The sequence below is a fragment of the Plecotus auritus genome, assembly GCF_963455305.1.
Source record: "Plecotus auritus genome assembly, chromosome: 1".
Lineage (NCBI taxonomy): Eukaryota > Metazoa > Chordata > Mammalia > Chiroptera > Vespertilionidae > Plecotus > Plecotus auritus.
In genome coordinates, this window is record NC_137770.1 from 78,244,258 (window position 1) to 78,532,615 (window position 288,358).

The following is a 288,358-nucleotide window of genomic DNA, read 5'->3' on the forward strand; positions in this document are numbered from 1 at the left end:
TTTGATCCCTGGTCAGGGCACATGTCCAGATTGCGGGCTCCATCCCCAGTAGGGGGTGTGCAGGAGGCAGCCAATTGATGATTCTCTCTCATCATTGATGTCTCTATCTTTCTCTCCCTCTCCCTTCATCTCTCTGAAATCAATGAAAAAAAGTCTCCCAGAAACCTGCACATAATTTAGTAGTAATTGTTTGTCTCAGGCTCCCATGGTGTTTATCCTTCACTGAGAAGAAAAGGGAGCAGGGAGAACATTCACCTCTTACTTTGGCGTCAACCTTTGGACTACTTAATAAACTAATTAAATTAAAGATTCAGAATGTACCAATCTTTACACGAAGATAACCACTGAGCAATCAATGATAATTTAAAAAATCAATTGGTCTTCTGTAGTAATTAAATTTGCCCACTTAGATATAATTGATATTGTTCGCAACTAATTATCCAAGTAAGGGCTCTGAGGGACTTTTAGAGACTGAAGGATTGAGCCAAAGATTCTTCCTAATGTGAAATTGGACTGAAGGCCATGTTTTCTCAAAAACTGATTTAGTCTTCCCGGGAAACACAGTATTGAACAAACCCCAAAACAGTCCAGAAATCAGTATTTCATTAGAGGCAGTTTAGCATACTATCTGGGACTCCGTGTGTGACCCTGGGCTAATCATTTAACCCTCACGTTTCAGCGCCCTCATCCATAAAACAGAGTTGTAAGCATTAAGTTATTAGTAACAAAGTGTTTAGAACAGTAAGCTTTGTGTTGATATCATTATTAGCTGTCTCTTGGTAAGATCTTTAGAAAGAATGGCAAGATAGTCACCAATCACAAGTTTATTCCATTGTTTCATTCTCACTTGCACCTAATCCCTGTAGGCATTTTGCAGTTAAGGGTTACCACTGCCCTTTCCCATATTATGAGATTCAATTGTTCTCCATGGGATTAAAAAATGGCTAAACTAGGAAAACGGGAACTTCACATTTGCTGTGTGGCATATCTGATTACAAGTTATTAAGCCAATCCTCCCTTCCCTCTCATAAGCAATTCATTTCTCAGCACCAGAGGGGAAGAATAATCATAAAATAAAATACAGGATGATCTTATCACTGATGCTTAGCATTTGTATATTCACTTAAAAAGGTAGCAGAGCAATTTACGGCAGCCCTCAGGCAGCCTAAATGACATGTTAGCAAGTTATATAGATATGCTATTACCTATTTATTCTGATATTCAATGCAAAAATGTCAGGGAGATCGCTCCTTAAGTACACTAAATTACTGACTCCTGGGGCTGGAAAGTACCGAGAGAAGCTATTAGCTATTGAACCTATTGCCTGGATAAGAATCTATGGCCCGTGTAGATGTGAACCTTTCCAAATTCTAGAGAAAGCTATTAAACTATCTTCTACATTAAGATTCTCACTCTTCCAGGAAATTCTTTTCAAGGTGTTCTGGCTTCAGCATTAGTACATGTGCACTTGTCCTATCATTTGATGGAATGAAAACAGCTGAGGAGCCTTCTGACCCGGGCAGCGCTTCCTTCAATGCTCTCCTTTGTCCCAGAGCTGTATTTGCCAGTACCAAGGAGGCCACCCTCTTGTCCTGTAGCCTGCCTTCCATAAACTTTTGTATACATTTGAAAATTTCTTGTCCTGTAGCCTGCCTTCGCATAGGACATTAAATTACGAATATTCTACACACTCTGTTCTGACAATGCAGGAATCGTATCTTGAGCTTGGCAGACCATGTATGTCTTCTTTGACCTTCTGAAATACCCACCAGTCCAATAAGAAAAAGGAATAGCTTTGAGATCAGACCCTCCTAGTTACTGTCCATAATGGGTTACACTATCTAGCCAAGGATCAGAATTTGAGCACAAAGGCCAGCAGCAGTTCTTGGCACGTTGTAGCTCCTAAGTAAATGTAGAATCGAACATTTGTATGGATGAAATGCAATTAAAATTAAACTCTTCAGTATATTTTTTAATTAAGTATATTTTTTAATGAAGGTAGTCAACCACCAAGCAGCCCAATGCTCCCCCACCCAGGCCTTGCTTCCCTCGCGCTCTTAGAAGCGATGTTCCCGAGAGCTCCCTCCTTTCAGACCTGTGATGTCTGTCTCAGAGTCTGTTTCCCAGGGAACTGGCCAATGGTACTTTCCCACATGAAATACACTTCATGATAACAAAATAGTTGATGAGGGAGAGTTCTCTCAAAAATAAATAGAAAAAGAATGATATAGTAAGACTAACACTATTTCACAAATGTCTGATCAAATAATAGATCTAGGCAATGATCCTCAAGGACTGCTGATAGCACAAAAAGAGAGACAAATGGATATTACATATCTCCTGATGGAAACACACCCATCACCTATAGGGTATTCTTGCAAAAAAAAAAAAAAAAAAAAAAAGAACCTGAATTAGGCTAAATCTTTAGATCCAACTATAAGAAATATAGGAACAGAGAGTCATGTTAAATGATATCTTGAGGATACAATTTTTACTAGTAAAATCCAGAGTGTAGAAAACTCACCTGGACAACCCAGTTTCTACAATAAATAGCTTATAAAGGGAGGGAGGGAGAAACCTATTAAATAAATTACAATAAGGAGACTTTAAAAACAGGATATAAAAAATTGACATGATCAGGGAAATTTTAACCTTCATTAGATATCTGATAAAATTAAAGACATGCTGTTGATTTTTAGGTGGGATTATAGTATTGTGAATATTTTAAAAGATCTTTATCTTTTAGCGACATATACTGAACTTGACCAATGAAATGACTTGATGTCTGAGATTTACTCTAAAATAAGCAAGGTGGTAGTAGGGAGAAGGAATGGGTAGAGGTATGGATAACACAATTTTGGCCATGAGATGATAACTGGTAATGCTGGCTAATGATACATGGAGGTTCATAATAATATTCCTTGTACTTTTGTATACATTTGAAAATTTCAATAAAAAGCAATCTGCACTAATAAAAGAGAAAGATGCAAATTGACCATACCTTCACGATGCCCACCAGCCAATCAGGAGTGAGTATGCAAATTAACCCAACAAAGATGGTGGGTTAATTTGCATACGCAGGCATCAAGTGGTCAGGGGTGGGGCGGGATGCTTGCATCATTGCAATGGTGACGACACAGGCATTCCGCACCACCCCAGGCGCTCAGGGCCTCTGGGCAGCATAGAAAGGCCGGGCCAGAGCGGAAAGGCAGTGCTGGCAGCCAGGGAAAGGAAGGCCCATTCTTGCACGAATCTTTGTGCATTGGGCTTTTAGTCTACACTAATAAAAGAGAAACATGCAAATTAACCATCACTCCGCTACGTCCACCAGCCAATTAGAGAGAGTATGCATATTAACCCAACGAAAGATGGCAGTTAATTTGCATACACAGATGGAGTGAAGACTGAAGACCGCATAGAAGGAAGAGGGAGGGAAAGCAGAAAGCAAGGCGGTGGCAACGGCGGGAGGGAAAGTGCGGGGTTGGGGGCAGAGGCGGCAGGAGGGAAGGGAAAGTGCGGAGGGGGGGGCAGGGAGGGGCGGTGGCGGGAGGGAAGCCTGCTGGAAGCCCTGTTCTTACAGGAATCTTCCTGCAACAGGCCTCTAGTATAATATAAAAACAATTCCACTGAGTGCTAAGCAGAATAACTGAAATGCAGTGCCCAAGATTCCCCACTGTGAAAAGTGGTGATTTCTTTTGTCTTCAAATAATACATTGTAACTCATGGTATTGAACTATAATACAATAAAAGGAACATAATGATAAAATTCCTTATAGATTTAAGGTTAAAGCATAGAAGAGCCCAAAAATACATAAAATAATTTAAAAAGTACATTAAATCCTAATCTATATAAAAAGTGGAAAACAATGGCTATTTTTGAAGGGGAGTGTAATTTTAAAGATATTAAATGATAATCAACTCATTTAAGCAATGATACTACAGAATAAATATTTCTATAGAGCATTTTATTTTTTTCACAATGGAATAATTGGAACAGACTAGGAAAAGGAGAGGTCTTCCATTAAAGGTTTTCTGATAAAATGACACCAAGTTACATGTGAATTTCAGATAAACAAGGAATAATTTTTTTCTGGTAGGTATGTCCTAAATATTTTTATTTGCTAAATCTGCAATCCTACTTCTACTCCCCAGCTTTATTGAAACATAATTGACATATAACATTGTATACGTTTAAGGCATACACGTGATGATTTGGTATATTGTGAAACACTTTTGCTTGTTTTTGTAGTTGATTTTTTTCTTTCTTACCACTATTTGACTGCCTGTCCTAAAATGTTGTCCATATGGTACTTCATTAAGGTGACTATTATTTAAAACTTCTCATGCTAAGAGAGGCCAAGGGAGGTTTCCAGCACTGTCACCTTGGAGATTGCAGTTCTGGTACAGGTATTTAATTTTGAGATCTCAAAATACCAACAGAAAAATTATACCCTAGAGAATGAGGAATCTGGAAAGTGTTTTTGACAGATCCACCACATTCTCACAACAGCAAAGGCTGCCTGCCACTTTGTTCTCTCTCTTCCTCCCCTTCCCCTTGCAATAACACACAAACTGTATTAATCAACCAGATAATGGCGGTGGTGAGTGGGGGGTGATGAGGGCTCCACTGTACTTACTGCACTGATTCAACCAAACATATGGCTAGAGGTGGGAAAAATGGGAACCAGAATGTGGCCCCTTTGTCCCAACCACAGTCCTTTAGAGATGACCCCATCTCTCCTGTGTCTCCATGACTATGTATTCATATTTGTGCTGTTTTCAGAGTTCTTTCCTATGCTTCCCTTTGCTACTCAGAAAAACCCTGAGTGATTAAGCAACTGGCCAAAGGTCACACATTTGGGAGAACCTTGTACTCCTGATCCTCATCTCGGGATTCTTGGCACCGCCCTTAATTTAAATAAGATTGATCTTTGATAAAGTTAGTTATTCTAGCCACTGGAGTTCCTGTGAACTAATAACAGTTCTAGACCCAGCCTTTGGTCCCTCTAAGTGAGGGGCACCCTACGTACATACCCTTATATTCCCAGTTCATTCAATGCTCAATACATATTTAATGATCATTGGGGTAGCATTGAGGAAACAATGCTGGACAAGACAAAACCAAGTATCTGACTTTGTTGAGCTCACAGTTTATGAGGAAACAGGCAATTAGATATGTAATAACAATGACCCCTGATCAGTGCTGTGACAGAGTCGTCAGAACACACACTAAGAGTCTCTAAGCTCTACGTTGGGAAGCCTCTGAGAGAGGGATGCTTAAACAGAGACCTGCAAGACTTGTAAGAATAAGAAAGTATTGGGAACACAGTTCTCCTTTATCCTCTGTTTGCTGCACCATTGTTGGAGTACTTCCTCCTCGAACCCTAGGTCCTTTATCCTGTCCAGCTGCACTAATTGTTGCAACTCAATTCCTTTATCCTGCCCCACTATGCCAACTGTCGGGTTTGAGCCCCTCTGCTAAGGACTTGACCTCCTAGGATGCCGGGTATTCGATGGAGAAACCATGGGAAGTTGTGAATATATAAGAGAGTCTTTATTGTAGAAGCCAGTGGCCATGTAGCCATTGCTAACACGGAACCACTAGACAAAACAGTTCATCAAAGTACAGTCCCATACTGTAGCCATACACTGGCTAGGTAACAATACATCTTTCCCACACAGCAGCAGTAGCCTCTGTACCTACAGCAGTAGCCTGCTGGTCAGTAATACATCTTCCCTGTAATACAGCCCCGTACTGGCTGGTCAGTAACAACTTTATACTACTTAGACAAAATAGGCTTCTTTCCAAAATAGTGACCTCACTATTTTGGGTTATAGAAGGGCATGCTTGCACAGTGTACAGTGTGATAGCTGTGGCCTTGCTGTGCACTTGCATATAGCAACTCAACCTTGAATACTTTGATTAGGAGTCCCACACTCAGAGTGGCCTTGAACACCCGGCATACTCTGAACAGGGTCTCCACACTCTAACTGGCCTTGGCCATCTGGTGTACTCTAGACAGAGCCCCACAGAAGGGAAAAAGGGTGAGCAAGAGCAGAGAATATTGCAAAAAATGGGACTGGATGTGCAAAGACCTGGAAAAGAGAGGAGGTGATGTGGTGATGGCAGGTCCAAAATGTGGGGATGCATGAGCCAGGTCAATGACTTTATGCATCTTCAAACCATTATTCTATTTAGTAAAAGCCTAATATGCTAAGTGTCTGGTCGTCCAGTCGACTGTTCAACCAATCAAAGTGTAATATGCTAATGATATGCTAAGGCTGCTCAACGGCTCCCTATGACCTGCACTGACCACCAGGGGGCAGGCAGTTGACTGGTCGACCAGTTGCTGTGATGTACACTGACCACCAGAAGGCAGATGCTCCGACTAGTAGGTTAGCTTGCCACTGGTGTCTGGCTGATCAGAACTGAGCAAGATGGGCCTGACATGCCCTGGAGCCCTCTGGTTGTCCCTCCCTGGCTGGCCAACCTCCTGTGTCCCTCCCCTGCCCCAATTATGCACCAGTGGGGTCCCTCAGCCTGGCCAGCACCCTCTCGCAATCCGGGACCCCTTGGGGGATGTCAGAGAGCCCGTTTCAGCCTGCTCCCGCAAGCCAGGCCGAGGGATCCCACTGGTACACGAATTTGTGAACCAGGCCTCTAGTATTTAATATAGACTGAGTGGCCAGATTATTATGACCACCCCATCAGTACTTTGTTGGGCCACCTTTTGCCTTCAATACTGCAGCAATTCTTCTTGGCATTGACTCCACGAGATGTTGAAAGGTGATGCGAGGAATCTGACACCATGCCTGATGAATAGCACTGTCCAGTTCTGTGAGATTTGTTGGTTGTGGAACCAGCTGCCTGATGGCTCTTTTAACTTCGTCCCACAAATGCTCAATTGAATTGAGATCTGGTGATTGTGGGGGCCACCTAAGCAAGGTAAAGTCTCCCTCATGGTCTTGAAACCACTCCTGCACAATACGAACACCATGGCATGGCGCATTGTCTTGTTGGAAGAAGCCATCTCCATTGGGATACACCATCAACATGATAGGATGAACTTGATCAGCAATGATACTTAGGTATGTTGTGCTATTCAGACATTGTTCCACATGAATTAAAGGGCCCAAATCATGCCAGGAAAACATGCCCCAAACCATAACACTGCCCCCACCAGCTTGAAGTGTTATATTCATGCATGTGGGGTACATGCTTTCATGCTGTTTCCTCCAAATTCTCACTCTGCCATCTGCATGATGCAACTGGAAACGTGATTCATTGGACCACATGGCTTTCTTCCAATGCTCGACTGTCCAATCCTGTGTTCCTGTGCAAATTGGAGATGTTTTATCTTGGTAACTGCAGACAGCAAAGGTGTTCGAACAGGCCTTCGGCTTCCATATCCCATATGATGCAGTGTACGGCTAATTTGTCTACAAACGTCAGGTGGTCATAATAATCTGGCCACTCAGTGTATTTGTTAAATATTTACTTAGAGGAGTGGATTAAGCCTGGAGAAAAAGTAGTGGGGAGAACACTGGTGGCCACTAAGCTACTCCTTTGTGGTCCTAAATAGTGACAGGCTTTGGCTTCAACCCTGAAAAAAAAAAAAAAAAAAAAAAAGGTCTGCAGGACCTGCCTTCCTTAGAAGCAACTTAAGGACCATCTTTTGTTACTGAATTAATCTCCCTGTGGGGGCTTATCCCCTTCTCGCACTCACTACCACAGAAGCTTCTTTGCAAGTATAAAGGCAGTTGTCTCTGGGGGTTCTACTAAAAACAATTTCCTTGGTCTTGTTACATTTACATGTTTTGTTTCAGCACCCTTCCTGATTGGCTGGCTTTCCCTAATTCTGACCTTGAGAAAGGGACAGGTGAGGCTGAAGAATCAACAGGGGCTGAAAGGGGGGTTTTATGCGGGGTGTGAAGTTCACAGTAGCTGCTCCAGCATCGCTCACTCACTGGGCCCAATCTTCAGGTCCATGCACACCCTGCCTCATTGTTCCTACGGGAGCAGCACGTGGAATGGAGCAGCGGTCCTTGAACCTTCCTTCCTCTTTTCAAAGAGGCTTTTAAAAGACAGATTTCTTGCTTCCATTCTTTTTTTTTTTTTTTAAATATATTTTATTGATATTTCGCAGAGAGGAAGGGAGAGGGATAGAAAGCTAGAAACATCGATGAGAGAGAAACATTGATCAGCTGCCTCCTGCACACCTCCCACTGGGGATGTGCCCGCAACCAAGGTACATGCCCTTGACCGGAATCGAACCCGGGATCTTTCAGTCCGCAGGCCGACGCTCTATCCACTGAGCCAAACCGGTTTCGGCCTTACTTCCATTCTTACCTACTAAATCAAACTTTCTAGGGCATAGGATTTAGGAATCTGTGCTTCCAAAATTCCCCTTGAGTGAATCTGGTTTCCCCATTGGATATTGTAGAAAGCACAAATTTCAGAGCCAGTAAATGTGAATTCAACTCCAGTTCTAGCATTTATTAGCTGTGTGATCTTGGACAAGCCTTTTTGGCTTTTGTTTTTGGTGGGATTTTGTTTTTGTTTTGTTTGTTTCTGTTGTTGTTTTTTGGGTGTTTTTTTTTTTTTTTTTGCCTCTCCAGTTTAAAAGAAAAATAAAAAGGAAAAGGAGGAGAAAGACCATGACTCACCTCATATCAGAGGACTGAGATCATCACTATCAAGTACCTGACACAGTCATCCATAACTAGTAGTAGTCACCTACCCTACCCTACCTTACCTTACCTTACCTTACCTTACCTTACCTTACCTTACCAGGATGCCAAGCTAATTCTGGACCCAGCCCCACCTCATGCCCCACTTGCTGCCTGTTTTTATTTTCCAAGAATCTTAACCCTCCTATCAGCAGCTTCCAAGGAAAATAGCATCAGATAGTAGTCACTGCCAGTTGAGAAGATGAGCTGAAATTGAAGCCACAGAGAAGTGTGTTTGCACACTTCCCACCCTTCCCTGAGGCCCCACATCAGGCTCAAAGACTTTTCAGAGCTGGCCATTGGTTCTGATGACTAAACGAAGGTGCTGCATAATGAGCCAAGTCCATAGGACTGTTTCTTGGACACTAGGACCAGAACACAGAAATAGGTCCAAAGGGGCCGTGGCACGTGTGCTGGGCTCCACTGGTGGCTGGGATGGTGATTCCCAGGCACATCCATCCACTGTTAAGAAGAAGCTGTACATGGAGACGCAGATCAACATTTTCCTTTAACATAAATAATAATTGGGTTATTTAGCACATGTTGTTTAGAATTCAGTTTTTAAACTTATATTATTTCATTATCTTCACAACATCCTTATGAATTAGGCTGGAGCACATTGTTTCTATTAAAAATAACATCTTTCCTGATGGTAAAATTAGTGTATGTTTATTAAACATACTTTGGAAAATAGTGAAAATACTATATAAAGAAGAAAATTAAAACCATCTCTAATTACCACTGAGAGGTAATAAAATTAGCATTTTGATTATTTGTTTCAAGTATTTTATCATACTATATTTTATAAAATTAGCATAGCAATATACTAGTATATAGTTTCTGAATCATGCTTTTTGCTCAACGTTACGTTGTGAATTTTTAGTACATTGCTAAAAATTTTCAAAATTGTAATTTTTAATATTGACAATATTGTAGCATATAAATATTTCATACTTTATTTCCCTGTTGTTGACATTGGTTTTTTCCCCCCTCATATTTTTTTGCTATCATAAATATTAATAACTAGCTTTCTTATTTACAGTTTACCTTTGGGAAAACAGAACTACAGAGGTTAAATAGCTTGCTGCAAGGACAGGACTGGAATACAAATTCTATACTCGCATCTAATTCTCTTTTTCATGGGCCACAATATTAATTTCTTTTAAAACCATCAATCAATGCTTAGACCATATTTGTCACTTCAATATATTTTATTTTCTGCCCTTTCTTTTTAAAACAAACATTAATGACAGTGTAGGAGGGTATGGGTGGAATTGATACCTAGTCCCAAAGTGAGGGTAAATTGGAGTGAGGAGGTAATTCAGAGAGCCTAAGCTTCCTTCTTCATTTCTACCTTTTCTCATTGCACCAACTTCCCCAACTGATGGCCCAATACCCACAACAAACTCATAATAAAACATAAAGCTTTTCTGATGCTTAGCATCCCCATCAAGATATCTACCCCTCCATTATAGTGCTTCCCTTCTCTTCCTTAATCTGATCCCCCCAACACACACACACCATACAATTTGCTGACCAGTCTTTGATTTTCTGTAGAAACTGTTGGTATTCTGCTCTGTCACATCATTAAAAAGGTATACTTTCAGTATAAGATCTATCCTGTGGCCATCATTCTTTCATGTTGCTTCAAGTTATGCTTCAAAGGGATTTGGCACCAGGTCATGCAAAACAAAACAAAACAAAACAAAACAAAACAAAACGTGCAGAGAACCTGAAAGCCCAAATTCACATTTTTTGTCTGAGCTCCATTGCTAACTTGCAGTCCAACCTTGGACAAGTTGCTTGTCTCTGTGGTCTCATTCTATCTTTGTTAGATGATCTTGAAGATTCCTCCCAGTTTTGAAATGACATACTTTTGAACAGTCTTATTCTTTTAAATGCTCTTTTAGAACATCTCTGGAATTTTCCCTGTTAAAAAATATAACTTGCTTAAGGTGGCTTCCTTCTGGCCATCAAATATCTTTGCTTCCATTCCTTGTACAGGTCCAACCCAAGAGACAATGCCTATAGGAGGGCTCTGTCCCAGAGTGTTCTTTTTGGCAGTACTGCCCTTGATCCAATCAACCAGCACTTCTTTCCTTGGTCCTATGCTTTAGAGGCCCCTATTCTGGACCTTCTTGGGCCCTCCTCTTCCCCAGAGAGTGACAGGTCTGTCAGGATTTGCTCACCTAGAACTTCTCTCCCTCTTCTAGGCCAAGCTCTCCCTACCCAGGAAATCAAAACTCCCTGATCATAAAGCCCTAAGCCTGCTTGGGCTTCTGCTTTTCCCTGTCCTCTTAAGGGCAAACTGTATTGTCCAAAGAAGACTCTGTAGAATTTGTGTTTGGAATTATGGACAGAGCTTAGATATGTAAGGTGGAGTCTATGCTCTTATACAAAGTTCTTTGAGGTTAGTATGGAGAGCAAAGTGTGTGGGTCATTGGAGGGGGTATTGGAGACATAATTGCACGTTTGCCTCGGGCTCACAAATGTCAGCAATGGGCCTGCTTGTGGGACACACTGTCTTGTGCAGAGAGGCTTAATGCAGTCAGGAGAATAGTTCTTCAAAGACTCTACGGGTTATTTGTGGCCATACAGGTGAACGCACTAAGTGTAATGAATGGGCAATAGAAAGAGCAAGGGGAAGACACATACTTTTCATCTTAGACTCTAGCTAGATGTATGTTCTGAAGACAAAGATAATGTATAATTTCTTGTCTGGTTTTTACATTGCCAAACTAGAGTTATGGCCTGTGGGCACAATGTATGATATTATATTAATAGTAATGACAGTAGATTACTAAGCCTAACCTGATTCCCATGTTGACATTATTTCTCTCTATTTGTGTTGGTCCATTTCCCCGCAACTTCCTCCCCTGTGAAAATAAAGATCATAAGATAAAGCAAAGCAATCACTATAGGCTGATCTAGCCACCCCTCAATGAAGTACTACTTTTGAGACCAGAGTAGTAATAAATGGCTAATTAAAAAGCATTTAATTCTGAACCTCATTCAATTATTTCTCATATCACAATGTTTTTTTTAGGATTAGGGGTCATGATTTTATAAATTTGGTTTTGTTAATTATATTCATATGATAGTTCAAAAGACTCAAGATGGAAAAGTATGTGCCCTTTAAAATGATTTTAGTTGTAATTCTACCCAAGTAAAAAATTACCTTGCGAAAATTATACCAAGTTTACAAATTAGCTGGATGGCAGTGAACAAGTTATTTATCCTCTTGGAGAATCAACTTTTTAATGTAAAATGAGGGGTTTGGATTAAATGGTCCCCAAGTTTCCTTAAAAGTCTAAAGTTTTATGATTGCCTATGATTTTATAAGCAGTTATGCTTAGAACTGTTTGGCAGAGAAAATTGCAGTATGTGAAAACCTTTAGGACTTAGTGAAGAAATGAAAAGACCATTCATCAGGAAACTAGGTCAAGTTAGAGAGCAAAGAGTGTAGTTTCCCAAGCAACTGGAGTCTGAAAAGAAATTATTACAGAGTTAAACACGGTCCTATGCAGACCAAGGAAAAAGTAAAGGAAGGAGAGCTCCATCTTTTCCTGCTTCTGCCCTGGAAGAGGAATCAGATGATGACTGTTTAACTTTCTGCAACAAGGCGAAGTGTACTAGTAAAAGAAGCAAAGGAACACATAAAGTACCCGATTATAAATCGGGTTGTGCTACAGCCATGCCTAGTAAACACAAGTAACCTAAGTCAGAAAGTTTGAAAGGCACTTTCCATCGGTACTTCAGTGACTACTCACAGCATGCTATTTTTTTCTACCTCTTTCAGCATCAGAAATCCCTCCCAAAGTCCTACAAGTATAAGTCTCTGCTGAAGCTGGGGTTGAAAGCCCCCAAATTCTATTAGTGATAATGTGAGGAAGTATTGTTGTGAAACTAAATTATTTCTCTCTATTTGTGTTGGTCCATTTTCATGATACAGCAGACAAGAACATGAAGCTACTTGACCAAAGTGTTCAACCCAAAGCTATAGTCAGACTACTCCAGAGAATACAGAGGCCCCAGATGAAGGACCCCTCTAGTCCTGCATCTTCCTCCTAAAGAGAAAGTAATGAACTATATAGTTTGCCTTGGAAATCTAACTATATCATGAGAAACCAATTTCATACTGAAAGGGCGGGGAGACTCCATGTTCCTTTTGTTCCATGTCTTCTACCTCGTGGAGTCAGGTTCCCGCCCTAGAACCTCTCCAAGAGCCCAACCCACACCTTTGAATTAGCCAATAGAAATGCAAGGGGAAGGTAAGCCGCACCCTGCCCCATGTGCAACCTGATCCCGACCAATCAGCAGAGACCACACTACCTCACCCCTCCTACCTCTCCCAGGCCCCCTATAAATCAGTGCGTTTGGGGGCTGACTCTCTCTCTCTCTCCACCTCGCTGCTGCGCCGGTGTGTGTGTGTGTGTGTGTGTGTGTGTGTGTGTGTGTGTGTGTGTGTGTGTGTGTGTGTGTGACTGAGCTCGAGCTAGCTCGATTAAAAGGCTCTTTGCTTTTGCATCGGACTCGGCTCCCTCGTGGTCTTTGGGAATCACGAAATCTGGGCATAACATTTGGGGGCTCGCCCGGGATCCCCAAGAACCTCAAGGGACCCCCGATCCGGAGAGTCTGACTGGCCACGGTAGGTGTCTGTCTGTTCCTTGTCTCTTTTTTGTGTGAGCTCATTTCTGAATCTCTGGTAGTGCCCGAAGCGGTCTAGGTGGACGCACCGGAGGACCACGGGCGGGAGGAATTGGGAGACGTCCTGATCCTCCTTCAGGAGGGACGAGTATTCCCCTCAAACCTCTGGGACGAGGTGGGTCGCTCCCACCGATTGGCGTGAGGCCGTCGTCCGCACTTTCGGTTTTGTCAGTTTTTGTTCCAACGATTCGCATTGGAAAGCTTGTCTAAAGGGCCCTTTGTTTGTCTGTGTCTGTGTTTTTCTGTTTTGTTTTGTGGACTCTGTTGACAGACATCATGGGACAGACTCAAACCACTCCTTTAAGCATTATGGTTGATCATTTCAAAGAGGTTAAGGGAAGAGCTAGCAACCTCAGTGTAGAGGTCCGGAAGGGCCGGTGGCAAACTTTTTGTTCTAGGGAATGGCCGACTTTTAGTGTTGGGTGGCCGCCAGAGGGGACCTTCGACCTCCCCACCATCCACCGGGTGAGGGACATCATCTCTCAGCCCAAGAAGGGACATCCTGATCAACTCCCTTACATTATTACTTGGCAGGACCTCGTGGAAGATCCACCCTCCTGGCTTAAGCCCTTTCTGTGGAGCTGAAACCCATACTTGCTTTGCAGGAAACGGAGAAGGTGAAGAAGAAGGACCTCATCCCGCCTTCAGCTCCCCTCTACCCTGTCTTTCAGGGGGGAACTGAAGAGGAACTAATCTTTCCTCCCTCATATCAGCCCCCTAGAAGTTCACAGGGGGGCGATGCTCCCAAGCAAAGGGGAGCGTCTGGGGGCGGAGTTCCGGGAGCAGCTGCGGTTCCAGTGGGAAGCCCGCCTCTTACTAGACAAAGGGCTCAGAGGGAACTGTCTGTCACAGCCCCTGACTCCACTATTAAAGCCCTACCTTTACGAGCCGCGGGGCCCCCAGATGCGGATGGCAATCAACTCCATCACTATTGGCCTTTTGCCACTAGTGACCTTTACAACTGGAAGGCTCAGAATCCTAAGTTCTCTGAGAAGCCAGCAGGGCTTATTGATCTGTTAGATTCTGTCCTTTTCACCCACCAGCCCACGTGGGATGACTGCCAACAGCTTTTACAGGTCCTGTTCACAACTGAGGAGAGGGAAAGAATCCTCAATGAGGCCCGGAAAGTGGTTCCAGGCGTGGACGGGAACCCAACAACCAACCCGGTCCAGATAGATGTCTCTTTTCCCTTAACTAGGCCTGAATGGGATTTCAACACGGCAGAAGGTAAGGAGAGGCTCCGGGTCTACCGCCAGACTCTAATGGGGGGTCTCCGAATGGCTGCTAGAAAGCCAAATAATTTGGCCAAGGTAGGGAATGTTCAGCAGGAAAGGGATGAGTCTCCAGCTATCTTTTTAGAACGGATCATGGAGGCATACCACACCTACACCCCCATGAATCCAGAAGCTCCTGAAAACAAGGCAGCTGTGATCATAAGCTTTGTAAACCAATCGGCTGGGGATATTAAAAAGAAACTGCAAAAAGTAGATAGGCTGGGGGAGAAGAGTTTAAAGGACCTACTGGAGGTAGCCGAGAAGGTGTATAATAACAGGGAGCCCCCGGAAGAAAGGCAGGCTCACGCTGCGGCGGCTGCGAGCAGCAAACAAACCCGAGACCTAGCTAAGATCCTGCTCGCCACCACCGCGGACTCTTCAGAGGAACGGAACCGCTGTCTCCGCCGACTCACCAGCAACCAGGAGGACGGTAAGGGGACCACCCGGGGCGGGAGGCGGAAGCTGCAGAAAGATCAGTGTGCTTACTGTAGGGAGATAGGGCACTGGAAACAAGAGTGTCCGAAAAGGGCCAGCAAAAAGGGAGGCGAAGCGGATCGAGTGAAGGTCCTGGAGCTAGATGAACTGAGTGATTAGGGGAGTGGGGGTTCGGACCCCCTCCCCGAGCCCAGGGTAACTCTTAGAGTGGAGGGGACCTCCATTGACTTCCTTGTCTACACCGGAGCGCAACACTCGGTCCTCTGTACGCCTCAAGGAAAATTAACAAGTCTTGGGTACAAGGAGCAACTGGTATGAGCCAGTATTCATGGACTACCCGAAGAATGGTGGATTTAGGGACGGGCCGGGTATCCCACTCTTTGATGGTAATTCCGGAATGCCCCTACCCACTGTTAGGACGAGACTTGCTCACTAAGATCGGAGCTCAGATAACTTTCAGACAAGGGGGGCCTCAGGTTACTGAAGGCAAGGGCCACCCCATTCAGGTCCTGACCATAAGGCTGGAGGATGAGTACCGGCTTCACCAAAAAGCCTCTCCAATAGAGGGCTACAGCGGACAACTGACGTCGACTCGGTTGCCTCGGGTTCAAGAACTCGCCCACCATCTTCGACGAGGCCCTGCACGAGGACCTGGGAATCCTAGAGCAAGTGAATGGGCTCCGGAAGAACCTGACCGACCAGCCCCTTCCAGATGCAGACGTCACCTGGTTCACGGATGGAAAGCGGTTTGTACGAGACGGGAGCAGGTATGCGGGTGCAGCTGTAGACACTGAAACGGACACTGTATGGGCAGAGGCTCTGCCTCCGGGACATCAGCCCAGAGAGCAGAGCTTGTGGCCCTCACCAAGGCCCTGACACTGGGAGCTGGAAAGAGGCTCAACATCTACACAGACAGCTGGTATGCGTTCGCCACCGCTCATGTTCATGGGGCAATCTACCAAGAGAGAGGGCTACTAACAGCAGAGGGGCGGACTATAAAGAATAAACAGGAGATACTCGCCTTACTCTCAGCCTTATGGCTCCCTGCCAAATTGGCCATCATACACTGCCAAGGACACCAGAAAGCTGATGACCCAGTGGCAAGAGGAAACCGCAGGGCTGACCAGGCGGCCAAGGCAGTAGCCCTTCCTCCGATCCTCACCATGGCCCTACAGCTCCCAGACCCAGTTCAGCCAGGATATTCCCTGGAGGAGTAACAGCACATTAGGAAGCTTCCCCAAGCAAAGGAGGAGACGGGGTGATGGTATATGCTGGAAGACATCTTGCCCAGGTAAGGTTTTCCCGCTGAGATAGGGTCAGACAATGGACCAGCTTTTGTCTCGCAGGTAACGCAGGCAGTGGCCAAGGCCATTGGGGCAAATTGGAAATTGCATTGCGCTTATAGGCCCCAAAGCTCAGGGCAAGTAGAAAGGATGAATAGAACTCTAAAAGAGACCCTTACCAAATTGACCATGGAGACTGGCGGGGACTGGGTGGCTCTCCTTCCATATGCCCTTTACCGGGTTAGGAACTCTCCCTACACCCTGGGTTTTACTCCTTATGAGATCATGTTTGGTCGGCCACCCCCTATTATCCCTAACCTTAAAGCCGAATTTCTTACAGAATTTGAAAGTCAAGAACTGTTTCTTTCCTTGAGAGGGCTCCAGAGGGTACACGAGGACATTTGGCCACGCCCCAGCGCTATCTACGAGACCGAGACAGACCGGCCCAGCCCCGACTCCTCATCAGCATAAGCCCGGGGACTGGGTCTACGAAAAGGGACACCGCCGGGAGACCCTCGAGCCACGTTGGAAGGGTCCCTAGGTCGTGGTGCTGACGACCCCCACCGCTCTCAAGGTAGACGGCGTCGCAACCTGGGTCCATCACACTCACATCCGGTCAGCGGACCCATCTGTGATCCAGGAAGACTTCGTCACCAAATGGAGCATCGATCGAGATCAATGCAACCCGCTCAAGCTCAAGCTACAGCGTGCTCGACCTGCCTGATGCTGGAGGGGGAAGGAAGACTTGGGGACTCCGATTTTATCAGTACAGGGAATTTGGGGTGGTGTACCCTCGTGACCCAGGAATGTTGTTCAGTAGAAATACAAACCGACCCATGATTGGGCCTGTAAGTTTCAAGACAAGGGGGGAATGAAAGGGCGGGGAGACTCCATGTTCCTTTTGTTCCATGTCTTCTACCTCGTGGAGTCAGGTTCCCGCCCTAGAACCTCTCCAAGAGCCCAACCCACACCTTTGAATTAGCCAATAGAAATGCAAGGGGAAGGTAAGCCGCACCCTGCCCCATGTGCAACCTGATCCCGACCAATCAGCAGAGACCACATTACCTCACCCCTCCTACCTCTCCCAGGCCCCCTATAAATCAGCGCGTTTGGGGGCTGACTCTCTCTCTCCACCTCGCCGCTGCACCGGTGTGTGTGTGTGTGTGTGTGTGTGTGTGTGTGTGGGACTGAGCTCGAGCTAGCTCGATTAAAAGGCTCTTTGCTTTTGCATCGGACTCGGCTCCCTCGTGGTCTTTGGGAATCACGAAATCTGGGCATAACACATACCTGACTACTCATGCTTTGCAATTGATCAAAAGGCAAAAAATTGCAGGGGTACAGTGTGGAAGTCACAATAGACCTATAAAATCTCAGCTGTGCTAATCAGCTCTTGTATAAATAAAAATTGGCTGTATTTCTAATAATATAGCTCACACTTTGAAAATGTGAGGCATAAATACATAATGTCAATGAACTTCATATCATTTTCTTGTGCTCAGAAAGTCACAAATTTCTGGAAAATTTAGACAATTTTCACTGTATGGATGTTTCTGAAATGTGACTCCATTTATTTTATGACGTGTTTTGAAAATCTCCTCTTCTTGTTAGGACATTTTGTTTAACACAGAGAATATGCTAACAACTATCTAGAAAACAGACACCCAATATCTGTCCATCATCTAAATAAAATATCCTTCCTCATTAGAAGTTTAGACATCCAGAAGAGACCATTGAAATATTGGTCTTCTATGAGTTCTGAGTAAAGAAACCTCTACAGTGAAGGGGCTGCTGAGGAGGAGAAGGGAAATTTTTCACACTGTATTTTGGGCAATTTCAGCTTTGGAAAAATTTCATGAACAGCTGCCTCTTCAGGAGACTAAGAACAACCACAGTGCCAATAACATTGCATTATTTAATTTAACAAACAACTGCGTAGAGTGTATTATGTCACCCTATAAATACTTTACAAATGTTAATATTTGATTTTTCATAACAATTCTAGAGAGTAGGTAATATCATCATCATCATCCTCATTTTCACAGATGAAGAAAGTGAGGCACAGGGAGGTTGAGTCATGTGCTCAAGGCCCATAGCTAACAAGCAACAAAACCTGGGGTATATGGCTGTAGAGTCCATGTTCCTAACCACCACACTCTATTCCTCTCAGATGAGGTCATTATTTGAGGTGGAGGTGGAGGGAAAGAATTAGAAAATGTCCTGGATGTCACAGCCCTTTAGTATGTCACTTGTCTAGTGTGCAAACACCACTTTTAACTTCTAGCAACTTCCACCTCTTTTACTCGGAGAATCTGTGCCTCTTAGATGTTCTTAGGATAAAAGAGATGATGATGTAAACACCAAAGCAGGATTTTAGGAGTAATCTCCAGAATGACCCTGCTTAAGAAGCTGAGCCAGTGAGCTAAAGGAGAAAATAGCAAGATCTGAGTGGTTTCTACCAGATTAGAACTCCTTTGGTCACCTTTATAATTTGCATAAAGATCAATAAAATGCTTTTTCTTGTTGCATTTATAGGTTAATATGGATGACTTACCTTTGGTTTAAGAGAAAAGAAGGGATCAGTTCCTACAAAATATATACGTTGGCCAAAGACCTTAGTGAGTGAGGTCTTTTATGTATGACCAAGAAGTAGTACAGGGATGTTAACCTGAAATATTATTTGTCATATTAAAAACTTAAAAGTAACCGATTTAGCCTGCTGGCATGGCTCAGTGGTTGAGCATCGATCTATGAACCAGGAGGTCACGTTCAATACCCAGTTGGGGCACATGCCTGGGTTTTGAGCTTGACCCCAGTAGGGACATGCAGGAGGCAGCAGATCAATGATTCTCAACATTGATGTTTCTATCTCTCTCCCCTCTCCCTTCCTCTCTGAAATCAATAAAAATATATTTTTTAAAAGTAACTGATTTATCCATCAGTTGGAGAAGGATTGAAGAACATCTGTACACTAGAATACAAAGCAATCACTAAAAAGAATAAGATCAATCTATACATATTTATATGAAAAGATATATGTAATGTTAAGTGAAAAAGACAAGTTGCATGATACTTTCATAGTATTATGCCATTTTTATAGGAAAACAACATAAGAAACATTTGTTTTCCTATGTCTATAACATACAGACATGTTTGAATACAAATTGAAAAAGTCTGAGAGAATACATACAAACTTTTTAAGAGTGGTTACCTCTGGAGAATGTGCTGGAGGGAGAGGGGCTGTGGTGAAAAGGAGATAATTTTTATTTTATAGACTTCCACTTTTTTGTGGTAGGTAAGATTCACCAAATGCACATGAGTTAAAGCACAAGGCAGCATATGGAAACCATTAAACAATTGGAGAAAGACTAAGAAATAATCAATTATAAACAAGCTGTGTAGAAGTTTGACAAACTGACTCTTGAGATATGTCACATAACCACTTTATGTATAAGTTCTTCCATAATTATGCATAAATTACTGTGTTAGCTTTACTAGACTTTTATTTTGCCAATGCTATAGATTTTGAGGTTTTATTTTCATTAAAACTTAGAGATAAAAAAATAATACCTCCCAAAGACTTATAAGTCAATAGCTTAATTCACTGATCTTTTGAAATTATATTTTTCTTTTAAAAACTCAAGTGCACATTACGTGGACCATCCCCACATTTCAGACCAATTGGCTGGCAGGCGCCGTGATAAAAACAACGTGGTGCAGAGTTAGAAGACCAGTCCAGGTTCTATCACTGACTTCTTGTTAACTGTTGCCCCTTAACACCTCTAGGATTCAAAAAAGCAAGAGAATGGCACCTCTCTTGGTTGACTGACAATAAAATATATCTCCAATGCTGGCCAACGTCTTATTATGCGACTTACAAAGCAATGGTGAAAGTGACCTCAAGAAACAGTTGTCAGTGTCCTCTCCTGGCCCCCAGCATGTTTCCCCTACTTCCCCATGTTCCACCTGTGTCCCCTTGAAAAGTCTCGACTACAGATCCCCACCACTCACAGCCTGGCATGAAAGCCTTTTCTTAGCCGGACATAAAAGTCTCTTTTTGCCATGGCCTCAGTCCACCTTTCTAGCCTCCTTCCCTGCCTTCCATCCCCTACCCAATTCCACATATGAACAGATCTTCAAGCCATATGGAAAATGTCTCCAGTTTATTATATGTAGGCCCGTGTTCTCATAGCAGAAATCCCATAAGCCAGAGGTGTTTCAGAATTCATAACTTTTTAGATTTTCATCAAGTAACCCCATGCTTATATGTATATTACACAATGCTCTGGAGTGTCTCATGCATCAATTCATCTTCAAACACATACATATTTTTGCAGCAAACCTAGAATATTCACATTAAGTATGATAGGGTTGCAAGTAGCCTCAGTTAGTCCAGGTCTGGTTTTGCCCCTGAGCCACTGCTATTGGCCTCTCCAGGTCTATTACCCAACCACGCCCACCTGCGCTGTGCTCGGGAAACTGACCTATCTGGGCTGCAGCTCCATAATACATTGCCCCCAGGCTCCTGATCAGGTAGGCCAAATGGGGAGCCCAGCACACTATCCAGGAGGTCTGAGGCATCTCCTCCTTCTGGAGGAGGACATCACATGTGGGCAGTTGCTTTTTTTTTTTTTAATCCTCACCCGAGAATATTTTTCCATTGATTTTTTAGAGGGTATGGAAGAGAGAGGGAAAGACAGAGAGAAATATCGATGTGAGATTGGTTGCCTCCTGCATAGCCCGGACCAGGGCCCAGGCCGGGGAGGAGCCTGCAACTGAGATACGTGCCTTTGACTGGAATCAAACCTGGGACCTTCAGTCCTCAGGCCAACACTCTATCTACTGAGCCAAACTGGCTAGGGCTGACCAGTTGCTTTTTAGGCAGTCTTCTTCCCAAGGCTCTTTCTTTCTGACTTGCAAGAACCACCTCCTCCTCTTGTCTCCTTGCCTCTAGGGATCATAATAGCTCTGCTCTTAGAGTACCAGGGTCATACTACCACAGTGCTACCCCACTACCACATTCCTATGCCTTGTGCCAGCACGCCACCTACACCTTTGTAAGTGGTCTCTGTGAAATCCTCTTCAGATGATCCCATTGGAGAATGCTATGTTTCTTGAAGAGTCCTCGACAAATGCAGCCCACTAGTGAGTTCCGACTGAGTCAGGTTTTCCTACCTAATGGGTTAAGAAACATCGTTCAGCTTTTAGAACTTTTTGGATTTCAGAATTACATGTAGGATATCGTGAACCCATACACTGTTCCTTCTATCTGGAATACCCTAGTCTCCTTGTCTAATTGGCTAACTTCAATTTCGTCTTTAAATACCATTTGTCCAGTGAACTTCGAGCTAAACTATCCACTGTCCAATCCCCGTTGACAACCTCCCATCCAACAGCCCTGGACACCTGCAAAGTCATGGGAACAGCCTTGGAAAGCTTGGATGAGAATAGGGCTTGAAGGGAAAACCCTACCAAAGGAAGCAATGAACTCGCAATGTTAATATTACACATGTCAAATTTACATTGAATGAAAGGTTTAACATTTTTTGATATTAGTGTATCATTAAAAAAAATGGGTGAGTGTATTCATAAATGATATAGTGGTTTCTAAACTTCTTTTGATCATTTTGCACCAAAGACTCACAAACAGAAATTTTGGAAAAATTCTCATCCTTAATATGTTCAATGCATTCTGGCATTTCCCAGCCAATGCCACTTTTAAAAAATAGTGGTCCTACCCTAGAAATGGATTACACCATGCACAGTGTGGGAAACACCAAACTAAATAATACTTGTCAACAAATGCTTCCAAACATGGTCAAACAAAGAACCAAAATGTAAGTAAAATTGTAACCACAGTTTAGTTAGTTTTTTTGGCCATTTATACTTTTGTGTAGTTTCTCCCCATTTTCAGTGACTTTACGCCTGAGCAGGGGCAGGAATGACAGTTGGGTGACAGCTGGCTCGAACCACAGGATGTGTGCTGAGACAGAAACCAGAGCAGCCTGCGATTGGGAGTTGGGGCTGTCTTAGCCAATTTGGGATATTTGGTCACCTTATCTGAGATTACACGTAAACTCACTTTTTTTTAGTCCCGTAGAAGGCAGCTTTTATTATGTAATTTAAAAAGAATTTTTTTTCTGTGTTGTTTAATGATTTGAGTTAATTTTAAACTAGGGTTTGTGAAATGTGAGCTGGTGCCAGGAAAATATGGATAAATGGTTGCTTCCCTAGAGAGAGTAGTGGTGCTTTTAATAATGGATCCTAGTAAAGTGTCTATATTTCTTTTAGGACTTAAAAGACAAAACAAAATGTGGGTTGGGAAGAGGGTTGCTGGTGTGTATGTAGACTGAATTACACAAGCCTGAGTAAGAAAAAAATTGTTCTAATTAGACTCTTGTTTGTACCAAGCAGATATTTAGGTGCCTTGAGAGAAAAGGAATTAATTGTATGGATATTGTTTTATTTAGGATTAACATTGGTTGCATGTGCCTGAAATTCAAAATAGCAGTCAACAATAGCCTGATCTTAAATAAGATAGTGATATTGAATTTTTGGACTGGAACCCGGATCTTTGTCCGCCGGAATCGAAGAATGAATCCACGGACAGAAAGTGGTATAGCAAAGGTGGAGATTTATTGAAGAACAAGTATAGACTACCACATGGGCAGCGGGAGAGTTCCACAGAATAGACTCCTAAGTAGGGAGGGAGAAAAGGGTCCCACTGAGTTCCTTTTCCCTATGGTTTATAAAGGCTGTAGTTCCTTTGTCCTGATATCCCCTCTGATTGGTCAATATTCCCCTTTGAATTGGTTACTATAGTGATTCTTGAGGCCCTCCTCCTTCATAGTCCTTCCATTCCTCTGGGCTTCCTTCTCTTTATTTTGTAAATATAGACCTTTCTTGGCTACTTCCAGTTCCCCTGTCTTATGGAAATATACCTGTTGCTGCTTCCTTGTCTTATGGAGATGTAACCGCACCTGGCTTCCTTGTGTTATGGAAATGTACCTTCTCCCAGTCTATAGCCCTGTGTTTTTCCATGGACCCCAATTCTAAAAAATCCCTAAGCCTGCCTATGTGTCCCCCTAAAATTCCTGCTTCAATAGTATTTAGCTCTCCTGTAAAAGGCGAGGGGTTGGCAGTCCCCAACTGGCATGGCTCCATCATGTCCAAGGACCAGGATTCTTTTCTGCTGCTTACTACTGGGATTTCTGTCGATGCATTAACATGTCAGATGGCTGGAAGGAGGGAGGGAGGGGGGAGGAATGGCATGCCCCTTCCTTTAAGGACATACCCCCTTATGGTTTATTAAACAGAATATAATGTGAAGGGCAGATTATCGGGGGAATTGTTGTAGTGTAACCCCCATCTTACAAAGGACGCCTCAAAAAAAAGGTCGAATTATGGAGTCATTTATTAAAAGCCGGCGGCATACGAGGGAGCAAAAGTGCTCCAGACCTCGCAGCCCCGAACAGCTTGCCACTTCTGGCTTATATTGGCAGAATATCACAAAAGTATTGATTACATCTTTGGGTCTGGAATGAGGAACCTGTTTCGTGAAAAAGCATTTTTACAGAAGAGCAACTTAGTTATCTAAAGTATCTACGAATCACTGAATCAACAGAAACGCATTATCTGGGACCACCTGGACGATTTAGAATAATTGTGCTGTCCAGATTCCAGTACCACTGAGTCAACCGAAATTCAGTTATCTGTAGCTACTGAGACAATTTAGGATCACTATCTGTCCTGGGTCCCAGAGGAATGTGCTTCGATGACCAGTGAGATCACAATCAATGGGATATTCAAACCGCCATCAAGGGAGTATTCAATCATACACATAAGTTCAGAAAATCAAAATAACTTTTAAATGAGTACAGAACCCAAACAGCAAGATTAAAATATTAAACAGCAATTTTTACCCAAGTATGGTTGCTACTATACTTCAGAATGAGCAAATTCTCCTATAAATATACACATCCTGGGGTTGGTAAATATTTAAGCTCTACTTCTATAGCCTTTGCCTCTAATCAAATAGGCCTTATTCTCCGTATTCTTTAATCTAGTGTTAAGGGGAATTACCAATAAGAACACCAATCTACTTAGCTTAGTTGATTACTAAGTCCTTAGTTCCAGGACATGGCTGGAACTAGAGCCAATCAACCTCTAACCACAAGATTGAGAAACAGGATCTAACTAGGACTCCGAAAGAGGGAAATGAATGCTAGGAAGCAATCAGCAAATATCTTAGCACAATGTTTAAAAAGTGGCTCTAGCCCTGGCTGGGTAGCTCAGTTGGTTAGAAAGTCATTCTGATACACCAAGGTAGCAGGTTTGATCCCCGGTCAGGGACATACAAGAATCAACCAATGAATGTATAAATAAGTGGAACAACAAATTGATGTGTTGTTTTTCTCTCTCTCTCTCTCCCCTCCACCCTTCTTTCTCTCAAAATCAGTCAATAAAAAAATTTTTAAAGACAAAAAGCAGCAGCTCTAAGTTAACATGTTCAAATCAAAATTATTTATTTCTCTCCCAAATTGCACCTCCAGATGAACTGCCATCCACCCAGATGTTTAAGCCAAAAACCTAAGTGTAATTCTTAAGCCTCTTTTTCCCTCACTCACATCCAAGCAGACCAGCTAAACGATTTGTGGGGCCTGGTGAAAATGAAAATGCAGGGCCCCCTGTTTAAAAATTATCAAGAATTTCAAGGTAGCAACAGCAGAGCATTAAACCAACTGTGGAGTCCTTGTAAGTATGAGGCCTGGTGCAAATGCACACAAAGTCAGACCTACCTCCAATGTACATTTTGTAAATTCTACCTCTGTGGTAGTTAATTTTATGTGTCAATTGCCTGGTGCCCAGACATTTGGTCCCACGTTATTCTGCATGTGTTTGTGAGGGTGTTTCTGGATGAGATTAACATTTGAATCAGTATACTGAGTAAAGGAAATTGTTCTCCCTAATGTGGGTGGGCCTTATCTAATCAGTGGGCCTGAATAAAAAAAAAAACAAGCTAACCCTCCCAAGTTAGTCAAAGGGAACTCCTTCTGCCTATCTGAGCTGAGACATGAGTCTTTCCCTGCCTTCAGACTCAAACCTGAACATCAGCAATTCTTGGGTCTCAAGCCTGCCGGCCTTCAGAATGGAACTATACCATTGGCTCTCCTGAGTCTCCAGCTTCCAACTGCAGATCTCGGGATTTCTCGGCCTCCATTATCACGTGAGCCAATTCCTTACAAAAAGTCTCTTGTTTCCTCTTTATATATCTACTTCTTATTGGTTCTGTTTCTCTGGGGAGCCCTGACTAACACAACCTCCAAATCATTTAAGTTGATACATGTCTGTCCATTTTCATGACATCTCTGAATCTCTGGTTCCAGACTTAATGATTCCTAACATGTGTACCTGCTTTCACTTTTGCCCACTGCTTCAGTAGTGTTCACTCAGAGAAGCGGAGCCAAAAGAATGGAGATAAATACAGATGATTAGATACAGGTATAGATTTAGGTATATACATACACATGCATAAATGACAAATATATAATACATAAAGTAGACATACTTCATATGTAATAAATATTTAAATATATAAAATATTAAATATTTCAAGTATAAGATATAAAATATACTTAGATTTATAAAATCTATAACATATCACATACTTATATATAAAATATATTGATATTAAAATACATAAACATTTATATAAGTATTACTATATAAATATTTTATATAGCTATAGAATAAATATGTAAGTAAATTCATATATGTATGAATTTATTATAGAGCTTTGACCTTACACAAGTTTGGCAGCTGAGGAGACAGTGTATGTGTCTGGAGCCGGAGCCTGGGGCTGGCACTGGAATGGATGATGAGTATGAAGAGGGAGATGCAAGGATCAACTGGAAGCTGTGAGGATAAACTTGAACTTACAGGGACATGTTAGAATCAATGTCAGTCACTCACCACCTCTGAGCCTCCAACTATGATGAGAGTATGTGCCGTGCAGAAGAAGCTGATGCCCTTAGTCATGGAGCTAAGTATGCTCTTGGCCCAGGATTTAGAAAAACTAAAGGAGAACAGTTGGCAGAAGTTGAAAGAGCTGTGGGCTGGATGTTGCCCCAGGATAGCAAAGTGAGCCAGCAGATTAAATACTGTGGGGACTGCAGTTGTGCCTTGTATCCTGCTCCAACCTTCCAAGAGCAAAAACAATGGAATACTGCTTCCTTTCTGCCTTCCAAATAGCGGACAACATTCTTGTGAGGCTGGCCAACCCTGAGCCATGCAGAGAAGGGAATACTGACAAACATAATTCTCGTTTAGCTAAACTGACAAACCATATAAATCCCCCATACCCCTTCAATTAACTCCAACATGGCAGCAGAAGATAGCATTTAAAAATCCAAATCAGCCCTGGCCTGTGTTGCTCAGTGGTTAGTGTTGTCTGTGCACCAAAGCATTGTGGGTTTGATTCCTGGTCAGGTCACATGCCTGAGTTGTTGCTTCGATCCCCAGTCGGGGCATGTACAGGAGGCAACCAAACTCTCTCTCTCTCTCTCTCTCTCTCTCTTTCCCCTCCCTTTCTCTTACTCTCTCTCTAAAACCAATAAAAACATTCTCGGGTGAGGATTAAAAACAAAATCCACATCAGACTATGTTCCTCCTTAAAGCCTTCCAAATGCTTCTACATGCATCTAGAATAAAACAAAACTCTTCACTGTGGTTTACAAGGCTGCACAGGATCTGACCCTACCATTCTCTGAGCTCCTTTCATCTTATAACACTTCCTCCTTAAATGCCATTCTTGAGTCACTGGCCTTAAACACAACGTGGTCATTCCCATCTGAGGGCCTTTGTACTAGCTACAACATTTGCCTGCAACTCTCTCCCATTGATCTATCCTCACATCACTAGCTCTTTCTTTTTCTTCAGGTTTCAGTTCATATGTCCTCTCCTCTGAAACCTCCCCTGACTACTTCATCTAAAGAAGTCCTCACATACCTCAATTCTCTCTCACATCAGCTGACCCCAATGTCCTTATTCCATTAGAAATTACTTTGCTTATTTATTATTTACTTGTTTATTTTCTATCTTTCCCACCACCCTCACTATCAGAATGTAGCCCCTATAAGAGCAAAGACTGCCTGTCTTGTTTCCCTGCCTGGCACATGGTATTACTCAATAAATGTTTTGTCAAGAGAATAAATAAAAATATTTGGACTTATATTGATTTTCCAGGGCTTCTGTGACAAAGGACCACAAATGGTTTTAACACAGGAATTTATTCTCTCATGTTCTGGAGGCTAAAAGACAATATCAAGGCCATGCTCCCTCTGAAGGCTCTAAGAATGAATTATTTCTTGCTTCTTTCAGTTTCTAGTGGCCCCAGGCATTCCTTGGCTCCCATCTCTGCCTCCATCTTCGCATGGGCTTCTTCTCTGTGTATCTCTCTGCGTCCTTTCCTTTTATTATAAGGCCATTGGTACTTGGACTTAGAGCTCACCTTAAATCCAGGATGATTTCATATAAAAATCCTTAATTACAACTTCAAAAATCCTATCCTATCTAATAAAAGAGTAATATGCAGATTGACCATCACTCCAACACACAAGATGGCTGCCCCCATGTGGTCAAAGATCCTGCCCCCATGTGGACACAAGATGGCCACCACAAGATGGCCAGCAGGGGAGGGCATTTGGGAGGGACCAGGCCTGCAAGGGAGGGCAGTTGTGGGTGATCAGGCCAGCAGGAGAGGGCAGTTGGGAGGGACCAGGCCTGCAAGGGAGGGCAGTTGGGGGCGATCAAGCCTGCTGGGGAGGGCAGTTAGGGGTGACCCGGCTGGCAGAGGAGGGAAGTTGGGGGTGACTGGGTCTGCAGGGAAGGGCAGTTAGGGGGGACCCAGGCCTGCAGGGGAGGGCAGTTAGGGGTGACCAGGCCTGCAGGGGAAGGCAGTTAGGGGCAAACAGGCTGGGAGGGGAGCAGTTAGGCATCAATCAGGCTGGCAGGGGAGTGGTTAGGGGGTGATCAGGCTGGCAGGCAGAAGCAGTTAGGGGCAATCAGGAAGGCAAGCAGGTGAGCAGTTGGGAGCCAGCAGTCCTGGATTGTGAGAGGGATGTCCGACTGCCTGTTTAGGCCCGATTCTACCGGGATCAGGCCTAAACAGGCAGTCGGACATCCCTCGAGGGGTCCCAGATTGGAGAGGGTGCAGTCTGGGCTGAGGGACACCCCCTCCCCCATGCACGAATTTCATGCACTGGGCCTCTAGTATCCAAATAAAGTCACACTCACAAGTACCCGGGATTAGAACTGGAGCATATCTTTTTCAAGGAAACAATGCAACTCATTACAGGGCTAATGAAAAATTCCTATTAGGCCTGCTTCTTCTACTGAGACAGGATCCCTTGTAAATGCAAACTTGGGACTGCTTATTACGACCCCTAGTGAACACCGTATACCATAAGAAATATCAACACTTTCAGGTAATACATAAAGGAGGATTTTTACACTCCCCTGAAACATTAGAGGGGTAGCTGTCAGGATGTAGACAATAACTAATTAAAAGTTTGCAGGATCCAGAATTAGGAATTTATGTGATTGCCAACTGCAAATGCATCCCTCGGGGTACAATACTTGGCAAATGTGGTAAATAGATCAGATTTTTGACCATGTAACAGCTGGAAGGGGAAATGACCTTTGCATTTGTGTTAAAAACCTAAGAGGCTTTTGCAGCAAAGCATTCCACATTGCAGTCCGAAAGTGGTTTGGAAAAATCCAGGCTTGTTGAGGAAAGTTGCTATAGGAGGAATTTAAAGCAAAGCCTTACAGGAGGAGCTGAGAACTTCCTGTGAAAATCTGAGGTATCGTCTCCATTGCTTGCTGTTAAAGAAGTTATTCAAGGGAAGGAAGACAGAAGACTTTGTTCAGGTTTGTAGGTAAAGGCACCCGTCCAGCTGTGTGGAGTGTGCAGATCTCAGCCACCCCAGTTCAGAGTTCTAACTACCAAAGCCCCCTGACTAGGGCTAAGTGGCCCCCTTATTTTGGATCAGAGAGCACACCAGGAAAAGCCCTGGTCCTTAACCAGGAACCGTGACTACTGGATGTTTATCTAGTTAGGAAGCCAGACCCTAAACAAGAGATCAGTAATAACTCACATACATGCCCCTGGAATCTAGCAGCTCTCAGAGATGGATTTCAAACCCACCGCGCTACTAAGGATCAGAGCTGAGAAGAGAAATGCCTTGGTCTATTCTGGTTCTTCTGAGGATGGGCACTTTTTGGTAGAGTGTACCTATGGGAGGAACTCTCCTGTCCACCAGAAATTAAGATCTAGAAACAGGAGAGAGATAACAGTGTCAAGCTCTCCTGACTCCAGAGGCAAAAGAGCTTGGTAGATACCACAACAGCACTCTCCCTCCTTCGTTGGCCCTAGACCCTGGTATTACAGTAGTCAAAGGGCCATTTAGCGAGAGTCCAGAAGTCAGCTCTGACTCTACTGGTGAACAAATGTGGTCAAAGCCTTATGTTAGGAATCCTGCCTGCCATCTGGGTAACTGTGGAACCCCAGTGCTACCCAGTGAGGCAATACTTGACGAGTTGATGGGGTGGGTAGGATGCTGCTACGTAACTAGACCCGGAAATCCAATAGGCATTATCCCCATGGAGCTTTAGAGAACATTTCTGGCAACCCTTTAGGAGACAGGGACCAGACCATGAGTTGGAGATGCTCCAACTGCCTTAAGTAAAATACAGCTGTGCTATGTTTTACTTTCTTTTTTTAAAAAAAATATTTTATTGATTTTTTTACAGAGAGGAAGGGAGAGGGAGAGAGAGTTAGAAACATCGATGAGAGAGAAACATCAATCAGCTGCTTCCTGCACACCCCCTACTGGGGATGTGCCCGCAACCAACGTACATGCCCTTGACCGGAATCGAACCTGGAACCCGAGTCCGCAGGCCGACGCTCTATCCACTGAGCCAAACCGGTCAGGCCATGTGTTTTACTTTCTGATCCCGACTCCCCGCTCCCCACTTCCACCCCTCCCACTCTGCCTTCAGAGGTTGTGTAGAAAAATATACAAGACGCTGCAATTATTTTTCTTGAGGAAATATATGCTAGAAATAAGAAGATTTCATTCACCAAAATTCCTCTTAGAAAGGTAGAGCTGTTGTCTTCATTGGAACATTTCTTTAATGATTGCTTGGGGGTAGAAACTGACATCTGAGGGGTGCAGATTTTAGTGGATTACCTGCTAGAGGCAAGTGGATGCTTTTATTGGTTGCTCCACAGAAAGAGGAGGAAGAGAAAAGAGGAAAGATAAGAGGTGGAATATAAACAGGAAATGTCAGCTCTCTGCTGGGCCGATCACGTGGGGGCCGGGAGAGGCTTTAACAAGCATTAAAACTCAGTTTTAAAATTTTTACCTTTAAAATATTCCAAAAGGCCTGTGAAAGATGCTTAAAGGGTGGACTCCTTTCAAGTGCATTATTTTGGATGCAATTAGTAGTGGCTCAGTTGCTCCCAAGCCCCACATCCTCTCAGTTGAAGCCCTATCCCCCAGTGACTCCTAAATCTTCAATGAAAGATTTTTAACTCACACACACACACAACTTAATGTGAATGGATGTTTTTCCAGAAACTGATGAAGCTGAGTTCTATACTCAATGTGTTATTTCATAAAAGAAGATAGCCTAGAGGTTAAGGGCTACCAAGAACAGATACTAGGAGTAAACTTCAAGAACTTCCAGGTATCATTAAGACTGTTGCAGGCCACAGACTTGGATTTTCATTCAAATTATTTGAGGAGTAGGCAGCCCTTAGCTAATTCATGGCTATTCTAATTTTGCCTCTTCCATTTTATTATCAATACTAGGGGCCCAGTGCACAAATTTGTGCACCTTGAAAGGAACTGTGGGCCACGAGGCTGCGGTAGGCACCGGGGCGGGTCTCAGCCCATCCTCTGCACCCCGGCTTGGCCCCTCCTGCCATGGCCCCCCGGTCCCCTCTCTGCCAGCAGCCCCACTCCTGCTGCTGCCATTCCCACATACAGATGGTGCAGAGTGATTGGGCTGGCACCAGCAGCGGGTGCAAGCAGGGCCAGCGCCATCAGTGGGTGCGAGAGTTGACTGCCAGCCCCGATAACCCCTCAGGAGCAGTGGGAGGTGGGCAAATGGGGCTGGCAGCCGCTGCTCACACCCACTAACAGTGCTGAGAGATTGGGGCCGGCACTGGGCGCCGGCAGCAGGTGCAAGCAGCGGCTCCGGCAGCTGGCAGTGGGTGCAAGCGCCAGGTGGGACCATGATATGTGGGAGCAAAGAATTTCTAGTAACCACCAGAGGCTCACCATGATGACAGTGATTGGTGCCCCGCCTTGGTCTGGCACCCCCCGCTCACCTGTTCCACCATCCCACCATGGCCGATGCCCGCCATGTTGCACGCGCACCTCCAGGTGGTCAGTGCACATCATAGCGACTGGTTGTTTGGTTGTTTGGTTGTTCCGCCATTCAGTGTATTTGCATATTAGGGTTTTATATATATAGATTACTTCTGATTGAGTTTTCTAAGACACAAATCTAAGCATGCCATATCTATCATCAAAATTCTTCAAAGCCTAGCTTATTTGGTTCAGTGAATAGAGCATCAGTCTGCAGACTGAAGGGTCCCAGGCTCGATTCCAGTCAAGGTCACATGCCCGGGTTGCAGGCTTAATCCCCATTAGGAGATGTGCAGGAGGCAGCCAATCAATGATTCTCTTTCATCATTGATGTTTCTCTCTCTCCCTCTCCCTTCCTGTCTTAAATCAATAGAGATATATATATATTTTAAAAAATTCATCAAAAATCTCCCATTGCCTGTTGGATTAAAAGAAAGAAGAAGAAAAAAAAAACTTTGCCAGGCATTTAAGGCCTGTCCTGGCTTCTTGCAAAGTGCTTGGTGAGCTCTAAATGTGGAGCATGAATGAGCAGGTCTGGATCTCTCATTACTATTAGATCACAGAGCTTCTGCCTGGCCATGTGGCTCAGTGGTTGAGCATCATCCCATGCACGAGGAGGTCATTGGTTCGATTCCAGGTCAGAGCACATGCCTGGGTTGCGGCCTTGATCTCAGTAGGGTTCCTGCAGGAGATATTCAGCTTGAGGGATGTTGCTCTCTCTCTCTCTGCCTCTCTTTAAAATCAACAAAAAGATATTTTTAAAAAATTTTAAGTCACAGAACTTCTCAGGAAGGTTATCTACTAAAAAGCCAAATAAGCCCTCAGCCCCAAATTTCCATAGCCCCCTTCTGTGCTTATTTTCTCTTCAGTTCTCTTTAATATGGGAATACTATATATTATATATTTTACTTTAATTTATTATGTCTCCCTCAATAGCCATATAGATATATAAAATATCAACTATAAATATAAAGACAAATATTTTTAACTTTGTAATTTGTCCACTATTCTATCTCCAATGCCTAGAACAGGAACTGACACATCGCAAGTGCTTATTTTATATATGTAGCACAGCTGGATGGGTGGATGGATCATTAAAGCCTCCACTCAAAGACTATCTCTACCTGAAGCTCCCAGGCAGATTTAAATAGTCCGCATCCCCACACCTGCCCCATATATATCTGCTCTTATTATATTGTACTTCTTTGCATGCTGCTCTGAGCTGAATACTGCATCGAAGTCTAGAGCCTCACTGTTTCATCTTTATATACCTAGAAGTGAATCCCTTGTGTTTGATACACGATATATCATTAAATAAATGAATGATTGATTATATTCCCCATTTTAAAGATGGCAAAACAGAGGTTCAGAAAGGCTAATAACTTACAAGGACATGCACTAACAAGTTAGAGATAAGACTAACCTAAATGTATGCCATGACATTCCTGTACTTTTCCTTGCCACTACTACTATCTCTCCCTATAGTATTCAATTCTGCCTCCACATATTCTATTTATCCATACTATACCCTTTACTAAGTCCTTGTTCAAATCTCACCTAATAAAAACTTCCTGATGACTCTTATTAATGGTAATTTCTCCCCCTTTTTCCGGAAGCTTCCTGAGATAGCTGTCAAGGTAAGTGGGGAAGGTTATGAGGTAAGGTGTGGCCTTGGAAAATAGCTTATCCGTGTCCCACTGGTGTTCTAACTCCATATTCAGGTGAAAAGGCCTATTTATTTTGCAGGTAATGTACCCTCCATTAGTCCCCAACCTCAGGTAATAGTCTCTCATGGTCTGTATATCTCTCCTAAGAATTTATGTGGCTGGAGGTAGATGCAGTTGTTTGCATGCTTTGGCTGAGCTCCTAGGAGAAGCTGTAGAATAGAGCAAGTTTCCAAGGGTTATTTGAACAAACAGAATCCCACCCTAGGGTTAGCACTCAGGGCACTTAAAGCTTTCCCTTCCCTCTCTCCATCTTTGCTTCTATTGGAAGTTGGGGCTTCAACTTTTCCTAAGCATGACTTCTCCAAGGATGCTACAAGAGAAGGAAAAGCTCATTTTCTTTTTTTTAAAATATATTTTATTGATTTTTTACAGAGAGGAAGGGAGAGGGAGAGTTAGAAATATCGATGAGAGAAAAACACCGATCAGCTGCCTCCGGCACACCCCCTACTGGGGATGTGCCTGCAACCAAGGTACATGCCCTTGACCGGAATCTAACCTGGGACCCTTGAGTCTGCAGGCCGATGCTCTATCCACTGAGCAACACTGGTTTGGGCAAAGCTCATTTTCTATTAGCCATTTCCTCATGTAACCACAACAGAAATAGAGACTTACTTTTCATTGGCCCAACATCTCCTTTTTTAACATTATAAATAACAATTTTTGTTGTCAGTCGCCTTTTAAAAGTAATGTAAAAAGTTACAGTCAGCCCTATCCGGTTTGGCTTAGTGGATAGAGTGTTGGCCTACAGACTCAAGAGTCCCAGGTTCAATTCCGGTCAAGGGCCTGGTTGTGGGCACATTCCCAGTAGGGGGTGTGCAGGAGGCAGCTGATTGATGTTTCTCTCTCATTGATGTTTCTAACCTTCTATCCCTCTCCCTTCCTCTCTGTGAAAAATCAATAAAATATATTAAAAACAACAAAAAACAACAACTATGGTACATCTACACAATGGAATACTACACCACTATAAAAAAGAAGGAACTTTAAAAAGTTACAGTCAAAGAAATGTGCTTGTTACTTGTTCTCATTTTCTCATCAGAGACAGTTACAACCAGAACCTGCAAAAATCTACCATAAATTCTTTTCCAATGCTTTTTGTACTCAAAATTTCAGTAGATATGTAAGCATTATATCCAGTAATAATGTGCCATCCTAGTAACTGTACTACACATTTAAACCTTAGTGGTGTCTACATAAAATATTGATGTACCTATAATTTTGGAGGCAGTTGTGAAATAAAATTGCAGGTTTGCTCTTAGACTTCCTGTATTCAAATTCCACCGCCATCGTTTATCAGCTGTGTGATGTTAAGTTCCTTAATGTCTGGGTCTCGCTTTCCTCATTTTAAAATAGGATCCTATCACTTCATAAAATTGTTGTACTTAATATAAAAAGTGATTAATCAATGGTAACAACTATTTGAGGCTTTCTATGCACTAGGCATTATGTTGAGCACATTCATCTAATTGATAGAGCAATTTGAAGAAACTAAGACGTTAGGCACAGAGTTTTGTACATTGTACACAACCAAAATAGGTATATGGAATGAATGAGGCTCCCAGAAGCCAACAAGGCCCACAGCTGGCAGGCCAGAGGTAGAACCAGGAATGGAGCCCAGTTATGTCTGACCACAAAGCCTGTCTCGGACCCCTACGCCATGTCTGACCATGTACAGAGAGCCGAGGACAGAGCTAGCACAGAAGCCCCTGATAGGTGGCGTTCTGTTCATCACGGGTTTCCTGCGTCAGAGAGGACCAGCCCAGAGGGCTTTCAAGGCGGGCTCGCCAGTTTCCGCAGGGCCTTGAGCCCAATGGTCAGGTCCACAAGGTTCCCCTAGTTGACACGCAGGGGTGAGATGGAAAATGCACCCTTCTTGCCTAGCGGGTTTGGCTCGATTCCGAGGGCACGATCCCCAGTAGGGGGCATCATTGATGTTTTTCTTTTTCCCTCTCCTTTCCTCTCTAAAATCAATAAAAATATATTTTTAAAAAAGGAAATGCACCCTTCTTCACTCCTCTGTTCTCTTCCCCACCGAAACTGAGGTGCGGGGTGAGGGGCGCTGGGGTTGGGGACGCATCTCTCTCTGAGCACCGTCTCCCCAATGAGACTCGCGGCGGGCCGAGGCGACGGCGGCCCTAGAGTTCCGGGGAGCCTGTTTCCAGCCGGACCACGTCCATGCGCGCTCCCCAGTGCGCGCCTGCGCGCTCTGCCCGCCGCCGCGCCGGCATTGAGGACCTGCGCTCGTAGCCTCGAACGTGCGCTAGCTGCCTTCGGGGCTCCTGGGATGTGTGGCCGCTGGCTCCGTGCCAGCTGCAGGTGCGTGAGGAGGACGTTAGGAGCCCGGGAGTGAGGTGGAGCGAGCCCCAGGAAGGGTCGGGCCTGCCTCCATTCCTCCAAAGTTCTCAGGGACCCAGAACTGGGGCGCCGCGACCTTAGCTCCTTTTCCTTTCCACTTCCCCGCGCCCTGACGGTCTCTCCCCGGGTGTGGGAATCGCTGAGAGGAAGGCCCAGAGAGAATGCTTTTCCTTCGCTGTGACGGGTCATGTCACATAAGGCATATTTTCCCTGGCTGCGGCCAAAACAGTTTTCACCCTTGCTTGCCCTTCCTTTCCTGGTGTGGGATTTTGCAATCTCTGTACTGGGCTAAACCCCAAGGTACTTACTGGTTGTGGAAGATTAGGGCAAGGGCCAGATATCAGGGTCCTCTGTTCAGTGCAGTTCCCCTGCCCCGGGTTGGAGGTGAGGATTCAAGGCCAAGGAGAGTGGGCCAGGGGTGTGTGTGTGTGTGTGTGTGGCCGGGGCGGGGGGGGGGGGGCGGGGAAGGGGAGAGAAAGTACAAAGAGGGAAAGAAAGGCTGTGGTAAATGTCGCCAGCGATTATTCCCCAAGTGAAAGTTGTCTAAGTTTCTCAGGTGTTTCTTTTCTTTTTTTCATTGACTTCCGTGAAATGCTCACTTCGTTTTAATGGCGTTAGTGAAGGCTAGAAGACCAACAGGTTTTTGGCCTTGAAGCAACTTTGGAGTTTTTGAGACCAGTTTTTACAGCCTTATAACGGAGTGTATCATGCTGTTCGGATAGTTTTCAGATCGAACCACTGAGATTCGCTATTTTTTTAATTTTCAGTTTAACATAGGAAAAACTACGTAGTTTGGGGGTTGGTTTTTTAAAAAAAAAAACACACAAAAGAATTAATTGAAAGCAAAGAGAATCAGTTGAAGTAGAATTTGGACCTCTATCAAATTAATATGCACCCTGTATAAGTACGTGGTGGACTGCACTTGGAGCGTTGGGGATCCCTGAGCTGTCACTTATAAATAGGAGATGAGATCACTGCTTGCCACCAATAGTGCTAACGATATAGGGCTCCTAGTAAGTGATTTTGAATCAGTGACAATAGTATCCAGTCTTAGTCCTAGTGGGAGATGATAAACCATAGTGTCTTTTTGGCACAGGAGCTGTAGGTAGTCAATTCCTTTTATAATCGGAGATGGCAGTTTGTGTGTGGGTCTAGTGTAGGATTTTTTTTTTTTTTTAAGGGTATTTTATAGATACAAAGAGAAGGAGAAATACAACAGGAATTGAGGAATCGGGCTCCAGGCCAAAATCCTTTGTGTGATCTTTCAGATCCAACATAGACAATTGCAAGGCTGGCCAGGGAATGGGAGTTGGAAAAATATTATTTTCTACTATGTTTTATGAAATAGACACATGTGCGTGGTCAATGCATTGAAGTTTTCTGGAGGGAGTTGCATGAAGGGACTCCCTCTGTTCCCCCTGCTAGCCATGCTCATATGATACTGCATTCCTGGCTCAGATAACTCCATTCTGAGAACCTTGGCTGAGGTATTTCCCAGGTGTCTCCGCCATGACCTTATTGGGAGGGAATGGCCTTGACTGATGCACTTTTCTGCATTTTGACTCGGGACCTTTCCACTCCTAGTCCTTCCTTCCTCCCTAGCCTGGCCCAAAAGTCCATAAAGAGGCAGAAGCCTTTTGTTTGGGCCTCCTCTACAGTAAGATGATTGTGTGCACAGCACCTAGTGTCGTACCATTTAGTAGACCACTGGGGAGCCAGTAGTACTTCTTTTAGCTTCTCTCCTGCACTGTCGCAGTAAGGGAACAAAGGCTTGATTCAGTTTGGCTCATTGTCTTGGTTGACTATGTTAACACCTGATTGATTGACAGGGATATTTTATTTGGCCTCTAATTAGATTTTTGATAACTATTTTGGGATTATATTGGCAAACCAGACACTGTTGTCTTCCTTATAATCCTGTCTCATCCTATGGGCCGACATCTTAGTCATCATACTTAATAGATCATTTAGTCCAGTGGTCGCAAACTCATTAGTCAACAGAGCCAAATATCAACAGTACGATTGAAATTTCTTTTGAGAGCCAAATTTTTTAAACTTAAACTTCTTCTAATGCCACTTCTTCAAAATAGACTCGCCCAGGCCGGGGTATTTTGTGGAAGAGCCACACTCAAGGGGCCAAAGAGCCGCATGTGGCTCGTGAGCCGCGGTTTGCCGACCACTGACTTAGTCACTTTGAATAAAGTAATTGATTTGTTGTGGGTTCCTCTGTCTAGTGTTGTGTGAAGAACTGTGCCAGGAACAGCTTTCACAAACTTTTTTACCTCTTCCTACAGAAATTTCACAAAACAGTATTCATCCTTGTTATATGTTATGCCAGTGATTTTCAACCTTTTTTATCTCATGGTACACATAAACTAATTATTAAAATTCTGCGGCACACCAAAAAATATATTTTGTGTCAATCTGACAAAACAAATAGGTGTAATTTTGATTCAGTCACACTGGATGACTATTGTTGTATTGGCTGCTGTCATTTTTTAATTTGACAGTCTAAGGGAAAAGAGGTCAGCCCTGACTAAGTAGTCAGATATTGCATGTTTTTTAAATTTTTGTGGCACACCAGTTGAAAATCACCGTGTTTATGCAATCTGATATTTTCTACTTTGTTTTATGAGACAAAAATGAAGATCATGATCCACTGAACTGATTTTACAATCCATTAATGTGTACTGACATGCAGTTTGTAAAACACTGTGATAAAGCAACTATTAGAAGATAATGTGCTCAACAAATGAATTATGATTTTTTTTTCTTCTGATTCAGATTGCTGAAGAGAACCACACTGGGTGTGTTTGTGATTTTGTGGTTAAGGTGTCTTTAAGGTGTCTTCTAGGAGAGGACAGTAAATAGCAAATAGCATATATGTTGGATTTACCCCGAGTTTCTGGTAAACTTGTTATCTCTCTGATCTCAACTAGAAGATACAACATTAGAATGAGAGAGCTAGAACAATTTTTGTTTTGTAAGTCTCTGGTTTCCTTATTTAAAGAGAGTGCAGTAGTAGAAGAAGGATGAGAAGAAAATTGGCTTTTTTCATAAAAGAAGGGAAGATAGAGTGTAAGATGGTTGTGGAAGTGCCTTTTCTATGTGTCCTACAGCGGTATATTAGAAGAAAAGTTGTATCTTTATATTAACTCTGAAAACAAAATGGTCCTTTTATTATATTGCCTAAGAAGTGAATCACACTCAACTTTCAATTACTTTTAACCATAGATAGGTATATATGTAACCAGTTTGTGGACTTCATTGCCTCTGTACTTGTCTTTTAGGGATTCTACAACAAAGTGGAAAGGATAAATAAAAAGAACTGTAAATTTAACTAGTGTTTTTATATCTTAGTTAGAAACCCTAGAAATGATATTAAGTAGATAAGGATAAAGTTTTAAAATTTGATCAGTTTTGAACTAAATGATACCTTAACATTTATATCACTTCAGTTTTTCAACACGTTCAGATTCATCAGGAGGCATTTTCTTGATTTAGAGATAAGGAATCTGTATTTCCTTCTTCCTGGCACCAAGATCATACGGTGGCAAATCCAGGACTAGAACCCAGGTTTTCTGGGACATTTTCTCCCAGTTGACATGTTGTCTTTTGGTCCAAAGAAGAAATAATTGAGAGTAAATAGTGTTAATGATGGGGCTAAAAGATCTAACTTTGACAAATGAAATACTCCATTCTCAAATCATGTCCATAGTATGCTATAACTGAATGCAAATACATCTTTAGTATTATATTTTCTTTTTAATATATTTTATTGATATTTTACAGAGAGGAAGGGAGAGGGATAGAGAGCTAGAAACATCGATGAGAGAGAAACATCGATCAGCTGCCTCCTGCACACCCCCCACTGGGGATGTGCCCGCAACCAAGGTACATGCCCTTGACCGGAATCGAACCTGGGACCCTTCAGTCCGCAGTCCGACGCTCTATCCACTGAGCCAAACCGGTTTTGGCAGTATTATATTTTCATTCTTACACTTAAATTTTTTAAAGTGATAAACAACTAAATATTGACAAATTTAGTCTCATTTTAATGTATCATCTTTTTAAAATATATTTTTATTGATTTCAGAGAGGAAGGGAGAATGAGAGAGAGATAGAAACATCTATGATGAGAGAGAATCACTGATCAGCTGTTTCCTGCATGCCCCACACTGGGGATCGAGCCTGCAACCAGGCATATGCCCTAACCAGGAATCGAACCATGACCTCCTGGTTCATAGGTCAATGCTCAACCACTGAGCCATGCCAGCAGGGCAGTGTATCATCTTAAATAGAAATATAGCTTGAAATTATATTGTTTTTTAAATATTTCTTTTAAAGACTCATCACTTCTCTATTTGTGTGAAATTAGTTTTATGATTCTAAAGTATTCATCCAAAATGGTTATTCACTTTTAAACACAAGAAAAGTCCAGATCTCCCCCTTATCCTTACTATCTTTAGCCAAAGGACAATTTATAATTATTTTTTTCATATGAATAAATAATTTTTAAATTAATACTTTTTTTTTATTTTTAGACATCTGTGGAGAGTAAGAATACCATGGAACTCATCAGAATATATCACTGAAGAATATGATGGCTGAAAACAATTTAAAAATGCTAAAGATTGAGCAGCGTGTAGTAGCCAACAAGCTACCTAGAAACAGGCCATATATTTGCAATATTTGCTTCAAGCACTTTGAAACACCATCAAAATTAGCTAGGCATTATCTCATTCATACTGGTCAGAAGCCATTTGAATGTGATGTGTGTCATAAAACTTTTAGGCAACTAGTTCACCTGGAGAGACATCAACTAACTCATAATCTGCCTTTCAAATGCAGTATTTGTCAACGCCACTTTAAAAATCTGAAGACGTTTGTGAAGCACCAACACCTTCACAATGAAACCTACCAGAATGATGTTAAACAGGTTAGAAGATTGTTGGAGGCCAAGCAAGAAAAGCCAGTGTATGGAATGTATCCTACTTTTACCTCAGAGGAGCGATGGGCCTTACACGCCTCTACTAAGTCTGATCCTACCTACAGCCCTGCAAAGAAAAGAAAGAATATTCACGCATGCACAATCTGCGGCAAGATGTTCCCATCGCAATCGAAACTCGATAGGCATGCACTTATTCATACTGGTCAGAGGCCCTTTAAATGTGTCCTGTGCAGTAAATCTTTCCGACAGTCGACTCATTTAAAAATCCACCAACTCACACATTCAGAAGAAAGACCTTTTCAATGTTGTTTCTGTCAAAAAGGATTTAAGATTCAAAGCAAACTTCTGAAGCATAAACAAATCCATACCAGGAATAAGACTTTTCAGACTCTTTCATTAAAAAAGAAGAATCCAGAGTCATACCCCCTACATAATAAATTAAATTCAAAGCAGGATGGTTTTGAAAATGGTGATATAGGTGAATCCGAGGAGAATAATCAACTTGATGTCCATTCTATTTATATTGTTCCTTTTCAGTGTCCAGAGTGTGAAGAATGTTTTGAATCAGAGAAGATTCTCAATGGACACAAGTGTTTTCCTGCCAGAAGTGGCAAAATTCCAAGCAGTTTCAAAAGAAGCCTCAACTATAAAACTATTGTTAAAAAAATCTTGGCCAAGCTTAAACATGTCGGGAGTAAGAAATTAGATAACTTTAGATCTGAGAAAAAATCATTTAAAAACGGTTTCTTGAAAAATTGTGATCTTATTTCTGGTGAGCAGAGCCCCGAACAAACCCAGAGAACATTTATGGGTTCTCTTGGCAAACATGGAACATATAAGACAGTTGGCAATAAAAGGAAGAAAACGTTGACATTGCCATCTTCTTGGCAAAAGCACTTCCAGAGCCAAAATATGGGGAAAAACTTGAAAGGTATCCTTACAACAGAAAACATGTTAATTATGGAAAATTCAGTGAATAATAAAGACATATCTATCAATGGTTCATCAGGTGAGGAATTTTTTGATAACTGTAAAGTGCTTCAATGTGGTTTTTCAGTTCCAAGTGAAAACATGCATACTGGACATAAGATGTGTCCTTGTGACAAATGTGAGAAAGTATTTCCTTCTATATCCAAACTACAAAGACACTATTTAATTCATACTGGACAGAGGCCTTTTGGTTGTAATGTTTGTGGGAAATCTTTTAGACAGTCAGCTCACTTAAAAAGACATAAATTAACTCATATTGAAAAGATTCCTTACAGACGATCTCTTTGCCAAGTAGAATTTGACAATTTGAGCAAACTTTTCACTCTTCCGGGTGATAATGTTAACTATAATGCTTCCCAACAATGCCAGACTCCTAGTTTTCAAAAATGTGAGGTCTTGGAGTCAGATCAAATATCAGAAATAAAAATTAAGGCAGAATCAGAGGATTTCATTCTTGATGCCCATTATAGGAGCAGGCAGCCCTATCTCTCTAATTCCCTTCTGGAATCAGAGCAGAGCCATCATAGTCATTGTAGTTATTCAGGACATCCTGGGAGGAATGATGGCCTTCTTTATCAATGCAGTGTTTGTTCTAAAAGTTTTAGATCTCCATCTAAACTGGAGAGACACTATCTAATTCATGCAGGACAGAAGCCATTCGAATGCTCAGTTTGTGGCAAAACATTCAGACAGGCCCCTCACTGGAAGAGACATCAACTTACTCATTTTAAGGAACAACCACAAGAAAAACTAGTCTTAAATTCAGTTATGTAACTGACAGAGCCACTAACTTATAGTCTCTTTGGTGATCTTGTTCTTTAAGCCTGTATAATTTAAAAGATATTTTCATCAGAAGGCCTGCATTAGGTTGAATGATTTTATAGGCAGTTGCCTGTCCTGCTCAGTAAGGTAAGGTATGTAGAAAATTAAAACAATGTTTTAGGAACAGCCATATTTTTAGAGGGAAGAACATGATTTGATGGCATAAAGTAAGCATCTGTTTTATTGTAATACATACTTTGGCTTTATTGGAAGTGTTGTAAATCTATGATGCAGTACAAACAATTCAGCCCCATTTGTTTTTTAAAGGAATTATTCCTTGAGACATGTCATCTCTTTTTAGAAATAGTCAAAAAAACTGAGAGGCAAAAATTGGTTTTTGGCTACAGCAAATAGCTCTATGATACTTCATTTATTTTACATTTCACATGAGAGCACAATTTTGTTCACCTGTGGCTCAAATTCCAATGCAAAATTTTTGTTGTTGTAAGTTTAAAAAATAAAAAGGCAATAAAAGTGAAAATGGATGAGAAAATAGCATTATTTTCACTGGTCTTTTCCAAGCTATTTAGTCTTAGGATTCTGTGGTAGCGTCACCTCCTTTTTCACGGTGATTATAATCACTTTTTGCCCAATCTGCTGTTGTCTTTCCCGAAATTTAAAAGTAACAGAGAGATTAGGATGCACCTCCACACATTTACATGTTTATTTATCAGGGATATTGTCCAAGTGCCACAATCTTTTTGCTAACATGTATGCAATGTTATCTTTTCAGAGGAATAAATGTAATTCGTCTATTTGCTTATTCATGAATGACAGCAGCAGTTTTTACATTTCAGTAAAGCTTTCTTTTAATACCTCATTGAGTGATCCTATGACTTAACTAAATCTATTCTGTTAAGTTTGATCAAAAATCAATGATTTGGTCTAGTTATGGTTTTTATTCACAAGATTCTTTTGCAAAAGAATGTTATTTTGATCCTTAGTAAATTGTTATTTTAATTATTAAGGTAATTATTCCTGCATAAGAATAAGATGCTTATAGAATTGAGGCTATCATTCTTCTAAACAGTACTGTCATGATTTGGGAAATATTTCATCTTAAACTATAAAAGACAATCACAAATTGCCCCTCATATTTGTCATTTTTTTAATAAAATCTTTAAGAATAGCATTTCCTAGCAATTAAAAAATAATAACCATTATCTTTCTAAGGTGAAAAGAACAGGTGGGTATTTATTCTAGCACACTTAAATACAGTGACGAGCCCTCTGTTGAGAAGGAATAAATGAACAATTGTAAGTTTTGAATTTACTCTGTGAACTGTCTGTGTGAAAAGGGAGGGGTTGGACTGTTTACATGTTTTACAAGTGAATTTAAAGACACAAAACAGTACAGATAAAATTCCTAATGTACAATTATGCAGGAGAGTCATGTTTTAAAGAATAAGTTCTCTTAGGTTTCCTTAAGGTACATCTTCCAGTGCAAGCATGATCGTTTATAGAAGTTGCCTTAGGCAAAACTTAAGAACACATCTGTTACATTAAAGCAAGTAATAACTGGTTCAAACTTTCTAAGAATAAAGGTTCAAGATGTTTTTCCCCCTTAATATGTCTGAAATTGTGTATTTTTGAATTTTCCTAAGCTGCTAATATAATTTTTTTGAAGTAAATGTCTTATATACTTCTTTCCCAGCCCAAACAGGGAGAGTCCGAAAGAGTGTTGTATGATTATTAGACTTTGTTTGCCTAAGTGATAGTATACTTTTTTTTGGCCCATGCCTTTTTAAGCTGTTTCATATTGAAAGTTGGAATATTGTAAAAAATTTTGTCAAAGATGTACTGTAGTGCTATTTGAAGTACCTGTAACAAAATACTTATTTACCTTTACTATCACTGCAAGCTTCTTGTGGAAACTGTAGGAGTGAAAATAAACTATATACATCCATGAAAAGATTAAACATTTGATATTAAGTGATGAGTTGCTGCATGCCAGAGTGGTTAGTGTTATTGAATCAATTACTTTGGTTTTCTGAAAAATAAACTTTATAAATATCTTCAGAGAGAATTAGAAGAATTTTTCCTTTGGATGATTCCAGGCTATAGCATGATTATTTACCGAAGTAATTTGATTGGCTTAGTTAGTGGAATTATTGTTTCTTGTTTTGTACTGCAATAAGTTCTACAATTTTAGGACAAAATGTATATGTGTTGAAGAAAAGTAGGTGGTGGTTAAGAATCTTGAAAAATTCAAATTTCAGAATATTCTAAAAATAAAGTTTCAAATTACACAGTTTGGACTTTTTTTTAAAGGGAAAAATCACATAATGCTGGATCAAGGTACTAATTACCACATACTTTCCTAGGCCCACTCCAATCCACCTTCTATACTGAACTTCCTAACATGGATATTTAAGCATTTACTTTTTTGTTCATGTTACATTTCATCGATAGCTTCTTATCACATACAAAAGGATGTGCTAACTCCATTTCATGTCACATGATCTACCTGTCTACCCATTTAGCCTTTTCTTTGGCCTTCCTCTCCAGATTTGTATTGAAAAAATATAAAATTTGTTCCTCCAATGCATAGTGTCCTTGTTATTTTTCCTGCCTCTAATTTACTTAGTATTAATTTAAATTAGATACAGACACACTCTTCAAAGAAGAAATTTAGTTGAGCCAGATTTTATTCATTTTTCTTCCATGATTATGAGAAAAAACTCAAGTGTTCAAAGCTGACTTGTAGAAAACAGATTTAAATGTACATGTTCCGTAAGATAACCAATTAGAATTACAGACATTTTAGCAACAGTCTTTGAAGTCTGGTTATCTTGCAAGAATCCTTTGTTAGAAATAACATTTGCAAGGACTGTTTTAATGTGCAGAATATTTGCTTTTCAGGAGCTTTAGGAAAGGGAACATTTAATTCCTATCTTGAGATTTCTCCTATTGTCAGAGGGCTTAGAATTTCAGGTCTAACTGCAAGAATTCTATTAGTACTAAGAGAAGAAAATAAAACTTAAAGTGGTACGATGGTATTATTAGATAGATATGGAACGTGTTAATACTTTGCATTAGCAAATTTCTATACATTCTTGAAGTTTAAGCTTAAATACTCCTTCCTCTTTTCCATGCCTCTCTGCTTCGGGTATTATTTTGTTGGTCAATTCATTTTGTTCCTTAGGTTCCACAAATAAGTAAGATCATGTGATAGAAAGCCTTTCTGATTTTACTCCACTTCACTGTGCTCCCACTGCTTTTGCTTATAATTCTATTGTCACTGTTGATCGTGATTTTCAAATTTTAGTATGCACTGGAATTAGAAGGAGGGCTTATTAAAAACACATTGCTGACCGCATCCTCAGAGTTTCTGATTCAGTGTCGGTTTGGCCTGAGAATTTGCATTTATACAGGTTAGCTGTTGCTGTATTGAGACTACACTTTGAAAACCACTGAGTTAAACTGCATGCTTCTGGAAAGAAAGGGAATGCATCTTTTTATGTTTTATACATAACAGTTTAAAACATCTTGATATCCTCAAATATATACTGAATGTACGAAGGAAAAAATGAATGGAGCCATTGTTACAAACTCTTAACATTCTCCTTAAATCTATAACTTAGAGCCTTTCATTCACTCTTGGAATGAGTTTGCTTTCTAATATGTTGAAGTCAAAGCCAATTCAGCATGTACTCTCAGAATTTCCCTTCCTGTTCATTCTTAGGTATTTACTTAAGAGAAATGAAAATGTATGTTTATAGTAAGATGTGTATACACAAATGTTCATAGCAGCTTTATAATAGTCAAGAACTGGAAACAATCCAAATGTTCATCCACAGATGAGTAGGTTAACAAACTGCCATAAACCCGTTAAATAGAATACTACTCAGCAATAAAAAGGAATAAACTACTAACACCTGTATCGACATGGATGAAGCTCAAAATCATTATGCTGAGTGAAAAAAAGACAAAAGGTGTATGCTATATTATTTCATTTATGTAAAATCTATGAAAAGTAAACTAATCTATACAACTATAGTGACAGAAAGCAGATCAGTGATTTGCCTGAGGATGGGTGGGTTCGAGTGGCAATGGGGATGGATTGTAAAAGGGCATGAGAAAACTTAGGGGCAAGAGATACGTTTTATTATTTTGGTGATGCTTTCATGGATATATTACTGAAAACGGGTCAACTTTTACTCTATGTGCAGTTCATTGTAGTCAACTTAGATATCCAAGAGTCTGTTAAAAACAGGTAAAACCAAGACCTTCATTCTCGGTCTGTTTTTCCACTACTGCTTTTTTATAGTTGAAAGAAACATTAAGTCGTCCCACGCCCCTTAATCATACCTAGAGAAAGCCTCGCCAAACACCATCTTTACTTGACTCGCCATTCACCGAGGCCTCAATCCGGCCGGCTGGTGTTTTCTCTGAGTTTGCCGCTAGGGGGCGCGTGCGGAGGAGGTCGAAGCCTTGCCTCTCTAGTCACACCCAACGCCTTCAGAGACTTCCGGCTCAGTTCCGTACCGCTTCCGGGGGAATGTTTGAGCTGCTGGACGCGTTCCCCGCGGGCTGTGAAGGCTGAGGATATCCGGGCCGGAGGTTCTTGCCCTGCGTGGGTAGGCAGCCGCAGCCGCTCACTGGTGAAGTGCATCGGTTCACCGTTGCTCGGAGCGGTCCTTTCTTTCCCACTGGAGCGGAGGGAGAGTGCTGCCATGGCGGCTCCAGCTCAGCCCAAGAAAATCGTGGCCCCTACGGTGTCCCAGATCAACGCGGAGTTCGTGACCCAGGTGCGATTGTGCGAGTCCGGCGTGTGTGCGGGAGGAGGACGCGCTGGGTGCTGGGGTTGCCATGGGGAAAGAGGCCTTCCTGCCCTGCGAAGTTCTCCTAGGGAAGACAGGCATGAAAAGAAAGTTACCGTGCGAGCTTTGTAGTAGAGTCTGTCGTAGGAGCGATGGGTTCACGGGAGAAGGAACACCCTGGTCTCCCTTAGTCTGGCAGGGAGGTTCTTAGCAGAGGTGATGCTGAGCTGGTGGTTGAGGAAGGAGTAGGCTGTTTCTTGGACGTAGAGTAACCTGGCTTTTGAGCGGAGTGACGAGAACCTGTGCCAAATAGGCGCATCTGTGTAAGCAGTCCTGCGGCCTGCGAGCGTTTTTTTAGAACCTGTTCACTGTATTGCCTTGTGAACCACGGTTGGTTTGAATAGGGAAACACAACCCTGTAGCCCTCCGAAACGTTGCTAACCCTCATTCGTTGCGTTGTGTATTGGATAAGAGTGCAAATAGTGCAGTGCAGAGGTTATTACGCACCTGCTTCCGTCTCAGCGGGTTTGCCAGGGCAGAAGCCTTGGAGTCATTTTGAGTCCTCCCTTTCCCTTACCCCCACATAGCTACATTCGAAATAATCTCTTCAATCTGTCTGCTTCGCCACATCTCTCTACCTGAACCCAGGTTGCCATTGATTGCTGCCTGTACCTAGGCATCCTAACCTGCCTTGTCTTTCCAATGGCTCTCCTCCAGCCCATTCTTCATATTGCTGTAGGGGTGATTTTACACAAGTGCAGATCTGGTCATATTACTTACCTTCTTCAGACCTTTAAAGAGTTCTAAGTGTCTTTAGGAAAATGACCGACATGTTCAGAGTATTGTGTAACCTGGCCTGTGCTTATATTCATTTTCCTCTCCCTTTCCTCTCCCTTTCTAACTCTGCCGTGGTCGTACTGAGCTGCATTTATTGGAATGTGCCTGTCAGTTTTAACCTCCTGGCCTTTGGTCATCGTTCCCTCTGCTTGGAATCCTCTCCCTCCCACCTCCCTTCCTTTATATTGTTATTTCAGGATAGTTCATCTTCATTACTTTGGAGAGGCTTTTATTGACAATTTGGACTAGATTAGAGCTTTCATTTTTCATATACCTGCATTTTTTGTAGTAAAAGTCATTTCTTAGTTTCCTTCTCCCATGGAGCTTATATTTTAGAGGGAGGAGCCGGACAAATGAACAGTATAGTTTCAGACAGTGGTAAGTGCTATCAGGAAAATGAAACAAGATGTTGTGACAGGGACTGCGGTGAGGTATGAAAGGCAGGAAAGTCCTCTCTGAGGTGACGTTTGAGCTAAGACCTGAGTGCAAAAAAAAAAAAAAAAGAAAGAAAGAAAGAAAAAGAGCTAGTCTTGGGAAGAGCAGAAAACAGTCCCAGAAATAGCAAGTCAAATGGTCTTACCGTATGAAGGTAAAGAAAGCCAGGATAGCAAACATAAGAAGTAAGAAGGAGAATGGTATGAGATGAGGACAGAGAATGTGTAGTGACCACATCATATACAGTTTTGGAGGCTGAGGTACAAAGTTTGGATTTTATTCTAAATATTGATTTTAATTGCAATCCAGTGAATAATTTATCAGAAAGATCACTGTGGCTAACTAATTGAATGGGGGTAGGAGAGCAAAAATAGAATAGGGTTACCATTTGGTCCAGATAATGATGATCACCTCTACTATTAAAGATGAAGTCGACTGATATACTCTGAAACTAGGCAATAGGTTTGTGAAGGGATGGAAGAAGAGACAACTTGAACATAATTTGAACATTTGGACGAATGATTTGGACACATACTGTGATGGGGAAGCTGGGAAAAGAGAAGGTTTAGTGGGGAATGTCAAGATTTCTGTTTTGGCCATGGTAAGTATGAGATGCCTGTAGACGTTCAGTTGGAAGTGTTGACAAGGCTCTTGAACGTGTGAATCTAGAACGTGTTGGCAAGTTCTGGGTTTGAATATTAATTTCGAAGTTATTAATTTAGATGGTACTTAAAACTGTAGGATTGACTGAGATGTCCTACAGAATGTTGTTTGTAAACATATGCTATGTATCGTATCCTGCTTTAGATTGTGAGAACTGAGGCTAGGGACTGTGTCTGCTTTACTCCCCTTGCCCTGCCAGCACCTAGCGTTGTATTAGGACACATTGTGTGATGGGTATGTATGTGCTGAAAGAATGAGTGAATTAATGAGTAAACATACTGGCGCATTACGATGTGGTGAGAGGAATGAACATTCTCAGCAGTCTTGGGCCATGATAGCAAACATTAATGCTTACTATTTGACAGATAACTGTTTTGGGCTCTTAGGCTGCAAAGATGAATCAAATGTGATCCTTGTCTTCAGGGAGTTCACAGTCTGTGGATTGAGACTTTAAGAGACTTAAAGAAGTCATCATAATTCAGTGTGATAAATGCCAGAATAGAGATGTGAGGGAAGTGCTTTGAGAATAAAATTTAAAATGATTACACTTGTCTAAGGAAAGAATTTTCTTATTGAGAAAGTGCCATTAGAGATGGAGTCTAAAACAATAATAGGAAGGTGGGGAAATAGGTGTTCTAGGTAGAGAGGACATTAGGTGGTCCTGCTTTTCTGCCCCCCCCCCCCGAGCCCCTAAAACCTGACCAGAGAAGGTGCTTTTAAATTATTATTGAATGAATGAGATGTAGAGGTTAAAATTTAGTTTTAAGATTATATATTTAAACTTTGACCTTACTTTTTTATGCCACTATATTTTTACTTATTTTATATCTTTCAAGATTTATTTTTAACAATCTGTGCTGTCATAGCTATACTAAGTGGAGAATTGGAAGAATTCCTATTTCACATGAGACTAGAGAGTGTGGGGAAGGGCAGTATGTTCCTGGAGGTAGAGATGTCTGAGAGGTCACAGGTTAGACCACAAGGAAAAGGTGAAACTCAGGAAAGAAAGAAAAAAAAAGATATGATAGATGCTTAATAAATGTTTGCTAGATCTTTAATGAAGTAGAGATGTATAGTAAACAGTTTGGATTAGATGATAGGATCTACATATTTATTTGCAAGTCCTTAAATCCAAGAAAACAGATCAGGTTCAGTTCTCTTTTAAAATATATATATATATATCTTTATTGATTTCAGAGAGGAAGGGAGAGTGAAAATGACATGGAAACATCAATGATGAGAATCATTGATTAGCTGCCTTCTGCATGCCCTTACTGGGGATTGAACCCACAACCCCGGCATGTGCCCTGACTGGGAACTGAACTATGATCTCCTGGTTCATAGGTCCAAGCTTAACCACTGAACCATACAGGCCGGGCTAGATTCGGTTCTTTTAATGATACGATGTTAGGAAAAGATGGCTGAGTTTTGTGATGCCGATATGGAGCAGAATGAGGAAGTGAGAATACCACAGAATAATCGGGGATAAAGTGTTTTCTTTTGGGTTGGAAGGTGATTGATAATTTGGGAAAGTGTCCTATGAGTGGGGTATTACTATAATGTTTTTGAGACTTTCTCAGGCTCAATGTTTTCGCTGCTTGGGAGGCTCTTTAAATGTGTCTACTGTGATAGAAACTTAGCTCTAGTAGCAAAGAAGACATAGGTCCCATCTCTTAAGTGTTCCAATTAAGTGGGCAGGAAAGATAGATAAGCAAGCAAATAATAATACAGAAAGACAAGACTATAATAGAGTTATTTATAAAATGAAGAGAACAAAGAATCAATTGGTCACCATCAGGTAGGGTTGAAGAAGGCCTCATAGAAGAGGTAACATTTCAGATTTTACTTCATTCATCCATTCATCAGTTATTATTTGAGTGTCTCCAGTATGCCAGACACTGCCTAGAATTGTTTTAGAAATATACTGAGTCTTTGTCATTGCCAAAGTTTTCTATTTTTCAAGAGATTGTAGCTTAGGTTCTTTTTTAAAAAAACAACAGTATCTAAGTAAGACCATGTTGTTTCTTATTATACAGTTTATCTAAGTAACTGGATACATTGTAGATATGTGTGTAAAATACACAATTTCTAGGTAAAACCCCATATGCTGAAATATAACCTGCCAACTCTTTTTTGTTGTTGTTGTTTGTTTTTTAACCTACCAATTCTTATTCTCTATAATAATCCACTGATAAACTACAATTTTTTAAAGGTTTTGTTTAGGTGTGTATGGGATGGGTATGTACTAATAATTTAAAGGTTTATTTTATAAATTAATATTCCCAAAGATTTTGATTCTGGTTTTCAGTACTGGCTCAACTGTTAACTAATTGTAATATTGGGCAGCTCACTTAATCTTTCAAGACCTGGCTTTCCGTATCTCTGTGCTGAAGATGTTTGACTATGGTTGTTCACTTTGCTCTGTTGTTTCGCTGTTGGTGGTTAAAGAGTGTGTTATGTTTTTTTAAATCACAATGGCAGGTTGCAGTGCAGGGCATTAATGGCATTTAGTGGTTTGTGGCAAAGGCTATGAACTGGCCTACAAGCCCTATAGACCCTTAGAAGGTAGAATTATTCTGTTCCGCAGTGTCAGTCAGTGCCCTGTTAAGAAACAGTTTGTTAGTGAAAGATCTCAGTATCAGTCTATGGTATCAGTCTGACTTACTGTTTATACTGTTTACTTTTGCAGTTGGCATGTAAATACTGGGCTCCCCATATCAAGAAAAAATCACCTTTTGATATAAAGGTAAGCGTTTTGAGTTTGCAAAAAACTTTTAAAGGTTAAAACTACAGTTTTCTAATTATCAAACTAATATTCATATTAGAAAATTTGGAAAATATTGAAGGTACACATAAAGAAAATAAAAATTACTACTCAGAACCTTGGCTGGTTTGGCTCGGTGGATAGAGTGTCGGCCTGCGGACTGAAGGGTCCAGGGTTCGATTCCGGTCAAGGGCATGTGCCTTGGTTGCGGGCACATCCCCAGTAGGGGGTGTGCAGGAGGCAGCTGATCGATGTTTCTCTCTCATTGATGTTTCTGACTCTCTGTCCCTCTCCCTTCCTCTCTGTGGAAAATCAATAAAATATATTTAAAAAAAAATACTACTCAGAGATAACCTCTACTATCATTGTGTTGAATTTCCTTTAAGCTTTTAAAAAAAAATGTATGTGGGTTTTCCTGTTTAAGATTCATGGATTGTTTTAAATTTATCATTATTATAAATGACAATGTAATGAAAATCTTTGTAAAGATGCAGAAATTTTTCTACAACTTTTTGCCAGTTAATTTAGAATAGAATCTATTGTTTTCTCTTTTATTTTTAGGTTGGTGAACTGAGATAAAGATCGTTAATGATGGAGGAAGTGGGAGTTTAATGTAGAAGATAGATGACTAAGGACTAGTAATAGTCAATAAGGAAAGGGAATGGACTTATGATGCAGTTGATGCAATTTAGAATAAATGAAAGGAAAAATTTCCTAAATGTAGAATTAACTCTCATTGAAATAGGTTCTTAAAGAGAGATCTTTAAATAAAATAGGGCTGACCTTTTACATGCCATTTAACACGTAATGAAGACTTGGTTTTAGGCTTTGCCATTATAAATTGAATTGTGTTGTTTAAGGTACCCTTAGTCCAACTTAACCCCAAATTTCTAACATTATTTAAGCTTACATATTTTAAATAATATTTTGTTTTGTCATCAACCCCATTTTATTCATCAGGAAGGTATTAATATACATGGCATATATTAGTTATTCTTAATTATCAGCAAGGTTGCTTTCTCTTATTATATGCTGTTTGTATACATGTTTCTGTTTCTGTATGTTGGGTATGGCGGTTCCTAGGAACATTTTTTATTAATAACAAAAACATCTTGATGACATTACTAGATTGAGTTTAACCTAATTATATTTAGTTGTTTTTTTTTAGAAATTAAATTTATATCCAGATTGTTTTAATTAACACAATAATTCCAGGTGAACTTACATATGCCTATTTAGAAGAACTTTATTACGGGTTGGTATTTAAGGAAGATTATGCTCTTCACTTTTATTATATGATTTGAATTTTGATAAAAAGGAAAGCAATAACAAAAAATCTCATATAAATTGAATAAGACTTGCTTGCCTCACCATCCCCCTCCACCACCCACATTTATTTAAAAAATATACTTTGAGCAGTTAAAAGACATTACAGTTACCATCCTGTCCAATAAAGACGGAATATGCAAATTGACCGTAACTCTGCGACAAAGATGGCGACGCTCACAGCCAATAAAGAGGAAATATGCAAATTGATGCGATGAGGTGGGAGGCGGCTCTGGGCAGAGCGAAGGCGGAAAGGCGGCTCTGGCTGGAGTGAAGGCGGTGCCAGCAGCCAGGGGAAGGAAGGCCTATTCTTGCATGAATCTTCATGCATCTGGCCTCTAGTAAAATCCTAAATAATAAAAGTAATATGCAAATTAACCATCACGCCGCTACACCAACAAGCCATGCCCACAAGCCACGCCCACCAGCCAATCAGGAGCAAATATGCAAATAAACCCAACCAAGATGGCTACAGCCACAGAGAGCAGGAGGGAGGCTTGGGTTTCCCTGGCAATGGAGGAAGCCAAGCTTTCCGCCTGCCCTTGCCAGCCTAGGCCTCCACTCAAGGCTACAAAGTTTCAATGATAGAAGATACATAAACCTAAACAGAAATGGCGGCAGCCACGGAGCTGGAAAGAGCAGGAGGCTAGGGTTGCCCCCGGTGATGGAGGAAGCCAAGCTTTCCACACACCCTGGCCGGCCCAGGCCTCCGCTTAAGGCTACAAAGTTTCAATTATAGAAGATACATAAATGCCAAAAAAAATGGCTGCCACCATGGAGCAAGCAGAGGCTTGGCTCCACTCCAGGCTACAAAGTTTCAATTGTAGAAGATAAATAATCCCCAGATACCAGGGCCTCTGCTTGGGTCGCCAGGGGGAGTGGCCGGCCTGCAAACCACCACAGTCCCTTCGCCCAGGCCGCCCCATGCCCCAAGGGAACCCCCACCCTGATCCAGGACACCCTTCAGGGCAAACCAGCTGGCCCCCACCCGTGCACCAGGCCTCTATCCTATCTAATAAGAGAGTAATATGCAGATTGACCATCACTCCAACACACAAGATGGCTGTCCCCATGTGGTCAAAGAACCTGCCCCCATGTGGACACAAGATGGCCACCACAAGATGGCCAGCAGGCGAGGGAAGTTGGGAAGGACCAGGCTGCAAGGGAGGGCAGTTGTGGGCGATCAGGCCAGCAGGGGAGAGCAGTTGGGAGGGACCAGGCCTGCAAGGGAGGGCAGTTGGGGGCAATCAAGCCTGCAGGGGAGGGCAGTTAGGGGTGACCAAGCCGGCAGAGGAGGGAAGTTGGGAGCGACCAGGCCTGCAGGGAAAGGCAGTTGGGAGGGACCCAGGCCTGCAGGGGAGGGCAGTTAGGGGTGACCAGGCCTGCAGGGGAGGGCAGTTAGGGGTGACCAGGCCTGCAGGGGAGGGCAGTTAGGGGAAAACAGGCTGGCAGGGGAGCAGTTAGGCATCAATCAGGCTGGCAGGGAGTGGTTAGGGGCAATCAGGAAGGCAGGCAGGCGAGCAGTTGGGAGCCAGCAGTCCTGGATTGTGAGAGGGATGTCCAGCTGCCTGTTTAGGCCGGTCCCACTGGGATCGGGCCTAAACGGGCAGTCAGACATACCTCGAGGGGTCCCAGATTGGAGAGGGTGCAGGCTGGGCTGAGGGACACCCCACTCCCCCGTGCACGAATTTCGTGCACCGGGCCTCTAGTAAAATAATAAAAGGCTAATATGCAAATCAACCAAGTGGTGGAACAACCAGGCGCTATGATGCGCACTGACCACTACGGGAGAGCTGCCCCCTGGTGGTCAGTGCGCTTCCATGGGCTCACACCGCGGCAGCGCTAAGGCTGTCCAACTGACGTCTTAGGCCCACTCCCCGCCATCAGTTGGACATCTTCCGAGGGCTCCTGGACTGCGAGAGGGCGCAGGCCGGGCTGAGGGACACCCCCGCCTCCCTGAGTGCACAAATTTCATGCACCAGGTATCTAGTAATAATATATTATACCGTGTTAAAGCACTTCATAATTTTACAGTAGGGATTTAAAATTTTTTTTTAAATATATTTTTATTGATTTCAGAGAGGAAGGGAGAGATAGAAACATCAGTGATGAGAGAGAATCACTGATTGGCTGCCTCCCAATGCCCCCCACTGAGGATCAAGCCCACAACCTGGGCATGTATCCCTGATCGGAATTGAACCTGGGACCCTTAAGTTCGCAGGTCGATGCTCTATCCACTGAGCCAGACCAGCCAAGACTCAGTAGGAATATTTTTTTTCAGTTATCACTAGTACTACTATTACTTCTACTGATAACTATTAAAGGCTCACCACGTGCCAGGATTTGTACGAAATTCCTTGCATGCGTTGTCTTATTTACAGCAACCCCTTGGGGTACTTTGTATTATTAGATCTTTTTTGTGCCCTAGCCATCAGCAGTGGAGATGGGTGGTTTGAACCAGGCTTCCAACTCCAGAGCCTAAATTCTTAAGTATTACACTATTCTGCCTACCCTAACCTAAATAAATAGAAATTCTGAGGCTTTATCATTATTTATTTGGAAAACTGTAACAAATAGCATTTGCTTCCATTATATCTTTACATTTTTAATTTCCTTTCTTTCTGGCTTTTGAAAGCACATTTTACATTAGACTGATTCTGTTAATATTTATGCACTTTAAAATTAAGTTTTAAAAAAGATCCTGATCTTAAAAACTTTTATTTTCCCTAGAAATAATACAAATAAATAGTTTTTAAATTAAATGTATTGGGGAGACATTCGTTAATAAGGTTCTATAACTTTCAAGTGTATATTTCTGTAATATATGATATGTATATTGCATTGTGTGTCCATCACCCAAGGTCATATCTTCTCTGTCACCATATATTTGAGCCCCTTTACCTTTTACTACCACCCCCTATCCTGTGGTAACCACCATACTGTGTTGTCTGTGTCTATGAGGTTTTTGTTTGTCTGTTTGTATTCTTTGTTCATTTGTTGCTTTCTGTTTTATATCCCACATATGAGTGAAATCATATGGTTTTTGTCTTTTTCTGACTGACTTATTTGGCTTACCATGATATTCTCGAAATCCATCCATATTGTCATAAATGGAAGTATTTTATCTTCCTTATCGAAGAGTAGTATTTACATATATATATGTATCACTTTTTTTAAAATCCTCACCCAGGATATGTTTTTATTGATTTTAGAGAGAGAGTAAGGGGGAGAGAGAGAGAGAGAGAGAACTATCAGTGTGAGAGGGAAACATCTATCTGTTTCCTTCCATACACGCCCAATTGGGGATTGAACTTGCAACTTAGGTAAGTGCCCTGACCAGGAATTGAACCCACAACCTTTTTGGTATAAGGAACAATGCTCCAACCAATTGAGCCATCCAGCCAGGGCCTTATCACATTTTTTTGTTTTTTGTTTTTGTTAATCCTCACCTGAGGATATTTTTTCATTAATTTTTAGAGAGCGTGGAAGGGAAGGGGGTGGCAAGAAAGAGAAATAAACATTGATGTGAGAAAGACACATCAATTGGTTGCCTCCTACACGTGCCCCAACTGGGCCAGGAATCAAACCTGCGACCATAGTATATGCCCTTGATTGGGAATCAAACCCTTGATACTTCAGTGTGGGGCCAACACTCTAACCACCAAGCAACATGGGTCACCACATTTTTAATCCAATCACCCATCAAAGGACACTTAAGTTTGAACATGTAATTGTAATGATTCTTTCTAGGGCTCTTTTTATTATTTATGTTTCCTACTATTTTGCTTTCTGTTACCACATTTTGAGGAAAATGATGGGATTATGAAAAATTTCAATGGCAATATTTTATAGCTTTCTAAACCAAAATATTTTGTGTAATTCTCAGTAAATTTAGGGTCTGAAAAAATGTTGTTTGATATAGTAAACATTTTTATATTTTTAATAACAGGTCATTGAAGATATATATGAGAAAGAGATTGTCAAATCAAGGTAGGAATGAGTTTAATTTTCATATATAGGGATTAGATGGGACTAACTTGGATCTTATCCTAACTTCTTAACTGAATGTGATCATAATTAGAATTTTCTTTTCTTTTTTTGATCTGGTCATCAGGGAAGTGGTGACTAGAAAACTTTAATCTAGCTGCTTAAGAGTCATAAGGGTTTATTTTGTTTTTGAAGGAATGTGAGGGAGAGTAAGTATGAAAATTATTTCAATTCAACTAGTACTAACTTTCTTATTTTCTGATTAATCTTTTAAATGTTTATTTAAAAAATTTTTAAAGTAAAACATAAATAATAGTTAAATATAAAATAGTAAAATATGTGTTTGATATATATAATAAAATTTTTTGAGCAATATACAGAAGGGGGTAAATATAAATAAATCTTCTTTCCTGTCCCTTAACCTTCAGTTTACTTATTTGTCTGTATATATGTTCCAGTCTACTTCCACTCCAGATTTTATTAAATAAGAAAAATTTTATATTCTACATACCATTCAGCATCATGCCAAGAAAAACCCAACACCATGAATGCATCTTGGGTATATTTCCATATCTGCACTTGTAAATATAAATTCCCAGTGCGTATTATAAAAGGATAGTTGACTAAATTTGAAATAGAAGCATCTATGTTGTGAATGTCACAAACCTTATAAAATCTCAGATTTGATATTTTTCATGTGTTGAGTTTTATGAGGTAAATTTTGCTAAATTCTATAAAGGCAAAACCATGGCAATGCCAAAATAAGAGACTAGTTATTTCGTTTTAATTGTTTGGTGAGCCTGCAGACATAAGCAGGACCAAAGACCATGTTAAAAAATTTTTGAGGAGTAAGGGGAAGCCAGTGAGAGTTGTAAGCACAATGGTAATATTTTTTAAGGAGAATTTAGAGGGGGTAAGAGGCAGGGAATTGGTTAGGGGAATATAATAGTAGTTAGGCTTAAGATAATGATGGCTTGGATTAGTGTGGAAGGTTGGGATGGAGAGGAGTTGCCAGTTGGGGAGAAAAGTGAGGAAATGGTTGATGGTTGGATTGGTGAGTGAGGAAACAGGAGGAATCAATGATGACTCCAAAGTTTTGGACTTAGCTTGCTAAGTGATTATTGGTGCCTGTTACTGACTTTTGTTACTGTTGGAGTGGGATTGGGTGTTGATCATTAGATCCCTTTGGGAAGTGTTTAATTTTTGTTGCTAATGAGCCATGCAGATGGAAATGGAGAATAAGCAGTTGGGTATGTAGGTGAGGAGCTCAGAAGAGAGGACTGGGTTGAGCCCACTTTGTATCAACCACCTTTTCAATGCTAAGGATACAGCAGTGACTGTGGCAGTTGAAGTCTCAACTTATGAAGCTTACCTTCTAATTCTTGATATACAGATATATAATATCAATAGGTAGTAAATGCTATGGATTGAAATTAAGTGTGGTAAAAATTCAGTGACAAAGGCTGCTATTTTGGATTGAATGAGCAGGCAAAAATCTTCTAAAGATAGGAAATTTGAGCAGATATGTATAACATATGACTTGTTGGTCTGAGGGTGGGTACGGATGAAATTGCCTGAGGAACTTAACTAAAGATGACCAGGTAGATAAATTCAAGAATCCTTATTTCTTCTATATTAAGGGTATACCAATCTGAACATTATCTTGAACTTTCAGAACTGGTTCTCTGCCTCTTTTCAGAACAGGCTTTTAATCCAGTGGATAGTAATTGCTTATGGTTTTGTTTGTTTTATTTGGACCTTTGTTCCTCAAAGATAATTTTTGTATAACTAAAATCTGCCAGTGATTTTTAAATTATATAGACTTTGACTGCATTATTTTAAATTGCTGAAACAGGTAATCTTCATCAGTGGGGCTCACTTAGATTTACCATGGCACTTTGAACAGCCATATTCACATCTTTTACACATTTTTAAATATTTGAATACAAGTGAAATTATTGCATTCTGCCCCCAAGTCTCCAAGTTCAAAAAGTTAAACACACTTTTAAAACACATAAACTGTAGTGCACATTTAAAAATTTAAATGATTATTTTTTAGACCAGTGCCTTGTGGAAGCTCTGTTGCTGTGTTATGTGCTCGTAGCATCTTCATTATTGGGGAATGGCTAGATGTTAGATTTATTAACTTGTTTGTAGTCTTTCAAAATAGGCAGTTTACAGCCATAAGACACTCTTAGTATTATACATTAATATTCCTGTAATATTCATTTTTGGCACACCAACCCTATGTCCCTAAGACCCATCTTGGCAGCCAGTACATTGGCAGTGTTCTGTCTTGGTGCTTTTGCACAGTAAAAACCATGGAATTAGTCAGTTCTTAACATTCTTATGGTACAGTGATCATGTTTAGGATCTCAGAATTAGATCTTAAAACGTCATATTGCCTGATTATCCCTGTAACATGGGGTATATTATACGATTCAATTTGCTATCCATTATCAAATTTGGCAAGCTTGTCTTAACATATTTTTGTGTGATTTTACAGTATTAAAAATAATTGTTACTTCTTGAGTGCTTACTATCTGCCAGATTCTATTCTGAGCATCTTGCATATAGTAGCTTGTTTATACTTACACAACCCTATGATAGTGACATTTTTCTCATTTTATGAGTGAGGAAAAGGAGGTACCGAGAGGTCAAATAACCAGCCCAAGTCGTTTCCTAGTAGTAACAGGCAAAGCCAGGTATTAATTCTTATCTCTGACTCTATTCAATACTCTGTTCGTAAATAGGACAGGGTTCACTGCCCTTTAGGATGCTGAGCCAGCACACTTTGCTATGATTATTAATCCTGTTAGGAATTTATCCAAGTGGTTTTTATACTGAAAAAAAAAAGGGTGAGTTGTAGAACAATTTACTTTGACAGTGTTTACATTTATTTTTATTTAAAATGTTTAAATCCCTTTACTATGAAATATAACAGGAAAGAGCATAAAACAGAAATGTATAACTTTCTGAATTATTATAATTCATAACCACCACCACGGTAAAAAAGAAAGAAAAATTGTTAGCATCCCAGAAGCCCTTGCATGCCCCTTTCCTTTACCATTTTAATATGTAAACTAAAGGCTTAGTGCACGAATTCGTGCACGGGTGGGGTCCGGCCATCCCGGCCCCAATCGGGGCGGATCGGGGCAGGGCCTGTCAGGAGGAGGAGATGGCGTGAGGTTGGCCGGCTGGCCCACCTGGATCGGGGGCCCGATCAGGGTCCCAGATCCGGGCTGGGCCAGCTGGGGGAAGGGGTTATGGGCAATTGGCTGGCGGTCCCGCCCCCAATTGGAGTTGGGGGGCCAATTGGGGGTGGGGTCGGCCATGGGGAGGGGCTGTGGGTGGTGGGCCGGCTGGCCCCACCCCCCAGTGGGGTGGGTGGGGGGTGCTGATCGCGGGCCAGTGGCCTGGGGGAGTGGCCTTGGGTGGTTGGCTGGCTGGTCCTGCCCCTAATCGGGGTTGGGGGGCCGATCTGGGGTACCGCTGGGTGGGGGAGGGGCTGCAGGAGATTGGCCGGCCAGCCCCACCCCCTATTGGGGTGGGGGGTGTGATTAGGGGCTGGCCAGCATGGGGAGGGGCTGGGGGTCTATCGTGGTGGGGCAGGCTGATCGGGGGCGTGGCTGGCCGGGGGGCGGGGAGCGTTTGGCTGGCAGGCTCCACTCTTGATCAGGGTGGGAGAGTCTGATCAGGGGCAGGCTGGCAGGGGGTAGGGACCGTGAGGTTGGCCGTTGGCCCCACCCCCTGATTGGGCAGGTTCGCTGGCCACAGTGGGTGTCATAGCAACCAGTTGTTAGGTCATTATGGCCGTTACGGTAGCTGCCTTTTTATATATATAGATATGCAAATTGAACACTATAGTTTTGCTTGTTTTTGAACTACAAGTAAATAGAATCACACAGTATGTAATCTTTTGTGCCTGGCTTCTTTTGCACACAATTATTGTATTTTAATCATCTATCTATACTAATAATAGACAAATATGTAAGTTGACCGTACGTCCGCAACACCCACAACCAATCAGGAGTGAGTATGCAAATTAACCAAACATAGATGGTGGGCCTATGGGCAGTGCACATGTATGCAGGTGTCAAGCGGCCGGGGGCAGGGTGGGATGCCCACCTGCCCTCCGCTTAGCCAGGGCGGTGTGGCAGGTGTCCCTGGGACCCTGCCTGCTTCGAGCCTGTGGCCAGCATGTGCCCTCGCCAGCGCCGAGCGGCCGGGGTCCCGGGGACGCCACTGGAGTGTCCGGTCCTGTCAGCCCAGCCTGGGGGCGGCTGGAGTTCGCAGTCCTTTTGATTTGTGCAGCCCCTTGACCGGAAGCGGAAGCCCAGAGTGTGGGGAGCACCAGGAATGCTGGGAATTGTTCTGGTGGCAGATGCGTTGCGAGATCTCCTAGACCCGTGGTCGGCAAACTGTGGCTCACGAGCCACATATAGCTCTTTGGCCCCTTGAGTGTGGCTCTTCCACAAAATACCACGGCCTGGGCGTGTCTATTTCGAAGAAGTGGCGTTAGAAGAAGTTTAAGTTTAAAAAATTCGGCTCTCAAAAGAAATTTCAATCATTGTACTGTTGATATTTGGCTCTGTTGACTAATGAGTTTGCTGACCACTGTCCTAGACACTAGAGCAAAGTGAGCCTGGAACAAGTTACTGTTGCGGGTGGGGGATGGAGGGAAAGCAAAGGTGAGAGACATAAGTTAGGTCAGAGTGTCGAGGAAAAATTAAAGCGAAGATATCCTATAACTTCTAGGAAATCCCCACCAGTGGAGCAAAGGAAAAAAAAAGACCTCTATTATTCTGTGAACACCAGACCAAACTGGGTTGGGGTCTCAGACAGTTCGCTCATATGATTGCAAAGACAGACAGAAACTCCCGGATTGGAGAGGGCTCCCTTGAGGGCTCCCAGATTGGAGAGGGTGCAGGTCGGGCTGAGGGAACCACCCCCCATGCACGAGTCTTTGTGCACTGGACCCCTAGTTTAACAATAAATCTGGAAGTAGGTAAACCAGAAGTCTGTAATGTCAGGGCCCTTCTCAGCCTTTTAACAATGTATTTGTTGGCTTTCCCTGTGTGGTTGCAAGGGGGCTTCCGCAGCTCCAGACCTCATGTTTTCATACAACCATAGCCCAAGAAAGGAAGCAGGGACAATTACAGCAGCAATAGAAGATCCCTTTGCACACCCCTCTTTTCCTTATCAAATTTAATGAGCCAGTTAACTAGAGTTAATGGACCCAATTTATTGTACATAATTACTCAACTTTAGGAGTATTTAATGAAATTCATGTTAAACTCTTGGCACAGAGTCAGGCAGAAAACCTGCTCTCAATAAATATTGATAACAAAAAAACATAACTATCCCTTTAAATTACTTATATTTGTTATTGTTACTTTTAGCTTTTCATTCTTATCTTTAAATGTCTTCTGACATGATGTCTAGTCTTAGACCCATTTTATATCTTATATGTACACCTTTAGTTAAGTTCTTCAGTTATCTGTCTCAGAAAGATTATTGGCAGAAGCATGAAACTCCACATTTATGAATACCACCAGGATTACTATTTGCTTTATCTTGACTTATTAGGACAGATTTTTCGCTTCTCCTGTCACCCAAAAAAATAAATTCGCCACTCTGTCTTTTGTACATGAGGAAACAGAGTCCTAGAATATTTGAAAGATGTTGACAGGGTAACACTGAATCCAGTGACTAGAATACTTACCTATCTATCTCATGAGCCAAGATTTTCTTTCCTCATCATTGAGGTCCTATTTGTGCCTGCAGATGTGAGGCTGCAATTACGTGCAAAGGGTCACTTTGTGAGTTCTCTTGTCCAATCTGCAATTAAAGGGAAATGTCTGTAGCTGGAGATCTAGAGGGTGTCACATAAGTGGCTGTATTTCTCAGTGGACTGGCTGGCTGTGGCAGCCAATACATTGGCAGTGTTTTATCTTGGTGCTTTTGCAGAGTAAAAACCCTCATCTCTCTCTCACTAAAGTTCTATGACATTGCTTACTTAGTGAAACTATTTAAGAGATAGAAATAGGTGGAATAAGATTTTGACAGGGCAATGGTCTCTTAGGGTATTATATATTCACTAGGGGCGCAGTGCACAAATTCTTGTACCATGAAAGGACTGTGGTACATGAGGCTATGGTGGGCACAGGGCGGGTCTCAGCACATCCTCCACAGCCCTGCCTGGCCCCTCCTGCTGCGTCCCCCAGTCCCTTCTTTGCGAGCAGCGGGTGTGAGCAGTGGCTCTGGTGCCAGCTGTGGATGCGAGCAGGGCTAGTGTCGGCCCCAATTGCCCCTAGGAACAGGGAGGTGGAGAAGCTCTGAGGGGTGATTAGGGCTGGCAGCTGCCGCTCACATCCACTGATGGCGCCAAGCAGTTTCAAGCAGTGGCTCTGGTGCCTGCAGCGGGTGCAAGCAGGGCCAGTGCTGGCAGCAGGTGTGAGTGCTGGACGGGACCACAGTGTGCAGGAGCAAGGAATTTTCAGTAACCACCACAGGCTTGCCCTGATGACAGCACCCAGCGTGCTGCCTTGGTCTGGGGCCCCCACTCACCTAGGTGCTCCACCATCCCGCCGCAGCCTGCCCACCATGTTCCGAGCTCTGCTGCCTGCTGCTGACGCCTGCATGTTCCATGCATGCCCCCTGGTGGTCAGTGCATGTCATAGCGACCAGTTATTTTATTGTTCTGCCATTCGGTCTATTTGCATATTAGGGTTTTATATATATACTAGAGGCCTGGTGCACAAAATTCGTGCACTGTGTGTGTATGTGTGTGTGTGTGTGTGTGTGTGTGTCCCTCAGCCCAGCCTGCACCCTTTCCAATCTGGGACCTCTCGAGAGATGTCCGACTGCCCTCTCACAATCCAGGACTGCTGGCTCCCAACTGCTCGCCTGCCTGCCTGCCTGATTGCCCCTAACCGCTTCTGCCTGCCAGCCTTATCGATGCCTAACTGCTCCCCTGCAGGCCTGGTCGCCCCCATCTGCCCTCCCCTGCTGGCCCGGTAACCCCTAACTGCCCTCCCTTGCCAGCCTGGTCACACGTAACTGCCCTCCTCTGCCTGCCTGGTCGCCTCCAACTGCCCTCCCTTGCAGGCCTGGTTGCCCCTAACTGTCCTCCCCTGCAGGCCTGGTCACCCCCAACTGCCCTTCCCTGCAAGCCTGGTCACCCCTAACTGCCCTCCCCTGCAAGCCTGGTCACCCCAACTGCCCTCCCTTCAGGCCTGGTCCCCCCCCCCCCCCCAACTGTCCTCCCCTGCCGGCCTGGTCATCCCTTACTGCACTCACCTGCCGGCCCGGTCACCCCTAACTGTCCTCCTCTGCTGGCCCGGTCACCCCTAACTACTCTCCCCTGTAGGCCTGATTGCCTCCAACTGCCCTCCCTTGCAGGCCTGGTCCCTCCCAACTGCCCTCCCTTGCAGGCCTGGTCCCTCCCAACTGCCCTCCCCTGCTGGCCTGATCGCCCACAACTGCCCTCTCCTGCCGTCCATCTTGTGTCCACCTGGGGGCAGCCATCTTTGACCACATGGGGGCGGCCATCTTGTGTGTTGGAGTGACAGTCAATTTGCATCTTACTCTTTTATTAGATAGGATATATAGATAATTCATTTAGTTTTTAAAGCCAGAGGCTATTATCCAGTGTCAGAGTCCTGGTCTACCTACTTTGTTTCTAATATACAAAATGATAAAACTAAATTAGTGGACCTTTGGACCTGCCTTTGGAGAAATACCCTGAATTACAGCATGGTTTATTCATATAAAATGAAATACTTGTATTAAAAAATAATAGAGATAACTGATAATTGCCTCCACAATTTTGTAATATTTTAGACTTAATGTTAAGACTACAAAGCATGTGAAAAGTCTGATTCCCAGACATGGTGAAATATACATGTGTTTCTTCTTTTTAAATGAAAGAGTGTTGGTCATTTTTAAGAAATTGAAACATGCAAGCATTTGTCAATTTCAATCCAATATTATGAATATCAATGAACATTTGTGTTTTGATTAGATTTATTTGGCTGTGAATCTCTGTGTTTAATATATATCCTGGTATGTCATGGTGCTGATTGTGTTTCTTACATGGGAACTTGTTACTGTTCTTTGGCAGTTTTTAAAAATTAAACTACTCTGAAACAAAACACAAACCAAAAAATCTAAAAGCAAAATTAGCTTTTATCAGTGCATATCTATTAGTAAGTATGATTATTGTGATATGTGAATCAATTAAAACATCTAAAATACATCTATACTGATAAATCAGAAATGTTTATATTTTCTATTTAAATATTTTTATTATTTATTTTTATAATTTTAGGTTTGCCATCAGAAAGATAATGCTCTTGGAATTTAGGTGAGTTAAAAGTCTTTACTTTGATGAAGTTAAATATGACAGTATGATTTAACATTTAGATAAAATTTTTATACATTTCTGTGAGTGGTTAAGAAAATAATTCTAAATTTTTGAAGATTTGTATTGTGATTTGCTTATTTTGGAATATGTATATGATATCCTTTGTTTTCAAAGATGATGCTACATTGTCATTATAAATAGCATTTTGAATTGTTTCTCAATAATTAAGATAGTGTGTGCTGAGCAGTTTCTGAACTCTTACTTGGTTCCACTAGTCATTAGTGTAAGTAAATTGGAGTTCATTCTATAGCCATTTTTTCCCCTTCCAAGCTAAATTCCTGTTACCAAGGCAGCCTTGTTCTAACCTAGCCACTTATAAATATTTCAGACTAAAGAGAATGTACAATTTTTAGATCATGAAAGTAAATTAGGTTATATTTCAACCAGGTATGGCCTGTAGGCTGGAAATAAAAGCCAGAGTTGTTGTTTATGATAGTAATATTTACCATTTATTGAATACTTGTCTTGTACTAGGTAGGCATAATGTTAAATATTTTACATACAGAGCTCTCATAGCAACCCTGCAAATTCAGTATTATACTTTACATTTAGTGGAGGAAGAACCTGAGATCAGAGAGATGAAGTAATTTGTTGAAGATAATGCAGTCAAGTAATTGGCAGAGTTGGGATGCCAATGTCTGATGTCAAAGCTCATTTTTCTGTTTCTCTACGCTACCTTGAGGTTTAGTCTGCATCGGAGGTCAGAGTCTCTCTTTTAACAACTGTTACTGTCTGTACAACACTGATTTGATCCTCACAAACAAATGGCATGAAGTAGGTGTTCTTACCAGTTTTACAGAGAGAAATTAAAGTTTATAGTTATGGATTAACTAGTAAGTTGACTACCTACTATAGCCTAAGAAATGTGTTGTTATTGAATACTTGATCTCATTTAAGTATTCAATGCTTAATTGGACCTGCCTTTGAAGAGATACCCTGTAACTACAGTATGGTTATTCATATAAAATGAAATACTTCTATTAAAAAAACAATAAAGAGAGATATCTGACATTCCCTCCACAATTTGGTAATATTTTAGACTTAATGTTAAGACTAGAAAGCATACTGAGGTTACTAAATAACCCCAGTAAGATCTTTCTTATTTTATAGAGGGAAATACTGAGGCTAGGAATTGGACCCATCTGGCCCTTAGGTTAATAATGCCCTTTCCATCATATTATCTTTCAAGAAGACAGGAAAAAATCAAGAGGATGCTGATACACAATTAGGATAAAACCAGAATTCTATGATCCTGGCAAATATCAGATACCAAAGCATTGTAGGAACTGAAGGAGAAAGCAACAGAACAGACCGCAGGCACCAATGACAGTGAATGATTTTTAATAACTGAAAAACTGGTTACCTTTCAGGGACTTTTATATCATTTCTATGTGAGAATGCAAATTGTGAACCAAGCAACTACAGAGCAACAATGAAAGAGTGAAGATCTTAAAATCTTCTCAATAAAAAGACAGATTACTCAGAGAGGAAGAAGGAAAATAGATTGAATGTAAAATTCTCAATTGTAATGATAGAGAAGATAATAGAGTAAGATTAGTAAACAGAAAAAAAACCCCTATCAATCTAGAAAGAATTCTATAACCAGATAAACTGTCATGAAATAAAGATATTTCAGACACATTAACAGACTATTGCTAACAGAAATTCTAATGACATAATTTAGAAAGAAGGAATTTAAATTTGTAAGAAAGGAATAAAATGATTCTTCATGCATTTTTTAAAATAAATCTTTGTTGTTCAGATTATTACAGGTGTTCCTCTTTTATTTTCCCCATAGCTCCCCTCCACCTGATTCCCCACCCCACCCCATGCCCTTACCCCCCTGCCACTGTCTTCATCCATAGGTGTAAGATTTTTGTCCAATATCTTTCCGCACCCCTCACACCCCCTTCCCCCTGAGAATTGTCAGTCCACTCCCTTTCTATGTGCCTGATTCTGTTATATTCACCAGTCCATACTGTTCTTCAGATTTTTTATTCACTTGACTTTTAGATTCACTTGTTGGTAGGTATGTATTTGATGTCATTTTGTTGTTCATAATTTTTATCTTTACCTTTTTCTTCTTCTTCCTCTTCTTAAAGAATACCCTTCAGCATTTCATGTAATCCTGGTTTGGTGGTGATGAACTCCTTTAGCTTTTTCTTGTCTGTGGAGCTCTTTATCTGACCTTCAACTCTGAATGATAGCTTTGCTGGGTAGAGTAATCTTGGTTGTAGGTTCTTGCTGTTCATCACTTTTAATATTTCTTGCCACTCCCTTCTGGCCTGCATAGTTTCTGTTGAGAAATCAGCTGACAGTCATATGGGTACTCCCTTGTAGGTAACTAACCGTTTTTCTCTTGCTGCTTTCAAGATTCTCTCTTTGTCTTTTGCCCTTGGCATTTTAATTATGATGTGTCTCGGTGTGGTCCTGTTTGGATTCCTCTTGTATGGGGTTCTGTGCACTTCCTGAACTTGTAAGTCTATTTCTTTCACCAGGTAGGGAAAGTTTTCTGTCATTATTTCTTCTAATAGGTTTTCAATATTTTGCTCTCTCTCTTCTTCTGGCACCCCAAAAATTCGGATGTTGGTACGCTTAAAGTTGTCCCAGAGGCTCCTTACACTAGCTTCATATTTTTGGATTCTTTTTTCTTTTTGTTTTTCTGGTTGGGTGTTTTTTGTTTCCTCATATTTCAGATCTTTGGTTTGATTCTTAGGGTACGTTGATCTACAGTTGAGTTTCTGTATATTCTTTATTTTAGACAATGTATGCTTAATTTCTGACTGGTCCTTTTCCATTTTTTTGGCATTCTCATTAAGATCCTTAAAGGTCTCACTAAGTTCCTCAGCGGTTTTTAGAAGATTCTTGAGTAACCTTATAAATGTTTTTCTGAACTCTATGTCATCCAGTAGTTTGCTTTCCTCCATTTCTTTCATTTGTGACATGTTTCTTTGTCTCCGCATTTTGCTGCTTCCCTGTGTTGATGGAGTGGCTTTGTGTGGTAGGTGACCTATAAGGGCCAGTAGCTCAGCCTCCCCAATCACCTGAGGTGGACGCTTTTGGTACACCCCTTTGTGGGATGAGTGCAAAGTCTTGGTGTAGTTAAGCCTTGATTGCTGCTGGTACACTGGGAGGAATTGACCTCCAGGCCAATTGGCTATGAGGACCCGCTGTGTCTTTAATGGAAGAACTGCTGCGCTGGAGACACGCTTATGGTGCAGAACTTGTTTCCGTGGGGCTTTGGTGCTCACTGAGTCTGCCTCTTGAATGTGTCACTTATGGATGTGAGGAGTTGAAATATTGTGTCTCACACGGACCACTAGGTACACTGGCTTCTGGATCTCCAATGGGGTACAGGTCAGCTACTGTCTGAGGCCACCCAGCAGGAGCTACAGGAAGAGCTATAGTTTTCTCCTCTTTGCTTGGGGTTTGGAGGTTTTGGAGCTGTCTGACCCGGGCTGCAAGTTTGCTAGGTTAAGCTGCTATAGGGCAGGCCATTTATATGCTAAAGCCGCTGCTTGGAGCTTGGGTGGGTTTGTAGGTTGTGCGGGGCGGGGTCTCAGGGCGTGACTAGGCTAGGGCGTGGCAAACGGTGATGGCTGCCAGTTAGCCGGCTCTGCGTCTCTGACTGTGTCCCCGCGTCCCACACTCCAGCGCAGTAAACAATTATTCCTGCGCTCAGCCCTGCAAGCAAGCCACTCTCATTTTCCGACCCGATGGCAGACAGTCCAGCTTCTCCCCGTAGGAGTTTGGGTCTCCTGCGTCTCCCCAGAAACTGGAGTTTGGAGTAATCGGGAACTTGTCTCCCTTCAGGTTGAAAAAGCAGCGCTCCCAGTTGCCCGTCGCCAGCCCGATTCGCGCGCCTCTGTACCTCAGCTTTTCAGTGCTTGTGCACGTCTCAATGCTCTTTTCTCTTTCCTTCTAGTTTTAGAACTTCCACTCAGCCAGCTTTCCCGTGGTTCTGGGTGATAGACGTTTTGTCTTTTAGTTGTAGTTTTAAAATTGTTGTGCGAGGCAGCAGTTTAGGTGTTTACCTACGCTGCCATCTTGGATCCTCCCATGCATTTTATTTATGAAAGAGCACTTTAGTTTCTAACTTGAAGCCTTGACCATTATTTTGAGTAAAATATTCCATATCCAGTTTCCTCGGTTCTCACATATTAAGCAAGAAGGATTGCTAAAGATAGAGTCATGGAAATACCAATGTGAGCAAATCTTTGAAGCATAGAAGTAATAGAAAAGTTATAGCGCATAGGAGAATCTAAAACACTTAATTGTCTGTGTGTGTGTGTGTGTGTGCACTCATGCACACGCAGGTGTAAGTGATTAACGTTATGCATGTGGAATGATTTAAAGTAGGAACAACAAATCCTGCTTTTCAAAAATTAGTGCTTTAGATCAGCAGTCGCCAACCGGTGGTTCGCGGACCACTGGTGGTCCGTGAGGTCCAAAAGGTTGGCAATCGCTGCTTTATAGAGTACAGCCCAGTACAGTAATTGATGCTTATAACTACCCTGCATAAGAAATGACTAAGTTATGTTTTGAGAATCAGAAATATGTAATTTGATTAAGAATATTTTCAACAAGGTCTTAAAATAAGAATTTTGGCATCTTGAGGGGAAAATTCCAGTTATCTTGAAAACTGACTTATGTTGAATACCTCGTAAATTAAATATTACAAAGACTCTTGATTGTTAAGTATCTTTCTTATGAAGTCACTTGGTTCTGATAGGAGTCAGGGTTAATTCTCTATTACATTTCTCTCTAAAACTGCCCATCATATCATTTTGTTTTAAAACTGACATTTGTCAGATATTTTTATTACTCTACAAAGAGCCTTAGGTAAAGGCATACCGAATGTTCTCGTGGTGATAATTACATGTCAGTAACCTTTGATGTCTTCCTATTTGAAATATAACACTCTCATTCTCCAAAGCTGCATTTGCTATACATAAGTTTGTAGTAAGTAGCAGTGACCTATTTTACAAGTAAATTTGTGAAGGTTTCTCAAATTATAAATATAGAAATTCGAAATATTCTCAGAAAGTTGTAAATAATATGCTTTTCAGGTGAATGACATATTACAAATGTCAGTAACTAAAGAAATACCCTCTGCCTTTCCACTCTTCACAGCCAGTACCTTGAAAATTACCTCTGGATGAATTATTCCCCGGAAGTGTCCAGCAAGGCCTATTTAATGTCCATCTGTTGTATGGTGAATGAGAAATTCAGAGAAAATGTCCCTGCATGGGAGGTAACAGATTTAAGTTACTTCATACTGTGCTCACTTAAAGCCATTGCAAAGTAGCAGAACTTTTTACTGGTACTAAATAATGTTTTCAGAACAGAATTTTGCCCAATAATAAAGTAAATGTTGAGAGAAAGAATAGATATATTAAAAAACATTAGGTTTCATTTGGTTTCAATATTTTCTTCAAACTAATTTACTATTAATTAAAAAATTATGAATGTGGAGTTATTTTTCTGCTTTGTGCTTAAAAAAAAAGAATGACATGGATTATAAAGACTTTTACATCAGATAAAGTGAAGTTTATATTAATTAATGCAGATAGATAATTCTCAAGTGAGCTAATATTTTGCAGTGCCTTATTTCACAACTGTAGTTTCATGTGCATAAAATAGTGTTTCCAAAGTCAAGACAGATGTTTATACTGTAATTTCAGTTTCTCTTTGTCTCTGATTTGGGATCCGTTTTACTGTTTTGAATCTTCTAATAGACTGACATTTTCTCTTTGTGCTTAATGTAATAGAGGCTTGTCAGTAGAGGTTCAAAATCTAGGTGTCCTTTGGCCACCATAAAATGAGTTTCTTCCCCTTCAGTCATTCTTTTTTCAATGAAAAAAGGGAATGGATACTTGTCATCTCTTTTGAGGATTGGTCTCCAAAGTGAAAAGGTGTTAGACGCTTTAAAATAAAAGTGTAGTTTCTTTTGTCAAATATTCATTAAGTGACTACCATCTATGGCAGATTAGAGCCCAACGTAAAATATATATAGGCCTTGTGTCTTACTTATTGAGAGATCTTAGGGATTTCTTGAAGTTGCTTCAAACTACCTTAGGAAAGAAGAGGGGAAATCTTTTGAGTCAGAGAATGACCTGATCAGTTTGCATATTATAAAGACCACTTTGGTGATTTGAAATAGAGAAATGGCAATGCAGATTAAGAGAAGAGTTTACACAGAGATTTAGAGAGTAGAATTCATTGGACTTGATAATCACTGTAGCATTAGAGAAGGGTAATATTTTCAGTAACCTTCCAGGCTTGGTCAATTGCATATAAAAGATAATGCCATTTACCAAATAGGTAAAAGAGGATTGAGGAATACTTTGGAGGACACAAAATTGTTGAATTGAGTTTTGGATTTATCAAGTTTAAATTGCCTTTGGAATGTAAGATATTACTACAGAGGAATGTAAGATTAGAACTAAAGTGAGAAATCTGGACAGAAGATGTGTGTTTGGAATCATTAGCATTTGGTAGTGAGGTATTGGGGGGGTAGAAGAAGAACGAAGCCAGAACTCGAGGTAACCACTGCCGCATAAGGGAAAAAGGGAAGAGGAGCCTGCAGCACATTGAACAGGAATTGAGGGTGGGTAAGAGTCCTTTGGACTTGACAGTGTAGCAGTTTCGGGGGCTGTTGTGGGTGGAAGTTGTTTTAGAGAAGTGAATGAAAACAACTAGTGTGGACCGTACATTTGGAGCACTTGTCTATGAAAGGAGAGAGATGTGGCAGAAACTAAATAGAGAGGTAGATCAAAGAGAGAATTGAATATTTTTACATTATTCATACTTTTTTTGAAAAAGATTATTTACATGTTAAGAGTCAAGAGGGAATATAAAACAGGAGAGGGTGTCCTTGAGATTAACTAGAGTGAGAGCACTATAATTTTTGCTGAAGATGCTGTTTCTTTTGTTTAAATCAGAAGAATTAAACCACTTCAGATCCTTACTGAGACAATAAAGCCTAAGGTAGTTACAGGCATAATCCACAGAAGAAAAGATAAAGAAATTAAAGCCATTATTGTATTAGCCAAAGATTTCTGCAACTTTCAATAGTCCAGAAACCTATACTATTTGACTTGCTACCATCTATCTGTATATATAAAACCCTAAGCACAGTCGACCTTTTGACCGGTCGCTATGATGCGCACTGACCATCAGGGAGCAGATGCTCAACGCAGGAGCTGCCCCCTGGTGGTCAGTGTGCTTCCACAGCGGGAGCACCTCTCAGCTGATCAGTGGGTGCCAGATGCAGGGTTCAGCGGGGCTAGGATGAGTGGGAGTGGCGCGGTGCCCTGCCAGGCTTGGGCTCCTCCCTGGCCACCTGCAGCTTCGCACACTACCACATCTCTCAAAACCAGCAGTCCGACATCCTCCAAGGGGTCCTGGATTGTGAGAGGGCACAGGCCAGGCTGAGGGACCCCACCGGTGCACAAATCTGTGCACTGGGCCTCTAGTTAATTATAAGTAAGCAAATAATCTTTTGGTAATTATTTGTTTTTTTAAGTAGACTCCTAAAAAGGTCTACCAGTGCTTGTTTAAGGAAAAAAAAGAGGTGAGCAAGCTATTTCAAAATGAATTTTTATTTTTTCTCTTCTCAGACTTTCAAGAAGAAGCCAGACCACTTCCCATTCTTTTTCAAGTGCATCTTGAAAGCAGCATTGGCTGAAACTGATGGTGAATTTTCACTCCATGAACAGACAGTCTTATTGCTTTTTCTTGATCACTGCTTCAATAGTTTGGTAATTTTACTTTATCTTTCGGAGAACTTTCAAGTTTTTTTGTTTTTTTAAGTTGACTGTAGATGATACTACCTCTGTAGCAACTCTTCATTCACAGCAGTGGGCAATGAGGATAATGCTAGCAGCTTAATTTCAGCCACTTCTTAACCATTTTATAAGATGTTTGCTTTTTCATAGATTTAGACTTGCTCTCTCTTTTTTCTCTTAGACTCTAAGAAAAATGATAATGAGAACTGAAATTCTCCAAGGTAGAGCAGCAGAGAATCTGGTTAATAGGACCTTTGAGTGATGAGATCTGTGCTATAGCGCCACACAAAAGCACCTTCGTTACTCTCAGTCATACTTCACCGCAGGCTGGCAGGTTAGCAGGAGGCTTGTTTTGAGTTGACTGAGTAGGGTTACTTGTGGATGAGCTTTGAAAATCTCTTGGGTTGTATATGATACATTTCTAACCCTTCCTAAGATTATCTTTTAAAAAATTAAATATCTACAATAATTAATATTTTATTTGTGCTTCCCTCCTGTGGTTATCTGAATATATATGCCTATTTATTTAAAGATAAGTGCTTCTGAATTGATAGTGCACTTAGACCCCTGCAGGAGAATGCATGGGGTCGTTTCCTATCCTGGAGACTGAATGTTGATAGAGGGATGGTTATTACCTGTTTCCATGTACTGTCTCACATGGATCTTGTAAAGGCATAAAAAATAGATTTATAATGCCCCCTTTTAATGTCACTTTTACATCTTTAACATTTATTAAACCAAACAAAGCAAATATAAATAGATGTGATTCCTTATAAAAAACTGAACAGAAATGAGATTTAATTAGTATTAGTTTGGTGCTATGTTTAATTAACCTAAAGCCAGCTTATTGAAATGCTCTATATTTTTTCAATTTATGGTCAGTTCTCATGATCTGAGGTAGTTATGTTCTTTAAAGTTGCTGTGAACACTGAATTAGCTAAACCTGAGCCATTGCTCCTCAGGGGAAATATAGGGTTAGGTTCAGCAAGCCTCTCTGGTCACATTTTCATCAAACAGTCACTACATAACCTTGTTTTATATGTGTTTCTGTTTAAACACACCTTATGTAATATATATTGTTGACTCATTAACGTTGAATGCATTGTAAATGGCTCATGACTTAACAGCTGAACAAACCTGATATAAAACACATATTTTCTCTGTAAGGCACGTCACAGCCTTCTTGAGCCTAGGAACACTAGACAACACTTTAACCATGTGGTTGGGGGCCATTTTAAATAGCAAAACCACACTAAAAAGGCACAAAAATGTGAAGAAGTAGCACTAAATAGACCAGGAAAAGGACACTTGTTTATAGAAGAGCTGAAACGAGAAGGCAGAGCTGGAAACATGGATGTTGAATAACTCACATCTTCACTGCTCTGTGCTGTTTATGAACGACTGTGAAAGCGTCAGGAGTATTGAATTTGGGGTTACAAATACATTTTTTGCAAGTAGGTGAATTCACAAATACAGAATGTGCAAATAATGAGGATTGACTGTATCTTTTAAAACAAAATATTAAACTTCTTAATATTACAGTGTCATTAATCTAAAAGTATTAGTTGCATTCTTACCCCCCCCCCCCCCGCCCCCCAGAATTTAAAAAGACGGTATGCTGCATATGTAAAGACTTAGGTTAAAATGCTCATGTGTTTATAAACTTGTTTAATTCATGTTTTAAATAGGAAGTAGACTTGATACGAAGTCAAGTACAGCAGCTTATCTCCCTCCCAATGTGGATGGGCTTACAGCCTGTAAGTATCTAAATTCGGAAATTTATTTGTATATATGTTATAAGTGCAACATGTGGTTTTAGACTATGTAGCTTTAATATGAATATAAAATGGTAGCTAAAAATCCCTTTTCCTGCTTAAAAAAAAGTATCTAATTTACCAAACATTAATTTTATCATAGATTTAGTTTTTCAGTTTTAAAGTTCTTATGTGTAAACCAATATATATTTTACTTAATTTTAGTATTATAAGGTGAAATAAGATAATATCTATTGAGCTCATATAGAAGGGCCTTAATTTAGCAAAATACAGTTATTCTTTTTCTTTTTTATTATTTTTATTGACTTCAGAGAGGAAGGGAGAGGGAGAGAGAGATAGAAATGTCAATGTTGAGAGAGACATCAATCAGCTGCCTCCTGCACGTCCCACACGGGATCGAACCCAAAACCTGGGCATGTGCCCTGCCCGGGAATCAAACCATGACCTCCTGGCTCAACTACTGAGCCACACCAGCCAGGCTATGGTTATTCTTATGTATGTCTTTGGATGAGACTCAATACAGAATTGAATTTTTATTTTCCTTGATTGGAATATATACATACAGCTATAGGAGAAGGTCTAGATCATGTTTAATATCAATGACTTCTTTTGTTTTATCAGATCCTTATTAGAAATATATACTGATATCAAAGTCAACTTAACAGACCTTAGGGAGTAAAGTTAAAACTCAAATTTCATTGTAATACTTTATTCAGGATTCCATTTCCTGCACGGTGTTTTTGCAGACACTCAGATATACAAGCTCATTTTAGGTACCAGTTAATGGGGATGAAAACAGACACATATAAATAATTAATAGTAAGTGAAAAACTGCTAAGTGCCATAAGAAAAAATATGGTGATGTGGACATTACCTTGTTTACTTATAATATCTGTTTTATGTTTATTGCTGCAGCCTCATTTTTCAAACTGTTTGAACCATCTTGCTTGTAAATGTTAATGCTCCTGTTTTTCTAACTGAAATTAATTTTAGAAATAAGGGAATTTAAATGATTATTGAGCTTAAAATCTTGACTAGAAAAGGCATTTTCTTTTGTCTTAGTTTTTTCTATTAGCAAGTGTTAGAATTGAACAGTTTTTAAAAATACAGTTATTCGTTTCTTAGTTTTCAGGTTTTGTCATTGCTTTCAGGTTTTATCCCATTGCTCTCTGTTATATTCATACATTAGAAAACTAATAGTTGATCTAATTTTTATTCTTGTAAACTTTGAGGTTACTGGTGATTTAATATCTCATAATTCTTTCAGGCACGCTTGGAATTAGAATTAAAAAAGACACCTAAGCTAAGAAAATTCTGGAACTTGATTAAAAAGAATGATGAAAAGATGGATCCAGAAGCAAGAGAACAGTATGTTTCCAAAGCTTAATTCTTGTTGGTTTACCATGCTGGGTTGTGGGTCTTAGATGATGTTGACTGGTTTGTTATTTCCTTACATATTAGTGAACCAGATAAATGATTAAGAAGTGTATTTACCACATTTTCCTTCTTTCTGCCTGAGGGATAAGCACAGTAAACCTTGATATAACGGACTAAATTGGGTGAGGGGGTGTCTATTAAAGCTGAAAGTCCATTATATAATAATTTAGGTTTTCCAAATACATATTTGAAAAAATTGACAAATTAGTTTACCTGTTTTTACTTATTTAGACACATTTGTGTAATTAAAATTAAGTATGTATAAAAAGCTTAATTTCACAGAAAAGTTTTCTATATGTATTACTGTAATTTTATATTTATACTGAATAGGTCTAGTAAATGTGTGCATTCATCTGTCACTGCGAGTAAACAAATGCACAAGGTAGGGCGTGGCTTTGTGCAAGTGGGAATGTGCTGGACACATTACAACTGCTGCAGAAAGTCATGCACTCAACAACAGAACCAATTACCAAGCACAATGCAGTGTGATCATGTGCTAATCATTTGGTGAACATTGTTTACAAGTGGTGACTCTTGGATTTAAATATGTAGACCATAGTTGTAAATATGTAATATTTATTTATGTTGGCAAAATTACTCTACTGTTTTTTCCAACATATGGCCTACTCATTAAAATTTGTTAAAAAGAACTGAATAACAAAAAAAATAACCTGTTAATTTAATTATAAGCAAATCTTGGTTAAAAGCAATTTCAGATTAACAGGGTGTTAAATTTCATATATGACATACAGTCTGGAAATGTCTGTTAAATTCGAAGTTCATTAAATTGAGGTCTGCAAAATCGAGGGTTTACTGTACACCAGTGGTCTTCTCCCTGCCTCTTGTCCATAGTCTGTCTGTCATGGATGGTTTGCAGTTTTCTCCACAAGCTTCAGGCTGTCAATCCAAGTTTTCTTTCTTTTTCTTACTCCCGCATCTTAGCATTGGCATAGGTGATACAGAAGAGAACATAATGGAAAATAATTCCTGCCCTTGTGGAGCTTACAGTCTAGTTGGGGAAGACAGCCATAAACAGATGAATTACATAGTATATTAGATAGTGATACATGCTAAGGAGAAAAACAAATCAAGTATAAGGATTAAAGAAGCAGGTGAGGGTTATGGGTTATTTCAGTGGTCGGCAAACTGCGGCTCGTGAGCCACGGTTTGCCGCTCTGTTGACTGAGTTTGCCGACCACTGTCATATACTACCCTTTACCTCTTTGCACACAATATGCCACAATTGCCTAATCCTCACAGCTTCCAACTACATGGTAACATTTAGTCTAGTCCATTGGTCGGCAAACTCAGTCAACAGAGCGGCAACCTGCAGCTCATGAGCCACATGCGGCTTGCAAGCCGCGGTTTGCCGACCACTGGGTTATTTTAATAGTAATTATTATCCATTGGATAAAAGTCTAGTAGTAAGTATTCATCAATGAGAGTTCTATTATTAGGTTGCAGAGAAAGGATCTGCATACTCTAAGAAGTTTATTTCTCTATCCCTTTGAGGCTAACTGATCTAATTGTGCTCTTGCCTTGTTGACTATGTGACTGTCCTAGCAGTAATCCTTTTTCTTTCTCCACCTTTAATTGCTTTTTTTCATTCCTTTTGGACTAATTACATGATGTCTTTGCATCATTTCTATACTTTTCTTTTAAACCCTTTCTTTCTATTACCTCAATATGATTTACCCTTAAATCTCTGGCCCTGACTTCCACACTTTTCTATCTTTGTATAACTCTTTGCTGTATACTTCTGTTTGGATGCATTGCCATGAACTCCAATTTGTCTTAAGCAAATAACACTAATTGTTTCTTCCTCCCAAACTTATCTTTCTGCCCTATTCCTCTGAATTCTTTCAGCCATTTGGGCGTGGAACCCTCTAATTCTCCTACTAGCTATTTAAATTAGTAAGAAGTAGAAATTGTTTTTTAAACTTACATTTAATTTTTAGCATTGTAATACTCTACTATATTTAATGCTTTTAAGCATATTAAAGTATAAAATTGCTCATCTTATTTTAACTACATACCTAAATAGATTTTTTATGTTAAGGGCAGACTATAAATGAAATTTTGGAAACTCCTTTCTTGTCCTGATCTTTGAGTCACAAGTGAAAGCTTTTACCTGAAGAAGAAAGATGTGCTTTTTTAGTTGCTTATTAGGGCAGGGATGAGGCTCTTCATGTAATGCTGTCTTTACATACAGAGAATAAGCTTTGTATTCAGTTTATGGTCCCAATTTCAGAGAGAGATGGAACATTTGAACAGTGTAACAAGAAAGACTTGTTCAATATCTTTTACTTTTGAAATAATTGCTTTTCAAAATGATTGGTCGTTCTGAATGTGATTTTAGAGCCTATCAAGAAAGAAGATTTCTTTCACAGCTCATCCAGAAGTTTATCTCCGTGCTGAAGTCAGTCCCACTTTCTGGTAACTGTCCTCTTTTACTCGGCTTATTTGTGAAGTTATTTAGATGTCCATATAGGATTTACTAATCTTTACTCTATAAACTGCTCTTACAGTGATTTGATTTTATTCTTTTGTTAATCCTCACCTGAGGATATTTTTTCCATTGATTTTTTTTTTTTTTTTAATGAGAGTGGAAGGGATAGGAAGAGACAGAGAGAGAGAGAGAACATCAGTTGGTTGCCTCCCAGGACTGGGGATCGAGCTTGCAACTGAGGTACATGCCCTTTACTGGAATTGAACCTAGGACCCTTCAGTCTGCAGGCCGACACTCTATCCACTGAGCCAAACTGGCTAGGGCAGAATGATTTCAAATTAAAATGATGAAGTGTATGTCCTCCCCTTTTCAAGTATATTACCATCAATATTCTGACTGCTGTGAAAAAATCACATATATTAAAGGCATCAGCATGGTTATTGAAACATTCATTTATTTAGCAAAATTTTTTTTGCTTGCTTACAAGACCCTGCTCCTGAACAAGGAGCTAGGACAAAGTGGTAAACAAGATAGCCACAGACCCTATCCACATGGTATTTACAGTGTGGCACTGAACAGTGTTTTCAAGTGACATCAAACACTGTTTGGAGAGAAAGAGACTTTTCTTTGAGGTATGAGGTACAAGACAAAATGGGAAGGATTTCCCTTGTGGCCCCAACTTATTGATGAAACATGTAAGTATATACTATGTAGAGTATACACTTTAAATATATAATGATAATTGTCCTGGCTGGGTGGCTCAGCTGATTGGAGCATCATCCCATACGCTGAAAGGTTGCAGGTTCAATTCCTGGTCATACCACTTTTCTAGGTTGTGGGTTTGATCCCCAGTCAGGGTGCATATAAGAAGCAGCCAATGGATGTTTCACACATCGATGTTTCTGTCTGTCTCTCCCTCCCTCTCAAAAAAATCAATAAGCATATGCTTGGGTAAGGATTTTAAGAAATGTTTACAATATATCATGATTACCATATACTATATATAGATGTGTGTGTGTGTGTGTGCATGTCTGTCTGTCTGTCTGTCTGTGTGTGAGAGAGATATGCTTACATGCCAAGCGGGCCAGTTACATTATGCTGGGTTTACAAGATCTTTATAAACGTTTAGTGAATGCAAATAGAATATTATTTACTTAATAAAGGTGGATATATGCTATGCATGATATGTCATCCTATATAATAAAAGAATAATATGCAAATTAACATCACTCCGCTACACCCACAAGCCACGCCCACAAGCCACGCCCACAAGCCAATCAGGAGCCAATATGCAAATAAACCCAACCAAGATGGCTACGGCCACAGAGAGCAAGAGGGAGGCTTGGGTTTCCCCGGCAATGGAGGAAGCCAAGCTTTCCACCTGCCCTTGCCAGCCTAGGCCTCCACTCAAGGCTACAAAGTTTCAATGATAAAAGATACATAAACCCAAACAGAAATGGCGGCAGCCACGGAGTTGGAAAGAGCAGGAGGCTAGGGTTGCCCCTGGCGATGGAGGAAGCCAAGCTTTCTGCTCACCCTGGCCAGCCCAGGCCTCCGCTTAAGGCTACAAAGTTTCAATTATAGAAGATACATAAATCCCCCCAAAAACGGCTGCCGCCACAGAGCAAGCAGAAGGCTTGGCTCCTCTCCAGGCTACAAAGTTTCAGTTGTAGAAGATAAATAATCCCCAGTACCAGGGCCTCTGCTTGGGTTGCCAGGGGGCGTGGCCAGCCTGCAAACCACCACAGTCCCCTCGCCCAGGCCACCCCACGCCCCAAGGGAACCCCCACCTTGATCCAGGACACCCTTCAGGGCAAACCAGCTGGCCCCCACCCATGCACCAGGCCTCTATCCTATCTAATAAAAGAGTAATATGCAGATTGACCATCACTCCAACACACAAGATGGCTGCCCCCATGTGGTCAAAGAACCTGCCCCCATGTGGACACAAGATGGCCACCACAAGATGGCCAGCAAGGGAGGGCTGTTGGAAGGGACCAGGCCTGCAAGGGAGGGAAGTTGTGGGCAATCAGGCCAGCAGGGGAGGGCAGTTAGGGGTGACCAAGCCGGCAGAGGAGGGAAGTTGGGGGTGAACAGGCCTGCAGGGAAAGGCAGTTGGGAGGGACCCAGGCCTGCAGGGGAGAGCAGTTGGGGGGGACCAGGCCTGCAGGGGAGGGCAGTTAGGGGTGAGTAGATCTGCAGGGGAGCAGTTAGGCATCAGTCAGGCTGGCAGGGTAGTGGTTAGGGCAGGGGTGGGCAAACTTTTTGACTCGAGGGCCACAATGGGTTCTTAAACTGGACCGGAGGGCCGGAACAAAAGCATGGATGGAGTGTTTGTGTGAACTAATATAAGTTCAAAGTAAAGGAGTGGAGGGGAGAGCAAGAGAACCGGATAGAACAGCCGGATCCAGCCCGCGGGCCGTAGTTTGCCCACGGCTGGGTTAGGGGGTGATCAGGCTGGCAGGCAGAAGCAGTTAGGGGCAATCAGGAAGGCAGGCAGGTGAGCAGTTGGGAGCCAGCAGTCCTGGATTGTGAGAGGGATGTCTGACTGCCCGTTTAGGCCCGATCCCACCAGGATCAGGCCTAAATGGGCAGTTGGACATCCCTCGAGGGGTCCCAGATTGGAGAGGGTGCAGGCTGGGCTGAGGGACACCCCTCTCCCCCGTGCATGAATTTTGTGCACCGGGCCTCTAGTTAGTTAATAATAATCTCTTTCCTAACTGGAATGTAATATAAGAACAGCTCTGTAGATGTATTATAGTGCTATTTTTGCATCAGAGATTGTACCTTTGTTTAAACTGAAAATACAACAGAATTACTTATAAATTCTGACCCTCCAAATAATATTTTACAACTGAAAATCATACCTATAATTCAGTGAGTAATAGTACTAATGCTGTAAATCAGTTGTACCTGATTTGGGGCATAATATTACTATCAGTATAAAGAAGAAATTGTCATGCTTATAATTTGAGTCACTTAATATTAGTAAATTCAAATCTTTCAGATAAGCTCCTTGCGCTTACAAGATGACTTAGATTTGGTTTCCTTTCAGCAATTAGTAGATAATGAGTGCTTAGAATTACTAATATCTTAATAATTAAGTCATAAAAATTTTTGTTTCTAACTGTGGAATGTTTACCTGTGGTCATATAGAGAGGTTTGATAATCAGGTACCAACAACCTAGGGCCTGCAGTAAGTTTAACAACCATTAAACCACTTACTGTTGCCATTGTTGTTTATGTATTTCCAGAAAACAAAATTTCTTAGATTGATCTTGAGCTTCAATCAAAATTTACTAACTTGCTGCAAAGGAACAAACAAGATGTTGAAAACAGTGTGTATTGGATCAGAGATGGTTTAAAGATAGATTATATAGTTAGAAAACAGAAACTACTTTTAAAAAGAATAAGAATTGTAGTTTCATTTTACAGGGTCATTAAAAACAACATGTCCTTATCAGTTGTTGCAAAGGAACTCTGTAGAATGATCTGAGATGCCAGAACTGCTGTCAGAAGGACAGAAAAAAACATAATGCATGTAAGAAGTAAGTGATAGGATATATTGATGCCTGAAATTGGAATAGCAAGGTGGCAGCTCTAAACAACATGCCCAGTAGGGCCAACTAATTTAAAAATACGCAGCTTTATCCACCAGGGCTCAGAAGCTGAGTGCCAGGCATCATCCATTCAAACTTTAAATAAGCCATTGCCAATAATTTTCTCAAGGAATAAATAAAAATATAGAGTACAGAGTTGGCTCACATTTTCTGTATTAGGCAAAAATATTTTCCTTTGTCAGTAACAAGAACAAAAGATAGCAGCAGAGAACTGGTTTGAATGGATTTAACTTAAAAGTTGCTCCTTTAGAGCACCCAAATACATAAAAAAACTCCTGGAGGATATCAAGGGAGAGATTGACAGCAATAAAATCATAGTAGGAGACTTTAATACCCCACTATCACCATTGGACAAATCCTCTAAACAAAAAATCAGCAAATAAACATCAATCCTAAATGACTCACTAGACCAGATGGAATTAATTGACATCTTCAGAACATTTCACCCCAAAGGCACAGAATATACATTCTTCTCAAGTGTACATGGGTCATTTTCAAAGATAGACCATATGTTGGGACATAGGCAAAGTCTCTTCAAATTCAAGAAGATAGAAATCATATCAAGCATCTTCTCAGACCACAGTGGCATAAAACTGGAAATCAACTACAATAAAAACAACCCAAAGAAATCAAACACATGGAGGCTAAACAGCATGCTATTAAACCATGACTGGGTTACCAGAGATTTCAAAGAAGAAATAAAAAACATCATGGCAACAAATGACAATGAAAACACTACAATCCAAAATCTCTGGGACACAGCGAAAGCAGTCTTGAGAGGGAAGTTCATAGTTCTACAAGCCTACTGCAAAAAACAAGAAACAATGGTAATAAATTACCTAACCCAACAACTCAAAGAGTTAGAAAAAGAGCAACAAGAAAAGCCCAGTGTAAGCAGAAGGAAGGAAATAATAAAGATCAGAGCAGAGATAAATGACATAGAGACCAAAGAAACAATACAAAAGATCAACAAAACCAAGAGCTGGTTCTTTGAAAGGATAAACAAGATTGATGAACCTCTAGCCAGGCTCACCAAGAAGCAAAGAGAGAGGACCCAAATAAACAAAATCAGAAATGAAAGAGGTGAAATAACAACAGATCCCGCCGAAATACAAAGGATTGTTAAAAAATACTACAAACAACTCTATTCCAACAAACTGGACAACCTGGAGGAAATGGACATATTCCTAGAAAAATATAACCTTCCAAAACTCAATCAGGAAGAATCTAAACAGCTCAATATGCCAGTAACTATGGAAGAAATTGAAGCAGTCATCAAAGAGCTTCCGGCAAACAAAAGCCCGGGGCCAGACGGCTTCACAGGAGAGTTTTACCAAACATTCAAGGAAGAACTAAAACCTATCCTCTCAGACTATTCCAAAAAATTCAAGAGGAAGGAACACTTCCAAGCTCCTTCTATGAAGCCAGTATCACCCTAATACCAAAACCAGATAAAGATAACACAATGAAGGAGAATTACAGGCCAATATCCCTCATGAATGTAGATGCCAAAATCCTCAACAAAATTCTAGCAAATCGGATCCAGCAGTACATCAGAAAGATCATACACCATGACCAAGTAGGGTTTATCCCAGGAATGCAAGGATGGTACAATATCCGAAAATCAATAAATGTGATACATCACATAAACAAATTGAGAGATAAAAATCACATAGTCATATCAATTGATGCAGAAAAAGCATTTGATAACATCCAACACCCTTTCTTGATAAAAACTCTCAACAAGGTGGGAATAGAAAGATCATACCTCAACATAATAAAAGCTATATATGATAAACCCACAGCTAACATCATACTCAATGGGCAAAAACTAAAACCATTTCCCCTAAGAACAGGAACAAGACAGGGATGCCCACTCTCACCACTCCTGTTTGACATAGTACTGGAAGTATTAGCCATTGCAATTAGACAAGAAGAAGAAATAAAAGGCATCCAAATTGGAAAAGAAGAAGTAAAGCTGTCCTTATTTGCAGATGACATGATATTGTACATAAAAAACCCGAAAGACTCCATCAAAAAACTAACAGACTTAATAAATGAATTCGGTAATGTAGCAGGATACAAAATTAATGCCAAGAAATCTATGGCATTTCTATACACCAACAGTGAACTTACAGAAAGAGAGACAAAAAAAGCAATCCCATTTTCCATCGCACCAAAAAAATTAAGATACTTAGGAATAAACCTAACCAAGGAGGTAAAAGACCTATATGCAGAAAACTACAGGACACTGAAAAAAGAGATAGAGGAAGATGTAAACAGATGGAAGAACATACCATGTTCATGGATTGGTAGAATCAACATCATCAAAATGTCCATACTACCCAAAGCAATCTATAGATTCAATGCACTCCCCATTAAACTACCAACAGCATATTTCACAGACCTAGAAAGAACTCTCCAAAAATTCATCTGGAATAAAAAAAGACCCCGAATAGCCACAGCAATCCTGAGAAAGAAGAATAAAGTAGGAGGGATCTCAATACCAGATTTCAAGCTGTATTACAAAGCCACTGTCCTCAAAACAGCCTGGTACTGGCACAAGAACAGACATATAGATCAATGGAACAGAATAGAGAATCCAGATATCGACCCAAACCACTATGCGCAATTAATATTTGACAAAGGTGGCATGAGCATACAATGGAGTCAAGACAGTCTCTTCAATAAATGGTGTTGGGAAAATTGGACAGATACATACAAAAAAATGAAACTAGATCACCGACTTACACCATACACAAAAATAAACTCAAAATGGATACAGGACTTAAATATAAGACAGGAAACCATAAAAATACTAGAGGAATCCACAGGCAGCAAAATCTCAGACATATGCCAAAAGAACTTTTTCAGCGATCCTGCCCCTAGGGCAATGGAAGCCAAAGAGAAAATAAACAAATGGGACTACATCAAAATAAAAAGCTTTTTCACAGCAAAAGAAACCATCAACAAAACAACAATAAAGCCCACTGTATGGGAGAACATATTTGCAAATGGTATCACTGATAAAGGTTTAATTTCCAACATCTCCAGGCAGCTTATACAACTTAATAAAAGGAAGATAAATGATCCAATAAAAAAATGGGCAAAGGACCTAAATAGAATCTTTTCGAAAGAAGACAGAAGGAAGGCCAAGAGACACATGTAAACATGCTCAAAGTCACTAATTATCCGAGAGATGCAAATCAAAACGACAATGCGATACCATCTCACACCTATCAGAATGGCTATCATCAACAAATCAACAAACGACAAGTGTTGGCGAGGATGCGGAGAAAAAGGAACCCTCGTGCACTGCTGGTGGGAATGCAGACTGGTGCAGCCACTGTGGAGAACAGTATGGAGTTTCCTCAAAAAACTGAAAATGGAACTCCCATTTGACCCAGTAATCCCACTCCTAGGAATATATCCTAAGAAACCAGAAACACCAATCAGAAAGGATATATGCACCCCTATGTTCATAGCAGCACAATTTACAATAGCTAAGATTTGGAAACAGTCTAAGTGCCCGTCAGCAGATGACTGGATCAGAAATCTATGGTACATCTACACAATGGAATACTATGCTGCCATAAAAAAGAAGGAATTACTACCATTTGTAGGCACCTGGATGGAATTAGAGAACATTATGCTAAGTGAAATAATCCAGTCAATGAAAGAAAAATACCACATGATCTCACTCATTTGGGGATAATGAAAAACATTATAAACTGATGAACCAAAAGATAGTTACAGAGGCAGTAAAGCATCAAACAGACTGTCTAATTACAGCGGTAAGGTTAGGGAGAGGTGGGGGAAATAAGAGATCAACTGAAGGACTTGTATGCATGCATATAAGAGTAACCAACGGATGCAAAACATTGAGGGGTGAGGGCATGTATGGGAGTGGGGTGGGGGGGCAATGGTAAGATATGTACACATATAATACCTTAATAAAAATTTGAAAAAAAAAAAAAAGGCCAGAAAAAAAAGAAATAAAGTACTACAATTGGAAAGAAATAAATAAAACTGTTTCTATTTGCATATGACATGATTGTCTATATGAAAAATTCCAAGGAATCTAAACAAAAAATCTAGAACCAAAAAGTGAGAAAAAAAAAAAAAGTTGCTCCTTTAAATTCTTTAGTTTGCACAGCTGTATGACCTAGACCAGTGGTTGGCAAACTCATTAGTCAGCAGAGCCAAATATCAACAGTACAACGATCGAAATTTCTTTTGAGAGCCAAATTTTTTAAACTTAAACTTCTAACGCCACTTTTTCAAAATAGACTCGCCCAGGCTGTGGTATTTTGTGGAAGAGCCACACTCAAGGGGCCAAAGAGCCGCATGTGGCTCGCAAGCCACATTTTGCTGACCCTGGACCTAGACTATGTCACAGAAAACCTGGATTCCACTTCTAACCAGCCATTACTTTGTTCTACATTTTTATTAAGTCATTTTCTCTGGTCCTCTGTTTCTCACCTAGAAAATGGAGAGCTAACATAGATGCTCTGTAAGGTCTTGTCCAGCTATGAAATTCTATGGTCATGTAATTTTAGGGTCTGGATTATGGACATGGAATAGTTCGTTAACATTTCCACATATTAGTCACAAAAGTATTCACATTTATTTTGTCATATAATGCCTTCTATTTTCCTGTATACTACACATAAATCCTATATAATAAAAGCCTAATATTCTAAGTGTCCGGTCGTTTGTCTGGGTATTCAACCAATAAAAGCATAATATGCTAATGATATGCTAAGGCCGCTCAACTGCTCGCTATGACGTGCACTGACCACCAAGGGGAAGACGTTCCAACCAGTAGCTGAGCTTGCTGCTGGGGTCTAGCCCATTGGGACCGAGTAAGACAGGCCGGACACACCCTGGAGCCCTCCCGTGGTCCTCCTCGGCTGGCCAACTTCCCGTGTCCTTCCCCGGCCCCCATCGTGCACTGGTGGGGTCCCTCGGCCTGGCCTGTGCCCTTTTGCAAGCTGGGACCCCTCGGCAGATGTCAGAGAGCCAGTTTTGGCCCGATCCCGCAGGCCAGGCCGAGGGACCCCTCTGGTGCATGAATTCGTGCACCGGGCCTCTAGTCTATACTAATAAAAGGGTAATAGGCTAATTAGACCAGACATCTTCTGGACAAAGCCATGGTGGCAGGGGCTGAGGCAGAGGCGGTTAGGGGCGATCAGACCAGCAGGGGAGAGCAGGTAGGGGGCAGTCAGGCCTGCAGGGGGGAGCAGTTAGGGGGCGATGATGCTGGCAGGGGAGGGCAGTTAGGGGCCGATCAGGTTGGCAGGCAGAGGCAGTTAGGGGCGATCAGGTTGGCAGGTAGAGGCAGTTAGGGGTGATTAGGCTGGCAGGCAGAGGTGTTTAAGGGTGATCAGGCAGGCAGGCAGGCGAGTGGTTAGGAGCCAGTGGTCCTGGATTGTGAGAGGGATGTCCAACTGCCGGTTTAGGCCTGATCCCTGTGGGATTGGCCCTAAACCGGCAATAGGACATCCCCCGAGGGGTCCTGGATTGGAGAGGGTGCAGGCTGGGCTGAACGATCCCCCCCATACCCTGTGCACGAATTATGTGCACTGGGCCTCTAGTTTAATAATAAAAGGCTAATATGCAAATCAACCGAACAGCGGAACAACCGGTCGCTATTTCGTGCACTGACCATCAATGTGCTCCCACAGCGAGAGTGCCGCTCAGCCAGAAGCCGGGCTCACCTCTGGTGAGCGCATCGGCAGTGGTGGGAGCCTCTCCCGCCTCTGCAGCAGCACTAAGGATGTCCGACTGCTGGTTTAGGCCCACACCCTGCAGGGAGCAAGCCATCAGTTGGACCTCCCCTGAGGGCTTCCAGACTGCGAGGGGACGCAGGCCTGGCTGAGGGACACCCCCCTCCCCTCCCCCCCCCGCCAAGTGCACGAATTTTGTGCACCAGGCCTCTTGTAAATGTAATAAATGGATTAGTATAAGCATTTGTAGGGTACCTTCTATAGGTCTAGTGCTGTGTTAGTTACTGCTGGGACTCCTTAGCCTAAGCAACAGTAGAGAACCTGAAATTATCTCCCTTTTAATTGAAACAATATTGGCAGGATGGTTTTAGCTAGTAAAATGGTAGACCATTTTCTGGCATTATAAAAAAAAACTTGTACTCTGAAAATATGCATGTCACAAGACTATAATTATTTAAAACAAAAATGTAAATGTTTGTTACAATAGTGCATTAATGCTCATGGATAGTATAAAATAAGAGTGATTTAAAAAATATTTTATTGCTCGTGTCATTGACATGTTAATGTCAAAAGGAATACATGTACAGTGGAAAAAAGTCCTAAAAATTATCCCTTTAATTAGTTTGGTGTGTAACTTGCCCACCCATTTTCTTAGTATTATATAGTATGTTTGTATGCATACGTGTGCACATATATGCATCTGTTTTATGCACATGAAAGTTGTTCTAGAAATTTAGCATGTGAAGATAACAAGGAAAGTGGGGCAAAAACTGATATAAAACTGCCTTTCTAGTTTTTATATCTCAGGTTTTTTCAAAATCATTCACAAATTTTTAAAAATTAACATTTTAAAATATTTTTGCAAATCTTATTTTATAATGTGTTTCTGATCCAAGCTAGGGTTTTCATTTTCTTATATTTGTAGAGCTAAACATAAGGGTAGGGCCTGCCTTCTTTTGAAATCTATGTGAGGTCCTTACTCTCCTAATAGCCCAGTCCTGATGAATAAGAGACAAGTGGCCTTGTTTTAATCACTGCCAGTTTTAAGAGATAGTAACACAGAATAACCTAAGTCAGTGGTCAGTTTGCCGCTCTGTTGACTAATGAGTTTGCCGACCAGTGACCTAAGTAAGAAAATTCTAACATGCTTTCTTCATTATATCTAGAACCTGTCACGATGGACAAAGTTCATTACTGTGAAAGATTCATTGAACTTATGATTGACCTAGAGGTAAGAAGTGTGCAGTGAGTTTTCTGTCGTAATCATTAAGGAGGCTAAGATTATGCATATGACTATATATGAAATATTTTTATCACCTCAAACTGGTCTTAGTTTAATGTACCTATTTCAAGGTGTCTCATAGAGAAGAGAGTCAAAGCAGTTGACTCTTGGAAGTTTTCAGATGGCTGCTGTTTGTAGGAAAAACATTATTTAGTATAGTTGTTAAATATGAGCTCAGCAATGGCAGTTTATTTTCTGTCACATTTTAATACCTCTTCATAGAGTTCTCAATAGTACCTGAAATAATGGATTTGTGGCCATCTCTTTAATAATCTAACTTTGAAAAATTTGCTTAATATTGTTGATGAATAATGATATAGCTGCTATTGTCAACTTTTTCTCATTAAGATTCTTAGAAAAGAAAATTTCATACTATTAGGTAAAAGATTTTGATGAAAAATTCAGATACAGAGTTGGTGTACTTCAGATTGAAATTATTTCCTTTCCATCTTTAGTGAAGCAAATTGAAAGAAAATCCTTTCTGTTTGTTCCTTATCTGGAAAGGTGGGGTGGTTTCTCAGCCTGAGGATCAGAGTATTAGACTAGCAGTCATTCATGAGATCTTCATTCACTTTCTAGCTCTGCCCATAACTAATTTATAACCTCTGGGGACTTCAATAACTTCACCCATAAAATGAGGGTGGTTTTCTCACTGGCAGTTCCACAGCATTGCCTTGCTGACTGTCATAGGTGGTTTAGGAGGTGGAAACCAAAACAGGAGTCTCTATTCAGGGCTCCTCACTCCCTTTTTTTTCAAAGCAGCTTCATTTTTAAACCTATACACAGTACATACTGGGATTTCATATAGGATTTTATTTGGAAAAAAAAACCCTCAAAAATCTGTATTTTTTGGGAAATATTAGCACCGAGTTTATTTACAACATGGACCTTGCTTTGTGCATGGTGTCTTTGGGTGACTGGAGGGGACTTTGGATGTGATTAACACTTTCAAGTTAAATATCAATAGTTTCACCTCCAGCTACAGAAAACCTGCAGACTTACTGCTGTGGTGTTTATTTTTTCTAGGCTCTACTCCCCACAAGGCGCTGGTTTAATACCATCCTGGATGACTCCCACCTCCTGGTTCACTGCTACCTTTCCAATCTTGTTCACAGGGAAGAGGATGGCCATCTTTTTTCCCAGGTGAGCATTGATGTATCTGAACATACTTACTGTTCTTATTTCTGAATTGATCTTTTTCTGCCATGAAACTGGGAGTACCAGAGCATCACATAAAGTAATTTTGCTTTATATGGAATTGAATAATGAAGATTTCTTATTAGTCATTTTTAAGTAAAATCAAGTCTTAATGTACAAAATGAATGCATTCCTGTATAGGTGGCCTCCAGTACTGACATATTATAGCTTTTTGCTAATCACATGTGATTTTATTATGATTTTACTAAATTATGTGTGATGTAGTCCCACATAACCACTGTGGAATATAACAGATGATGAGCATTAATTTCAAGCAAACTATGCCCTAACACTATGACCCTCCTTCCATGAGCTGATGCTGACAGGCAGTTGAGAGTGTGGATGTGTATACGCTTTGTTTGCTAACTTGGATAGGATGATGAAAGTGTTATTGTTCTGCATTTCCTGTAATGTCATCCAGAAGAAAAGTCTTCTAACAAACTTCTAACACTTGTCTTTTGATGAGATCATAGTTAGAGATACAGTTTTTATGTGTTTACATATTATGTCTTCTTTTATCTTGTGTCTGTGAGCATTCCTTTTTCTTTCTCGTTCTCTTATTAAATCCCAGTGATTTGATTCATATGTTAAAATCCTACTATCTGCTATGCCATAGATTAGAATTAAGAATAATAAAGATTTGGGGCAAAGGCAGCCAATGAACTGTGCTGATGCTGCCGCTGCAGGGGAACTGAGCCAAAGCACAGCCTGATGGCCGTGGAGACTGAGGAGGGGAGTAGATCAATTAGCCTTCCCCACCTTGCTGTTTTCCTTCATGGAAGCAGCATGTAGAGAAGAGATTCTTCTATCATGAATTCCAAAACCCTCATTCAGAAAATTCTCAAAGTAAAAGACCTCAGGAGTTTCCTCTAGTGGTATCTCTACTAATAAAAGCCTAGGTGGCCCTTGTGTGCAACATTGTCACAAGATGGCTGCCACAAAGATGGCTGCCACAAAGATGGCCACCACAAGATGGCCGCAAGCACAGTGGAGGCAGGGCCCGGCAGCCACATGGAGGAGGTGGGTCGCGGCAGGGGAGGGCAGTTGTGGGCAATTGGGCCAGCAGGGGAGGGCAGTTGGGAGCGATAGGGCTGGCAGGGGAGAGGTTAGGGGCCGATCAGGCAGGCAGGCAGGCGAGTGGTTAGGAGCCAGCGGTCCCAGGTTGTGAGAGGGATGTCTGACTGCCAGTTTAGGCCTGATCTCCGGGATCGGGCCTAAACTGGCAGTCGGACATCCCCAAGGGGTCCCGGATTGGAGAGGTGCAGGCTGGGCTGAGGGACACCCCCCGCCTTTGTGCAGGAATTTCTTTCACCGGGCCTTTAGTAGTTCTATAAATTTGCAGTCATATAGATTGATTTTTTTCCCCATTGAAATGATTGGCTTTGATTAGATCATTAATGTCTCTTAATATTGGGGTTGGAGCCTAAGTTCTCTGTATAAGTAGACCATGTATATGAAATAGACTTAATTTATTCACATACTACCTATTCTCACATAAATAAAACAAACTAGGGTATGTTCTGAAATGTTTGTTGTACTGTTTACATTATAAAATTTTTCAGCACCTTTGAGAAGGTAAGTGGACTTGTTTATTAGTTTTAATAATCAGTGTCTGTTGATGCTTTCTTGCTGTTATGTTCACACAGTTTGTTAACTTAAATATATCCTTTCAGCTTTTGGACATGCTTAAGTTCTATACTGGTTTCGAGATTAATGACCAGACTGGAAATGCTCTGACAGAGAACGAGATGACTACCATTCACTATGATAGAATCACTTCTCTACAGGTAATTGAAATGCATGGTAGCCTTTGCTTCTGCTCCATAACGTCAGGCCATGAGTAATTTGTGATTTTTATAGTGCTAATAGAATAGGTATTAATTTAATACTGTTTTCATTTTGAACTTTGAGCTCATGAAAAAAAAATGGCTTGCTTTCATAGGCCTCATCCTGATACTCAGAAATAATAGTTACTGGGCCAATGTAGTGCATTTAAATACCAGTTGTATTTTATGAAAGGAGATATTTCAACATATGACAAAGTAGTATGAACATTTTGTACATTTTTTTTAAGTTTAATTTTTTGTTAAAAAAAATTTTAAGCCTTACCCAAGGATATGTTTTTACTGACTGGATAGAGGGAGAGGGAGAGAGAGAGAGAGAGAGAGAGAGAGAGAGAGATTCATTGGTTGCCTCCCACAGTTGCCCCTACCAGGAATTGAACCTGCAACCCGCGTATGTGCCCTGACTGGGAATGAACCTCGCCACCTTTTGGTCTACAGGATGATGCTCTAACCAACTGAGCAACACTGGCCAGGGCAACATTTTGTACATTTTAAAGATAAACACAGGTAATGAAATTTACCAGTATAGCTCAGATGTGAAAAAAATATCTTTGTGTTCTATTAATGCTCTCTTGCTCTTGAGCTCCATTTTCTCTGGTGGCAGAAAGAAACTTTTGTTTGTCAATTTAAAGTAATTCAGTTCTTTCTGTTCTAAAAAGTCATTTTTGGGATAAAGACTCAAACTTAAGTTCAACTGTCTCTCATAATCAATTCCACTATCTCTCACGGTGTCTCTGCTCTCCCTCTTCTTTCCCAGTCTGCACTGGGGTGCATGGAGACACTAGGATAGCCTCATTGTTTGCAAGAGGAGTGATGGCACACTGTCTCCGCTCAGACTTCCTTTCCTGCTTTTTTCAGAGCATTATTGTTTTTGTCCTTGCGCCTCTGCCCTTGAAGTGACCCTGGCTGGGATGGCTTGTGGCCTGTGTTCCTGGCACAGGCAAGGCATGATGATTGCTCTCAAGGAGCTTGGCTGTCTCCCTGCTGATGAGGCCCAGCTTTGTTCTTGATGGTGCTAGAACTCTTCCTGAGAGGTGACTCCCATTCATTTCCTAGCTTAGCTCACACTTCAGGTTTGGATTGCAGGGTCATTTGCCATTGCCTGTATTAATCTCATGGCAAGCTCATCCATAACCTTGGCAACTTTCTGCATGATCCACTATGGGGTACATGAAAACTTCTGGGTCTTCTGTGTACCACATGGGCATTAAGGAAGACTAGGGATGTTATCTCTTTCTCCTATCAAATCAGCATAATGCCACCATTTGTTTTCTTCTAGCTTACCCCATGTTGGTTGGGGTGGTACCCTGCAAGGCACTCTGTTTCTGGGGTTCTAATGTAAAGCAGGGCACAAGCCCACTATACTAGATACTAGTACTTTTGGCCTCAAGCTATCTCTTCAGTGGGAATTTTCCTTAAAAATTAAAACTCTTTTAGTTTTATTAAAGCCATTTCTTGATAATAGTGTTTTCTTTTTCTTCCCTCATGTCAATGAAGCTGGCTTTCCTATATATTCAGAGGACAAGTTTAGAAATAAAAAACTGAACATTGACTCTTTGTTTTTGCATTTCTGCTAGAACTTTTTTCGTTTTCCCCTAGTGTATTGACTGCTTCTGGCTAAATAAGGAAGAGGTCACATATGAGAAGCATTTAAAAGAGAAGTGCATAAATCTATTTTTAAATGTTTTTATTATAGAGTTTATAAATTGTAGTTGATTGTATTAATAGGTGGACATTAATTATTGATTTTTTTGTGTGTGTTTGCTGTTCTTTTCCAGAGAGCTGCTTTTGCACATTTCCCTGAACTCTATGATTTTGCCCTCTCAAATGTGGCAGAAGTAGATACTCGGGGATCCTTGGTCAAGTTATTTGGACCTCTTAGGTAAGGTAACATGAAAGGAAACCTGAATTTTAATTTTTTTCTTTTGTATTCCTTAGGTAATGTTACTTGCTGCCCTATTTATTGACAAGCAGAACTAGCTAGTGCTTCTCTCTAGCATGTGGTATCTTTGAGTCACTTATATATAATTATCCGTCTTTTTCTGTTTTTGGTAAAATTTATATTTTCATAACATACAGTTTCCTAGATTTTAATTTTTTCTTAGAATAGTCATAAACAATATACAACGGAAACCAAAAATGTTCATCATACACTAGACCCCCCTTATCCACTGCTTTGCTTTTTGTGGATAAAAACAGAAACATTCAATGGAAAATTCCAGAAATAAGTCATCAGTTTCAAATTGCACACTGTCCCGCTTGGTCCTGCCTGGGACATGAATCATCCCTTTGTCCAGCGTATCCTTGCTATATACCTATTAGTCACTTAGTTGCCATCTTGATAGCCAGATTAACTTCTATAGTGTTGAGGTGCTTGTATTTCATTGTTATTTTAATTAATAATGGCCCCAAAATACAAGAGTAGTGATGTCGGCAATTTGAATATGCTAAAGAGAAGCCGTAAATTGCTTCCTTGGTTTAATAAGAAAGTGTTTGCTAAAGTTGCTAAGCTTTATGGTAAGAATGAATATTCAGCCTTGAAATTGTGAATCTTGAAACCAAAGAAGGAAAAAGGAATTCATGCTAGTTTTGCTCACTACAGACTGTAAAAATTTTATCATGGCCACAGTGCATGATAAATGCTTAGTTAAGATGGAAAAAGCCTTAACTTTGTGGGTAGGGGACACAAACAGAAAACATGTTCCAATTGCTGTGCCAGAAAGCATTGAGCCTACACAAAGACTTCCGCCAAGGATCCCCTGAAATGAGTGATACCAGGGCATTTACTGCAAGTAAGGGATGGCCAGATAAATTCAGGAATAGGCTTAGACTGATATAAAAATTCCTGGAGAGGCTGCATTTGACGATGAAGAAGCTGCTGCCACATTTCTGGTAGAATTGAAGAAGATGATTAAGGACAAAAGTGTATACACACACACACACTTTAGAGGCCCAGTGCCCCCCCTCAGCTCAGCCTGCACCCTCTCACAATCTGGGACCGCTAGCTCCTAACTCCTCGCCTGCCTGCCTAATCGCCCATAACTGCCTCCCCTGCCAGCCTGAGCACCCTAATTGCCCCCTCCCCTCCCCCCGCCGGCCTGGTCGCCCCCAACTTCCCGCCCCCCATCAGCCTGGTCACCCTTTACTGCCCTCCCTGCCGGCCTGGTCACCCCCAACTGCCCCCCTGCCAGCCTGGTCGCCCCTCCCTGCCCCCCCCCCCTGCCGGCATGGTTGCCTCCAACTGCCCCCGCCCCCCGCTGGCCTGATCACCCCCACTGCCCCCCTCTGCCGGCCTGGTCGCCCCTTACTGCCCTCCCTGCCAGCTTGGTCACCCCCAACTGCCCCCTCCCCCCCCCCCCCCCCACTGACCTGGTTGCCCCCAACAGCCCCCCTGCCAGCCTGGTTGCCCCAAGTAGCCTGCTGTTCAGTCATTTGATCATTCCTCTCTAACCCCCCTGCCAGCCTTGTTGCCCCATGCAGCTTGCTGTTCGGTTGTTACTGTTACTGTGACGGTGTCCCAGACAATTTGCATATTCCTCTATTATTAGTATACACTGAGTGACCAGATTATTATGATCTCTGAACGCATAATAATCTGGCCACTCAGTGTATATCCTATATAATAAAAGGCTAATATACAAATTTCCCCTCCGGCCAACAGCCCATGTCCCCTACCCCTGGCCAGGCTGGCCGAACCCCACCCATGAATGAATTCATACACCGGGCCTCTAATACACACACACACACACACACACACACACACACACACACACACGAGGCCCATTGCATGAAGAGATTCGTGCAATAGGCCTTCCTTCCCTTGGCTTCCAGCACCGGTTTTCCTCTGGCACCCGGGACCCAGGCCTTCAGTCCGGCCAGAGTCTGCCAACTTCGTCTTTGCTGCAGACTCCGGAGTCTGCAGTCTTGTCTTCGCTGTGGCACTCCGCTTCTGTAGATCCCTTCGCCCCCCGCCCTCCCTCTCATAGCAGGCGGCCTGCCCCACCTGGCCACTCCGCGCCTGGAGCAGCTGGGTGGCTGCCATCGCTGGCCTTCTAATTTGCATACTCACTCTGATTGGCTGTGGGTGTAGTGGAGGTACGGTCAGTTTACATGTTTGTCTATTATTAGGTAAGATATACACTGAGTGGCCAGATTATTATGCATTCAGAGATCATAATAATCTGGCCACTCAGTATAGATATGTATATGAAAAAACAGTATATACAGGGTTCCATACTATTTGAAGTTTCACGTATCCTATGGGGGTCTTGGAACATATCCCCCATGCAGAAGGAGGGGACAACTGTATGTAATATTAGAGGTGTGACTTAGGAAAATTTTTACATGTTTAAAATTTATGAAGTTAGTAATATTCTCTAGCACTTAGCTATCTGCTAATATACTTTTTAAAAAATAGTAATAATAGCATATATTTATTTACTATGTTGTTGGCACTCAATTAAGTATGTAAATAACTTAATCCTAAAAACATTCATGTGAGAGGATTAGGTATCATTTTAAATATAAAGTAGCTAAGGCACAGAATAGGTAAATAATTTGCCTACGTCACACAGCAAGTAAGTGCCAGATAGGATTTGAACCTAGGTAGTCTGCTTTCTGGGCCCTGACATTTAAAAAAATATATTTAATTGAGATATAATTGACATACATTGTATTAATTTGTTGTACAACATAATGATTTGATATTTGTATATATTTTGAAATGATCACCAAAAAAAGTATAGTTAACATCTGTCACCATACACAGTTATAGAATTTTTTTCCTTGTGATGAGAACTTTTACCATTTACTCTCTTAGCAACTTTCAAATATGTAATAAGGTATTGTTTCCTATACTCACTATGCTATACGTTACATCCCCATGATCTTTTTATTAACGGAAAGTTTATATCTTTTATTTTTACCTCCCCCCAGCAACCATCACTCTATTCTCTGTATCTAGGAGCTTTTTTTTTTTTTGCAAAGATTCCACATTATAAATGAAATCATACATTTCTGCTGGGAATTCAAAATGGTAGTGACACTGGAAAAATTTGACAGTTTCTTGTAAAGTTAAGCATGCACTTACTATATGATCTAGTATTCTCACAGACATGCTCAAGAGAAATGAAAAGTTATATTCACACAAACATCTGTACAGAAATATTTGTAGTGACTTTATAGTTATCAAAAACTGGAATACACAAATATTCTTTAACTGGAGAACGAATAAACATACTGTGATATATCCCTACAATGGAATATTACTCCGCAATAAAAAGGAACCAACAATGTTACTCAGCAATAAAAAGATACAACAATATGGCTGAATCTCAAATGCACTATGCTAAGTAAAAGCAACCAGTGTCAACAGGGTATGTAATGTATGATCCCATTACTTGACTTTCTGGAAAAAGCACAATTATAGAAGTTGAAAACAGAGTAGTGATTACCAGGGACTGGGATAGAGTGAGGGAATTGGGGGGTGGGTGATTAAACTGTGCTTAAGGAAAGCTGTCTAGCTCATAGTGGCAAATGAAGGTTTTCCAAAATAACAATTTTTCACTTGGAAGTTTAAGTTTTATCTTTGGCAACAAATACTTGTCAATTGTTTTTCTTGAAGGTACAGGTTTATTTTGTTCAAATTAATTTTTTGTTGTTGCCATCATTCAAGTCTGAATAGCCATCATTTGTCAGTTCTTTCAAATAAGCATCATATACAAAATGTGGACCTCCCTTTCTGTCACACAGAATTTTTAAAAAAACAGATACTCAGGGGTCCAAGTTTAATAACTGCTTCATCAAGGACATTCTTAAAACTGGGGTTTTGTGGTTTTGTTAAAACTGTGTATGGCATGCAGAATGCTATAACTACTTATAGTACCAGTTGGTGCCACTGCCTTGATCTGTGCTAGCAGTTTTGACCACCATTGCTTTGCACTGTCCCTGTATATGTAAAGACAGTGAAAAACTATTGTTTTAGTATTAATATAAAAAAGTGTTGTCATTGTAGATTTCCTGAATCTCAGGGACCACACAACAGGTTTTCAGAAAACACTTTGAGAACTCTGTAGGCTTATCTTTCATTGCTGATAATTTTATATTTGCTACTCATGTTATAGGACTATATTTTCTAGGTAAAACTTTTTAAACTATAAAATTACATATTTAGAAGTGAAGTAAGTTGTTAAAACATTCTGATTTGAATCTTCTCTATTCTGTAGTTCAAATACACTCCACCAGGTGGCATCATACCTCTGCTTGTTACCAACTCTTCCTAAAACCGAAGACACAACTTTTGATAAAGAATTTCTTCTAGAATTGCTGGTAAATACATATTAATGTTCTTCAAACTTTGCACGTGGTTTTCCCTACCTGTTTGAATCACTCTTAAAATCGTAGACTGGGACATATTTTTTCCGGGCTAAAATTAGCTAGATAATTTCCTCTTTGGAAATTATATTATCGTTTCGTTTTATGTGATTTCTTTTCTCATCTCTTGAATTTTTTTCAAGTTTTTTTTTTAATCTCTTAAAACTGCTTTATGGCATGGATTTATTCCATGCAAACATGTATGAGCAACTCCTATGTCAAGCACGGGCATCAGGCACTGGGGATCCATAGATAGCTGACACCATTCCTGCCTGTAAGGAGTCACAGTTACTAGTACACACACTTTTTTTTTTTTTTTAAATATATTTTATTGATATTTTACAGAGGGGAAGGGAGAGGGATAGAGAGCTAGAAACATCGATGAGAGAGAAACATCGATCAGCTGCCTCCTGCACACCTCCCACTAGGGATGTGCCCGCAACCAAGGTACATGCCCTTGACCGGAATCGAACCGGGACCCTTCAGTCCGCAGGCCGACGCTCTATCCACTGAGCCAAACTGGTTTCGGCATACATACTCTTATTTAATATATCTAGTACCTTGAATATGAAGTCCTACCTTTATCACTAGGAAATTCAGGAATGTTTAGAAATAAAGTTACCACTAACTTAGTGGTTTAAGAATTCTAAGGATTTCTCAATCATTTTGGGAAGTGAGGGCTTTAACTCTTAAACTAATTCTTTTTTTAAATAAACTTTTATTTGTTCATGCAGTTTTAGGTTCATAGAAAAATTGAGGGGAAGGAACAAACCTTATTTTTAATTTTAGTAAAATATTTCATAAAATGGATGAGTATTTAACCATACTCCCACTATAATATTTAAGTTGCCGTGTTTACTATTACAAATAATGATACAATCCTAGTACATGCCTCTTTGTGCCCATATGTGGACATTTAGGAGAGGTACCGAGAAGTGAAGTTACTTGACTGAATCATGTGCTGCTTATTTAAAAGATAAAAGATACAGCCATATTCTCCTACAAAAGTTATATGTTCCCACCAACAGTGTATTAAAGTATGTCTCTTTAGGCTTTTATCAATGCTGAATATTACCTGCCATCCCAATTTTTGCCAGTCTCAAAAAAAATAATTTTTTTTTTGTTTTAGATTTTCTTTTTATACTTATACAAACCTGCACTGTGGATGTATATATACATTTTTTATACACATGGAACCGTAATGGGCACGTGGTTTTGTGACTTATATTCCAAGCTAATACTTTTTTTATATATATATAATTTTACACCTTGGTCTACAGCAGGCAGATTTTATTTTTTATTATTTTTATTATTTTTTTTGGCTTTAATAAATCTTTATTGTTCAGATTATTACAGTTGTTCCTCTTTTTCCCCCCCCCATAACTCCCCTCCACCTGGTTCCACCCCACCCTCTGCCCTTACCCCCCCACCACTGTTCTCATCCATAGGTGTACGATTTTTGTCCAGTCTCTTCCCGCACCCCCCACACCTCTTTCCCCCCAAGAATTGTCAGTCCACTCTTTCTGTGCCCCTGATTCTATTATATTCACCAAATTTTTTTATTCACTTGATTTTTAGAGTCACTTGTTGATGATATGTATTTGTTGTTCATAATTTTTATCTTTACCTTTTTCTTCTTCTTCCTCTTCTTAAAGAATACCTTTCAGCATTTCATATAATACTGGTTTGGCGGTGATGAACTCCTTTAGCTTTTTCTTATCTGTGAAGCTCTTCATCTGACCTTCAATTCTGAATGATAGCTTTGCTGGGTAGAGTAATCTTGGTTGTAGGTTCTTGTTATTCATCACTTGGAATATTTCTTGCCACTCCCATCTGGCCTGCATAGTTTCTGTTGAGAAATCAGCTGACAGTCGTATGGGTGCTCCCTTGTAGGTAATTAACTGTTTTTCTCTTGCTGCTTTTAATATTCTCTCTTTGTCTTTTGCTCTTGGCATTTTAATGATGATGTATCTTGGTGTGGTCCTCTTTGGATTCCTTTTGTTTGGGGTTCTCTGCGCTTCCTAGACTTGTAAGTCTATTTCTTTCAGCAAGTGGGGGAAGTTTTCGGTCATTATTTCTTCAAATAGGTTTTCAGTATCTTGCTCTCTCTCTTCTTCTGGCACCCCCATAATTCAGATGTTGGTACGCTTGAGGTTGTCCCGGAGGCTCCTTACACTATCTTCAAATTTTTGGATTCTTTTTTCTTTTTGCTTTTCCGGTTGAGTATTTTTTGCTTCTTTGTATTTCAAATCTTTGACTTGATTCTTGCGTTCCTCTAGTCTGCTGTTGGGTCTCTGTATAATTTTTATTTCAGTCAGTGTATGTTTAATTTCTAGTTGGTCCTTTTTCATATCCTCGAGGGTCTCACTAAATTTATCGGCCTTTTCTAGAGAATTCTTGAAATATCTTATAACCGTGGTTTTGAACTCTATATCCAGTTGTTTGCTTTCCTCCATTTCTTTCGTTTGTGATCTGTTTCTTTGTCTTCGCATTTTCGCTGCTTCCCTGAGTTGATAGATTGGCTTTGTGTGCTAGGTGTCCTATAGGACCCAGTGTCTCAGCCTCCCCAGTTACCTGAGGTGGACACTCTTGGTGCACCCCTTTGTGGGCTGTGTGGCACAGTCTTGTGTAGTTAAGCCTTGATTGTTGTTGGTATCACTGGGAGGAATTGACCTCCAGGCCCATTGGCTGTGAGGATCAGCTGTGTCTACGCTGGGAGAACTTCTGTGCTAGAGACACCCTTATGAGACAAGACTTGCAAAAGCCTCTGTGCTCAGCTTGGATGGGGCGGAGTCTCAGGGTGGAGCAGACAGCATTGGTTTCCCGTCAGCCCTGCCCTAAGAGGCCCCTGTGTCTCAGTGTCCCATGGTAATCCCTGCAAGCACCTCTGAGAGAAAGCCGCCCTTGAGTTCCACCTGCTGCCAGACAGTCCAATTTCTACCCAAATGAGTCTGAGTCCCCAGAGTCTCACCAGGAACTGGAGTTCAGTGCAGTCGGGAGCTTTTGTCTCTCTCCCGCTTGAGAAAGCCAGCCGCGTACTCAGTTGTCTGCCCTCTCCGCGTGCGCGTCTCGGTACCTCTGCCTTCCGCAGTTCCTCTGAGTCTCAGTGTGCTTTTCTCTTTCCTGGCAGTCCAGTTTCACCCCATATGAGTCTGGGTCCTCAGAGTCTTGCCTGGAACTGGAGTTCAGTGCAGTCGGGAGCTTTTGTCTCCCTCCCGCTTGAGAAAGCCAGCCACATACTCAGTTGCCAGTCCTCTCCGCGTGCGCGTCTCAGTATCTCTGCCTCCTGCAGCTCCTGTGAGTCTCAGTGTGCTTTTCTCTTTCCTTCTAGTTGTAGAATTTCCACTCAGCCAGCCTTCCTGTGGTTCTGGATGATGTCCGTTTTGTCTTTTAGTTGTAGTTTTGAAATTGTTGTGCGAGGCAGCAGTTTATGTGTTTACCTATGCTGCCATCTTGGTTTCTCCTCCCAAGCTAATACTTTTAATGTAGGGTACAAAATATAGTCCCTTACTGTAGAAAGAAAGATGATATGCTAGTTTTTGTGGGGTAGTAACAGGAAACTTTTTGTAGCAGGTGTTTTTTTAAGCCTGGTGACACGTGTGTAAGTGCCATTTGGAGAGAAATCCTTGGGAAGGGTTTTAACTTAAATTCATGTATGGGAAATACTCTTCTTTAAAATTAAAAAAATTTTCTTGATATTTTTTTTTCTATAACCATTGAAAGTACTTTTTATTGACATATTATTTGCATGAAATGTGTGTCCTGGGTCACCATCTTTGCTTTCTTTTTTACAAATCACTTTTCATTGTCTCTGACTACAAGTGCTTTCTAAAAATTCCTTATTGTGTTTCCTAACAATTTAAAATCTTCTCTTGTAAGTCAGGTTTTGAAACGAGGATTTTTCTAGGAACCTTTCTATTAGAAAATAGTTCTGATTATAGGGTAGATTCTATGCCTTTGGTTATTCCAAAAGAAAACAATTTTTAAAATTTATAGTGCTCTAGCATTATCTTTAATTTTTCCTTCTACTAAAGGATTTCTTTAGGCTTTGGATTCTTCTAATATCTAAATTATGAATAAAAAGTTGAAATGTGCATATTATTTAGATGATATCACACTGTCATCTTTCCTAAAATAATGCTAGCTCTACTGAAGAGAATGTGACACATTTTCAAACATATCATCTTAGCATATGTTAATTAGGCAACAAACTTAATTCAGTATTTGAGATAAATCACTCTAATATTAACTATGGAAGGGTACATAGAGTTCATCAAGTCCACCTCTCTCATATTATAAATTAGACTGAGACCATCTTATTACAAAACTTGCCCAGATTGTTTAGCAAATCAGTATAAGAGTGAAAACTGTCACCTAGGATTTGGGGCTTCCATTTTATTCTGGCATAAACCAATGCTGAGTGCTGTGGTTTTTAAAAGTTTTGGTATGTGCCAGGCACTTTGAAACTATTTTATAGTAGTCCATTCATTTTCATAAGAAACCTGAGAGGTGACTAACATTTTATCTTTTTCAATGAAAAGGAAACTAAGATCAGGGAGGTTGAGGTACTTTGCCTGGCTTTTACATAGCATAAGAAGAGATACTGGGAGTTGAACTCACATCTGTCTGATTCCCAAAGACCATCAGGATTGGTACTTCTGCATCTTTGATTTCTTGGGGGAGGTGGGGTGATTCAAAGGGGAATAAAATACCTTGTTAAGTGCTACAGTCACTGCACAACATGAGACTTCTCACTCCTTCTCTACTTTGGGTGAATTTTTCCATGAATTATTTTGATTAAAAAAAGATGCTTCTAACTTTCTCCCCTAACCTGTTCTTTTAGGTATCTCGTCATGAACGTCGAATTTCTCAGATTCAGCAATTGAACCAGATGCCTTTGTATCCAACTGAGAAAATCATATGGGATGAAAATATTGTCCCAACTGAGTACTATTCAGGGGAAGGTATGATAAAGATTTATAGAATCCAAATGTAGCATGAAACTTAATTTAGAATTCATATGTAAATGAAAATACCCCTACATACTATTACATTAGGATAATTTTACGTACCCTCAAGGTCAACTTTAGAAGCTAGAAACTATTTAGTATTTTGAATGCTTTGCTTTAATGATTTAAATTTTAACCATACGTATGTGTGTGTGTGTGTGTAAGATCCTGTGAAATATCAGAAAGCAATAAAATTGTGTTTTAAGGAGAACCAAGACTACCGGAGGTACAGCTTTTCATTATGTCACCATAGTATTTGGTAGTGCTTTTTTAGAGGCTCTTTTGAATTCCTTATAGAGCCAGGTAATGGCCACCATGAAAACACATTGTCATTTGTTAATAATTAATCTTAGTTTTGATTCAAAATGGTACCACCTGATTTGTTCACTTACCTATTTTAATAGATCGTCTCTAAATGCTTTTGCTCATCCTCTAAGGATGAGGATTCACCACAATTGAGTATATGCCAAAGTGCATTCTCACGCATTTTGAAAGTATATTTCAAAAATTTTGAGGAAATCTTCTGAACAATAGTATTAGAAGTAATGTGGCTATTTTAAAGACATTGCCAGTGTCGCTATTGGTACATTTATTTAAAAGAAAAACTTACTTCAGAGTCATATCCTGAGACATGACTCCAGTAAGCCCAATGTGCTAAAACTGTGCTAGATTTCAGAATAGGCAATCTTCATATCTCTTAATGTCTGACAGTGATTAATGCATTATTTTCTCATTTTTCTTATTTGTTCATACTAAAACCATTAATGACCATATATGTATGACATCTAACTCATTGACTAATCAGTCCCTCAAGGACAAATAACACTTAAGAATATTTTGTCTTTTTAATAAAAAGTTTATGTGTCCTTAAAAGTATAAACAGGCTTATAGCTAGCTTTTGGTACTAGTCAATGATGCTAGTCTGAGTTTAAGACATATTTTGATTAGTATAAAGTACTACTTTGCTTTCATTCCCCTGGTTAATGAATTTAAATAGAAAGGAATACTTTTCAGAATTCAAGTTTTTATACATTTCATAAAATGAGATTAGTTGCCAAATGGTTGGACTTTAATACAGCTCTTTTCAGAGACTTGGCTACATGTTGCTGTTGTTCACTGACCATGGATGGGGCTGTACTGTGGGGCCCAATACCTGGTGCTGTGAACTAAGCAAGACCAAAGCTCTGACTGCACAATTAGCGAGGTGCTCCTAGCTCCCAAGGAGAGAAAATAGGTGTAAAATTGGGACAGATATAAAAAATACAGTGTAAGAATTGTAAAGAAAATCTATGTAAACCTTCACTGTTTTAAAGTATTCTTTTTAAAAAAAAAAAAAAAATATGGAACGCTTCACGAATTTGCATGTCAAAATTTGCACAGCCCTCTTAGCATAATTAAGCTTGATCTTGTGACACTCCCTAGATCTTTCCTGGGTAGCTAATGGGTTGTGGGAGGTGCAGCAAGTATTCTTGTCCTATATAATAAAAGGCTAATATGCAAATCGTTCACTATGATGTGCACTGACCACCAGGGGGCAGACGCTCAATGTAGGAGCTGCCCCCTGGTGGTCAGTGTGCTCTGTGGGAGTGCTGCTCAGCCAGAAGCTAAGCTCAAGGCTGGCTAGCGCAGCGGCAGTGGCAGGAGCCTCTTCCGGCTCCATAGCAGTGCTAAGGATATCCTACTGCTGGCTTAGGCCCGCTCCACGTGGACTTAAGCCCACAGTCAGACATCCTCCGAGAGGGTGTAGGCCGGGCTGAGGAACACCTCTCTCCCCGGAGTGCACGAATTTCGTGTACTGGGCCTCTAGTTATAAAATAAACACTACATATAGAACTTTACTAATTATCATAAGGGAAACACCATGAAACCCTTGTAGGCACCTCGTCAGTTATCCCAGAATCCTTCCTTTCTAGTCATGGTTTCCTCCTCAACTTGAATGTAACTGTTCATTTCTTGGCTTTTATAGCCATCATTATCTTGCATTTTTAAAATAGTTTTATCACCCGATTGTACATCCCTAGACACTAAAGTCAGTCCTGTACATTTAAAAAATGTCTTTTACTTTACAGGTACCCCCTATATCCATCCCATGGAAACCTGTTAGTTTTCTATAGTCTGGATTTTTCTAAGTGACTATCAGCGTGTCCCCTGCTCTTTATTTTTCTTGCAAATTGGCAACTGGATGCAGAGGCTTAATCAGGCTGAGGTTCTCTTTCTTTGGCAAGATTCTTGGTGTTGGTGTGTTTATTTTCATCGAGAGGCACGTAATGTCTGATTGTCTCTCTTTTTGTCATATTAGTAGCCATTGCTGCTTAATAGCTAAATTTGTTAATTTGGTGATCATTGTAAAATGGTGACATTTTAATTTTCTTTTCTTTTTAATAAAAGTATGTTGTCAAAGGAGATGCTTTCTCTCAGCCTCTGACCTGAAAGCAATTGAATTAGATTTCAAGTCAGAGTTTACTAACATAAACAATATGAAATTTTTACACATCAATGTTTCTTGCTTTTAAGTGCGTTATTGCTTTGGTAAGGATAGATAGGGATGATGAAAATATGATTTGCCAGTAAAATGTCTTAGGTTCTTTTTCTTTTAAACTTTTGATATTGTTGCTGAGTGCTTGGTCATTTATTATCCACGGGAAGTACTGTTAAGTGAGGATAATGGAAAGAATATTGTTTATTAATACAGTCAGAGAAGGGAAATACCTTGAGGAATGATGTACAATCTAGGCCTTACCCTTAAAGTCTAGCAAGAAGGCAAAGGTTCAGAAGAGCACAGTGGTGGTCATTGGAGATAGATTTGTACAATGTGATATACTCATTTAGTTTTCTTGGTAATTTTGTCTGGGACTAATTTTATGGTAGCATTATTTCAAGATTTGCCAAGTGTAAATTAGGTGGTAAAGGAAGAATTTTTAAACTACTCAAAACTGTATTTGTAGGGAGCAGCTATAGGGTTAAGCTTCAGACTGACCGGTTGGCAAAGCCAAAAACAAGTCCCAGCTTAGAGGGCACAGCCCTCTTAGCATAATTAAGCTTGATCTTGTGACACTCCCTAGATCTTTCCTGGGTAGCTAATGGGCTGTGGGAGGTGCAGCAAGTGCTGCCAAAACAAGTGAAACTTACAAGAACATTGTAAATTACCTTGTTTACCTCTGACTATAAAATAAAGCATCAGCTTGCAGTCTGGATCTGTTCTGTGGTCTCAGCCAGGCACAGAAGATCCACCTAGACCCAGCTTATTCTCTTTGTCTGTCTTTTCTTCATCCTTCGCTGGCCCTCCCTCAGGCTTGCCGAACCCTTGGCTGTGCTGGTGCGGCACATGTATTCAAGCATCTTTAGATACTTGTTAGAAGTGCTATTCGGATATGAATCATTGATATGCAGATTACATGTGTTAATGAAATTCATCGTTTTTAAAAATATATTTTTATTGATTTTAGAGAGGAAGGGAGAGGGAGAGAGAGATAGAAACATCATTGATGAGAGGGAATCATTGATCCGCTGCCTCTTGCATGTCCCCTACTAGGGATCGAGCCTGCAACCCAGGCATGTACCCTTGACTGGAATTGAACCCAGGACCCTTCAGTCCACAGGCCGATGTTCTATCCATTGAGCCAAACCAGCTAGGGCTGAAATTCATCTTTTATTTTCAATTCTTAATATATAGCATTTATTAACTTGGTTTCACTTATGTGTGGAAGTAGAAATAAGACCTTATTAAATATGCTATATTTTAGACATTAATACCAAATTTGTGATGCCTTTGTTATAGTGAAAGCAGATGTCTGATTAAAAAAATAATTCAAATATGGTTGTTATTTTCCTTTTCAGGTTGTCTTGCTCTTCCCAAGCTGAATTTGCAGTTTTTGACTCTTCATGATTACCTCCTAAGGAACTTTAATCTCTTCCGCTTAGAATCAACTTACGAAATTAGGCAGGACATCGAGGACAGTGTCAGCAGAATGAAGCCTTGGTGAGTAAATTGGTTCCACTTGGAATGAAGTGATGCAAGCAGTGACTGACATACTTCTGTCAGAAAGCTCATAATGTATTTAGAAATAATATACCTGGGACAAAGATGCCCTCCAAAACAGGAGATACTTACTCTTTGAGAAATTCTTTAATGTGAATGTATATCAAAAGTGCTAAAATATAAAATCTGGGTATTTGGCATGGGACTGGGGATAAGGGAAGCGAGGTCATTATCCTTGGGAGGGGGTGGGTCAGGGAAAGAGAGAAATGTAGAGAGGAGTAGGTAGGGCACTAGTAAAAGAGGAAAGAGTATGGGCTGGCCAGCAGGCCTGTACAAGGGCAGGATAGTTTAGTCCTGGCACCACTAGTCTCAGTCAGCCTTTTGTGGGAGAAGGCAGGAGGTGAGGGCGTGGCTGAACATCGCACAGAGGGGAACATTGGAAAGTCTTCCCTGGGCCTCCAGCCATTGATGGCCTTGAAGAGACTAAATCATCAGCATTTACTCTTCGGGCCAGTTGAGTATGTCTTGTTATTTGAGAAACTCTTTTGCTTGGACTCAACTTCCCACCTGCTAACTCATTCCTTTAGCTAAGAAAAGACTTTCATTCTACTTATTACAGGCAGCTCTGCAATATATTTGTGAAGGTTAGTTTTGCTTTTTAGGCATGACTGACTTTGGGTAATTGCCCTCGGTCACTATTCCATTCTAAGTATAAAATTGATGGAGATGAATTGTATATCACAAGTGACTATAAACAAGTAAAATAATTCTCTAAAATGAATTTTTGTTACATTATAGTTACACTATGTATACATACACAATTATACTGTATTCTATATGAAAAGCTTAACATATTTTGAGTGTGAACTGATTTCAGGTATTTTCTAGGCTTCTCCCCTTACTAATTATAGAGAACTGCATGGACACTGTGATTATGATCTATTTTTTTCCCTTCATATTTTATTTCATACACAGTTCTATGTTTTAATTAATTATTATGTGAATAGTTATTCTGGGTGAGACTGTAAAACACAACATAAAGTATTTTTGTCTTAATAATCAGTTGAGTCAGGAGGCAGGCTAGCACTGTGAAGTTTGTATACCCACTGGCTGATGGTCCCTGCCCACAGCTTTGCTGAAATTGCTGCCCATTGTTTGAACCCCGGGAGTGCTTGATCAGAAAGCTTCCTTAGAATTTATGGTTACCTTGCATTTACATGCTCAGATTCTGGACCTAATTTTGGCCATTTTGCCAACTAGGGATTTAATAATTAGCAGTTCATCAAATACAGCTCACTCATATTTTACTTAAATGCCAAATAAAGCAATAATAACACTTATAATTCTTGTTTATTAATAAGGAATTTTTTTAAAGTTACATTTTCTGCTGGGGAGAAGAAAATGTCACTTTTTGTAGTTAACTTGTGATAATAAATTTTTCTAAATTTTCATTCCTAATTGCCCATGATTGAAAACTTAAAACAGTGAGATCTAAAAAGGTGCATGTTCCATGTATCCTGAAGGTAGAAAAGTAGCAGCGGCACTTTTCTGCATCATGTGGTTCTAGTGATCATGTTTTCAGACTGATGAAACTACTGCGCAGGTAAGAGAGGATGTGTTTATGAGAGGCCAAAACCTGCACTTTTTAATGCTTCATGTTACAGGTAGATTTTATAAGGAGGAGGGAAGAATTAGGGAAAATTGATGAGTGCTTGCCTAGAGGTGGGAATAAGAATTGACTGCAACTGGATGAGAGGAATCTTTTTTAATATGATGGAAATGTCCAAAAATTGGATTTGTGGGGATGGATACATAGCTCTATAAATTAATAAAATTATTGAATTGTACATTTACAATGAATGAATTTTATGCTACTAAACTGTACTGTAGTAAAGTTGAAAAAATGGGGACAGTGATAGAAAGTTATTACAAAGGGTTTAGGCACAAGGTAATGTCTTTTTGTCCCAGTATGAACCAAGTCATTGGATTGGAAAGTTTTTATTTTTAATTAGTTTTACTCTTTGATGTCATGAAGTTCTACAATTTTTGTTATGATACAAAGCCTTTACTTAGGGTGTAGTTTCTGTGTAATCATGGCTTTTTTGGGCAGTACTTTTAAATTTTGGAGTATTGCTGCAGTTTTTATATTACAGATTTCCCAAATACACTATTTAATGTAAAAATTAAAGCACTACTTAGGCTAATATAAGAAGAAAGAATGAGAGTTTGGGTGTTAGTGGCTCTAGTTATTACAACTAGCTTGATTATTTGTCCCCCCAGTCCATGGTAGCATCTTTTAAATGATTTAAGTATTATACCCTAAAGAAGTCATTTGCATAGATATTTTATTTGTTTGCTTGTTTTTAATATTTTAAATCCTAGCTTGTTCTATAATGTTTTTCAAACAGCTTATAGAAAAGCTTAGGGTACATAAGGTAAAATTAAATAGTTGAGACTATTTTATGAAGAAGAGAAAGGGATAAGAATATAAAATAAAACTAAATGTGCTGGATTATTTCATTCTTTGACAAAATAGTTCAACTATTATGTACTTAGAGTTACCTTCTTACCTGGGGGTGGGGGGTGGGGATGTTCCTCTATATTCTGGACCATGTTCGCCTCTTTCATCCTCCTACCTTGTATACTCCCGATATATTGAGACTTTTTTTTTTTTTAAATATATTTTATTGATATTTTACAGAGAGGAAGGGAGAGGGATAGAGAGCTAGAAACATCGATGAGAGAGAAACATCGATCAGCTGCCTCCTGCACACCCCCCACTGGGGATGTGCCCGCAACCAAGGTACATGCCCTTGACCGGAATCGAACCCGGGACCCTTCAGTCCACAGGCCGACGCTCTATCCACTGAGCCAAACCGGTTTCGGCGAGACTTTTTTTTTTTTTAAGTGTAGAAATAAGGGTTACTTATGTTAGGGCTTAAACACTAGCTAAACATGTATTCTTACCAGTTTTACTTGTCCAAAAGTTTTATGTTTGTGTAATCATGCACTTCTTTGCTTTTCAGGCAGTCTGAATATGGTGGTGTAGTATTTGGTGGCTGGGCGCGAATGGCTCAGCCCATTGTGGCTTTCACTGTGGTTGAGGTTGCCAAACCCAACATAGGTGAAAACTGGCCAACCCGAGTTCGTGCGGATGTCACCATCAATCTCAATGTCAGAGATCACATCAAAGATGAATGGGAAGGTAATATTGCATTTGAAAAAGTGGTTATCTTTTTAGTTTATTACACTAGAGGCCCAGTGCACAAAAATTGTGCAGTTGGGGGGGGGGGGTGTCCCTCAGCCCGGTCTGCATTCTCTCACAGTCTGGGAGCCCTGCAGTCAATTACCCCAAAGAGGTAGGCCCTGCCCACCAGGCTGGGAATCCGTGATGAATCGACTCCGTAGAGGGAGGCCCCACCCACCCATTGCAGTGCCGCCGCGGGATAGCCTGGGCCTCCCTCTTTGGGGCAATAGTGGAGCCCTCAATTAATAGATCGCCCCACTGGCTGATGGCCTGGGCATCACAGGGTGATCATGCAATCGATTGCGCCATGCAGAAGGAGGCCCCGCCCACCTACTGCAGCCTGCCCGGCGGTGGCCTGAGCCTCCCTCTTTGGGACAATCATGGAGCCCCCTGATTGATCGATTGCCCTGCCGGCCAGTGGCCTGGGCCTCCCTCTGCAGGGCGATCATGGAGCAATGGCCGGGCCCCCGACCAATCACATTGCACCCGCCTTGGCTGGCCTGGTGCCATTGGGTGTCAGCGTGGTTGTCTGGATGGTTGTTCCGCTGTTTGGCCGTTTGGTCGATTTGCATATTATACTTTTATTATTATAGATAGACTTTCACTTAGAGAATTAGCAAAGCATTTTTATTAAATGTTACCCTTCTAAACTCATGACGTTTAATCCTTAAAATTTGATTTAAAGAATGGCAGTTGTCTTTATAATTATCATTAGTAAAAAATACCAAGGATCATGTAAGAATGATTAAATACCTTAATACTTTAATAAAAGCATAAAATAGTATTCATATCAAAGTGTTTTTAAAATTGCAGTTAGCAGAGCTGAAAGTATTTTAAATCATAAATTTAGTAAGGTAATGTTTATGAATTTGTAGAATCAATATAAAAAGTAAAAATATTAGTGTTCACTAAAGAAAGGGGGAACGCCGTCAGAGCAAGTAAAGAAAATTGGTATTTTTAAAAGATAAAAAGTGAAGAGAATAGGGATGCATACCATTTATGGAAAATAAAGATAAAAAATCAAAACTAGACAAAATCAAAAGGAATTTTAGGGAGATATACAAAACAATTCAGAAAGAAATAATAGTTTATTTCCACCAAAGGGAAGAACTCAAATAGAGAGTCAGTGAAATTCTATGTACTCAACGGTAAATAAATAAGAATTGCAGATATATTAAATGAGTTATTTTTCTATTTTTTTGCCAGGCAAGATTTGAGGGATGGGAGTTCCACAATTAATTTTATTTAGGGATAGAAATGTTGAGAGTTACTACATAAGATAGGGTTGAAACAGTGCTAACATCTGTGCCTGAAATGTCGCATGAGCTGAGTTTTAATTGGCACTTATCTTTTTCTCGCAGCTGTCTGTGAAAGCTCTTGCTGCCTTGTTGTGAGACATAGTAGCTGGTATGTTTTATCTCCTTTCACCTTCTTGGCATGCCAGAAGGAAAGGGATAGTCCCTTAATGGTTTACTTTTCAAAAACTGTTGCTGTCGACATAGCTGTTTATAACCACAGGGACTGTATGATATATTTATCACATTAATTCTAAAGGAATCCAGTAAAGAAGCTGGCCAACTGTTTGACAAATGGCCACTGTAGTGGGTATCATTTGTGACAGATTTTGCAACTTCACTTTCCTTGAAAAGAGTTCTAATCTTATGCCATACACATCTAGAATAATGTGTACCGTTATTATTTCTGAATCTTGAGGAAGGCATTAAGTTGCTGGAGAAGGCCTTATATTTATTACCCCTTAGAGCTTAAGGAGGTATTAAAATAAACGGATTTATGGTAGGTAATAAACGGCCATAACTTATTGGCTACCCCTTAATGTAATATTGGAAATAAACTTAAAAACAAAGATCCTTTACAGAAACTTATAGATGACAGATGACAAGTCTGCATTGTGGTATTAAGGGGGAAAAAAGAATGTTTTATCCAATCCCCTTTCCTCCATTACTTTGCAGACGGCTATCAGGACATCAGTCATTTTTTGAGGGGGTGAGGAAGAGCTCTTTTTTTCTTTTAAACATAGGCCTCTTGTAGAATAAGAAATAGAATGAGTGAATTTCGATGGGTAGGATAGAGAACATTTGGGTATTATGGGGGAAGCAATTCATATTTTAAGGAATGGTGGGGAGAAAAGTGTTTTCTGGGAGGCCAGAGCCAAACTTCACACCCAGTATTGATCACAAAGAGAATAACCTAGTAGAAAATTGAGGCAAAAAATTAAGAGGGAGGTTCTTTAAATAGTAATGAATATTATCCCTGTGAATACAGAATAGTTTTGAAGAATTTAAGGTAAATACTATAAAACATTCTTCTTGTCCCTGTAAGAATGTGTGAATTTCAGGCCCTTATCTTCTCCATCCCTCATTTAAAATTAAGGAAACAAAATTAAGGAAATTGAAATGCCGGATTCTGCTACAAAAGGCACATTTACAGATGGAATGAATGCAGATGGTTGAAAAGAGAGAGGTAGTTGAGCTCATTGTAATATAGGTATTTTTGATGTAGATCTGTAATGTTCCACAGTAAAATTATCTGCCTTAGGAGGGAATGGGCACTCATCCCTCCTTGATACCAAAAAGCGACATTGGTAGAGACTAAATTACCTCTCAGGGCCACTTCTTTGGCTCAAAGACTTGGACGTTTTAATGAGTCGTGCAGATCAGAAGTCATACAGGCAATACAAATCACAGAACAGTTCCCTTAGTTCTCATTGCTTCTCCTGCTTCTTTGCAGAGAATTTGTTGAGAAATAAAGTCATTATTATGAATTACGAGTTATTATTTCTAACACACTTGAATCCCACTTTATATTGAAACAAACCAGAATGGTCCCAGCACTGTTAGCCACACATTGCTGGTTTGATTTAATTGTGTGTCTTGTTACCAAGGTTATGAGCAAACAGACTGCTTATATTTGCATTTATGTCATATACTGGCTAACAAAATCAAATCAGAAAAGAAATAAAGATTAAGTGGGATGATATTATGTGCTGTGTGATCTAATTTTATGTCCCTTGTCTTCCACTGTCTAGTTTTAATAGAGTAGGGAATCCAATTGAATTATAATTTGGTCACATAACTGAAAAGCCATGGACTTTGGCACAAGTCTCCTATTTCTTGACATTTACTTACAAAAATCTTCCATATTTGCCAACTGAAACTATATATACGCAGCTATCTTTTCAAGATGGTGTCTGTAAACGATGCTATTGTGCCTTGATGAATTATTTTTGAGTTGACCTTTTTTTGGTGAAATACACTTAGACTGTGGTTGGAATGACTGATGGATAGTTAAACTGATGTTATGAACCTGCTAAATATGATAGAGATGGATTATTTGCTAACCATATTTCTGGCTACTTATTAAGAATGTTAAGAGTAAGAATGAAGGAGAGCATCCAGTTTTGGAGCTGTAGCCAGACGTGGAGGGTTTATTTAGTAATATCTTCATGGTATAAAGGTTCAGATTTTAATATACGGGAATTTTCATTTAATTACTAATATCAAACATTGAGTATTAGATGTTATAGGAAAGCCCATAATTGTATTAACAGTACAAATATAATTTTTGACCACCTCTCATATTTTAAATGTATTTTTATATTTCTATTCCAAAGATAAAAGCTTAAGAAATTGCTAACAAAAGACTAAAAACAATGACATTCTGATAAGTGAAAATGTCTTTATGTTTTACCAGGCCTTCGTAAACACGATGTATGCTTTTTAATTACTGTGCGTCCCACAAAACCATATGGTACCAAGTTTGACCGGAGGAGACCTTTTATTGAGCAGGTTGGCCTGGTTTATGTCCGAGGCTGTGAAATCCAGGGCATGCTGGATGATAAAGGACGTGTCATCGAAGATGGTATAGTGATCTATGCTTTTGAAAGAGTGTGTGTACATAATGATAGATTCCTTTGCCTTCTTTTCCTTTCTATGTCTTAGGTGATACTCTTAGTTGTTTTATATACTAAGTTGACACAGGATTATCTATAAAACATGTGTAGAGCACCGATCATCCAGTTTTAGAAATAAATAATATGGTTTCTAAACTGTTAGATACTGGAAAGGACAGGATCTTTTGAAATCATCTTCATTTAAAACTTCCTTTTATATTAATTTACAATATTGCTTTCATAAAACCTCTTAAGGTTAGTTGTTCAATGATATATTTGTCTAATTTCTTCTTCTTAAGTTTTACTGATTTGATTCATTATAGGAGTGTTTCTCAATTGGGAATAGCACTACCCTGCAATTTGAAATGTGTGGTAGTATTTATGTTGTCAGATGACTAGTGTGGGAGTAGGGGTTGGTGAGTTATTGGTATTTTCTGGTTGGGGACCAGGGATGCTAAGCATGTAAACAGAACTATCATGTAGAAGGAACTGTCCTGCCTGGGATGCCAGCATTACCCCATTTAGAAATGTTGCCTTACAAGGCTAGTCAGCTCTTTGAGTTCTTATCTTATCACTGATTGTTTTTTTTGAAATTCTTACATTGTTCTGATGTTTTTGGTAACACTTACTATTAAATTATAACTGCGCCCATGCCCAGTGCTTATTCTATAATTTGTTTATTAAACTTCTTATAGAACTTCAATTAGCTTTTATTGCCTGTGATTTCAAGATTGCACCATTGCTAAAGTGCTGATAATTAGGTCGCTTTTATCACTAGAATAAAAGAAAAACAGAAGGGAATGGAGGATGGTTGGGATAAACATAAGGCCATATGATGGGACCAGAGTTGAAGGTCTAAGAAAGAATCAGCCTCTGAGCTTTCAGCTATTAGAATATGAAACTTCCTTCCATACTAGTGATATTATGTATGGAATGTGGAAGGAAGAAAAGAGTGATCAGCCATGCCTTACTATATATAAGGCCGTAGTAGGAGCTCTGAATGACTGACAAAAGTCAAGTTCTTTGACTTCCAAGGCTCCGATTTTAGTTGAGGTCATAGTCAAATAATTGCAATTCCTGGCATTGCCTCATAAACATTACATGACTACTCTTGGAAGAAATAGCAAGAATTTTGAGAAAGGAGAACCCATTTTCAGCTTCTTGAAATTTGAAATGGATGAGTGGAAAGCATTCTACTTGGGTAGATGGCTGGAGTAAAGTATGGACAGTTTACTCATTTCTAGAAAAGGAATACTAACTTACTTTGATATTTGGAAAGTAGATATTTAATAGTATGTATTTCATTTAACAAACTTTTTCAAAATGTTCAGGACCTGAACCCAGACCCAATCTTAGAGGAGAGTCAAGGACATTTAGGGTGTTTTTGGATCCAAACCAGTATCAACAAGATATGACCAATACCATACAAAATGGAGCAGAAGATGTGTATGAAACTTTCAATATAATAATGAGGAGAAAACCAAAAGAAAATAACTTTAAGGTAATTTGGGGGCTTTAAAACCAAAAATGCTGCATAATTTGAAAAACTTTAAGACAAAGAATAGATATTAGGTTTAAATGATTTGTTAAGAAAATTATCATCACTGCTTTTTGATTCTAAGCAGTTCTCTTAGATTAAATATAGAAACTTAAGGAAGTTTATTTGCTAAATCTCTTTTGTCTTTTGATGAATTTAGAAACTTAAAATATGGATTAATTCATGTGTTATTTTTATTTTTTTTAAATATATTTTATTGATATTTTTACAGAGAGGAAGGGAGAGGGATAGAGAGCTAGAAACATCGATGAGAGAGAAACATCAATCAGCTGCCTCCTGCACACCTCCCACTGGGGATGTGCCCACAACCAAGGCACATGCCCTTGACCGGAATCGAACCCGGGACCCTTCAGTCCGCAGGCCGACGCTCCATCCACTGAGCCAAACCGGTTTCAGCTAATTCATGTGTTATTTTAAAGGTCAGCCTCCTTCCTTGCTTTTTGAATATAAGACATTCAGTTTGTGCCCCAGTGTGAGGTGAAGAAAACTGCTTGTTTATTTGTTTACTGGGACTTCTTTTATGAATCAAAAGTAACACCTATGGAATCTTAGGGCTTTGAATTACTCTATGATATAATATGTTTATACTTTACTTGTTAGTGGAAAAGGAAGATTTGGGAACTAGAGAGTTTTATTTTCATAATAACTTTGTGTGTAGAGGAGTTTTAGTAAAGGAAGGTCTTAAAAATTATTCTTTGAAACTATTGTTAAAACTTAAACATTAAGCACTTCTGCATTTGGTGATTCCAGCTTTTGCACAAGTACCTTTACTTTCTCCGCCAAGCACAGTACTTCTTACACATTATCACTTGATTATCCTTTTTACTCGTTATTAAAAAAGAAAGCCTCACATACAAAGGAATTTATTCCCCATCTCATCCTGTTGTTGAAGACAAAATAATGGAAATACGCTTCATTTCTTTGGTCTCACACTCCACCTGCAGTTCATCAATCAGTCTGATTAACTTACCCCCTCCACCGATGCCATGTCCAGGACACCTCATCTCTCACATTCCTGCTTCCATTTGTGACTGCTCTTCCCTTTAGACCAGCAGTCGCCAACCTTTCAGAACTCACGGACCACCAGTGGTCCATGGACCACCGGTTGGCCACCGCTGCTCCAAAGGTTTTCTTAAAGTTTAAGACTTAGACCACTCTCCACCTAGCGGTTGAATGCCAGTTATACCTGGTACCCCTATTCAACACTGTTTCATGTTTTTTTTTATCACAGTAGAAGGTTGTCCTCATAGTCAGAGAGGCCCCTTCCCTCTGTTTTCTGGCTACCTCTCCAACATCTTTTTCTAATACTTTTCCCTTATTCACTCCATGTCAATCACACTGACCTTTTTGCTGTTCTTTAGTAATCTAAGCCTTTGCACACAGTGTTTCCTGAACCTGGGCAGTCATCCCCCAAGCATTTGCATGGCTTGTTCTCTGACTTTATATGGGCAACTCTGTTTAAATGTCATCTCCTAAGAGAAACCCTCTCTGGCAACTTTATCTAAAGTAACATCTCCCTTTCTCATCATTCTTTATCCAATTCTCTTTATTTTCCCCTACAGCCTTCATTATACCTGATAATTATATGCTATTTAACTGACTTTAGAATGACTTTATATTGTTACTAGAGGCCTGGTGCACGAAATTTGTGCACGGGGGGGGGGGGGGGAGGGGGTCACCTCAGCTCAGCTTGCACCTTCTCCAATCCAGGATCCCTCTCACAATCCTGGACCGCTGGCTCCTAATCACTCACCTGCCTGCCTGCCTGGTCGCCCCTAACTGACCCCCTCCCTCGCCGGCCTAATTGACCCTCACTGCCTCTGTGTGCCGGCCTGATCGCCCCTAACTGACCCCCCTGCTGGCCTGGTGGCCCGTAACTGTCCTCCCCCCCCCCCCGCCCCGCTGCAGGCCAGGTCACCCCCAACTGCTCCCTCCCTGCTGGCCCGGTTGTTCCTAACTCTCCCCCCTGCTGGCCTGGTCGCCCCTAACCCCCCCCCCCCCCCCCCGCAGGCCTGGTCACCTCCAACTGCCCTTCCCCGCCAGCCTAGTCGCCCCTCACTGCCCCCCATGCCAGCTTAATCACCCCCAACTACCCCCCCCTCCGGCCTAGTTGCCCCCAACTGTCCCCCTCTGCCGGCTTGGTCACCCTTAACTGCCCCCACTGCCGGCCTGGTCACCCCCAACTGCCACCCCTGCCGGCTGGTCACCCCACGCAGTCTGCTGTTCGGTCGTCTGGTCGTCCCTCACTAACCCCCCTGCCAGCCTGGTCTTAGGCAGCCATCTTTTGGGGGCGTGAGGATTAATTTGCATATTACCTCTTTATTATATAGGATTTATTATTATAATATAGGATTTCTCTGACATTAGAATGCAAGTTTATGAGGGCAGGTCTCTATTTTGTCTGTATCTGTTTTGTTTCTCTCAGTAATTGGATTTCAGTCAATTTACTAAAAATGAAAAGTTATATTTATTCCTTTGATCTTTTTTTTAAACGCCTACTGTGTCTGGTATTGTGCTAAGTTACATAGAGCTAATAGAGATGACTGAGGCACAGTTTATACCTTTGGGGAGCTTGGACTACTAATAAGTGAAGTTAGAAATACAGACAAATAGCTACCATGAAAACTTAGAAGGTGCCAAAAGTCGTAAGGAGGATGCAGGTAGAAGTGTCCTGGAAATTCAAAGAGGCATTTAGGTTCTGATCCAAGAGAAAGGAGGGATGATTAACTTGCCTATGTTTGGGAAAGGAAAAACGCTCTTTTGGTATCTTTGGTATTTCATTTTATACCTGGGCAGCATCCCTCATTTATTTCCTTCTTTCCTTTCCTGTTTGTACAGCCTGTCCTAATCTGGATACTTCTTGCCTGAATAATTGCACAAAACAGCCTCCTTTGTCTCTACCCCTGTTCTCCTCTTAGTCTGTCACCTGTCACCTGTTCTTCATACCCTTCCACTGGTCATTTCACTCTGCTTCTCAAAACATTTCTGTGACTACGTTAATGATGACATAAGTCAAAGCTTTTTCACAAATCCTTTACTTGAGCTAAATTGAAATGCCACTTTTCCTCCTTGAAACCTTTTCTAATGTCAAAAGTCTCACCTAGCTCAAATTGTGCTCCTGGTATATTTTGTAGTATTTTTTACTCTTTGCCATATTCTGCTTCTTTGTATCATTGTTAATGATATATTTTATCTCCCTACTAGAATCATAATTACCTTAGAGACTACTCAGTCTTATTCATCAAGTGAACATACTCATTTATCTGTTCATTCATCCCATCTTTAAACTGTTCTACATCCTTGCTCTCATGGAATTATATTCTAGTGGTGATTAGACAAATGGTAAATACTTAACCAAGTACATGAATAACAGAATATCAAGTAGGATAAGCGCAATAAAATAAAACAAAGCAATGTGGCCCTCACCGGTTTGGCTCCATGGATAGAGCCTCGGCCTGCGGACTGAAGGGTCCTGGGTTCGATTCCAGTCAAGGGCATGTACCTTGGTTGCGGGCACATCCCCAGTAGGGGGTGTGCAGGAGACAGCTGATTGGTGTTTCTCTCTCATCGATATTTCTAACTCTCCCTCTCCCTTCCTCTCTGTAAAAAATCAATAAAATATATTAAAAAAAATAAAACAAAGCAATGTGGTAAAAACGTGATTTACATGCATTAGCCTGTTATTTTCTTATCCTGTTGGATTGTATAGCATTTATAATGTAAGAATGGCTGGTTTCGTTATTTTAGTCTTTGACATTAATACCCTAGCCTTCTGATTTACATATGTGGAACAGATCACTTTTTTGGAATAATTATTGGAAAGACTAAGAATTTGCCTTGGCTTTTAGTAATTACTTTTGGCAATGTATATATTAACTACTGTAATGAACTTTCATTGTAGTTTTGATTCTTTCAACCTGAAATTTTACTTGACTTTTTTTTTTTATCACTCTCACTTTATTTTTCATATCTTATTTTGAACAATGCCAATTTTAATATGTGTTTCACAGTTGAGGCATACTAGTACTTTAACAAGCTTCTGGTTGTGTGTGTTCTTAGCATTGAGGAATTAAGGATTATAAAGGGGAGAAAACTCCAGAAGTTTCTAGAGGAAGTATGTTCTTTAAGGGTTTGTTTAATATTGCTTTCTTGCTGTTGTGTAGACCCAGTTGGATTTTCATCCTACCCTACCGAAGTCAAGTCTAATTCATTTATGACATTCTGTCTAAATGAACTCCTAATGGATAAACTGTTCTTGCTAAGTTTGGTCTTTTGTTTAACTCAGTGTATGGCATCAGCTTAAAATATAGCTGTTGATTCAGTCTAGCCAAGCACCTGTCAGCAAAAAATAGCTTCTTGCCCTGAAACAGTCGGGAATTCTGGATTAGTGCAGCCAGCTCTGCATTCCACTCAAGTGCACATGTTTGGGATGTCTTCTTGATACGGTCTTCTTCTGTTCTTTACTGGCAGGCTGTGCTGGAGACTATTCGGAACCTGATGAACACTGACTGTGTGGTACCTGCCTGGCTGCATGACATCATTTTAGGTTACGGGGATCCAAGCAGTGCACATTATTCAAAAATGCCCAATCAGATTGCCACCCTGGATTTCAATGACACATTTCTCTCCATTGAGCATTTGAAAGCCAGCTTCCCTGGTCACAATGTTAAAGTAACTGTGGATGACCCAGCTCTACAGATACCCCCTTTCAGGTAAAGTCCGAACTGTCCTCCTTCACGTTTTCTGTGGTCAGTCCAGTTGGGCCATTAGGACCATAGCTAAAGTACTAGTAAGTTTTGAGCATCGAGTCTGGATCTTGTTTGGGCAATCTGTACCTTCACCATATACTCACGGGGATGAATTTATTTTATTTGACTCTAGTTCTAATTATTTGTGTAGTAGTTATTTTGAGATCACAGTCAGAGTTTTGTGTGTTATAAGGGATCAGTAAATGCTTGTCTGAAGAGTACTACATAAATATATTTATAGCATTGCACTGAAGAAATATTTGTGCATAATATGTATAGTCTGGTATACTTCCTAATTAATACACATAGCCATGTGATTTTGAACTTTCTTTTGTTTTTTAAATTCTTTTATTTTTAACCTTGCTTGCTTTGACAAGTTTTAAATATTTGCAATATAGTTATATTTAATGTTAAAGGAGTTTTGGTTTTAAAATTTGAGTAGAAATAGGACAAAGTACCTGAAGCACCGACTGCTCTTCCCTGAGTTCCATCAGGCAGGTAGTGACAAAACACTCCATGTACCTTGGGTGGTAGGAAAGCACCTGCTTTCTCAGTTGGAAATTACAACATGTAATTTTAGTTAAATATAAATGTAATAATTCTACATATTAAAAACATGCATCCTTATAACACCTACTTAAATGTAGTCTTCCTCTATACTTTCCAAATCCTATTAATGGCAAAATCATTCTTCTAGTTACTCTGCCTTGAAATCTTGGCATTATTTTTGAATTTTTTTACTCCTCTAACTTCTGCTGTGCCTTATAGATTCTGCTTTAAGGATACTGTTTTATGTCACTCCTGACCACAGCCTCTCTAGGCCCTAAACACTTCAGTCTTAGGTGGCAGTGTCTTTCCTGCCTTTGTCTCCTCACTGAATCTATTACATGCTTTACTGCTAGAGTCATTCTGCTCCCTAACTAAGAAACTGAATTTTCCTGTTGCTTATCAAAATAAGGGCTAACCTCTTAGCCTCTTTGTTTCTTAGTACATGGGGTCGGGGCGGGGGGGCAGGTATTATCTGTCCTTTCAGAATGGGAAGACTGGAAAAAGTACACACAGAGAATTAATGTTTTATTTTAACTTTAGGTTTTTCATTCACTTCCCCAGGTACCTGTGGGGAGTTGCCTCCTGGGGTATCCCTGACCAGGGCTAATAACTTCTGCCTTAAAGGCTTGGTATTCCAAAGGTGCCATAATGAGGCTCCAGCCTTTCTCTCTAGCCTTAAATTGTGTCCCACACTCCAGCAAAGCTGCTGGTGCTTCTTTCTTCCTGGAGTGTCTTCCCTCCCATGTTTACATGTCTGAATTCTTTGAAACTCATCTTAGATGCCAGGAAGCCTTTTCTAATCAAATCAAGGACAGAGTGTATAGCACTTTACAGCACTTTACATGTGACTTAAGTATATGTTTCTTTGTTTATTTTCCCTTAATTGGATGACTTTTTCTAATCTGAACACCCTTAACACATTTTAATGTTTTTAATTCTGCTTTTCTTCAAAATTTATGTACAGATAGTGCGATCCTTTAGATCATAAATGTTTCTTATTGATCTGATTATTCTTTACACAATGTATGCACAATGATAAACATTGTTAATTGTAAAACTGAACAGAAGTTTGCTCTTGTAGGATAACTTTTCCAGTAAGAAGTGGAAAAGGGAAGAAAAGGAAAGACGTGGATGGGGAAGATGAAGACATTGAAGAGGCCAAGACCTTAATTGTTGAACCTCATGTTATTCCTAATCGGGGTCCTTACCCTTACAACCAACCCAAGCGGTAATTTTACTATCTGGGCTAATTCTAATAATTAATAATAGCTTGCTATTTCAAATGGATTTGTAATTTTTTATTTTTTTTATTTTCTGATTCTTTAAAAATCCCAGGAAATTCTGTTGCTATACCCTTTCCTTCTAGTCTATCAATTGGCTGAATAGCTCAGACATTTTTGGCCATTCTGTAGTCATATTTCAGGAAGAAACATTTTCAGGTACTATGAGAATGAACATTAGAGGGCTACCTTAACTTAAACACAGGGTTCTTACTTTATGACCATGTGTTACTTGTAACAGCTGCTCATTGCGTGTGTGCCATAACTAATACAGTGGCATGACATTTGGATTAGATTGTGAACTAGAACTTGGACACTTCAGATGAAGTCTGGAATGGGCTAAATATATTGAAAAATAACTAGTCTTCTCCGTCCACAAGTTTCATTCAGTTTTAATTCGTCTGTGGAAGGGTAGGGGTGCTGAGAGTCATTTAGAAGAGATTGTTAAGTCATGTAAGATGTAATTTCTAGAGACCTGCTGTACCACATTGGCTCATAGTTAACAGTGCTGTACTGTACACTTAAATGTTGTGAAGAGGGCAGATTTCTTATTATGTAATTTTACCACACATACACAAAGGGCCAGCCGGAGGGGGAGAAGAGACTGGGAGAACAGGAACAGATGCAGAGCAGATGTTTAGAACTCTGGTCACTGTTGTCTAAATTTTTACTGAATGTCATTCATCTGTGTTTTCAACCAACTTTTTATCTACTCTAATTTGCAGTAATACAATTCAGTTCACTCATACACAGATAGAGGCCATCCGTGCTGGAATGCAGCCTGGGCTAACTATGGTAAGAGCCTTATTGTTACACATGTTTTTACATGGATTCAGACTAGAAGTGAGAATCGGATTTTTATAGTGTGTTCTATTTGAAGCACAAAAGCCAAAATGAATTAAGTGTTTCTAAATGCTTGTGACATCTTATGCATATGGAGATCTTGCTACTCATTTCAGTGTTCATAAATAAAGCTTTATTAGACTACCACTATGCCCATTTGTTTATGTGTTGCCTGTGGCCACTCTTGTGTTACATCAGCAGAGGTTAAATGCTTACAGCAGAGATAATCTGGGCCACAAAGCCTAAAATGTTAACTTGCTAACCCTTAACAGAAAGTTCTACTGACAACTGATTTAGACATGTGTTTAATTTCCAAGTTTTGGGAGATTTTCTGTTACCTTCCAGTTACTGATTCCCAATCTAAATCCATTATAGTCAGGGAACATACTTTATATTATTCCAGTTTTTTTTGGTTTTTTTATTTTGTTAAGGTTTGTTTTATGACCCAAGATATGATCTATCTTGGAGAATATTCCATATGAGCTTGAAAAGAATGTGTATTCTGTTGTTTGGGGGTGGAGGAGTGTCCTATGTATGCCAATCAGATTAATTCGGTTGATAGTATTGTTCAGTACTTCTCAATCCTTGCTTATATTCCACTTAATATCAATTGATTACTGAGAAGAGGATTGAAGTGACAAAACACTCCTACTATAATTCTGTTTCTGGCTGTTTCTCCTTTTCAGTTCTGTCAGTTTTTGCTTTACAAATTTTACAGCTTTATGATATGTATACACACATTGTTATGTCTTCTTGGTGAAGTAATGTCTCTCTTCATCACTGGTAATTTTCTTTGCTCAAAAGTGTACTTTGATATTAATGTAGCCACTGCAGCTTTCCTTTGAATAGTGTTTATGTGATACATCTTTTCCCATCATTTTACTTCTAAACTACCTATTGTATTGGAAGTGAGTTTCTTTTTTTAAAAAAATATATATTTTATTGATTTTTTTACAGAGATGAAGGGAGAGGGATAGAGAGTTAGAAACATCGATGAGAGAGAAACATCAATCAGCTGCCTCCTGCACACCCCCTACTGGGTATGTGCCCGCAACCAAGGTACATGCCCTTGACCAGAATCAAACCTGGGACCCTTGAGTCCGCAGGTCGACGCTCTGTCCACTAAGCCAAACCGGTTAGGACAGAAGTGAGTTTGTTGTAGACAGTATATAATTGGGGCATGTTGTTCTATGAATTCTGGCAGTCTCAGTCTTTTAATTGGTGTGTTTAGACCCCAGGTAATGTATTTACTGATGTGTCTGGATTTAGATCTACCATTTTATTATTTATGTTTGTTCCCTTTGTTTTGTGTTGCTGTTTTTCCTTTCCTGCATTCTTATGAGTTATTTGTGTAGTTTGTAGTTCCATGTTTTTGTTGATTTATTTTGTTCATTTATTATATCTTGTATAATTTTTCTTAATGGCTGTTCCAGAGAATTACAGTATACATAACTTAACTCTTTACAATCTCCTCAATCCTTTATCTCAAGTTTCCTCTAGTATCATTTCCTTTCTGTCTGAAGAAATTCTTTCACCACTCTTAAGAGCAGGCCTGCTAGCAATGAATTATCTTTGGTTTCTTCATGTGAGAATGTCTCTAATTCACCTTTATTCTTTAAAGATATTTTCACTGGATATAGAATTCTACTTTGACAGGTCTTTCCTTTCAGCACTTTAAAAATGTTATTCTACATCCTTCTGGCTTCCATTGTTTCTGATAAGAAATACATAGTTATTTGAAACATCCTTTTGCTATGTAATGTATATGATTTTTTTCTAGTTGCTTTTAATAATTTGTCTTTAGTTTTCAAACATTAAATTATAGTGTATCTGGGCATAGATTTCTTTGGGATTATTCTGTTTGGGGTTTGCTGAGCTTGATACTGTGGATTTTTATGTCTTTTGCCAATTTGGGAAATTTTCAGCCATTATTCCTTCAAATACATTTTCTGTACTGTATAGTTTTCCTCTTTCTCTAGGACTTCAGTGATATGAATATTAGACCTTTTAATATTACAGATTCATGAGGCTCTGGCTATGACTTGTTTTACCCCTTCTTTCCTGTTTGTTATTTAGATTAGGTGACTTCTATTGATCCATCTGGAAGTTCATAGACTCTATCCTGTCTGTTAAACTATTAAACTTATCCAGGGGATTTTTAAACATTTTATCTTTCAGTTTTAGAATTTCCATTTAGTAGTTTGCTATGTTTATCTCCTTTTTAGGTTGTGGGCCCACCGGGTACAGGAAAAACAGATGTGGCAGTTCAGATCATATCCAATATATACCACAATTTTCCAGAGCAGAGAACTCTGATTGTTACTCATTCCAATCAGGTAAGAGAGAGAGAGAGAGAGAGGAAGGGTCTGGGAGGGGAGGAGAGGGGTGGAGGGGGGAGGGGGAGGAAAGGAGAGAACACGAGTGCACACACACACACACACACATATACACATAAATGTATAGAGTGGACCTGGGGGAGGTAAATAAAGAAGGAGCAGGAATGCATGGAAGCACAATGGAGATTTCTGCTTGTGTGATGACCTCATCATAGGTAAACAGAATACCAGGAAAGGCTAATGAGTATAGTGTTTGTTACTTAGTTATTCTTAGGTTATCACTGGTAAGGACTAGACTGTATTAAAGAAAATATAAAAACAACCTTTTCTAATTGAGGGGGTGTCAAATTGTGGAAAAGCTAAGCAGAATATTTAGATATGTAGTCAAATATTTGGATTAAATTGCTCCCCCCATCTTATGTACTGAGCTAGAGCTTTTACTTTGAAGCATTAGTAGCATTTTTCCTGCTAGTAGGACAAATATTCCTAAAAGACTGAGTCTAAACTGTATTACTGGATTGAACTTTAAATCTTTATGAAGTATACATATGAATATACATGGAAGTATACATGGAAGGACTATTTTAGGTTGCAGGTTCAATACATAAGGCTTTATAAACAGCTAAAGCAAAAAAAAACAAATTCCTTTTTTATAAATAATGGTTGAAAAATTATTTTTATGTCTGCCTGTGTGATGTGATAGCTGTCACTCATAGAAAGAAGAAAAACAAGTAACATTTATTAGTTCTCATGTAGAATGTGAAAGGCAGCTTTCAGAATGTTCAGCATGTTATGAACTTGCATGGTAGTCTGAACCTCTGAAGGTACTTATTTTCTCTGAATACATATTCATAATGGTGACCTGAGTTAACCAGTTCTGCAAAGAGTTGGTCTACAAAGAAGTACTGGGTTTTTAGAATGCTAACGTCATTTATTCTGTTTTTTCATCAACTTTAAATTAACAGGTTTTAAAAAACAATACTATTGTGTTTGTTCATATCATGTTTTTAGTAATGGTGGCATGATGTACTAAAATTGTGCCATGAAGAGGGTTGATTGAGAGTTTACCTTGATAAAAAAACCACACGTGTAGACTTATTTTTCTTCTATTTAATATTTAGTCTGTGATAATTTTTCTATTTGCAAATTCTTAGAATGAATAAAGAATAATATGTGTATTTTTTAAATATTTTTTTATTGATTTTAGAGAGAGAGGGAGAGGGAGAGAGGGAAACATCGATGAGAGAGAAACATCATCCATCAGCTGCCTCCTGCACGCCCCCTACTGGGGATCGAGCCTCCAGCCAGGCATGTGCCAAGACTGGTAATCAAGCCAGTGACCTCTTAGTGCATGGGTTGATGCTCAATCACTGAGCCACACTGGCTGGGCGATTCATGTATTTTTAAATAAATCTTGTCATAACTTGATAATGACTGTGTCCTCTATTAATGATTGACTTGAATAACACAGTTATAGAGAGGATTATTTTACAAAAATAGTCAAAGACATTGTTTCCTAAGGGCTTTTTTTGATCCTTAGATCATCAAATCATCCTTATTGATCTCTATCAAATTGTTAATTTTTTCACAACTATTTTGTTTGCCAGATCTCTATGTGCATATATAACTCAAGCAATTCTCCAACATCACTCTAATTCACAATGAAATCTTGCGGGTTTTTCTGAGATTTCAGTGGGAGTATTTTTGCCATCTAAATTTATGTTGTTCCTGAGCTTAGATGGCAAAAAGGTTGGATAGTGAGTAATGTGATGTGGTCTGATCAGTTGGGCCTTTAACTTTTGGCTGAAAAATATTAAGATTTTTGGATAGTTGGGAATTTTTCTAAAAATTATGTGTATCTCTTTAATTTCTGAACTCTAATTGGTAGAATTTTGATAGCAAAGGATGTTTATATTTATATTATATAACCTGGATGTTATGAGATTGGATGCTCACTTGATGGGCAGGCAGGGTTATACTGATGGTAAATTAAGAGAGATGTTTGAGTGAGGGCTAATTTTTAAATGATGTTTTTATTAGTGTATCTTCCCATACTATGAAACTTTCCTCATTCTGAAAAGCCTTGTAACTGCATATGTGCAGATAATAAATACTAGGGGACCCTAAATAAGAACATTTAATAGGTAGAAAGGAGTGGCTTCTGGATGGCTTTCATTAGAAGAGTTGGCTATAAATGAGTGCTCATTGTTGCATAGAGATCTTTAGACTTTCAGCCCAAGATTTGAATGATGCACTTTGCTTTTCACACTGTGGTCCTCTCGGTGCGTTCTACCTACACACTCAACTCCTGAGAGTCCTCCTCCAACCAAAAAAAAACTTCCCAGTTCTCTGCAATCCATGGAAATTTCATTGAGTGGAATAAAACCGGTGTGGTTATTCATCATTTTAGTAATTGTTATTACTTGGGAGAAATAGAAACTGAGCCCAAACCTTTTTTCATAAGTTAAAAGCAGAGATTTAGTGGTTAGATGATTTTTATGGTTTCCAGTTATTTATTTGGCCTAGTACACATAGGCAGAAATATCAGAATTCAATAACTGTAAATGGACAAATATAAGATGTTTCCTTTTTTGTTTTGATTTGATTCATATCTGACTGAGCAATGCTTCTTCTCTTCTGTCCTCCTAAATGTTGGTTGTTACTTTTAAGGGAGTGCTGATTCTTTAAAACTCACCATCATCCTTCTGGTTTTATTCTCTAGGCCCTGAACCAGTTGTTTGAGAAAATCATGGCTTTAGACATTGACGAGCGCCACCTCCTGCGTCTTGGTCATGGAGAAGAAGAGCTGGAGACGGAGAAAGATTTCAGCAGGTGAGCAAATGGCGATGAATTTTGAAATGATATACAAAAGAATCTTTAACATTCTCCTTTGTGTATGTCTAAGGCATCAATTAGGAAATTGATTCATTTAATGAAATGCAATTGAAGATTAATGGCATTATAAGCTTTGGAGTTGTAAATATTATTTCAGGCTCTTAATGCCAGTTTAGCTGGGCTATATGTTTAATACTAGAGGCCCGGTGCACAGGGGGTGGCCCTCAGCCCAGCCTGCACCTCTTCAATCTGGGACCCCTCTCGCAATCCGGGACTGCTGGCTCCTAACCCCTCTGCCTGCCTGCCTGATCACCCCTAACTGCCTCTGCCTGCTATCCTGATTGCCCCTGCCTTGCCCCCCTGCTGACCTGACCGACCCTAACTTGCTCCCCTGCCGGCCTGATCGACCCTAACTTACCCCCCCTGCCAGCGTGATTGCCCCTAACTTGCCCCCCTGCCTGCCTGATCGGACCCTAACTTGCCGCCGTGCCAGCCTGATCAACCCTAACTTGCTCCTCTGCTGGCTTGATCGCCCCTAACCACCTCTGTCTCGGCCCCCAGCCTAAGCTACAGTCTGGCCTCCCTCTGTGGGAGGTGACCTGGCGGATCAGGGGAAGGCTGCCGCTGCTGGCCTAAACCTAGACCCTTTGCAGCCGCACCTCGGCCCTTCGCAGCCACCCACAGCTGCCTGAGCCTGGGCCCTTTGCAGCCGTACCTCGGCCCTTCGCAGCCACCCACAGCTGCCTGAGCCTGGACCCTTCGCAGCCGCGCCTCAGCCCTTCGCAGCCTCACACCCTCCGGCCACCAGCCTTGCTGCAATCGGAGCCTGTGGGCCACGGGGGAGGGCCCAAGAGGTGTTCCATGCACCTCATGGTGACCGGTTGTTTGATCATTTTGGTCGTCACCTTTGGTCATCCCTCACTCTCCCCCCTGCCGGCTTGGTCACCCCACGCAGCCAACTTGGTTGGTCGTCCCTCTGGTCGTGACAGCCCCTGGCTCTTTATATATATGGATTGCATATTGTAGAGTGACTAAAATTTTAGCACTCAAAGTTCTTTTGCTGTTAGTATTCTTTTTCCTTCAAAGTTGCTTTATAATACCTCATTCATTTGAATTCAAATCCAATTTTAAAGCATAGTTTTAGACAGAAGGCATAATTAACAGCTGCACATATTTAATACAGCCTTTGGGTTTGAACATGACCTTTGACTAAATTGACCATAGACATCAAAAGAGCTAAAAGAGTGTTAAATTATTATGTTGCACCTACTTTGAATTCTTGTTTTACAGAGCTTACCAAACATTTGTTAGCTTCTAAAAAGTCAGAGGGGGGAAAAATAAGCCAGAGAGCAAAGAACAACACACATTAAGTTATTTGGGGCTTTGATTATTAATTTTGGATCAGCCAATGATATTTCTCTGAATTTTTCCCATGAGTATTTCCTCATATTAAACCTAACTTACTAGAGGGCTAGCGTCTGACTTACTAGAGGGCTAGAGTTCACTTACTCAGTGAACATACAGATACTGATGGAATGCTAAATATTTTACTTATAATTGTATTGCAGTGGAATTTATAGTTTTTAAAGAATATTATAATAGAGCAGAAGTAGGATTTTAAAAATGGTTTTAGGTACTACTGAGTTTCTAGACAGAAAAATACTTTTGCTTTCTGATACACAAACAAAGCCCCAGGTCTTGTTAAGTGTGTGCTTGATCAATTGGGCATATTCTTTCATTTCTCTCCCTTTGTTGTAACTAAAAAGAAAAATAGTGAATATTGTTTCATAATAAAAGTGATATCATTTTTTATAAAGAAAAATGTTAAATCTAATGAGACAGTACAGATGGAGTGATCATCCATAATTTTACTAATCCAAAACAAGTGTTTGATAGTCTTTTTTTTTAAATAATAAGCTGTAATTTTGCTAATTAATTATAATTTTATACATTGCCTTTTTAAATTAATAGTTTTAAATAATAGTTTTAGATTTACAGAGTAATTGAACAAATATCACATAGGATTTTATTATATATTGCTTTTTAAATTTAACATTATATTACAAGATTTGGCATTTTATTACAAACTCTTTATAAGCATTCCCATTTTTTTTTCTCATTACCAAAGTGTTCATTGTAGGAAACATTTTAAACTATAGATAAGCACAGAGAAAAAAAATTACCTGCTATGATGTTGATACCTTCTAAGTTGGAAAATTCTTAAAAACATAGACCATGTCTTATCCCTTTTGTATTCTTGATCATTGCTTGCTGCCTCAGAGGTCAACTGAACTCTAGAGTGGCCAGGAACATGACTTCTTCCTTTGTCAAATCTTTAAACATGAGAACTTCAGTGTTTAAAAACTGTTTTGTTCTTTTTTATTAGTATAAGGTCATAGGGGGCATTTTGTTATAGTGGAAAGAGTATGTATATAGCCTTTGGAATGCAATTCTGGTGCCACTATTAACTATATATCTCTTTCCAAATTTTATATATACTGTCCAAATTTTAGGTTTCTTACATATTCACGAAATGTTTGTGAACCTACTAGGTTCAGGTGCCAAACCGCATGCTGGGATGACAAGGAAAAATACATTGCCTTTCAAAGCCTTTAGAACAAATCTACATTTGTGATGGTATAAAACAGTGCTATTCAAAGCAGTCAGTGAGTAAATTGTATGTTCTTGGTCTGATGAGATGAACTAGCACCAGAATGCACTGTACTGTTTGCTTCTTTGTGAAGAACTTGTTATGGGGAAAAAAAAAAATGATAGCTGAACTTAAATGGTGTGTTTAATGATGTCTTTGATTTTTTTTCCTCACAGACCACTAACACATTTGTAGGTATGTACTGATCCATAGGGTGCACTTTAAGTAACTTTGGTGTGAAATGATCCAAGAACTACTGCTTATAGTAAAATATAAACTATGTTTTCTGTTTTGTTTTGTTTTTAATTTGGCTGTTTATAGTTTCTGATATGATTTTTCTTGAATATTTTGCTGACAATTTCCTTTCAAATCTCTTCATTACATAATTTTACCTTTTTGCTTAATTGTAATTTCTAGGTATGGAAGAGTTAATTATGTCCTGGCTCGAAGAATAGAACTTTTAGAAGAAGTCAAACGATTGCAAAAAAGCCTAGGGGTTCCAGGGGATGCTTCATATACTTGTGAAACAGCAGGCTATTTCTTCTTATATCAGGTAGGAAGTTAAGAGTTTTTAAATCATACTTCACTTGTATGATCTTCAGTTGGAAACTGAAATGGGTTTTTGAAAGCTTTTTTTTTTTTTCAGGGGGTAGATTGAAATACATGCTATTGCCATAGCAATATTGTGAACGTTAAATTTGTTTTCCCTGTAATCTTCAATTTTCTTTGCAAACTTTGCTTGATGACCCTTTCAATGAAAGGCCAATGTTGGTACTTTAAAATTTTTTCTTTCTTCCTTTTTGCTATTATAAAAGTTTCTAGTTATTCTCTTTTTTTTTTCCAAAAATATAAATATCTCAGCTACCTAATGGTAACAAAGTGCAGTTTTGAAACTTACTTTTACTATGAATATTAATCAATTAATAAAGAAAAACATGACCTTTTAAATTTCCAGAAATAAATTATGTTTTAGAATTAATTTTAAATAGAAAGGAGTTTAAGTTAAAAATTCTTTTGACTTCAATTTAGAGGTGTGCTCTTTTACAAATGAACTTCAATAGCCAGTTGGTTTCCTAGTAATTTTAAATGGAATAAAGCCTAATCAAATAATGAAGACTTTGTATAACTTTGTTCTCTTTATACTAATGCTATTTGTATATTTTAGGTATAAATTGTAACAATGAAATTTTAAAATGTATATGAAAGAATGGGTTTGTGCTCATTATAAGTGAATATACACAAACCACGTGAGCCCATTTAAAATGAACATATTTCATGTTTTCTTATGAAACAGGAGAGATATGCATCCTCCTGCAAAGTAGTCTGCATTAGACTCAGACTGTTTAGAAGTTTGAAGAACGGAGTAAAGATCATGCTTAAATGCATATTTGGCACAAAACAAAAATCACTAGGCTATCAGTCAAAACTACGTGTTTTTTAATTTAATTTTTAAAAAATTTTCAACATGTAAGACTCACATGAGGAAAGTTGTTTGAGAGGAAATTCTCAAGCTCTGTCCCCAGAGAGTCTCTTTCAATATAGGGTGGCATCTAGGGATGTACATTGTTATTTAGCTTCTCAGCTATTCTGCTTAAGGAACACACTTTGAGAAAAACTGGGATTGTAATGGAAAAAGACCTGGGAGAAGCACAGAGATTGAGATGAATTAAGTAGGAACTTTGTGGTAGAGGCATAGTTAACATTATGCCAGGATATAATTGAACTCTATCACAAAAGTCATAGAATGAGCTTTCAAATGTGTACTCAGCTTAACCAGAAGTTCTTTATAAATGTATTAAAGAGAATTGGAAAAATTATAAAGGTCAGGGAGAAGGGTTAAGTGCCAAATTGATTTAAAAACTGCTAAAGCTGAACTTACCGTATGGAGAGAAATTGAGATTAAAAAAAAAAAATAAGGAATTTCATTAAGCCTTTTGCATAAATTCTTGCATAAATGGAGAATCTTAAATGTTTGAGGTAAAGTCTCATGAGATGACCCTGAAGTTTTTTCCCCTTTCTAGATTTTTGGTTAAAGAACCTTTTTCCTATAATCTTAAAGGTAAAGTTACTTTTATAAAAGAAGGGCAGTCTAGTCCTTCAGTGCCTTTGCTGCCTTAAAACGACATGATTTAGTCAAGTTAGGTTTCAAGGTAAAGACTTGTATTTTAGTTTCTTAATTCATCATTTGTTTAGCTGTTAGTTTGTTTTGTTTTTAATGTAGGCCATTTCCCTTGGAGGATTGGCCTACCGCTTTTAGAAGTTTGCATTTATAATAACTTAAAAATGTCTCTAAAAAGTGATAACTTCCTATGTTTATATGATTAGTGAACTCTAAATGTAATTTTTCTAAATCAGTAATATATCCATTAAATAATATGGATACCTAATTATTTACTAAATTAAATAATTTAGTACCTAATTAATAATGAAAAGAATTATGCTTCTTTAGGCCTACTTTATGATATGTTTAAATTCTTAGGAATTAAGTCTGATTAACTGGATTGTATGGATGTTTGCATAAGCTATGTTTATTTTCCTAAAATAGTCTCTCAGTGTCCCTCCTCCCCCCGCTTCTGTAGGAATTCAGGGCCTCTGAACTGCTTCGAAGTGGATTGGACAGATCTAAATACCTTTTGGTGAAAGAAGCCAAAATAATTGCCATGACCTGTACTAATTTTGGGTTAAAGATTGCTTTTCTTACCTTTTACTCAGCAGACCTCATTTTTACAAAATTTCTCTTTTATCATTTAAAACATAATTAGCTGGCAAATTTAACCTCAAGTCCTTTTTTTAAAGGTAATGTCTCGCTGGGAAGAATATATCAGCAAAGTGAAAAATAAAGGTAACGCATCGCCAGATGTCACGGAAGTCTCCACTTTCTTCCCTTTTCATGAATACTTTGCAAATGCTCCTCAGCCCATTTTTAAAGGTCGGTCTTATGAAGAAGACATGGAAATTGCTGAAGGATGTTTCAGGCATATTAAGAAAATCTTTACCCAGCTTGAGGTAAGGATTCTCAAGTTCTTCTAACTTTCCTTTAAAGGTTTTAAGTTCAGTTGTTGGTGGTTTTTTTTTTTATGTAAAGTAAATGAAATATTCAAATCTGACAAACCAGATTATTACTTTTAAGTGAGCATATTGAAAATATTTATAGTTCTAGTTCAAGAAATAAGTAATATTTAATATGAATTGAATGCCCGTTATTCTGGCTTTTCTGGTGTCAAAGTCTTAATATTTGAGAAAGGGATGCTTGCATCAGGAGATTGAGCAGTGGTTCTTTGTGTTGGAATTTGAGACTGCCACGTGGGCATTCTTAGTTCTTCATGCCTCTTCTTCAGTAGGCAAGTGAGGTTGCTGGTTAGCCAGGATGGTTGATCCTGATTAGTTAGGTGAAATAAGAATCACCACTATACAAAGAATATGTTTGAAGAAGAATGTGTCTGGAACCCAGGGACCCCTTTCATTGCTTTTCTGCTCCTCTGTCACCTGTGTACTCAGTCCACTGCGTTAAATTCACCTGTGTTATGAATACTTGAAATAGTTTCAGTTTCCTGGAGGGACCTTGAGTAATATAAATATAGTGGTAATTTACCTTGTATTCAGTATTCTTGGGGTTTTTTGTTTGTTTGTTTTTCAATCCCCACCCGAGGGTGTGCTTAGGAGAGGAAGGGGAAGAGAGAGAAAGAAAAGAAACATTGATGTGAGAAAAACCTCTATTGGTTGCCTCCTGTAAGGGCCCAACCAGGGATTGAACCCACACCCCTTTGGTGTATATGACAATGCTTCAAACAGCTGAGCCACCCAGCCAGGACTAGTATTCTTGTTGATAATGCAAATGTTTTACCTTTTATAAAAACACAGTCCAAATTGTAGCTTGACTGTCAGCTATTATTTGAATTCATTTAGTACCTAATTAATAATGAAAAGAATTATGCTTCTTTAGGCCTACTTTATGATATATTTAAATTCTTAGGAATTAAGTCTGATTAACTGGATTGTATGGATGTTTGCATAAGCTATGTTTATTTTCCTAAAATAGTCTCTCAGTGTCCCTCCTCCCCCCCTTCTGTAGGAATTCAGGGCCTCTGAACTGCTTCGAAGTGGACTGGACAGATCTAAATACCTTTTGGTGAAAGAAGCCAAAATCATTGCCATGACCTGTACTCATGCTGCCTTAAAACGACATGATTTAGTCAAGTTAGGTTTCAAGGTAAAGACTTGTATTTTAGTTTCTTAATTCATCATTTGTTTAGCTGTTAGTTTGTTTTGTTTTTAATGTAGGCCATTTCCTTTGGAGATTGGCCTACCGCTTTTAGAAGTTTGCATTTATAATAACTTAAAAATGTCTCTAAAAAGTGATAACTTCCTATGTTTATATGATTAGTGAACTCTAAATGTAATTTTTCTAAATCAGTAATATATCCATTAAATAATATTATAACCATATGATTGTCTAACCAAATTTTAATACTTATTAAGGTAGGTTAATATATTTTCACTATATGAACAATATCTGAACAGAACTGAAAGCTATAAAGATAACATTTGGTTATTTTTTTCACCTATTAAATAAACATGTATATGCTTGCATTGTTCATGCTTTAAGCACACATTCAGACCCAGTTATTTGTTCATTCAATAAAGAAAAAGCCTTCCATGTGAGGACATGGAATATTCTTATTTAGACTGTAAGGATGAGATATTAAATTATTTAATCACATGATAAAGACCAGAGAGCTAAAGGGCATGGTATAGCCCAGCCGTGGGCAAACTACGGCCCGTGGGCCGGATCTGGCCCATTCAGCTGTTCTATCCGGCCCGCGGAGCCGAAAGATCGGAGGGTTCTCTTGCTCTCCCCTCCGCTCCTTTACTTTGAATTTATATTAGTTCACACAAACACTCCATCCATGCTTTTGTTCCGGCCCTCCGGTCCAGTTTAAGAACCCATTGTGGCCCTCGAGTCAAAAAGTTTGCCCACCCCTGGTATAGCCTGTGACTCAGTTGAAATGGAATGTAATAATTGAGCAAACAAATTTGAATTTGCAGACTGTGACTTTGCTAGTGAAGTAGATTTTATTTCAATGCATATCATTTAACTTCCCTGCAACTGATTTATCTGTGTTTGTTTAAAATATGGTTTCTGTACTAGTTTGAATTCAGAATTCGCAAAGTATTTGTTGTTGATGAAAGTAACTGACAAATTTTTTAGTGTTATGCATTCACTGAAAGATAGGTGTTAAGTAAATTGAAGGTGATAGAATTGTTGTCTTGGATGAAAGGTTTTTCAGCTGCAATTAGGACAATAATGTATTAAAAGGTAGTGTGAAGTTACCCTTTTGAAAATTATTTAACTTTTTCACCTAAATATTTTATTCTTGGGGCTGACATAAAATACACTTTGAGTTTTATATTAAGTCAAACAGTTCAATAACAAGGGGAGATGATGGATGTAGTTGTAATTAGCATGTTATGCGTGCATGCAGCTTTCCACATGCATATTCCAGAACACATTACTTGTAGCTTATCACATTTTCATTATTCATTTCTATACTTACATTGTGCTACACACCTAAAGATTGTTAGCATGAGTGCTGATAGTATCTCTTAGATTTAAAGTTTTATTTTTATCCAATTTATACATGTGTATCTGGTTTAAGAGCTTAAAAACCTTATAGATCTGCTTAAAATTTTAAAAAGGTAGTTCCCTCTTCCTTGATCCTCCCCAGTTATCCAGTCTTTAAACTCTTAGGTTTTCCTTAGTTGTTTTAATCTATATCAATAAAGAATATTAGATTTCCATGTTAGGCCTTGTCTTTTGACTCCGTGCTGTCCCCAGGGAGGCATGTGTGCACATTCCCAGTATAGTTATGTCACAATTTTGCTTTGTGATTAAAATCTCCTTTTTAAAAAGCAGAATCTATAGTGAAACCCGTTTTAGATTGGGAGGTCAGAGGAGGCCTAGACACATTGGGGTTTAGCCTGATACTTTCAGAATGAGAAAGAGCCAAGCAGACAAAGTGAAGAGAGGATAGCATGAAGAGGACTAGAAGCAGGAATGGTTTTGCCATTTCTGAGAAGATGAACTAGTTCAACATGGTTGAAGCATAATAATGAGGAGAAAGGTGACATATAAAGTACAAGAAGAAGGCAATGCCCTAAGTTAATTCATCTCTTGTGTGCCACATTATAATGGATTTTTTTCCTAAGACAATGAAATGTTTGACACCAGGGAGGTGAAGTGATTTGATGACTGCTTTATCAGTGATGTAGGTAGTATAAGACAGGAGGGGAGTAAAGAGATTGCTTGCAGTAGACAGAGTAGTGGCTTAGACTAGAGTGATAGTGGTAGTAGAAATGGAGAAAAATGAATAGGTTCAAGAGGGAGTTCTTCAAGGTAAAATTGACATACTTTGGTGATATATTGAATGCCAGGGGCTGAATCAGGAGATTGTTGAGTGCTGGTTAGGATTCATAAGGAAAAAAACTCACCCTAAAATACTACCTATGGTAAGAGTACCAGTGGATGAGAATTACAAATTAGTTGTTACAGAATGGTCATGGGGATATAAAGTACAGCGTAGGAAATATAGTCAATAATATTGTAATAACTATGTATGGTGCCAGTTGGGTACTGGAACTGTCAATGGGAAAACATATCATTGGCTAGCCACTATGCTGTACACCTAAAACTACTACAAAATAATATTGAATGTAAATTTTAAAAAAATTAAAAAGAAGTACCAATGAAAGTGACCTCGTATATAATCATAAATTGATTTGCTTATGTAGAACTTAAAGAACTGAATTGATATTGTGGTTCAAGAAATGATATACAGGATCTCATGAAGGTAGAGTTATATATTTAGGGGGCTTCCCTGAGGTTAAAGACAACTTGGAGAGGCAGAGGCATAGTGATAAATAAGATCGTGAACTTTCTGTTTGAATGATTTATTACTTTTATCTGAAATTATTTAGTTGTTTTGCATGGTTGTGGTTATGATGGTATGTGTGGCTTTCAGGCTGTCTTGCTGACAGACTTTCCTTCTCCCTTTCTCAGTATGACAACATTTTAATGGAGGAGGCTGCTCAGATCCTAGAGATAGAAACGTTTATACCTCTTCTTCTACAGGTAAGATACTGAGATCTGAGACACAGAAATTTGCAGGGGCAGCATCAGAAAGCTAGATAATTTTAGGGTGCTAATTGCCTAGTTAGGTATTTTCTTTAACATCATTATGTTTGATATGCTATTTTAAGCCTGGAAACTTCCTTTAAAATATTCACTGGTTATTTAGTAGTTTGTATTGTTTCTTGGAGTACTATTTAAAAATTCTTTATCTATGTCTACTTTTTGAAAAAACGAAGTAATTTCAATAAAGAAAATTGCATTTTTATGGTGTAAGGAGGAAAGATAGGCTTTTTTTTTTTCTTTCGTTAAAGTTGTTTTTAGAATTCTTTTTGTTTATTGGGTGCAGTGCTTTACTTTATTTTATGCCTAAATCTTTTGAGCTAAATGATAATGTTTAAGTATGTTTCTTATTGTACAATATTCTTTACAATGAAAGCATTAAAAACAAAATGTGGAATTCTAATTTGAGAATCAAGATTGCTCTAACTTTATAGATAAATTGGGTTCCAAAAATAGTTTTTTGTGAGCCAAGTTATTTGGGACTTGAAATGTATTTTATCAGGGTATGTTTCAAGAATAAGGAGACACATAGAGGAAGAAAGTGAAATCGTCACATAGGAAATTAAAGAAGGGGTAATTTTTACTGCGTTGGGGGTTCAGAACTGGCTCTCGGCATAATTGTGATACAAGGGTTTATGTTGACCTGTATGGGCATCTGTTTCCTTCTGTGTACTTTTTGTCTAGTTCTGACCTATACTTCCCAGAACTCTTTGGATTACCCTAAATGTTAAAATAGGATAATTCCATGCTTGCCTTCTCAATCCTCCATTCTTCCTCACATGCCATCAGCCAGATGCAATGGCACCTATACTTGATTCACAAGTCATTGTATGAATGTGCCAGAGTCCTCTCTGTGGAACAGATGAATATGAAGATTTAGTAAGCCAATGAAGCCATTTAGCAAGAATTTGTGCAATAAGTAGGAGACTAGCAGGATAATCTATCAGTTAGAATATTTTGCCATTTCCTCACTTGTCATTTCTAGAATCCTCAGGATGGTTTTAGCCGACTAAAACGATGGATCATGATTGGTGATCATCACCAGTTACCTCCGGTCATTAAGAACATGGCCTTTCAGAAATATTCCAACATGGAGCAGTCTCTCTTCACTCGCTTCGTCCGGATTGGAGTTCCTACCGTGGACCTCGATGCCCAAGGGAGAGCCCGAGCAAGGTAGGGGGTTATTCTAAGTTTAAGGGTGCCAGCTCGGTAGTCCGGGTATTTGATAGCATCTTCTGTATACACTCTCAGCACTCCCTGCTGTCCAGGAACTGCCACCTCAGTATCTGAACACACCTTTATTGCCTTGGCATGGAGTGTGACTTTTTTCCACTGTCCTTCTCCTTTTTTTATGCCCCCAAAGATATGCAGTTAATATCATTTTGAAATATAAAGCAAAAAGTGAACAAGAGGAGAACACACCAATTTTTGCTTCATAAAGTGTACAGGCCCCATCTCATAGTTACCTCAAAATTTTTCTGAATTTATGGACTTTTCCCTGCTCTTTGATTTGAGTGAAGATAGCATGGCCTCAGAGAGCACTTTGGAGCTGTCACTTCTGTACTACCGTCTGCCCTCTGATTTGGTTAGTTGAAGTAGGGAGGCAAAGGATGAAAAAGCATTAATGCTAGAGAGAGGAGCACAAAGTGGGAGCATGAAAATTAAGAGGAAGAACACAGTTCCTTAGAAACACCCTATCTATGTTAAAAGGGATTTTACCTTGCTAATATTTCCTGTTTGGGGGGGCTTTGTCTTTGGAAAGCTTGTGCAACCTGTACAACTGGCGATACAAGAAACTAGGCAACTTACCCCATGTGCAGCTCTTGCCGGAGTTTAGCACAGCAAATGCTGGCTTGCTGTATGACTTCCAGCTCATCAATGTTGAAGATTTTCAAGGAGTGGGAGAGTCTGAGCCTAATCCTTACTTTTATCAGGTAAGGAAAAAAAGTAAGACTTTTAAGTTTATTTTGCATTTGGCAGGTGGAACTACTACCTAAATCAGTGAGTGATACGAACCATGTGGCTAGCATTAAATGAAGGAAAGTTAGATCCCCTCCTCACACACAGCACAAAAAATTTAATTTCAGATGGATTAAAGATACATACACAAAGGGAACTATAAGAAAACTTTCTAGAAAGAAGAAAATACTGATGAATATATAATGCTGGGGTGAGAAAGAGCTTATTAAGCTTGTTACCAGAAGCAAAAATCATAAAGAAAAATACTGGTTTGAGAAAAAAAAATTATTTTCAACATTTAACAAACAACAGGTTGAAATCTGAATTTATATAGAACTCTTATAAATAGTTTTTGCTTTTTTTAAAATCAGCTCCCCAACAGAAAAATGCAATAAGGACAAGAATATGCAATTCTCACACACTCACAAATATAGATTTATAGCAAGTACAAATCACTGGCACATATTTTCACCTCTGATACTATTTGTTGGTGTAGGTTTGGGGAAATTCAATACTCATGCAATGCTAGTAGGAAAGTAATTTGGAAGGCAGATTGTCAGTATGTATTAAAAGCACAATGTTCTCACTTCTAGTAATTCTTCCTAAAAAAAAATTAGATGAATTTACAAAGGATTTATATGCTAAAATGTTTATTTTATCTTTTTCTTTCACTACAAATTATTTCAGAAATTAGAAACAACCTAAATGTCTTATCAGTAGAGATTAATTAAATTGTTACCTATTCCATATAATGAAATACTGAATTGCCACTAAGAATGACAACATTATAACCCGGTTTGCTGGCAGGAAAAATGTTTATGCTGCATTAAATGAAAAAAAAAAAAAAAATCAAGTTGTAAGTATATCTGTAGTGTTTCATTTTATTTATAAAAAGGAACAGAAAAACAAATATATAGAAATATATATTGGTAATCGGTACAAAAAGGCCTGGCAGCATTTACACCAAAAGATTTCTTTTACCTATATTAGAGCTGATGCTTAAATAAATGTAGTTTGCTGTTGATAAGATTTACACAGTCATGCGGCTTCTTTTCCCTGCTGTCTTCCAAAGAACCAGAAGATTTAAGAGATAACAAGTTGTGCGAGTGTCATGAGTGTCACAGAATATAAATGGCTTTTTTGAAGGTCTTCCTGTAATTTTCCTGTTGCCTTGACACGAAATGCAGCTTCTTGTCTTTCTTTTTTGATTTATGTGTTATGCTTCTTTCTCCTTTTACTTTCTTCCCTCATCTCTTACTCCTTCCATCAGTCTCTCCTAACCTGCACTAAGCAGCCTGTGTGTCCTTCCTGACTTTCAGGCTCAGGGGACCTCCTTTCCTCCAACTTTGACCACTCCCTAAAGTCAGCCAAACTGTCTAATATGAGGCCACATCCTCTTTCCACCTAAAGTAGAGGTGGCAGCCATCATAAGAGAACAAACACAAAACACAAAAATACTGTGAAGTCTGAAGAAGGAAAAGCATGGTATAAAAATTAAAGGCTGACTACAGTACTGCTAGATGTATGTGTTATTAGACTGAATCTTATACTGGCTTCTAAGCCAGTTGCCTCACCCCTTTATGTTAATGTTTCTTTCCATAGCCTTTGTTCTAATACCCTGCAGCAGAAAATTATCGATCTGCATTGTGATTGTTGTGGACCCAAAAATATTAAGTCTTTAAGTTGGTAACTTTTATTTTATGATGTTTATTACAAATATATTGCAAATGTCAAAGGGTAATACTTAAAATATTCTGCATTTATTTATCAATGTTACTCTAGGATAATGTTACTCATCAGTTTCATGTAAGGTGTTCACTTGTCCAAATTATTAACTCTTCACCACTTGAAGTGTGATAAATGAACAAATTGTGCTAGTTGGTTAACTATATAAAATTGAAAGAAAAAAAAATAAATGCACGGTCTGATTATGTTTGCCTTGCAGAATCTTGGAGAGGCAGAATATGTAGTGGCACTCTTTATGTACATGTGTTTACTTGGTTACCCTGCTGACAAGATCAGTATTCTAACAACTTATAATGGGCAAAAGCATCTTATTCGTGACATTATCAATAGACGATGTGGGAGCAATCCATTGATTGGAAGACCAAATAAGGTAATTTTATGAATATAATACATATATTCTCTTATTTATGATATTGGTAAGATGGAAAGATTTGTATTTATTATGAGTTATTTATATTGTGCCACTTTGTCTCTTTGCTATCTCCTTTTAAGATATGTGAGAAAACGCTGTCATAGGAACTATAAGTAATTCTCTGACAAACCTATCTGTCAGTGTTGTTGGTTTGCTTTGCACTTCTGTCTCAACTACCACACTGAAAATTTTTATAGATAGTAATCAGAAATAAATGTTTATAACATTTTTGTTGGCAAAATGATGGAAAATAAAATTAGATTTATTTAGGCATTATTCGAGTAGAGATGGGAATTGTATCACTTTTTGTTTTGTTTGCAAAAGTATAATTTGTTCTGTCTCTTTTTGTGTGTATATAGGGAAGTGTTTTTTCTTGAATTTTAAGAATTGTGAAGTGCCTCCAGACCTAAGATTTTTTTTTTGTAAAGGTTTTTTTTTTTTTTATTATGTGTAACATAGGCACAATTACTTAAAGTTAATAAATTTTATATAAGGAATTTCACATGTTGTGATTCCTTCCACTGCCTTAGTTCCTCCTGAGTTTGAGTCTTAATCCCTTTTAAAAATAATTCTTGCTCAATTCATAGTTATCACATCAGTTAGTCTTATATAACAGGAACATAAGATGATCATGTGATCACATCATACTGTCTGGTCACTAGCAACCCAGAACAGAACATCTGCAAGACTCCAGAGATCTCAGACAGCTGTTGGAAAATCTCACTGATGGCTATTACAAAATCACATATAACTTGTGTTTTATTTATATTGGACAGATCTGATCTAGGCAACAAAAATAAGTAAGGGCTCATAAAATGTTCCCAATAGGCCAAATGCTAGCAATGTAGCAGAAAGAAAACTTAGTAGGAAAAATGTTTTGTGGTCATGTCCACAGCAAATGAGATGTGGGGGAGTAATATAAAACAAAATAAATATGCTTGATTTTGTCAATAAAAGGTTGAAAATTGGAAAGAATAACCAAACAAATATATTAGTAATGATGAGGTTAGGACTTTGGTTGTGAATATGGCTGTGTAAAAGCTCTTTCACCTTTTCTTGGAAATAATCCAAAAGTAAGAGGAAAATGGGAAGAAGAGAAGACAAACTCCATTTTTAGTGAGATAACACAGAAAGGGGTGACTAAAATCATGAAGGAAATAGGGGAAGAAGGGAATTTAGGGACCGGTCTTGAAAGTGCCTGCAAGTGTGCACTTCATGAAGGTGAGTGGCATACTCTGAAGTAGAAGAGCCACATTCCTGTTTCTGAACAATGGATTCAGAAATTGGGGTGAGCAGACGCCTTCCTGGTCCCAGATTGGTTCAAAGAAACCTCTAGGTGAACTGTATGTGCCATAGCTTTATTTGCAAATAGACTGTCTCTATAGTAGCAGAAGAAAAGAGAACCTTCTATTGTGAAAAACAAACAAAACAAAAAAACCACCATCCAGTCTTTAGAACACAGTCCTGCTCACCCCACCCTAATCACTTGCATAGTAAGTGGGTAAGGAAATCCACTTACTTAGTGGTAAAATAGTGGGAAAGAGGAAACTAGTACAAGCTCAATTTATACAGGAAAAAAAATCAGGTAAAGAGCATCAAAACATACTAATTGACAAGATACATGTTCCAGAGAAAAACATGTTGGCCTGGAACAGATGAAATTTTGAATACACATGTAGCTTTGAATTTTAAAGTACTTTAATGAAGTAACCATATCTGAGAGGGAGGGCTACAAAGTAGAGAATTAAAGAACTCGGCAAGAGACAAAATATGAAATGGAAGAAAATAAAACAAAATTATAGAAATGAAGATAAAATTGAAAGGACTATGGTGAGGAATAGACACTTCATAAGGGGTATAGACAGTGAAAATTGAGAAGCTAATAACTTTGAAATGTAGAAAGTTTAGAAATAGAAGAAACTCAATATCTGAGTTCTTTTATTTATAAATAACAGAAAAACTTAATGCAAATAATAAAGACAGTTACTCCCTCCCTTAGCAAGATGAAAGTAGCATGGCTCCAGGTTAGAGGGACTTGGTGATGTAGTCAGAGACCAAGTTTTATTTCATCCTCCTGCCGGCCCTTCTCATTTGAGATAAGCTCTCCACATGGTGAGGATGGCAGCAGAATTTCCTAATATAACACCCACACACAAGAGCAAAGCACTTGAATTCAGAATATATGAACTTCTGTAAAAGTCACTGTTAAACGAAGACAACCCAATACTAAATTGGCAAATGTATTGAACAGATATTTCACACAAGAAGACATGTGAATGGCAAATAAGCATGTGAAACAGTGTTTTCCATCATTTGTTGTTAGGGAAATGCAAATTGAAACTATAGTGGTATACCACTATGTACCCTGTAGAATGCTAAAATTATAAAGATTGACATATACAAAGTGTTGGCAAGGATGTGGAGCGACTGGAATTCTGGAACTGGAATATTGCTGATGAATGTTTAAAGTGGTACCACAACTTTAGAAACAGACAGTTTCTTATAAAGTTACACATGCACCTTCTACACAGCTCAGCAATTTCACTCTGAGCTTTTATCCAACAGCAGTGAAAACATGGCACAAAAATATTTATATAAGAATGTTCATTGCAGTTTTATTCAAAATAGCCCAAAACTAGAGGCAATGCAAATGCCATGAACAAGTGAGTAAATAAACAGATTGTGGTATATGCATTCAGTAGATAGTAATGAGGTAAAAAAGTATGAACTTTAATGTACACAACACATGGATGAGTCTCAGAAACATATGCTGAGTGAAAGAACTTAAAAAAAAAGTACATAGTGTATGATTCCATTTTTATGGAATTATAGAACTGGTTGAAACAAAATCTATAGTGACAGAAAACAGCTCAGTGGTTGCCTGGGGTGGGGAATACAGATTTGACAAAAAGGGGCCTGAGGTCTTGGAAAATTTGGTTGTGGTAGTGGTTTAAGGGGATATACTGTATATTGTCAGGATGTATCAAATTGCACACTTGAGTGCATTTTACTGTTTGTCAATTATACCTCTGTGAAGCTGACTTCAAAAGAAATGTTAACTTCCAAAGGTAGGACCATGATTGTAATTTTTACAGGATAAGCATTTAAACTTTTTGTTGAATAAATGAAAAAGATAAATGCTTGGGTGCCAATATTAGACTGAAACCTCCCTGAATTTCCTTACTTGTACATGTATTTTCAAACTGAACAATAAGTACTATGAAGATTATTTGTTTATTTTTTGATAGAGGAATGCTATAGAACTAGGAATGTGTTAAATGATAAGTGAGCAAACTAAGTTATATTGCTGGGCATCAAACCCGGATACCAGATAATGAGCTAAACACAGTGCCTGCTTTCATGGAATTGAGTAGTTTAGTAGGGGAAGACTGTGCATTCCACAGATGTTATTCAGCTCAGCAGAGGTAAAGATGAGTAACATAGGGACATAGCCATCTGGTTACCGTGGTTTATTTCAAATAGTTCATGTTCATTAATTCGTCTTTTGAATGCCAAGTATATGGTCATGTTTATTTCGGATTGATTATTTTAAGTATGCCGTACTTACCATTTTTTTCTTTCTAGGTGACAACTGTTGACAGATTTCAAGGTCAACAGAATGATTATATTCTTCTTTCTCTAGTACGAACCAGGGCAGTGGGCCATCTGAGGTGCGTAAGGAAAAACTGTCATCATGTCATTGAACTTTACTATCTGCATCAGTTTTAAACTTCTGTGGCTAAGTAGTTTGCCTTTTTTTAAATTTAAAGTATAATTAGTTGTTATGGAAGCTTTTGGTGCTGTATGTTGGAGTGTAAGAATGGATCTGTCAGAAATTAAAAGAAGTAAAGTGGTACAAGCGTCTCTTCAGAATGACTTTTTCATTGCACAGGATCTCTGGTGTTTCCACACAGTCTCTCAGCTTCAGTGTTAGAGGATAAAGGAACCATTTGTTCTCTCAGGATTAAGAATTGTCAAAACAAACAATAATCTATTTTTGTCACTTATTGTGATGTACTTATGCACTAGAGATTTATGGGAATAATGTCTTCTGATTACAAAGCAGCCGTTTAGTTTTATATAAACCTTCATCTCATATGACTTAATAGCAAAACTATATGGAGAGTTCATTTTATTATTTTATTTGGTGGATATAAAAAGAAAATTCTGCAAGCTCTCACAGTGTAATCAGTAAGTCAAGCTCTGTTTGGAGCTTAGCCCAGTGGTCAGGTTCCATTCGACTAACTTTATGTAAGAGTAAGCAAAGATAGAATGTTTCAAGAAATTGTTTGAAGACTGTAGTGTTCTAAAATACAGTTTATTTTTGTTTATTTATTTGTCAAGCAAGTATTTGGAGACTAGCTTTTCTAAAAAGCAGTTCCTCTTCCGCAATGAGAGTTATAGCTAGCTGCTGTCTGAATGGGGCATCATTACGATTTATATAATTAAATCTCGCCAAAACTCACAGTGTGAGTGCATGAGCGCTGCTTCCTCCCCTCCCCACCTTTTTTCTTACTCTGTAATGCTTTGTCTTTTCCAGCTTCCCATGACTTTAGTTAGCTCTCTGCTATTTTTTGCCTGACTTTTCTAGAAACTTAAAAAAAAAAAAATAGATGATGATGGTAAAATACTTATCATAAATGAAAGGTTAAAAAAGAGCCTGATTTTGGTATTGTCTAATATCAAGATTTTCTAAGCAAAAATAGCATTATCCACATAATCAATCTTCTTTATATTTGCCAAAATTTGCTCTTGAACATCCAGCTTCATCGAGGTTACTGGTGATGGTTCAGGTGTTGTTAGATTATACAGGGGAAATGTTCATTTAAGTATTATTTATGCTTCCAGTTATGTAAATTTCATAGGTATCTTAGTTAGAATTTTACCAAAGCTTGGATATTTTGGTTCACAGAGATAATCTTTCATATCTTTCTTTTTCTAATATTTTGTTTTTTAAGTTTCAAGAGATCAAGGAAACCTACTTCCTTCTTATTTCTCTTTTAAATAATAGCTTTATTGAGATATAGTTCAGTTCATATACTGTACAATTCACATATTTTAAGTGTACAAGTCTGAGATTTTTAGCATATTAATGGAGTTATGCAGCTATCTTCACCATCAGTTAAGGTCATTTTCATCACTCCAACAAGAAACCCCGTACTTACCAGCAGTCACTCCCTTCTCTCCCCAGGGCCTTGGCAACCACTATTCTCTTTCTGTCCTAGATTTACCTGTTCTAGGCACTTCATGTAAATGGAATCGCTTGGCATAATGTGTTCAAGGTTCATTCCTGTTGTACCATGTATGAATACCTCATTCCTTTTTATTGTCAAATAACATTCCATTGTGTAGATATATCACATTTCATGTGTAACTCTGTGTTTAACCCTTTCTGTTTCCCAGTGCCTGTCATACTGCCTTTGCCCACATCTTTTTCATCCAGGGTAGACTCATTAGGAGATGGTATAGGAGCCAGATTATTCTGCTTTAGTTCCAGAAACCTGTCTTAGGGACACTGTGGGCCTGTTCAGAAGCCAGAGTAGTGAGACATTTCTAGTCCCTTTCCCAACATTTGTTGTTCTTGTCGCCACCTGATTTCAATAGCCCAGGTACCAATAGAAATGATGGGAACCTGCTCAGTGCAAAGCAGTGAGACTGTCACTTCCTGTGTTGTCCTCAGAAGGGTCTGTCAGAACGATGGCCTGTTGTTGAATAATGTTCCTGCCTAGCCGTGTTCTGGGACTGAAAGCAGGTGGTGATCTCATTGCCCTGAGTTCAAGATATAGCTTCAGGGAACCCTGTCTGCTCACTTACTCTTCTGACTGGTAGTTTGCCATGCTCATAGTGTTTGGTCACTCATTACAAATCCTTTCAAGTCAGTCTATTACTTGGCAGTGTGCTGGGTTCTGGGTCTATAGAAATAATCCTAATATTCGTGATCTCTACCCTCATGGAGCTTAGAGTCCAGTTGGGGAGACACTGCGCATACCCTTAGAAAATGCCCACGCTTGCATCTGCAGAGGATCTTAGTGTAACCCTCCTCCTGCGCAGGGACATCAGGCTTGCAAAGCCGCTTTGCTGCACTGCAGCCCTGAGGACTGGAGAGCACAAGTTCCTCCAAGGGACCAGGTCAGGGTTGCTGCACCCTGGATCTGTGCTTTGCCTAGAGGTGGAGAGCCTTCTGGGTGTGAAGGGGAGACCAGAATGTTATGCGAAGGGATATGTTTTCTCGTACCTAAGTGAACATCTCATAGTTTTGTGTAGTGGGGGGGATGGGAGAATCCCTAGTTATTATATTATCTTTGTAACATTTGATCTCTGTAACACCCTACTACTTACTTTCAAGGATTAGGGATAATTTTACCAGACTTTATTATTATTCATGAAAGTCTTCTTTTTTATAAAATACAAATTCAAGTAGCCATGTAAGAGCATCTCCAGAAAACAAACTGTCCTCTATATGGACATGGGAGTTTGTAGGTGAAGAAATGGGGGAAGGTTGGTTCAGATTGACTTACTACTGGTGTCTGACAACTGAACTATATCCTAATACCAATGTAGCTTCTTGGATCTTTTTAGTCAGTGCATCATTTATTTTGTGATTTTCCCCCCCTCACCCCCAAGAAGAAGTCAACACATAGATTAGCGATAAAGCGTTAACTTTGTACTTGGTTTACTAGTGACATAACATTGATTAACTTAATGTTTATTCTATTAAGTTTTGAAGAAACTTAACTTTTTGTTGACACAGCTTAATAGGAATATTTAATAGAATATGTGAGAAAAAGAAAGAAGCTACATAAATATGTTATTAATCTTGATGTATGTTAATTGATTTTGTTTGTTTCCCAAAGGGATGTTCGTCGCTTAGTGGTGGCCATGTCTCGAGCCAGACTTGGACTTTATATCTTCGCCAGAGTCTCCCTCTTCCAAAACTGTTTTGAGCTAACTCCAGCTTTCAGCCAGCTCACAGCCCGCCCACTTCATTTGCATATAATTCCAACGGAACCTTTCCCAACCTGTAGAAAGGTAGGACTCTTCGTTCTATACAGCTGTATTCTCCTATGGATGATCACATTAGGTAGGAACATCATCAGACAGATCTTCCAATTACTGATTTAAGAGTGTTGCTTGCATTAGGAACTAAATTAGATTTTCTGTATAAAAATAATGTATGCCAACATTTATTGAGTACTCACCATGTATCAAGCAATTAGTTCTTTATGTACATTATTTCATTTCATCTCAGTAACAGCCCTGCTCAGTAGGTTTTCTTATTAACCCAATTTGAGGATTAGAGAAGTAGTTTGGCCTTGCATCTAGTAGATGAAGAATTCGGGATTTGAAAATCCAGGCAGGCTGACTCCAGAGATGAAATGAAATAATGTACATAAGTTAATCGATGTTACTGAGATGAAATGAAATAATGTACATAAGTTAATCAATGTTACTGAGATGAAATGAAATAATGTACATAAGTTACTCAATGTTATGTCACAATGTTCATAATCATTGTGTAGCTTTGTAAGGAGAATTTAACAGAATAATAAATAGCTCTTGGAGAAGGCTTAAGAAGCTTACATTCTGGGAAAATGTGGGCGGGAGCAGCACATACAAGAAGTTATACTCAGATAAATACCACTCCCTCCTCATTCATCCCTGCTTCCAGTTTCCTCTCCCTCCTTTTTTCTTCCCTTTCCTCTCCCTTCCCCCCATAAAAGCAGTCTCTTTAGTTTCTGGTTTATTCTTTATATATTACCTTGGCACAAAGGAGCAGATACCTGTTTATTTTCTTTCTTACATGAAAGTAAGCATGCTATATAGACTTGGGCTTTGCCTTTTCATTTAATGAAATATCTTGGAGATACATTGGAATTTAAACAAAGCTTTTAAATATTTACAGTACATTTTTCTTCCCTTTTAGAGACAAAACAAGATTAAATTCTCTGTGTTTGTTTTATAATAATGCGAAGTACTTTCCAATAAGGAGAAAGAAATGCTGCTATAGAGGAATTGTAGGAACCGTGGAGAGATATGATGGGGGTGGGGTCATGTAAAGCCTTGAGTGTCAGTCTCTGAAGTTTGGACACAATCCTGTAGCGCTGAGGTTCTCCATCTGTTGTGGGCTGATGATTATGCAGAGAGATTCCTGACAAGAAGTCTGGGGCAGAGCCTCTGTGTCTTGGGGTTGAAAGGGTGCCCCAGGTGCTTTGAATCCCAAGGGCTACAGGGACACACCTGGTGAAAACTCGAAGTGCAGTTCAGGCAATATGAATGAGCAGAAGTGTAGAAAGTGGTGCTTTGCACAGCACCATGGATTCAAGCCTGGGGACTGAGGGCAGATAGCATCTCCCCATGCTCTGCTCAAGAGGCTGTGGGGATGGGCAGTGAGGGCTGAGCAGCTAGTACTGCCTCCCAGAGAGGCAGCTCCCCAGCAAAGCCACCTGAAAATAAGCAAACAGATCAAAACAAAAACCCTCCTGTTTTGAAGGCAGTGTTGTAGTTGTAGCAGCGTGGGAGCCTCTGCACACAGATGCTGTGACCGTTGCACAAAGTGACCATAATCAGAAGAACACCTGCTTACATGCGCGGCTGCCACCCTGCCGGATTCTGGGAAATGCTATTTAATGTACTGAATATTTCTAACTTTGTGTGCCTTAAATAATTTCCCCTTTTTTTATTTATTTCTTGATAAAAGTTTTTTACTTTATGGTTTTCTGAAATTTCCTGTAGTAAGAAAGGGGAGACTTTGTATGATTGATTATAAATAGCAAAGTGTTTGTCTTTATTCTAGTATGGTTTAGGAAGAAGTGCAAATTTTGTACTTTCGCATTTACTTTACCTGAACCAATAAAAAGCATTGTTTCTGAGATGGTGGTCAGATACTACTCCACTCTAAGCACCTCATTCTGTCTCAGACACTGAATATACATCTCTGGGGCCAGGGCCAGGCCTCTGATTGAACATTCTCCCCCAGATGGTCCTGATAGATACACAAAGTTGACACTTTAGACTACTGTTTGCCAACATTTCTGACTGTATATGCATTCTTTATTAGTAAAAATTCCTTTTGAATATTCGCCTTCATGACTGACAGTCTAGATATTGTTAACTTCTCATTGTAAATATTAGCTTCTTATTTTTTAGAAAAACGTAAGTAGGAAGAACAGTTTTAACATTTTCATTCTGAATAATCTTGAGAATTGCCTTTGGAGCATATACAGTATTAGGAACCATTACTTTAGACTATGGTGATTTTTCTCTCCAAATGATTGCTCTCTCTTTTTCTTCTACATTAGTTAGTGGACCAAAACTCATATTGGACTTACCAGCCTGAAATTGTATTAAAAGCTAGTGACTCTTAGCTCCCTCCTAATCTCTACATTTTCTACATTTAAATTGAATCACTCTTTTCCCTTCTTTATTGAATTCGCACACTTACATCTTTATGTCCTCTAAACCCTATAGTGCTTACACATAAAACAGAGAGATGGGCTCCTGTTGGAATGCTAGCTTTTAGTGTTTTTCACTATATTTAACTTCCTTTTTGCCTTTTCTAGAATGGGGAGAGACCATCTCATGAAGTACAGGTAATAAAGAATATGCCCCAAATGGCAAACTTTGTGTACAACATGTACATGCACCTGATACAGACCACCCATCACTATCATCAGGTGAGTTTTCTCAGCACTAACTCTTAGTTTTCTTCTTACTAAAGAATCTTATATGTTGCAGAATATATCATTTTTTTTTTATTTAAGTGTAGTTGGTTTATAATATTATATTAGTTATATTAGTTTCAGATGTACAATATAGTGATTTGGCATTTTTATACTTTACAATGTGATTACCCCACTAATTTAGGAATCATCTGTCACTGTGCAGCATTATCACAATATTATTGACTGTATTCCCTTCACCTCAGAATAAATCTTTAAATACGTGACTCCTTGTAGAAAACCAACTAAAGCGAAATGGGTTGTTATTATTCATGTAATATCCATACTTTCAAAACATCTTTATGTAGATATAATTTGGCATGCAACAAAATCCACTTATTTAAAGTATACAATTTGATACTCTGACACATATATACCTGTGAAACCATCATCACAGTCAAGAAAATGAACATATTTATTAGCCCCCAGTGTCCTCATGCCTCTCGGTAAGCCCTCTCATTTTTCACTAATCCCTTTCCCACCTGTTCCAGCAACCAGGCTCAGCATCTAGAGCTGCTCCAGTGTTTGGGTGGGACAGAGTCTCGTACCCTCCCCTCTCCCTGCCATGGCTTTGTCCCAGGGCTTGGTTTCTCCCTGCCCCTCTCAGAGCTCCTTGATCAAAGTTGGCCCTTCTCGACTTGGTGTGTCCGTCAGTCCTAATCAGCCACTGTTTTTCCAGAAGTGTGACAGCAAATTCCTTTGCTAAAAAATCTAATAGGTTTTCATATTCTTTTCCTCTCTAGAGATGTAATATGTATTTTGATTATTTGTGATATCCGTGTTGGCATATTCAGCAAAACGTAGGCCATTGTCATCAGAGTTATTTCATCTGTAACATGAAATGGCCAGCATTATTCTGGAGAACTCTTAAGAGTGAACAGTATTTATTAGGAAGATAATAATGTTAATGTGAGAGCTTAACTTTATAAGCCAATTCTTTTTACTTGAGTTAATTCATACTGATATTTTCCTTTTTTAAATTTTTTTTATTAGACTTTATTGCAGTTACCACCTGCTATGGTAGAAGAAGGTGAGGAAGTTCAAAGTCAGGAAACAGAAATGGAAACAGAAGAAGAGGGCATGCTTACTCAGGCTGACATCCCCTGTCTAACAGATGCCAGCATCAGTCACGAACTGTTAGCCTCTCAGCCTGAGGCCACCCCCGGTGAGACAGAGGCCACCCCCAGTCAGACTGAGACCACCCCCAGTCAGACTGAGGCCACCCCTGGTCGGGCAGGGACTGGTTCCAGTCCAGAAGCCACCTCCGCTGTCTCCGAGGTCACTGCTGCTGCAGCAGGCCCTCAGGCTGTGCCCACAGAGGCTGGCACCCAGCAAGATGCCACATCTGTCCCAGAGACCAAATAGCCAATGCCAGCCTTTCTTAGGGAGGACATTTCACCTGTAAAGTCAAAGTAAAGTTACTTTTTGTATTTTGTATCTGCTTCTGCCATTTTAAAGGTAATAATGTTCAGTCCTTATTTTTGTTAACTGATATCAGTGTTTGTTCTTGGATATATTTTTTAAATTGTATGTATATGAACAACTCCATTTCAGTTCAATCAGAAGGGCAAATAATCATTCCTTTGATATTTTTCTCATTAACTGAGTGTATCTTTAATCATACCTACATTAAAAGAATTTTCTATAGGATATATAGGACATATTTTACAGTTTTAGTGAACTATAAAAAAGAAAAAGACAATGCACTGAAAATAATCATAAATGCCCCTAAGCAAGTATTGAAATTGGGGAAGAAATAGTTCTACCATAGTATCAGATGCTCAACTTGTTTTGTTTTTAACCTTTCTTCCTTGACGTAAAGGCATTAACAACCATAGCATACAGGTTTCTCAAATCCATCAAAGAGATTACATGTATTTCCTTCCCAAAAATTTGTTAACGGATCAGAATCACCCAGAATGTCTGTTTCTTCTTGGGGCCATTCCCAACCTAATGAATGAGAATCTCAGGTGAGGGCCTGGGAATGTGTCCTAGAGCAGGTGCTCCGGATGTTTGAGTTGCTGGCAGAGTGGCATCAGATAAGGCTGGGGAGGCTGAGCCAGGTTTGTCATTTAGCTAATCAAGAATGTGGCAGCTCCACCTGGGCAAGAAGGCAGGCCGGGAGCCTGGACAGTGAGAGCAGCGTGCTGAGCCCCTGTGTGCAGGATGGAGCTCACGGGCACGCCGAGGTTCTGCGTTTCCTGCCGGCTTAGTTCTCTTGGTAGATAACCAGCCACAAAGAAACCTTAAGGTAAAATTGTACTCCAGTTCTGGGAGAGGAAAGAGATGCGGACCTTGCTACTTGAGTGTGGTTTGCAATCAGCAGCATCAGTGTCTATTGAAGGTGTGTTAGAAACACAGGCATGAGGGTCTACCCCAGACCTATTAAATCTGAATCCGCATTTCTGCAAAGTCCCCAGGTGATTCATAAGCACTTTGTAGTTTGAGAAGCACTGTACTGAGATTACTGTGCTGTCCTCACATGAATGAGAGGTAGAAGGATGATCTCGAAGGTAGAATTACCTGAGAGTGACTAAAGTTTCCTGACAAGGACTTATGCTTATAAAGTCCCTGCATGGGTGGCCAGAAAAGGTGAATATTTGTATATGTGGAGGGAGAAATTGCCCACTAGTTCTCTCCCACATTTTGACATCTGCTAGAGTGGCTAAAGGAGGCATTTCTCCCAAAGTATCTCCTCTACTACATGTACCTGTAGCCTTGACCATGTCCAAAGAACCTTGGATGAAATAATTAAAAACTGCACACGGCCACTGAAATGCTTCTGATCCTCCATCTTGAAGAAATGATCACTTTATTAGGAAATTAACCCCAGGAAGTCAGGCCAGGGAAGGGTATTTTTGAGTGACTAGTGTTTGCTCAGCTCTATCAGGTGGTGGCAGATGTGATTCACTCTCACCTTACAAGTGTCTCATGCCTCAGAATTCTTGTGTAAATGTGGGTGAGGAAGGGAAATGGAAGTGGTGGCTGATGAGGGATGTGAAATGAGGAGGAAACTGCCCTAGGAAGGTAGGTTGTCTGCTATCCGGTAAGAATTGAGCCAGGTAGCCTGTTACATGTTGTCTCCGAGTATAAGAATTCGAAAGCAGGTGTTTCAGGCATCTGTGTGAGGACTAGCACTCGCAGAATTACTTTCATTGTAAACATATAGTATCAGGTGAATATATAGTAGCAGGCTAAGCAAGAGGGAAGGAGCTTTATGGTATTACTAGAGGCCCAGTGCACGAATTTGTGCACAGGTCGGGTCTGGCCAGCCTGCCCCAATTGGAGCCAATTGGGCTGGACCAACCCGGGTCAGGGGCCGTGGGCAGTTGGTGGGCCGGCCCCACCCCCAATCGGGGGGGGGGGCAATTAGGGGTGGGGCCGGCTGGGGGAGGGGCCTCAGGCGGTTGGCCAGCCCTGCCCCCTGGTCCAACTCCAGTTGAACTCCCAGTTGGTCGTACTCTTGGTTGAGGGGACAATTTGCATATTAGCCTTTTATTATATAGGATTGTCTTTCCTGGAAAAGAATAATTTTTCTCTCTACCCTTTAGGGATATGAATTACAATACCTGCGACCAAGATAAGCAAACTTTTATGCTACTTTCTCATTAAGTAAACTGTTTTCCAAACACTATAAATCACGGTCTAGCTAGATAACTATACCTTTTTCTTTGCTTCTTGATTTCCTGTCGGACTCAAAAGGAAATTTAACTGGAAGATGGGTATGTCCTTTGCATTTGTCAAAAAATTTTAAAAAAGATTATGGTGGTGGGATTTGAATTATTTTAGTTTACATTAACTCTGGAAAGGCCAATGAGTTGCAGTTAACTATAGAATTTTTAAGGAACTTAAGAGAGCAACTCTTATTTTAAATAATGATGCTGAGTCAAATGATCTTAGCCAGGGTAGTAACTGTGGAGAGAGGGGTAGAATCCGAGTCTACAAGCCTAGCATGGTATTTGGTTTATTTATAAATCTGAAAGTTTTCTGTTTAATTTAAAGAAACTACAGACACAGGTACTCTTCGCCTGGAGACCACTTCACATTAGTGTTCCCGTTGCTCCTTCCTGTGTGTTTCATAACTGAATACGCAATGATTTGGACTCTATTTTTAAAAGCCAAAAAGATGCATGCAAAGAGAATGAGCGTGAAATGAGGCAATTCAAGAATTTAGATTTTTTTTTTCCTGAAAAATGCTGAGTTAAGAAAGTTTGTTACCAGAGTTGAAAATAAATAGCTCCATTGGTTTGGGCAAATGAATGACAAGATCTAAACATTACCAGGTCTCTAGAAGTGATGATAAAAGTTGAGATGTTTTGCTAGATCCTGGGAGAAATGGGCCATTTATGCTCCCATATAAAGTGAAGTGTTTTATGATCAGGAGACAGCATGATATTATAAAACAGACCTTGGGCTCACTCAGACCTGGCTCAAATTTTAACCTAATTTACTCAGCATTTGGGTTGACCTTGGACTGGTTTTATAACCAGTCTAAGCCCCAGTTTTCTTTATGTACAAAATAAGGAAAAGATTTGTTTGTTAATGAGGTAATGTTCATGAAAACATCTGGCATCTAGGTGCTCAGTAAATATTAGTCGCTCTCTCTCCACTTTTCCCCGAAGCTTTGAGACAATGTAGGATTTGCAACCAATCCTCTGACTTGGGTGCTTAGCTCTGCCCCTATCCAGGGAGTATGGAGCAGGATGAAGAAAGGACATGGGTGGAATTGACCTTTGAGGATCAAGAATCACACCCTCTGAGAACCTGAGTAGGTCTGGCATGGTATGAAGGGTGGTCTCTGGAACTAGAGTTCTGGCAGCACAGCATAACGGGTGGGAAGGCATGGCTGCCGTGCAGCGTCCGACGTACTGATGACTTCCATCGTCCTGAATCCTGTACTCCCTACCCCCAAATCATTAATTGTTGCAGTTATTTAGTTTTGTGCCTTGAATATGCTTTTTTTTTTTTTTATCTTGAAGCCCCTCAAATGGTATTCTTACAGATGTTTCTTCAATTAGAATAAGATTTAAAAGATTTTTTTTTTTTAATGCTGACCCTTTTGCATCAGCCAATAGAGCAGTTAAAGACAAGCATTGCCTTGCTTCCTGTGAAAAATGCTTGGCAGTTAGCCTTTGTAATTATGAAGCAATCATGTTAATAGATGTTTAAGAATAATACAACTGGCACAGTACTGAGCCACGGGTGGAGATGAGCACAGGAGACCATTTTCCTTCATCCCTTGGTGCTCTTTCGTGCCCAAGAAAGGGGTTCAATTTAGTGGGACCCAGAAGCTTTCGATGCTTTAGTTTTTCTTCCTAGGAACCAACTGGAGCTCAGTCCTGGAGCAGGATTCAAAGGCAGCATGGCTACTGCTGACTGACACTTGGCAGCTTCAGTCAGTTGCTCTCTCCCTTGGCTTATACTTATTTCAGTGGCCACATAAACTTTTGCACTTACATACAAATGTGGCTGATCCCACTATTTCTCAATATGTATTACAGGAAACACTAGTCTTGAAACATCCTCTGAAAAACATGCTCCATGGTCAAATAAGTTTAGGAAACGTAATGAATTATTATTTCCCTTTTGTCGAATCACAGTGTATTGCTAGTTAACTAAAAGTTCTGAGAATTTCTGCTAGAAAAAGAAATCATGTTTAACTCAGCATTTCTCAAACTTATTTGACCATAGAACTATTTTAAAAAAGTAAGACACCTTAGGGAGCTAGCTCCACAGAATACAGGTTGGAAACTAATACTTTCACAGAAGCAATTGAACTCTGATTACTTCTTAGGATATTAAGGGGTCATAATATGCCATCCTAAAATATGCCACTTTGTCATAAAGATTATTTTGAGTTGAAGGCAATTGAGAAGCAATAGATGCAGGAAGAACTCTGGGCTGCTTCTGCCCAAAAGTAGGGCCTAGATTTTCCTTTGTAAAGGTGTCCCCTCTGGTCCTCATCACTGGAAAAGATGACACTGAGATGAGCTTACGTTAAAAAACACCTTACCTAACATAATCCTTATTTTCCATCAGTTTCCCCATATATTTACTCTTCCACAACTCACCCCCTCTGGAAGTCCACCCCCCTTTTCCTTTGCCTATTTACTTCACAATTTATCACCCTTTGTCAAAACTGTACATAAGTTTCCAAGTCTTACTGCTTCTTTTGACTTTTCACTTCTTTTCTGTGTAGCCCCCGTGGAAGTAAAATTTAAAATATCAATTAAATTTGCTTTTATAAACTTGACCATTGCATTTTTGTTTTTTTTTTTCTCCTCTTCTTCTGGTTTTTAGTTCAGTCATTTACAAGTATGTATGCTTTTTCTCCTGTTAATCTGTTTTTGTGAGTTTAATTCACAGGCCCCAGCCACGGACATTAAGGTAGAGAGAAAGTTTTTCCTAGCCTTAAAAAAAAAAAAAAAGACACATACATTTTTTTAAGTAACCAGGGGCTGAAGTAACACAGCCAAAGAAGAAACTAGAGGTGATTTGTACAGAATGTCATATTGTATTGTAATTTGTTGAGTGTCATGTGTTATTAATAGCAACATCCCGAAAATGCAAATGAATAAAAGTTTGATCAATGTACCATGACATTTCTTCATGTGAGTCTCCAACAAAAAGGTCACTGAGCATTCTTTGTTTTACTTTTAATTTTAGACTTCAGCGTTTCACATTAGGCTCTTCTCATTTCTTACCATGAAGGTTTAAATGTTTGTTTCCTTTGAAAAGTTTAAGTTTCAAAAGGGAAAGGAATGGCCAATAGGGATGGGCCAGAAATAATAGAAAAAATTAAGGCAAATATAAAGAAATGAAGAAAATTTTCCTTTATGAGAATGTTTAACGTAGAGGACCCCAAAAGTTGCCTCACATGAGACATTGAATTCTCTGGGTTGATCTCCAGAGATGACTATCTCCACAATCCCCTTCTCCATCTTTGTCTTACATTATTGCACACTCATCCCACACATTTCTTCTTGCGGTAAGTCTGAGTAAAAGAATCAATGGTAGCCACTTCTTGGGAGATGCCCCAAGTAATATTAAAAGCTCTTTTGAGAAACCGATTTTATTGACATTTTTCAAAAAGTCAAGAGTTCTGGATAGGAATCCTATCTAATAAAAGAGCAATATGTAAATTGACCATCACACCAAGACACAAGATGGCTGCCCTCATGTGGTCAAAGATAGCTGCCCCCATGTGGACACAAGATGGCAGGTAGGGGAGGGCAGTTGTGGGAAGTTAGGGGTGACCAGGCCAGCAGGGGAGGGCAGTTGGGGGTGACCAGGCCTGCAAGGAAAGGCAGTTGGGAAGGACCCAGGCCAGCAGAGGAGGGCAGTTGGGGGGGACCAGGCCTGTAGGGGAGGGCAGTTGGGGGGGGGGGAACAAGGCCTACAGGGGAGGGCAGTTGAGGGGGACTAGGCCAGCAGGGTAGGGCAGTTGGGGGGACCAGGCCTGCAGGGGAGGGCAGTTGGGAGCCAGCAGTCCTGGATTGTGAGAGGGTTGTTCGACCACCCGTTTAGGCCCAATCCCACTGGGGTCCCAGATTGGAGAGGGTGCAGGCTGGGCTGAGGGACACCTCCCCCCGTGCATGAATTTCGTGCACCGGGCCTCTAGTTAGTCATATAAAATACTATCTTTTTCTTCTTTAGTTCATAGTCCATTTGGCCATTTGGGGGCAGGGATCCTTCTGGTTTTTAATTTAGTTCTTTACAAATAAAAGGTGCTTATTATATCACTGTATTTTCATTGTCCCCTTTTCTAGCAGCACCTTCCAGTGCTGGTTTCTTCTATTCTCAGACTGCCCCAAGAATAGTGGTGGAACAGGAGAACTGGTTAATTTGCATTTTATTTTGCTGGGTGAATTGAGTTAAATATGATGAAAAGTTAGAAGATGTCTTTGAAATTACCTAATTCTTGTGCAATCATAGACTACTGAGCACCTCCTGTATGTTTGACAGGAAACAATGCCAGAAATGGCCCCACTGATTCATTGATGAGAACACTGAGGCATGGATGGTTTGCCTAGGACACCACAGTCAATTGAACCAGGACTAGACCCACCATCTGCTTTTCAGGCAAATCCCTTACCATTGCTGTTCTTTAAACTTACTTACTTGAGACAAAGTATAAAGAGCAATACTTAACTGTGCACATGATTCTACCAAATAATTCCTCCCAAGGTTAGAATACCAGAATGGAGACTACCTTGCCAGAATCAGAACAGGAAATAAGAGGTCTCTGGAAAGTATGCTTCAGTGTTTACAGTGTTTAGACTTATGGGTGAAAGCCAAATTAATACTTGCTTTTGGTTTGAAAAAGATTTGAGGAACATAATGGGAAGGGTCTCTAGTAAATAGTACTTAATCTATGTCTCCAAAATGCTAGTTAATTATCCTAAAGCCATTTGATTTTTAAGAAAAGGTTAACAATAGTTTGTAAAGAATCTAATCCTATCTAATAAAAGTAATATGCAAATTAACCATAACTCCACTACACCCACAAGCCATGCCAATCAGGAGTGAGTATGCAAATTAACCCAACCAATATGGCTGTGGCCACAGAGCGAGCAGGAGGCTTGGGTTTCCCCGGTAATGGAGGAAGCCAAGCTTTCCGCACACCCTGGCCGGCCTAGGCCTCCACTCAAGGCTACAAAGTTTCAATTAGAGAAGATAAATAAATCCCAACAAAAATGGTGGCAACCACAGAGCAAGCAGGAGGCTTGGCTCTGCTCAAGGCTACAAAGTTTCAATTATAGAAGATAAATAAATACCAGATACCAGGGCCTCCGCTTGGGTCGTTGGGGGGCGTGGCTTTCCTGAAAACCACCACAGGCCCCTAGCCCAGGCCGCCCCATGGGAACCCCCACCCTGATCCAGGACACCCTTTAGGGAAAACCAGCTGGCCCCCACCCGTGCACCAGGCCTCTATTATCCTATCTAATAAAAGAGTAATATGCAAATTGACCATCACTCCAACACACAAGATTGCTGCCCCCATGTGGTCAAAGATGGCTACCCCCATGTGGACACAAGATAGCTGCCACAAGATGGCCAGCAGGGTAGGGCAGTTGGGAGGGACCAGGCCTGTAAGGGAGGGCAGGTGGGAGCGATCAAGCCTGCAGGGGAGGGGAGTTAGGGGTGACCAGGCCGGCAGAGGAGGGAAGTTGGGGGCAACCGGGCCTGCAAGGGAGGGCAGTTAGGGGCAAACAGGCTGGCAGGGGAGCAGTTAGGCATCAATCAGGCTGGTAAGGGAGTGGTTAGGGGGTGATCAGGCTGGCAGGCAGAAGCGGTTATGGGCAAACAGGAAGGCAGGCAGGCGAGCAGTTGGGAGCCAGCAGTCCTGGATTGTGAGAAGGATGTCCGACTGCCCGTTTAGGCCCGATCCTAAACAGGCCTGCAGGCCTACTGGGATTGGGCCTAAACGGTCAGTCAGCCATCCCTCAAGGGGTCCCAGATTGGAGAGGGTGCAGTCTGGGCTGAGGGACACATACCCCCGTGCACAAATTTCGTGCACTGGGCCTCTAGACCTATCTAATAAAAGAGTAATATGCAAATTAACCATCACTTCACTATACCCACAAGCCATGGCCACTAGCCAATCAGGAGCAAGCATGCAAATTAACCCCAACCAAGATGGCTGCCACCATGGAAAGAGCAGGAGGGAGGCTTGGGTTTCCCCGGCGATGGAGGAAGCCAAGCTTTCCGCACACCCTGGCCGGCTGGGGCCTCCGCTTAAGGCTACAAAGTTTCAATTATAGAAGTTAAATAAATCCCAGATACCAGGGCCTCCACTTGGGTTGCCAGGGGGTGTGGCTGGCCTGAAAACCACCACAGGCCCCTCGCCCAGGCCGCCCCACGCCCCAAGGGAACCCCCACCCTGATCTGGGACACCCTTCAGGGCAAATCAGCTGGCCCCCACCCATGCACCAGGCCTCTATCCTGTCTAATAAAAGAGTAATATGCAGATTGACCATCACTCCAAAACACAAGATGGCTGCCCCCATGTGGTCAAAGATCCTGCCCCCATGTGGACACAAGATGGCTGCCACAAGATGGCCAGCAGGGGAGGGCAGTTGGGAGGGACCAGGTCTGCAAGGGAGGGCAGTTGGGGGTGATCAAGCCTGCAGGGGAGGGCAGTTAGTGGTGACCAGGCCAGCAGAGGAGGGAAGTTGGGGGCAAACAGGCTGGCAGGGGAGCAGTTAGACATCAATCAGGCTGGCAGGGGAGTGGTTAGGGGGTGATCAGGCTGGCAGGCAGAAGCGGTTAGGGGCAATCAGGAAGGCAGGCATGCGAGCAGTTGGGAGCCAGCAGTCCTGGATTATGAGAGGGATGTCAGACTGCCCGTTTAGGCCCGATCCCAGTGGGATCGGACAGTCGGACATCCCTTGAGGGGTCCCAGATTGGAGAGGGTGCAGGCTGGGCTGAGGGACACCCCCCCCCCCATGCACGAATTTCGTGCACTGGGCCTCTAGTATATAATAAGGGGAAAGATAGGATTTACCAAGACGTGCACATTAATTATCATTATACATCCAACTGGTTCAGCCTCCCAATTTAATTACTTATCACAAATCCAGCATTAGCACATTTGAGAGCTACCAGTAAAATGAACATTGAGTTAAAGTTCTCAGGAGTAAAATCTACTTTTAAAACAACTGAAAGTTATCAATTGTGATATGTTTTTTAGAGGCTACCATTGCACCTTTTGATGTAGTTGAACTCATTAAATAAATGGTGGGCTCATCTGAGCAGCAGAGAATGTATCTCCTCTGCAGAAATATAGTCCTAGCTTTGATGAAAAGTCATGACTGTCAGCTGGCATTGATACTTAAATTGATCAGGTGGTTTTCTTAAATTGCCATAATAATATTAATATTGGGCATGGGAAGTGAACTTATTTGTTCTTGTCTACAATTAACAATTACAGCCCTAGATGGTTTGGTTCAGTGGATAGTGTTGGCCTGCAGGCCAAAGGGTCCTGGGTTTGATTCCGGTCAAGGGAATGTACTTTGGTTGCAGGCTCCTCCCCAGCCCAGCCCTGGTCAGGGCTCATGCAGAAGGCAACCAATCGATATGTTTCTCTCACATCAATGTTTCTCTCTGTCTCTCCCTCTCTCTTCCACTCTCCCTAAAAATCAATGGAAAAATGTCCTCCAGTGAGAATTAACAAAAACAAAACAAAACCAAAAAGAATGATAGGAATTACCTGCCTGTGACCGGGCCAGCTTGAAGTGTTGAATGCAGGTCAAATGAATGCAAAGTACTCTTACTTGGTGCTCTCAGATTTAAAGTATCAGCAAGGAGGAGTTTCTGAATTAGCAGGACCTCGCATGAGCAGGAGGTGCTACATACATCTCAGTAGGCACTTAAGGATCCTGAGGGATACATTTGATAATATATTGTATGAAATGTTCACATTTATCTTTAGAACAAAATGGCAGTAGAAGAAAGAGTGTTTTTTGTGTGAAATATACAGACTCTTGGTTCCAGTGTCAACCATGTGTGACCACTTTTTTCTGTTAGTTAATTTTTTACTGAAGTATATTAAACATACAGAAAAGAACACAAGTCATAGGTGAACAACTCAATAAATTTTTATAAAGTGAATGCAGTCATATAATTATCACCCAAATCAAGAAATACAACATTGCCAGATCTCCAGAAGTTTCCTGTTGGGCCCCTATTGGCCATTCCCTGCCATAATAAAGATCCCCCTTTTCTGTCACGAATAGTTATTCCTGTTTTTGAGTTTTATGTAAGTGGAATCATACAAAATGTACTTTTTTGTGTGTTTCCTTAAATAGATATTTCTGTGTAATGTGAGGTAGGGACCAAGATTAACTGAGCACTATTAATTAGAAGACCATCCTTTTTTTAAAAAAAACCACACATATATTTTTTATTGATTTCAGAGAGGAAGGGAGATGGAAAGAGAGATAGAAACATCAATGATGAGAGAGAATCATTGATCAAAGGTCTCTTGCATACTCCCTATTGGGGATCAAGTCTGCAAACCAGGCATGTGTCCTTGACTGGAATTGAACCTGGGACCCTTCAGTCTGCAGACTGATGCTCTATCCACTGAGCCAAACCAGCTAGGGCTAGAAGACCATCCTCACTGCCCTGTAGTGTCACCTCATCATAAATCAAGTATATTTGTGGGGTGTGTTTCTGGAATTGTTTCATTGGTATATTTTTCTATTCTTGTACCAACATTTCACTGTTTTAATTACTATAACTTTATAATAAATCTTGATACCTGGTTGTGTAATCTTTTAGCTATAGTCTTCAAGATATTAGCTATTCTTAGTCTTTGTATAAATTTTAGAATCATCCTGTCAATTCTACAAAATTTTTTTTTTAACTTTCTGGGATTTTTATTTGAATTGTATTGACTCTATAGATCAATTTTATGAAAATTGCCATCTTTACAATCTAGGAATATATCTCTCTTCATTTACTTAGGTCTTTTTAACTTCAATAAAATCTTGGCCATCTTTTGTTAAATTTATTCTTAGGTATTCGATCTTTTTATGCTATGGTAAATGATACTTTTAATTACATTTAGTAATTATTTGTTACTGGGATATAGAAATACAATATATTTTTGTATGTTGGTATATAGCGATCTTGAATTCACTTATAGTTTGTAGATTCTTTTGGATTTTCTACATGCATAATTACATCAGCTGTGAATAATGATGGTTTTATTTCTTCCTCTTCAATCTTTATACTTTTTATTTTCTTTTTAATCTATATGTCTTTATTTCCCTTTTCTGCTTTATTGATCTATTGAGAGCCTCCAGCACAATGTTGAAAAGAGGCAGTCACATTAAGTATCTTTGTATTTTCCCAATCTTAAGAGCAAAGCTTTCAATATTTCACCATTAAGTATAGTGTTTGCTGTGAGTTTTTGTGATACTCTATCAGAAAACCATTTGATTTTTAAGCAAAGTCAGAACAGGTTAAGAATAGTTTTAAAAGAGTGTAATATACAATAAGGGGAAAGATAGGATTTATCAAGACTTGCACTTTAAATTTCCATTATACATCAACTGGTTCAGCCTCCCAATTAACTCTACTTATCACAAACTAGAATTGTTTCCTAGTTTGCCAAGTGTTCAGAACCAATGAAAGACACTGAAGATAGATTTTTTGTACAAAATATTAACAGATGTTTACTGGGTGGGTATTTAGTATATGCCAGGTACTGGGCTTTTTTTTACATGCTTTGTCTCATTTAATCTTCTCAACAACCCTGAAACTTAGGTAGTACTTTAAAGTCCCCATTGTACAGATGAGAAAATTTCTCTAAGCCTTATTTGTCCAAAGTTACAAAATTTATAAGTAACTGGAATTTGAACTTTGACTCCAAAGTCCATCATTCTCTAAGCTGCTTCAAAATATAACCATTTTGTTATGTTTGTGTACAAAGGCCTGGCTCAGAGATAGATTGTATGGTCTATGATGCTATTGGAAAAGTTGTTTTGTGATACTGAGATCATAATTCATAAGTATACTTTTCTCTCTATTAGATGGAGAGCCATGGAATGAGTTTGCTTCAGCCACTGCTTTGGTTCAGTCACCATGGTTATGAATTTATTGACATCATTCATATTTAAACACTAGAGGCCCAGTGCATGAAATTCGTGCACTGGGGGGGGGGGGGACGGTGCCCCTCAGCCCAGCCTGCACCCCCTCCAATCTGGGACCCCTTCGGGGATGTTGGACTGCTGGTTTAGGCTCAATCCATAGGACCCATCAGGCCTAAACGGGCAGTCGGACATCCCTGTCACAATTTGGGACTGCTGACTCCCAACCGCTCACCTGCCTGCCAGCCTGATCACCCCCTAACCACTCCTCTGCCAGCCTGATTGATGCCTAATTGCTCCCCTGCCGGCCTGGTTGCCCCCAACTGCCTTCCCCTGCCAACCCGGTTGCCCCCAACTGCCCTCCCCTGCCAGCCTGGTTTCCCCCAACTGCCCTCCCCTTCTGGCCTGGTCACCCCCAACTGCCCTCCCCTGCTGGCCTGATCACCCACAACTACCCTCCCCTGCCGGCCATCTTGTGGCGGCCATCTTTGACCACATGGGAGTGGCCATCTTGTGTGAGGGTGTGAGGGTTAATTTGCATATTAACCTCTTTATTATATAGGATACTTTAGTTCCTTATGAATCCAGTGTTAGAGAAATCTCCATTGGCATTAATTCCTAATTTCTGCCATGGTGCATTTAATTTAGAATACCACAGGGCTATGTGCTCATGATCATTTCATTATTTATTCCAAGAGTCCGTATTCCTCTAGCAGCAGAAGAGAACCCAACAGACACTATTTCATCTCTGCAGAATCTGGAGTTGCCAGTTGTCAGCTCTGCTTATGTAATTCGGAAGAGCACTTAACACTGTTTAACAGACTTTTGCACGGAGAGGGCCTGGGTGTGCAGCACCCTGCCAAGTACCCTTGGTTATGGAGGAAAACCATTTGTATTTGAAAATTGCAAATCAGCCAGGCAATCACCACACAGAAATAGCCCCCATGAAAAGAAAGCTGTGCTATATTTGAAGCCTTAATCATGTATATTTATAGGCCTGCGTTTAGTTCTATTGGGAAATGTTCACATTATACAGTAACATAGTGATTACCAACATGCTCAGAGGGGGAGGGGAGGAGATGTTTGAGCCACTTAAGTTTTATGAGTAATGGGGAATTAGTCACAAAGAATTTTTCTGTCCACCCTTTGCTGAATGCCTTTCAAAAATTGCTTTAGTCAGCCCATAAGCTCAGAAGGCCCCTTGTGAGGGGAGGAGTATGGAAGTGGGTTCTCACCAGATTTGTACATGAAAAGCCACCATTAGAGACCCAGTCTATGCTGAGGACCCTTTGCCACATTAAAATGAAAAGCACTCGGGTTGGCTAACAAACTGCACATATTACTATTTTAGAACCCAGTATTATTAAGTTTATCAGGATACTTCCTGAGGGAAAATTTGAAGAGATACGGATACTTGAGGGCCTTCGGTACCTGGAGTGAGAGCAAGTCAGCTGTTTCCAATGCTACCCTTCAGTGAATACTGTCACTGATCTATGATGACCCAGCATTTTGTTGACAGATTCACACACGAAGAATGACTCATCAGCTTCCTCACCTTCACACCTGCTTCTGTGGCATTTGCTGTCTCCCCGTGTAGTCACTCCGGCTGGTTTCCCAAACACTGAGCAAACACTTGAAGGATTAGAGGAAAGGAGACCTTTGGAAACTAGAGGAAGAATATTCCAGGCAGAGGAAATAGCAGCGTGAAGGCCCTGACCCGGGACCTGGCCAGGGTGTCAAAGGTGAATGAGGGGACAGTGGGAGGAAAGGGAGGCCAGAAGTAATGTGCTGGCATTTTCCACTGTTCAAATGAGAAGGTTTAGAATTGGATTTGGCATCCTTATCTGCCTCTGTGTTTTAGTCCACTTCTTCCCCAAATGCTCTGAAACATTCCTTGCAGTTGTGACCCCCCCAGCTCTATCCCCATTGCTATGGCAAAAGATCAGTTCCTCCTGGAGTCTCGGGGCTTTCCCTGCCCAGATCTGTCCTCCATCCCTTTCACGTCACGTATCTGAGCATGTGGTTGCTCTGTGTACTGTCCTCAGTGGCTCCCCATGCTCCGTACCAGACTATCCAACAGCTTTCTGCAATGACAGAGATGTTCTCCAATCTGTGCTAAGGTCCACAGGTGCATTGGAAAGGTGGCTAGTGAGACTGAGAAACTGAATCTTACATTTTATTTAATTTTAGGTAATTTATATAGCCACATGTAGCTAGTGGCTTCAATATTGAAGCATTTCTATGGTTTTTAACCTTTTAAGAAAGTCATATTGCCGTTTTGTTGCTGGGCGGAAATCAGGTTCTTCCATGGGATTTTGAGGACAGCATTCCAAGGACCCAAGTACAGGAGATTGTGGTGTGGCAAGGTTTATTCCCAAAGGCTGCCCCTCCTGGGTTCCCAATGTCCCATCTCCCTCATCATGCCATGGAAAGAGTCCAACCGCATCTTCATCAAGGCCAAAGCAATGGCCAGTGTCCAGAGTTTCTGTTTCATATTAAAGCGGAGTCCTTTGGAGCCCCTGCAGCCAGCCAAGGGCCCCAGGTGGCCTAGACCCGCATGGTTGCTTATGGAGAGAACTTGAGAGTGCAGAGGCAAGTGTGTTACGGGCTGAGGGAGGAAGAAAGAGAGAGAGAGAGAGAGAGAGAGAGAGAGAGATCCCCTGGGGTTTTAAAGAAACCAATCAACTTCCTAATCTTTCCTAGGCTTCTGATGGGTACACCCCTTAGCCAATGATCCCTTTCCCAGGTTAGACTGACAGGCCTCTAAGGTCAAGCACCTCCCCTTGCCCCATTTTGACAATCCAGTACTGGAGGGGGAAATGGAGGGTGTTAATCCCCTTGGAGGGGCAATGCTATGCTCCCCTGGGGCGTGGGTTGTATATGAAGCTGTAGCTTCCTGGGGAAGCAAGCAGGCTCAGTGTCTGATGCCCTTTGCTTTCTTCCTAATATCTAGCCACCTAAGGTAACACTTAAGGAATCTAATGAAAACTTAATTTTTCTTTAGCAATTCAGTTAAATAGTTTTCCTAGAATTCCTTTTTTTCAATTTCTTAATTTTTATTTTTCAATTACAGTTGATATTCAATATCATTTTAATTAGTATGCATAGATAGTGGTTAGACATTTATATAATTTACAAAGTGGTCCTCCTGATAAATCTAGTACTTACCTGGCCCCATACCAAGTCATTACAATATTATTGACTATATTCCCTATGCTGTACTTTATATCTCTGTGACTATATTCTAACTACTTATTTGTACTTCTTAATCCTGTCACCATTTTCATCCAGCCCCCTTATCCCCATCCCATCTGGCAGCCATCAGTTTGTTCTCTGTTATCTAGGAGTGTTTTTTCCTGGAATTCTAATAGTTCATGATTCCATGGAGCCCATCCACATATCCCTGCTTAAAATCCCTGGCCCACGAGTGAAGTCCAAGCCCATCTCCGGGGCTGAGAAATGGATAGCGTGTGGATAATGTCCTCAGTCTCAAGCTAGATTGGATGGGTGGATTGTCCTGAGCTTCTGGAAGCAGACTATTTGGAGGGGTCAGTGATGACCAGGAAAGGAGGCGGGGTCGGTCCCAGCACATCAGTATGAAATGTCAGGCAGCACCGCGTGGGAGGTGAGCAGAGCAGAGCAGATGGGAAATGCAGTGCCAGAGGGCAAGGCCACCCAGTCCACGCTGGAGGTCGTGGGGGAGTGCTGCCAGTGCTTCGGCCACACTCGCACAATTACCATCCTTTCTCCCAGTCTCCAGCCACCCAGTGTGGGTTAGTAGTTTTGGAGTCAGGAGAACCTAACAAAAGTTGCTGAACTGGCTCTGCCACTCGCTAACTGGGTGACCCTAAACCACACTGCATTAGTTTTCTCATCTGCATAATGAGGGTAATAATGCCTTTCTAGAAGAGTTGTTATAAGGATGAAATATGTTGACAATGGGAATCGACTAATAAAATGTAGCCACATAGTAGAACTCATTAAATAGTAGCTATCATCACCATTAATATCGTCTCTGAATGATGATGTTACCACATGATGCTACAGTTACTGGCTTATAAATGTGGATTCCTGTTTCAAGCAGATTAGAAGCCACCTGATACGAAGAAGGAGCAAATGGCCTGGTTTGCTAGTCAGAGAAGTTATTTGGTTAAAACTTTAGGGCACCCTTACTGCGTATCCCACCCTTCCATCAGATGGACCAGCAATATAATAAATATGTACCATCCAGACCTGCTTTGCCTGGCTTGAAATGTCCAAAAAATCTGATCAAGAATGTTCTTTCTCAGTCCTGGCATTGTCCAAATCCTCTGATTTTTGCATTCCTTGCTTGGTTTAGCAGACCAGTGTCAGACAGCATGTGAGGTGGTGTGGGGAAGCACAGAACTTGGTTGGAAGGTCTGGAAGAAGGATTCTCCGAAAGGTCAAAAGGCGGGGCCTCTAGGGGGACCTTGCCAAAGGCAGCCCCTACCTTGACTTTTCCAAACAAGTCTGATCTCCCGGGTGTTTTGCTAAAATCTCTATGTTTAGTCTTTTAGACCCAGCCTTGTAGAAGCATGTGTTTTCTCATGGATGGTTACCCTGCTGATTGTATCTAGAGGTTAATTTTAGTTCAATCTGTTGTGACAATAAAAACCTAAGAAGGCATGCAATCGAGGCTTTTTTGGCTCCTGATGCCAACTAGCCCCTTAGCTTCTCTTTCACAGAAACGTGTGTCAGAGTAATCATTCATCCGTAGTTCAGGGTCTGCCGGTCAGCCCGCTAAGGTGGGACTACCCCTGTAAGTTGAGAGAGGAAAACAGAGAGCAGGTATAATCTGAGTGGGGAAAAGACCTGAGACAATGATGACAAGGACCGTGACAACGATGATATTTATTGTGCGCTTACATATCAGATACTCTGGTATGTGTTTGACACAAGTGATTGCACTTGATTCTTACAATGACCCTTGGTACTATATTTCCTGTCTTAGAGATGAGGAAATTGAAGCTTAAAGGAATTAAGATACACATCCAAGATTTACATAGCCAGTAAGTGGGGGAGCCAGGATTTGAACCAGGATATTTAAGTACAGAACCTATACCTGTGACTGGTTCATGCATGGAGGGGAGTGCTGCTCAGAAGGACAGACCCCAGTTTGGGAAATGAGAGGAAGTGGCTGGTGTGTGGGGTTCTTTCAGGGCCCCAGGCAGAAGGTGGAGGCTCTGCAGGTGTGGAGAGGAGCCCAGGACAGAAGGTGATGCAGAAGCCATTTGTGTTTATTACTGAAATACGTGTGGTGAGTGAGCTGGCCCACTCTAGTCTCTTTTTATTTAATTTTACTTTTCATCAAAAAGCTGATTTTATTCTTTATTTTTATTTTATTGAACTTATTGGGGTGACATTGGTTAATAAAATTACATAGGTTTCGGGTGTACAATTCTATGATACATCATCTGTGTATTGTATTGTGTGTTCACCACCCCAAGTCATGTCTCCTTCCATCACCATTTATCTCCCCTTTCCCTCTTCTGTCTCTCCTGAGGAAGCCCCACGTGGTTTTCTGAATATTTCAAGTGGGTGGTGGTGCATTGATGGATTGTCATGTGTTGCTTCTGGACAACATGTATTCAATTAGCATTCATTCCTTAATCCCACGCTACTCTTAAGATGTGGTTACTTTTACACATATTAGTAAAACATGATGGGTTCACGCACATCAGTTCTGAAGGGGAGAAAAAGAGCTCTTCCTCAAACTTTTTTTCTCTTCAGAAATGACTAGAAACTTGCTTTCAAAAAAGGATGAATGACTGCCTGGTGCTGACTCACTGCTCAGCTGTGACTGCCCGGCCAAGAGGGAGGCTGTGGGTATCTGCAGGCACCTGCATAGCAGGCACCTCCTGCCAGGGAGGCCCTTGCTAGGGACTGGCTGCTCAAAGACCTCTCGTCTGCTTCTGGCTCACAGCCCAGCCTCTTCCTTGGGTCCCTTCTGCTCCTCGTCAGCATTTGCTGTGACCTCCAGTGTCAGAGGTCTGCAACTTCTCACTGCTCTCCCCCATCCTCCCAGTCCCCTGTCCTCACTGACGTTTTCTCCTCTACTTCTCCATTCCTGCATGGGCAGGGGGCCATTGCTCACCTCCCTTCTCCTTCCCACTTCCGCCTCAACCCAACAATGTTTTCTCCCTCCTTCACCTGCGGGGCTAAAGAAGGTGGCCAGTGGCACTTCAGATTGATAAGTCAGGAAGCACAGATCTGAATGCCCGCAGCCTTCATTTGACTGGATTTTAAGGTCCATTCCAGGCCTAACCTGCTGGAATTAAATCCCGCCTGGAGCTTCTAACAAAGACCTTGGCCATTATGGACTAGAAGAGTAATTTATATATTGACCTAGATGTTTGTGTGTAGAGAGGAGCTGAGAGAAAGCCCATCAGCTAAGGCCACCTGCATGGTATGTAGGTGGAGCTTTGCTAGGCCACTATCACCTGCATTTCTCTTCCAGCCTGGGAAGCTGGCACGGCCCCATTTAAAAACTCAGGAGTGACAGCACCTGAAGGATGGCACAGGCCTGCGGATCTATATGTTTCTCAGGGTCGGCATCAATCATTGCCTAGTAAACTTCCAAATGCTCACTCACCTGAGTGCAGTGATGTGCATACAAATCTTTCTTTTTAAAAAATGTTTTAACTTTATTTTTATTGTTGACATTATTACAGATGTCTCTGTTCCACCCCCACCCTTTGCTCACCTGCATAACAAAATCTTAAAGGAGGGTATTTATAGTTGGGTATTTTAGCTTCTCCCCAGGCATTAAAAAAAATCATTCATTCATTCATTCCCATATCTGGAAAGCCAAAGAAATGTCACAGTGTTTCTAAGCCACCACATTCACCACTATCTTTAGAAAAAGTAAGAGGGAACCAGCTAGGATCCCTCTTCCTGCTCCAAACTGCTTGCAATTTGCATGTAATTTGGAGATAAAATAATTAACTAGAAATCTGTGCTATTGTTGATTGCAGGACGCATCAAGGTGTTGCACAGGAGCTTCTTCAAACAGAAAGAGACCTTTACAAGGAAACTACTGTATTTTTCCGTGTATAAGACGCCCCCATGTATAAGACGCGCCCCACTTTTCCAACCCAAAAGTAAGAAATCAGTATTTTAAACATGAAACAGAACACATTTTTATTTAGTAATTACTGCGGGTAGTGTTTACATACCAGTACTATGCTATTATGCAGCATATCGCTTTATCCAGCCTCTGTTGCATCACTGCTCTCTTCATCATTATTAGTTCCAGACATCAATTTCTCCAACTTCTGTTGTATCACTGCTGTCTTCTGAGTCACTGTCTGTATATGTGAGATCATCCTCATAAACTGGTGGCATTTTCTGAGCTAACTGTGTTCATGTTCTCATAGCCAACCCTTCTCTCCTCATGAAATTGAAGCACCATTTTGTCTTTCCTGTAAAATCAACAATGTTCATTTTGCTTGCAAACATTCTTGCCTGACATTGAATAAGCTTGGTTGACAACATAAGCCACTCGGGTGCTGCTCCATGATCCAAGTCTTAAGCTTCTGGTCCAAGTTTGCCCATTTTGCTGGTTTTCCTCTTAAGGCCTTTTTATTTTTTGGCATCTTAAGGAGTTGTTCTTCCTGTTTTCTCCACTGTCTGATCAGTGGGAGGAGGTCCAAATTGTCTCTCTGCAGCTCTATTTCCATGCTCTTTTGCATAGCTGATTACATTCAGTTTGAATTTTGCAGAGTAAGACAATCGCTTACCGGTATTTATCTTTTTATTTTTTGACATCTTTATGGGCTCAGAACGCTCTGGTCCCTGTTGCATCTGCACACTCTCCACCTCCACTGCCAATTATGGCACCAGCTGACATCACTAACAATAAGGCTTGTGATTGGAGGAAACCTGTTTGACAAGGTATAAGCAGCTACCTATCTGTGCAACGCCCTCCTCGGCTGACTTCCGTGTATAAGATGCCCCTCGATTTTCAGTCTAATGATTTTAGAAAAAAATAGTGTCTTATACACAGAAAAATATGGTAGGTATTGAAGCCTTCCCATACCTTTGTCCCAGGAAAACCAACTGCAGCTCACCTGTTCCCCAGCTCCAGAGAAAGGGAAGACCCATCATGTCCATGTTAGAAACAGGCAACTGCTAGATTGCTCAGGTTCACAAAATAACAGAGACTAGGGGCTTGAAGATGGTCTATAAATAATTGTATCCCGTGGAGACCAAATCTTGAAACTATGATCCTTGAAGAAAAAGTCAACATTTGCACACAGATGCACACCTGTGTGACAGGAATAATTTGTACCATGAAGATGGGCCCAACACTAATGCTATTCCCCATCCACACTGGTTAAGGGTTACCAGCAGCTTCTTTAAGAAAAAATATTGATTTTGGAGACAGACAGAGAGAAAGAGAGAAAGAGAGAGAGAGAGAGAGAGAGAGAGAGAGAGAGAGAGAGAGAGAGAGAGAGAGACCGTTTTGTTGTTCCACATATCTATGCATTCATTGGTTGATTCTTATATCTACCCTGACTGGGGATTGAACATGCAATCTTGGCATATCAGGACAATGCTCTAACCAACTGAATTACCCAGTGAGGGCATCAACAGCTTCTTTTTGTTGTTGTTGTTAATCCTCACCTGAGGATATTTTTTCATTGACTTTTAGAGAGAGTGGAAGGAGGGAAGAAAAGGGAGAGAGAAAGACAGAGAGAGAGAGAAAGGAGAAACATTCATGGGAGAGAGAGATATCGATTGATTGCCTCCCACACTGGGGCTGGGGATGGAACCTGAAACCCAGGTACGTGCCCATGACTGGAAATCAAACCCCCCACCCTTGGGTGCATGGGCCAATGCTCTAACCACTTCGCAACACTAGCCAGGCCCCAACAGCCTCTTAATGCGGCAGAATAGGAGACTGCTCTTGGAATTCTCATTGTCCACTTTTCAATATAGTAGAGTGTGGGTTGCCCTTCTCATAAAAAGCCCTTTGTCATCATCATTAAATTTTGTCAGTTCAGCACCCTTTTAGGCATAGTTATATGTAGATATCTGGACCTTCCTACCCCACTATTGAAAGAAGCCACACATAAAATAATACATATATTATCATTCTATTTATATAAAATTCAGGAACATGGTGATAAGAATCCATGGTGACAAAAACCAGAACAATAATTGCTTGTGGGTGTAGAGATGGACTGGAAGGGGGCCTAAGGAACTTCCTGGGGTGATGGAGACATGGGTGTGAATAGTTTTTGGAGCTCATCAAGTTACTAGTACACACTTAAAATACATGCACATCATGTTTGTAGCTCTAAGGTAAAATTTATAGAATTTTAAGTCAACATCATGGGAAAAAATTACTCAAGCCTTTAGGTTGCTGCAGTGGACAGCAATTTTCCAGAATAGCCCCTTCGTCAGAACACATTCTTACCTCTCGGGTTTTCAGTTCCCTCTTCGTTTCTAGCATCTGAGGATGTCCTTTTCTTACAGAGACTTCTATACACTGATTAAAAATACTGCTTTACATTATCCGGCATTTCTAGTTGTCTGTCATGGGATAGGTTAAGATTATTTTGACACACTATCTGCTGGAACCGGAAGTCTTTACTTTCTCTAATGACTTACTTTGTATATAGTATCTTTTGCCCTGCATTTTTATATATGGACATACACATATACATAAATACATACATATATGTTAAAAAGTCTGTCTTCTCTTCAGCAGCTTTGAGATTCTTATCTTGGGTTTAAGACCATTGCCCAAAGTCAACAAGCCAGGTTATCTACCAGTGATACCGAAAGCCAGTTAACTATTATCAGTAGTGTCTGCCTTAATCCTATACCTGAATGTTGCTAAGTGAGCAGCATGATGCCCAGTAAAACACTGAAAAAGAGAACAGAAAACACCATCATGAAAACCACCATATCCTTTGGGAGGCTGACAGATGGCTATGCCATCTTCTATTCTTGTTTATTTTTTATCCTTTGCCTTATGTTTTTCTCCTGAGGTTAGTTAGGGCCATGTTTAACTTCCACTGTCAAAATGTCACATCTAACTCCTTTATTTTATTGAATTTTAGAAAATCATTGACGCTAAATAATTAAAAGTATATAAATAAACATAAGAAGAATCCAGTTTCATCTGTTATATGATTTCGAGATGCCTCTAAATACAATGAAAATCAACGTTAGGATCTATTTATACTTAGCCATAGTGTGTACATGTGATGTTTAGAAGTTCTTTATCTACTTTGGGAATTTCCTGACTGCCGTAAATTTAGGCTTCCCATGATATTGTCGCAATAAAATTCTCATTTGCACTAAAATATTTAAAGAAGGGAAAATGGCACCCAAACTGTGAAAATTACATCACTTATGTGAGAAATGTGCTTCTACTAATGGCATGTGTTAATCACGATGTGAAATTGAAATATATTTGCTGTGATGTTGGAGGTTTTCCCACATAGACAGTGTGTGTCTGTGTGTGTGTGTGAGAGAGAGAGGGAGGGTAGAGAGGGGGAGAGATTAAAAAATATATACGGGTATGCTTATGAGCAAAAATATGTATTATATAGAGAGAGGCTTCTTTCCTCCCAAAATATCTATTATTGAATCAGTGGTACATTTCACAGTCTATAGCTCCTAATCATGAAAGTACTGTGTGCACACACAGAGAACTGAGACTTTTGGTGGAAAGAGTGGCATCCTAGTATACATTTCATCAGACACCCAGATGCTCAGATCTACTAAACAAGTTGGGAATTATTCACAAGGTCAACATTTGCTATTTGTCAGATTGTATGTACTGGGTACTACGTCAAACATGCTTTTCAGATAACTCAAGTCCAGAAAAAAGCACATTTGAGAAATATTTATTTTACTAAAAACGTTGACTTGGTTTGGCCAAAGTTTTAAGGAAGTTGTGCTAAATGAACAAAAATGTGGCCATTTTATGGCGTAATAAGATAGATTGGATGCCTCCAAGAGAAACATTGATAGGTAGAGAAAAGAAAATACATTTTAAAACTTGGAGAATAACTCTTCCATCTTTGGGTCAGCCTGTTTTATAGTAGCAAGCACAGTGTCTTGCACATAGCTGATATCCAATATTTATTTAATGATTGCAAATATTTATTTAGTGAACTGCACTTACTTGTTAAAAAAGAGAATAACTTTAATCTTTCAATACAAATCAGTCTGCAATGCTAATAATTTTCTTGTTGCAGATATAAACTGAGATGTTTTTCTAATATCTTCTCTTCATGCTATTGAATATTACATTAAGTGCAGATTAACTAAAAATTCTGGAGTGCATGCATTCTGAGAAATGCATTTGGAAGACCAAACACTTGACCCCTTATCTCGAAATTAATTTCTTCCCCTCTAGTTAGAAAGGCCTGACTACTGAGCTGCTGAAATCATCAGCACTATTGTTTTCTTATATAAATTTCATGTGTTGATTCAGTAAAGTGATAATTGGACAATAGAATACTGTAAGAAAGTGATTAGAATGAAGGGTAAGCAATTTGAAAACATTAACTCTGAGTGGGAAATATTACTGTTGTAGAATGAAGATGGTGGCTTTTCTTATTTTAATTTTTAGCACTAACTGCCCAAAATCTCTACCAAAATTTGCATATCAGAAATAATACCATATGCCAGTGGTTGGCAAACTCATTAGTCAACAGAGCCAAATATCAAATGTACAGTGATTGAAATTTCTTTTGAGAGCCAAATTTTTTAAACTTAAACTTCTTCTAACACCATTTCTTCAAAATAGACTTGCCCAGGCCATGGTATTTTGTGGAAGAGCCACACTCAAGGGGCCAAAGAGCCGCATGTGGCTTGTGAGCCGCAGTTTGCCGACCATGGCCATATGCTAAAATAATATAATTTCAGACCTCACTGCTTTATATATAAACTAGAGGCCTGGTGTATGAAATTTGTGCTCGGGGGAGGGTCCCCTCAGCCCAGTCTGCACCCTTTCTAATCTGGGACCCCTTGGGGGATGTCTGACTGCTGGTTTAGGCCCAATCCTGGGAATCATGCCTAAACCAGCAGTTGGACATCCCTCTCACAATCCTGGACCACTGCCTCCTAATTGCTCACCTGCCTGCGGCCTGGTCACCCCTAACTGCCCCCCGCTGCTGGCCAGATCCCCCTCAACTGCCCCTCCTGCCGGCCTGGTCACCCCATGCAGCCTGCTGTTCAGTCATTTGGTCATCCCTCACTAACCCCCCTGGTGGCCTGGTTGTAGGCAGCCATCTTGTGAGGGCACGAGGGTTAATTTGCATATTACCTCTTTATTATATAGGATGTGGGGATTTTTAGCTATAAATGCTCAATAGGAGAAAAACATGGACTATTAAATTTCCAGTGGTGATCCAACTGAGTATTACAAGACTATAAAAAAGCTCTGCCTACATCCAGCCATCTTTCTAAGTCTGTTACTTTCAAAACTATGCATGCTCTAATTCAATTCAAATTAATTCAATTCAATTTAGTTCAATTCAATTCATTTAGTTCCTTCTATATTTTCAAAACTTTCTAATAAGAAGATAATTGTTAACTTTAATTCCTCCCTCACTTCCACACAAAGTATTATTGTTTTGTGGTTTTGTTTTATTCCTGAAATATTAACAAAGCAAGTCAGAATTGATGTAATTGAGAATTGAGCCAAGATATGGCAAACGATGAGGACAGTGGGGTTGCAGAGGTGAAGGGCTGGCAGACCTCTCCAAAATTATCAGAACTTTGGATGTAGATGAAATGCCCTGCACAACAGGCCAAGGACTGAGATTCTGCATGGGATACACAAACATATCAGAACGGAGCTAAGGAGTCATCTAGTCTGATGCTGCTCAAACTGCAGTCCTGGGGCCAGCAGCATGTACAGCATCTGGGAGCCTGTTAAAAATGCAGATTGTCAGCACCCTCCCCATGCCTGAATTAGGATCTGCATCTTTAACAAGATCCCCAGGTAATTGTAGTTTACCAAGCACTGAAGGGGAGTGCATAAGAGTTCTTGCCTCTTGTCAAGTGTGCAAAAGAACTGTGCCCAGAATGCTAAGGAACCAGAATTTTGTTGAAGAAGGAAGTAACTTTTGAATGCTTCTTGGTGTGCATTCAACGTCACCTGCTCCTGGAGAAACCAAGATGGCAGCATAGGTGAACACCTAAACTGCTGCCTCGCACAATAATTTCAAAACTACAGCTAAAAGACAGAATGGGCCCTAACTGGTTTGGCTCAGTGGATAGAGCGTTGGCTTGCGGACTGAAAGGTCCCAGGTTCGATTCCGGTCAAGGGCATGTACCTTGGTTGTGGGCACATCCCCAGTAGGAGGTGTGCAGGAGGCAGCTGATCGATGTTTCTCTCTCATCGATGTTTCTAACTCTCTATCCCTCTCCCTTCCTCTCTGTAAAAAAGCAATAAAAAATAAAAATAAAAGACAGAACATCATCCAGAACCACAGGAAAGCTGGCTGAGTGGAAATTCTACAACTAGAAGGAAAAAGAGGGGCACACGGAGACTCAGAGGAGCTGCAAAAGGCTGAGGTATGGAGACACGTGCGTGGAGAGGACAGGCGGCTGAGTGCCTGGCTAGCTTTCTCTAGTGGGAGAGAGATGGAAGCTCCTAACTGCACTGAACCCCAATTCCGACTGCACTGAACCCCAGTTTCAGGTGAGACCCTGAGGACTCAGACTCATACGGGGGGAGTCTGGACTGTCAGGAAAAGAGAGGAGTGCACAGAAACTCAGGGAAGCCGCGAAACACAGAGGTCTGGAGGCGTGTGGGCGAGTGCGTGCAGAGAGGACTGACTGCTGAGTGTGCCACTGGCTTTCTCTAGCGGGAGGAAGAAGGAAGCTCCCAACTGTGCTGAACTCCAGTTCCGGGCAAGAATCTGGGAATCCAGATTCATTGGGGGAGAAACTGGACTGTTTGGCAGTGACCAAAACTCGAGGGCGGCTTTCTCTCAGCGGTGCTTGCAGCGATTACCAAGGGACACTGAGACCCAGGGTCCTCACAGGGCAGGGCTGACAGGAAGCCAAGGCTGTCTGCTCTGCCCTGAGACTCCGCCCCATCCAAGCTGAGCACAGAGGCTTTTGCAATTTTGCAAGTCTTGTCTCATAAGGCTGTCTCCAGCACAGAAATTCTCCCGGCATAGACACAGCTGATCCTCATAGCCAATGGGCCTGGAGGTCAATTCCTCCCAGTGATACCAACAACAATCAAGACTTAACTATACAAGGCTGTACACACAGTCCACAAAGGGGTGCACCAAGAGTGTCCACCTCAGGTAACTGGGGAGGCTGAGCCACTGGGCCATATAGGACACCTACCACATAAAGCTACTCTACCAACTCATGGAAGCAACGAAAATGCAGAGACAAAGAAACAGATCACAAACGAAAGAAATGGAGGAAAGCAAATGACTGGATATAGAGTTCAAAACCACGGTTATAAGGTTTTTCAAGAATTTCCTAGAAAATGCCGATAAATTTAGTGAGACCCTTGAGGATATGAAAAAGGACCAACTAGAAATTAAACATACACTGACTGAAATAAAAAATATTATACAGATACCTAACAGCAGACTAGAGGAACGCAAGAATCAAGTCAAAGATTTGAAATACAAAGAAGCAAAAAACACTCAACCAGAAAAGCAAAAAGAAAAAAGAATCCAAAAATTTGAAGATAGTGTAAGGAGCATCTGGGACAACTTCAAGAGTACCAACATCTGAATTATAGGGGTGCCAGAAGAAGAGAGAGAGCAAGATACTGAAAACCTATTTGAAGAAATAATGACTGAAAACTTCCCCCACCTGGTGAAAGAAATAGACTTACAAGTCCAGGAAGCACAAAGAACCCCAAACAAAAGGAATCCAAAGAGGATCACACCAAGACACATCATAATTAAAATGCCAAGAGCAAAAGACAAAGAGAGAACATTAAAAGCAGCAAGAGAAAAACAGTTAGTTACCTACAAAGGAGTACCCATATGATTGTCAGCTGATTTCTCAATAGAAACTATGCAGGCCAGAAGGGAGTGGCAAGAAATATTCAAAGTGATGAATAGCAAGAACCTACAACCAAGATTACTCTACCCAGCAAAGCTATCATTCAGAATTGAAGGTCAGATAAAGAGCTTCACAGATAAGAAAAAACTGAAAGAGTTCATCAACACCAAACCAGTATTATATGAAATGCTGAAAGGTACTCTTTAAGAAGAGGAAGGAGAAGAAAAAGGTAAAGATAAAAATTATGAACAACAAATACATATCTATCAACAAGTGAATCTAAAAATCAAGTGAGTAAAAAATCTGATGAACAGAATAAACTGGTGAATATAATAGAATCAGGGGCATAGAAAGGGAGTGGACTGACAATTCTCAGGGGGAAAGGGGTGTGGCGGGGTGCGTGAAGAGACTGGACAAAGGTTGTACACCTATGGATGAGGACAGTGGGGGCGGGGTTAAGGGCAGAGGGTGGGGTGGGAACCGGGTGGAGGGGAACTATGGGGGGAAAAAAAGAGGAACAATTGTAATAATCTGAACAATAAAGATTTATTAAATAAAAAAAAAATCACCTGGTCCTGCTAGAATTTTGAACTTCATGAGAGATGGAAGGTGAGCCCCAACACACAGAACAGTAGAATATGAGGCAGAGCATCCAGAGGTCTAACATCAGTGACTCAAGGATACTTCAGTCAGCTGATCCTGGTTGCTGTAACCCTATTAGCAAGCACACAATCCCTATAAAGGACAGAGAGTAGAGGCCCATTGGAAGAGCTGTCTGGAGAATGAGAAGGGAGCATGGAGCAAAAGAGGTGACTCGGAAAGCGAGGCCCAGGGCCTACTCTCTGGTAGGTTGTTAAATATGTCAAGGTGGTAGTAGCTTGACATCAGCTGTGGTGGAGTATTTACACCATAGAAACCAACAAACACTGCAAATCAAGGCTTTATTTTTTTTTTAGAGAGCAATTTATCAGCACACCACTGGGAGAGGAGACAGGTCAGAGGTGTGAAGTGTGGAAGGAGATATTCAGGGAAGGAAAGGACAAGTGAAATCCTAGAAAATGATGCCACTGGAGAGAGCCCATTGCAAGCTCCTGGTAATGACTGGATTCACCTGCTAGCCTGCTTCTAAAGCTCCTTTCACAGGTCTGTCTCCAGAGGGGGAGTTCATTGAAGGTTCAAAGAGACTGGCGATGCATGAAGTAATTGGAGAATAAAATCATGAACTGACTAGAGAAACTTACAAAGATGACTGGGCAGCTAGAGCAATCTGGGGTAAAATTTCTCCATCAGTCTTCATCTTCTGGGTATAAGCGGGGAGAAGGCAGATACTGGGTTCCCGTAGGGTGGGGCTTTTGTCAATCATCTGGGTCAGGCGTCCTCAAACTACATTTATCCGGCCCACCGGGTGCTGCTGCCTGTCCTGCTTAGCAGCCGACTCGTCCCGGGCCCGCAGTGCGCATAGGAATTTGTTCATAGTTTTTTTTTAAACTATAGTCCGGCCCTCCAGCGGTCTGAGGGACAGTGAACTGGCCCCCTGTTTAAAAAGTTTGAGGACCCCTGAATTCTGGGTATTGGGTTTAATTACCATAATGTTTGCACCCAAAGGAGCCTTTTTTGGGGACTTAGATTTACCCTTGTGCTTCTGACATTATTGGTACCTCTGGTTAAAAAACAAGTTTCTTAAACTGGTAAAGAAGTGTGTCATTGGAATGCATCTCTCTCTCCTTCTTAATTAAACTGTAAAAACGCATTCAATAAGCTATATTCTTGAGCATCTCCCCTTCAACCAGGCCATTTTTTTTTTTTTTTTTTTTTTAGTTTCCTTGAAAACATCTTGAACTTTCCCACCTCTATGGCTTGGCATGTTCTGTGCCTCTTATTTGGATTGCCATTCCCTTTCCTGTACTCCTGGTCAACTTTACTCAGACCTCAGAACCAAATACTACCTATTCCAGGGAGCCTCCTCTGATTACTACAACCTGCAGTAAACTCTTTCTCCATTCAACACTAATTGTTTGGATGAAGTCCTTGGAGACTGTGTCTTAAGTTTTTTTCAAATAAATATCAGGAGGTGTGGTCTATCCATTGCAGAGTTCCAGCTATGGAGACTTACAACACTCAACAGTTGCCTGCAGAAGGGCACTTGATAAAAATAACACATTTTTTCCCTTTCACTGTCAAATTCCCTAGAAGTCTTCTAAGTATGTGTCCCCTGTGCCAGTTAGCATTCTTCTAAGTCTCTTTGTTGTTTTAAACTAGATAATTTGACAATACCAGTGGCCCCACTGTCTCTCCTTTCATTATATAGGCTGGCCCCAGTTAGCAAAAAGAATCAACTGATTTTGGTTCCAATCTAGATCTTTTCCTTTTAAATGATCAAACTGCATAAAATCTAATTTAAGTAACCAAGAATAATGTATATGTGTTATACCATAGGCTTACCTTACGGGGAAAGGGAAAGAAATATCTTAATCCCAAATGAGTCTTTAATTAGCTGAACAGAAGGAGTATGGCTTGGGAACTGGGGAGAAGGGAGCAGGACAAATATTCCCATAGACCCTCCCTGGCCCCCCAGGACACCTCGTTGGGTAACAGGGTGGCCAGATCATGGGGGCATTTTTCTTACGTGTGGGGCTTTTCCTTGACATGGGCTTTTTGCCTCCTGATGCATCGTGAAACGCTCAGACTATATCAGATCACACATGGACATGCCCACATCTCCAAAAGAGCTTCTCACTGTAAACGTAGTGTTTATTTTCCTGGCCTCATGTCATCTTACTTTCTCTTCAAGTACATGAAATAGGACACATCTGCTCTGAGGACTTGCTGACACTTGAATGAAAAGAACTTTGGTTATGAGTTGGTGGCTTTTTATTTCTATTTCCATATATTCCTTAACTTGAATATCTCAAATTCACTTTGGAAGTGAGATTCACATCCTACTTTCTGCCGGAGAAAAATCCATAAATTAGCACAGGCTAGGAATCTGGCCCTGACGATGAAGGCAGGGCAGAGACAAGTCCAGCACAGGTCTCTGATTCACTCGTGATTTTCCCTCCTTTGTGTGGCCAACGTCAAATTGTTTTCCATTGTATTGACACATTATGTGTATGCTCTTCATGCTCAGACCAGAGCAACATATCCCTTCTTTTCCTTCCTCCAACTTACACACACACACCTTAATTTTATTCCCCAGTGCAACTCAACTGAATCTGGAGATGATTTGTTACAGAACAAGAATTCTTTCCTAGTTCATTGCTCATGGAGGCAAGACCCAGGCATCACCTCCCAGGTGATACCACAGGTGGCCAAGACTGAGAACACTGGCCTAGATTTCTATCTATTGAGACCCCTGCCTGCAATACTATCATTATTTCCTTCCCCATCTCCCACACACTCCTGCTTTTTTAGGTTCCCACCTCTTCTACATTCCCTAGAATTCCTGGGGAGCATCTCACAGATGCTCCAGCTAAAGTGTGGACTGCTACTCTGGCCATCATTTGCACAGCCTTTGCCTCCTACCCAGCTGTCAATGTCCAGGCCGCATCTCTGGTGCTGCATGTTAGGCTGAACCCCACTCAGCTCAGCGCTGGATCTGGACCAGAGCAGGAAACTAAGTTCCCAACCTCAAAGTTCTGCTCCTGTACTAGGTGCTCCCAGCAGAGGCCCTAATGGACCTCCGGGAACAGTGGGCCAGCTGTCTGTGTGTGCAAAATAGGCCTTTGGGTTCAAAGTGTTCACCGGCCCCTGGAGCAGTTCAGTTGTGTGTTTTAAGCGACCACACTGGTCACCAGACACATCGCTCCCCTCTAATCTTTAGGTTCCGTTGCAGAGTCTGCTCCTTGTGCCAGATTCCACCTGAAGCAAGTATGAAAAAGAGCCTCCTCTGGGGTCTCCCGTCACCCTGTGGTGCACCTGCAGCCACAGTGCCTGACTCAGCAGGCGTGCCCACGGACACTGGAACCTCCTCAGCAGAACTCATCCCCATGCTGTTTCTCAAGTCCCAAAGTCCCCAGGCAGCTCACCTGCTTTCTCCTTGAAGTCTTCCCAAGTTTGCTTGTTGTGATGCCCATAGTTGAAAGAGGGAGAACCTGGGAGAAGTAGGGTGCTCTGTCTTGGCTAAAACCAGAAGTCTGATCTGTATTTGATTTTCAAGAGAAATAAGTAGATAACAGGTGTGTTGATACCAACAACTAATCCATACAGCAACTTTTCAGGTTGTTACAATTTTAGTTTAGCTCAACATTCTACATCTATCATTTACATTAGCCATCATATGTGATAATAATTTGTCTTCAAAATGAGAATATTCTGTAAATAACTTTTGAAGCATCGGAGAAAATTAAATTATCTTCTCTGTAGTTTTGTGTGGGTGTATTTAGATGAGTTTAATTCTCCAGACAACAGTTGTTGTTTTCCATTTAAACAGAAACCCAACACATAACCAATTTGGGTAAAAGAAATTTTATTGCACATGGAAATCTGGTAGCAGAGTTAGATTATTGACCAAAAATGGAAACAGTTTTTAAATTAGCACAGCTGGTGAAAGAGATCCAAAGAGCAGGTGGGATGCAATGTCTTCCTTCAAGCTTGTGGAGGTTATTAGGAAGAAATCTCCATTGGGTAAGCAAGACAAACACATGCTGGGTTTTCAGCAAGAAGATGTTAAATTAGACTGTTTTCTCCCTTTCCTAGATTTATAAAATTCATACATGCTTCTGGAAAAATCTTCAAACAATACATAAAGATAAAATGGAAAAGATTGCTTCCCTTTTTGCCCTCCAACCCTTTCCTTTCCACACGGACAGTTTAGTGTTTGGTTAGAAACCGTTTTCAACCAAGGTTTCTATGTACAGGTGAACTTGAAACTTCTCAGTCCCTTGGAGTAAGTAGGGGAGAGTTCTCTCTCAGGTCTCTTCTAGCTTTCAATTCATGAAGAATAAGATGTGGCTACCCTTGAAAACACACACACATGCACACATACGCACATGTTTCACACACTTTTCATTTGAAAAGACCGCATCAGTGGCGCCTGCAGTAGCTTGCTTATTTCTCACTTTATTCAGCCTCAGAGTCATTTCCTCAGCAGGACAGCATGTGGCATGCAGTGGGCATTCAGTGACTATCTGTTGAACAAATTGTAATTATCCCAAAAGGGAACAATATACCTGTGTTTGTTCATCATTGAAAAAATGTGGTTAGGGTAGAAAATAAATATAGCACAATACACTAAGGCTTACTAATTATTTCCCCAGTTTTTTCTTATCTTTGATGCCTCTCTGACCCTCAGTAGTCCAGTCCACTCTCTCAAGTTCATTGACACAGGTATGCACACTTGCTGTGAGTTGGGGATGGGAGGGAACCCACGAATCAGGTAACTCTTCTGGCTCAGCTCCAAATCCATAGGCCATGAAGCCTTGCCCAAGTGCCCTAATGAGAAGGGCTGTCTCTCTTTTTCACCCCCAGCCTTTGTTGAATACCTCTGTTATGCTGCTCATCACAGATCTTTGTGGTGATGATCAGATTTGTGTACAACTAATGTAGTGTAAGCATCTTCTTGGTGTGCCAGCACTGTCTCATTTGTTCTAATATTCCTTACTCTACCTGGTACAATGTTTTGACCAGAGAAGGCATTTAACTCATAAGCAATTAGATAGAGAGATTGAGTGAACCACACCTTGATTTCAAGGGAATCCCATCTAGCTACAAAATTATTTTTCCCTTGTTCATGTCTACAGCTACACAATGAGCACCACTATTTTTATTTTATTTAGTTAGAAAATAATGCTTTTTCAAATAAAAAGAGTTTATTCACCTGAAATATTTGGCTAATTGATTTGCAAAATGATAAATGAAGGGCATGTTTGAGTTTCCCCATAGGTGAAAGCAAGCCTGAATCTCCCAGGGCAATTATTTGAAGCCTTCCATTCAAAATCTGTCACTGAGACCTGGATGTCTTCTTAGTTGATGCCAAGAATTTAAATAATGCTTACAGAGACAAGGGGATAAAAGGTACTTTATTGGAAATGTCACACACTCTAACAATAGGCTACTGTGTTTTCCTAGCATCCTCGTACATGCAGTATATTCCTACATATTACAATCTCAGTGTGGTGACATTATGAAATGTTTTCTAGACCTTCTACACCCCAAAATATCAGAGAAAACTAAGAGCATCTATCATTCTTAGCTCCTCCCAACACCAGCTTTATGGTTTTTTAGACCTTGTCTACCTGATTGTGACTGAATCAGAAGCTTTGTGCAGGTATATCTGTCCCTTCATCTACCCATGTGACTGCTCTATAACATACAGGAAATAGAAACAATAAATCTTCTACTCATGACTCATTCTCTCATATTCACACAAACATGTTCCAGGTGAGAAAGTAGGCAGCTCAACATTTAACTTTTCCTATTTATAGTCAGAATAAAGGCTAGTTTCCAGATAGATCAAAGGAAACTCTGAGTATATACAGTTATAAGTTATAGAACCATGTTTTAGGGTTTGATATTTAGGCCTGAGGTGTAGGTACTTTCAAAACACTAGAGCTGTTCTAATAAACAAGGCTTCCTGTTTCCTGGACCAGTGTTGCCCTCTCCATTACCATTTTGGGGCCCACACCCCTGAGTTGGACATCATGAGCACAGCTTGTCTAAGGTTTTCCATTGCCTGGTGTGAAAGCAAAGACTCAGTCCTTGTACTAGTATCAGTATGTATTTCTGGTTTAGCATTTTCAGTTTCCTATTCAAGTAGAAACTCATGGGAAAGGTGGAAGGGTTGTAGGTCACCCCCACCATTACCACCCTATCCCCACTCACCACTTTGGGCTAGTAGCTTAGTAGTCCTTGGGTGGTCACCAGAAATGACTGACTGTACCAGACTCATCTTAGTTTAGGGTTCTAGGGCTTCCTTGCTGCACCCTTAGGAATAGGGCTCTGAATTCTCCTGTCATTGGACAGAAGACACAAAAAGAAGATGGCTATATCCGTTGGTGGAGAGATGAGCCTAGCATGAATCTTTTGTGGCAGTTATAAATATTGAGCTATAATATTAAACAACAACTGGAATCTTTCCCTGGAAAACTGAATATTTAAATAGAATGTGCAAAGGGGTTAACTGAACAGAGGACCGCTCTTTTGTTCATCCTATATAATAAAGAGGTAATATGCAAATTGACCCTCACACCCTCATAAGATGGCTGCCTATGACCAAGCCGGCAGGGGGGTTAGTAAAGGATGACCAAATGACTGAACAAGCAGGCTGTGTGGGGAGACCAGGCTGGCAGGGGGGTTAGTGAGGGAGACCAAACGACTGAACAGCAGGCTGTGTGGGGTGACCAGGCCGGTGGGGGGCCATAGGGGGCTACCAGGCCAGCAGGGGGGGCAATAAGAGGCGACCAGGCTGGGGGGGGGGGGCAGTTGGGGGGACCAGGCTGGCAGGGGAGGCAGTTGGAGGCAATTAGGTCAGCAGGGGGGGGGCAGTGAGGGGCAACCAGGCTGGCAGGCAGGTGAGCTATTAGGAGCCAGCGGTCCAAGGATTGTGAGAGGGATGTCCGACTGCTGGTAAACGGCAGTCGGACATCCCCTAAGGGGTCCCAGATTGGAGAGGGTGGAGGCTGGGCTGAGGGGACCCCACCCTGTGCACAAATTTTGTGCACCAGGCCTCTAGTCTGTAAAGAATGTTCTCACCTGAGGTCTGTCCAGTTCCTGCAGGTATTTCTCTGGTGAGATAATACTTTACTCTGTTGCATCCTTTGGGTCATGCTCAAGATTAGTTTTTGATCCTTTTTCAAAGCCACATCACGGTTTAGTGGCTGCCCTTATTCTCTTTTCTGTTCTTCAACGCTGGCTCTTCTCTTTGCAGTGCCCAGAGCACCCAGACCTACTCATGTGTGTGCATGCCGATGTTTCAGCTTGAGAAGGTGTTTCAGTTGTTTTTATTTTGGAGGCATAATTTCTGTTTCCTTCCCCTGAGTAACACAGGTGACTGGCTTTTGGCAAAGCCTTTATTTTTATTATTTTTTAATTTATGAAATTAAATTGGAGGCTGTGATGGTAAGATAAATTGGTTCTTTGTAGTCCTCACCAAGAGGAGTTGCTAATATGTTTCCCAAAACAACTGCTTTCAGACTCACCACATGAAGAAAAGGCTTCAGTAATATACTTACATGGCTTAGTTTTATGTTATTGATAGAACCCTGTTTTTAGACTGCTGTTTTGAAAGAGTTCAACAGCTGAGTTGGAAACTAACACCCATCCTCTAAAATATATAAGTGAGATATGGATGGTATAATTCCTAGGGCCGAGCCTGCTCCCATTTTGGCATTCTTTGGGTCCAGCTGTTGACTAGAGATAATTTAGATTATAATAGTAAAATCAAGAAATGCTTTTAATGCAAATTCCTTGCATTGCATGCCTCTCTGAAGAACAAGTGTACATTCTTGCAAATTACCAGAATAGGAAGCTATTTTTCTTGTCTCTACCCAGCAGCTGTAAGTAGCTATGGAAGCCAAGACCTCATAAATTTTATATCACATTTAGTTTTATTTTAGGGAGGTTAAAATATAGGGCTTTAAAAACTCAACCAGACATGTCATTTTCTTTGTGATTTCCTGTTTAGTGTTTCCTAGTTTACCTCAATAAGCACATATTATTTTTATGATGGGGAAAATGTTATTTTAGATTACCAGTTATATTTACCATGATGTTAAAAGGGAAATCAAAATATATGATACTTTGTAGGCAATGGGTATTTTCACTAAGCAATATATGCTTGCATTGGGATGGGAGAAACCTACAGACACATTCACCTATACAGTGATCAGTCCAATTCCAAATATTTCCTCCATTGTCTCCAAAGTGCATTCTTATTTATCCATCCATTTAACCATCCATCCACCCTTCCATCCTTTATCTTGTCCCACAAAATGATATATAGCAGCTTGCAAAGACAGATAAATAAAAGTTAAAAATGGAAGAAATAGAAAAATGAAAAATAGAGGTAAGTCTACTAGTATAAAGTAAATCCTATATAATAAAGAGCTAATATGCTAATTAGACCAAACAGCCAAACAACCATCCAGATGACATTCCAGACAACCTTCCAGATGAAGCTGGGGCTGTGAGGGCCCTGTGAGGGGCTGTGAGGGGCTGTGAGGGCCCTGTGAGGGGCTGCGAGGGGCTATGAGGGCCGGCCGAGGCGGCCAGGGCTGCAAGGACTGAGCCCCTTGCACGAATTTTGTGCACCAGGTCTCTAGTCAATGTATAATCATGTTAACAATTGGGCACACCCGTGGTTTAGGATTTTTCTTAGCCACTACCAAAAGGAAAACCTGCTTGGTTACTAAATTTAGGACCCACAAGAGCAAAGAAACCCAGTCCCTCAGTAAAAGTGCTACTGCTCTTGGTTCTAGAGCCAAATAGGAACCGTTTCCAAGAGGCTCAATAAGAAGACCAGGCCCTTTGATGAATTTCCGAGACAGCATCCTTGCAATAGAGGCAGGGGCACCTCTGATAGAGATGGCACATTTCTCACACAGCTGAGGGCATCATATCCGAGAGCAGCCCTGTAAACTGGCATGGGCTCTGCAGATCCAGCAGCTGGTGGTCAGTCAGTCCAGCTTCCCCTAGAAAGCTTCCCCTGGAGGGTCTCAGGATAGTGCATGGCCCCTCTGGGTGCTCAGTGAAGGTGAGTGATGAGTGTCACTGCCACTGTTGTTCTGTCAGATGTGTGCCTGCTCTTCAATGGCGAAGAGACGAGCTCCACATTATGAGGCCCCTGAGCAAGCAGGAGCGCCTCTGAGCTCACAGCTCTCACTTCCTCCGCAGGCCCTCCCGCGCTTGTGGGAGCACGAAACAGGGTCAGGCTTAGGTTGGGCAATGACACATCTGGGCTCTCAAAGGCAGGCTTGTTGCAGGTAACACTTGAGAAACTGAAACTCCATAAATAGAGTTAGTTACTGCCTGGGTGGGGAGCAAGCCAGCTCTGAGCTCAGAGGAATACCTTCCAAGCAGAAACCTGTGAGCTTCAGCACTTCATTCTGCAAGGACTGACTCCTTTTAAGGAATGAAAAAGGCTTTAGAAACCCTTTGTGATTTTCCGGGACCAGCACTGGGATGGAAGAAAGGGAAAATTCAGCTTTTAGATCATCAGGCCCCCGTGACTCCAAGACCCAAAGGGATCTCCCTTCTTCGTTCTGCTCCCAAGGCCCCCTATCACCTGCCTTGTCCTCCTTCTCTAAATCTTATCAAAGGGTCCATCATGCCGGTCCTATCCTATCGCGTCAGAAGGCAGGGACTGCCAAGATGTGCCAAGAACAGAGCCCATTTGGAGTTGAAACACCCTCCCCCTGGTAGATCCCTGGGGTGGCTGCATGTGAAACATGGGCAAGCAGGCGGCAGGCTAGGCCTGCGTGGCATTGAATTCTGAGCACCAGGATGTGTGGGGCCTACATCCCTCACAGCCACGTCACTTTCTTCTTTTAATGAAAACTGAAACCCAGCTCCAGCCGGAGGGCAGTGGGAGCGAACAAATGTGTGGGGAAGAAAATAGATTTAGGAAGGCTGGCTCCTCCCCACCCCCACTGTCTGGTCTAGAAAGAGCCTCCGCTCCCTCCCAGCCCTGGAACGCAGGGGCTGCAGGAGGAGGCAGGGCGAGCTTGTGAGGAGGAATTAAGTCTGTTTCTGTCTTCTCTGTGAATACCGCGACACCTCCGAGGAGGAACAGCTGAGATAAGTGGCTACTAATCCCCCAGTGCGCGAGGAAGCCGGGCCTCCCTTCCAGGTCCCAGCAGATGGTGGAAGAAACAGGCTTCCCTCGAGGCAAGGGCAACAGGAACTGTCCCGCCTTCTGTTCCTTCGGCTTGCCCTGCACGTCTCCCTCCTGGCCTGTCCCTGCCCAGAGGGCCTCGCTGGCCCTCAGGAGCCCTGGGGACACGCCCTGGCTTTGCCATCCCGCCGGGATGCTCAAGGTCAGCCAAGCTGGACTCGGGCCAGCACTGGCAGCTTGGGCAGCGTTCAGCAAAGCTCCGAGGGCTGGGAGGAGCAGCCAGGCAGTGCTGCCACATTTCTCTAGCTCCGTGAACCACCTGGGGAAGAGGGGTGGTGACTTATTTAAAATGCTGATTCAATGTCCCAGGGTGAAACACAGGAGTTTGAGTTTCTATGAGGCAGCCCAGGCAATTTGGCTGCAAATGGTTCTAGCGTTCCACCGTGAGGACTGCAGAACAAGTGGACTGGAGGGCATTTAGAGGAGAACAGGGTACAAAGTCAGGTGCCTGGATTTGAATTATCACTCTTCCAGGATATAAACCAGTGTTGTTGTTGTTTTGTGTGTGTGTGTGTGTGTGTGTGTGTGTGTGTGTGTGGCGGTGGGGGTGGGGGGGAGGAGTGTTTCAAATTGCAGGACATAACCATTTCTGGGTTTTGAAATCACTTTAGTTACTAGTCAAATCAAAAAGTGAAATGGGGAGATTGGTTGCACAGTAGTGTAAATGTCTTGAGCACCACTGAATTGTACAATTTAAAATGGTTAACATGGTAAATTTTATGTTATGTGTATTTTGCCACAATTTTAAACAAGGGAATATCAATGCACCACAGAGGAGAAAGTCATATTTATGGACTTAAGTAGGCATGACAGAAGCCAATCTCCATTTTCAAATTAAATGGATCCCTGGAAAACCGTGTCAAATGAAAATCCGTCACTGAATTGTACTTTCCCACTGACTTACATTTTAAAATATATGAAATAGGGGTCAGAATTTTAAAATGTGGAAATTGAGCAGTATTACAATGAACAAATATCAAACCATCACAGATCTTCAAGGGAAAAAAATGTTCTTTCTGATCACAAATACAATGCATATAAACAATACATTTTGCCCTAACCGGTGTGGCTCAGTGGATAGAGCGTCGGCCTGCGGACTGAAAGGTCCCTGGTTCGATTCCGGTCAAGGGCATGTACCTTGGTTGCGGGCAAATCCCCAGTAGGGGGTGTGCAGGAGGCGGCTGATCAATGTTTCTCTCTCATCGATGTTTCTCTCTCATCGATGTTTCTGACTCTCTGTCTCTCTCCCTTCCTCTCTGTAAAAAAATCAATAAAATATATTTAAAAAATAACAATACATTTTGTCCTAACTAGGAAAACATGAAATTGTTTTAAAAACATTTTAATGGTGAAAATTGTTTCATGAAACTGGCCTCAGTGTTCCACTGATCTGCAGGCGCCCCCTACCCTCCCCCGCCCCCCCACCAGGGCAGACTGGCCCGCAGGTGGTGGGCTGGAATTGGCCTCCTGAGCCCGGAAGTATTTGCAAAGGACTCAGGTCAATAACCATGGTGTTCGGGGATGAGCCTGACTTTCCAGGAGCTCCCTTTGCCCATATGACTGTGAAAGTGGGACTCTGCCATCAGCCACTCCCAAGTAGAAACTGTCTTTCACACAAATGTTTGTGAACTTCAGTCCTACTCTACTTTTAAAACCATGAAGGAAGGCTTTCTTTTGGATGGCTCTCTCTTTTCAGGACTGCCCGGTGATCCCCCCTTTCCTTCCCAGCAGGTACCATAACTGCCCCTGCCTTTCCTGTAATTGCCCTGCAGTATGTTCTATAGTGGCTCTGTCTTATCCCTGCATCCCTGTGACAGCACAGTTATTGTCTCATAAATTTTCGCTGAATCAATTGATAAATAAAATGGACCCACTTCTTCAAAAGTAAGAGCTACGGCTACCTCCGAAAGTATCACTGTGACTGAACTGTAATGGTTACAATTTGCTTTTATCATCTATGTGTGTTTTTTTTCCATGTATCTCTAATTATTACAATAATTAATAACCCTTGCCACAAAAGAGTTATTGTGTCCTTTTTCAGAGAGGAAAATCGGAGTTCAGAAAAGTGAATGGACTTGTCCGAGAACAAGTAAAAGTGTAATAAGTGATAGAGGCAGGATTTGAACCCAGGACTGTGTGGCTGTATCACCATTTCTCCTTTTTCTTTCTTTCTTTCTTTTTTTTTTCCCTACATCTGCCTGAGCCTGGGCAGCTCTGCTGTTTGCATCCTGTCATGTTCATTGTAAAAAGCCTACTGTGCGGGAGATCCCAGCCAGGCCCCTCCATCACCCAGCTGCCACCACACTTTCTTCTCCAGACTAACCCAAACATGGTTGGGGAGCTCAGGGGGAGGGCCCAGCATTCCCCAGTCGGGAGGAGTATCTAATCAGAGGCCTTCTCAGCATATCTCTCCAAGACCACTCCAGAGGTGGATGCCTGTGTCCAGTTTTCTATTTTTAGCTGGTGTGAACAGGAGGAAAAACACAAGCATTAAAAATCAAAGTGCCAGTCAAGAACTGAGACGACAGGGCACCCCAGGGCAAATTGGCAATCTGTGTCCTTCTCATGTCTCTCGGATCGCATGCCCCTCTCCCTGCTTCCTGTCATCTTCCTGTTCCCTGCTCTAAAGTCCCAAGATCCTTCAAAATCTGTTTCCATGAAAGAGCTGATATCAGTCATTTCTCTCAATGCTTCTCACACTTTAATGTACATGCAAGTCAACTGGGCATCTGGCTAACATGCGGACTCTCCTTTAATAGTTCCAGGGTGGGCCCGAGACCGCTTCCCTAACTCATTGCCTGATGTGACGATGCTGCTCGTCTGTATGATATGTTCATAGGTAGAAGCTGCAGTTCTCTTCTTGGCAAGAATTTGCTGTCTCAGTTTTGTCTTCACTGAGAGTGAAGGGCTTTGCCCCCCCGTTTACAGATGTTCATCTTTCCACCAGCAAGTGGACAAGCTGCCTTTGGCATTTGTTTCTTCATTGACGTTGGAGGCAGGGAGCCTCTTTTGGACAAAGACCAGAGTCCTGAGCAAAAACCCCGCATGGAGGACAGCGACCTGATGTCTGGGCTGGGGTGAGCCTGACCCTTCTCCCGCAAGGCTGGCCAGGCTCGCACAGTCGCTCTCTCTAGCTTTCCCCCTGGCCTGGCCTGAGCCCTGCATGGGTTGGGACTAAGGTGGCCTCGGATAATCTCAGGTTTCTGCCCCAGAGGAACACAGCCCCAGCTCCTGGAGTAAAGTCATCCAGGCTGGTGGGCCCTAGACCACCAGGTGCCCCTTTCCTGGCCACCCCGTGCGCTGCGGTGGTGCCCTGTGGGCCCCCGGGGCTGCCAGCCTCTGCTCCTCCAGTCCCCGTCAGATGGGGAAGATGAGAAACTGCCGGCCGCCTCTGCGCCCTGGCCCAGCTGTCGGGACCCCTCAGCGGAGGGCAGGGTGCCAAGCCTTCCCGCTTCTGTGTGGCTCATTGTCTCCGGCTGGCGGGGCTTCGGAGGCACACCCAGGGATCACCCCCACCAGGAAGGGGGAGGGGAGGGCTGGCGGCACGTAGTGTTCCCTGCCCCCGACTCTTCACGCCTGCCCCTCCCCAGCTCCCTATTTGGCCATCCCCTGGTTGCCCCCTCCCCTTCCTTACATGGTCTGGGGGCCCCTGGCTGAGCCTCTCCCCTGCCCTTGGCTCCATGAATGGCCTCGGCGCTCCTCAGTGGTGCAAAGGCGACCAAATAAGGCAAGGTGGCCGACTGCCCCCCACCCCTGCCCCCGGCCGCTCCAACTGACCCCGTCCAGCAGCGCGTATAAAGCAGCGCGCCCCGCGCCGGACACCAGCGCCTGCCGCCCGAGCCGAGCCGAGCCGAGCCCGACCCGCGGACGGTGAGTCAGCGCCGCCCCGCGCCCGCCCGGCCCGCCCCGCCCAGCCCGCTGAGACAGCGCCGGTGCTCCCGCCGCTCGGCACTCTTTCCTTTAAGAGACCAAACTTCTGATTCTAACTTTTCTCGTCCTGGGAAGTCACTGGAGAGGGGCGCGCGGAAGAGGAACCCCACGGCCCTCCACGAGATGGGCGTGGGGTCCCTGCTCTTGTGCGCTTTTCCCTCCGGCTGGGGCACGGCATGGATGGGGGTGTTGATGGGGCCGACGTGGGTTCCCAGTTTGTGAAAAGGTGCAAATGGAAAGGGCTGGGGAGGACCTGGTGAGAGGTGACTGTCCCTCCTTGCACCTGGGACAGAGGGCGAGCCTCCTGGTCAGGGAGCCTGGGTCATTCCTCCCCTTTCTCTCCGCACTCCGACCCCCAATCTCCGCTGCTCCTCCCACCCCTTCTGTTTTTCTGCCGCGAGGGGAAGAGAGGTGGCAGGTGCCCCCCAAGGCTCCTGAGCTCTGTCGCCTCCTCCCGGGGCGCGGGGAAGGCCAGCCCCGCAGGCGCTGAGCCCGGGCTGCCCCCTCTCCTCCACCCGCAGACCCCGCTGAAACTGTGCCAAGATGTGCGACGACGAGGAGACCACCGCCCTGGTGTGCGACAATGGCTCCGGGCTGGTCAAGGCCGGCTTCGCGGGCGATGACGCGCCCCGCGCCGTCTTCCCTTCCATCGTGGGCCGCCCGCGCCACCAGGTAAACTTCCCACCCGCCTGTGTCCCGAGGAGCGGTCCCAGCCCGCCCCGCGCCCCTGCCTGTCTCCGCTGCAGCTGGCAGTCCAGGAAATGTCTCACCTGAGCCTCCTGTTTCATGAACTCTTCAGGTCAAATAAGTGAAAGATGATTTAGCTTCAAGTCCAAGTCAAGGCAAGCAGTTCTCACACCCTCCGCTGAAGGAGGGTGTGACATGCGCCATTTCCCGTTCACTTCGGGGACACAGCTCTCCCAGGGCCCCACTCCCTGGTAGGAAAAGCAGCAGTTTCTCTCCTCTGCTCCTGGCCTGCATTTCCAGTCCTCAGTGTCTTCTCCTCTATCTTTTGTACACTTCACTTTCTTTTCTTGGCCTCTTTTTTCAGTCCTGTTCAAAACATAAGAATATAACTTCTCTCAACCAAGCAGGAGCCAAGCCACATTCCTCGCCCTTGTTCACAGCCAGTTTACAGGGCTCCCGAAAGATGTAATCTATCTGCTTCCTGGCTGTTGCATTTTTAGAAGCCAGACGTGACAGGGGCAGTAGGTGCCATGGTGATAGTGACATCCCACCTTGTTTATGAAGAGAAATGCCACCCTCGCTGCCTTTGCCACATGCCTGGTCAGATAGGCTGCCAGAGAGGAGAGCTGTGCTCAGTGCTGGGGAGTGATGGGCAGGACAGCTCCTGGCAGGCTGGCTTCCCTGGCAGCGTGGTAGTGGCATAGCAGCCCATCGCTACTTGATGAATGTCAAAATCTTTTCTTAGGAGAAATACAATGTGTCATGAATGTGTCATGAATCCAGTCACTTCACAATGTAGTCATTTATATTCTAGTTGACATGGGTGATGAGCTTAGTAATTTAATGAAGGCATTATGGTATTTTTAAAACGAGGTGAGGCTCTACTTCAGTGAAATAGCATTGTTCCCCCGCACCCGAAGTTATATTTTAAGCAGTAGAATTATACTTTTGGGGGGAAGTCGGTGGGGAAAAGTACTAGATTGATTTTAAGTGATATTTCTAAATTGGGGTAAAATCCTATTGTTTGGTGTTTCTGGCCTTTATAAAGTATTCCTTGACCTGGGCAGTTAGATGTAAATTTATAAGGCACCAATTATATTCCTGACCTAGTGGAAGCTTGATCTTCCCATCTTTTCCTTCTTTTAGGGTGTCATGGTGGGTATGGGTCAGAAGGATTCCTATGTAGGAGATGAGGCCCAGAGCAAGCGAGGTATCCTGACTCTCAAATACCCCATTGAGCACGGCATTATCACCAACTGGGACGACATGGAGAAGATCTGGCACCATACCTTCTACAATGAGCTTCGTGTGGCCCCAGAGGAGCACCCAACTCTGCTCACCGAGGCCCCTCTGAACCCCAAGGCCAACCGTGAGAAGATGACCCAGATCATGTTTGAGACCTTCAATGTCCCCGCCATGTATGTGGCCATCCAGGCAGTGCTGTCCCTATATGCTTCTGGCCGTACCACAGGTATGTTTGGGCTCTTGGGACAGTCACTGATTAATCACATTCCCAAGTCATTGACCTTGCTGTGAATCAGTGTCCCCAACTGAAAATGAGTGATCCCTTCTCCCGTACTCCTTGGGAAGGTGTCGGTGCTAAGAGAGAAAGGAAACCATCATTCCCTGAGGTTAGTTTCAGAGTACATGCATTTCTGAGAGCTGAAAGAAACTGTGATGTCACATGATGAGGCTCCGTACAATGTGCAGTATCAGTCTGGAATGCAACCATCATTGGTATGTGTTCATGCCATCATAGCCCCGGGGCAAACATTGCCAAGGAGAACCCACATTCCCCACAGGGTCTGAGTCAAAAGAGAGAGAAACACATGTTAGTTAGATGGGAGGAAAGAAAAACACGCCTGGGTGCTTACGTAATGTGCTAAAGGCTGATGAAAGGGATGGTCACTTGAGTGTCCTGGGGAAATTCTTCTACTACAGTATTTAAAAGGATGAGCTATGGCTGGCTTCAGATTTACCATTCATTATGCTCATTTTTATTCTTTGTGTGTAAAGGATCTAATTTCATCTGGATCCATGCCCAGTGCTAGTTTATCTTGGCCATAAAGCAGGAGGATAAAAGCAGTGGTGTCATCAGGTATTTACCTCATCCTTGTCTGTTTTCTCTGACAGGCATTGTTCTGGACTCTGGGGATGGCGTAACTCACAATGTCCCCATCTATGAGGGCTACGCTCTGCCCCATGCCATCATGCGTCTGGATCTAGCCGGTCGGGATCTCACTGACTACCTCATGAAGATCCTTACTGAGCGTGGCTATTCCTTTGTCACCACCGGTGAGTGTGTGTCTCATGTGCTACAACACTGTCTGCTTTTTTCCTTCACCAGTGAGTCCATCTACCTCCCACAGGTGACTTCACTTTTCAGAGCTTGACTGGGGTACTCTTTATTTCTGCAGCTGAACGTGAAATTGTCCGTGATATTAAAGAGAAGCTGTGCTATGTTGCTCTGGATTTTGAGAATGAGATGGCCACAGCTGCTTCTTCGTCCTCTTTGGAGAAGAGCTATGAACTACCTGATGGCCAAGTCATCACTATTGGCAATGAACGCTTCCGATGCCCCGAGACGCTCTTCCAGCCCTCCTTCATCGGTGAGTTGTAGGGTCTGGGGCAGAGGCACAGCCTTTCCCTGCAAATCTTGGGAGGTCCCAGAGTAAAATCTATTATGAGGAAGAAGGATGAAGGGACCCTTGAATTAAAAGAAATCATAGCTTGGAGTCCCACACAGCTCAGTCTCAGGTTCTGATGGCTCATTAAAGGGATGGCCATCACTGTTCTGTCCTGTTGTAGTGAAATGACACACAGACTTCACCTCAAAAGAAAGGATGAGACAGAGTAGGACCTGAATAATCCATATCTGCAGGGAAAGAGGCAATTACTTAAGGGTGCTGATTCATTCCAATTAGCTTCATTACCAAGTAGCTGGACTTGCCTTTTAAGTTACTCATTGTTAAATATAATAGCAGTCACACTCACAGTAATAACTGGAGTGATATTTGTATGTCGCCAAACATCTCGCCTAAGGAATGATTTACAGGAGGAAGCTTGTGAGGATCTTATTTTGCTGCATAAATAAAACTTGCATGGATGTAACTTAAATGTGTGTCTTATCCTTTCCCAATACATCGCCATGTATCTGGTGGATACAGCAAGTGTTCACTTCAAACAGGTGCTAGACACAATTGTTCATTTCTTGGCAGTCTGCTGTGGGCTAACTGTGAGCACTTTTAGGGACACCTGTTCCACAAATGTCTTCAGTGTATCTTATAAAGGAACACATGTTTCAGAGACAAATGGTGACCGTTTACCAACACAGAGGAGTCCTGTTCTCATCCCTCCACCATGGCCCCTGGCCTAAGTGCACTTTGATTTTTTTAAAAAACTTGTTCCTAGGTATGGAATCTGCTGGCATTCATGAAACAACTTATAATAGCATCATGAAGTGTGACATTGATATCCGCAAAGACCTGTATGCCAACAATGTCTTATCTGGAGGTACCACGATGTACCCTGGGATTGCTGATCGCATGCAAAAGGAAATCACTGCCCTGGCTCCCAGCACCATGAAGATTAAGGTAAAGAACCCCTGTGCCTGGGGGAGCTGAAGCAGGTCTTGGTATTCCAAGCAGAAGGCATTCCTAACTTCTTTCTCCTCACACTTAGCTTCTTGCCTACTCAAACCTTTACCTTTTAGCTTCTCTAGCACTTTTTTTTTCCTGAACTTTCTAGCACTTTTCCCAAGATAGGAGACTTTAAAAATGCTTTCAAGCTGTGGATAAAAACAAATCTTTGAAGAAAAAAAAAAACCCAACCTAAATCTTTGGACACATTTTAAAAGTCCCCAACTTTGGGCCTTTTAGCTTGTTGCCACATTATACCTGAGTTCAGAGAAGTGGGAAATTCTGTTTCGTAAAGTCTTTGATAATAGAAGTAATGAAGTAGTGGAAAGTGCATAAAACTTGACTCAGCTATATTAACTTGTGGTATGAAGTACCTTACATTACAGTGAGTTAATACCTGCTATTTTTTCTAGTGAGGCTCCCCAACATGTGGCATGCTCTGTTGCTTGGAGCTTCAGAGATCCCTGGAAGTTTCTGTTTCTTTCCGCAGATTATTGCTCCCCCTGAGCGCAAGTACTCTGTCTGGATCGGGGGCTCCATCCTGGCCTCCTTGTCCACCTTCCAGCAGATGTGGATTAGCAAGCAAGAGTACGATGAGGCAGGCCCATCCATCGTCCACCGCAAATGCTTCTAAGGTGCCTCCTTTTTTAGTCTACGTTACATTCAGGATGACAGTATTATGCTTCTTGGAGTCTTCTGACCCACCCTCCTTCATCTCTCATCAACCATTGTACAGTTTGTTTACACACGTGCAGTTTATTTGTGCTTCTAATATTTATTGCTTTATAAATAAACCAGACCAGGACTTGCAACCTACAAAAGCCTCTTTTAATTCCTTTTGGGGTAGGTTTGGAGTATGGCCAGTGTTCACGTATTTTTGACAGTGAGCTCCTAGATTGATGGCTCTGACACCGTGTGCACTGTAATATTACAGCACCACAAATATCATCAAGTGGGTTAGTGTGACATTTAGCTGGGAGTTATGACACTAAATTTTGATTTTATACTTTGGTATAGAATCACGAACCTATTTCATACCTGAAAAGATTAGGTTTAGCTTCACATGTGCAAAAAATGGAAGATAAAACAATTCTCTAAGATTGGTTTCCATGAATGATATTGAAAATTATTGCTTTAGCATATGTTGCAGCTGTTTTCATAACTTTGCAGAAGCCACATATACACACTTTGAATGATTATGTATACACACTTTGAATGATTATGAAGTCAGTGTTTATTAGCATACAGTTCATTTTCAAAATTAAGTGAGTTATCAGCTGTTATAGTGTGTATACATGTTTTGGGGACACCCTATATATTGGCAGTGAGAAAGTCAAAGATTATTTTATATAAATTAGCTTCAATTCTCAATTCTTGGACTCTACAGTTGTCTTCCTGTGGACTGTGAATGTTAGCGGTGAGACAGTGAAGCCAGCTGACAGTTAAGCCTGGCATGACCCATTTCAAACAAGTCAGGACCACCGTGCAGGTTGAAAACAAGCAGAGGAAACAGGTGCCAGAAACTCCTGCCTAATCAGCGACTAACTTGTGGGACAGAGGTCTTCAGTCTCTTCACCTGTTTGAAATCTTGGGATCTTGGGTTGAGTCGAGTTAAGGCTAGAAAGTCCTGAGGGAGGAAGGGGAGTGGAGAGCCACAATATTCCTTTTCCCCCATTCAGGGCTCTCTGCAATATGTCAGGGGAAGTGCTGAGGACAGTACTCAAGAGAATAAGCAGCTCTGTCCTTGAGGGGCTCACATACACTCCACGTGAACCCCCAGTGTGTGTGGCTTCAAAGAGACAGATATGGGTCTGGGTCTTAAAGAATGGTCAAGAACTAGAGAGGTGAGATGAGCAAGGAGGAAATCTCAGCAGAAGGAAATGGGGCAGAAGAAAGAATACAAGGAAGGAAGCCAGTGTTTAGGGTAGGTTGGTGAGAGCTGATGAACTTTTAGGAAATCATTTTGGAGAGACAGACTATAACTTCATTGAGACACTTTAATTTTTTTCATTTTCAAATTAATTGTTAATGACCTTTTAGAGCAACTGGTACAATGTTAAGCAGTTTGTTTTTTGAATTTCCCAGACAAAAACCCAGATTTTCTGACATTCAGTCTAATGGTGCATCTAAAACCATTTTCAGTCCTAAAACTTTAGTCGTAAAGTTTACAACTACACTTATAAACATAATCATGCAGATGTAAAACTTTAGTCATGACCTATCAAGAGTAACCCCATTCTATCACACACCCTTTGGGAGACTGGGTTGAAAATTTGGGGTATTTTAGGCTCATCAGACACATCCTTAGTAAGCTGCCACTGTCATCATTCAAGCTTTAATGTGTCTTTATCTAATTCATTAAAAATATCTCTTTTTTTAAAAAAAAATATTGATTCGAGAGAGAGAGAGAGAAAGGAAGGGAGAAAGAGCAAGAAACATTGATTTGTTGTTCTATTCTTTTATGCATGCATTGGTTGCCTCCTGTACATGCCCTGAACAGGGACCAAACCCTCAATCTTGGTGTATTGGGATGATGCTCCAACAAACTGAGCTACCTGGCCTGGGCTAAAAGATATCTCGTGATTCCTGACTCTGAACCAAGCAAGATAATAGGTCCAGGGGACATAAAGAGGGATCAGGGCCCACTTTCTGTGCTTAACAACCTCACAGTTTTAGAGTTCCATACTTAGCATAGCTGAGTGGAAGTTTTTCTCTGCATTAAGGATTACATAATAAATAAATTTGGTGGCATTTTCTGTAGATAAGATATAAAGTTTATCATAGATCTTACTTTTGTCCCCCTCAATTATATCCTGTAGCACAGATAAATTGGCTTACAAGCTAGTTTTCAGCCAGAGACATGGATTTGGGGCAAAAATGGGGAGAGATGATTTCGCCAGTATCTGTGTCTTTATTTTTCATCTCTCAAATTGAATACAGTAAGTATTATGAATTTAACCTCTAAATATAGTATTAATCCTTCAAGTTTAGACAACTGGCTGGGGTATCACCTATGGTTCTTTCTTTGTATAAATGTAAAGGGAATGGGTATTCCTACTTAAAAGTAGACGTTTTTTAGAATCAGCTTTCAGAAGTGATGAGCATGCAGATTCTTGTTGAATCCCAAAGTTTTCTCATCTCAACTAATGATGGGGTGTAAGATATTAGAACAGCTGAGTTTTCTAATAATTGTGCTTAAGGATGGTACTAAAGAGACAGGGTTTTTCTTAAGACCACCTCCACATGTGTAAAATAATAGAGATGTCTACAGTGAATATGTTTGCAGTTAAGATACAATGTAAAAAATATATACAGATCATGATATTTCTTCTCAACTTATAATGAAAAGAGTGTTTTTGTTCATTTCTAACACATCAAAACACTTTTTGTCATTTTTTAAAACAATTGTCATTTCTTAGCAATGGTTGTTATGTAGATGTGTTTAAATAATCAAGAGAGTAGAGTTAGAGAGAAAAAGAAAATTGCAAAGAAAATGGAATATTTAAAAGGGTAGACTTGATTCACTAACCCAGGCCCTGACACAATGTCACTGGGGCTCCACCTTTCTCTCCATTTCTTCTATGGGATCTGTTACAGACTGAATTATATCCCCCCAATTTCATGTGCTGACACCCTAACTCCCCGATGTGACTGTTTTTGGAGACAGGGCCTTTAAGGGGGTATTTAAGGCTAAATGATGTCATAAGTTGGCCCTAATCAAATAAGACAGGTGTCCTCATTGAAGAGGAAGAGACACCAGGATTGTGCCTGTACAGAGGAAAGTACAGGTAAAGACAAAGCAAGAAGTAGCCATCTATAAGCTAGGCAGAGAGGCCTCACCAGAAACCAATGCTGCTGGCACTTGGTCTTTGACCTCTATGCTCCAGAACTGCAAGAAAATAAATTTCTATTGTTTAAGCACCCAGTCCATGCTATTATGTTATGCTGGCCCAAACAGACTAATAGAGGATTTTCCCACATGTTGGACATCATGGCCCAAGATTCACAATCTACCAACTAACTTATCAGCCTCTGTACCAAAAGAGTGCCTTCCCATATAGTTCTGTCGGAAATTCCAGGGAAGTCTCAGTCTGGCCAGACTTGAGGACCGAGACATATTTTCCCTGCCATAGAGAACCATCAATATCGTTGAGTGGGAGAGGGGTAATTCTCCAAAGGAAGGGAACAAACTGACATGCACATCATACCCAAGGAGCTAGAACCAGAGATTAGGGTAGTTTGCATGGGGACCAATTGTTGAAGGGCTCCAACTTCCAGTTCAGGAGTTGTTTGATTTAGCAGGTCCTGAGAAGGACTTGAGAAGAACAATGATTTGACTCAAACAAAACTGGTAGGCAAGAATAAGAATGTTTGGATGGTGATACGTGTGATTGATAATTTTTTTTCTAGATTATAGTGTGACCCAGGGGCTCAGGAACCCAGTGCTCTCTATATGACCAATTTATCCAGGTATTTAAAAGGTGATAATAAGTCAGAATTAAAATGATATAAATACTACAAATATTTCCTAGTAAAAGATAGGTAGGGAAGAAATTTTTAGTCTTTTAGGCCTAAAACAGCAAAGGTTGTCTATATTCATCCTAGGGTCTTCCAGGCTCATTACAGAAGGAATCTCTCCAGCAGAGTTTGGCTGTTGCTATGGCAACCAAACTCACATTAAAAGAGACGCAGGACAAAAGCTCTGGGGGAGATTGCAAAAGTATGCCTTTGCTCTCTGGTGAATCTGATGCTAGAAGATGTTTCTTGCAGTTCACTTATCTGCTCTGTGTGCAATAGATGCAAGAAAGGTTGACTAGGAGGATAAAGAGCTTCAGAGCAAGTATAGGTCTCTGAATCCTTAGGGCTCTGGGTCCTCTCCCCTGAATGGGAAGGGGAGCTGAGTTAGGTGAGAGTTAAGCAGGAGTGATCTGCATGTTCCTCCGCAGTGTTGTTTGCTTATTGCTCTACCCTGGGAATCAGGGTTGGAGAGGAGAGAGAAAGAAAACAAACCCAAGGGAAGGTTGCAGTAAAGCTGAATTAAAATGTGGCGTTAATAGTAAATGAGAAATGGACTCTGGAGTCAAGAGTAAGCAAGCAGTTGGGTGAACAGGTTTAGTGCTTAACACAGAAAGATGACTTGAACTTTGGAAAGACTACTGGGTAGTGACAGGGTAGGAGTCATATAGGGTATGATAGAGCAGACATCATGAAGGGAATTTAAAACCAAACCTGAAAGAAAAAAAAATAAAAGAAAAAAATAATAAAAGCAAACCTGCTTTAGGCAAAGTAGTAAAATTTCCCCAAGAAATCTTTAACACTAGAATCTACCCTTTGGACTTCTTTCAGTGTCTTCTACCCAATGTGGGCTACCCAGAACATTCTCCCTACCTCCCCTATTATAACTACACTTAGCTGCACTTTACTTGTGTTCCTAAAGAGCAGACTGACATTAATTCTGAGGCCTGAAGAATGGAAAAGCAGGCAGTGGAAATACTACCTGCAAAGACTCAGAGGTAGGAGAGTCCGTCAGGTTCAAAGACGTGAGAAGAGCCAAGTGGATGGAGAGCGATGAGGGGCTGAGGAGGAGAAGAGTAAGTGACCCCAGAGACATGGTCAGAACACCTATCCTATGGGACCTATAGACCGTGATAAGAAGTTTGAATTCTATTGTGTGACAGAATTATGATAAAGGGTTTTAAGCATGAAAATATAAAACATATATTTTAAATGCTCATGGGGACTGGATTGGAAAAGCAAAAGTGGAGGCTAATAAGCCATGGGAGGCTCTTACACTGGTGCAGGTGGGAGTTGCTAGGGCTTGGACCTGAAGGAAGCCATGGAGATGGACAGAAGTGTGGACAAAGTTGAGATGGGTTCTATAAGCTGCAATGGCAGGATGTGCTGATGGGTTGGATAGGGGCAGGCAAGAAGAGGGCTGCTGGCTTGAGTGGACTATGTGTTTTCAAGGAAATTCAGATTTCAAGATGATCCAAACACATCTCCAGTCCTACACTGGAAAGAAGGCATCGTCCAAAAATGGGGTTTGCTTTTGGTCTTGAAAAGTGTTAAGGGTTTTCTGGGAGAAAGAGAGGTATCGAATGAGCAGAGAGTAGTTTTGGGGACAGGAAGGTGGTGGGGAGACCTGACTAGAGCAGAGGGTGTGTATTGGGATGAAGCAATGAGGTCAATTGGGACTTGGTAGGGCTAGGGCATGGGCTTTGGAAACACAGATGTGCTGTGTTGGTGCTTATAAAACACAAAGGATAATAGAACTGCCCTTCAAAATTGCTGTGAGGATTAAATGGGATAAAGTAGATCTTATACTCAGGCCTTAACACATAGTAGGACTTTAATTAATGTCCTATAATCATTGTTATTAATATTCTTATATATAGTATACAATACACAATCATACATTGCACACACATACACACGTGGTGTGTGTGTGTGTGTGTGTGTGTGTGTGTGTGTGTGTGTGTTGTGGAAGAACTGAAAGACAAGGGTGGAAATTTGGATTTGATATGAGAGAATGTGTGTTTTTGCTGATGACATCTGCAGAGAAGTGGTCCACTGAATGATATTTAAAGAAGGTAAATTCTGGCATTTGGGTCCAGAATGGTCCAGTGAGCAGCGTTCCTCACTGAAAGACTCAGTAGTCCAAGAGCAATAACAGAATTGAGGGAGCACATACTCCAAAGGCTGAGAATGTAGAGCGAGGTCCTCCTTCATCTGCCAAAGGGGAGAGTGACTTCAATAGATGCATGAATTAAGAAAAAGTATGACTCCATGATAGAGGGTTTAAAGATTTTAATTAAAAATCACTATGGCCTTACATTACAGAGCCTTTTCAAACATCTAAATTGGCTTCCTGAATTCTCAGTGTAGGAAGCACTTTTCATGCCACTTTGAGCCTCCTCTCCAGTTGAAGGAACTTATTTTAAAACTGTTTAAATCTTACAGTAAAGGGTAGCCATACTCTCTTTTATACCCATTACCCTAGATCAGGGGTCCTCAAACTTTTTAAACAGGGGGCCAGTTCACTGTCCCTCAGACCATTGGAGGGCCGGACTATAGTTTAAAAATAACTATGAACAAATTCCTATGCACACTGTGGGCCCAGGATGAGTCGACTGCTAAGCAGGACAGGCAGCGGCACCCGGCGGGCCGGATAAATGTCCTCGGCGGGCCGCATGTGGCCCACAGGCCCTAGTTTGAGGACCCCTGCTAGAGTGTCAATTCCATTGTGTTATAATAAATGGTTTGATTTTAATACATAAGGGGAGCTCCATCACTGAAATATAATATGAGGATTCTAGTTTTTAAAAAGAAAACCGTAGGTTGGTAGGGGTGAGGGATTCAGTAGGAAGAACTTGATGAGTGCTTACTTTAAATATAAATCTTAACAGGGAAGATAAAAAAATATGTCATACTGGGGGCCCAGTGCACGAATTCATGCACCTTGAAAGGAACTGTGGGCAGTGTGGCTGCGGTGGGCACAGGGGCGGGTCTTGGCCCATCCTCCACATCCCAGCACAGCTCCTCCCACCGCGGCCTCTCAGTCACCTGTTTGCCGGCAGTCCTGTTCCATGCACCACCACTGCCGCTCCCACAGCTGACTGCACAGAGCGATTGGGTCTGGTGCCAGCAGCGGGTATGAGTGGCAGCTGCTGCCCCAATTGCCCCTCAGGAGCAGAGGGAGGTGGAGAAGCCCCTAGAGGCAACCCACTGGTGCCAAGCAGGTGCAAGGGCCAGGCCAGATCACGGTGCGCCGGAGCAAAGAATTTTCAGTAACCACCCAAGGCTCGCCCTGATGACAGTGACCAGCACCCCGCCTTGGTCTGGTGCCCCAGCTCACCTGCTCCACCATCCCACTGCGGCTGAGGCCCCCCATGTTCCATGCTCTGCTGCCTGCTGCTGATGCCCACCATGTTCTGCTCAAACCCCCTGGTGGTCAGTGCACATCATAGCGACCGGTTGTTCGGTTGTTCTGCCATTCCATCTATTTACATATTAGGGTTTTATATATATATAGATATCCACACTCTAAGAGAATTAAGCATGATCTAAGGAATCAAAAATCTGCCACATATGCACATGTTGAATGGAAGTCTCCATCAGCCCAGTTGCCCACAGGATTAGAATGGGTAGGGCCCCTGCAGACACGAAGCATGAATGAGAAATAAACTGTCGTTATGTCAACCACCGCAATGGTGCTTGCTGCCACCGCATAACCTAGCTTATTCTGACTGTCACTGTAAGCTTTGGACACTCACCTCCACGGGATTTCACTTTGTTTTAGGGCTCTGAGATGATGTTATGTCAGCTGAATAATACATTTCAAATAATAAATGTAATCAGTTGGGACTGTTTTTCAGGGTGTCCAATGTGCTATGCCATCAGAAATGAAAATCTATTATTGGGTAATTTTATTTCACTTTTTGAGTGTGGGGAGAGTTTTGTTTTTCTTGGGCATATGAATGAAACAGAAAATCTATATGAAGTTACTCCAGTTACATGTTGTTGGTTCAACATATGAGTAAGATGCTAAGAAAGTACACTCTACATGAATGAATTGTATGGTATGTGAAGTATATCTTGAAGCTTTTTTTTTTTTTTAAAAAAAATAAGGTAATATAATTGTATGATGAGACAGATTTGGGTGCAAACTTTGGACATAGACTAAAGTAAAATATCCTGGATAAAATCCTACACTTTTATTATTATAGATGTTTTTCTAGCACAGAGAATCTGGCACAGAGCCAGAGAGTGTCAGCATAAAAAAAACCCAAACCATATTTATCAGTTTTGACTTAAAAAATTGAAGCATTTAAATATTTGAAGATATCAGTGAGGACTTTATAAACAAACAGGGGTCTTTTGCTTTCTCATCTTCTCTGCCCTCATCTTTTTCATCACAACAAAGTCAAAGGTAGCCCAGAAGGGTGGAGGAAAACATGATAAGGGTCACATCCCTTTGCCTTTGGGCAAAATGTGCTATCATTTTGAATAAATGGGTAAAAATAGTCTCATTCACTTATAAATGTTTTGTAACTTTCAACTTCGTCGATAAAGATATTTCTCAGGGCAAATCCGTGCCCTTGATAACAGGACAGGAGATTAAGTCAAGCCATGTCTCCACTTCTAAAAACACTCGAGATTTGTGTCCTACTAGCACTGTTATAGCAACTCTGTTACTATTTAACAAAATATTTCTATTGCCATAATATAATCAAACCTTAAATCACACACCTGTGAGCTGGCATCCCTCAGTCACGCTCAGAGAGGACGCTGTCGCGGTGGGTGCTGAGCTGGGTGGGGTACAGAGACCCTTCCCCAGCTTTTCCTTGCTCCCTTTGCATGCCTTCATTTCTGGTTTTGCGGTGTCTGCATCCCCATTCAGCCAAAGTTCTAAATCTCTTTCCCTCTCAACTATCTAGGACACATCAGAATTAACCTACTCATGTAGATTACAGGGCCCCAGCCATTATTAACCTTAATATTGAAAGAAATACAGCTTTTTCGGTAGAAGAAGCAGAAATGCCCTTCCACATGGCACCAATAGCAACATTTGCATCAGCTGAGGAAATGTGCTTTTTAGGAAGTTCAGGCAATGCAAATGCTTGCTTATAGTCAGTGAAGAGTTCACATATATGATATTGTCGAATTTGTGGGCCCCTTTGAAAGCATTGTATTATTGCATCCCTGGGGTTATTTTATAGCAGATCAAGGTACTGTCTCTTCTGTATTTTCATAATGCCCTTTGAATTATTGATTCAGTCCTGATATTCTCACCTTCCTTCCCAGTGGGTACTTGGTTGCTATTTGTTGAAGGACTGAACAGTTCAAACTTCATTCTTAAATATTGAACTCAAATGTACCCCACACCTCCTCTTTTTTCAGATGTCAAGCTCTCTGGTTGTCCCCTGTTTGCAGGGCCAACCTTTGCTTTAATGGGATTGAAGTGCTGAGTGAGCCTTGACCATGACCTCGTCCCTCTTCTTTTGGAGATGTTGCTCTTGTTGATGACACTGAATTTGGAAGGATAGTCACCATTTTGGGGGAGGGAGGGAGGAAAGAGATGGGGATATAAATTTATAACCTGGCAAGTTAAAGAAATGCCTGAGGATTGGCTTGAACCTCAGGGGAGGCAGAAACAGGAGGCATGTGGGGGAGAATCTGCTCAGAAGCAGACAGGCCCTGACCTTTCGCTGGCAGTGCAGTTTCTAGAGGCAAATGAACCTGTGTAAGAAAAGCTGGGCAACTGGGACACGTGCACAGAACTGGTAACACGTGAGGCTCTCTCATTTTGCTAAGCCCTGATGACATCCCCTTGCCAGATGGGGGTCAGACTTTTCCAAGAAAGTTGCAAAGATCTCCATGACTTTTCTCCTCCATTCCTCCCAAAATAGTCACTACTTTTCTCTTGACCCAATCCAACAGGCAAATATTCAATTGCCCAGAATAATTTGACACTGTTGATAAGTGTGCTTTTCAATCTGTTGGTCATGGGCCATTAAATGAGTCTTAAAATCAGTTGAGTAGATTCTAAGCAGCATTAAAAAAAGAAATCAAGCAGGGCAGAGAATCTATACTAATAAAAGGATAATACGCTAATTAGACCAGGTTGACCAGACATCTTCTGGATGTCCAACTTCCTTCTGGACAGTTAGGGGCGACCTGGCTGGCAGGGGGGCAGTTAGAGGGTATCCAGGCTGGCAGGAGGGCAGTTAGGGGGCAATCAGGCTGGCAAGCAGAGGCACTTAGGGCTGATCAGGCAGGCAGGTAGAGTGGTTAGGGGCAATCAGGCAGGCCGGCAGGGGAGAAGTAAGGGGGCGACAAGACTGGCAGGGGAGCAGTTAGGGGGTGACAAGACCGGCAGGGGGGCAGTTAGGGGGCGACCAGGCCAGCAGGGGACCAGTTAGGGGGCAATCAGGCCGGCAGGTAGAGTGGTTAGGGGTGACCAGGCAGGCAGGCAGGCGAGCAGTTAGGAGCCAGTGGTCCCGGATTGCAAGAAGGATGTCTAAGTGCCAGCAGTTGGACATCCCCCGAAGGGTCCTGGATTGGAGAGGGTGCAGGCCAGGCTGTGGGGAACTCCCCCTCCCAATGCATGAATTTCATGCACTGGGCCTCTAGTAGACTATATTAGAGTATACACACTGAGTGGCCATATTATTATGATCTCTGAACACATAATAATCTGGCCACTCAGTGTATATACATATATATATATATATATTAGAGGCCTGGTGCATGAATTCATGCATGGGTGGGGTCTGGCCAGCCTGGCCAGGGGGAAGGGACATAGGCAGTTGGCCGGCCTGCCTGCTGGTCAAACTCCTGGTCAAGGGGACAATTTGCATATTAGCGTTTTATTATATAGGATATACACTGAGTGGCCAGATTATTATGCATTCAGAGATCATAATAATCTGGCCTCTCAGTGTATACTAGTAGTGAGGGTGAATGATGTGTTGTGGAACTCTGTTTCAGCCTATGCATGTATATACCAGGCTGCAACATAAAATGTTTTTGGTGAGAAAAGTTTGAAAATCACTGTTTACAACAATCAGTTTTCAGATATCCCCTCAAAAACTTTTTATTGGGAATGATATCAAATATACATAAAAGTAGTGACAATTGTAAAATGTCGTATCCTCATCTAGTTTCCAGATTGTCTTTTGTAGATGCTACAATCCTATTCATTTCCTTCAGTAATTTATTTTTATTTATTTGCTCCATCTTAGCAAATACAGGGGAGGTTTCAGTGAAAACTGAAGTAATCCTTCCAGATGGTTCAAGTTGTGAATGTTTTAGGTCAGCTGGGAGCCTTCGGAAAGGCCTCAGGGAACCACTGGAAAAAAGATGTTTGGAGAGAGAAGTGAGGCAAAACTTACAGAGGCTGCGTGCACTGCCTCTCTGCCTTTTGTGGAAGGTAGTCAGGTCTGTCATCTGGTTTAAATTTTATTTTATTATTTTAAGTATTACAAATAGTAGTACATATATCTCCTTTTTTTCCCCCATTGACCTTCCCCCAGCCTCCCCTATCCCCCGGCACATGGCTTCATCCCACCCCCCAGGGTCTTGTTTCCATTAGTTGTGCTTATATGCATGCATACAAGTCCTTCAGTTTATCTCTCCCCCCCTCCCCGTCCCCAACACTCCCCAGCCTTCCCGCTGTAATTTGACAGTCTGTTCGATGCTTCACTGCCTCTGTATCTATCTTTTTATTCATCAGGTTATAATGTTCTTTATTTTCCATAAATGAGTGAGATCATGTGGTATTTTTCTTTCATTGCCTGGCTTATTTCACTTAGCATAATGCTCTCCAGTTCTATCCATGCTGCTGCAAATGGTAAGAATTCCTTCTTTTTTATAACAGCGTAGTATTCCATTGTGTAGATGTACCATAGTTTTCTAATCCACTCATCTGCTGATGGGCATTTAGGCTGTTTCCAAAGCTTAGCTATTGTAAATTGTGCTGCTATGAACATAGGGGTGCATATATCCTTTCTGATTGGTGTTTCTAGTTTCTTGGGGTATATTCCTAGAAGTGGGATCACTGGGTCAAATGGGAGTTCCATTTTTAGTTTTTTGAGGAAACTCCATACTGTTCTCCACAGTGGCTGCACCAGTCTGCATTCCCACCAGCAGTGCACAGGGTGCCTTTTTCTCTGAATCCTCCCCAGCACTTGTCATTTGTTGATTTGTTGATGATAGCCATTCTGACAGGTGTGAGATAGTACCTCATTGTCATTTTGATTTGCATCTCTCTGATGATTAGTGACTTTGAGCATGTTTTCATATGTCTCTTGGCCTGCCTTCTGTCTTCTTTCGAAAAGTATCTGTTTAGGTCCGTTGTCCATTTTTTTATTGGATTGTTTATCTTCCTTTTGTTATGTTGTATGAGTTCCCTGTAAATGTTGGAGATTAAACTTTATCTGTGATAACATTGGCAAATATGTTCTCTCATATGATCTGTCATCTGGTTTAGCTCAGAAGTTTCCCTCCCCCATCCCCCTTTTACCCCATCCTCCTTTGAGGACACCTGTCGAACCCCTTTGTTTTACAATTGAAGAAACGGAGCTCTAGGGGTGGGAACTGCGTTACCCAAGAGAGTTTCTCATTGAGTGCTATCTCTTAGAGTCCCCATGTGATGCCAGGAGCCTTTCAATGGCTTTCTGCTGCTTTAAAGATAAAAAAAAAAAAAAAGCCTATTTCGTGGCCTACAAGACCTAAATGGTCTGGCCCTGTCTCCCTGTTCATTCCCATCTCTCTCCCCCATTCTCTAGTGACTGCCCTCTCTATGCCCACTCCACTGCCAGGCTCTTGCACATGCTGGCCTCTACATTAAAGTGCTCCTTTCTCCTGACTCCTGCACTCCCTACACCTTTCCTGAACTCATCACAGCTATAATTTATGTTTTTGTGAATGATTATTTGATTAATATCTGACTCCCCTTCAGACAGTTCTGTGAAGATAGGAACCTTCTCTGTTTCTGCTCATCATGTCATCTTCAACACTTAACACCAGGCCTGCCATTCAGAAAATGTTAAAAATATTTCAGACACAATGAAAATGTCTTTGTACTCCTCCTCAACTCCCAACTCTGTTTTTCTTCCACTCTCCTGAAATTGGTGCCTATTCTTAAACCATGGGTCTGCATTTTTTATACATTTACTGAATATCCACATATCTACTAAATATCCATGTAAAAAATACAGGCTATTGTAGAGGGCCCCTTGGGAAGGCACATGGGCATTCTTTAATTATTGTCAGCTGAACCCAGTGGCGTCGGCAAAGCCAAGCCCTGGGAACACACCTTGCCAAAAGGGCAAGGGTGTTGTCAGCTTGACCTTCATTTCAGCCCATGGTGTGGGGAAGTAGGTTTTGATATCTAAATCCAGCCTAGCACCAGGAATGCTCAGGGCCTACTCAAGAATGCAAATAATCTCCTTTTGTTTTGACCTTTTGGTGAAACTTCCTGGTATTTGGAGGTATAAATAAACACGCTACATCGGCTCTGGGTCAACTGTCTCTCCATCAGAAGAGGGCAGCGGTCCACCCGGCCCCAGCTTTTCTTTTTATCTCTGTGTCTTGTCTCTTTCTTTTATTTCTCAATCCCCAGCCGCCTCTACTCAGGAATTGGACCCGCTCTCTAGCCGCACTGGACTCGGAAAAGAGAGAAAATAGTTACATCTGGTGCCAATGTGGTCTGGCTGAGTACAGAGGCAAGAGGCAAGGGGGTTGCTCCAAGAAGTGTGCACACCACAGAATAAGGTAAGGAGCGGATTGTTGTAAGTTGTATTAGCTGGGTGTAAAACATGGGTAATTCTCAAATGTTTAAAACTATGCTCAAAGCTCAAGGATCCTCTGTTAAGCATAGTCAGATTCTTGATTTCTTGAGTTTTGTTGATGAAACATGGGAAAAGGTCAGAAAGCAGTTATGTGACCGATACACAACAGAAGGTCCAGAGAAGATTCCTATCCCTACTTTAATTTGTGATGGCCTTGATCCAGCACAGGAGAGTTTAAGAATATCTAAGTGGGATGTGGCCACAGCCTTACAGCCTACAGTGGAGGGGTGCGAATCTCTAAGAATACCACCTCCCCCCTCTGTGCCTCCACGTGTCACTTCTGTGACCACAGTCAAAAGCCCACCTGATAAAGATTTATCTCTTAATTATGAGCAGGAGCTAGAGTTTGAGGCAGAGTGGGACAAGCATCACTGTGAGCGGGATAAGAAAGGTTTTGCTCACAGCTGCCCAGCCTTTATAGCTGGATGCTGGCGCTTGGCCGAAAGTGACTTCATATTTCATTTTGTTGGAGGCTCAAACTACTTGTATTGGGCTGAACCAAGTAGAAAGGATTAAAGGAATTTCTCAGCAACTGCCAATGATTCTTTATCTTAAAAAATCTTTTTCTTTCCTTAAAAAATAAAAATAAATAAAAATTGAAATAATAATGAAAATAAAAACAGTAGATGCCAGACCATCACTGAATTTTCCCCCAAAGCAAGAAGGAGGTGGGGGAAGGGAGACACGTGGCAATCCAATATGGACACCCACTCCCCGAGAAAGCCATTTTAAAAGGTCTCATCTTTGCCATGCTTAAAGATGGCAGATTTGACCTGGGAAAAAATAAAAGTCAAGCTTCTGAGCCAGGCATATCAGCTGGAAACTTAAAAACTTTGAAGTTCACTAAATCAAATGATAAAAACTTATATCTAAATATATTGAAATGATATAATACTGAAATGTTGATCTGAGTATGCCTCGTATGAAGTCTAGAGGATAGAATTTAATCTATTAATTGAATATGCCTTGTATTTTATTTGAAATGTATCCTTAAAAATGTAAAAGTATTATTGATTTGAGAAATGCTAAGTATTTAATTTGCTACCTAAAACTTGAAGCTCTGAAACTTTAAGGTTGAGATTGAATTGGGAGAAATTATATAATTGTGGTAACTAAATGCCTAGAGTATAGCAATTTATTTTTGAGAAAATAATTTTTGTGTTTTCTCTGATAATTAGGAATTCAAAATATGTTACTTATTGGTCTAATTGAAAAAGAGGATTAATTCTGTGAACCAGTTTAAATGTAATTGATATTCTTTAAGATAATTTAAGTATATAATTTTTAAATCATATATATAAATATGATATATATATACATATATATATATATATATATATATATATATTATCTTTCCAAGTTATTTCAAGACTTTGAGAATAATTTTCAGATATTTCATGGGCCCTGATACGTTTTCAAAAAGTCTGTTCTCTCGTAAAAGAAATATGTTTTTTGTTTGTTTGTTTGTTTTTTAAATATTTTATTGATTTTTTACAGAGAGGAAGGAAGAGTGATAGATAGTCAGAAGCATCGATGAGAGAGAAACATCGATCAGCTGCCTCTTGCACACCTCCTACTGGGGATGTGCCCGCAACCAAGTTACATGCCCTTGACCGGAATCGAACCTGGGACCTTTCAGTCCGCAGGCTGACGCTCTTCCACTGAGCCAAACCGGTTTTGGCAGAAATATGTTTTAATTAAACCGATTGATACTTGAAATCACATGGAAAGCTTTATCAAATAAAAATTAAATCAATATATTTTACTTATATATATATATATTAAATGTTATGAAGGTTTTGGCCTCTAAGGAGGGCAAATATTTCTTAAAATCCAATAGTAAAATTTTAAGACGGAATTTAAAGTAACAAAAAGCCCATAGCTGCCTGCATTTTAAATAGGTTGGTTGTGGGGCAGCGTTTGTGCTTTGTGAATCAGACCTATAAGTTTACTAAATTTGCTTGATTTGCTTTTTTAATAAAAATACCTACTTAAATTGCTTTATAAATTAGCCTTTTAAAATATAATCAAGCCAAAACCGGTTTGGCTCAGTGGATAGAGCGTCAGCCTGCAGACTGAAAGGTCCCAGGTTCGATTCCGGTCAAGGGCATGTAACTTGGTTGCGGGCACATCGCCAGTGGGAGGTGTGCAGGAGGCAGCTGATCGATGTTTCTCTCTCATCGATGTTTCTGACTATCTATCCTTCTTCCTTCCTCTCTGTAAAAAATCAATAAAATATATTTTAAAAAAAAGAACTTAACATTATAAAAATAAATAAATAAAATAAAATATAATCAAGGTCTCATATAAATTAAGTTACATGAGAAGCCAATGTTTTTATAAGTAATTGAATCCAAGTAAAATCTAAGAACAGATTAGAAGCCACCATCTTGAAACAGCAAAGGCCAACCCCCTTCCTTTGAATAAGCCAATGTCTTTGTAAGCAATTTGATTAAGGCTTCTAAGAAGGTTACTGAGACCTCCCATAATCCCTCTGTATATGCAAATAAACCAAAGGGGATACTTTTTAAAAATAAAATTCTAGCTTAATAAAAAGAAGAAATTAAAAAATTTTGAAATCTCTTCCACTAATATTTACAGTATAAACTAAGATTGTTGTTAAAGTATTAAATCTGACAGTAAAATAGTAGTCAACTTAATTTAATGAGATTTCTTGTAATATGGCTATTTGGCAATATCTGCCAGTTTTAAGCAGCAGCCCTGTAGGCTGGTGTAAAGACAAAGGTTTTTAAATAAAACTCTCTGTAGCCTGAAAATTATTTTGGAAGGAAATAAAGACAGGTTTCCTTCAAATATCTTAGGAACTAATTAAAAGTCTATATATTTGGCCTCTTAAACTAAAGTAAATAATTTATGTTTTTGTCTCCCTGATAAATTTTATGTAAAGTTAAAACTAATTGCAGAAACTTAATGTCATTTACTGTTCATAACCTAGGACAAATAAAGTTAAAGTTAATAAATAAATTAACCTTATTTCAGACTAACTTAAATTGGCTAATTGAAATAAGTGAATATTCATAAAAATTTAATTGTACTGGACAAAAAACCTGGTTCTGAAGTATTAACTAAAATTTTTATTGATAGTTCATCTCATAGTAAAATTGCTGAACATGCAACAAATCCAAAGCAGTCATATTTCTGTGCAAAAATTAAAATTACCTCAGGCATTAACCATTTTTACAGATGGACCCAGTTCTGGAAAGGCTGGATCTACTGCATCAGGGGAGCAAAGGTTTTTCAAACCCCTTATATTTCAGTAGAAATACAAGCTCTTATTTATGCTTTAACAGATTTTGCTATGGAGCCCATCAACCTATAGTGCTAGTGCTTATGTGGTAAGTATGGCAAAATTATTGAAACAGCTACTATAGGGCACACTAATTCGGAGGAACTTTTTCATTTATTTTTCAGCCTTTAAAATGTTATTTAAGAAGGACAATGTCCATGTTTTATTGGAAGCAATGTCCTCAGTGTGTTATCCACCTCCCTGTGCCAATTTTAGGGGTAAATTCCCAAGGACTTAAACCTAATCAAATCTGGCAAAATGGATGTCACTCAATAGTGGAAAGAGCCAATCGTACTCTTAAAATGCAATTACTAAAACAAAAAGGGGGAGATGGATGTTATGTGTCACCTCAAAACAAACTCAGTCAAGCTCTTCATACTTTAAAATTTTTGAATTGTGATGCAGAGGATCGTACAGCAGCCAAAAGGCATCAGGCCTCAGGCCTCCTGTACAATAGCCTCCACTGAGTTAGCTAGGTGGAAGGAAGCACAAACCAGACAAGAGTTTCATCAGATTAATAATGTGGGAAAGAGTTTGTGTTTTATATCTTTCCAGAAGGAGCAACGCAGCCAATTTGAGTGCCAGAGCATTACGTGCGTCACCACAATGGACCCAGAGAAGCTTCTTGTCCCTTCACTCAAAAGGACTGAGAGTTTTCCCAATGACAGCAAAGCGGAAGAAGAAGAAAACTGAAGGTTATGCAAGGGACTGAGGTGCCAATATGGGGTCAGCTGAAGAAGCTGACCACCGATGCTCAGCAAGTGGTGAAAGAACAGGGGGTTCAGGTAACCCCCTCCAACATTTTTCTTGCTATGATTGCACTTGTCAGCTGCCAGGTAAGTATGGCTGCAGCAGAAACTTACTGGACTTATGTTCCAGATCCCTCTATGATCAATCCAGCCACCTGGACTGGAGAATCAGTGCCAGTGTCTACTAACAACACTAATATGGTCGGGGGAGCTCCGACAAGCATATAACGCCTTCTTCCCAAGGTGATTATACTTATAATGGCTTTAGTGGGGAGCTCCCTATTTGTTTATCAAAAAGGGGGACTTCAGGATGTTTGCAGCTTGGCCAAGAAAATAAGACGTCCTATGGAGGCACAAACATTGTTAACATTGAAGGCCCCTGGGATATGAGAAAATATGTTCAGATAGTTACTAAACTAGGATTTCCTGAGGCCACCCGATGGCTGTCTGATAAGCATCCCCCGCTCCCCTCCTGCCCTAATAGCACCACTACAGAGTTGGGAGCATTTCCTCAATGGCAAGATTGCGCCAGTCCTGTACCAGTGAGACATAATATTTCTGGCTCTGACTTGTATGTATTAGATTGGTCCCACAGGCTTGATGCTAAATATCCCTATCACGAGCCTATGTCACCAGGAGGTTTTGTAGGTAATGCCCTAACCACAAAAACAGGAAATTTACAGAAATATCTGTGGCATTCAGCCGCTGCTCTTGACTTTCCTAATTTTACTGGCTCTTTCTTAGCTAATACTAAAGGAGCATGCACATCGAGCCCTTTCTATGGCTTACAAGCCTGTGTCCAGCCCCCATATGAATTGGTGACTGGAAATGTGAATATCACCAGATTGGACACCCATTATGCTGTCCAATGCCATTACTGTAACCTTACCAGCTGTGTTTCCAGGCATAACCTGAATGAAGATATATTAATTTTAAAGCAGCCTTCTTTTATTATGCTTCCTACCAATATAACAGGAAAATGGTAGCATGATGCAGGCCTCCAGGCATTGCAGGAATTACACAATCAACTGTCCCGGGAAAAGCGTGCTTTGGGACTTACTATTTTTGGTATTGTTACCCTAGTTACTGTCATTGCATCTGCTGTGACTGCTTCTCTTGCTTTGACCCAAAGCATCCAGAATGCAAAGTTTGTCAATGAATTGGCTCAGAACACCTCAACTACATTTCATGATCAAGAAGATATAGACAAAAGGTTAGAAACAAGGCTAAATGCTTTGGAAGCTGTAGTGATAGGACTAGGCAATCAATTAGATAGTATCAAGATTAGACAGCAGCTGCAATGCCATGCTGCTTTTACATATATTTGTGTGACTTCAGCCCACTATAACAGTTCTCTATGGGATTGGAATAAAATCAAGATGCACCTACAGGGAATATGGCATCATAATAATATCAGTATAGACCTAGTGCAGCTACACAAACATGTGCAAGCCATTCAGAATAGTCATGATGAAATTATATCTCCAGCAAAACTGGCAAAAGAATTGCTGGATGATTTAAAAGAATTTAATCCATGGAATATGTTAAAAAACACCGCCTGGTACCTAATTGGATTCCTTTGTGTACTACTAATCTTATCCTGCTTTTTTTCAGTCATCAGCAAGCTCCTGCGATCTCAAGTCCAAAGGCTCCAACTAGATGTCCAAAAGCTACATTTAAAAATGAAAAACGGGGGAGATGTAGAGGTCCCCCTGGGAAGGCACATGGACATTCTTTAATTATTGTCAGCTGAACCCAGTGGCGTCAGCAAAGCCACGCCCTGGGAACACGCCTTGCCAAAAGGGCAAGGGTATTGTCAGCTTGACCTTCATTTCAGCCCATGGTGTGGGGAAGTAGGTTTTGATATCTAAATCCAGCCTAGCACCAGGAATGCTCAGGGCCTACTCAAGAATGCAAATAATCTCCTTTTGTTTTGACCTTTTGGTGAAACTTCCTGGTATTTGGAGGTATAAATAAACACGCTGCATCGGCTCTGGGTCAACTGTCTCTCCATCAGAAGAGGGCAGCGGTCCACCCGGCCCCAGCTTTTCTTTCTATCTCTGTGTCTTGTCTCTTTCTTTTATTTCTCAATCCCCAGCCGCCTCTACTCAGGAATTGGACCCGCTCTCTAGCCGCACTGGACTGGGAAAAGAGAGAAAATGGTTACAGGCTATTGTTTCCTCTGTTTAACATTTATACAAATGAGTTATATTCTACTTATCCTCCAGCATGCTGCTTTTTTCATTCAACATTTAGTTTTTGGTACCTATTCATATGTATGTAGATCAATTTTATTCATTTTTAAATATGTACTAGATAGTGTGCCATCAAATGAATAAATATCATTTTAATACTTCTGTCATTGAATTTTGTGATTTTTATTTACTATTCATTTCCTTTTGTTTGTTTTCTTTCCTTTTCTTCTTTTACTGAAAATTATGGATTGAATTGTTGCATCCTCCCAAAATTCATCTGTTGAAGCCCTAATCTCCAATGTATTTGGAGATGAGATTTTTGGGTCATTAGAATTAGGTGAGGTCATGAGGATGGGGCCCTCATGATGGGATTAGTGCCCTTATAAGAAGAGACACCAGAGAGCTTGCTTTCTCTATCTCTTCTCCATGTAAGGATACAACAAAAAGGTAGCTGACTAAAATCCAGAAAGGAAGCATTCACTAGGAACTGAATTGGCTGGCATCTTGATTGTGGACTTCTAAGAATTGTTAGAAAATTAATTTTTGTTGGTTAAGCCATCTAGACTATGGTGTTTTGTACAGCAGCTTGAGCAGACTAAGACACTGACTTCTACCAAATTGATGTCTTCTCTACTAGATTTTTCTCTATGAGGTTTTTTTCCTCTACTAGCCTGAAAGTTTTACATTTCATTTTTATTCTTATTGTGTTTGCTCCTAAGCATTTAATATACAGTTAACGCAACACAATCTAAAGTTAATTTCTATGCCCCTCCTGTTACATTTGCCTTGGTTAAACCGCACTCTCCCACATTAAGTATTTATAGTACTCACTTTTGTAAACAAGACTACTTTTTAAAATAATTTTTCCTTATATTTCAACATATCACTTTAATTTCTTTCTTGACTGACAGTTCTTTGAAATGCTTTCAGCAAAGTTCTATGAGCAGGAAACTCTCTCATTCTTTATCTCAACATAATTTTTTGTACTCCCTCCTTAATATATTTGGTATGTAAGTTTATTAAAATAACTACAAGGCAGTGCTTATATTTTAAAGGAAAAACTACTGATAGTCTTCTTTAGGTACTTGCATATTTTAATTTTTCTAAGCTGAATATTATTTGTGTCATTTCTTACAAGTTAAAACATACACAAAAGATATAAAATACTTTGATCACTGGCTCATCGAATAAATGCCAAATCTTCATATATTCTGTTCATGTTTATGCAAGATTTTCTTCAAGCAAACCACTGAAGGTGATACTGTTGCCATGATACCATATCTGGAGTCCCCTTAGATATTAAAATGGTGCAGTGCCCTCATTATAGATTCAGGTTTCAGCTGCTGTGGCTGCATGCATTTGTACAACCTCGATGCAAGTGTTGTCCTGCTTTCTGCTTCGCATTAGAAATTCTTCCTGGTGATGGAATGTAGTGTCTGCTTTCATTTGAAACTTGAAGCTGGAGTGTGAAAGAATCATAGTCAGGACCTCTGCACCAGGGAAGTGTGGCTATATCCCTTCTCTACTTCAAAGCAGAATTTCTTTTTAATCAAGTGATGCTCCAATTGGTGTTGAGAACAGCATCTGTGCATGGGATGGAAATCCAGAGCACAATCAAGGTCCCCTCCTGAGTCACCAGATTTCCAAGGACAGCCGTAAAACTTAGATTTCTAGGGAGAGAGCACAGCCAGTGACATTGAGCTAACATCACTTTTCTAGCTGCTTGGGGAGCTGGTCAGCTGTAGAAATCTGAATTCTGTTCACAATGAGCTTCAGTTAGTTAGTCCACATTGCTATTTTATTTTTAACAGATTATGTTTGGGTTCTTGTTCTTTTTGTTGGGTTCAGGTTTATCACCTCCCCCTCCTCCCCCAGCTTCTATCACACTGCATCCGATCTCCAAATTAGCTCCTCCTCCTCGTATGTATAGTCAGTAGATTTCTTTAAGAGGAAACACACACACACACACACACACACACACACACACACACACACACAACCAAACCACCCCTGACATCAAAACCCATTGGTAATAGGCACCTTCAAACTGGCCATAAGAAATTCAACAGAAAGCAGACATTTTACTTTATATTAAGTATAGATACATCATTTTCAGGATTCCATTATTAAAAATACCAATGAATACTTCAGCATGAAAAATAAAATTGTGGGACCTCTGCCTCACAGATGGAGGAGCACACACATTTACTCTCATTCACTTCAGAAATATCGCTAAGATAGAAAGGGGATTTTTAAATTAAGACAATCTATAAAGGCAAAGAACAGAAAACTGGAAAGCAGACAGATAAGTGATAATAACTAAGCAGTCAGCTATAGAAATCATCAGCAACCATTTTATTTAGCAACTTCATAGTTTCATGCAGCTGGACCCAAAAAAGTAACAACTTAAGCACTAGATTTGTGTTGCGGTTCTTGGTTTAGCCATTTCCTAACTGTATGATTTGAGCAGATCACTTAAGTTCTCTAAGCCTCAAGTTGATAACCAGTAAAATGGAACATTTTATTCAGTCAAGAAATAATTATTGAGCAAACCCCATGGGCCTTGTGGGTACAGAAATGAAAAATGTAATCCTTGATTTCAAGTCCAAGGCAGGAGGCAGGCAAGAACACAAAGGAGGAATGGAGACTAACATTGAGCATCTACTGTGGGGGCAGATAATATGTCATGTAATGCTCCCCGTAATCCAGTGGTATTACCTATTATTGGCCTTTCCAGTGAAGGAAGTCAATGCTCAGAAAGGCTAAGTAATTGAACCCAAGCTGTACAGTGAAAAGGGACATAGGCTCAAATCTTTCATGCCCCCATGTCAATCTCTTCAAAAACGTGCCTCCTTAGAACACCACACCTAGACAAGGAAAAGGTTAAGGCCAGAACCAATGCCTGAGAGGAAGGGAGTGCCAGAAGGGAGTGTTGATGAATGGATTCTGGCCAGGGAAAAATCTGGATACTTAGTCTCTATCTCCTGTACCAGGATCCTATGGTTGCTCTATTTATGAAGCTTCACTTAGCAAATATTTAAGTGCCTACTACATTTCACCGACTGTGCTAAGTACTGAAGGATGTAAAGATAAAAGCAAATCAAAACAAAAATAAAGCAGTTCCTGCTCTGGATAAGCTTACAGTCTATTGGTGAGGACAATCATTATACAGCATTGAAAATGAAATGATAGATACACCTAACACAAACGTGCAGGGATGTAGGAGGAAGTAGGGAGAGTCTGCTTGCAGGACACAGCCGAGCTGAGTCTGGAGGAACAAGCAGGGATTAGGAAAAGGCTGCAGGAGCAACTAGGTTATATTTTGTACAATACAGCTGACATAAAAAGAAATTAAATAAGGATGGATGCTGTATCTGTCAGGGTCCCAGTAGGGAACACATGACTCACTCACCTGGGATTTTTGAAGACACTTCATAGGTGTTTGAAGCAGATTTAAGAGAACCAATGAGAGATACTGAAACACCCAAGGTCTAGCAACAGTGGGAAGCTATTACTATCTCAAGACTTAAAGGGACAGCAAAAGAAATAAAATTACCACAGATAGGCTGTGAGTTCTGGGAGCCGAGGAAGAACCTATAATCAAGAAGAGATACAGCCAAAACTTCACAAAGCAGAGAGGAGTAAATGCCCAGACCTCTCACGCCTTCCACTCTTCAATCTTCTGCCAGGGCCTCCCATGGGCCAAACCCACATGCAAACCCAAAGTCTCAGTCTGTGGAGATCAGCCTCCCAGGACATAGAGCAGGCTGAGAATGGCAGAGAATGGAAATGAGGGGGTGGATAAGCTGAACAAGAGAAAATTTTGGAGGAAATAATAAGCCTATCATCAATATTTAGGTGTCTCTGGGGCATCCATGAGGAGATGCCCAATAGATTGTGTGATACAGAAGTTTGGAGCTCAGCAGAAAGTTCTGGGCTGCAGACAGAGCTTTAAGGGTCATATTCCAGTTGGATGGTGACAAATCTTGTCTCCATATGATGCCAGTGCTTTTAAAAGTGCTCTGCATTAATATGCATTTAGTGATCCTCGGAGAGGTTACAGTAGTTCTTGTAGCTTTTGCATTTAACTAGTAGTAGCTTGGACATTTCTTCAGTAGGTTGACAAGAGATATGAAATTATATGGAAGAGCAGAAAAAACAAACTACCCTCTATTTTCTCAACATGGACTAAATCTATTAAAATCTCTCTGTCATATTCAGTACATATGTATATAAATTTCTTGCTTAAGTCATTTATTTTTCTCATATATGTCTTTTGATGCTTTAAGGATTGTACTAAGTGATAAAAATAAAATACTAGAGGCCTGTTGCATGAAGATTCATGCAAGAATAGGCCTTCCCTCCCCTGGCTTCACTCCCAGCCGCCCGGGAGCCTGCAAGTCCTTGCTCCTGGTGGAGTGCCGCTCCTGTAGCTCCCTCCTCCCCCCGCCCTCCCCCTCATAGCAGGCGTCCTGCCCCGCCAGGCCACTCTGTGCCTGTGTATGCAAATTAACCTTCCATCTTTGTTGGGTTAATTTGCATATTCACTCCTGATTGGGTGATGGGTGTTGCGGAGGTACAGTCAATTTGCATGTTTCTCTTTTATTAGTGTAGATAATACTATAAAATAGAATTCAAAGTTTTCTAAATGAAATAATTCACATACTTTTACAAACATAACATATCAGGAATTAAATGCTTTTTGCTGGGGAGAAGCAGTGCTCTGAAAATGATAAGATACTAAAATATGAAGCAAACACAGGTGGTGGTATTGTTGATGCTGTTATTAGAATAATATATTCCCAGGAAATACATTTTGAATGAAAGTGAACCTTTCCTGTATGACCTATCCATTCATCAGAAAGGCTATGTGGATTCCATCTCATCCTATCAACACACACACACACACACACACACACACACACCAGTGTAATAGTGACATATTTCATAGCACCTCTTGTGTACCACTTGGAAGGTCATTTGTGTCCACTAGGGCATGCTGCCCATGCATAGAACATTTTAGGAACTCACCCACCACTGGTTGTTATTTGCTCTGAGGCTATCAAATATGTTTCTGAATGTCCTCACTGATGGCAAATCCAGTCTTCGAAGGGGGGTTTGATTTTGCAAATGGCCAAAAGTCATTGGAGGTTAATGGACAATGCAAGGAAGCCTTCCTTCCACCTTGAACACTGGAGGAGCAGAAGATACCTGAACCTCAGCTTGCAGTTGCCAAGAAACTACATGATGCAGGTGCAAGTTGTTTTTTTACTCATCTTTTAAAACCAGATTCATGAAAATATGTATTTTCAGCAGCCACTAATGGAAATAAATTGGTAATTAAGCTGGCTCATACAACTTGTAGCAAAGCAGGAGGTGTGATTTCTCAAGTAATGAGGATTTTCTTGCATGCTAACAAGGGGTTCTGCAGACAATTCCAAAACAGGAGCCTCAGAAATAGTTTGTTATTGAATCAAATTTGCAGTAAGTTTACATTCTCCTAGGGCAGTGGTTCTCAACCTTTCTAATGCCACGACCCTTTAATACAGTTCCTCATGTTGTGGTGACCCTCAACCATAAAATTATTTTTGTTGCTACTCCATAACTGTAATTTTGCTACTGTTAATGAATCATAATGTAAATATCTGTGTTTTCCGATGGTCTTAGGCTCTACAGCAGCGATTCTCAACCTGTGGGTCGCGACCCACAGGTTGAGCGACCCACAGGTTGAGAACCGCTAGCAGGGTCACCTAAGACCATCGGAAAACACAGATATTTACATTACGATTCATTAACAGTAGCAAAATTACAGTTATGAAGTAGCAATGAAAATAATTTTATGATTGGGGGTCACCACAACATGAGGAACTGTATTAAAGGGCCACGGCATTAGAAAGGTTGAGAACCACTGTTCTAGGGAGACAACTTTCACTGGTGTCCTGCCGCCCAGGATTTGTTTATCAACAACATCATTAATCTCCTTAGTCCTATTTTATAGTTGCACCGTCTTTAAAAAATATTATCCTATATAATAAAGAGGTAATATGCAAATTGACCCTCAGGCCTTCATGTCACAAGATGGCTGCCCCCCATGTCATCACAAGATGGCTGCCCCACATCATCACAAGATGGCCTCCACAAGATGTCCGCCCATGTCATCACAAGATGGCCGTCCCACGTCATCATAAGATGGCCACCCCCACATTGTCACAAGATGGTCAGCAGGGGAGGGCAGTTGGGGGTGATCAGGTCAGCAGGGGAGCAGTTAGGTGTCAATTATGCCAGCAGGGGAGCGGTTAGGGGGCTATCAGACTGGCAGGCAGAGTGGTTAGGGGCAATCAGGCAGCCAGGCAGGCGAGTGGCCAGCAGTCCCGTGTTGTGAGAGGGATGTCTGACTGCCGGTTTAGGGATCGGGCAGTCAGACATCCCCCGAGGGGTCTCAGTTTGGAGAGGATGCTGAGGGACACCCCTCCAGTGCACGAATTTCGTGCACTGGGCCTCTAGTTTTAAATGAATGGCCAAAATCTCAGGAACTTTCCAAATGCTAATACCTTGATATTTCTTTCTCCTACAAAGAACCCCATGCTCCATCTAGACTTTGCTCTAACCCCTGCGGAACTACAGAACTCAGGCAAAACATGGGTTTCTGAGGCAAAAAAAAAAAAAAAAAAAAATGCACAGGAACCCTGGCCTCCCTAACTGGGAGACCTATCCTTCCAATTTCTCAGAAATTGCTAGGTACCAAGGGGTTACCTTCCGTAATTTGTTTATTGCACCCAAGGAAGAGCATGTGTGAGGTATCACAATTCAACTGATCATGGAGGTATTTATGTTGGCCATTGCAATCAGGGACTATTTGTTTCCTACATAATTAAAGAGGATTATGAATTTTGGATGGTTCCTGAGAATTCATCTAGCTCATTTCTCTGAGAGCACACAGGGTTAAATACCAGAGGTGATTCCTTGGCATAGCCAGAAATTCCCCCGGGAAGGATGATAAGTGTATATGGGTTACTTGACTGTAATCCATCAGCAGTGGCAGTGATGTCATGAGTTTCCCTGCATTCACTCTTGCCCACCCTCTCCAGTGTATCCTCTCCATAATGCAAATGTATTGAGCTTTAAAAAACAAGCCTAATGATGTCACAACCCTCTTACGAGCCTTCAAAGCTGCACATTCCTTCCAGGGAAAATGCCAACATCTTCACTCTGACCTATCAGGCTCTGTGTGATCAGACTCTGCCTGCCTCTCCAGCCTGTCATAAACCCTCCCCCAGGACTCTGGGAACCAGACAGGGGGACCTTGCAGGTCCCTGCCTGCTGTTCCTCCAGCTCAAAATACTCTTCTTCCACTCTTTCACCTGCTTTACTGTTATTCTTCCTTTAGATCTAAATAATGCTTTTCACAACTGACCCTTCTCCACAAAGCAGGTCAGCCTCTCCCTGCCTCATTATATACTCAGGGCTGCATATCTGAATTATCCATTGGTAGCACTTATCATAGTACTACACATTAGCATTTGAAATTATTTGATTAATCAGGATATGATCTCTCCTACTGGACTTTAAACTGCATGAGGTCAGAGACCATAATGTTTTGCTCACAACTGTATCCCCCTGGCACACAGTAGGCAATAAATAAGTCTTCTTTGAACAAAGAAATAAGTAAAAGGGTCAAGAATCTGAATGTGCAAAGATAAATATTAATGGGTTGGTGGGGTTTGGTTGTAGCAGTGCATATATACACACAGTAGATACATGTACACATCTATTGATTTTCTAATGTATATTTTAGGAAGATAAAGGGGGGAGACAGAACATGACTAGTTGATAAAGAGTGAGTACCAGGCTATTCATCTGCTCATCCATCTTTCAGGCACTATTGTTCATTCAGATGCCACAAGGTAGCAAAACTTTCTTTTTATTTGAACAGTTGGCACTATAATTTCTCTTAGGAGGAAAATTGTCTTGGTTGCAACGACAACACAAAATACTGTGGTATTTAGGTCAATAAGTGGGTCCTCTACCCCCGCCCCCTTCTCTACTCCACCAAGCAATGGCAGAAAAATATAGTCTAAGCATGTGGCTTTCTGGCTTGTTACAAAGATGAAGTTTAGAGAAACTAGAGGAAAAAGGGACTAGCTCAGCTCTTAGGTGCTCTTGGGAGAGTCCTCTCAAATACCAAATGTCACAACTTGGTTATTAATATGAACTATATGACAGACATTTTATTGTTATTTATTTATTTTTAAATTTTATTTATTTATTTTTTAAATATATTTTATTGATTTTTACAGAGAGGAAGAGAGAGGGACAGAGAGTCAGGAACATCGATGAGAGAGAAACATTGATCAGCCGCCTCCTACACACCTCCCACTGGGGATGTGCCCGCAACCAAGGTACATGCCCTGGACCGGAATCGAACCTGGGATCCTTCAGTCTGCGGAAGGCTCTATCCACTGAGCCAAACCAGTTAGGGCTAAAATTTATTTTTTGTTGTTGAAAGTATTGCAGATGAAGAAAACCAAGATGGCGGCATAGGTAAACACCTAAACTGCTGCCTCGCACAACAATTTCAAAACTACAACTAAAAGACAGAACGGACACCATCCAGAACCACAGGAAAGCTGACTGAGTGAAAATTCTACAACTAGAAGGATAGAGAAAAGCTCACAGAGAATTGGAGGTACGGCAAAGGGTCTTTGTGCGCGCGGAGAGGAAGGGCGGCTGAGAGCCTGGCTGACTTTCTCTGGCGGAAGGGGGAAGGGAGCCCCCGACCACACTGAACCCCAGTTCTGACTGCACTGAACCCCTGTTCCGGGCGAGCCCCTGGGGACCCACGCTCTTGTGGGGGGAGTCTGGACTCTCAGGCGGACACTCGGGAGCTGGGGAAGGCGGAGGACTGAAAGTCCTCTCGCGCCAGTGCGCACAAAGGCTGCGGAGGCTGCCACAGGCTTTCCCTAGCGGAAGGGAGTGAGAGGCTCCTGACGGCACTGAACCTCAGTTCTGACTGAAGTGAGCCCCAGTTCTGACTGCAGTGAACCCCAGTTCCAGGCGAGCCCCTGGGGACCCACACTCTTGTGGGGGGAGTCTGGACTCTCGGGCGGAGAATCGGGAGCCGGGAAGGCAGAGGACTGAAGGTACACACGTGCGCGCAAGGGCAACGCTGACGGGAAGCCAAGACTGAGACCCCACCCCATCCAAGCTGAGCACAGAGGCTATTGCAATTTGGCAAGTCCAATCCTATAAGGCTGTCTCCAGCACCGGACTTCTCCCAGCATAGACACAGCTGATCCTTACAGCCAACTGGCCTGGAGGTCAATTCTTCCCAGTGATACCAACAACAATAAAGACTTAATTACAACAAGGCTGTACACACAGTCCACAAAGGTGTGCACCAAGAGTGTCCACCTCAGGTTAACTGAGGAGGCAGACCCACTGGGCCAAATTGGAAACCTAGCACACAAATCTACCAACTCAGGGAAGCAGTGAAAATGCGGCGTCTAAGAATCAGATCACAAACAAAAGAAATGGAGGAAAACAAACGACTGGATATAGAATTCAAAACCACGGTTATAAGGCTTCTTAAGAATATCCTAGAAAAGGCCGATAAATATAACGAGACCCTCGAAGAGATGAAAAAGGACCAACTAGAAATTAAACATACACTGACTGAAATAAAAAATATTATACAGAGACCCAAAAACAGACAAGAGGAACACAAAAATCAAGTCAAAGAATTGAAATACAAAGAAGCAAAAAACACTCAACCGAAAAAGCAAAAAGCAAAAAAAAAAATCCAAAAAGTTGAAGATAATGTAAGAAGACTCTGGGACAACTTCAAGCGTACCAACATCAGAATTATGGGGGTGCCAGAAGAAGAGAGAGAGCAAGATACTGAAAACCTATTTGAAGAAATAATGACCGAAAACTTCCCCCACCTGGTGAAAGAAATAGACTTACAAGTCCAGGAAGCCCACAGAACCCCAAACAAAAGGAATCCAAAGAGGACTACACCAAGACACATCATAATTAAAATGCCAAGAGCAAAAGACAAAGAGAGAATATTAAAAGCAGCAAGAGAAAAACAGTTAGTTACCTACAAGGGAGCACCCATACGACTGTCAGCTGACTTTTCAATAGAAACTATGCAGGCCAGACGGGAGTGGCAAGAAATTTTCAATGTGATGAATAGCAAGAACCTACAACCAAGATTACTCTACCCAGCAAAGCTATCATTCAGAATTGAAGGGCAGATAAAGAGTTTCACAGACAAGAAAAAGCTAAAGGAGTTCATCACCACCAAACCAGTATTATATGAAATGCTGAAAGGTATTCTTAAAGAAGAGGAAGAAGAAAAAAGTAAAGATAAAAATTATGAACAACAAATACATATCTATCAACAAGTGAACCTAAAGATCAAGTGAATTAAAAACCTGAGGAACAGAATAATCTGGTGAATATAATAGAATCAGGGGCATAGAAAGGGAGTGGACTGATAATTCTCAGGGGGAAAGGGGTATGGGGGGGTTCATAAAGAGACTGGACAAAAATCATACACCTATGGATGAGGACAGTGGGGGGTAGGTAAGGGCAGAAGGTGGGGTGGGAAATGGGTGGAGGGGAGCTATGGGGGAAAAAGGAGAAATAATTGTAATAATCTGAATAAAGATTTATTAAAAAAAAAAAAAAGAAAGAAAAGAAAGTATTGCAGATATCCCTCTGTTTTTTTTCCATTGACCTCCTCCACTCAAAGCCCCCACTCTAGGCCTTCATCACACTATTGTCTGTGTACATGGGCTCTGCATATATGCATATAAACTCCCCGGTTAATCTCTCACCCCCACCCCCCACCCCCACCTTCCCTCTGAGATTTGTATGATGGACATTTTAAAATGGAGACCACTAACATATAAACTGACATGGGCAAGTACACATTTGACTAAAATATTGACATGATAGATATTAGGCAGTAAAATCAAAACTTTATTGTAAGCAACAACACATCTGAATTATACGCTTACCTTGTTGGAAGACCATTCCACCTCTGCATGAAATAGGAAGAATAAGTTAATTAGTGACATCAGGACGGAAACAGTGATGCTGGGGAACAAACCACATGGCCTGTTGTTCTTATGCTCTGACTAAAAGATATAATCGGATGCAATCATTTCATTAATACACACATGGCTCTGTAATGGACATACAGAGGACCAGATGGCTGGGAGGGGACTGACATGAAAAGAGACGGGTGTTTGCAGTTTAGCAACTAACTGCTTAGCCTGTGTGGATTATACTAAATACTTATGGAACCACAGAACACATTTTCAGAATGAAATTCCGGCTTTGTGTCTAGAAACACTATTCCCAGCAGGAGGAATGCGCCTGCTTTACTGGACTGCAGTAGGCAGGGCTGCTGTGCCTAAGTAGTTGGTGGCATTACTGCGGTAGTGCCCAAACTTGCCTGCCTATTGGAATCACCTGGAGAGGCTTAAAACAAACAAACAAACAAAACCAACATGTGGGGCTCACTTCCAGAAATGCTAATTTAATTGTTCTGGGGTATAACCTAGGCATTGAGATTTTTCAAAGCTCCCTGGGTGATTCTAAGGTGCAATAAAATTTAATAACCATTGCATTAATGTGATTCTCGTATTTCCACATGTAGGAACACTTTATAGATCAATAAAAGAAGCAAGTGCTTGTGGTGTGATTTGGGAGGGCTCAGAACAACCCTTGCCCCAAATAGCTATTCTCTCCTGCTCTGTAGTGTTTAGAAAACTACTAGAAAAATTCATTTCTTTGAATGAAGGCTTTGCAACTTAAATGAGGATAATTCCTTTGAGAAAGATAATACAGTAAGTGGTTATCAGTTATTAACACCCTGGTGTGCATGCTTATCGGATTACTTTCCTTTATGGTGGTGGAGTAAGGGGCGGGAGTGGGGGAAGTTCAGTGGTGGGAGCTCAGAGGTCAATAAGCTGTGGGGTCAAGGCAGGTTCCAGGGATGGGAGACTGGACCAAAGGCAGTCTGGAGTCAGGATGGAATGCTGAGTTTATATCAAAAAGAGAAATTTGGCCCTAGCTGGTTTTGCTCAGTGGATAGAGCATTGGCCTGTGGACCGAAGCGTCCCTGGTTCAATTCCAGTCAAGGGCAAGTACCTCGGTTGCAGGCTCCCTGACCCCGCATGAGTATAGGAGGCAACTAATCAATGTGTTTCTCTCACATCAATATTTCTCTCTGTGTTTCCCTCTCTCTTCCGCTATCTCTAAAAATCAATGGGAAAATATCCTCTGGTGAGGATTAAAAAAACAAAAAGAGAGAGAAATTTGGTGTAAGGAATCTGAAGGTCAGAGAAGACTATGAATCAGATCAAATGAGCAAGTTAAACTGTGCTCTTGGCAAACCTTTGGCTGACTATCAGAACACTGTAGCAAGGGAGAGGGACGGAGAAACCAAGATGGCGGCATAGGTAAGCACCTAAACTGCTGCCCCGCACAACAATTTCAAAACTACAACTAAAAGACAGAATGGACACCATCCAGAACCACAGGAAAGCTGGCTGAGTGGAAATTCTACAACTAGAAGGAAAGAGGAAAGCTCATGGAGAAGGAGCGGCAAAGGGCTGAGGTACGCAGAGAGGAAGGGCGGTGGAGTGCCTGGCTGGCTTTCTCTGGCAGGAGGGGGAAGGAAGCCCCTGACTGCACTGAACCCCAGTTCTGACTGCACTGAACCTCAGTTCCGGGCGAAACCCAGTGGACCCAGGCTCATACAGGGGGAGTTTGGACTGTCAGGTAGAGAGAAAGGCACACGGAAACTCAGAGACTCAGGGGAGCCATGGCGGCAGGGGTCTGGAGGGGCGAGTGCGCACAAAGACTGACTGCAGAGGTTACCACAGGCTATCCCTAGCGGAAGGGAGTCGGAAGCTCCTGACTGCACTGAACCCCAGTTCCGACTGCACTGAACCGCAGTTCCGGGCGAGCCCCTGGGGGCCCATGCTTTTACGGGGGAAATCTGGACTGTAAGGCGGAAACTCGGGAACCGCGGAAGGCAGAGGTCTGGAGACTCACGCGCAAGGGCAGGGCTGACAGGAAGCCAAGACTGTCTGCTCCGCCCTGAGACTCCACCCCTTCCAAGCTGAACACAGAGGCTTTTGCAATCTGGCAAGACTAATCCTATAAGGCTGTCTCCAGCACCGAACTTCTCCCAGCATAGACACAGCTGATCCTTACAGCCAACTGGCCTGGAAGTCAATTCCTCCCAGTGATACCAACAACAATCAAGACTTAACTACAACAAGGCTGTACACACAGTCCACAAAGGGGTGCACCAAGAGTGTCCACCTCAGGTTAACTGGGGAGGCCAACCCACTGGGCCATATAGGAAACCTAGCACACAAAGCTACCCTACCAACTCAGGGAAGCAGTGAAAAATGGAAAGACAAAGAAACAGATCACAAACGAAAGAAATGGAGGAAAACAAATGACTGGATATAGAATTCAAAACCACGGTTATAAGGCTTTTCAAGAATATCCTAGAAAAGGCCGATAAATATAATGAGACCCTCAAAGATATGAAAAAGGACCAACTAGAAATGAAACATACACTGACTGAAATAAAAAATATTATACAGATACCTAACAGCAGATTAGAGGAACGTAAGAATCAAGTCAAAGATTTGAAATACAAAAAAAGCAAAAAACACTCAACTGGAAAAGCAAAAAAAAAAAAGAATCCAAAAAGTTGAAGATAGGGTAGGAAGCCTCTGGGACAACTTCAAGCGTACCAACATCAGAATTATGGGGGTGCCAGAAGAAGAGAGAGAGCAAGATACTGAAAACCTATTAGAAAATATAATGACAGAAAACTTCCCCAACCTGGTGAAAGAAATAGATTTACAAGTCCAGGAAGCACACAGAACCCCAAACAAAAGGAATCCAAAGAGGACCACACCAAGACACATCATCATTAAAATGCCAAGAGCAAAAGACAAAGAGAGAATATTAAAAGCAGCAAGAGAAAAACAGTTAATTACCTACAAGGGAGCACCCATACGATTGTCAGCTGATTTCTCAACAGAAATTATGCAGGCCAGATGGGAGTGGCAAGAAATATTTAAAGTGATGAATAGCAAGAACCTACAACCAAGATTACTCTACCCAGCAAAGCTATTATTCAGAATGGATGGTCAGATAAAGAGCTTCACAGATAAGAAAAAGCTAAAGGAGTTCATCACCACCAAACCAGTATTATATGAAATGCTGAAAGGTATTCTTTAAGAAGAGGAAGAAGAAAAAAGTAAAGAGAAAAATTATGAACAACAAATACATATCTATCAACAAGTGAACCTGAAAATCAAGTGAATTAAAAATCTGAGGAACAGAATAAACTGGTGAATATAATAGAATCAGGGGCATAGAAAGGGAGTGGACTGATAATTCTCAGGGGGAAAGGGGTATGGGGGGTGCAGGAAGAGACTGGACAAAAATCGTACAACTATGGATGAGTACAGGGCAAAGGGTGGGGTGGGAACCGGGGGAGGTAAGGGCAAAGGGTGGGGTGGGAACCGGTGGAGGGGAGCTATGGGGGGAAAAAGGAGAAAAAATTATAATAATCTGAACAATAAAGATTTATTAAATTTTTTTAAAAAAGGGAGAGGGACATGTGGTGAGTAATGAATGAGTGACAGCCCCTTTCCACTCTCATCTCAGCTCCAGAAACAAGGGGTTCTCCATACCAGACCTGGGCTTTGGTGCCCAAGAAGGATCAAAAGGCAGGTAGGAAATCACAAGAGCCTCTGGGCTGAGTAATACCTGAGCCTCCAGCTTCCTGGCAAAAATAAGAATTGGTTGAATTTCAGGAGGTCATGTTACCAGGCAACCAACCAGGAGTCAATGTATGATTATGAAAGTAAGGAAGAACATTGGAAACAAGCTCCACGTCTTAGAGAGGGTGTCTTTTGGGATGAATACCAGTTCTACATAATTATCTTGACTGCAGATATGAAGCAACAGAATGAATCCAACTTTCAGCAGCACACTCTGAGGTGGAAGAAGCACATGTGGGAACTAACATATATCCTCCCAGTTTAACAATCCCGCCAAAGGCAGGTCCTACACATGTGCACTTGCCTGCAATTTCCTCATCTCATTTATGCAGACTGGAAACACACTCAGCAGGAAGCCCAGCTATACCCAGTATGGCTCGAATTCTGGCTGGACAGTGACAATGAGCGGGTGCCCAGACTCTTCTGAATTACTTTGAATAGTGCTGACTTCAAAGAAACCTCTCCCTGCAGGTTTAATAAGCCCCCCCGCCGCCCCCCTACCCCCCGAAGCTCCTGATGTGAATGGGAATCACGACTTGACATAAACGTGAAAGATTATGTGTCCACAGGGCTGATTTGATTCTTACTGGAGTGTTCATTTATTTGCTGTGATTTCACACATCTGCTTTGGCCACAATGTCTTATTAAATTAATCCCTGTGCTATCATTACACATAGGTATATTCTCTATATACAAGGTGGGTGGAGAATGAGGAATTTGTACCTATGATTTTTTAAAAAGGGATACATAGCCTTTTATTCAAAGGACTAGCCAGCAGAAAATGTTAGATTGCCCAGTATTTGGAATCACACTTTTTGGGACTGAGACACAGTTTGGCATTTGGGTCCATAAGATTGCAGAATAGCTTTAAAGGTAACAGGCTCAGGAGCATCCTAGGCCACACAGACAGCCTCTACTTATGATTGGTGGGTTGGACAGATTTACTCCTGTAGGAAATGTCTCTATATTTTGTCTGGACAGCAAAATCAAAAGTCTTTCCCCTCAATATTTTAGCTAGGGCTTAATAGGGGAGGAAATACAAGAGAAGAAAAGAGAAAAATCAATTTGCAGCAAAGAGGAGGAGATTTCATTTGCCACTTTGTTCTTTTAAGTTTCACAAGACAGGTTGGGTTTGGCCAGTCAGAAGACAATTTGATGGTTTCATTAGGAAACAGATGTATGTAGGCTACTGGGGGAGATAAAGCTCAATTAATCCTTGCTGTTTGTGAATGAAATGTGGAGGACTTTAACACAGGGGCCAATCTCATACTGAATGCTGTCCCTCTGGAGCCACACAAATCCCAGGAGGCTTACATATGCTGGCACTTCCTGGAGCCTATGCACCCAGGGCTGTGACCAGCTTTCTGCATCTGCCTCTCCGATGCTACAGCCCAGGGTTTGCAAGCTCAGCAGCATTCTTTATGTTAGTTCAGCTGGTGTTGGGACCACAGAGAGTGAGAGCAGCACAAAGAGCAAGCAGAAGGCTTTCAAATGAGGGATCCAGGCTGCTCCAAGGATGGAGGGACTTTCATTTGGCAAAAGGAAACCCCTTTCTCCTCTTGGTTTGAATGAACTTAGGTCCTGGGGGAGCCAGGACTCACCTCTATTTAGGGAACATGCAGCTTTCCCAGGCGGAGGGGGATAGAGAGCCAGAGTCACTCCTACTCCTGTAATAAACTTCAGATTTCACAAGCGGACACTATGGAAAGCACCATGAAGCATACCCTCCACTCCCCAGGACTTTATGGTCCAGGAAAGGAGAGGTCAGCTGATTCACTTTCATTCTTACATCTTATACAAAGTTCTTGGGGAAGGTTCATTTATTGAATACTAGAGGCCTGGTGCATGAATTTGTGCACGGGTAGGGTCTGGCTGGCCTGCCCCAATTGGAGATAATTGGGGCTGGCCGGCTGCGGGGAGGGGTCGCAGGAGGTTGGCCCGCTGGCCCTACCCCCATCAGGCTGGTTGGCCAGCTGCAGTGCACATCATAGTGACTGGTCGTTCTGGTTGCTTGGCTTTTATATATATAGATTTGAAGCTGCAACGCTAACAGGGGCACCTGGGAATCTGGTTGAGAAGAGAAGGAGGTTCTAAGCACATATAAGGTAAGAGCTAACCCAGATACACCCATTCAGTAAACTGGACCACTGTTAGTAACTCTCCACTCCCTGTATTAGAATATTCAACTGTGCCCTTTGTTATGTGCCTTTACAGTTTTTTCCACTAAATGTGATAATATTTCCCTGCTCTATTAATGAAAACTACTGTTTGGTAAGATGTGGCTTTGCAAAGCCAACAATCCAGGCAGTAATTTCCTTTAGATACTTGCAGGTGGCTATGCCCTCATGATCCAAACAACCCTAATTCCCTTTTTCTTTTTCAAAGGTCACATTTTCCATCTTTTAAAATTATTTGGTCCTCAGAAGAATTTGAGATATTGCTCCCTGGCATATGTAATCAGTTTGGCTCAAATAAACTATTTTTTAAAATCAATTAATTTTTAAATATATCTTTATTGATTTCAGAGAGGAAGGGAGAGGAAGAGAGAGAGACAGAGACATCAATGATGAGCGAGAATCATTGATCTGCTGCCTCCTGCATGCCCCACACTGGAAATCAAGCCTGCAACCTGGGCATATGCCCTGAACAGGAATCAAACCCTGACTTGTGGTTCATAGGTTGACACTCAACCACTGAGCCATGCCTGCAGGGCTCAAAATTTTTTTTTTTTAATTATTTGGTCTTCTTCTCTAAGACTCTTAAAGAACACTTTCCTCATAGCTTTTTCCTTAGCTACATGTCTGACTTTAGGCAAGCCACCTAATTTGGGGGTCAATTTTAACATCTGTGAAATGGAATGGATTTCCTGATTTCTATCCTGCCCTAATACTCACAGAAGCAAAAGTTTTCAACTTCTTATTGTTATCAGAGCCAGTGGAAAGAATTTAATGAAAATGCAGGTAGTTAAACCTCCCTTCCATAGATTTTAATTTAGCAGGTTTCAGGTGGGACCCCAGAATCTGTATTTTTAATGAGTAGCCCCAGATGGTCTAATGTTTATCCTGTAAGTTCCATTGTTTTTCACCCCAAATAATTGCACTAATAGAATAAAGTGAGTTTTAAGTAAGAGCTAAAGGAAAGAACTTCCCAGGTGACTTAAATGGGGATCTTCAATCAGAGGGGACTTGAGACAGTAAGAATCTAGCTTGATGAGACAATGGCCCTATTAGAGCAAGTTTATTAATTGAAAGCAACATTGGTTGGGCTCAAAAAGGAAACACAACATCGTAAGTGTAAAACCACTTATGAGTGATTTTTAAAAATAAAAACAGTTAAGCCTGACTCGCTTGGCTTAGTGGTTGAACATCACCTATGAACCAGGAGGTCAGGGCTGGATTCCAGGTCAGGGCACATGCCTGGGTTGTGGGCTCTATCCTCCAGTAGGGGGCATGCAGGAGACAGCCAGTCAATGATCCTCTCTCATCATTGATGTTTATTTCTCTCCCCCTTCCTCTCTGAAATCAATAAAAATATTTTTAAATAAATAAAAATAAAAACAGTTAATTGTTTTCAAAGTGTGGTGGGGATAATAGGTTTTAATCTAAAAACAGGGTACCAAACTTAAGAGTTGAGTCTTTTCAAATATAAGTTCTTTTGTGTGTTTAGGTGTATAGGTACTTTTGTGTGTTTATACACATGCATTATGTATACATGTGTTCATATGTTGAATCTGTATGAAATATTAAAGTATAATTCATAATAATAAACTAATAATTAACAATGTAGTCATAGCCTAGTGCTTGAAAATGGCATCGTAAGAATATTTGAAATGTATCTGCTGCAATTTATGGTCTTAGGATATCATCTTTAAGAATCTGGAAAAGCCACATGCGTAGAACATCATGATTTTGAGTTGTGTAGCCTATTTTCAGACATTTAAAAATGTTGGATTTCCCGTGGGACTTTCTCACTCATTCATTCACTCCCTGTCTAAGATCATTTATTCCAAAAGTGTCTGCCAGCAAACGCGGGAATATAGGGAGGCAGAGCCTAAGGGAACAGGGGGGGAGCCTGAGAAAACATACCAAGTCTGAGTTGGGGGAATCACCATTCCATTTGGAAGATGATTGGACAGTCGATTATCCATCTCCTTTGTTGAACAGGCTGAAGCTCTAACCACTGAACAACACAGGCCAGAGCAATCATCCATCTCCATTTTTGCACCTCCTCCCTGCCCTGCAGGAAGTAAAAAGTGCCTGCTTTAGCCCTCATGTTCCATTTACACCCTATACCTTTCTCCACTTTTAGTGGACTCTTACTTCTTTGCAGTGAAAAGCTGCTTCCTTGGGGGTAAAGGTGTCAGGCCTAGGAGAGATCTTACTGATCCCGCTTACACCAAAGCTTGGGTTGTTCCTTTGAACTCTGAACTTTATGCAGACGTGCATTGTTAGTAGATTCAAGCTCAAGCCATGTGCCCATCTTCCCTGTCCCCGCCACCAGCTTGGTTGCTCTTGAACTGAAGGCTCATGGTTCTGTGGTTTATGTAGTACTGCTAAGTGCTATGATCACTGTGGACAATTAAGACTTCATCAGATGCCTAGAATGAGTGAGCAACGCTTTCACAGTTGTATTTTTACAACTACTTACCCATTTGGTACATGGAATATTCCCAACTACTGTGTCTCCTAATACTGACCTCAAGCTCATTAGCAGCCTGGTGTGATTGTTTCCATTTTCTAGAGACCAATTAAGCAGTTGCTCCAGACAGAACTCGCAACAAAAATGTAAATTTAAAAACAGAAACCAGGACCTTCTGGCGGAGGGGAGAAAGCCAAGGCAGGCAGGCTAGGGAGAGAGGAGTTTGGGTGAGGATTGTGAGAGGCTGTGTCTGCTAGTGGAGTACTGGGCCTCCGTAAGTTCAGATTCCACCACAGTTTACCTGAGAAGTACCCCCTTCACCCCTTAGTAAATAAATAAACAAATAAATAAATAAATAAATAAATAAATAAATAAATGAAAAAGAAAACAGCAGAGACCTTTAATCATGACCACCCATTGGCCCATGCAAGGCACCTAATTACAGACTTATGCCAAGACCCCCATTCTCAGAGGCAGCTTCACACTAGCGTTTCAGCTTCAGCCTAAATGGATTGTCATCAAGCTTCCCTCACCCCTGCATCGGATCCACAGAGGCATCAAACCGCAGGCATATTCTGCGCCACATAGTCCTCTCAAGGGAGATTGAAAAATGTCCTACCGTCGTCCCCATTCTCCTTCCCCAACCACCATCTTTCTTTAGAGAGGGAATTTCTGTTGCCTCCTAGAAGACAAAAAAGCGAAAGATGAGGTTTGTACATAGCGAGAAGCTAAACTACCTACTTCGGTCCCTCTCCACTCACCCACGGGTCTGCTCCCGGCTCCGCCTCCTCCTGCAGGGGGCCGACGGTCAGGTGAGGTTACCTGGGCGCAGGAGAAGCCCCGAGGGGCGGTGCGATCCTGTGTTTCGGAGTCGCCCCACTCCCCGCCCCCAGGTCCGCAGGACTCTTGCCCCCTCTGCCCCCGCGCGTCCCCTGCCCCTCGGGCTTCAGCGCGCAATGACAGCCGCACGCCGCGCTCTGCTCCCCTCCACCGACCTGGCGTGACGCAGGCGGAGACTACTTAAGGGCGGATTAGAGGCGGCGGCCGCGGATTCCCAGCCCTGCAGCCTGCTCTGCGCGCTCCGCCCCGGCCTCGCAGGTGGCAGCGCGGGAGCGCTCAGTGCCGACTGAAGTGCCAGGCACGGGGCTGGTGCCCGGACCCTTTCCCGGCCCCCGGCCCCCAGCCCCGGGGGTGAGTGGCGCCCAGAGACCTCTCCAGAGGGCGCGAGAGTTGGAGGAGCTGCACGCTGCCACCCAGCCCCGCCCCTCTCCCGGGCACGGTGGGCTCAAAACCTAACCCTCCGGACGGCGCGGGAGGTCGTGCCGGCTCTCTGGACAGCGCCAGCTGCCCCATCAGTCGGGGTGCGCTTGAATTTCTTTCCCCATTTTTCTCTTTTAAGTACAATAAACGGGAGAGGAGGTTCGTGGATTTTTTTTTAAAAAAATTGTTTGCTTCTTTAATTGCGGGGCAATTCGCTCCCAGCGGGGACGTGCGGCCCGGGGTGGGGCCAGGAGCAGGAAGGTGCCCGGTGCTGCCCACTCTTTGTCTGCTGCCTCCGGATGCACAGCGATGGGGGAATGGACCATCTTGGAGAGGCTGCTGGAAGCCGCGGTGCAGCAGCACTCCACTATGATCGGGAGGTAAGGGCGCCGAGCCGGCTGTCGGGCGGCCCCCGGGAGTCCCTTCTCACATCCAGACTGAGCCCCAACAGCCCCCCAGCCCATCCCCTGACCCTTCCCATCGTCCTCAGCCCATGCGTCTGTGTTCCCGCATTGAGAGATTACCCGATGCCCAGCGATGCCCCCTCCTTCAGCTGCTCCTGCTCAGCGCCCCATCCCCTCCTTATGAAGCAACACTGGGGGTTCACTCTTCTCCCAACGGAAAAGGAGTTTTTGGCTGTCATGGTCCCCCCACTCTCGGGAGTCCAGCTAGTCTCCATCCGGTTCCCTAAATAGAATCTATAAGGAAGGCAGGATTGTATTTGGACAGAAAAGGACAAATGGGAAGATGGATTTGCTCTTCAGAGCAGATGTATCTTTCCCCAACAAATTTTTATTAAGCTAAACCGATTTGGCTGTTAAAACTTACTGTGTCAGAAACGCACACACCCAATTTTGTTATATATATATATATATATATATATATATATATATATATATATATATATTCATAGCTATCTGTTTATGTAAAGCATTAAGTTCAATATTCATATTGAAGATAAACATCCAATCCAGTTGGAGTACTTATATACACACTCTGTGTAGGTTTTGAAATGTATTCTGTTCAGATATTCCGTGTGCCTTTGCCATATCCAGAGGGAAGGAGTGTTTTGTGCCTCTGTACATTCCACATATACAGAAACCTATCTGTGGCAGATGTGCCATGTCCAATGTACAGAGAACTATGTATCTGAGATCCCTGTAATATGAAGTGCTCCCAGCACCCAACAGAAAGGGAAGAAACACAGGTTTCCTAAGATCTCCAGTTCAGTACCATGCAGGGATGGACAGCTCCTCAGTCAAAGGACCTCTATAAACAACAGAGCAGGGAAGGGAGGAGGGGCGGGGGGGTTCCCTAAGTCAGTGACTCAGCCCATGAGAACCTCTCTCCCTCCCTCTCCCCTGCTCAGGATCCTGTTGACTGTGGTGGTGATCTTCCGGATCCTCATTGTGGCCATTGTGGGGGAGACAGTGTACGATGACGAGCAGACCATGTTTGTGTGCAACACCCTGCAGCCTGGCTGTAACCAGGCCTGCTATGACCGCGCCTTCCCCATCTCCCACATACGTTACTGGGTCTTCCAGATCATAATGGTGTGTACCCCCAGTCTCTGCTTCATCACCTATTCTGTGCACCAGTCCGCCAAGCAGCGAGAACGCCGCTACTCTACTGTCTTCCTAGCCCTGGACAGAGACCCCCCTGAGTCCATGGGTGGTCCTGGAGGAACTGGGGGTGTGGGCAGTGGTGGTGGAAAACGAGAAGATAAGAAGATGCAAAATGCCATCGTCAATGGGGTGCTGCAAAACACAGAGAACACCAGCAAGGAGACGGAGCCAGATTGTTTGGAGGTTAAGGAGCTGACCCCACACCCATCAGGGCTGCGCACTGCAGCGCGATCCAAGCTCCGAAGGCAGGAAGGCATCTCCCGCTTCTACATTATCCAAGTGGTGTTCCGAAATGCCCTGGAGATTGGGTTTCTGGTAGGCCAATACTTTCTCTATGGCTTCAGTGTCCCAGGGTTGTATGAGTGTGACCGCTACCCCTGCATCAAGGAGGTGGAGTGTTATGTGTCCCGGCCTACTGAGAAGACCGTCTTCCTGGTGTTCATGTTTGCTGTGAGTGGCATCTGTGTTGTGCTCAACTTGGCTGAACTCAACCACTTGGGATGGCGCAAGATCAAGCTGGCTGTGCGAGGGGCCCAGGCCAAGAGAAAGTCAGTCTATGAGATCCGCAACAAGGACCTGCCCCGGGTCAGTGTTCCCAACTTTGGCAGGACTCAGTCCAGTGATTCTGCCTACGTGTGAAGGAGCAAGTTTTGGGAAGGCCCAGGGGATGACATGTAGCCCTGAGGCAGATGACTATTTGAGAGTGGCTAATATCTGCCCTCAATTATTTGACTCTCACTATTGAGATACAGGAAAAGGCTGGTTAGGAGAAGATGTTGCATCAATGGGAGAAGAGAGAAAGAATCATTAGTACATCACACCACTGGTTCCACAGAGACAATTGGGTAGAGTGATGAGATGGATGAGTTGGCCTTTTTTGGATCTTTTTACTTTATGGCCTAGTCTGATCTTGATAACAGTGGACTTGTACAGCTACCAACTATGACTTGGCTCTGCTGAGCTCTGTATCCTGGTGAATGGTGTGAGTCAAATACTTCATTGGTACAAAATTTGTGACTTATCTCAACACATCCCTTCATCCTAGGCTGCAAGACAAACATCCTTGAGGCATTCTTCATGTATCTCCCTCATCAGCATGCCCCTTTCCTCAACCCAAGATAGCATGCCAGCTTTTTATTTTATTTTAATCTGGCCTTACAGTAGACCTAATATGGTTTACCTGAAAGCTAGAGGGAATTACTTGGGGTGCTTTTTGGAGAATGGTCATGACAAAGGTTTGCATTAGAGCTCCATATGACGGCCCTTAGTCATTATGAAAACCTTAGGAATGTCTCAATATTTCCAATTTTCTAGCTCAAACTGCACTGGTGCTCTTTATTGGGGATAGGGTTTGGGTGGGAGGGAGGGAATTGCAATATGCAACTATAACACTTCTGTGAGATGGTTGTTGCACTGTTAGGCATGTGTTTATGAGCTTTGAGATACTTCTGCCTTCCAGTATGTGGACTTTGGATAGCATTAAAAATATTTTTTTGTTAATATCAAAGGTGTCTACTCGAGCCACAGAATTTCTATCTGGTGTATTCCATTTATTTTCTAATATAGTTTTGTTGTGCAACACAGCTGCACTTCATTTTGCCACTGTTTGAATTTACCTGTGTGCTCACACCAGAGACCTTAATCAGCCCATATCAACCCCTATTTGTTATTTTATCAGTTATTTTTGAAATCTCCACAAAATCACTGGAACTAAATATTATCGGCTAACATGTGTTTATGAATGCTTAAGACATATACCAAAGGTTTAAAAACCTATTGCTTTGGACTGTGAATATATTTCCCTTTCTTTGCTCTTATTTATTTAAGTGCCATACAATACCTTTTATATCCACTGTGTATTTAGTTAAAGCATTGCCAAGAGTAATATTTGGATAATGTGCTTTTATGAGTCCTGTTTCCTTTGCATTATCATTATAATTTTTATTTAGATATGGATGCAGTGTAACACACAACTGAGGATTTGTTTAAAATAAAGTTCTTGCCTTTTTTGGTAAAATGGGAAGTCTGCATTTTTCTATTTTGGTTTTGGGGTTCTATTTATTTAAATATATGTTCAAAATATTTTATTACATATTTTAAAATGCAGAACACTGGGGGCAGGAAGTGAGAGATGGATGAATAGTATTTGAGGGATGACCAATAAAGTCCAATTAGTCACTCACAAATGAGAAGAGCCTGGTACATTTTATGAATGTTTAGAAGAGTGTGATGAGTTATTCAAATAGTAGTATTTACTAACTCTCCTCAATTTTAGCCCAAGATTTCTGTGTGTGGTTTTTTTTCCCCTGAGGCTATCCTATATAATAAAGAGGTAATATGCACATTAACCCTCACACCCTCACAAGATGGCTGCCTATGACCAGGCTGGCAGGGGGGTTAGTGAGGGACGACCAAACAACTGAACAAGCAGGCTGTGTGGGGCGACCAGGCCAGCAGAGGGTGCAGTAAGGGGTGACCAGGCTGGCGGGGCGGGGGTGGGGGTGTCAGTTAGGAGCAACCAGGCTGGCAGGGAGGGGGCAATTGGAGGTGACCTGGCCGGCAACGGGTGGCAGTTAGGGGCAATCAGGCCAGCACACAAATTCAGTGAGGGGTGATCAAGCTGGCGGGGGGGGGGGGGGCAGTTAGGGGCGACCAGGCAGGCAGGCAGGCGAGTGATTAGGAGCTAGCGGCCCAGGATTGTGAGAGGGATCCTGGATTGGAGAGAGTGCAGGCTGGGTTGAGGAGAAACCCCCCCCCCCCCCCCACAAATTTCATGCACTGGGCATCTAGTTTCTTGTAATAAAATGTAAATGCTATATCACAGTAGCTCATTCCAAGAGTGAAATCTTTTTCCTTTTCCACCATACTTAGGGAAGTCATGAATTGTCACATATGGCAGGCATGTGGTGCTCTCCATCATCTCTTGAAGTTCTTATATGTAAAACGATGCTGATCCAACAGTCAAGCAGAACCCTCTAGACCAGCACTGTTCAATGCAACTGTGTATAATGATGGAAATTTTAAACTATCTTTGCTGCTCTATATGGCAGCGACTATTGAGTTCTTAAAATGTGACTAGTGTCACTGAAGAACTCAATTTCTAATTTTACTTAATTTAAATAGTCATATATGGTTAGTTGCTGCTGTATTATTATACAGCACAGTTCTAGACATCTAATCATTTATTTTGGGGTTCTTCCAAAGGAGACTGAGCCTTTGCTAATATGTTATAAGATATTGCATTCTCACACAATGCATTCTCATTTTTGGCATTTTCTGTCTATATGTGGTCCGCTTAGTTCAGTGGGCTAATGTTCTTTTTCAATTCTTTAATGTTACTCACCTTCTAATTCTAGTAAGCATTTGGTCTGAACACTGAAAAGCACTATGGAATTTCCTGGATGATTGTTTTTCAAACACACTTCTTGCACCCTTTAACTATAGCAAGGCAGATGCCAATTTTAGAATGAAAATATTTCAACCTATAGGTTTTCATCTGCAGTATAAATAGGCAGTTGAAAAAGATTATTCTTGAGTACAGAAACAGATCCTCCTCTATTTTGTGTCTGGTGAGCTAAAAATGTTTTAAGACACCTCCCAGAGATGGAGGAAGAGTGTTGCTTGAGATCTCTTAGCATATGCTTCGGTGTGAAAGAAGTAGGAATCTGTGTGGAAAACAAGGGCTGTTGTATTGGTGCCATGATGTACGATGACAAGAATAATAGTGTTTCCTGGTAGAAATACATTCCATATTAGTGGGGTGGATCTCTTTCTTCTTGGCATATAGTGTCACCCCTCAAAATGACTGATGTGTATCAGTGTGATTCTTTTGCTTTCTATTTAATGAAGAAAATATACTGATGATTTGATGCTTCACATAGCTATGTGACGAATGTGACCTTAATCTGTACTTTGTGAGCGGACAGCCCTGATATCTTCTCTCAAATTTAAGAGCCTTTTGGTGCACTACAGCCCCTGGCCTGTGTGTGCATGCATGCATTCGTGTGTGTGTGTGTGTGTGTGTGTGTGTGTATGCATGCATGTGCGCACACGGCTGCACACTTTGATGTAGATAGTTGGTATCAAATCTAAAAACTTGAAGAATAGACTGGGGAGAGTGAAGTTATTTAGCCTGGGAAAAGAAAAGCTGAAAGCACAGAATTTGTAATGTTTTAGTCCTCAGATATTCAAAAGGTTAACAAAAATATGAAAGCTAACAGCTGTACTCTCTAGCTCTGGGGACAGAGGAAAAGGACTGGACTTAGAATGGAGGGTGTGGGAGGTTAGGAGGGACCAGAAAGAACATGATTTCTCTTTCACCTCTGCTTTTTTTTTAATGCTATTTCTTCTGCAGGGAATATCTGCCCCATCACCTCCTTTTGCTGGGTACGTTTTTCTTCACCCTTAAAATCAGTTTGGCTGTCCACTCCTCCAGACTGGCTTAGTGCCTCTGTAAAAATACAAATACTAAGTATTTTCAAATCTTTAGGTACCCTTATGGTTAGGGAAGGCTATACAATTTAGTGTACAAAATGAGCTACTTTAGATAATGAAAGAAAGGGGCAGGATCATTAATTGAATGCAACACCAGAACAATGGGTATAAGCTGAATCTGTCTTGAATAAACCAAGTTGTGTACTTAAGACAATAAACAGCCATTGAGCCCATGTCCCAGGCCCTGGGACCCCAGAGATAATTATAATACCTAAGTCTCAGCTCTTGAGAAGGGTTGTCAAAGCTACTTCTCAGACAAAAAGATAAAAGTTATGTCAATAATAATGGGACAATAGTAGTGTATTTAAGAAATATTAATGCCTTTGGCCCACTCTGGAATATCTAGATTAGAATCTCTGAGGCTGTAGTCTAGGCATCAATATATATGTGTGTGTGTATATATATATATTTAATCTTTATTGTTGAAAATATTACAGATGTCCTCTTTTTCCCCTATTGAACCCCTCCACACCACTCCAGCCCTGCCCCAGGCCTTCACCGTACTATTGTCTGCATCAATGGGTTATGCATATATGCATATAAGTTCTTTGGTATGGATATTTTTTATTTTCCATTCCTTAGGGATTTGACTGTGTAGTCATGGTTGAGAATAACTGATTTGAAGACACTAGCATGAAACTATGAGAATCAGATGTTTGGAGGAGAAATTTGAAAAGGAGTTAAAAAAAAGGAAGTATGAAACGGTCACAAAAAAAAAGCTGCCTGTTTACATCGCATGCGAAATTAGTAATGAGAACAGATCCTCAGGACTTTAGAAGTGGAGGCAGAGGCCATAGCAATGAGAGGAGCTGGCCAAGGCAAAACCTGGAGTGCCCAGAGGAGGAGCCCATCATGGAAGTTGAAAAGAGCTGGCTAGCAAAGGTAAGTTGCAAGGTGATGCCATAAAGTTGAGGGAAATCGAATCTCAAGAAATAGAGTCTGTTATTGGTACTCAATTTTAGTAAGTATTCAGCTAGATAAAAGGTAGATAGAAACCTCGGAAGCATCCACTAGGTTTGGTGAGTGAGTGGGAAAGGAGAAACAGTGAGCAGAGACGACCCTTTGCTTTGAAGCTCCAGAACTCCTGCAGGTTCCAGGAAAGCTATTAAAATAAGAGCAGGTGAAAGGTAAATTGTCAATCTCATCTGGGTCAGGGCTCTGGTATTCAGTTAGGCATGGCAAGCCAGCTCTGTGACTTTCCAAAGGTTATGTTTATGTAGAGATTGTTACACACAAGATAGCATGTATATTAGCTAAACACACCTGGCTGAACCAAACCTAAATGAGTGGTTGTGGTTAAAATGTAGTATTGTCAGCTTTGGGTCTTGAGGGCTTGTAGGCATAACTCTAGACTCTAGAGCAGCCTTGGGCAAACTACGGCCCGCGGGCCGGATCCGGCTGTTCTATCCGGTTCGCTTGCTCTCCCCTCCGCTCCTTTACTTTGAATTTATATTAGTTCACACAAACCCTCCATCCATGCTTTTGTTCCGGCCCTCCGGTCCAGTTTAAGAACCCATTGTGGCCCTCGAGTCAAAAAGTTTGCCCACCCCTGCTCTAGAGTCTAAAGGCTTCTGAGGGATGCCCGTGCCAAGTGTCAATGCCTGACTTGCTGTTGTGAAATCAGGTCGACAGTTCAGCCAGGCCAGCGTTCTAAGTCTCCAGCAGCTGTGGCATAGAGTTCTGATAAATGGACCAGTCTTTTTTTTTTCTCAGCCCAAAGACTAGCAATGCTCTATAAAACATGTGTATTTAACTTAACAAAGGATCTATCACCCATTATTATATCCTAACTCTCCCATTCCAATCCCTTCCTTGAAAGTCTCCAAAAACATTAAGCAATAGGAAGTCACTCAATTCAATCCAGTGCTTTCTTGAGCACTGATAGTGTTCAAGGGCCTGGGCTGCATGTTTAAGGACATCCAAAGGCCAGTATGATGCACTCCCTACTCACCTGAGGGGAATAAGACAACTTCCGAAGGCAGGATGTGAACTGTACCATATTCAAGGCTCAAAATGTTCTAAGTTCGAAGGAAGGAGATATCACATCCAAAGTGTATGTGTGTGCTGAGGGTGGTATAACTGGTGTAGAAAAACTTCACCAACAAGGTAGCATTGAGATGGAGGTAGGGACCAGAAGAAACATTCACCTCCAGCAGAGAAGCCTGGGGTATGTGTGGAGAAATGGGGGGCTTTGTTTTGCATGGAGCTCACAGAGAGAAGGAGTGGGAGGTGAGTTTGTAAAGTGAGCAGACCACATTGTGCACCAGGCAAAGGAAGATGCCCTGAATTGGGTAGACAATATGAAGACACACTTTTCAACAAAGTTCCTTAATGCTGCCCTTGCGAGCCTCAGGCATCAGCCACACTAACCATGCAGAGATTCCATCTCAAGATCAGCTTTGATTTGGAAAACACATTTCAATCTCAACAGCATGGGATTGGAGCAAATATCCAGAGTGATGGTTGGGGATTTGGCAGCATGGCCACATTAACATGAGTGGGAGTTAGTCTGCTAAATCCCAGACACTGAGCAGAATCCTCATGTTTATTCACCAGGATGACCTTTCTGCTGTAAATTGATACAATATTTCAGAATCACTTAGAACCGATTAGGCTTTGTTGCATCTCCCTCTCCTAAAAGGGAAATATTTTTGAAAATTGCTGCTGTGTGCACTGAAATGTCTGTATTTGTGGGCAACTCTGGCCAGTAAGAATATATGGGCACCTAAACAGTGAATTGGTGAATTTTGGTACTTCTGAGATGTTTGATCTGGGGAACTTTGTCTGTTGTACCTGTGTCCAGGTAGGGGCTACACTTTTTTGCAAATGATTGACTTCTCCAAAGAAATTTTTCCTTTTTGCCTAATTTTCTATTTTCTTCCATCCATATTTTTGGTTTCCCAAAGATAATAAAAGGAAAATTCCTGAAGTCATTTTATATGAAATCTAAATAATCTAAAGATTTGAATTATTGGTATGAATGATAGGAAATGTGTGTTAATGTTTCTTCTATAACCCTCCAAACATCCCTGGAAAGAAAGTGCTAAGAATGTTTATATCCATTTCTTAGACAAAACCAAAATGTGCAGATGTTAAATCATATATATATAAATACTATATACATTGAATACAGTACTTACACATGTTCAGCTCTGAGCTAGGTACTAAGGATACAGAAGACATGTAGGAGAAAGCCAAAGGAAGCAGCTTGAGGCTGGTCTTTCTTTACAGAAAATAAAGGCAGAGGTGAGGGGAGGGACAGCCAATTGCAGATGGAAAAGAGCATGAGCAATAGAGATCTAGGGCCTTGCTCCAGAGAAGCCAGCAGACTACTGTATATGCATCTGACATCATGAAAGCAAGTCTTGTCTTTTATTAAGTGCATAAGAATATAAACACAATTGATGCTGTAGACCAAGGATAACCTGGTAATCTGGTCATCAGGGATGGTCTTTCTCCCTTTCAAGAAACTAAAGTCAAATTACAATGTCATCTACTAGTTTCTTCAGTTGTAAGAGCGGCAATAAGAATAATAATGATCATAATAACAATCATGATTATGATAGCAAACACCTGAAAATATTCTTTTTCTTACCTCTTCCCCATGTATTATCATATTTGGTCTTTGCAACCTCTGTCTATGAGGTGGACAGAGTACAGAATGGTGGTACTTGCTTTTTCTTAGGGGACCAGAATTTCAGAGTCTCAGTTTGGTGATGCATCCAAAACCACAGTTGCTCTAATATATATATATATATATATATATATATATATATATATATATATATATACACACACACACACACACACACACACACACACACACATATATTGAATTCAGAGAGGAACGGAGAGGAGAAAGAGATAGAAACATCAGTGATGAGAGAGAATCATTGATTGGCTGCCTCCTGCACTGCAGATCAAGCCCACAACAGGGGCATGTGCTCTGACCAGAAATCAAACCCATGACCTCCTGGTTCCTGGGTTGATGCTCAACCACTAAGTCACACCAGCCTGGCCACAGTTACTTTGTAACACAGGTGGGACAAAACCCAATTCTCTGGCGGATAGTCTGGTGCACTTTCTACTCTACATGGCCTCTCGACTGGTCAAACGTTAAGCTTTAGCTTACTAAGTGAGATCTCTAGAAAAGTTAGGAGGAAAATGAATATGTTCTCAAAAAGCAGTTTTCTATACTTCTAAAGAGGTTGCAAGGAAACATGTCAAGTCCGTTTTCAGGGAAGGATGTCGGTCTTGTCCTCTTGGGAACTGTGATTTGTTCAGTGCAATTAGAACAGAGTGCTTTCACCTGGACAGCAGACCCAGTGGAGGCTGAGGGAGAGGCTGCTGGGTCTGACATGTGCTTCTCCCTTAGCTGGTTTCTGTGATTATAGAAATGAGAGAGGAAATAAAACGCGGAACTTTTTCTTTAAAAAGAACAAAACACCAGCATTTATTTTCCATGATTACAAAAGTGATACATATTCAGGGCAGAGAAAAGCACAACAAAAGAATTTTGTCACTCAGAGAATCAGTGTTAACTGTGCCTGTCTTTTGATGTGTATACCTGTGTAGGACATTTAGATAGATAAAGGGTGAAGGAAAAAGGGTTTTTTTAGTTCATTTTTATCTTTTATTGAAAACAATCAGTAAGTATGTGAGTGAGTGAGTGAGTGAGTGAGTGTGTGGGAGAGAGAAAGAGAGAGAGAGAGAGAGAGGTAGAGAGAGAAAGGTGGGAGCTAACTCTCTAAATACAACAAGATGTCAGTACAGAAACTTCTGAGTCTGAGACAAAATCTTGGTCCAAAGGTTGTGGATGAGCATGATGCACCAGGCCAGGGAAGCACGTGGAGTATCCATCAAATCATGGCAAAGTTGTGAGTGAGACAATGAATGGCTGTATTTAAATTCTGAAGGCCAGCTCATGCACTGGCTCAGGAACCAGCCTTGGCTAGAGGAATCATATGATTGGAAGCCTGCTGGTGAATCACAGGGAAGACATAAAGCCCTAAGTCCTGGTCACAGAGGAGGCACTCCACCTCAGCCACATACCTCCTGTCAGGCCTATGACTGGGCTACAACCCAAAGACCAGTGGCTGAGATGAAGAGTTCATATGGGAATCAATGGAAAAACTTTCATGATATTTATTGGGGATAAAAACCAGGCTAGAAAGGACACATAAAATAACCAGTCCTTATTAGAAGGAACAAAAATGTCCAAAGGAACACCTTTTCTATCAAGTTACTCTGAATCCTATTTAAATAAAGGTGCATTTGATAAAAATAGCCCTTTCCTTCTCTAAGCCTGGGTGCTAATAAACTCAGCAGGCATTTATTCCTCACTTTGATATATTTGTTCTCCTTACCACACCTCTCTCTGGTGCTCCTAGGGTCCCAAGGTGTTGAAATTAGGGTGGCTGATACTTAAAAAGACTTGCCTAGGTGAGAAAATGCAATGACGTAATGATTTTTTTTTAAGGAATAAGGAAAGAAGGGAGGTGATTGAGTGGTGGGTAGAAAAAGAAATATCTTAAGAAAATTGGAAGGCAAACTCTAACTTCACTTATCTCCATACTGTGTGGGGGTAGATTTCACATCTAGCATGCACTTGGGGGCTCTCTGGGATCAAAGGCACTAAATGAGGAAAACAGGAGAGTGACAGGTAGCTGGAGGGTACTTACAAGCACAGGCTTTAGACTCAAATTACCCTGTAAGAATAATAGTCACCCATCCTATATAATACAAGCCTAATATGCTAAGTGTCCAGTCATTCGGTGACCTGTCGATTGTTCAACCAATCAAAATGTAATATGCTAATGATGTGCTAAAGCTGCTCAACCCCTCACTATGATGTGCACTGACCACCAGGGGGCAGATGCTCTGACCAGTAGGTTAGCTTGCTGCTAAGGTCTGGCTGATCGGGACGAGTGAGATGGGCTGGACACACCCTGGAGCCCTCCCGTGGTCCCTCTCCAGCCCTGATCGTGCACCAGTAGGGTTCCTCAGCCTGGCCTGCGCCCTCTCGCAATCCGGGACCCCTCAACAGATGTTGGAGAGATGGTTTCAGCCCAATCCCGCAGGCCACTCCCTTTGGGAGGGCTCCAGACACAGGGCTCACAGCTGGTGAACGCTGCTGTGGCCAGGGAGAGCCTCTCCAGATCGGGACTGATTGGGCGTGAGCCCACAGCAGGTGCAGTGGGGCAGGGATGAGCGGGAGCAGCAGGTTGGAGCTACAAGTGGCGTTAGACTGCGGGTTTCAGCCTGATCCCCGCAGGCCATCCTGAGGGACCCCACCCATGCACGAATTCATGCACTGGGCCTCTAGTAATATAATAATGTCCCAGGCTCATCTCAGATTAATTTTTATGTATTCATTCTACTAGTATTTACCAAGCCTCAAATGTGGGTCAGACACTGAATTAGCTTCTTGTCTCTTCCCCACTTTATAGCCATGTGATCTGTGCAGTTGCTTAACCTTGCTAAACCTCAGTTTCAGAATCTGTAAAATGAAAATAATAAAACCATCTATCTCATTGGGTTGTTTTAAATTTGATTATATTTGTCAAGAACTCTTTACATTGCCCGATACCTACTAAGTGCTTAATAAGTGTTATTGATTTATTATAATAATTATTACTATTAATGAAACTCCAGGTCATTGGATGTGGCTATTGGCGTGTTGAGTTAATCAGAGCCCTTTCTGCATGAAAATAAAGAGAAAAGGGTATGGAAAGAGGGATCAGGGCAAGGACATCAGTTTTTTCTCATTCCACAATTTGACTCAGGCCAATGTCATGACTACCAGGGTCAATTTTATGGAATGAGCAGGTGATGTGTAGGAAGCACATGTGTAACCCAGCATTGACACCAAAGAAGGTAGACTGGTCAGCTAGGACATTCAGCTCCTAGCTGAAGGGGGAGTTGTTAGGAAAAGGAGATGGAGGAGTTGGAAATCCCTTTTTATTTACTTATAATTTGGCTCTGGTGCAAGATTTAAACTGCTTCCATTTGTGTAGACCTTTATATTGTTCAACAAGATGCTATCATTCACATTCTCCAATGCTCCTCCCTCAGCATCCTTGTAAGAAAGAATAGAAAATAGCCCCATCTTACAGATGAGAAAATGAGGTCTAGAGACACTTATTCTTTAATGTCAAACTGCACAGAATCAGGGTTGAAACCAAAGCCTGTTCTAAATCTCTAGTTACTAGAATGGGCTGCTTCTCCTAATACTGAATGCTTTACGTTTCATGGGACTGTCTGTTCTCTTCAGAGACTTATCTGGGCAGAGAAAAACTTATTTTAACCTTGGCCAGACAAGAACATGATTAAACAGACAATTTTTTGGAGGCAGTGCAAAGCACATAGAACAAATTCTAAAACCAAAGACAAATCTGAAATATTGTTGTTATTTATTATCCATGACCCTGATCTTGGCTTTTGGTGAGGATCAGGAGAAACTTACATCCATTTTATTTTATTCATGAACTCCTTGGGCACTAATGGATGCATTTATCTAATTAATGGGTATGAAGCTCTTATGAACAGTGCCTGGCATACACTATGATGAATTCATGTATTGTTGAGTGAATAAATAATAATTTTTTGTAATAATGCATTTGGTAACCATGGCAACCTTTGGGCCCATTTTAAAGAAGAGGAAGCAGAGGCTTAGAGAGGTTATAGAGTACTAAGTGTGGTATAAACTAATTTTTGGCTATGTGCATTTGCATGTAGAAAATTCTACAAGGAATATACCTATCTCTGCATAGTAAAAAAAAAAAAAAAAGGAGGGATTTAATTTCAACTTATGAATTTTCCATAAATACAATTTATAATGATTAAATATGATAGATTTAATTTCACAAGAATTTTAACTTACTGCCTTTATAGGTAAGTATGGTATTTAACACTATCTGGTCTTCTGTGGCTTGACCTTTGTCAATTGTTTAATCATGAAAGTCTTCTCAAACACTCAGATAAAATATTCCATCAATTTCTATCCCAGGCCCTGACTGACACAAGCATTAGGGTTCTTTCGAGGAAGGTATTTTTAGACCTAGTTTACAGACCTCAGTGGAAAAACTAAGGTGAGTGGTTTGCTACGAGGAGAGTGATGTGTATCTCATGACAAAGCCTTTCGCTAATTTTGTCTTCACAGAATCTTATAATAGGCTTATGGGAGCAGAAGGAGGTAGAAGGGCAGAGATAAGAACTCAAGTCACTGACAATTAAAGAGGGTAAGACTCTTGGTTGAATTTACTATCTCCATTGATGATTCTAGAATTCCAAAACTTTGTGTTCGAGGCGGGAGCTGGGTGAAGTGAGGGGGAGATTGGGGAGACACTGAGTAGTTGTGAAGGTAGATTCTCTACTAAAATTGGCCGGGTGAAATTGCAAGGCGATTGGGATGTTGAGGAGGACATACCCCACAAATCTTTGAGAAATTCCAAAGATCTCAGCCCTTGTCAGACTTGGACCCTAAAACCTGTGGTGTGGGAAAAATTTCTCATAGGCTTTTCTTCCTTCTTCCTTCCCTTTGCTTTCTTCCCTCCCTCCCTTCCTCCCTCTCCCTCCTCCTGTTCATGATCTTATGGGGTTTCCATCTTTTCTTTCTCAGGAGGAGGGGAAGCTCTTTGAAAGCTCTTTCACCAAAGGATGAAGTTTTTGCATTACTGCTTCTTTTTTTTTTAATTATATTTTTATTGATTTTTTACAGAGAGGAAGGGAGAGGGATAGAGAGTTAGAAACATCAATGAGAGAGAAACATCGATCAGCTGCCTCCTGCACACCTCCTACTGGGGATGTGCCCGCAACCAAGGTATGTGCCCCCGACCGGAATCGAACCTGGGACCCTTCAGTCCGCAGGCCGACGCTCTGTCCACTGAGCCAAACCGGTTTCGGCGCTGCTTCTTTTTTAAAAAAAATCTGAGGAAAGAGAAATGTTTGAGCCAAAGGAATAAATTATTGATGATGGAATTTCAGGTGTCAAAGAAGATATTTTCAAAGTAAGGCATTTCTACTTTCACTCAAACAATACTGCAGAGGGGAGCTCCTACTTTTTATGAATCCTTCAGCTGTCTTGTAGACTTGCAGACTCCTGGGGTTGGCACAGGCATTCTGTACAGCCAGTCCAGCCTCTTCTTGGATGTTTGAGTTCCCTCTACTGTATCTTTTCCTAATAGCTGTCCACTTCCGGATGGTGAGGAACTGGTTCCCTTGGAGAGAACTCACTCTATCTCTTTGTAGCTCCGACGGCTTGAAAGTTCTTCTCTATGTTGAACTGAAATCTCCTCTCCAGCCAAGATTTCATAGAGGAAGGGAGAGGGAGAGAGAGATAGAAGATAGAAACATCAATGATGAGAATCATTGATTGGCTGCCTCCTGCATGCCCCCCACTGAGGATCGAGCTGGCAACCCATGCATGTGTCCTGACTGGAAAATGAACCATGACCACATGGTTCATAAGCCTACACTCAACCACTGAGCCACACTGACTAGACAGAAAAAGTGTTTTTATTTTCTGGTTGCCTCCCATTCAGAATCACCCAAAGGGTTTGCTGCCTGAGGTAGAGTTAATGGCCGCATGTTCTCCTCTGGAGAAAATTGTTACTGCCATGATGCATGATGCAAGACGCCCAGTAGGGAGAAGATAACCTTGAAGTTGAGGAAACCATGAAGTTCACTAGTCCCTACCTTTTCCAAAATGGAATTGGAAAAGGCAGGGCACAGAGAAGTGTGTTGGGATATCATAGTACATGGATACTAGATTCAATGGTTCTCTTTTCCAGACTTAAAATTTCCATTCTGAAAAAAATAATACTCAAATTAAAGTAGCAAGAACATTATTTATCTCACTACACACAGGCAATAATAATTATATCAGGTTCACATTTGGAAAAACGTGCAAATTTGCTTGTTCATTCCGACTAAGTTGGTATCAAATAACCACAAATTCCATATGTTGCTTTTTCTGTTTTGGTTGCTAAGCACAAGGGATTCATGGGGAGCTTGCTAAATATGTTTGACACATTTTGTCATGTGAGTTATAAATATTGGTGGATTCTTTTCAGGCACCTCTGTCATTCAGAAATATATCCTGAATGAAGCTTTCCTCCTCTGCAAAAAGGCCTGGCTTTGAAGCTGAAAAGCAGCCTGATTAGGTGTGGGAGCCAGTCCCCAGGTCTGATGTAGAAGAGGAGTGGAGATGACAGTCCTTTACGATTATATGACATTTTGCAGTTAACAAAACGCCTACCCATTCACAATCTCATTTGCTTCTCACATCTCCTCTGTGAGATAGGAATTAGGGCTGGCAGGTGTCTCCATCCCAGGAATAAAGTCATGGGCAACAAAGAGCCGGGGTTGGGAGGAGAACCCTCCAGGACAGGAATCTCCTGAGAGTGACTTGAGCTCATGGTGGCAGTTCTGGGGCTATGCTTCTTCATTGTGGAAAACGCACTTCACAGCCCTGCTGAGTCCAGCCATTTCCTTTCTTATCCTGGTTTACTGAGTACCCAGCCAGTGGCACTTACATAAATGTCCTTCTGGCATGAGGGAGAGAGGAGGGAAACAGCAGCTGTCAGCAGAGTGTCAGCTGGGGACCTGCCATCTCATTGAACAAAGCTCCGGTCAGCTCCAGCCATGTCCTGGGTGCTGCTCTAATCATGAATGATGGGACTGTCCCCAGGCTCAGGATTACTCCTGTTCTTAAAGAGAACAGGGAGAGAGGGTCCCTTAGCCGTTACCAAGGTGTCACGTGTAAATCATTAACCAGGAGCAGAGAGGAACCTGAGCAAGGTCAAACAAATGAACCCTGATACTGAGGCCTCTCAAGACCATATCTTAGATGGTAACATCTGAGCAGCATTCCTTCCAGGTAATCACAATCATGTGGGTGGGAGGGGGCTGCATTTTGCATTTCTTTTAACTCTTAAAGAATCTTCCAACATTTAGCATTTTCCACTGGGGCTGCAAAAGTCCCCTTCCCCCCACCTCTCTCAGATGATTCAATCCACCCACCTGCTTCTAACAGCACTGTTGACCGCTCTGCTCTCAGCAGCTGTGTTCCTTGAGTTCAATGCCTCTTCTTTTTCTGTAGTTCTTTGTGGAGGATCACTGCACAGTCGTACTATAGACCCTACCGAGGGCCTCCAATCCTACAGTTTTGTTTTCTCTCTGAGGGCCAACTGCTGAAAAGGCCATCAAGAAACAAAACTGGTAAATGTGGATAATGGTTGAGGCTGTTGATTGGTACATGGGGGATCATGTACCAATGTGTATAAAATCTCCATAATAAAAAAAAAATTGAAAAGACAAAGCCTCAAGATGATTGGACCTGACCAAATCACAGAATGGAAGTCGATGCAAGCTCAGGAGTCAGGCTGGCCTGAGATCAGATCCCAGCTCTGCCATTTTCCAACAGTAATTGGACATGACATCTAACCTTTCCAAGACTTCCTCATCTATAAAGTCAGAGAAAGATTAGTTACCCCATCAGTAAGATTAGTCTGCTTTAAATGAGATAATCAACTTTTCTTAATGAGTGATAGAAATCATCTTTATTAGTTTAAGAAAAATAGAGGGAATATATCATAAAGACAAAGATTTTTCAAAATTCTAAGACGAAGGTGCAGTTGACTCTCAAGGGCAAATTGAAATCAGAGCCTCCAAGGGCCTCAGGACCACACTTGGTTTCCTGTCTCTGTGCCTCTCTGCAAGATTGTTCTACTCTTCCCTTTGCCACAGACCAATTTCTGCTCACCAGTCTGCACAATTGGAAATGTGGCTGCCAAAAACAGTTACCAGGTTTACATTTTCTCAATTCAATAGCACCACCAGGCCGAGTTTGGATCTCCTGGTCTGGATTCCAGGTTTTCCAGGGCAGGTCTTTTTTTTTAAAAAAAAAAAAAAAATATATATATATATATATATATATATATATATATATATATATATATATCTTATTGATATTTTACAGCGAGGAAGGGAGAGGGATAGAGAGCTAGAAACATCGATGAGAGAGAAACATCGATCAGCTGCCTCCTGCACACCTCCCACTGGGGATGTGCCCACAACCAAGGTACATGCCCTTGACCAGAATCAAACTCGGGACCTTTCAATCCACAGGCCGACGCTCTATCCACTGAGCCAAACCGGTTTCGGCATCCAGGGCAGGTCTTTGTTCCAACAATGAAGGCCAGGATCTGGGGGTCATTCTGTGTTAACATGAAGGCTATCCTGATGGCCATATGGATGGAGTTGTCTGGGAGAAGTTCCCAGAAGAAGGGAGAACAGTCTCAAAAAAATAGTCGGGTGAAGTGGTGGTGCTATTGCTAGACAGATTAAATGATGAGTCTGAATGCAAAATTCTTAGAACATAGTAGTTTATAGATAAGTATTGGCTTCTGTTCCTTTGAATTGACTCATCTTGATGCCTTCATGGTAAAGTCTTGGGTTAGCCCATACAGAAACAAGGGTAGGAGAACTACAATTACAACTATTCCTTCATTCCTTTATTCCAGAGTGCCTACTCTGCACCAGGCAAAGAGTATATAGCAGTGAACAAAGACAAAAATCCTTGCCCTCATGGAACTTACAGGAGGGTTGACACAACAGCAAAAATTAAAACATATATGGTGATGCATCTTGGGGGAAAAAATAAACAGAAAAGTGAGCTAGGATGTGCTGAGGGTTATAACTCTATAACAAAGGATGGACAATAAGAAAGTGAATTTGAACAATGACTTGAAAAAGGTGAAGGAGTGAGCCATCTGGCTCTCTGGGAGATGAATATTCCAGGTTTGTGGACCTTCAGGTGCCAAAGCCCCAAGTCAGAGGGAACAGCAAGAGGGCCAGTGGAGCTGGAGCGTATGAGATGTGTATGAAAGTGTGTGAGAGCCGAAACCGGTTTGGCTAAGTGGATAGAGCGTCGGCCTGCGGACTGAAAGGTCCCGGGTTCGATTCCAGTCAAGGGCATGTACATTGGTTGCGGGCACATCCCCAGTGGGGGGTGTGCAGGAGGCAGCTGATCGATGTTTCTCTCTCATCGATGTTTCTAGCTCTCTATCCCTCTCCCTTCCTCTCTGTGAAATATCAATAAAATATGTTTAAAAAAAAGAAAAAAAGAAAGTGTGTGAGACATGACAAACCAATGACCTTTCCCAGGATTTCTACTTGGGGAAGAGGAGAGTGTGATATAATACCAATGCTGGAGGCCAGAGCTTTAGTCTCACCCATTCTTTAGTGATCTCTAAGTAAACCATTTCTAATGGGAGAGAGACTGTATTAAGTCAGTTTCTCACACTTTAAGAATAACAGAAAATTATAGACAGTGTAGAAAACTGAAGGCCCAGCTGCAGGGAAGTGCCAGTACAACCCTCACCTCCAAGGTACTATTCTTTAGGAAAGATAGTTGCATAGCACTGGTGGGAGAAGCCAGGGTTTCATGAAGGGTGAATGTCCTTTTGCACACAGACAGGCCACTGAAGGAAGAAAATGCAAGGCCAGGACTTCTTGTAAGAAAGAAATCTAATAACTGTTTCTGAAAGATGGCAACATAATAATTTTTTCAGTGTCTTTAATTCTGCCTATTAATCAAGAGATGGTCCACATAGTACTGAAGGCGAAAGCCCCCGTGATGTGATTGCATCCCACAGCCCATTTTACAATGATCACAACTAAGTATTTGGTGTGAGGACATTAGTAATAAAGGGCCAGAAATGAAGAGTCAGACAGAAGCCCTTCCCTATCCTCAGGAATCAATGCCAGCCAAAGCCCCTACTGATGTGCTCTTCTCTGGAAGCCATGATTTGCACATAAAAGAGCAGTTTGTACTTTCAGAAACAGAGTTTGCTCCTGAGCCTCAGAAAACTACATACAAGGAAGAATGTGTGGCTGTTGGTTGCGGGATTCCAGAAGTTAAACGTTAAACACCTGTCAAACATCTGGGCAGAATGGCAAAGGGAAATGTGATTTAGACAGAGGGAAGGAATTACAAAGGACAGGCACAGCAAAGCAAAGCCTCCTGTAGCAGGTGGTCCAGGAAAGGGGAGTGTGCAGAATAAGCCTCTTAAATGACCTACATTAGTAACAATATTCATCCCCTTTAACAACTGATTCTAATGATCAGAACAGGGAAGTTCTTTCTGTAGTTTGAAATAGGTGGTGTCTCAAAGAAGAACCGTTTCTAACAGGTCATTTGCATATATCTGTAAACTCATGTAACAAAATGTATGTACAAACATACACAAACATATTGGTCACAATGCGTTTGAATGAAATGAGGTAAGACAGAAGAAGTAGGAAATTTTTTCCATGTCTTTCTCTTATGTGTACATTCTGGTAAATTGGCCCAACATATGAATTTAGTCTTCTAACTATGATATAGATTATGATCACTAATATTTCTTTCTCCTTGGCATCTATGATATTAAGAGAAGAAGATTTAGGAGTGAAATATGCCAGATCACACTGTATCACAGAGCACATGATTGTTAAAATGCGGGTCTGTCTACCTGCCTATCCATATCTATCTATCTAATCTATTTTATCTATCTCATAAATAGTACAAACATATGACACAAAATTTAAAGGTTTTATATTATTTTTCCCACTCCATCCCCAGTCACTTTCCCCAGAGACAAGAGATGTTATATGCATTCTTTTTTTCATGGTACTCTGCATATTATTTTCACTATATCTTTTTCATTTAACAAAATAACATTGAGATGGCTTCATACCAGTACATTTTTGTCAAAGGCTGCATAGTATTCCATTATGTGTTTATTCTAATATTTACTTAACCACTCTCCTAATGATGGATATCTCTATTGCTTCCAAGCTATTGTCACTTCAAAAAATACTCTACTTCTGGGTTCTAGGCATTGTGTAAAAACAGTCAATTTAGAAACTGCTCAATTTGTTGATAGATAATTCTTTAAGTTGAACTGAAAATGTGAAATGACAGACTTGTGACTCAGCTTGATGTGATGGGGTGTAACAAGGTGCTATCTTTTTCTACCATCAATTACCATGAAGCAAATGAACAGTGTCAGGAGGAAACAAGTGAAATATTCTTGATTATTTTAAAAATTAATTTTCAGTGTTTTCTTCACCTGGAAAGGGCAAGAAGAGGATGGGTAAGAATTTCCTCTGTTCTGATTTAAGGAACATTTCCAATGCCTTCGTTTAAGCCTAAGCATAGACATTAATTGCAAGACACAATATGCTAGATTGTGCTATTTCAACTTGGGTTACACTGATGACCACATGGTTCAGAGCTAGAGTTGGTCCAAGGAGAAACGTGTGTGAGGTTTGGAAGATGGAAGCAAAGCAAACCATGAAGGTTTTGTGGTCATATACGGTGATGGACAGAAGCAGAAGTGTCTGGTGGGCTCCTGCTAGCCCTCACTTTCCTCTGCTCTGCTTCTGGACCCATAGTGGCACCAAATCTCCACAGTACTTGGCTATAGCCCCACAGAGCTGCACAGAGGCACAGCCCTTTTAGATCTCTCCTTAAGGCCCTCATCTGCCAGCTAGACGTGCTTGGCTTCTCAGATTTCTCTGAAAGGTCTAGCATGTCATCCATGTCAGTGCTTAAGTTTGATTGGTTGGTGATGCTTTCTTTGATCCTTTGACTCTTCCTTCTAGGCCTTTCTCAGCTTCTCCCATACGAGTGTATCATCTCATCCTACAATAAACCTTTCTGTTTTTCCTGTCATAATCATCACAGCTCTGCTTCCTTGCCTGAACCCTGACTGCTACATACAGGAAATGAATCAGTAGTTATATCCTTCCTGAAGTACCTTCCCATTTCCAGGCTCTGTGTTGTGAGAGACAGATGAGAAAGTTGAGGGTAACAACAAGATGACGATGGTTTCTGTCGGCCTCAGCAGAGGCAGGGAAGAGTGAGTGGCTGAGCTCTCATGAGGAGATGTCCCTTAGACTTCCAAAGGATCATTCTACAGGTGTTCAGAAAGTGTAGTTCTCAGCTTGAGATCCTGTTTCACTCCAAAAGGATGAAAAAAATGGCCCTGCGGTTCCTTTCTTGTACTGATGTCACACCGCAGCCACATAAAACTCAAGAAATGCCACATTCAGTCAGTTCCGTGGCTCCAGCCCAAGAGATGCTGGTGGAAGGGTACAGCTGTACTCCAGTATATCATCTAAAGGTGAGTGATGCCCTCCAGCAGCCTTTCCCAAGCCCCATTAACCCCCTAGTTAAGTCCATTAGGTGTTATTTCACTGTGGTTTGTTTGGAGGGCAACCTTCTTTCCCTATAGAATGCTACCTGTAAAAATCAAAGTCCTGAAATTAGATGTTTTCTATATGACTTCTATATGACTTTGCTGGGCTAACTACCTGGGTTAAACTTGGCTGTTGATCTCTCCCAAACAATGTTATTTTTCTTTTATGTGAGACTTACTGATTTGCCCAATTCTATTTTTTTCTTATTGTGGTAAAATATATATAACACAAAAGTTGCCATTTCAACAAATTTTAACTGTATGATTTTGTGGCATTGATTACATTCACAATGTTGTGCAACCATCACCACTATCTATTTCCAAAACTTTTTCATCACCCAAACAAAAACTCTGTAACCATTAAGCAATATTTCCCATTCCTTCCTCTCCCCAGTCTCTGGGTAACCTCAAATCTACTTTCTATCCCTATAAATTTGCTTATTCTAGGTGTTTTATAAAGTGGAATAATGCAATATTTGTCCTTTTGTGATTGGCTTATTTTGCTTATCATAATGTTTTGGTTTACTTAATTCTTACAATCCAGACTCTGCCTGTTCAATTGAATACAAGATTTCCCTCTTGCCCTGTTTTGGGAATCTCCTTATGACTTCATTTTATCTTGGTTTCTTAACTGTCATACTAGAAAGAGGAAACAGACCCAAATATGGAGAGCCTTATTCAAATTTGATGTTTAAAAAACATAAAAATATTAAGAAATAAATTCAAAACAACATGAATACATTCTTTTGCAAGGTTCAATAGCCTTAAAAACAACTATCACTCAGGTGAAATTTCAATGAAATATTTCTTTCTATCTCTGTGTGAGACAGTTGAGGTCATAAAGCTACTGAGGAAAATGTTATTTCAAGCTGTCAAGTCCCTACTGTCTCATAATGGTCTACAAGTATTTAAACACAATCCAGTCCTTCGATAACAGAGAGGGATAACATATCCATGAGTCTTTAGTGCATGAATAATCGTTTTTGACATTTCCCTTCAGTGCTGAGGAAGATGGCTGGATTCGCTTGTGGCTGCATTGATAATAACTTATTTCTTCCTTTTTCATTCCTAAAGGGAAATGTCATAACGAGAACCCACTACTACATAAAACATGTACATCACAGTTTTTTTTTTATTTCTGAAAAACAAAAGAGGCTGACCTCAGAGTCAGAATGAATTTATATGAGCTCAGAGAAAGTGAGGCCTAAATATAGAATCTTGTTTATGTGTTTTAACATTTGCTATTTTTCCAGTGGCAAAAAAAAAAAAGAAGCTATTCAGAGTATAAAGCAACAGGAAAGTAGCTACTGCCCACCTATGTAAGTAGATTGTAAAATTATTTAATTGTAGTGATATAAACCCTGTAATATGTATAGGTTATAGTTAGGTTCATTTAATCACTTATTCATCCATCCATTTAATAAATGTTACTGAGTGTCTATTTTGTGCATGTGCTATGATAGGCATTGTCTGCTCTGTCCAATATGGTAGCCACTAGTCACATTGAACTTTGTAATATAAATGTAATAAAATAAGAAAATTTAGTTCATTTATTGTACTAGCCATATTTCAAGTATTCAATACTCACATGTAGCTCATGGCTACCATATTGAACAGCACAGAATATAGACGATTTCCATGCTGCAGAAAGTTCTATTGGGCAGCACTGGGATAGAGTATAAAAAAACTATAATAGCTCAGCCGGTGTTGCTCAATGATTGAGCATTGATCCATAAACCAGGAGGTCATGGTTCGATTCCCAGTCAGGGCTCATGCCCGATTGAGGTTTCAATCCCCACTGTGGGCCTGCAGGAGGCAGCCAATTGATGGTTCTTGCTCATCATTGATGTTTCTGTCCCTCTCTTCCTCTCATATCCTCTCTCTGAAATCAATAAAAATATTTTTTAAGTATAATAAAGTTCTTTTATTAAAAGAGTTTGCAATCTAGTTGAGGAGATGCAAATATAAAGAAATAATCATTCTTGTTTCATCCCACAATATAGGATAGCAATAAAGTAGTAGGAGCTGCCCTTTTGCGGGCATGGACTATGTGTCAGTGATTGCTAAATGCTTCATACATGTGGCAGAGCAAAAGTAACTGATGAGAGTCTGGCCTTTTCCCTGTGCTTGTTGGCCCTCCCCCCTTTCTCACCCTCCTAGTATGGGTGGGAGAGTATTGGCCTTTACCAGATCTGACACATTTATAAGTGGGGAGACAGACACAGGACTGGAGGGGAGAGAAGAGAGGGTAGGAGTGATTATGAAGACCATGATTAACATTGGAATGGGTAGATGAGTAAACCAGATTGCCCTCTCCTAGTGAGGAATACCTTATCTAACCCTTTGGAGGGCTGAATAAAAAAAGAGCACAGAAGGGAGAAATCATGCTTTCTCAGCCAGTCTGTTTTTAAGCTGAGACGTTGGTGTTTCCTGCTTCCAGGCTTGAACTTGGACTAGAACTACACCATCAGGTTTCCTGGGTATGTAGCTTGTTGACTATGGCTCTTGCAAAATCCTTGTGGTCTAGAACTGGGAGAGGAGTTACTTGAAAGTCATGAAAAGAAAGGTTCTGAGCAGCTGTGAGTTGTAAAGAAAACATATGGGAATAGCAAGGGGACCGCAAAGGGTTAGTTGTGGACTATATATGTTCCTTCCAGGTATAGAGACATGTGAGTAAAAAATGTTGAGTTATTTTGAAGTTAATAGTTTTCTAATCGGACTGTGTTCTTTGATCATTACACTCGAGAGAGGACCACATGAGTCACATATGCCATAGGTTATACTATCATCAGTCTCATTAATTTAACCTTCACTACTACTCTGCAAGGTAGGCTATATGATTTTTTTCTAATGTACAGCCTAAAATTCAGAGAAGTTAAACTAATAAACGGCAATGTCAGATTTAAACCTAGGTATATATAACTCTTATATCCATGCTTTTAGTTGATCTGACTTACTGCCCCAGTACCAGGAGGATCAGGTAGTATGTGACTAAGTGCCAAGAAAGCCATACAGACATTAATAATGGCCATGAAGTCCAAAGAAACTGGGGTAATGGTGAACTGGAGTGACTAGTACATGCTTCATGAAGAGTGTGAAATGTAAGCTGCCTAGGAGGACTGGGAAAACCTAGATGGGAAGTGGGGAGAGGTAGATGAAGGAATACTCAGGGCATGGACAAGAACCAGGGGTTTTGGCTGCAGCAGCGGGTGTGGCCTTTTGATAATGACATTCTAGAAGCTGGATCAGATTAGGGGTAAAAGATGAAATAAATAAGTATACAAATGAATACTGTTTGCTAAAACTGCTATTTAAACCTGATATTTAAGATGATTATTTTTTTCTTTATTGATTAAGGTATTACAAATGTGTCCTTATTCCCCCATTGTCCCCTTCATCCCCCCAGTCCTGCCCTCACCCTCACCCCCTGCTGTCTGTGTCCATTGTTTATGCTTATATGCATGCATACAAGTCCTTTGGTTGATCTCTCCTCCTTACACCCACCCTCCCCTACCTTCCCTCTGAGGTTTGAGCATCTGATCGATGCTTCTCTGTCTCTAGATATGTTTTTGCTCATTATAATCGACAAATGAGTGAAATCATGTGATACTTATCTTTCTCTGACTGACTTATTTCACTTAGCATAATGCTCTCCAGCTCCATCCATGCTGTTGCAAATGGTAGAAATTCCTTCCTTTTTTATAGCAGTATAGTATTCCATTGAGTAGATGTGCCAAAGTTTTTTAATCCACTCATCTGCTGATGGGCACTTAGGCTGTTTCCAAATCTTAGCTATTGTAAATTGTGCTGCTATGAACATAGGGGTGCATATATCCTTTCTGATTGGTGTTTCTAGTTTCTTGTGGTATATTCCTAGAAGTGGGATCACTGGGTCAAATGGGAGTTCCATTTTTAGTTTTTTGAGGAAACTCCATACTGTTCTCCACAGTGGCTGCACCAGTCTGCATTCCCACCAGCAGTGCACAAGGGTTCCTTTTTCTCCACATCTCACCAGCATTTGTCATTTGTTGATATGTTGATGATAGCCATTCTAACAGGTGTGAGATAGTACCTCATTGTCGTTTTGATTTGCATCTCTTGGATGATTAGTGACTTTGAACATGTTTTCATATGTCTCTTGGCCTTCCTTCTGTCTTCTTTCGAAAAGTATCTGTTTAGGTCTGTTGCCCATTTTTTTGATTGGATTGTTTGTCTTCCTTTTGTTAAGTTGTATGAGTTCCCTATAAATATTGGAGATTAAACGCTTATCAGAGATATGGTTGGCAAATATGTTCTCCCATGCAGTGGGTTTTCTTGTTGTGTTGTTGATGGTTTCTTTTGCTGTGCAGAAGCTTTTTATTTTGATGTAGTCCCATTTGTTTATTTCCTCTTTAGTTTCCATTGCCCTAGGAGCTGTGTCAGTGAAGATATTGCTTCGGCATATATCTGAGATTTTGCTGCCTGTGGATTCCTCTAATATTTTTATGGTTTCCCGTCTTATGTTTAAGTCCTTTATCCATTTTGAGTTTATTTTTGTGTATGGTGTAAGTTGGTGGTCTAGTTTCATTTTTTTGCATGTATCTGTCCAATTTTCCCAACACCATTTATTGAAGAGACTGTCTTGACTCCATTGTATGTTCTTGCCTCCTTTGTCAAATATTAATTGAGCACAGTGGTTTGGGTCGATTTCTGGGTTCTCTATTCTATTCCATTGGTCTATATGTCTGTTCTTGTGCCAGTACCAGGCAGTTTTGAGAACAGTGGCTTTGTAATACATCTTGATATCTGGCACTGAGATCCCTCCTACTTTGTTCTTCTTTCTCAGGATCACTGCAGCTATTTGTTTTTTTGTTTGTTTTTTTTAATTCAGATGAATTTTTGGAGAGTTCTTTCTAGATCTGTGAAATATGCTGTTGGTATTTTAATGGGGAGTGCATTGAAATTTCAACTTAGTTGCAAATTGCTCAGTCCTCCTTAGCAGCCCCATTTCAGGGGATAGTAAATAGTGGAGTTGTCTCCAAATACTCTAAGACAGTGGTCGGCAAACTCATTAGTCAACAGAGCCAAATATCAACAGTACAACGATTGAAATTTCTTTTGAGAGTCAAATTTTTTAAACTTAAACTTCTTCTAACGCCATTTCTTCAAAATAGACTCACCCAGGCCGTGGTATTTTCTGGAAGAGCCACACTCAAGGGGCCAAAGAGCCGCATGTGGCTCGCGAGCCGCAGTTTGCTGACCACTGCTCTAGGAGATTCTGTGGTGTAATGGTTAATTTTATGTGTCAATTTGATGAGGCCACAAGGTACCCAGATATTTGGTTAAAAAATTACTCAAAATCCAGAGGTCAAGGATTGGATGTGAGTGGTCTTCCCATGGTCAATGATGTAATAGTCTCCCCAGACTTCTAAGAGGAGCTTTATCCAAACAGCATGACTCTTGGTAACAGATAAAACAGGGAGGGGAAAAATAGACTATCCAAGAGAGGCAAAAAGGTTTTGTTAGCAGATTTGGGCTGGGAATGTTCTGTTCATAAATTTGCCTGGTATTACTCTGAAAATCATCTGCAGGTAGAATCTTTTTTTATAAAAAAAAAATGTTTTATTGATTTTAGAGAGAGAGGAAGGGAGAAGGATAAAAAGATAGAAACATCCATGAGAGAGAAACATCGATCTGCTGCCTCCTGCACTCCCCCTATTGGAGACCAAGCCCACGACCCAGGCTTGTGTCCTGACCAGGAATCAAACCAGCGACCTCTTGGCTCATGGGTCAATGTTCAACCACTTAGCCACACTGGCTGGGCTGCAGGTAGAATCTGACAGTCCCCAAGCTTCAGTTCTCTAGCCAAGTAGGGCAACTAGTTCCATTGAATCAGATTCTGAGGTTAGCCTTCTTCCAGCCGGAGTATGGACTTCTTTGACCAGGCTTTTCTGGGCAAAATAACCTTTGCCACATGGAACAGAAACACCAAGGTTTCTCAAACTAACCTGGAGAGATTACAAAACAGACAAACACACTTTAAGGTAAGGCCTTAACTCCAAATATCAAGAGTTAATTCTTTGGATGAAATTCTAGCATGAATACATTTTTCCAACACTCTAATGATTCTAAAATACAAAAACTCATCTAGACCATTTCACAACAATTACCCATATTGGACCAAGACATCCCTAGATCAGCCCACAAATTCTGAGGAGAATTAGATTCCTGCAATTTTCTCTCTCTTTTTCTCTTTTAAACATTGATTTTAGAGAGAGGAAGGGAGAGAGAGAGAAACATCCATCAGTTGCCTCCTGCATGTGTCCTGACCAGGAATCAAACTTGTGACCTTTCAGTGTACGGTACGATGTTCCAAACAACTGAGCACCACTGGCCAGGGCTTCTACAATTCTCTTGTATGTAATTTTGCCAGGATAAAGCAGAGCCCACACCCTTCCTCTCCTGCTTTTCTCTGTTCCGCAGTATCTCAGGGGTGTCTTTTAGGGGGCTACTCTCCTCTTCCCCCCATGTTTCTCTGACCCCTATCACCCTCTTCTTACTCTAGGCCTTTGATATTTGAAGTATGGTTCTCAGACAAGCCCTTGATGCTTGATAGAAATGCAGAATTCCAGGCCCCACCTAATGAGCCAAATTCTGCATTTTAATAATATCCTCGGGTGATTTGGGGGCACTTTAAAATTTGTGACTCACTGCTCTATTCCACCTCTAAATGGAGCTGACTGGGATAAATGCCCTGACACTGAGACATTTATTATGCAGAGGGGATGGTGCACTCTGCTCCTTCTTTCATCTTCTATGAAATAAGGCCATTAGTTCCCTACCATAAAGCAGAGCTACTCTCTTATGTTAGTTGTTAAGTGAAATTACATATAATGTGTACTCAGAGTCATATCTTTAATTAGATATATATGGAAAGAGAGAAGGGCCAGCCAGTTGTCTCTGCAGTTGGCCAGACAACTGACTGATAGGGAGGATGAGTGGGGGGGGGGGGGGGGGAAGAGAGACATGGGAATGACAAGGCTCAGCACTCAATTATGTACTCAATGCATAACAGCTGAATGTGTGAGCTATCCAGATGCCGTGCATATTTTCTAAGTCACCTGTTTTGGACCCAATTTGGCTTGGGTGTCTCTTTGGTTGTGTTGGGTGGGATCGCTTTCCTTTATGGCTTAGTGACTGCAGGCCAGGCACTGGCAGCTGGGTCTGAGCAATGCGCCAGGTATTTGACTATTTCAGTAGGACATACCAAGGCACTGATTGATCTCAAATAAAGCTTGTGAGTACACGCTGCTCATCACCTTATTATTAGTTGAGAAAGGAGTCTGTTGGTATTGAGAGTAGAAGCACAGAGAAGTTCAAGTCAAGAGGAGGTTACTTTTCTTTTGTATTCTCTCACCTTGGTCACCACCATTTAGTGAGGCCTGTGTCCAGAGGCCATATAAATATATATCAACATATAGCATTGAGATAAGAACATGCATTTTGAAATCAGGTAAATTTTGCTTGAATCGCACTTCTGTCACACCTAATCTTTCATCGTGGATGTGTTCCTTCTTGAATTTTAACATCAATGTTCACTTCTGCAGAATGTGGATGATGAGAGACTAGTAGGGACATTGTAAAGATTAAATATACAGCATGTAGCATTGCATCTGCTACACAGGAACCTCCATAATAGCATTATTATGACCATACTCTGAGTTATAGACATCAGCACCCTGTAGATCCAGGTGAGTCTGGTACTTCCCTAAGGACCGCAGCTAACTCTCACTGAGGTACACATAGGGCTCTGTGTGAGTTGTTTTGAGGTACTTTAAGTGTGAAGAACATAGGCATCCTCCTCTTTAAAAATAGCAGGTATATTAACTTATGCACAGACATCTAGGCTCCTGGGAAAATACTCTTTCTGAAGAAAGACGTGCCAGCTGGAGCCATATTGGGTAATTATTAGGAACCCAAGAGTATACAGCAATAAAATGCAAGTCCTTAATGCAAAAGGGTTTAGTGCCAGGCATGCGTTTGTTTAAAGAAAGCTGCTACCAAGACTTATTCATTGCGATAATTTTTGAGCCGTGCTCTAGTTCCAGTCAAGTGTTAACTACATTTACTGTGCCCAGCCTGTGGAGCTTCCCTCTGACAGCTCCAGCCCAGCCCTGACTGGAATGCCAGAGCTCCAAGGCAAGGAGTTTGAATCTCCTGACGCCAGGTTATTCTTGGCAACAACTTACGTTGGCCCATATGGAGTCGCAAGGCTCTGTCCTGATTATCCGGGGCTGGAACCAGAAGAGATCTCATATGTGTGGAGTAATGCAGGCATTGGAAGCCCACCTGGGCATACCCAGGGGTCTCCCTGTGGATAATGAAGGGGTAGGATGAGGTCACTGTCTTTTGACAATTATTTCTTTTAAATAATAGGCTCATTTTATCAAACAATGAAGTATCTCAATACATAAAACAGATAACAGTCTTTTGTTCTGGTTGATAGATAATGTCTGTGTGCATAAGGGACTTGTGCAGCCTCTATTTTTTCAGATACTTGCTGTTGTGAGTACTCACTCACATATAAACACACACTCTCACATACACAAATACACATAAATACACTCACTCACACATAAACACACACTCATATATACACACTCACATAAACACATGCATACAAACATATACACGCTCACTCACATATACATACACACTCATATCTATACACACTCACACATAAACGCACTCACACATATATTCACACATATACACAGTCACACATACACACATACTCACATACTCACACATATACACACTCACTCACACATACACATACTCACATACACACATACTCAAGCCTCTATTGCTAGACACCAAGGCTCTTTGAACATTGTTTAAAAATCCCTGCACTAACTGATCTCTGAGGCATGGTCAGCTCCCTATTCTAGATTCCAGTGAGCCAAATATGGCTTCAGAAGATGAGGGATTCCAAGTGCTGGAGTGAGCGTGGGTGGGATAGACTATAAGAGAAGCCAAAGCTCAGAAAGCAAGCCTGGGATTGAAGCAGAGAAACAGCTTAGGGCCCAGGGAACGGCTGAGTATTAGTGTAGATGTGAGCAGCTTTTTAACAACACACAAGGTAGGAGGGGATTACGCCTGTGTTCTCAGGCATGAAACACGTGCCATTAGCTCATCTGAGGCCGTGTGTTTGACTGTCACCCAGTCATGACCTGGATCACTCATGCCCCATCAAAGTATCAAATATGCGCCAGCACCCAGCTTGGTAAGACACCCCTCCTCTGTGGTTCGTTTCCTGTGTGGACCCAGGAAGGAGGCCTGGGAGGCTGGCAAGAGGCAGAGGGCAGCAGGAGGAGCCCAAGTCTCCATGCACTAAAGTCCAACCAAGACCCAAAAGATCTGGGTCTTTTGGGTTATTTATCATTTACACCTATGAAGTGTGTGCTTGAGAGCTTTTTAGAAGCTTTTCATACTTACTCTGACATTTGGCCAAAGATCCTCATTGACTAATCTTATCTTATGAAGCCAAAGATTGAGTCCTAGGGTATTGGGTGGTCTAGACAGAAACGGGGATGACATTAAATAGTAATTGGGTCAGCCAAACACACTGGTGAGATTAGAAAAGAATCCCAACCCTTTAGAACCTGAACAAAAATAGCCACAAAAACAGAGACAACCCCTTTTCCCTCCAAATGTTTTCCTAACTTCCATCTAAGATATTTAGATATTTAGCGTCAAGTTTGTAAAACTGTCTCTTAGAGTCTCTAATAAAACCTGCAACAACGCTCTACTCCAGAGCCCAAAATATGCTCCTTTCTGCCTGGAAGGGACAGATACCTGCAAAGACGTTGTCAATCTGTCAAGATTGATTTAACATGCAATTTCATTTTAATGTTGGGCTTTTGGACCCAAATTGGACTTTCTATCTGACTACTGTGTTTCTTTTTTCCCCTCTCCTCTCTGGCATATCTTAGAAGTGCCACCACCAATGAATTGCTGGGCAGCTCTGTCCAGTTCAACGTGAACAGGAGATCAAATGGTCGAAGGTAATGGGAGGGAGGAGGTAGCAGGACGCAAGCTCTGGAGGGACACAGGTGCTACTTCACATAAAAAAGCTAGGCTCGCCTGGTGGAGTGGCTCAGTTGGTTGAGCATGTCCTGTGCACTGAAAGGTTGCCTGTTCAATTCCCAGTACATGTCTGGGTTGTGGGTTCGATCCCCAGCTGAGGCATATATGGAAGGCAACCACTCGATGTTTCTCTCTTTCTCCCTTCCTCTCGCTAAGCATGTCCTTGGGTGAAGATTTTTTTTTTTAAAGCTAGGCTTTCCTGCCATTGAAACCCCTGAAAAAGGTCTAGACTTGGGGCAGCAGCAGTGAATTAATTTCCTTTTCCTAAAGTAGAGAGTGGAGTCTGGATCTGGGGAGGCAACCTCGCTGGACTTAGGAAAAAATCCACTGTGATGGCAGTGGACGTGCAGTGGCAGGGAGGCAAGAAGCTGCCATGGAAGGAAAGGATGGGTTGGTTTTGTAAGGAAAGTGGGGTAACTGAGGTGGCCTTTGCAGAGGCTAAACAGCATAGGGAAGACAAGTAGGTTTCGCAGAGAGGCCCACCTAAAAAGTTCCGCCGGCGCCCGTCACTCTAGTTTTGATACTCCTAAGGTGTCAGCAGGGAACTGCCCACCGCTGGCCAGTCCCTTTCTCCTCTTTAGGCAGCAAGCGGAGCGGTGGGTGTGAGTGGGCCTGTGTGGGTGCCTGCCTGGGCGAGCTGCCTCCTTGGTGTGCAGGCTCCAGGCATCTGTTCTCGCCGCCTGCCTAAAATAGAAGGTCTCATTGTGATAGATTAATCCTTTGGCTCAGATCCTGCCCCGGTCACCAGCTCAGCCTGCACTGCGTGGGTGGGGGAGGTGGGGACAAGGACACTTAACTCATTCAGCACATCCCCTCCTGTCTCCTGCAGGAGTGCCTGTGCAGTTGCTCAGCCTTTATGGAGAAAGGGAGGCCTGCCTGGCAGGTGCTGGGCGGCCTCCACCAAGAGGCCTTGCTTGCTTCCTTTTCAGTGGCTCATGGACCCCTGGGGACAAAGGACCACGTGAAGGGAGACTGTTGCTTTCTCTGATCTCTCTGAACACTTCCTTTGGCTGCTCCTTTAGCCTCTTTGTATTTCGATTTCTTCATCTGTTCAGTGGTGATAATAGTTTGTACTTGCCTCATAGAGCTGGTATTATGATTAAATGAGTTAATACCTAGGAAGTGCTTGCAACTTCACAAAAGAATAAATATTGAATGATTTCATTTATATGAGGTCCTATAGTAGTCAAATTGATAGAGACAGAAAGCAGAATAGTGGTTGCCAGGCGTTGAGGGGAGTGGCGAGTGGGGTTGCTGTTTAATGGGTGCAGAGTTTCCGTTTGGAAAGATCAAGAGTCCTGGTGATGGCTGCACAACAACGGGAACGAACTTCATGCCACTAAACTTTACATGTAACAATGGCTACCATGGTAAACATCATGTTATGTGCATTTTACCACAATTAAGCACACATGCACAGACACACATGCAGTGCCAGGTATTCCTTTCCTACTGCATTTTATAAATACGTATGTATATACACTTTCTCCCAGAAAAGGCTCCTCCTCATACATAAGTATTACTGTCACCTCAATCATAGATAGCTTCAGTTTACCCACACAGAGTGAATGAATGAATATGTGTTGGGCCAGAAAATATAATATTCCAAAGTAAGTTCTGTTACTGTTAACCTCCTAACTTACAAAGGGACAGTGTTCTCCACCCGTGAAGAATGCTGAAGTGGGGAATCCCAGATGCTACACTGGGAAAGGCTCCAGCAGAGTGATGATTAATTATCACTTCTTCCTGGATGAATTGCTTATAAAGTTTAGGAATACTCAAAGTTCACCTGTGAGACCTGCTCAGGTCTACCTCAGCGTCATCTGTGTTGGAAGACTATTTAGAGACTGCGTCAGTATGGCCGGTATCCCAAAGATTTAGACCCGCCCTAGGATGGACGTGAGGCTTCATTCAAGGTTTATTCATGCCTGTCTCCCAGGACCGGCCCTTGGGAGGAAGAAGCAGGGAGCTGTGCATCCTGCCATGCACTCTGAAGTCCATCCTCTCAGTAGGGTGTGTTCTCGTCTTTTCTGACCGTCCTCTATCATCTCATCCAAAGTGAGCAAGGAGGAGAGAGCCAGTCTGTAGTTTACAGAAAGGGTTCCAAACCTAAATGTTATGAGTCTCAAAAGACATTGTACAAAGAAACAAACAAACAAACAAAAAAAAAATCTAGGAATCACCTTAAAGAGTTCTTTGGAAAGATCCAGAAATGATTCATTGCACCTTGTAAGCAAGGAGAAAAACCAGGGGAGCAATTTAAGGCTGAGTACATAAAAACTCTTGAGTCTCACAAACTAAGCATGAGGCTATTTTTGTGTGGATTACTTCCACAAGCTCGTTGTAGGGGTGAGGCTTCATCAGAAAGCAGCCGTTCACCTTGTAATTTTGGGTCCTTAAACAACCTTTGGTCCTGGCTCAGGAGGCTGGGGAAGGAGGAGGAGGAGCTGAGGGACACTGGGCAACAGAACCAAACAGCCACAAGGCAGATGATTAACATGGTGGCTGAAAAGGGCAGGAGAGGAAGAGAGGAGCCAAAGGCTTAGAGATCATGAGAGAACATCAAATGCTGCTGGAAAAGGTTGGGAGACAAAATACACGTTTAGGCTCTGGCCCCAGCCCTCCCACTGACCTGAATACTTTCTGTCCCAGACTGACCTCCAGTTTCACACACTTTGGTCTTCTACAGCAGCTTCGGCCTAAGTTCCCAGTGAGCTAGAGATTATAGATGAGTCACTGTGTATAAAGGGTTGTACCCTCTGGGCCACCTTGGGAAGCACATTCTGCTGAGTAGGCCCAAACACAGGGGGGTGGTGACAAGTCGATTCCTTGTCAGCCAAAGGCTCCCTGTTGAAGCCTCCCCCTGGGTCCTCTGCAGGCACAAGGGCAGGACAGCATGTGGGAACCTGATCTGAGCAGCTCTGGCTTCTGCTCCCTTGTGTAAGCTCTGATATAAAGATGCTTCCCTCACAGGGGTGCTGCACCCATTCAGGCTCTCAAGATTCGCTTCGTGCAGGCACACACCGCAAGTGCATGTGTGTGTACACACACACACACACACACACACACACACACACACAGCACCTGGGACCAGCTTCCAAAGCCAGGCCTGGGACCCAGTGGGGCCTTGTTTCTGAGGGGGATGGAATTGCCAGCTAGAAATAGCACACTGCTGCTTTCAGCAATGGCGTTAAGACACACACAGCCCATGTACACTTTGCATGCAGACAGAAACCCAAAGTAAAAATGATTTCAAATAAAGGTATTTGGCATCCCCGCTAAAGTGAGAAGGCAGACTGGCTCAGTGCCCAGAGAATCAAGAAGCAGTCATTTCTAAATCTAAATATGTTGTTGGTGACCTTGAGCAAATCATTAAACCTCTCTGTTACCAGCTAATCAACAATGCAAAAAATAATTGAGAAGAAAAAAAAGAGAATAGTAGAATTCTTTGCCTATATATAAAGTACAAAGTGTTAAGGACTTCAATAAAGACTGGGTAGTTCTGTTTGGATATTCATGTCTTATTTCACATCTTCATCCCATTCCTTTGCGCTAGGTAGTCCCACTAATTCAAACTGAGATCTGCCCACCCTCAATGATGAGCATCCCATAAGCTGCTTGCCCCAAGGGTGGTGGTGTAATGAAATAGAGCACACACCCTCACATACCCCAGCAGGTCCTGACTTGATCTGACAGTTGATGAGGGGAATCTCAGCATAGTTCACCATGTGGAATAGAGTCCTGGATTATCAAGCATAGACAGCTAAACTTCGGGCTTCTTGTTTTGCTCACATTTCTTAGAGATTTTGCTCTCCCCATCCTCCCACAACTGTAGTCTCCATGTAAAAATTAAAATGTCACCATTTTATTAATTTACATTTAATTTATCTAAGAGCTGATCACTTGGGGATTTGGAACCAGAAATATACTAAATTATTCTGCACTTGTCAGAGTCAGAAATAATGATTTATGTGCAAGGGGATTGTGAAATACAAACCAATTTTCATTCATTCCAATCAAGTCACTTCTGCTATGAACTTTTTTTTTTTATTTATTTTTTATTTTTTTTTTAAATATATTTTATTGATATTTTACAGAGAGGAAGGGAGAGGGATAGAGAGCTAGAAACATCGATGAGAGAGAAACATCGATCAGCTGCCTCCTGCACACCTCCCACTGGGGATGTGCCCGCAACCAATGTACGTGCCCTTGACCGGAATCGAACCCAGGACCCTTCAGTCCGCAGGCCGACGCTCTATCCACTGAGCCAAACCGGTTTTGGCTGCTATGAACTTTTTAATAACTTACATATTTGGGTCTTTGTAGGGTTGGGGTGGGAGAGGTAGACTGAAGGATAGGTATGACTAAGATCTATAACATTCTATCAGGGGTGGAGTGAAGGATGTCATCAATGTAAATATTTCACCTATGTCTGATAATAGCCAACTTTATTTAAATGATGAGATCTAGCCTTTTTTGCTCAGTCATCTATGGAGAGACTAATCTGGTATATTTCTATTTTAGTTAGGGCCCATGCTCTAAAATAAAACAGCAAGTTGTTTTGAAATGAAATGAATTAATTTCTCTTTAGCCCATGCAATTATTCTCATTGAATATCCTTCTTGTGTGTGTTATTTTCACCAGCATTTCCATATAAATGTCTAACAAGGTAACCAGAAATAATAAGCTCTTGACATTTTCCTCCTCCTCTTGGACAGAACCTAATTATTCCCTGACATCAACTTTCCTTGTCAAGAGAGTCCCATGGAGTCTAGAAGCAAGGACAGTTTAGCCTTTACAGATTAGCAGAGCTGAGGAATTTGTATGTGTAGCTTTAAAATAGATGAGGTGTCAAACAGGGGTCAGTTTTCATGTAGGACATTTATGGTTAAGAGTCTGGTAACTTACATTGCTTAGCATATTTATTTATAGTAAATTAACTATTGCAAAGCTTGGTCCGGGGATATTTCAGGGTCTGTAGAAAAGTCAAATGCGCGCGCGCGCGCACACACACACACACACACACACACACACACACACACGACACAGACATCATCTGAACACTAGTTCTTCAAGTTTATTCTACCTTCTAATAATGATTTAGAGAAATTTAAAGGAATTGTCAGAATCAAATGATCTGAAGACTTGATGTGAAAACGAGGCTTTGTGCTTACAAAGGGGAATTTTCATTAGCCATTTTTGCAGATTCATTCTTAGCTTAGCATAGGACCACTCTACCTAGAGTAGGGAAGAAGGTTTCCAATTCCTTTTCTAGGCCTCTCTGTTCATCTCTACTCACTGCCCTTCCAGGTCATTCTAACCATCACCCTCTTCCAAAGACCCAGAGGTCTCCTGTGGGCTGAAAGCAAGCTCAAAGAACATGACCAGCAAGGTATTGGGAGTTCATGGGGTACCCCTTTTAGAAGTATTTACAAGTTAAAGGAGAGGCCTAGAAAAGGTGAAAATTTAAAGAACTATGTCTCTAATGCTGGAATTGTGGGGGTCTTGGCAGAACGGGATGGGGTGGAAAAGGGGCATGATTGTTTTGGAGGGAGGGACATCTTCCTAGTGACCATTAAATCATACCATATATATCACCTTCTATTCTCCTTGCTTATAAAGCCACTGCTGGCTTTCAAATGAAAAGCAATTTGGGGTATGACAAACTTGGTTCAGTTCCATATTGCTTTATTCTTTCCCAGAACCTGTTCATACACCTAAAAACATGTTTATTGGTAAACAGTGGACATGCCTTTATTTTAAACATGTTTTTATTGATTTCAGAGAGGAAGGGAGAGGGAGAGATAGAAACATCAATGATGAGAAAGAATCATCAATCAGCTGCCTCCTGCACCCCACCTACTGGGGTTCGGGCCCACAATGTGGGCATGTGCCCCGACCAGGAAGACATCCATGACTTCCTGGTTTAAGGGTTGAACCTCAGCCATTGAGCCACACCGGCCAGGCAACAGTAGACATGCTTTTAGCAAAAAGTTGTCTGGTAACATTTTTCAGGGTTGCTGGCAGATATGCTCTATGTACTTCATTTCTGCTTTTTTCTTTTTTCCTACCTCTTTTCTAACAGTTATCCTCCAGGAATCCCACCTGGTCTGTCTGTCCTTTTGCTACTGCTCCTGGACAGTCTGAATCAAATGGTTAAAGGGGAGATGTATGTAAGTCCACTCAGCACTTACATAGACAGTGACCTGCACGTATGAACTGCTGGCATACCCAGGTCGGTGAGGTTCCTGCCTGAGGAACGGCAGGGTACTGCTCTCAAAGGCAAGGCAGAGTGTGATCACCAGGGTGGGCTGAAGGGCAGGAAACACCATGTACTTTGCAGTCTCTGTCTGAGCCATCTGGCAGCTGGACAGGGCAGAGATGGCTGCAGGCAGCGAGGGCACGTCTGTTCACCAGCTCTGCGCCTCTCAAGCCATAGAAACTGCTCATTCGTAAGGAAACGTGTTGGTTCACACACATGGCTTCCCTCCTCCATTTACAAAGTGCAGGGTCCTCAGAAGTGTCTGTTATGCATATCTATGTTTTCAAATTAGAGCTGGTATTTATACTCAGCCAAACCTGGGGGAGGGTGGTAAGGTGCTGGAGAACAAGATTTAAGGTAGGAATTAATTTGTGTTGCTGAACACGTTTTAGGAACTATTGGTACAAAGAATGATGGCCAATCATCAGACTCATATTGAAGGTGTTTCAGTGGATGTAGCCTCTTCCACCTTCTCTGCAGTTTAACTCCAGTTCCTTTACTCCGGGGTCCTTCTTTGAATGAGATCAAACAGCTCCTGTGGAATACTTCTGAATGATGAAATCTGTCTGGTCAACATGATTTCCCTTCCCTTCCCTTCCCTTCCCTTCCCTTCCCTTCCCTTCCCTTCCCTTCCCTTCCCTTCCCTTCCCTTCCCTTCCCTTCCCTTCCCTTCCCACATAACTGATATATACTAACATCACTGAGGTGGCAGAACTTGAACAGCATTGATTGCTATTATTATCTAGGTCTTGACGGAAAACCATTTGCATTGTTTTCATGAAACCCTGATGACACAGCTCATAGAGGCCAGAATGATGCAGCGATGGAGCTCAGAATGCTGGTTCGGCCTCTGTCCTATGCTACTTGAGAAAACTTCTTCCATTTTCTCTGCCTCAGTTCCTCCATGTAAGAATGGAGGGTATATTTGTCTCCCTCTCTTAAAGATATTGTCAGTAGAAAGAGAAGAGAAGGAAGTGAGGATCTTCTGAGGCTGTGTCACCAAGGCCTTCCAAGGTGGCATGGGTTGCAAGGGAAAGTCACTTTGGCTGGGAGTCACGGTCATGACTTTAGTTGCACCTTACAGGCTCTCCCAAGACAGGAGGGCTCAAACAGCTGGTATTGAACACAGTGTGAAAGGAATCTTGTTACTGCATAAGTGATTCTGCTGGGTCCTCAGTGCCTGGGAGGTGTTTAATGAGCACTTGAATAGTGAAAATACCTTTGACTGGAATACAGAGCCATGTCTTACATGCAGTGGCCACTCATTAAATGCTTGGTTCATGATGTTATATTTCAACTTATTCTGTGTACACAGCTTAGAGTCTAGTGTTAACTGCTTTGGCATTATGTTGCTCTTAAGATGAAGGTGGGGTGGTGTTTAGGGCCAGCCACACCTGCACTCTATTAGCAATGAGGGTACAGATGTCTATGCAGCACAATGAAAGGCAGTGGCGAGTCTATGGCTTCACTATCAAAGCCTAAGAGGTCTTGGAAGGTGCTGGAAACTCACTGTTGACTCTCAAAAATAAATGGATCCATTCTTTCAACTCATCATTGAACAGAAAAGCCAGACACGGCCATATCTAGCCATGCCAAGCCAACACCCTCATGGAGGTTTTGCTCTTCAGTATTTCTCCAGAAAACCCAGAACCACATTTACATTTCCTGCTAAGTCCTTCTCCAGGTTGCACAGCGAGAAAAGCTCATCTTAACTACTGGATAACTCCAGGTTCCCCCGACACTCATCCAGTGCATAGAGCAGAGGCTGCAGGTCCAAGCACCACACATGTGCTTTTCCTGAGTGAGAGCAGAGATGTGCTGTGTCTTGGGGCCCATTTCAAATGCACATTATCATATGCGTGTGATCCAGAGTGTATCAATAAAGTCCTTTAAATGGACCATCTTATGTTCATGTGGGGTTGCAAGACTAGCTATGTTGTGCCATGTTTTTATTTGTCAAAAATGTATTGTATGGAAAGGAGTATTAAAGGGGCAATTATTCTGGTTGGTGGTAAACTCACCAGCTTCAGTGTTGGTTAAGGGGAACAATAACTGATGATAGAAGTAAGGACTGAGAGGAATAGGAAAGACTCCAAGTTTCACTATTTTATTATGAAATGAAGGGGAGAAAATAATATTGAAATTGTGACAGAAGGCAATGAGAAATTAGAGCTGGATCCATATAAAGTGATATGCACCTGAATATGGTGAGTTCTGAAAAGCTTAAGAATTGTAGTTTTAGTCCTCAGCCCATTGGACTAAATCTTTTACAGCCTCCTACAGAGACTGCATAGAGGCTGTGCCTCTTCCCAGCAAGATGAGCACAGCTTGCCTGCATCTCTGAGTTGTGATGGGTGTAAAGACTAGCTCATAAATGCTTCCTAGGAACACTTAATATCAAATTACTGAAATAATAGTGTATTTTCCAAAAGCCCCTCCTGCCCCCTCTGCTCCATCTGCTAAATGTGCTTGGGGCCTTGCATGGTTCAGGATTTAGAACACACAAATTATTTGAGGGGAAAGTGACCTTCCCTCAGGGTGGAGAACCTTGTGTTATGACCTAATGAGGACATTCCCTTCAGAGCTGAGAGCCAGGAATCCTCTCTCCTCTGGGCCCTGAAGTTTGTGTGTTGTCTGCTGACCAGCGTGGCTCTCCACTGGCACATGCCTTCACCTGGAGTGGTCTGTCAACAATCAAATTGTCCACTTCTCATGGGCCTATAAGGAGGCAATTCCGTAACTACATCTGAAAATCAGCCTCACTGCTATTGTTACACATCATATGTTGACATTATAGTCCTCTTTTCTTTGAGTTTATAAGTGCCTTTTCCTGGTGCATTACACAGTCTCTATTTCCTTGCCATCCCTCAAGGACAACCAAGTTGTAGCCTCTATCACCTCTGGTCCAGGTGCCTCCCTGCCTCTAGTCTCTGCCCTCTCCTCAGCCAGCCTGAGCACCCTTCTGTATTTACCTCCCAGTGTACTGCTTTCATCATATGCTCCCTTGTTAGAGAAACTTCAGTGACCCCCCACTGACTATCCACTCAAGTCCAAATTCCAGAGGCTGGCATTTAAGAATCTTCCCAATAAATTCCCAACTTTTCTTTCTAGGCTCATGTCCATTTACAGCCCACTTATACTCCTTACTACCATTAAATAGAGATACATACATTTTCCAAGTACAGGTTATATTTTCCTAGTCAACACTCACCCAATTCCCCATCTCTTTGTCTACCTTCTGAAGTCTTCCCTATCCTTGAAGGCTGAGTTCATGTGTCCCTTTTTCATAAAGCCTTCCTGGAATAAGAAAGCATGCTCTCATCCAAATCTTTTGTTGTTTTCTTATTTCAGCTTTAAAACATAATTTATACAAATATTACATATTTGTTGTTGAAAAAAATTTTAATAAAAACATAAAGAAAACAAAAAATTTTCATACCCTTGTCTTCAAAGTTAACTTTATCTCAGTAGAACACCTGTTATGTACACTTCCAGACTTTTCCACAAACATATACACACATATCTTACACATTTTGTCTCACCTAATTGGCATGCCTGGGTATTGTTTTGACTTGTACTTATTATGTAAGTTCAACATAGCCTATACTAGACTGTAATCTCCCCATGGGTTGCAGTTCTTTCTATCCTTCATAGTACTGAGTATAGAGTTTTTTAAGTGTTTGTTGATAACCAGAATGGGTCATACATTTCCTTGAAGATCTGGGGAACTCTCAAAAACATTATCCAGTGCCAATTAAGGGGCAATCATAAAAAACTATTTCTTGTATTTGAACTACTTTTATTGGTTATTTGTGATGAAATATTCAAATTTGAACCCTGTAAGGTCACAGGAACCAATAAGCTAAGCCAACCAATAGCCTAAGTTGATTGGTGCTTAGTAGATTCACAGACTTTTAACTTCTTAGCAGAAGTTGGGAAGATGCAAGAGATGTGGGGTCTTGGGTAGAGGTATGTTCTGGAAACTTCTGTTCCTAGTCCACTCTTCATGTCCTAAATAAGGATGCAAACCCCCATCTCTAGAATTTTGACAATTCCCAGTGCAACATATGGTTTTTAGTTGGGAAATTAAGTGCTGTGGATATCTCAATCTCACATTTTAAAATTGCTTACCTAGACTTAGGACTGCCTGTTCTTGGCCCTCAGAGGCCAGTTCTTCGCCCCAGCTCTAAAGGGAATGCCCATGTCTTGTTTCTCAACTGAAGCTAGTGCAGTTGCTGAGTGCTTATTCAGAAAATATCTTCACAGGACCAGAATGGATATTCAAGAACTGAGCTGCCCATTTTTCAGATGACTCATGTGGTGAGAGCTGAACTGACCTGAGGGAGCCAGCAGCCGGGGTGCTAGGCTGGTAGATGAGGCACTACCTTGGCATTGGGTTGGATGGTGAATCAATGTTGTCACATCCCCTTTTAGGAGCTACGGAAAGGGAGATAAATGTGGCTCTCAGCCACTCTAAGCATTTCTTAGGAAGGAGAGAAGATCCTATCATGGGATTGTTTGGAACCTGGCAATCCAAATTGTAAAGAAAGGTCTGAGATTTTTCTGTGAACTATGAACTATGAAGATGCTGATAATTTGTTGTGTTATTCTTGTTGTTGTTATTGTGTGTGTTTATTTGTTTAAAATAATACTTTTTATGAATTCAAAGGAAAGTGCAGAGAAAATAGAGCAATTCTGATTATTTAGAGCAAGTTTGCATCTATGGAGAGGAAGAGGGAGAATGCATGTCTCATTATTTTATAGCCATAGCTTGCAGAGACATTACTATTTTTTTCAAAATCCTGGAAGTGTTTAGCAAAGTTCAAAATAATCAAATGGGAAACACCCAGTTCTTTGGGGAGACACACTCTAGTAATGGTGACTTCTTGGGCAAATTAAAATAGATCTAAATAAATTTCAGTTGCAGGATTGGGCTGAGCAGTTCTGCAAAGGTTTGACATAGGCTGTGGGAAATCCCAGGTAAGTCCATGCCTGACAAGAAATTCTACCTCTTTCTCTAGGAAAGGAAGGTGAGACAATGTCTCCAGGATGAGCATTTTCCTCCTCAGAGACATCATAGGTCGGATGCTGTATTTTGTGGAAACTAGTTCACAAAATGAAGCTTTCTGTTCTCATTCATTAGTTTCTCAATATTAAGTGGCTGCTCCCTGCAAGACACTGTACTTTGTGTTATTATCTGTGTCTTGGTTGAAATCATTTTCATGGGTTCACCTATGATGCAGCGATGGAGCCCAGAATGCTAGTTTCTGGTTTGGCCTCTGACCTTCTATGCTATTTGAGAAAACCTCTTCCATTTTTCTCTTAGTTCCCCAATGTCTGAGATGAGGGTGTTTTTTACTCTTTCTCTCAGAGATGTAGTCAGTAGAGACAGAAGAGAAGGAAGTGAGGAAGTGCTAAGACTCTGACACCAAGGCCCTCCAAGGTGGTGGTGACATGGTTGCAAAGGGAAAGTCACTTTGGCTGGGAGATACGGCCATGGGTTTAATCCCACCTTACAGCCTTACAGCTTCTTCTCAGACAGGATGGATCAGCCTGGAACTGGGTGTGGTGTGAAAGCAGTATTGTTATTACACAGCTCTCCTGTTGATGTATTTACTCCATATTGTTTTCTTCATCACCGAGTCCCCGAAGCCTGGGAGGTGTTCCACAAATACCTGTTGAATAATTGAACAACTGGCTGGATGAAAGTACTTGTTGCTGGACTTCAAGTGCGGTGCCCAGACAGTAAATAAATGCTTGGTTGGTGATATGCTGTTATATTTCAACCTACTCTATGTACAGAACTCAGAGTCTGCTGTTGACTACTTTGGCATTTCATTGTCTTTAAGATGAATGAAAGATGGTGTTCAAAGCTGTCGACACCAGCACCCTGCTAGCAATGAGGGTACAGATATCTATGCAGTGAAAGATAGTGTGATGTTCTGTGGCTTCATTAATAACAAATTGGAAATGGTGAAAAGCCTGGTTATTCATCTTTCTTCCACCTCCCCCTCATTTAGGGCTTGGACTTTGCAATTACGGGCTCTGTTGAAAAGCTAGTAACTAGGAGACAGTCAGATTTGATATGTCCTGTTGAAATCTGCTAGGAATCTGCATCATAATGACCATGTTCATATGATGACAAAGAAGCCCTCTTAGAAAAGAGCTAAGGACTGTGAGTAAATGAATTAATTACTGGGTAAGCAGCACAGTTGGAGGAGAGATGGGGAAGTCTGACGCCTAGTGGTCATCATGGAAGACCTGGAACTAATCACACGTGATTCTAAGGAAAATATCTAAAAAGCATCGCTGAATCCTACCTAGGTCTGAAAGGGACTTAAAGAGAACCATTTCCAACTTTAAAAAAATATTTTAAGACACCAGATCTAAGATCTTATCTGTACCCTGACTGCTGGTCTACATGGTGGGCTGATTAAAGTTGTGATGAAAAGGACTGACTACCAGAAAAACATAGACCCATTAAAGAAAATCTAGAGCTTGTAGTAAGGGAGTGGCAAGATAGCTCCAAGTCAAGTTGCAGACACCAAACTCCAATTCAAAAAGGGACTGAAGAGAAAGGCCCTTGAGTTCAGGAATTACACACCTTCCTTTCTCAATTCATCTATAAAAAAATTCTAGATTTGGGTGGAGTGATTTCAATTAGTCTTTTCAACTCTAAAGCACCTCATTTAAGGCTTTTAACAGGTGAGTATGTAGACACCTCAGTGAGTAATTGAATTATCTTCAACAAGCCATTGAATCTCTCTATGCTGTGGTCCATGGAAAAGTGGAAAGTAATTTTATTCCCCGAAAACCTTTCTGAGAGGTAATTTAACTACAGTTAGCAAAAGAGTTTGAAAGTGCAGTATTGTTATTACATAGCTCTCCTGGGTCTAGGGATATCTCATAAGAAAATAATCAAACAAATGGTAAAAGGTGTGTAATTGAATTGTTCATTATAAAAAAATTTTTTAAACAATCCAAAGTTCATTAGTGATGAATTGGTTAAATAAATCAAGTACTTCTATATAATCAAGTACCTCCATATAATCAAGCACTTCCATATAATGGAGGACTTTTTAAAAAGATATTGTAAGATGTTAAAAATATCTTGAAAAAAGCAGCTGTGTGTGTGTGTGTGTGTGTGTGTGTGTGTGTGTGTATGAAAATCTCAACACTGAATGGT

At 41.2% G+C, this 288,358-nt stretch overlaps 4 protein-coding genes across 5 annotated transcripts; all 4 read left to right on the forward strand.

Moving 5' to 3' along the window:
• Positions 1 to 35,778: 35,778 nt before the first annotated feature.
• ZNF770 (zinc finger protein 770) lies at positions 35,779 to 45,247 on the forward strand. Its single transcript, XM_080646021.1, has 2 exons — positions 35,779 to 35,906; positions 40,490 to 45,247. Exon 2 carries the CDS (start codon positions 40,546 to 40,548, stop codon positions 42,658 to 42,660), a length of 2,115 nt encoding a protein of 704 aa, XP_080502147.1. The 5' UTR covers positions 35,779 to 35,906; positions 40,490 to 40,545; the 3' UTR covers positions 42,661 to 45,247.
• A 1,952-nt stretch (positions 45,248 to 47,199) lies between these two features.
• Positions 47,200 to 159,960, forward strand: AQR (aquarius intron-binding spliceosomal factor). 2 transcript variants are annotated; one of them, XM_080686507.1, is made up of 35 exons: positions 47,200 to 47,458; positions 52,095 to 52,151; positions 57,445 to 57,485; positions 65,815 to 65,850; positions 71,044 to 71,164; positions 73,533 to 73,673; positions 75,389 to 75,457; positions 76,743 to 76,843; positions 79,272 to 79,348; positions 89,877 to 89,941; positions 91,019 to 91,135; positions 92,863 to 92,976; positions 94,812 to 94,915; positions 99,258 to 99,360; positions 104,249 to 104,369; positions 108,252 to 108,393; positions 111,420 to 111,598; positions 115,352 to 115,519; positions 116,882 to 117,051; positions 121,579 to 121,820; positions 123,487 to 123,633; positions 124,411 to 124,480; positions 126,754 to 126,864; positions 129,587 to 129,696; positions 132,767 to 132,902; positions 135,146 to 135,355; positions 136,422 to 136,559; positions 139,407 to 139,478; positions 140,524 to 140,711; positions 141,301 to 141,472; positions 143,443 to 143,613; positions 147,241 to 147,326; positions 150,510 to 150,684; positions 153,216 to 153,329; positions 154,368 to 159,960. In XM_080686507.1, exons 1-35 carry the CDS (start codon positions 47,384 to 47,386, stop codon positions 154,737 to 154,739), a joined length of 4,515 nt encoding a protein of 1,504 aa, XP_080542633.1. In that variant the 5' UTR covers positions 47,200 to 47,383; the 3' UTR covers positions 154,740 to 159,960. The 2 variants fall into 2 exon arrangements, with proteins under 2 accessions (XP_080542633.1, XP_080542634.1); XM_080686508.1 differs by lacking the exons at positions 47,200 to 47,458; positions 52,095 to 52,151; positions 57,445 to 57,485; ... (8 more) ...; positions 92,863 to 92,976; positions 94,812 to 94,915 and adding an exon at positions 98,391 to 98,408.
• Positions 159,961 to 195,804: 35,844 nt separating this feature from the next.
• ACTC1 (actin alpha cardiac muscle 1) lies at positions 195,805 to 202,454 on the forward strand. The gene is made up of 8 exons (XM_080686549.1): positions 195,805 to 195,907; positions 196,617 to 196,700; positions 197,282 to 197,432; positions 198,594 to 198,918; positions 199,581 to 199,742; positions 199,865 to 200,056; positions 200,859 to 201,040; positions 201,576 to 202,454. Exons 3-8 carry the CDS (start codon positions 197,304 to 197,306, stop codon positions 201,717 to 201,719), a joined length of 1,134 nt encoding a protein of 377 aa, XP_080542675.1. The 5' UTR covers positions 195,805 to 195,907; positions 196,617 to 196,700; positions 197,282 to 197,303; the 3' UTR covers positions 201,720 to 202,454.
• Positions 202,455 to 242,669: 40,215 nt separating this feature from the next.
• GJD2 (gap junction protein delta 2) lies at positions 242,670 to 245,379 on the forward strand. The gene is made up of 2 exons (XM_080686550.1): positions 242,670 to 242,796; positions 243,786 to 245,379. Exons 1-2 carry the CDS (start codon positions 242,726 to 242,728, stop codon positions 244,678 to 244,680), a joined length of 966 nt encoding a protein of 321 aa, XP_080542676.1. The 5' UTR covers positions 242,670 to 242,725; the 3' UTR covers positions 244,681 to 245,379.
• Positions 245,380 to 288,358: the final 42,979 nt, after the last annotated feature.

Excerpts from the sequence above, each read along its gene's own strand:
- ZNF770 (XM_080646021.1), top strand. The coding sequence starts at position 40,546 with ATGATGGCTGAAAACAATTTAAAAATGCTAAAGATTGAGCAGCGTGTA.
- AQR (XM_080686507.1), top strand. The coding sequence starts at position 47,384 with ATGGCGGCTCCAGCTCAGCCCAAGAAAATCGTGGCCCCTACGGTGTCC. Across the intron at positions 75,458-76,742 it reads TGTGGATGGGCTTACAGCCT|GCACGCTTGGAATTAGAATT; the intron begins GTAAGTATCTAA and ends TAATTCTTTCAG. Across the intron at positions 91,136-92,862 it reads ATGGCCATCTTTTTTCCCAG|CTTTTGGACATGCTTAAGTT; the intron begins GTGAGCATTGAT and ends ATATCCTTTCAG.
- ACTC1 (XM_080686549.1), top strand. The coding sequence starts at position 197,304 with ATGTGCGACGACGAGGAGACCACCGCCCTGGTGTGCGACAATGGCTCC. Across the intron at positions 198,919-199,580 it reads TGCTTCTGGCCGTACCACAG|GCATTGTTCTGGACTCTGGG; the intron begins GTATGTTTGGGC and ends TTTCTCTGACAG. Across the intron at positions 200,057-200,858 it reads CTTCCAGCCCTCCTTCATCG|GTATGGAATCTGCTGGCATT; the intron begins GTGAGTTGTAGG and ends ACTTGTTCCTAG.
- GJD2 (XM_080686550.1), top strand. The coding sequence starts at position 242,726 with ATGGGGGAATGGACCATCTTGGAGAGGCTGCTGGAAGCCGCGGTGCAG. Across the intron at positions 242,797-243,785 it reads CACTCCACTATGATCGGGAG|GATCCTGTTGACTGTGGTGG; the intron begins GTAAGGGCGCCG and ends TCCCCTGCTCAG.